Source organism: Thermobia domestica, chromosome 14 (genome assembly GCF_964235325.1).
Source record: "Thermobia domestica chromosome 14, izTheDome1.hap1.1, whole genome shotgun sequence".
NCBI lineage: Eukaryota > Metazoa > Arthropoda > Insecta > Zygentoma > Lepismatidae > Thermobia > Thermobia domestica.
This window is the reverse complement of record NC_137467.1, coordinates 200,228,847-200,517,204: the sequence shown is the minus strand read 5'-3', so window position 1 is coordinate 200,517,204 and position 288,358 is coordinate 200,228,847. Positions and strand designations below refer to the sequence as shown.

Sequence of the window (288,358 nt, the reverse complement as noted above, 5' to 3'; positions counted from 1 at the left end):
TAGCAATTCTCAAACGATAATTTCTACTGTTTGCGCAAGGAAATGTGGCTTCTGACAGTTGGGTAGAGCACGTAGAGTACTGGAGGAGCTGTTACCAGAGGGGACGCGGCAGAAGTCCTAAATGGCAGAAGTCCTAAAAATTATTTCGCGGCACAAGTCCTAAATGGCAGAAGTCCTAAAGTGCAGAAGTCCTAAAGTGCAGAAGTCCTAAAATGCAGAAGTCCTAAAATGCAGAAGTCCTAAAACGCAGAAGTCCTAAAAATCATACCGAGGCAGAAGTCCTAAAGTGCAGAAGTCCTAAAAATCTCTTGTGGCGCTACCATCGCGTCCGTAAGAAGAATACGGTCAATCTGTTAGTCAAGTTTTAGATATACTGTTTCATATTACAGAGTCTTAGTTCTTACAAGTTATTTGTATAAATACATATTCTATCGTTCTGAAATAATAAATAAATAAATAAATAAATAAATAAATAAATAAATAAATAAATGAAGCCTATTGTCCTTTCTTACTCTTTCCATGATATATTTCTATGTTGACAAAATTTTAACTTTCTACCAAATGTGATTCCCAGATCTTTCATAATGTCTGTTTTTCTCTATTTCCACACCATTGACTTCATATTAGTAACATAATATTGTGTTTTAGTTATGTACGTCATAAATTTTGCTTTCCTTGTGTTGTTTTGAAGTAAATTATTTTTACACATATATTTCTTGTACAGAAGTCTTTCTATAGCAAATAATTGTCATATTCGTAATTAACTACTCCTGGGATACGGCTGTTTCGGTGTAGGACGTTTTGGTGCAGGGCGTTTCGGTGTACGGATTGCTCGGTGTAAGGACGTTTAGGTGTGAGGCTGGTTCGGTGTAAAAGTTCTAATGTTTACACCGAAACGTCCACTCTTCAAAATGAAAATTATTCGTTAGGGAGAAATAAATTCACGAAGTAGAATATATAAATTAATAAATAAAATAAAAATTAAATGTTTCTATAATTGGCAAGGGTTACTTATTTATAGTGAGTCCCCTCGCTTCACTCTATGTCAGAACTTCTTATATCCTCAAATGTTATAATTATTAATTGATTGGGAAAACGTTTTACGGTAATGATATATAGTAAAAAAGTGTGTGATGCATAAACATTGTGTACACCACACACACCTTATTACGGCAATAACTGTGCACAAATCGCAAAATGCTGCACAATCTTTGAAAGAAAATTTTCAAACACAGATGGTTTTTCTTCCAATAACCGCTTTTATATCATGCATACCCAATAAGATTAGCAAATCTAGGAAAAGAAAACTGATTATGAATCAGTGATGAGATCTTAATTATATTATTACGGAGATGTAAATTCATGTTATAGTTGTAGAGAAGGACAGTGTCAGAAAAATGTCTCAAGAAAATTTTTAACGGCCTAAAGAACACAACAAGAGGCTGAATCCTACCTGTTGTTCCTGCAGAAATTGTTTCTATTATGAGTTACTCTTTTGTTCTTAAACGTGTTTAATAATTACAGAAAATGAAGGATGTTTATAATAGAATGTGAAAGAATACAGTTTTAAAAGAATTAAACTACGTCAACATGTTAAAATAATTAAAAGAACCTAATTAATTAGCCACTTTGTACTCTCATTTGCTTAACTGGAATAACCGAGGCCTAAAGGAAAAGAGTTTTCTGCCCAAATCTTATAAGCAGTGGGATATTTTAATATTATAGAAATTGACCCTCCTTCCCCTTAGAAGTGTAATTTTCAAGATACTGAAACATATAGTATTTTATTACTTTTAGTTAAAAGTTCAAATACCGAGTTTCACGCATCTAGCTTAAACAAATCCTTCCTTAATTTATTTACATATTTTCTGAGTAAGTAATGGGGAATTCGAACATTAAAAAAGTGCTCCCTTTGCTCTTTCCTTTTTATGTGTTCAATTTTCAGTTTTTTTTTAACAGGAAAGATTATATGCCAAGCTTCATTTTACTAGCTTCAGAAACTTGCGAGATACACTACCCTTTAAAAAAATCTTGCCCCACCCGTTTTACGATACTTATTTCCAAAAATTCTTTCTTATGTCCTGCTTTCATAAGAAAATTATATTTTATAATTAAAATTTAACGACTCTACTTGTAGTAGTATGCCCAAAAAATCACTCATCTTTACTCTTTTATATAAGAGTACAGAAGATAAATACAGTCAAACAAATGGATTTCCATTAACAGTTTCCGATTTCTTATAACTACCTGATTCGTACATTTCCCACAAGCTGTGATTTTAAATTTACGCTCTGTCAAGGTCCAGGTTTCAAAAAGGAACTAACTGGAAATATAATAATATTATGTATTTGTGTACATGTGTAATATGTATAAATTTATTGTCTTATTGAAGCTTTCGTAATCTGGAAATAAACTTTTGATTTGCTTTTAATATATAAAAATCATGCTCCCCTAGAAAAATTTGCAGGCTACACCCCTAAATGACTATGTAGTAATTTCTGCAAAAATGGCACAGGACCTAAAATTTAGGTCTAATGCCTATATTTTTAGGACTTGTGCCATTTAAGACTTATTAATGTCACCCACTGTATTGCATAATAAATGTTCTTTCCTCAATTTTAAATTTACTGCGTTCTTTATGTATACAGTTGGTATTTAATGTTCACTCGTGAAATGTCTGGTGAGCTTTTGTCCTAATTAAGTAAACTTTGGTGGATTTTTGTCCTACTCTTAATAAAATACGCTCCGCACAGTATATATTGCAATTCTGAATGTTTGCTTGGTTTCAGAAGTCTGGTAAAATATGCTTTTTAAACATTTTTTATTATTTATTTATTTATTTATTTTTGATTTAGGAATTTGTCTTGGGATTCTCGTATCTCCATTCGAAAGAAACGAATTTCTTAACAAATTATGTAATTAATTCTTAGAATGAAATAGGTTGTATTATGTAATTCGTGTATAAGTGCAGAACAGATAGTGATAATAACGATCTTAGTAGTACAAATATAGCTGTTACTGTTGGAATTAGATACGTTCGTAACATTATTGCCAACTAGTTGCTGCATCGTCCCAATTTCGTGTGGTGGTGGCGAATTTCAGAACTAAAGCAAGTGAATGATAAAGGCACAAGTCCTAAATGGCAGAAGTCCTAAAAGGCACAAGTCCTAAAAATCATATCGCGGCAGAAGTCCTAAAAGGCAGAAGTCCTAAAGTGCAGAAGTTCTAAAATGCAGAAGTCCTAAAGTGCAGAAGTCCTAAAGTGCAGAAGTCCTAAAATGCAGAAGTCCTAAAGTGCAGAAGTCCTAAAGTGCAGAAGTCCTAAAGTGCAGAAGTCCTAAAATTTAGGTCTAGTGCCCATATTTTTAGGACTTCTGCATTTTAGGACTTCTGCACTTTAGGACTTCTGGATGTCACCCGTTACCAGATGCTCCGCAACAGAAACAGCAGCTCTGGCGACAAACATAAGACGTTTAACAAGTCGTCTCAACTACTGGCAACAGCGCGGTCAGTAACCTTCTTTGTCTAGCAACAGCATGAAAGAATACTGCTGTGATTGACGAACAATCCTCCCTCTCATTTTGTTTACAACATGTGCAGCTATCTGTCAGAGGCCATCTTTCAGTAACTCGATAATAGATGCAATTGAGGAAAAAAATAAGATGGCATAAATTTTGTACATAAATTTACAAAACAAGACTGAAAAAATTCGAGACGATACCGGATAACTTTTAAAGAATTGAGATCAAAATTGTATCTCATGGTCAGACTTCTTTTTCAGTAGAATATGCTGCTGTATGTGTGGGAAGGCCCGCAACCAGAGGAGGGCTAAAGGGGTCCTGGCTCCCCTAAATGTTTCGTGGTCCTTCCAGACCTCAATACAAAATGCAATTATTAATTCAAAAAGCACAATTTAGATATTTGTAAGAGAATTTTTAATGACTTGGCCCTCCTAACATATTCATACTCCCCCAAACCTCTGTGTGTGGGGACACCGGAGTCTAGTGGTTAGAGCGTCGGCCTCACATCCGCATGGTCCCGGGTTCGATTCCCGGTTGGTGCTCCCCGATTTTCGGCTTTCACCCAGCGTTGTGAGCCAAACTGGGGAGTCACATGAATAAAAGACGTGATGGCCACTAGGTCTATAAAGCTCCCGATAGGCCTGTTAGAGGCAAGACGACAGAGCGCGCTGATTACGTGCTCGCTGCTAGACTGGCCGTAGTTCAGACGGTCGCTAACAGATGGTGTTGGAGCGGCTTAGGTCCTTGTTTGCTTTGGTTTATGGTACTGTATGTGGCAGATATACGGTAATCGCAAAAGCGATAAAAGATTGGACTTTAGAAATGTAGGTGTGGAGAAGAATAGAGGATTACCTGGATGGAACGTAAAACGAACAAGGAAGTGTTAGTAATGAAGAAAGAACAATTTATGATGTAACTGAAAAGAGAAAGAAAACTTGGTTAAGGCATTGGCAGGGCAAGAACTGTATGATAAGGCATGTCATAAAAGGTACGGTTCCAGGAAAAAAGGGAGGGAATGAACGAGGTTACTTTGATAAAAGCATTAAAATAGGAAATTTCTACGTGAAGGCGAAGAAATTAGCTGAAGGCCGTGGTGGATGAGAGCCTTTGTTTGGAACAAGAAATTTGTGGTGCTACAACGATATGTTGTATATTTTTACTTGTAACAATTATTAACTTGTAATTTGGCTATAATGTGTTTTAAATATTTTAATTATATACTAGGCAGATTCTGCTAAAAGAAGAAGAAAAAGAAAAAGAAATAATATGGTTATAATGTTATTATATAAAAAGATTATTATAATATTTTTTATGTAATCTAATCTCGAAGTCGTCGTCATAACAACAGGAAATAAAACAGAATTATTAATTGTGTAGAAAGACAGACATCTTAGAAATTTGTGTAAAAAGTAAACTGTACACTTCTCCATTATATTTATTAAATCAAGTTTATAAAAGGTAATTGGTGTGTTTCAATGGGTCAATATTTAGAGGATTCAAGAACCATAATAATATCGTTATAGTGCATATGATGGGGAATTTGTTGAAAGATTAGAAGACTAAACTCCATAACACGAATATCAGAAGTGTTTAAGCCGATCAACTGGAAATCTGAAATTGGAGCATGCAGGCTACTGTATTGTTATGTGTTATCCTTCATCACTGCTGTTGATATGCTTGGATGGACTTCATTATCACTTTGTATGAGACAGCTCCCCAGTTGTGCTCATTATGTTGAATCCTACCTATGCGACTAACATCTTCTGGTTTTTCCCAATGGTGCTGGCCATATTTCACGCTCTTTGACTTTGGTAATAATGCAGGAACGGATTATGGTAATAATGCCAATGTAGCAAGTACTAAGCAGCTAGGGTGGAACGTTACTGGTATAAATTTAACACATTTTTTTGTGAATTACTTAGTACTTGCTGCATACACTATTTAGTACATCGTAAGGGGCGTAGTGGAGTATTTGCTAAGGTATCCATGTATTAACTAAATGGTCTGGGTTAGTGTCAACCAGGAGAGGAGACGGGACGAGAAATAAGAATTTATTGTCTCGTCTCGTCTCTAGAATTTTCTTTTCTCGTTTAGCAATGTACAAAATTGATGCTCTGTTTTTTTTTCTTCTAATTTAATATAGAAGTTATCAAAATCCTTGAGTGTCAAGAGACGAGGAATCCATGAAAGGTGTGATATAACAACATTTGAACCATATTTATTATTGGCTAATATTCTGTCATAACTTTTGCATCTTTAATCGTTGATAAATGCTCTTCGTCGTATTTTCAGCGACCGTCGAAGAGAACAGACGTGTCTTGGATTAGCTCTGAGTAATCAGTGTTTCCATCCCAATGGGCATTACAATTCAGCAGTGGCGTGCTGCTATAGGCAGGTTCAGTGCAGCATTCGGAATGAAAGTTTCGAAGGAAGAACTTGTAACAACGGAGAAATATAGAAGTGGGAAGGCGATCTGCCTAGCAATTGTGCTGATAGCGCTGTTGATAGGTAACATTGAAACAAATCCAGGGCCAGTGAGCAAAGCTCTTGAACAAAAAATAGAAGACATCCTTCAAAAGTTAAACAGCATGGAACCGAACGTGAACAAGATTGGATTAATTGATGCAAAAATTGACAAATTACAGTCGAAGTTTGATGACCTTTCAAAGGAAGTGAAAGATCTAGAAGCAAAAGTGGCCCACTTGCAGGACGAGAACAGTGACTTGCGACAGAAAATTGATGAACTTGAAATGAAGTGTGACTATAACGAAAATCAGAGCAAGAGAAACAATCTTATCTTCCGAAATGTGCAGGTCAAAAGTGAAGGCTTGCGACCATCATGGAAAGACTGTGAGGCGGCTGTGAAAGATATTATAGAAAAAAAGTTGGGGATTAACATAGAACATGATGACATAGAACGTGCACATCTCTTAGGTAGGTGGCGTAACCAGTCGGATATAGTTGTGAAATTTCTGCGGTACAAAAAGAAAGCAGAAATTTTGGAAGCGAAACCCAAGTTGCAGGGATCCCGTGTGTATATTCATGAGCAGTTTTCAGAAAAAGTGCTTGCTGAAAGACGATTATTGTCTGAAAAACTACAAGAGGCAAGGAAGGAAGGAAGGTACGCAGTGTTAGTGTTTAATAAACTGAAGATTGAAGGGGATATCTATCGTGCTGACACAACAAGTAACACAGTGTTTAAAATTTTCCGTGAAAGTCGTAACAGTGATGAAAATAATAAGAGAAGTGAATTTGGTGCTAGTGCTAGTGTTTCTAATAATTCTGTGGTGTGTACCAGTAATGAAGATAAAGGCGAGAGTGTGGATAGAGAAAAAGTGCGTGTGGTTAGCAATACTGAAAACAGCTTTCAAGAGAAATCCAAAGGCGGAAAACACGGAAGGTGGATGACCCCTCGGGGACAAAAGGAAGGCAGTGTTAGGCGGGGCAGGGAAACAACAGGACCCTCGCACTAGGGGTGCAGCTCAAGCGCCAAAATAAATGGCCGGGAAAATTGCCATCAGAGACAACAGAAGCCAACATTTCCAGTAAGTAACTATTCCTTTGGTAGAATCAGTGACCCATCAAAATCAAAACATCAAAACCAAACATTTTCTTTGTGCTTTCAAAATGTCAATGGCCTGCGTACTAAAGCCAGTTGTTTTCATAATGCTGTTTTATCTAACTCTTATGACTTTATTAGCTTGGTAGAAACTTCTTTAACGACAAATTATTCTGACTCAGAATTCTTTGATGATAGGTATGTGGTCTGGAGACAAGACAGAAATATTGAACTACAAAAAAAGACTAAGGGTGGGGGAGTATTGTTTGCTGCGCTTACAAAATATAATATTCAAAAAGTAAATAGCTGGGAAACTAACTTTGAAAGTGTAATTGTCAAACTGGTTTTGGACTCAATTACCGTGTATATTTGTACTGTTTACATAGAGCCTGATTCACCACTTCATATATATGAACAGTTTTTTGAATTTGTAGAATCAAATTGTCCTGTGGGTTGCACAATTCTTTGTATAGGGGATCTGAATCTACGACAAATAACTAGTTCAAATTTCGATTTAATGACGTCATCAGCTAAATGTAAAAGTCTTGACAATTTTATGTCCCTCTTTAATTTGATTTCAATTAATAATATTCCTAATAGCAATGGCCGAACCTTAGATCTTGTTCTCACAAATCTCTCAAAAGTAACAGTTCAAAGAGAATGCGATCCACTGGTAATAGAAGATAAACATCATCCTCCCCTTCTTATTCAGTTTACAGCATTGTATTCAACCAAACTTAAAACAGTGCCTAACACAGTAGGTTATAATTTTAGGAAAGCAGATTTTGAAAAACTTTACCGAAACCTATTAGCTGTGGATTGGGGGATGCTGCAGAATATTAAGGATGTCAATCACGCTGTCGATCTATTTTATGAAGTATTGTATCAAATATTTGATGATTGCATTCCCCGTAAAAGAGCAACTAATAAAATCTACCCTACATGGTTTACCCCGAATATTATTAATAAAATTAAACGTAAAACTTATCATCGTAAAAAAAGTCGTCTCAGTGTAGGTAACACTAAGTACCATGAAGAGCAATTTCGTCAACTGCGTAGAGAAATTAAAGCAGAAATAACTGCTGCTTATAAAGAGTTTTTAAGCAGCACAGAAGATAAATTGAAGAATGATCCGAAATTATTATGGTCCTTCATTAAAAATAAATCGCGTCACTTGTCTTCTGATCGCATACAGTACAATGGTCACGACCTTACTGATGATAGGGACATAGCTAAAGCATTCGGGCAACATTTTAGTTCAGTCTATGGCTCCTCAAGAGCGGACTATGACGTATCGAGCATGTCTCTAAATGATCGTTCCAGTGCTCTTCTTGATATATTTTCACTACCTCTCATATCTGAAAAAGAAATAAAAGAAGCAGTAAGGAAGTTGAAATCGAAAACAGCAAGTGGCCCAGATATGATCCCAACGTACATTGTGAAAGGCTGTTCAGATATATTCTTACAACCTCTGAATATTATATTTAATTTATCTATAAAAACATGTACCTTTCCTGAAAAATGGAAGGAGTCAGTTGTGTGTCCAATACCCAAAACAAACTCAGCTAGCAACATCGAACAGTTCCGACCAATTTCTATCTTATCTGCGTTTGCCAAGGTGTATGAATATATACTGCATAAGCGAATAATGGATCATGTTAAACCTGCATTATCTGTCAGTCAGCATGGATTTCTGAAGGGCAGATCTACTGTATCAAATCTAGCACTAATAGCAGACTACATTTCGAAGGAACTTGACAAGCAAGGACAAGTAGATGTCATATATACTGATTTTTCTAAAGCATTTGACGTCATTGACCATGACATTCTGTTAAACAAACTGGCATCCTTTAACTTCTCGAAATCAACTCTGCAATATTTTGCTTCCTACCTTCAAAATCGTAAACAAACTGTATTGTATCGTAATCATAAATCTCAAATCTTCCATGCAACATCTGGAGTCCCTCAAGGCTCGAATCTGGGACCTCTACTTTTCATTTTGGCGGTAAATGATCTTCCTGAGTGCTTTCAGTTTTCTAAAAATCTACTCTTTGCTGATGACCTTAAAATATTCAACAGAATTGAAACAATTCAGGACTGTTTAGAACTTCAGAGTGACTTACAAAATCTTGAAATTTGGTGTAAAAACAATAAATTTAAGTTAAATGTTCGTAAATGCAGTTATTTAACATTCACTAGAAAAGAAAAATATATTCAATATAATTATTCAATATTAGGGGAAAAACTGAAAAAGCTTGATTTTATAAGGGATTTGGGAGTTATTTTTGACTCAAAATTAACCTTTATTCAACACATTGAAACTATTTGCAAAGAAGCCTACAAAAATCTTGGATATATTTATCGAGTCAGTAAAGATTTTCAAAATGATCAAACTTTAATTGTACTGTATTATGCATACGTCAGGTCAAAATTAGAATATTGTAGTAATATATGGAACCCTAATATACAGAAATACTCATTCTTGATTGAGCGTACTCAAAATAAGTTTCTAAGGCTTCTTACCCTTAAGAAAACAAAATTCTATCCAAAATTTGAAAGCTACATTAACCTTGTTGAAAATTTTAATTTTGAAACATTAGAACTCAGGAGAAGAAATATTGATTTATTGTTTCTACACAAACTCTTTCATGGCAAAATAGACTGTCCTGATCTTAACGAAAAAATATGTATCCAAGTACCATCTATTAAATTGCGCACTGCTTCGAAAAATACATTTTTTTGTATGACGGCGAAAACAAACGTTTTAAGCAGATCACCTATATGGAGAGTTAGTGCAACCTACAACACGTTAGTTAAAGAAAATTTCAACCTGGATGTACTGGCAATGGATGTAAGTAGTTTTAAGAAGTCTATTAATTTTGTAAGACAAATGTAATTATGACCAATAGCTTTATTAACCTATATAATCTGTATAGCGATATACTATGTAACACTGTAATTAGGCCTGTGCCTGTTGTGTTATATGTCAATAAATCAAATCAAATCAAAATTTGTAAAATAATTTTATCAGCTTGTAGTCTTTATCCTGTGAATCTAGCATAAATCTAGTTAGTATGTGAATATATACTAGATCTATAACTCGGACGAACTAAAGCCTGTGATAAACATCTTGGCATTTCAGTTAAACGAATAAAACGCAAGCTCTGAAGCGACGTTGCCGAGTGAGAAAGGGGCGTGGCTAAGCAGCCGAACTACAGCGCAATCAGGTGGCAGAGAATGAATGTGTACAAAATAAACGTGACAATACCGCAGCCCTCTCATTTGCTAGCAGCATTTAAAGGGAACTTGGAGCGCCGCCTTCAAATGCCAAGATGTTTGTCACGCCGCGTAGTGTTGCCCACCAGACAAGAAATTTCTCTTCTCGTGGACAACAATTCTTACTATCTTCAATGGTGTTTCTGCTTACTAACCTGGAGAAGACTCGTGATATCTGACGCTCTCTATTCTCATTCAGGCTTGCCCTGATTAAGAGTCTTCATCTCGGCGAAATTAAAATACCGCTAATTTTACAGTAATTGTGTGATATCTTCAAATAGATAAAAGATAATTGAAATATGGAACAAGAGCGCCCTACACAATATTATTTTGCGTCAGGTACCGTTATCACAAGTCACCTAGTGGCTTTCCGTTTTCAGCTGTTTAGAAACGCGAAAATAAATGCCGATTTTCAAAATGGCTCGAAATCGAAAGCAGATAAGTGAGTCATGATAACGGTACCTCATGCAAAATAATATTGTCTAGGGCGCTCTTTTTCCACATTTCGATTATCTTTTATCTATTTGAAGATATCACATAATTACTGTAAAATTAGCGGTATTTTAATTTCTCCAGGATGAAGACTCAACCTCATTCATGCTCGAGCCATGGCTCACAACCTCGACTGAAACACTTGATACCTGAGGAGCTGTAAATAGTCTTTTTTCAAATATCCGTTCCTTGCTTTATTTCCGATCTGAAGTTCTCCAATATATTAACGAGATCCAAAAATGTCTCAATCTAAGAATACAACTTCCTATCACACTTTTATTCAATTTGAGAGCAAATTCAGTGCAATTGATACTTGGAGACTCAACCTGAACCACAATACCACAAATGAAATAGAACAGAGTAAAGAATGATAAATGACAGTGGGATCATGTTGTAGAAGAAGAATACCTGAAGATGAAACACGTCAAGAACCATCGACTACGCAAGCCGAATTGAAGCGTTCCATCAATGAAGTTCTACATGAAATGAGACAACAAAGGTTTGGTCGAATTTCCTAGATAAACCACTGGGCGTAACAGCCCTTTGTGGGCCTGAGCCGCTCCAACGCCATCTGTTAGTGACCGGCTCAACTAACGACTAACACGTGGTCAGCGCACTGCGTCGCCGTCTCTAACAAACCTATCAGGAGCTTTACAGACCTAATTTCCCAGATACGAAACCTAAATGATAGATTTGGATTCCAATGTTCCGCTGCTGATTTCGTCCAACAGCGATCAGACGAAAGTGAAGAAAGACTGAAAGTACAGGTATATGTTGTTCTTATTTGGGATTATTCTCTCCTAATACCCTCAGCGGTCTCAAATTATACCAAATGAAATGAAATCAAATCGTTAAGTTTTACGTTCCACGGTTATGCCGGTTAGGCTAAAGGAGACGGTAATGATGAGTAATGAATGAAATGGTGGAATGAAGAAAGTGGGAGGAAACGGGAGAACCCCGAGAAAACCCACAAACACGGTGTTTGTCCACCACAAAGTCCACACGGCGCGAGCTGGGATCAAACAAGTTATACCAATGCTACCAAACAAACAGCTGGAATTTTCCCCACAACGCATCCTGAAATAATATACATCTTCCATGAAACATATGAGTTTGGGGACTGGACTTCAAAATTTTGATTACATTGGTTATATCTGTCGCATCATATAAATGATCCTTCAGTAGAATGAAAGCTGATAACAACCGTTCTTGTGTTCCACTATGAAGCAGAAAAGACCAACAAATCTGATTACGCTGTCCGTCGTGCATGAAATAGCATCGATTTCGAATTTAAGGATATAATTGAAACTTTCGCAGCTACAAAAGGTTAGGTTAGGTTAGGATTTAGATTTCTGGTCTTTCAGCATCTAAGGCTTTTAGCCCTACACGTTTGAGGGATGACGTCCCTCAGCGAATACACTATCCGGAGAAAGGGAAGGAAGAAAGGATTCGGGGAGGAAGAAAGCGGCTTGGGACCTATAAGTTAGGTACTACCCCGGCATTTGCCTGGTGTGAATGAGGAAAACCCAGGAAAACCTCATTCAGGGTGGCTGGTCTGAAAAAGCGTGTTCACTTTTTCGACCGAGTGCCCCCACCGGGAATCGAACCTGGGACCGCTCGCACCGAAGGCGACAGCGTTAGCGACTACACTACGCGGGGCCACCAGCTACAAAAGCAAGGAAGATTTAATTCTGAATGTTAATACAAGAACAGGCTACTGAGATATTATTACAGTAGTTAGAATATTATCTTATATAACAACTAACTCGTATACTAAACAGTCAGTTATACAGATCATTCTGCACATATATCCCATAATAATAATAATAATAATAATAATAATAATAATAATAATAATAATAATAAAGTTAAAATGCAAGAAATAAAAAAATATAGGCCTACACAAATACTAATACTACTCACAATCTGACTAGTAATCTCCACACGTGATGGGTGGTAATGGGAAATAAGAATTCCGGCAAATAGTAGGAATGGGCGCTTAAGGTGGTTTAAAGGGACAAGTTTTGCCGATAGATGTCACTACAGTCCTCGTATCTCTCTCATGTATTTTTTACCTTTCACGAAAATTAACGATTTCTTTTACCAAATTTTTAGAGAAGGAACTTCATAACTTGTCAAATGCAATAATCCGTGCCGATTTTGTATTTCGAATTTTCTTCATTGTTGAAATGGCTTAATTGTTGAAATTGGATATCCAAATCTTTAACAATCCACTGTTTCAACAATGAAGAAAATTCGAAATAAAAAATCGGCACAGATTGTTGCTTTAGATGGGTTATGAAGTTCCTTCTCTAAAAATTTGAAGTCTGTGGTTTGAAATTTGTAAGAGAAATCGTGAATTTTCGTGAAAGGTAAAAAATATAAGAGTGAGATACGAAGACTGTCAGATACGAGTGAGATACGAGTGACATCTATCGGCAAAACTTATTCTTTTAAACCAACCTTAAATTGCTTTCGCAAGCTGATCTTGATTAACTTTACTTGCCTCGGGTGGGCTTATAGCGATTCCGCTCGATGGGTAGCACTAAGTAGAGTTTAAGTCAGGTGATCTTGGAGGCCATATACTCTTTTAAATTTTACAGTCAGATCAGAGAAGCTGCTGATGAATTATGGGTTCAGTTACGTGTACAGGAAGACATTTCTAATATTTGCTATGACAGAATGAGTCTCCGACAGTTTCTCTGTAACTCGCAGTTGACTACACATTCTGTTGAGATATTTGTGTTTATAACTTCCTCTAGTGATATTAAAATTTGAATAATTAAATGTTCCAATATTCCAACAATTGTATTTCAAAGATTCGAATAGCGAAAATAATTGAATAGTTATTCTAACAAAGAGCATTCAAACACGTATCATTTCATATCCTATCATTGAGTAGATATCGTGATTATTTCAGGGGTTTTCCTGGAGCTACGAAATTTCGTCCCTCTCTTAGAGCACAGTAGTGTATGCAAAGACGAATTACCAGGTGCCATTTCTACAAAATATTACGCAAAATATAAAAAAAATACCATATTAACATGTGGAATTAAAAAGAAGATCCCGAATATCCTGAAGAGATATGATCTTACATCGTTTCAATTCAGGGTACATCATTTCAATTCTGAATCCAGTAGCCAGATTAGAGAATTTGGTCTCTAATGCTTGGTAACCAATGACAACTTTGCAACCGGAAATTTCGTGGCTTGGCTTGACTCCTCCCCTTTGATGACATCCTCTGTACGTCACTGCCGGAGCATATCTCCAATTGTGCTCAAAGTAGGTTACCAGGTTTTTTTTGCAAGTACTACTTAACACCCACCCCTCGTACTGCAAATCCCTTTCCCTGTTGAAATCGCTACTGGTTACAATTATTCACGCCGCGGAATACAAATATAGTGAATGCATGGGTTAAGGGATGCATAAGCCTGGTAGAACATAATGATAAAATGTAATGTGGGGTGAAACGAAAACAAAAAGGTGCAATACATTGAAAGTGAACGTACCTGGTATTTTCCAAAAGGACTATCCAATCCAGTTCGTCCAGTTCAGATAAAAACCCTGCTAAACACTTCCTTTCACTTTTCTAAAACTCGTTCCAAAAAGAATTCTCTTCCTCACTAGATATTTTTTTTCTGTTTCGCTACAAGTAGATAGATATTTGGCGCCAGGTTGAATAACCCCAAAACTTGGTGGTGAAGTGTCTTTTCGGAAACGATGGCAAAGAGAAGGCTTCACAGAGGGGGTTAGTGGGGAGGTTGGGAGAGGCAAAGGAAATGGTCAAAAAGGAGGGAGATTGTTATTCTCCTTGAAAGCAAGTCTGGAATTTCTTGGAAAACATGCTCTGCCTCCCTCCCTACCCGTTTCCTCCTTGAAGAGGTCAGTGATGCCCAGAGACTTTGACAAACAGGCCATGATCTCACCCCCGTCCCTCATAGACCCAGTTATTCATCATTACGTTTGGCCAGTGGACATGTGAAATACCTTTTGTATTTTCTTTTCTCTCTCTCTGATCCAAATTGTGTAACTCATTTTCACTCCCCCCCTCCCTAGAACTATTTTTCACATCGGGAACTCAATTTTTACCCATTTTTCCCATCAATGTGACTTCTTCCCTTCATCCCCCCCTCCTCGTGGCAATCGAACCAATTTTCCAAATAGAACACAACAGGAACAAACAGTTCACTCCACTTATTTTTTTCATTTTTGTTTCCCAAGTTCATTGACCTACTATTGTGAAAGAGAAAAAGCCCAACAACAGAATATTGTTTGGGAAACCAAAAAGAAATAGGCCTACCTATGTGAATAAGCTTTTTTACTAAGTAACCATATAACATTTACTGTTGCTTAGCATTTTGTTTCTATTTTCTAAACGAAGAATTCAAACGTAGACAAACGATTAAAATTACGATAGTCTGTGACAAAACAACATCAAAAGTGGAAAAAATGAAAAATCTAAATAATAAAATAGTTTTTTTAAAAAAAATGAATAGAAAGAAATAAAAGCAGTGTTCGAAGTGGAAAAAGAAAACGCAGAGGTGGTATTGACTCGATATATCGGCTATCTAAATGTTGAAATACAGCTAGGGTATGTTGCCTACAAGGTTGCATTTCTATTTATGATACATAATGACTGAAAACCATTGGAGAGCTTCTCTGTAGTTACGGGGGGGAGCGACATGGAGAAGCTTTGTTCCTCCGTCGACAACTTTCTGAAGAAAATAAAAAAAAAAAAATACCCCCCTAATGTTGAATTACAGAGAACTATACACGAAAATGCTCACAAACCGAATGAGGATATTAACAATTTCTTGTGAGAAAACTCCCGGAATACCCACTCGACTGTGAGTTGTTCCAAACCTCAGAAGGTCCTCCCATACAGCGGACAACCCCTAAATCCGCCCATGCTCAACACACGGCATTTATATGCATTAAGGCAAGAAGACACACACACACATACAGTGTTTCTTCCAAACATGGTTTTGGGGGGGCACTGACCTCCCGGAGGAGACCAAAATAATACGTCTATAACATATTAATAAATAGAATAGTACAAGCAGTGCTTCCCGTACTACTAAGTGTGCTTCCCCCCCGGAACATTTCTTCTGATAGAAACGCTGCATACATATATAAGAAATTGAATATGGCACATTAAAAACAATTGAATGGCAGAAAACAATTGAATATGGCACATTAAAATATAAACTAGGTGAACTTCTTTGAAGACATCTCATTTTAAAAACAAAAACTAGGAAAAGACAAAAGTGTTGGTGTTGTCAACTTAGAAACTTTTCCTACATAAGAGATAAACTCTTTTTTACGTATAAAGGTATTCGTCAATTACTGAGGATAAAAATGGATTTATTAAAGGTATTTAGCATCTACTTTCAGTGACGGTATGTCTTGATCATTAAAAAACCAGGGACGGTATGGCATACCACCGCATATAGTCTCACTTGGACCACTGGAAAAGTGTAGAAAATTCCACAGTATAATGAGGAGTAAAAAGAGCACAAGTTATCGATGGTGATTTGGAAACTATAAGTTGATGGGTGTTAAAGGGGGAAACTGTACATCGAGAAACGCGTAAGAAACATTTGCAGACTCTAATAAAGCGAAAAAATTCCAGTAGTCTCAGGATCTGCAGATGGGCGGAATTCTTTAATAATAATAATAATAATAATAATAATAATAATAATAATAATAATAATAATAATAATAATAATAATAATAATAATAATAATAATAATAATAATAATAATATTTATCAATGCTGAAAAAACTCAATTCATCACACAATACAGTCCACAGAAGGAGGCGAGAAAAGTACGAGACGAGGTGAGAGTAGAAATAATTCTTCGAGGATCAAGACGAGATGAGAAATTTATGCCATCCTCGAAGAACTGTTTCACATTTCATCTTGTAAATTTTGAGGTCTTCTTTAGTAAATTCATGCCTTGGTTCGTAACCCTTACGTAGAGAGAGTATTTACTTAGTGCATGCCTGTACTATAATATCTTTTATACATATATTTAATTAGCAAATTACCTATTCTTCGCACGGGGAGATACATTTCACTTTGGACACAAATTACTGTATTTGGATTTAAATTGCATCGGAAGTGTCACTGTTCAGCTCAGTGACCCCCGAAAACTATAACTTCCGCACTAATATGGGTTATTTTCGATCACCGATATAATATTTCCCCCTTCCTCTTGTAAGCTTCACCATCAAAGTAAAATGATTTAAAAAAAACACCCGAGGCTCGAACCTCATCAATGTTGAAAATTTGATCAAGACTTATGAAGTCATAACCATGCCAGTCACTTTAATTTTTAAATATGTAGATCTCTATTTATTTCACTATAAAACTTGATATCCTGCAGGGAATGCAACCCAGAGTTGGCGTGGGTCAATGAAAACTTGACCCACGACCCACGGCCCACCACCCACCGTGACCCACGACCCACCACCCACGCTGACCCACTCTGACCCACCACCCACGGTGACCCACTCTGACGCATCACCCACCATGAACCACTCTCATCCACTTTGACCTACTTTGACTCACCAAAATCCATCGTCATCAACTCTGAACACGATTCACGGCCTCTTCTAAACTGACTAAAGAGTTTACACTTGTAATAAAACAAGACTGTGAAATTGTCACTAATCGGAGTTTGAATTTCTAGTCAATCGCTCAAGCACCACTCTGTTACAATAACGGTGGATCTGACCTTTACGATATAAACTGGTAAAGTGTTTGTCAGTCAGGAAATTGAAACAATTCGAGGTGGGGAGAAATTAGCGTGTGCCTAAAATATACTTGTACTAAGAGAGTATTCTTGCAAGTGTTAATTTCTGAACGCATTCCACAAGAAACTTCTATTCGCAGGAAAATACCCCTGTACAATATGGAAAAGGTTATGGTTTCTCAGTTCACAAAAGACTTGAAAAATCAGTTGTTCATAGTACTGTACAACGCATATTGTTGTGAAGTTACAGCGTCGTATCTCCAATTTTATCTATGAGTTTAGACGAGATGAAAAATTTTTTCTCGTATCGCCTCGATTTGTCTCGTCTTCTGGGCGATACTACTGATCACATCGTCTCTTTACTGTGTCCAGATCATGAGTATGAAGGCTTACCTCTAACTGCACTTGAGCCACTTTGACCAGGTACAGAGGATCGAATTTCAGTCAACCTCAAAACAACCTTAATAGCCCTCAACTTGAACGCAATAAGGGTAACTAAAGTTGCGGTCGGTTGATGTACTCCTCATGTTCTCACTGCAAATATTATTTCTTTAAAATGAATTTGTTTTCGTACATGGAGTGATTCCTTTTACAAAAATTAGGTTGGAGCATTGTCGTTAGTTTTTTGTGCTGGAGCCCAACACAGATCGAAAGTGAAGGGAAGCAAAAGTAATTTAGCCACAACTTCAATTGGGACTTCAGACTCTACAAAACAAATTAGGAAGACAGGAAGATTTTATTCTTTTGTTTTTTTCCCCTCTGCTCGGGAAGAGTGTTTTTGAATATCAGTGTTGCTATATTCTACAACTGATAAAATTCCGAGAGAGGCGTCGTAATTAAGCTGAAAATATGTTGAAATATCTTTTTCATTGACGACAGAATTTAACAGAGACGGCTCTTGAGGGAAGTCACATTGGTAAAAATTGAACTTTTATCACTGTAAAACAATGGGAAGGAGTTCACTAAACCCTGATCAACGTATAGACCCTATAAATAAAAATCAATGCAACAATGTTTAACGGCTAACTCTTCCTAGTAAGCTCCACCGATTTTTATGATTTTTGGTTCATGCATTCAACTTAATTTGTCTTAGAGTTTTAGACATATTTGGCAAGAGGGAAAAGGGGTGACATGTAAAAATAATTTAAGAAATGATCGGCATTAGTATCTAATCCTTAGTTCTTGGGGTGCTAAGATGAATAGTGACAAACCAGATGCCGTTTAAGTTCAACTTCACCCTCATCGAAGTGAGGGGTGGGATGGGTTGACATGTAAAAATAATCGATATTAGTGCCCAATTCAAAGTTTCGAGGCACTGATTGGAATAGGTCATCCTGATTCCATTTAAGTCCACGTTCGACCCTATGGATGTGAGGGCAGATGTGGGAAGGAGTGACATGTAATAATAATTAAAAACAACTGACAATGTTCAATTCATAGTTTTTAGGGTCCCTAAAATGAATGATAATACTATCGGTGGAATTCCTAATTCCATCGATTTTAATGAATTTAGGATCAATGGCATTCACTCTGACCTAACTAAGGTTTATATCACATATTCGGCAAAAGGAAGAAGGGAAGATTGGGAGCGATATGTAAAAATAATTTAAAAACGAAAACATTACTGTACAATCCTTAGTTCTTGTGACGCCCAGATGAATAGTGACACTTCCGATGCCGTTTAAGTTTACCCATCCTCTTGAGGGCCCTTGCACTTTTTAATAACATTTTTTATTCCACTTAAATTGATGTTTCAACCATTCTTCTTGCACTGTTTTCTAATGACAGAAACACTAAAGTGGGCGTCATAAAGAGCCGCAACATAGCCTTCCCAAAACCGGCTTAGTTTGGGCGGCATTTTGATCACAGAGCGGAAACCCACACTCTTGGAAACAAATTTAACACAACAGTCACAACAATGGTCCTGTTTTATGCGTTATTGTCGTCCGCGCGGAAAAACAACTCTGTTCCCAGGAAGCCACTGCACAACACTGTAGGACGCCACGAGCCAGGTCGGGTGAGTCTATTCTGCCCGGGCGGAGGAAGGAACGAAATCAGCCAAACGTAGGCTGAACAACCTCTGTATATCCTGTGAAATTTTTACTTTGTTCATTGCTTAAATAAGCCTAGTTAGAAGGATAATTCTCTAATTGTGAATAAAGAAAATGAGTCTTAAGGCTCATTTTACATTTTAGTGTTTTAAACTTCTGCAACATGTTAGACACAATGTACTTGTAATTTTCATGTTTATTGCTCGCGAGAAATGACATCTCTCTGGATACATTCCATGCTTCCTATTCAACACCTGTCTGTTGAAAACCAATTAATATTCCTTCTTTTGATTTAGCATTTGAAAGTTCTAGAAATTTTGTCATTAGACACCGGAAGTATCACCCATCTTTACATCTTTATACAAGGCTTTGACAAATTGTTTCATTAGGCTCCGTTTAATATGCAAAAAGTATATACATGATTTTGGGTGGATCTACCATGCTGACTTATTTCATATTTTTACTTCATACATTGCGATTTCTGATAGGCCAATCTGATTCCTAGGGATGCGCACGAGTCGAGACATGTCACGAATCTCGACTCGAATTCGAGTCGAGACACACTTTGTAAAATTCGAGACGAATCGAGACAAACGTATTTCTCGACTCGAATTTTCGAGTCAAGACACGAGTCGAGTCGAGGCTGCTCGTAAAAATCTCGACTCGACTCGAATGTCTCGAAAATCTTTCTGTAATTTTTAATATTATTTTGAAGAAAATATTCACTCACAAACAGCCTTGAAAGCAGTTCCAGCATTTATTACTTTAGAAAGGTACAGAACGAATAAACTTAATACTTAATCTTTCGATATCAACATTTAATGTTCAGCTCAATTCAGTCAATTAAAGCTAATAATTAATGTCGTGATATTTTATTGTACCTGATACCTTCTTCATCATGACGATGGGCGGGTGCGAATCCGTCGTGTTCCAAGGGAAAAGCTTATTGACACCTGTACTGCGGGACGGAGACAAGCTGGAGGCTGGGACGGAGGAGCTGGCTTAATTATGCTCTGGGGAACATTCACGTGAGCATCGATGTGTCTAGTGGAGCAAGAGCAAGGCACCATAACGGCCGAGGCGTATCGTACACTGCTTGCAGATTACGTACACCCCTTCATGACAACCATGTTTCCCAACGGTAGTGGCATTTTTCGACAAGATAATGCACCATGTCACAAGGCTGAGTGTGACGGAGTAGTTCGAAGTGATGTGCTGGTCCCCCAACTCGCCAGATCTGAACCCAATCGAACACATCTGGGGTGTGATTGAACGTGACGCCCTCTCCCCGGAATTTACGGGAATTAGGTGACCTGTGTGTGCACATGTGGTGGCAACTCTCTCCGACGACCTACCAAAGGATCATTGCGTCCATGGCAAGACGCGTCGCCGTTGTTATCCGTGCTAAGGGGGGAGATACCAACAATTAGGTAGAGAGTCATAATGTTCTGGGTGATGTGTGCTTAAACCCTATATTTTAACTCGTATATTTTGTCTCGACTCGAATTCGAGACGAGACATCTCGAAATTCGAGTCGAGTCGATACAACATTTTCTCGAGACGAGTCGAGATAGGCTTAAATCTCGATTCGATTCGACTCGTGCGCATCCCTAGATTCCAGTGTTTATTGCGTTCTCTGCTGACAAAGCGATAAATATGACGCACAGTGCCATTACTGCATCCGCAGCACTTGACTTTTCATGGCATCATACAGTGATACCAGATGCTGCACGTACTTTTCCATGGAAACTGAGTAAATAACTGTACATGTTTTATTAGAAATTCAAATATAAACACATATACAGTATATGGCATCGATAATTTCTTTTTATAATTACAACTATAATCAGTTTTCTTGGGAAGTATACATTTTTAGGGTCTATTATCTTCTTCTCTACTTTATTAAAAAAAAAAAAAACTGTACGCGATAAAGTCATTGGATTTCTCACATAAACAACATTAAGAAAACCTTAATAGCTTGCAAACAGCAAAATAATTGTATAGTAGTTTTATGGTCTAATTGCATACTAAAATAATTGTATAGCAATTTATTGTGTCTGCCCAAAATGCATCCGCAATTAAGAAAGCACGGTCTGGGCATATATTCCAGATCCCACTAAAGTCGATTACATAAATAGGTATACTTCTATAATAGTTGTTATTTTCTGTTCTGGTGACTTTTGAAATACCTTGTACATGATACAAAATAAACAGTAATTTGTGAATCTATAATAATAATAATAATAATAATAATAATAATAATAATAATAATAATAATAATAATAATAATAATAATAATAATAATAATAATAATAATAATAATAATAATAATAATAATAAATGAATCCCATTTCGCATGCAATCATCTGTACAAAAATAAAAGTAAAATATTTTAGGCACGATCTTTAGCCGTGTTAAAGAATTCATGAGAATAGTTGCCAGAAAGCTAACGTTATGCTTCGAGTCCTATATTTAATCTCTATCCGTTTTCTGTGATACAAAGTTAAAATATAAGATTTGAGTTGAAATAGCCTTTTGCCTTCCTTTCCGCAGCTACTTATCCAAAGAATGAATTCTACTCTTGCTTGCTAATTTGATTCACTTAATTATCACGATCGGCCCAAAGAATTTAGGTAATGAAAATGAAATATTTTAGTTTAACGTCTCACGATCATGCCCTTTTGTTCTGTTCACAACAAACTTAATTGGCCGGGGATAGAACCAGAGACCCTATAGGTAGGCGTCTACCGCTGAACTACCGTACCCCCAAAGAATTTAGGATATAAATATCTACAATTGAGCATTAACAAATGTCTATATTAAGTATTACATATTTTGATTATGATGTGCTAGGTTCGGATTGACCATGTAAATAAGTAAATAAATAAATAAATAAATAAATAAATAAAGAAGATATCTTTCTCTCGAGAGGAAAGTGGGACGAAGGTGCCCTCTTCCACCCTGCAAATCCGCCACTGCTTGTATCTAATACTACGTTCCGATTTAAAATCCAAATACAGGAATTGTTCCGAATCCTATCTTAAACTGAATTTTTCTACATATCCTGGTAGTCCAACAGACAAAGACCATATCAGCATATTGAAAATAAAACAATCTATTTATAAAACAAAAACGTCTGGGTATGATATGAATAACACTCACATCCAAACTTTAAATCATTCAAGAGTTACAGATTGCATAAACATTCACACGAAACTATTGTTAATCTCTAAGCCTTATTATAGATAGAGAAAAAAATGCATGTGGCGTACGTAAAAACGTAGGTTACGTGCGTAAATCCTGCATTTTTGTATTTAACGTATAACTCTATGTAAGATCCTGCAACAAACATATAACTGAAGATATAGGTTTTATAATATTTTTCGTACAAGTGTTCCATCTATACGTACTTTCCGTATGAAACAAAGAAATGCATATAAGGAATAAGGATCTCACATACAGTTGGACGTATATAACATATAGCTAACGTACGTAACATACGGCAGACTGTTAAATGTCAGACATCCTACAGGTAACATCTACGCGAGAAAGAGGCAGTACGTATGTAGCATATGAATAACGTACATGCTCTGTACAGATTTCCATAGTAAACATATGGATTACGTATATTTGTACAATATACTGCTATCCGGATAACGGATTTTTTATCACTGTAACAGCAAGACGCTTAAGTGTTTCTATAACGATCTTAATAATTTACAGATTAATAGTTGTCCTAGCTGCGCTGTCTTCTGCCTGACACCAAAAGATGTCGCTAGCGAGCCAAAGACTTGAGGGAGCAACTAAAAATAATTTAAAATACTAAATACAAAACTGTATCAAAACTACTTCCTAAAGTCAAGTATATAAATGTACGAAACGTGACGAGAAAAGCTTTTCTAGAATCGAGACAGGATAAAACGTCTACAAAATTATTAGATGACACGAGGATACCCAAGGTCTCGTTAGCGGGGGGAAGGAGACGCGTCCTCCCAGATTTTAATCAAATATATTTAAAGAAATTATGCTACTTTGTATATATAACTTTTGTCGGAAAGAGGATTTTGATTTTGATTCATCCACCCCCCCACCCCCCCCAGATTTGAAAAGCTAACGACGCCAGTGGGATACTTTATTTTTGGTCTCGTGGGCAACGCAAGGGTTTCTTTGAACACAGTACGATGGTTTAGTTCCTCATTAAGAAACCCCATCACGACGAAATTAAAACATCACTAATTTTACAGTAATTATATGATATCCTCAAATAGCTAAAAGACAATCGAAAACTGGAACAAGAGCACGCTAGACAATATTATTTCGCATGAGATATCGTATCACGACTCACTTATCTGTTTTCGATTTCCAGCCATTTAGAAAATCGGCATTTATTTTCGCGTTTAAAAAATATCTGCTACTACGGAAAGCTACTAGGTGACTTGTCATAACGGTCATTCAAAATAATATTATCTAGGGCGCTCTTTTTCCAGATTTCAATTATCTTTTATCTATTTGAAGATATAACATAATTACTGTAAAATTAGCGGTATTTTAATTTCACAGTGATTAGGCCACTTAAAGTTCTGTAAATTCACGTCTCACACAACCTCGGTGCTGAAAAGAGACTTGAAATTTCAACAATAACACCAAGAACAGAAGACAAATGTCAGAAAAGGAGAACAGACGCAGAAAAATTTAAAAATTTTAAAATTGACTGAGATGCTAGTCCAAGAAGTGAAAACCAACTCAATTTTGCTACATTTAGTGTCATTATGCTAATTATGGCTTCACTGGTGACGAGCCCTTCTTTAATGAAAGACTGAGTCCCACCCTCTTTAAAAAGAATAATTTTTTCTTTCCCTTCCAATTTTTTTCTTTCACAAAGTCCAATTAATTCGGAAGCGCGCGAAGCGTTACACTGTTTTTTCTTTAAATGAAAAGAAAGAAAATAAAAATAAAAAAAATCGTTCGTCTCGTAGAGACCTGAGTAAGTGAGTTCCCCGAATACACTAAGGGGTGCGGGCGGCAGAGGGGTTGAAAACAGAGGGTTAAAAAATCTATTTCGGTGGAGACCAATTTCGCAACCCTTCTCTTTTCTCCCTTTACTATTTTTTTTCGTAGGCTTTTCCCCTTATACAGATCTTGAAAAAAATCAATACGGCGTAAGCCTCCCCTATTTTTTCCGTATTCTTTTCTCCCCTTTTATACCTTCGTCTTGCTTGGAACCCTATCCCAACGTCTTCGCGAGAATCCGAAGGTCCACAATTCTCCACCAAATTTTCAACACACAATTTTTTCCTTCCAGTTTTCAGGGTAGGAAATTGCATGATGATTTTCGTTCATAATGCATAAGATATTTGCTAGGGTAACCAAGTAATCATGTAAGCAAAGGGGGGCGAGATGAAAAAATGGTGAGAAATGGAGGATTAGAAGCAAGAAATAAAGAGAATACACTCAAGGTGTCATGATCATATTATAAATGGTTTAAATCTTATCAAGTATGCATGTGACTGTGGTGCGGTTTCTTTCTGTACTGCTACAACTTGGCTTCGAGGTGGGGTCTAATGTCTTACCCATGTATATTTTGGCTCGAATTGAAGCCTCCGAATAACACGCAGAAGCAAGATATCAGCATGGATTTAGGCAGAACCCAAAGGTTAAATGAAATAAAATGTCCTTGAGGAAGAGGAAAGTAAACCAAGTTAAGCACACTTGCATGAAATTACATTTAGGGATGCGCACGAGACGAGTCAAGACAAGATTTTCCTGACAAAATTCGAGTCGGGACACGGCACTTCGAATAGAAAAATATACACTTTTCGAGTCGAGACATCACTTTTACAGCACATTTTCGAGACGAGACAGGCAGAAATCTTGTCTCGTGCGCATCCCTAATCACATTAGCACTTCATATTTATTATGGGTCACGCTGGGTTAGTGGTAGTTCACCTGTGGTGCATGCATTCCTTGGTTCGATCCCAGCTCACGCCAAGTAAGTTTTGTGGTGAACAAAAGCCGTGTGGATGTATTTTCTCGGGTTTCTCCCGTTTCCTGACACTTTCTTCATTCCATCATTTCATCAATTTCTCTCCTTTAGCGTAGCCGGCATAATCGTGGTCCGTAAAACTTAAAGATTTCATTTTTTTCATATTTATTATAGAATTTTGATTAGTGTTGTCCAGAAGACAGGACGTACGTTTTCAAATTTGAGACGAGACAAATATACGACAATTCTCGTCTCGTTTGCGAGATGAGAGCCGAAAGGGGACGAGAAATTTCTCGACTTTTATGGGCAACACTAGTTCACCAAAGTATTAGATCTGCAACATTGTTTTAATGTTACAATATGATTCATAGTATACGGTAATTGATAAAGTCAAATGATAAAGTGATGAAGAACATTTATTAACATTTAAAGATATACAATATGCAAATCATTACCAAATATACTCCAATAATAAATATGGCTTAAATGTTATTATACCACTCCCTTTGTGGACCTCTCGTGGGGCGGAAGAATTCTGATAACCCTTAGATAAAAGTAAGAAAAAAAATCCGAGCATAAATTTTATACACACATTTACAAAATGAGACGAGAGTTGTACAAAAAAAAATACGAGACGGACTATTTCTCGCCTCGCCTTTGCTTTCAAAACTTACTAGTTTTGAAAGCAAAGAAAAAGGAAAGAATCTCCAGCAAAACACAATTCTCCTGTAACACATAAGACGAGCGCCATTCTACCGATTCACGACGCCTGAGACGAAAGTAAAATGCGGCGGCCACTGACGTAGATGAGAATTCCATAATTAAACATGAATAAGCTATTTTGCACTAAGTTTGACTATTTCATGTAAATGTTAGTGATATCTTACAATTTTTGTACTTCGAAACAGTGGTCGAAGTGAGACGGTATACGGTGGTATGCCATAACATCTCTGGTTTTTCAGTAATGAAGACATACCGTTTCTGGCTTTTCAATGATCAAGACAATATTTAAATAGCCGATATGTTGACTCAAAATCATAATAAAACACACCGCCTCTGCTCTTTTTCCACTTCGAACATTGCTTCGAAAGATTAATAGCATAAACTTGTTACTTTTACTTTTCGTGAAGGGACTCTTTCCTCCTATGGAGCGGAGCCCCTTGAGTGTGAGGCATGGAGAACTGTCCCATTTTCCCTAACTACAGAATAACCCTCCAAAAGAGTAATCATACAGAGTGTCATTTATTAGCCCTAATGATGTTTAGGAAGTTGATCACAATAATTCTTGTTTTTCATAAATATCCGCACTTTTATCTGCCATAGGGGTCGCGATGGTTCAGTGGTAGAGCGCTCACTTCTAGTGTATCGGGTCATTGGTTCGATTCCAAGTGAGTTTCATGGTTGACAAACACAGTCTGCATGAGTTTTCTCGGAGTTCTCCCGTTTCCTCCCACTTTCTTTATTCCACCATTTCCTTCATTTCTCATCATCACCCTCTCTTTTAGCCTAGCCGGCGTAAGAGTGAGACGTAAAACCTTAAGATTTCATTTTATTTAATTTGTTATCCGCGATGCACCATCCGCCATTCGCAGCCACAGAAACCAAAAATATATCCGCAAAAGATATACTTATTCATGCAAATATCCGCATCCGCTGAGACCTCCAACTTGGGTCAGAGGTAGAGCCCTCATCTTTGATGCGAAGGTCCCTGGTTCGAGTCCAGGCCATGTGAGATTCTGATGAACAACACCAAGAGTTGTGCCGATTGCTCTTACATTCTGAGTGCTCCTATTTTTCCATAATCATTGAATTGCATTAGTCATCCGTCTCCTTTAGCGTAAACGACATAATCGTTAAACGTTGAACTAAAAAAACTTAATTTAATTTTGATTTTAAGGGCAAAACTCGTGAAATTGTCCATCTATAATGCTGGCTCTAACCACTAGGATACAGATAAGACCTGAGAATTTTATTTTAACATGAGAAAGATTTTCCTACCTGTGCTGAAAAACTGCTTGTTACATTTTATAATCTATGTCTCCCTCTGCCGTCACTCCATTTTAATTGGCCCAGTCGGGGAAGGAGTTTCTAAAGAGCGGATTACTCTTGCAGTGGAATCAAGAAGCCAGGAGTTTCATCAACAGACATTTCACAAGAGTTAGGGAAACATCACTCACACACACACACTCATACCCTGCGTGGCAACGGAGACAAAGAAAGGGAATAAAAAAATAGGTTTTTTTCCTGCCTTCATTTGTGAGGAGAATCCTCTCTGAGATAACAGCCACTCGGCTACTTCTAAATATTCATGCGACCAACCAAAACGTTATTACTTTAAACTGAGCGGGTATTCCCCTCTTTTTTCGTGTAAAGTTGTTGAAAGTTCTTGAGTCCAATTATGGTATCTCTTTATTATAAAGAAACTACACTTAAACACAACTGATCTAATACTACTATATAATATATGAAGTAGTGTGTGTACGTGAGCGGAAATAAAAATACAAATAGATACAATATGCATTTTGATGCATACTCAGATTATAAATAGATATCAATTTCTTACATCAAAACAAAAGCTGTCGATTATTGTACAGAACGAATGACATACTGTTCAGAATCTCAAAAATTCTAATTTTCCTTTTCCTCAAAAACCACACATGAGAATTTACGCTCAAACGTTCTGTTTAGTTTGGTGTCATCTATTGATTTACAAGCCTTATCCTTGGACAATGTTTTGGGTAAAGGCAGGGGCCACGGTGGGTCAGTAGCAGTGGCGTAGGGAAGGGGGGGGCCCGGAGGGGCCGGGCCCCCCCCAAGAGGTCCGACAATGTACTTTAGTACTTTGATGTATGTAATTTTTATATATATTTTTATGTTTATATATTTTTTTGTTTGTAATTTTTCTATATGTACCTATAACAGCACTTGGGCCCCCCCCAAACACACATCCTGGCTACGCTACTGGTCAGTAGTGCCCTTCCAGCTGGTTTAGTGGCTAGCACGTCCGCCTTTGTTATACAGGGTACAGGTTTCGATTCCCGGTGGGAGGGCCTTTGGAATTTTAACTGTCCTGGAAATGTATGTGTTCGTTTCCATGCCGAATTTTGATAAACGTTAAAGTAACCTTGTTTTAAAAAGTGGTAGAGCGATTACCTCTGGTGCATGAGGTCCTTGCTTCGATCCCCGTCCAAATATTTCAGTTTTAGGTTCCCCGGTTATACCGGCTAAGCTAATGGAGATGGTGATGATGAAAAATTAGTGGAATGGTGGAATAAATAAAGTGAGAGGAAACGGAAACCCCACGCACACGGTGTTTGTCCACAACACAAAGTTCACTTTATGCGAGCAGGAATCGAACCAGGGATCCCATGCACCAGAGGTGAACGCTGTACCACTGAGCCACCGGCCAAGTAAGTTTGTGGTATCCGTGGGTTTTCTCGGAGTTCTCCCTTTTCCTCCCCCGTTCTTATTCCACTAATTCTTCCCTTGTCTTAATCATCCGTCTCCCTTACGTTAAAGGACATAATCGTGGCACGTTAAGCCGAAAGATTTCATTACACATCATTTAGTTCAAGGGCGGATCCAGGGGGGCGATAGGGGGTTAACCCCACTCCCAGAAGAGGACACTTTTTTAATTTATAAATAAATAAAACCTATCCCAGAGTTTGGAGCTCTTAAAAGTAGCTCTAAGTATCAGTATTACAACTCACCGCTCCCCCCCCCCAGGAGTCACTCCTGGATCCGCCCCTGATTTAGTTAAAACGAAATAGCCTGTATCTCATTAACCATAATCAATACTGTCCATCTTTCTAGCGTGATAGTCACGAGTTTAACAAGAGTATATTTCAGTATGAAATATTGATTAAAAATATGTATTTCTTGAACTCAGAAAGGGGGCAATTTTCTCCTACACTCTTCAAATCGCCCCTAATCGAGAGTTTGAGTTTGATTATCCTTTCTCTCTCTAGATCAGCGTTTCCCAACATTTTTCAGCTTGCGGCACACTACAGGTGTAACTTGAATTCTCGCGGCACACTCACATAGATATTATTTGTAAATATAAAATACTGTGGTAATTCTTTTCTGTGATTATTGATCTTCTCACAGAGAACAAAGCTCGTTCACTGCTTTTCCCCCATGTTAAAGCATTATGCTTATTTTTCATTGTAATTTAAAAATTGAAAACAATTGCAATGAGATAGAGGAATCAGTTTTTTAAAAGTACATCTTCTCTTTCGAAAATTGTATCCAACCTTTCACTAAGAAAGAAAATCACTAAATAACGAACAAACAAACAAATCTCTTTTACTTTTAAAACACAAATGTAGTTAATTTGTATGTATGTTTGCTTTGTCGAAAGGATTGAATATTTTAAAATTTCAAGTTACGAAATAGTCTGCAACAATAAAGAAGCAATAATGATAACAAATACTTTTTTCAACATTAAAAATGTACAGAAAAGTAACACAGTACGAAACTTAAAACTGTATATTCATACTAGAGGTTCATAATAATATGAAATACACATACACATTTTCCCCTTTGTCTTGCAATTTGATTGCTATAGAATTAATAATTTTGTTTCGATTTCCTCGCGGCACACCAGCAGCCCATTCGCAGCACACCAGTTGGGAAACGCTGCTCTAGATTCTGCATCTCTCATATTAGATTATCCTATATGAGAAATGGAGAAAGAGGATCTGACACGTAGAGACATTTGCTAGTTTTTAAAACATTTTCTATAAACCTTATTCTTTCCATGCGAAGAACTCACATTTTCCTATTTATTCTATTGTATAAATCCACTCTGATGTTTTGTGTTATGTTAGGTTATGATTGCATTAACATTTAAAGGCGCTTGTCTTGTTGAACAACAGGTACAGTAAGATAACCAACAAACAAAGTAATTACAGTTGATAAACACCAGACTAAATAAAGGTAGTCTGTTCTCCATTTCTAACAAACTTTTGATATAATTTTTTTGTTATTTGCTTTTAATAAGTCTGGTATAACAACTAGTCTGAGGGGCATTATCATTGAACGCGTATTATTTCTTTGCACTTGTACTGAACGGTTCATGAACAATAAATCATTATCTAACCTTTTGCTTACAAATTTTCTTTTCTTTTTTAAGTAAACAATGTTATCAGAAGTAATAATTGTATCAAGAGAAAGTAAATAACGAAAAAGTTCCAAACAAAATAAATTATTTTACTTTTTTTGTCAAAGCGTTATCAAAAATACACAATTGAAGTCTTATAACCTAGGATTTTTGCTTCACAAATTATAGTCCCATTTTGTTTCGCTTTTACTTAGAAGTTGAAAGCTTTATGTGTATTGTATCATAATAAATAATATTTTACTAATAACTGTAATGCCAATCAGTTTTCTTGGTTTGAGGAAAATTTACCTAATTTAGGGATATTTGGTACAAATTTTAGGAAATGGAGTAAAATAAAGGGAATTTTAAAACCAAAATGCTGAGGATAGTTCGGTTATGTTGCAGCCCTTTTTTCCTTCTGCATTTTATGGAGAACAACACACACTAACAATACTGGAATATGAGTAGCGAAGTCAGGCAGTGTGGGCTCTGGACAGAGAAAAGATGTGTGACGTCTTAGTACTTATCAGTCGGCGTTGGTGTTGGGGAATCCGCCCAGCGTCGTGAGGACAATTCAGGAGTTACTTAAGGTTGGTGTAAAGGGACAAGCTTTGCCGATAGATGTCGCTACAATCTTCGTATCTTTCTCATGTATTTTTTACCTTTCACTAAAATTCACGATTTCTCTTACAAATTTCAACCTAGAGACTTCAAATTTTTAGAGAAGGAACTTCATAACCTATCGAAGGCAACAATCCGTGCCGGTTTTTTTATTTAGAATTTTCTTTATTGTTGAAGCAGCTATATTGTTAAAGGTTTCGATATACATTTCAACAATCAAGCCATTTCAATAATGAAGAAAATTCTAAATAAAAAATCGGCACGGATTGTTGCCTTCGATAGGTTATGTTCTTTCTCTAAAAATTTGAAGTCTCTAGATTGAAATTTGTAAGAGAAATCGTGAATTTTCGAGAAAGGTAAAAAATACATGAGAGAGATACGGAGACCGTAGTGACATCTATTGGCAAAACTTGTCCCTTTAAACCAACCTTAAAAGAAAATTGCGAACTCCGGTCATTAAAGCAGCACTAATGGTGAGGTAAGTCAATGTGCTGTCCACTCATTACTCCGAATGATTCCCAGAAGCCAGCTGGTAGACCCTACTCTCCCCTCTTAGAGCGCCTGCAACATAAGTTTATTTTTTTCTACTGAGAACAATCGACAAAGTTCAATTTTCTTCATTGTCTTTCGCAGCGTTCCTTTCTTGAAATCTTTTCAAGTGACAAATTTTTCGCAACCTTCCTTTCTTGAAATCTTCCCAAGTTGTATGAATTTTTCAAGTGGGATGAATTTTAAGGTCGTTTTTTTTTTTAAAGTTTGGTTTACCAAAACTGCTTAATACATTTGCACTGTCTTTCCGTGTGTTTGTTTGTGTGTGTGTATGTGGGGGGGGGCAGGGGGGGGGTGACACAGGATGAGAAGGTCAAAAGTAAGAAATCGAGTTTGTTGATGAAGATGGTTTTGAAACCGAAAGTGCTAGAATTGAAGAAATCAACCATTTCGGTTTTTAACGTTGATCACTATAGATTAAGAACGGTGGTAAGTAGCGAGAAACAATTTTTAACAATTGACTAAAGGTTTCAACAAAACATTTAATCTGCATCTTTAACTGTCTACTAAAACCGAAAGTGACAGAAATCGACTGCAATTTCCGGTTTCAATATTACAACCCTCATATAACGAAAAATAACCCTTCGGCTTATTTTTTAAACAAGCCAGGGGGGGGGGTGTAATATCCTATGTGATGTCGTAAATAAGCAGTTCCACGCTTCAATGTTTACAAACAACACCACATGATTCAGCAAGAGGATCTCCCGCCAGAGGGACCTATAATCACATGCAGACGACGGCTTCTAGCCCCTCCCATGGAGCAGAGGACGACACGCAGGCCACGTCACACCACCCAGACGAGCAAACGCAGGGGTCCCCCAAGGCTCCTGCATTTCACCTCTCCTGTATGCAGTATACACAGCCGACATCCCAACTACCCCAAACACAACAACGGCCACCTTCGCAGATGACACCGCAGTGTTCGCCAGCCATTCCAACATACGCTACGCCACGACCCATCTCCAAAGACACATCCAGCTCTTGCACGACTGGACGAAGAACTGGAGGATAAAAATCAACGCCACGAAGACAGCCGTCGTGGACTTCACCAGGGCCAAACGGAAAGAAAACATCCGACTCACAATGGACGGGACAGTGCTGACTCTCAAGGAAGACGCAAAATACTTGGGAGTCATACTCGATAGAAGATTAACCTTCGCCAAACATCTCCAGGCAGTAACGAAGAAAGGACTGCAGCGATTCACGGCACTACTACCACTTCTCCTGTCTCCTTCGCTACCTCTGGAAACGAAGAGACATGTATACATCACCTGCCTGCGTCCCATCATGCTGTACGCGCACAACGCGTGGCAGCATGCAGCAAAAACGCACCTCCGACCATTGCAAACGATCCAGAACAAAGCAGCAAGAGTAATCACAGGTCACTCCAGAGACACCAGAATCACGCAACTGCACGAAGACCTCACCCTTCCATTGCTTCAAGAGGTGAGAACAAGACAAGCCATCAATTTCTGGAGGAACACGACCACCTCGAACAACCCCGAAATCGCACGTTTAGGGCACTCCAACCCAAAACGACACTGCCACAGGATGCCTCGTCCCCCCTGAAGAAATAACAACTCTGCAAACCAGATGACGAAAAACCAGGGAGCGCGACAGTTGCGACCCTAGCAACTCAGATGCCAACAACAACAACCACGTCAAGCTTACAACAGAAATGGAAGGCATGGGCCCAAGCCCGAAACTTCACACAAGCAAAACAACGCCAAGACAAGTCTGAGTCTGAGAACTCGACCCAGTTCTCTGGTGACCCTCCTCTAGTCTGCTACGGGACTCTTGGAGTAACCTAACCCCATGCCTCTAGTCTGCTACGGGACTACGCCTATCCTATCTCCTGGCTTAGTCTGCTACGGGGCTCTGTCTGGGAATCCCAACCTCAGCCACTTAGCCTGCTACGGGGCTCTGTTGGCAACTTAACCTGCCTCTGCTTGCTACGGAGCATTGGTTCCTTAACTCCACTCCTCTTAGCCTGCTACGGGGCTCTGTTGGAGATCCTGTTTGCGACCACTCGGTCAAAGACTACCTTTTACTTACCCTTTTAAAATAGAGAACAAAATTGTATAGTATTTTGTACAAATACTCTTATAGTGGATTTTTATAATAAAAACTGGTAGTGGAAGTCGATTCCGGACACTCTTTTTATTAACTGCTCTACCTCTTCCTTATATATGAGACAAAAATAAACAAAGTTTTACAATATCCATAAAGCAAAATCAATAACAGCTAGGAAATGTTTTTTTTTTTTTTAAAAATCAATTTAACGTTCTGAGAATAGGTACCATCGTCTCTCTTAAGCTTCTATTAAAAATAATTAAATGAAATCTTTGAGTTTTACGTCTCATGCTTATGCCGGTTAGGCTAAAGGAGACGGTGATAATGAAAGATGAATGAAATGGTGGAATAAAGAAAGTGAGAGGAAACGGGAGAACCACGAGGAAACCCACGAACACGGTGTTTGTCCACCACAAAGTTCACTTGGCGGGGGCTGGAATCGCAGTGGCGCCAGAAGTGGCAGAAGACAACCACTTCCGGTTTTAACGTTGATGGCTATGGAGTAGGAACGATGACAGATAGTAAGAAGCGACTTTTGGCAATGAATTAGGCATCCAGGGAATGTATTCCATCTGCACTAAAACAAGAAGTGGTACAAATCTACCACTTCCGGTTTCAATATGAATTAATTGAGAAAATATCACCATATAAAAACCAAACTCCTTCACGTGCTGTACACGCAACACTGATACTTGTTTTTGTTTCCATGCTTGATGTCAAATACAGGGAAGGATTAATTGAGAAAATATCACACCATAAAAACCAAACTCCTTCACGTGCTGTACACGCAACACTGATACTTGTTTTTGTTTCCATGCTTGATGTCAAATACAGGGAAGGATTAATTGAGAAAATATCACACCATAAAAACCAAACTCCTTCACGTGCTGTACACGCAACACTGATACTTGTTTTTGTTTCCATGCTTGATGTCAAATACAGGGAAGGATTAATTGAGAAAATATCACACCATATAAACCAAACTCCTTCACGTGCTGTACACGCAACACTGATACTTGTTTTTGTTTCCATGCTTGATGTCAAATACAGGGAAGGATTAATTGAGAAAATATCACACCATATAAACCAAACTCCTTCACGTGCTGTACACGCAACACTGATACTTGTTTTTGTTTCCATGCTTGATGTCAAATACAGGGAACGATTAATTGAGAAAATATCACACCATATAAACCAAACTCCTTCACGTGCTGTACACGCAACACTGATACTTGTTTTTGTTTCCATGCTTGATGTCAAATACAGGGAAGGATTAATTGAGAAAATATCACACCATAAAAACCAAACTCCTTCACGTGCTGTACACGCAACACTGATACTTGTTTTTGTTTCCATGCTTGATGTCAAATACAGGGAAGGATTAATTGAGAAAATATCAGACCATATAAACCAAACTCCTTCACGTGCTGTACACGCAACACTGATACTTGTTTTTGTTTCCATGCTAGATGTCAAATACAGGGAAGAATATTGAACAAATAAAGCATTGTTTTGTAAAACAGTTGGAATAAAATAGGAGTGAAATTGGTGGAAATATTCATATTGTGATACACGAAAGATTAAAAAAAAAAAAAAAAAAAAAAAAGTGAACCAGAAGTGACAAGTAGCAAAATTCAAATATCTTATTACAAGCCAGAAATTAATTATTGGAGCCGCTAAGCCATATTTTTTTAAAGTTTGCTTCAGAGGAAGGCAAGACTGTCTGGTGCAAATGTAGATCGATGTTTTTCATTGATAAAATATGCTGTTGATTAAAAATGTGTCTCACATATAAATTTCTAACTCAGGGGATCAATTGGCCCCGCTGGAACCTCAAATGACGTCCTTGGAGTTCCTGGCAGGAACATACAATAAAAGGAAGTCGTGACGTGAAATACGTCTTACCATATAAACTAGGGATGGCCATTTCCGGAAAAGAGTTTTCCGGTTTCCGGAAATCACATTTTCCGTTTTTCTGGAAAATTTTCCGTCTTCCGTTTTTCCGGAAAAATTTCCGTTTCCGTTTTTCCAGAAAACTTTTCGACTTCCGATTTTCCGGAAAATTTTCCGTCTTCCGTTTTTTCCGGAATATTTTCCGTCTTCCGTTTTTCCAGAGAACTTTCCGTCTTCCGTTTTTCCGGAAAAATTTCCGTTTCCGTTTTTCCAGAAAACTTTTCGTCTTCCGATTTTTCGGAAAATTTTTCGTGTTCCGTTTTTTTCGGAAAATTTTCCGTCTTCCGTTTTCAATTTTCCGATTTTCGGAAAAAATATTTTCCGTTTTTCCGGAAAATGTGGCATCCCTAATATAAACCAAACTTCTTCAGGTGATGTAGGTGTGACAGTGATATTTGTTACTATTAAACATAAAAAAAAAAACATACTGTAGGTGGTAAATTATAATGTATGGGTATGTTCCAAACATGTTTGTCTGCAGAAGGGACAAAGGTAGTTCCCTTGTTGTTTATTGCAAGTCATTTATTTAGAGGTTTCAATATACGTGCTTCATTCTCCAACCAGGGATTTCCAGAGAAACATATATAAGCATATACTTTCGTTTCATTTCATTGTTGTATGCATGACATTATATTCTTAAGTATCATCATCATCATAGGTATTATGCCATTATTGGCAGGTCACTTGTCGCAACTGAGAAGCTTCCATGCTCCATAGTCTTCACGTACAATTTTTCTGTTTTGATATCATTCATTATTTGTAGTCTCCTTCATTCCCTCCCTCTCTTTCCTGCCACCATACTCTCTAGCATATCCCTCGTGATACAGTTCCCTGTTTCAGTGCTGGAAGTGCCCATTTTATAATGGAACTCACTTGAGGTCAGGTTCATAATCCTGAATGAGACTCGGACTTATTTATCTCAATGAGGCTCACGCTAGTTTAAACTCAGACTCATTTGAACCCGGACTCGCTATCTCCAACGAGGTTCGCGCTACTAATTCTTATTGGTTGGACTTGAAGTAGCATAGTGAAAATCTGATTTAAAATAAAACAAAGTTTTTTTTTTTCAATTGAGTTCGACAGTACTAGTAAATAGGGGCGGATCCAGAACGGACTTCTGGGTGAGGGAGATGTAATATTGCTACTTAGAGCTACTTTTAAGAGCGCCAAACTCTAAGATGGGATTTATTTATGTATAAAATAAGGAAGTTTCCTTTTCGGAGAGGGCGATTGCCCCGATCGCCACCCCTTGGATTCGCCCCTGCTAGTAAATGCAGAGAACGTAATGGAAATATAGTACTCATTGTTATTTTAAAAATTAGAATATACGTCTCCTTGGAAGGATACCCAAGGCAAGGTCATTCGTTGCTTTGGAGTGTTCGTATTGTCAGAACAGGGGAGTCTGCCGGAATCCCTGAAACAGATACAAACCTGGACTTACAAATAGAAAGCACGCAACAGAAAGAAAGATTGGTCAATAGTAGCTGTCAATCGTTAGCGACGTCCAAAGCCATAAAAAGGGAACAAAAGATACTGGAAAGAAAGAAAGAGATAAAAAATGGGATTGTAGACAAGGGGTTAAAGTCCGTAGAAGAAAGGCATTACAGCAGTCCTAGGAAAGGAATGAGTTAAGACCTGGTAGGAACAATTGAAAATAATTCTCTTTGGATCTTTCTGTTACGATGTCTCTTCCTTTATTCCCGAAGAAGTATTTTCTTTCTTTTCGAGGCAACCCTCAGCCATTTCCATTTCCTTTGTGAATGATGAATATTTACCTTCTCTCTTTTTCTTTAACATTTTCTGTCTCCCCTGCGTTTCTTCGGTCTCTCTTCTTCCACATTCGGTGGCTAATGCACCGTTTGATATGCACCACTCGAGTTAAAAGCTTCCACCGAAAAATCTCACCGCGACAGCTCGATTCTGTTAACACGACTCAACTCAATTGAGCTGCCGCTTGCTATGGTTGGCTCAAACTAACTGAGTCATTGACACCCGTCGATGGAGAAATAAGGATCTAACTAGCTAATGTGAAATGCATAACACGAGAAACTAAAATTTTTATTGGGTTATATTTAAACCCTTACGCTTGACCAATCTCAACTAATAAAGTACATTTTAAGGGTACTCTACACCCCACCCAGGTCCGTGTCCAAGGGGGTCTAGGGGGGCCGGTCCCCCTAAATTTTTGCTGGTCCCCTAAAAGTTTTACAGTAGTCTTGCAAAAGAACTATAATATGGTGATGAACTATCATATGGTTGGATCGCCCCCCCCCCTAACTTCAGCCGGGCCCCCCTAAGTTTTGGGGCTGGCTACGGACCTGGCCCCACCCCCATCTCCTTCCTCACTTTTTGAGGTATTACCGAAAGCAAAGATTATGCTTAAGTTTCAAGGGACACTGTAGTCTATTGGTTACAGCGTTGAACTCACGTCTACGTGGTCCTGGGTTCGATTCCCAGCCGGTGCTTCCCGATGTTCGGCGTCCACCCAGTGTCGTAAGGTAAACTGGGGAAGGTGACGGGCATTAGGTCTAGAAAGCTCCTGATGCGCCTGTTACAGACAGAGCGACGCAGCGCACTGACCGCGTGCTCACCGCTAGATTGGTCGTAGTTCAGCCGGTCGCTGACAGATGGTGTTGGAGCAGCTTAGGCTGTTAGTGACAGGGCGATGCAACGTGTTCGTCGCTAGGCTGGACTCAGTCCCACAAAGTCCTGTTAGGCCAAGTGGTTTGGTGTGGTTTTATGCTAAAGTTTCTTTGTGTAATTATTTTGTATTTAGAAAATACTAAAGCTGCGGTTGTGTAATCGGTAAAGCATATTGCCTGTTAAAATTGTAAGTACGGGTTAATTCCTTAAGAGTCTTCATCCCGGCGAAATTAAAATACCGCTACTTTTACAGTAATTATGTAATATCTTCAAATAGATAAAAGATAATTGAAATATGGAACAAGAGCGCCCTAGACAGTATTATTTTGCGTGACGTACCGTTATCACAAGTCATCTAGTGGCTTTCCGTTTTCAGCTGTTTAGAAACGCGAAAATAAATGCCGATTTTCAAAATGGCTCGAAATCGAAAGCAGATAAGTGAGTCGTGATAACGGTTTCTTATGTAAAATAATATTGTCTAGGTCGCTCTTGTTCCACATTTCGATTATCTTTTATATATTTGAAGATATCACATAATTACTGTAAAATTAGCGGTATTTTAATTTCGCCGGGATGAAGACTCACCACTATCCATCTCAGTTATGGTTGCCAACTCTGGAAAATTAAAAACCGGCATCCCCTCAAAATTCCCTATGATATAGGTCTAAGTGTGAAGTATCTCTGTTTGTACTATCATGAACAAAAGTGCATTAGCACTTGTATTCTGCATATCCTTAGTACATTCACTAATAAGCTTAATAGATACAGTACATTCTGCTATAAATCAGAAACTGAAATTGCTATTGATCATTTTATTATATTTACCAGTAACTGCCACTTCTTTAAAATTATCGAAACAGACGATCAAAAATATCCTTAGATGACAATTTTGGGTTTGGAAAATGAAAATTATTCTTTAAACTTATAGTTCAACTACAGGAAATTACTTTAACAAGTCCTTTTTCACTCTCAATAAATGTATAAAATTCCTTAAAAGAAAATTTCAGAGTTTTCCTAATACAGTCCCTATCATCTCTAAAATTATCTATACAGGTGCGCAAAATATATTAATCATTGATAGATGGTAAAAGATGGCAATTTTGGATTTACAGAGTAAAAGCTACTTTCTAAATCTATACTTCGACTAGATACAAATTTGAAGAAAAAAGGTCATAAAGGGGTTGGTAAGAAGTTTGTATGGTTCATCGGCTTTAATCAAAATAACAGCAATATTTCCGGCTAGGCAGGGGAAAAACCGTCCAGTTGGCAACCCTAATCTAAGTTAATCTGGCAAATTATACTGAATCTAACAGCTTAAATTCTATAACGAAAAATGTCCAAAGATGGGAGATAGCAATTCATAGCACTTACAGAGCTGAACAAAAATTATATGAGTGAATAGAAATCCTCATGCGTAGTTTAGGAAAAGATATAGAAAACCACTTTCTTTGTAAATCTAAAAATTGATGTAGTGAAACCATTTGACGCCAACCTCAAGTTCCTTTTCCTAACAATTCAAGTGTTTAAACATACCAATTTGATACAGACAATGTCAAACTTATCTTCATAACATCTTGGTTGCAGTTTGAACTGTAACTATTGAAGCTTCATTTTCTTACAATTGATTAATACAATTTAGAAACAGTGACTGTCTAGATCAATTCAAAAAGGTTGTTTCATAAAGAATGCAACTTTTAAAATGCCCTCCATTTCTGTTCTCGTAAGTTGGCAGCACTGAACGTTTGTGGTTACGAAGCACCGAATAGCGAATGATCGTCATTTGTTTCCTGTACGGGTAGCAACTGTATGGATTCGTTGCGAAAGAGGTTCCCTGGGCGGGTGATTTCTCGCAATGCTGACGTGAATTGACAGCATGTGATTTCTTTCTTTGGGAGTGTTCGAAATCTCGTGTGTACGCCTGGCGTGGGAGACTCGGGTTCGATTCCCGGTGGAAGCTCATGTGGTTCGGATTCCACGTTAATCAGTAGGTCTACGTCTCATATAGCCTCGCTGCTGAAAGAGACACTAAAGTTAAAAAAAAAACTCAACTCGTGTATACTGTTCGCCAACAAGCCTCCATTACTTCCAAACCACAAGGCCAAGATTCAGTGTGTAATTTCAGAACTAGAGTGTATGCCGTAAAGTCATGGAAAATTTCATCGAAAGAACGAGAGTGCGCCTGCAGAGTTGAAGGAAGCATTTTTAGTGACATATTTCATACATAATCACAGGTAGCATTCATTGCAAAATATGTAAATTAATTTTATCAATGAATTTGTGTTATTATGCACTCAAAACTTGCATTCCTTTGGGACACCTTTTATATCCGCGACACAAATACTCCTTCTATAGCTTGTTATAGAGTAGAATATATTCAATACAATGTTGTGTCATTGAATAACTGCGTAAATATGGTATAAAGTTAAGGATTGTTGCTAGAGAAACTTAATAAATAAATACATTTATTATATGTAAACAATTAGAGGTTTTATTTAATCACGATTTTATGCTATACCTAGTGTGCATTGACTTGAGGGCTCAAGGAGGAGCAACTAACTAAATAAACTAACTAACTCTATGGCCTATGGAACCCGGAGGTTCAATACTGCATTCACAAAAGCTCTCCATTCACTTCTATCCTTAGCCAACTGGATCCAGTTCCTACTTTGTATTCATATTTCTATGAGATCCATCTATAATATTGTCCTCAAATCTGCGCCTAGATCTTCCTAATGGTCATTTTCCGATTGGAATTGCAGTTAAATCTTTGAAAGCGTTCCTGCTTTCTTGCATCCTGCCTACATGACCTGCCCACCTGAGCCTCCTAGATTTGATGACCCTAACAATGTTTGGTAAACCGTATAACTTTTGTAGTTCTTCATTATGAAGTTCCCACCATTACCCATTCCCGTTCCTCTTGGGTCCGAATATTCGCCTCAGAATTCTATTCTCAAATACTTTCACTGTACATTTTTTTCCTCACAGTAAACGACCATGTTTCGCAACCATACAAAACAAAGGCATGATTATTGTTTTATGTATTTTAAGCTTCAAATTTCTCGATACGATTCACGACGACAAAAGATTTTGAACTGAATAATAATATGAATTCCCTGCTTTCAGTCGACATTTAATTTCTTCGTGAATATGGTTTTCGTCTGTTAATATTGATCCTAAATATTTGAAAGTATTCTCCTTGTCGAAAGTATTATTTGATATTTTAACGCATCCATAATATGAACTATTACTACAAGGGGAAACAACTGTCTTTGATTAACAAAATATTCACTGTTTTATTGTTACAATTTTTTTTTTTTAAAAATTGAGTCTACAGTATGTTAACTTTTTTCCTCTTTGGTTTCTTCCCAAGGTATTGCTGTTTCTTCATATGGCACATTCTGGCTTAACTCTAGATATAGAAAATGTCTGGGAAGCAAGAGAATAAAAAATAAGTTTCTTTCACTTGAGACGCATCACCTCTTTCCTTCGGGGTCACAGGAAAACGTATGCTTCTCTCTGTGTGGACGATTTTCCCTTTCATTTGAAGAAAAAAGAGGAAAAAAATCATACACAAAATCCTGTTTCTGAACAACTCTTTGAATTTCTCTGGTTCCCCTTTCCATTTCCTCCTTTTTTGGAGGTTTTTACCCTATTCCGTCTTCTCTTTTGTCCTTATATTTTGCTTCCCTCTTCAATACACATCTACGCAAAGCAGAGGGGTTTATGCCATGTTTCAAATATATCCTTTCTTTTCGTTTTTTTTTTTTCTCTCTGTTAGTCCGTAGCCCTTTGATTCATAGAGTTAAAGCTTGACGACATTTTGGAGGGAATTTGGTAACGTTCCGTCATTTTTCATGTTAAACTCATATGCATATTGAACGCATATCGATACGGTTCTAGAAAGCAAATTTGTCTTTTGAAATTTCTTCCCATGCGTGTTTGATATTACATATGTGAACAATTGAACGGGCAGATATCTATAATTTGTAACACATAGCTTTACCATTTCATACAAGCAGTCATTATAATATTTCTACATTTGTACTAACATCTTATTATGAAAAAGAAAGTACTAAATTCCCATCTGGATCAGTAAAATGTATTATATTCCTTTAGTAATACGTTGTTGTGAAAGTCCACGCAAATTTGTTACATGCTAATAGCTTTCTTACGAAATTGAATTGATAACGGTTTTACGTGAGAAATCTTTCATCAACATTTGCGAGTAACTTATGAACATTCATGTATGGGATTCAACAGTGCAGTGGCGTACACAGAACATTATCAAGAGAGAGGGAAGTTCAAGACATGTGCAATTTCTTGTTCATATCTTAAAATAGTAATATTATATATATTTCCCAAAATATGTTGTAGGAAGGGGTTAAAAATGGTAACCTCTTTTGCAGACGCCACTTTGACAGTATAGTTATCATTTTTAATCTGTTTAAAACGAGGGGGCCGCGGTGGCTCAGTGGTAGAGCGTTCACCTCTGGTGAATGGGGTCCTTGGTTCGATCTCAGTTAGCGTCATGTGAGCTTTCCGGTGGACAAACACCATGTGCGTGAGTTTTTCCGGGGTTCTCCTATTTCCTCACACTTTCTTCATTCCGCCATTTTATTCATTTTTCATCATAAACGTGAGGCGTAAAATTTAAAGATTTCATTAATTTCATTTCTGTTTAGAACAACCTAATATCTCAAACTTTCTGGAGATATTATCAACAAGTTCTGCTTAAAATTATATAATTGCTACAACTTCTAATTACAAACATCAAACGCTAGCGGGATTCTAATGTTAAATGCAAAGGAAAGCAAAAATTATTGTAAACATTTTCCTCTAACTTCCATCTGTTGTTCTCCCTTAGAACATGAAAGAAAATTATTTTAAAATGTCTACAAAATAATTGCTTGATTCTCTAAAATAACAATCCAGAATCCAGAATAGCTTCAAAGTAATAATAAATGAGGTAAACAAAGAAGAATTAGTATTTAAGGAAATTTATTCCAAGCACATATTGAAAAAGTGTTAAGTAATTAATTTCGTGTGTTTAAATAGATGTTATGACCGGGACGAATCTTGTAATTGTGTTTTTAAATATAGGACTTGACTGAGGCGTACCTTAGGTTGCCCAGTCGGGTTTTTTCTTTTCTTTTTTTCTTCTTTTTTTAAAGTTTCAGCGTCTTTTTTTTTTTTTTCGCTACCTAGGTTATATGAATTACTTGTTTGATCCTGCCTGAAGGTAAATTCATAAGCGTAATTTCTAATAAACTATGGAAACCCAGTTGTTGTGGCTAGCTGTAATGGTGCGTCGTCCGTTGCTATAGTAATTATTTTCTGGAATAGTCTATTTCCTTCTGTATTATAGATACGTTGATTATCCTCTTCGCCGAGTTGAAATAAAAACTTTAAATGCACAATTCCTTATGTGTTTGGATATTAAATATTACTATCCTTGGCTCAATTTGGATTTAAACGGCATCGGAAGTGTCATTGTTCATCTAAGCGACCCCGAAAACTATGAATTCCACACCAATATCGGTCATTCTCTCTCTCTCTCTCTCTCTCTCTCTCTCTTTTTTCTTTTTTTTTTTAAATCAAAAGATCGAATATACAGTATTTCAATCAAAAAAATTCTTGTACGCCTTATATCTGGAGAACTACATATAGTGTAGCCAGGCCCGTATTTATATATTGTGCGCCCCCTGTACTCTAAATAATTTGCCGCCTCCCCGCACAAACTTATGTCTCAAATAAGAAAACAAGTCGTGATTTTGCAAACATACCAGACCTTGTTGAGTAGCCGTTTAGGTATTACAAGTTATACGTAAAATTTACAGCGTACTTTTAAATGATCTAATTCTCTAAATGATGATTAAGATGTGGTGTTTGATAGATGGACCATAATAGATAGAAACATGAAATTTTAATATGTTTTAAAGCTCTCAGAGAAATGATCCAAATGACCAGGTTCCTAGGTCACACCTAAGCTGAGATTTGGGGGTGCGAAGCCCCCATAGGAATAACATGGGGGCATTTTAAAAATAATCGAAAACGACCAATATTACAGTTGAATTCATAGTTTTTGCGGTCGCTGAGATGAATAGGGACAGTTTTAATCCAATTCAGGTTTAAGGTCATATAGGGGGCGAGGGGACCAGGGAGGGGGAGAGATTTTAAAAGTAATCGAAACGACAGATATTAGTGTTGAATTCAGTTTACGAGGTCCCCGAATTTGATGGTATCAGTTTTCATGATGTTGAAGTTCATCCTCACCCCTTGGGGTGGAGTAGGAGAGGATGACTTATTTAAAAAAATAATCAGATAAGCTAGCTAATTAGTAACTACTGTAATTACAGCGAATTAAACACATTAACATACAGTGGCGTAACTAAAGGCTTGGGGGCCTCCCCGCAGACAGCGTGGAGTGGGGTCCTTCCTCTAAGTTCCACTTTATGATTTGGGGTCCCTTTACGGCTTGAGGCCCCCCGCAATGTGGGGTCTGCGGGGTCCTTATTTACGCCCTGTTAACATATTTTCTCGCGCTTACACGGGATTCTGTGGGTTGCTAGTTTTAAATATTGCATTATTGTAAATCTTTAAAAATCCAAAATTTTGTCGCCCTCTAAATTCTGACGCCCTGTGCCCGAGCACAGAATAGCACTTACCTAAATACGGGCCTGAGTGTAGCCAAACCCAACTATCACTCAGTATGATGTACTTATTCCGTAGAAAATACGAAAACTCGATTAGAAGCCATTCAAAAATTTTCTGGCCTTTGATTCAAAAACTCATTATTGGCCAAGATCGCAAACTTTTGATCCATTTTTCTTAGATCATTGCTCAAATTCTTGGCCAAGATCGCAATCTTTTAGATCATTCCTATAATTCTTATTTATATATCTCCTCCTTTCCTCCCCAAGTTGCGGGGCTGAATTTGGATTTATGGATGTAAGTATATATACACACATCCCCATCAAAATGAAATGATATAAAATGCTCCCAGGCCTGAACCTCATCTATGTTGAAACTTTGATCGAGATCGCTCGGGTTGTTCAAGCTTTGCGAAGTCACAATCATAGTCACTTTCATTTTTATATATACACATACAGTGACTAAATATCTCTTTCATGACTAATAAATCTTTCATAGGGGAGTGGCAGGGGAGATACTGTATATAAAAATAAATAAATATTAATAAGTTTTGAATCACCAGACCGATCTCGACCAAATTTTGAACAGAGATGGGGTTCAGGCATGGGAGTGCTTGTATCATTTCACTTGGACGGTACAGCGTAGGAGAGGGGAGGGAGAGATATATGAAAATGATCAAAAATTACTGATGTTAGTATCAAATTCATAGTTTTCGGGGTCGCTGAGACAAACAGTGACACTTCTGATGCGTTTAAATCCAAATTCAGTCAAGTTTGCCCTTTATATCCAAAATGAAGGTTATTCTTCCCGTGCGACGAACGGGCAATCTGCTAGTATTTTATAAACAACAACTATGATAAGTAAAAAAAATGAAACATTTAGTTTTTCGTCGCCAACTTGTGTCCTTTAGGTTAAAGGAATTAGATTATTAATGAAAATGAATTAGTATAAAATAATGTTATTTTTTTTAGCTTTACGTCCCACGGTTATACCGGTTAGGCTAAAGGAGAAGATGATGATGAGAGATGAATGAAATGGTGGAATGAAGAAAGTGGGAGAAAACGGGAGAACCCCGAGAAAACCCACGCACACGGTATTTGTTCACCACAAAGTTCACTTAGCGGGAGCAGGGTTTGAACCCGGGACCCCAAGCACCAGAGATGAACGCTCTACCACTGAGCCACCGCAGCCCTATTATAAAATAATGGGTGGAATGATAATGTGGGAGGACACAGGAGAACTGTACCACTGAGCTACCGTGTCCCCTACTATGAAGCAACAAATTGTATTAATTGTTTTTGTTCCCGCGGTGTCACACATTCGCGTAGCAGTGATTCGCATACTTCTAACCAGGAACATACGCACGGGGGTCCACCGGGACCCGATCCCCAACATACATTTGTACACTTTCTTACTCTACTTGCTTAACACGGAAATGATTGATGTAGCGTAAACATTTGACTTTACACTTCATCTGTACCTTTTTCTTACAAAATCCATCCATTTCTAAAACTTTTTTCTGAAAATATAGGTGGAAGTATTTTACAGTTATTTATCGGGTACAGAATAATACAAGAGACGTAGTGGCTTGTAATATTGGACCCCCAAAGCATGGACCGCCCCCAACAAAAATTTCTGGGTGCGCACCTGCTTTTAACAGTGGCACGTGCTCTAATCAGTTGCACATATTCTACTTGTAATTCATCAACAGTTTCTACTTACTATGATAGTACACGTACTGTAGTGTGAGAACTTTTTCTCCAAAACAAGCCAGATTGCAAATATTTTTTTTACCCTTAGTTTTATTGTTTTACACTGAGAAAACTTGTCAACAGCTTTGCTTAACACTTAACCTACTGTGTTTCCCATTCTTACTTAACGCTTAATACATTAACAACTGCGTTATCTTAAACGTATCTTAATTGCATTTAAATTACCTTCGGTTAGAGCTTCTTGTTTATTTCGCGTGCTGAAAGCAGTTTCTCAAGTGAAATTGAAGGCATCCGAAAAACAATTTATATCAGATGTCAGTCTCCACTCAGTTACAAGATAAACAACTGGCTCTCGTTTCTCATTGTGAAACTATCAACTACAATAGACTTTAAAAAATGCTGTGATTCAATGGTATGATTGCAATACACGGAGGAGCTAGGAAATGTAATCTAGTCCTTGGGCGCTGAATGAATACAAAATTTTCCTCGCTGTTCATAAGTTTCTACCTCCAAAGATCATATACGTATTAGGATTAAGGATTTAGATTTCTGGGCCTTCGGCATCAATCACCATGTTAACCTGTCACGTATGAGGGATGACGTCCCTCGCCGATCACACTCTTCGGAGAAATGGAAGGAAGAAAGGATTGGGGAAGGAAGGAAGCGGTCTGGGACCTATAAGTTAGGTCTCACCGCGACATTTGTCTTGTGTGAATGAGGAAAACCCAGGAAAACCTTATTCAGGTTGGCTGGCCTGAAAAATATTTTAAACTTTTTTCGACCGAGTGCCCTCACCGGGAATTGAACCTGGGACATCATACATATTGAAGCCTGTATATAGTAGATTTCTACCACTACATGTTGTTAAAATGAATGAACAATAAATTCTGCAGAAGTAAAGAGGATCACTCAGTTTCGGTGTATGAATGTTCGGAGAAGAATTTTGCATCAAGAAAAGTTACCTATCCTTTTCTTGTAGGCAACCAACACTTATTTGCTACTGTGCAGGTTGCACAGAAGCTAGGGAATGTTACAGATTTTAAACAGGAAACGGACAGCCATCGTCAACCGTGAAGATGTAAACGGATTGATTCTATTCACGAACTCAGCCGAGATAATTTCAGTAAGAAAAGCTGTTTATCCTATTATTATAGGCAACCAACATATCTTTGTTACTGTACAGGTTGCGTAGAAGCTAGGGGATGTTATAGATTTTGAAGCGAATTGACTCCCCACCGAGAGAGTTGCAGTCCGTATATCCTTTCATTATAGACAACCAACATTTCTTTGCTAATCTGCAAGTTGCATAGAAGCTAGGGAATGTTTTTAGACTCTAAACAGAATGTGGATAGCCGTTGTTAAAGTCGCCGTTACCAGTGGCCCGATGTTAACGCATTGACTCTATTCATGAGCTCGCCCGAGATAATTTCAGTAAGAAAAGCTGCGTATCCTTTCATTATAGGCAACTACCAATTATTTGCTACTGTGCAGGTTGCATAGAAGCTAGGGAATATTATAGCTTTTAAACAGGATACGGATAGCCACTGTTACCTGTGAGGGTATTAGGATTGACTTCATTTATTGAACTTGGACGAGACAATTGCTCTAGCTGTCTATTGCAACCAGTAGAATTTAAAAAAAATCTTCGTTCAAAAGTTATCTTATGCAGCAACGGACGTATGGATGTACTAACGTTACAATCTTATAAACCCCACTCAGCGAGATCCTAATAAGAGAGCTCCCTCCCCCACTTAAAATATGTTCAACTATAATTTTTGCAAATAAAATAATAAAACATTCGATTTTGGAGGAACATTGAATGTATCTTTCTCAGGCTTCCTAAACATTCTTATTGATTACTTATAAAACCAGTCGGGGATGAGAAAGTAAATTTAACTCTCAAACACCCAACTTCCTGCGATTTAGGAACTATGTTTCTTGATAATTCTTCCCAACAAATGTTCGATTTTGATAATTACGATGTACTGTATGTTCAATGAAAATTTCCAAGAGCCACTATTGCTTCTTGAAAATGAAATCTTTAAGTTTTAGGTCCCACGGTTATTCCGACTAGCCTAAAGGAGACGGTAATGAGGAAAAAAGAATGAAATGGTGGAAGAAGAAAGTGGGAGGAAACGGGAAAACCCCGAGAAAACCTCGCACGCACACGGTGTTTGTCCACCACAAAGCTTACTTGGGGGCGAGCTGGGACCGAACCAAGAACCCCATGCACCAGATGTGAACGCTCTACCACTGAGCCACCACGGCCCCTCTATTGCTTGGTGTTAAAATTAGTGAATAGGAATGAATTCACTCTACCTTTTATTTAAAATATATAAAATAACAGACAAATTCTGATCAAAGCATATATTAACTAATAAATAATAGCGTTACAGTTTCGGCAAATTAACTTTGCCTTCATCAGACACATTATCTGTGTCTGATGTCTGATGAAGGCAAAGTTAATTGGCCGAAACTGTAACGGTATTATTTATTAGTTAATATATGCTTTGGTTAGAATTTGTCTCTTATTTTATACAAGAAGTTCCAAAGCTAGAATGAGTGGCATTCAATTAAAATATATGTACCGCGAGGATTTCTTTAAAATCGTCGAATTACTTTGGAATAGTGTAATTTGTAAGGATAATGCGATCAAAATCCTCCTAAAAATACCTCTCTTGTACAATGTACAAGATCGCTAGTAGTTTAGTTCGGTAAATGTGCACTTCATGAGTAAAATGGCTAACGGATAGGTGCTAAGTATCCGGGATCGATCCTTGGCTAGGGTATTTGTCATGGATAAAATCTCAGGTAATGGTTTGGATCATACTTAAGAAATTCATATTTTCAATTATAGCCCCGGGGCTGAAAAGAAACACATTAACCCGTAACCTGGGACATGGGGTAGATACTATCCTAGCCTTAATAAGAACGAATACGGTATTTATAGAGTTCCCTTGTGGCTATATGGTTAGAATACACGTCTTCGGCGCGAGAGACTCGTGTTCAATTCCCGACGGAATCTCATGTGGTTCGAATTTCACGTTAAACTGTAGGTCCACGTTTTATATAGCCTCACTACTGAAAGGGACGCTAAATTCTAATTTACCTATCAAACAAATGTTCATATAGTGTTTTGGATTTCACCCAAGAAAGCTTATTTCTTATGTTTGTAACATTAAAATATTACTAGTGATGGCGTCGGTCAATGAAAACTTGACCCATGACTCACTGACCGACTACCTGCCATGACCCGTGACTCACTCGAGCCACGACCCACCGTGACCCGCTTTGACTCACCACACATGAAAATCTATAGTCATCAACTCTGACCCATAATCCACGCTCTCCTCTCAATTGAATGAAGAGTTTACACTTGTAATAAAACAAGGCTGTGAAATTATCACTAATCGGAGTTTGAATTTCTATGGTTAATTGCCCAAGCAATACTCTATTACAATACTGACGGATCTGACCTTTACGATATAAAATGATAAAGTGGTTGTCATGGGCCATATTACGATGAATTTGAATTTAATTATCATATATAATTATTTCCTTGTTGAATTACAGATACTTTTTAGTGGAAAATAGGATGAAATTTAAAAGTCTCAAATCAAGGGAAAGTAGGCCAACGAGAATGGAAAAAAGATGTAAAATTTGACTGTCTCGAAACCCAAGTAGTAAGTCGTATTGATATTATTACAATTACACAGATCAATATTCAAAAACGCCTGAAGTTTTTTTTTTGGTATAATCATGTCAGGTAAATAAATAGTAACAAATGAAAAAGGAAGAAAATGGAGTGCTTGAAAGTAAAACGTAGACAAATTCACCAGTGTTCACAAGATGCATTCTATACAATGCACTGAGCAGAGTGGGTCGGTGGGTCACGTCCTGTTGATCCACGACCCACTGACCCACTGACCCACTTGACCCACTCCATCCCTGGATACTACTGATTTGTTTAAACCTAATTTTATGAAAATAACTCATTTAGATTTCGAAATATTGCATATTTTGTTACTGAGTAGGAAATACACAGATCAATAACAAAAATATCTTCCAGATTACAGGTTAAATCCAATCAATCAATCAAATTCAGTAAATGTTAAACTGTTTCTTTTAAGAATTTAATTTCCATTTTAAGAAGCCGATACTCAATCTCAGATCTTAACACAAATCGCAAAGGTTTGTTGTTTTCTCTGCAACAATCTCTGATCCAGTTTGAAAGTGTGCTGTGACCAAAAATATTGAAAGGAAATCAACATAAGATTATTTCTTATTATTGTGAGTATTCTTAGAAATCTACGAAATAAGACGAAGTTGGACAAAGGATAAAAGATTACAGCGAAGGTTATGAGATAATATTGACTTAGGAATGAATTCAATTTTAGATAAACACACAATTTCGGATAATGTTTATCTGCTACTCCTACCTAAGTCTTCTATGGAAAGGGAAAGAAGAGATAGAAAATCCCGAACCCAGTTTAACAACAAATATAGAAGACACTTAATTACACTTTGGTGGCCAAGTTTGATAAAAGTAAAGGCCTAACTACCCTGCAGCTGCTTCCTTATCAGTAGACTTAAACTAAGCGATAAGCAGTGGTGCCAATCAATGATACATTGAATTTTCTAGTATCTATTATGTTTTTTTTTCTAGATTTTGGAGTTTAATGTCTCACGTATGTACACTGAGGCTAAGGGAGACGGTCATAATTGGTTGGATGAAAGTGAGAGAAAATGGGAGAACCCTGACAAAACTTACATGATGTTAGTCCACTTGGCGGGAACTAGGTTCGAAACCCAACTTTGGTCCACACAAGTAAATAATTATGTTCTGGTCTAAAGGAGTAGTACAGGGTGTTTCAAAATGAATATCGTTGTTTTAAAGCTTTGTAGTATTTATTACATTTAACGTACAATTATGAATATTACATCAAATGAAAGAACAACTCAAACAGTTTTTGCTACAAGTGTTCAATGTGAGCCACATTCGTCACATAGCAGACACCCAGTTGATAGGCGAGGAAGGTCCTTAAACTTTCCACCGGGATATGGCACAAAATACATTCAATTTAGAAGAGTCTCGTTCAACTGTACAATCTCATGGGGATTTGCTGACTCTCCCAGATGCGAAAAGTATGAGTAGGTGAAATGTCGATTCATCATTGAAGACAACACAATCTAGAAAATCTTCAAAGCAACATTTAATTTGTAAAGTTGGCGCCATAGTCTGTAGACTTTAGACCTTGAAGCAACTACAAACGATAAGAACATACTTGTAACAGTCTCCTTAAAATTCTCCACACAGACGGTTGCACTGCAACTACAAACTCAATCTTTGCAAAATGTAAAATACAAAAAATCTCGGTTTAATAGTCGCCATCTTTGCTACTAGCGCTTAGGGATGCGCACGAGAAAAGATTTGTGGCTGTTTCGTCTCGAAATTGTGCTGTAAAAGTGATGTCTCGACTCGAAAAATGTATATTTCTCTATTGGAAGAGCCGTGTCTCGACTCGAATTTTGTTAGGAAAATCCTGTCTCGACTCGTCTCGTGCGCATCATTGCTTTCTAACGACAGAGAAAACAGTGCACGCGCATCTATGCGTACAAAACTGTTTGAGTTGCTCTTTCATTTCATGTATTATTTACAATTGTAAGTTAATTGTAATGCATACTACAAAGTCTTAAAACCGCGATATTAATTTTGAAACACCCTGTATTATAACTTTAAGTAAATGTGTAAGTATCGTGTTCTATCCTTTAGTCTACAACCATATGAGGAGGACATTTCAGAAAATATTTTATTAAAGAGTTGTCAAAGCTCATTCTGTCTGTCCGTCCGTCCTTCCAAGAATAAAAATCTCAACAGCTACTTAATATAGGTTACCATCAATTTTTCTGACAGGATGAAGAGAACTAAAATTTAGAATAGCAAGAATCATTCCAAGAATATATATTTCATGCCGATTATTAACTCTTTCCTATAACCGGAAGTAATCCACTACAACTTCCGGTTTCAATATCAATCTACAGCAAGATCAATAAAAGCGAGAAGATGGATTTCTAGAATCAAGGATTAGAATTAGGAACTGGATTTCTAAGCTCTCGGCATCTAAAGCCATATTAGCCCGTCACATATGAAGAATGACGTCACTCGACGAGCACACTATTCGGTGAAAGAAAGGAAGGAAGCGACCTGGGACCATTGTGTTAAGTAACACCTCGACATTTGCCTGGCGTGAATGAGGAAAACCTCATTCAGGATGACTGGCCTAAAAAATCTTTCTCACTTTTCCGACCGAGTGTCCACACCGGGAATCGAACTAGGGACCGCTCACACCAAAGACGAGAGTGTTAGCAATTACTATACGCGGGGCCACTTTCTGAAATCGATTTAGCGTTCTCAGAATAGGTACCATCTTCTCTCTGAAACATCTATTCAAACCGGAAGTGGTAGAAATTAACTACTTCCGGTTCTAACGTTGATTACTATAGAGTAAAAATGATAATAGACAGCAAGAAATTATTTTCTACGATCAATTAAGTATGTCAATTATATATTCTGCTAAAATGGAAAGCGATATAAATCTACTACCACATCCGGTTTCGGTATAAATATCACGCCATACAAATCAAATTCCTTCACGTGGTATACAACTGACACTGCTATTCGTTCTATATATTTCTCAATTTTTCAGCCCATCAAGAGCGCGAAGCTCTTAAGTTATTTTAGAACGCCATTATACATTTCTTGTAAATAACATTTATATACTACGTTCTTATCTAACAATAGCATATGTGAAATAATTAGCGTTCTTGTCTTCTTTGCAGGGTTCGATTCCCTTATTCAGATTCGAACTTATTCAGATTCCACGCTAAGCTGCATCATATATCTTTGGACAGTAGCGTACGCAGAAATTTATTTCGGGGGAGTCCAAACTCAATATGAGGGTATTTTATATTAAAATTCCTAAAATTGCCAGTAAAATTAGGCTAAATTTACAAAAAGTCGAAATTTCGGGGGGTCAGGACCCCCAGGACCCATCTCTTGCGTACGTCCCTGTCCTTGGGTGATGCTGAAACCGACGTTCAAATCCCATGTTAGTAACTTTTAAGTGGCTGCGACATATCTGTGTTCTTTCATTAGAAAACTAGATACTACGGTGACATTTCCTGCCATGAAAGCCCAAAGGACTTAAACTATACCCGTAGGGAATTTCAAATTGGGAAAATATGTTGTCAGCATGCTGCAAATCCTACAGTTATTCTGAGTCCACTTACTTTCATTCAAGTTGCTCCTCACTTGTTCTCACGACGCCAGATTAAAGCCACATTACCATAATCTTATTTTCCTTAGTGGCCATTCACCCGTGTTCATTCCTAGGCTCCACACACTAGGGTTGTGCGATATTTGGATTTGGATATTGAAAATTGATATTGGCGAACCATCAAAACATGATCAACAAATAGATATTGCGGTATTTGAAAAATCGGTCAATCGATGAATTGAAATATTGCACAGGCCAAAGTGTGGATACAGGAACGAACGAAAGGACAGACGTCCAAAAATCTTTCCGGTATGTAGGGGCCATGAAACATGGAGTCAGTTGAAATCTCGAATTGGATTTTTCTTTTCACGATGATCTTTTTTCTTCTATCGTCGTTCGAAAGTAAAACGAATTCAAAAAACTAACAAAAGAGCTTTTAAGTACTGACAGGCCTGTATCCAGGGGAGTCTAGGGGGGCCGGGAGACCTAAATTTTTGCTGGCCCTCTAAAATTTTCAAGATAGGCTTGCAAATGAACTATAATATGGTTCGATCGGCCCCCCCTAACTTCAGCTGCACCCCCTATATTTTTGGACTGGCTACCGGCCTGAGTACTGAATCACAGAAATTAAAATATTTATTCTTGTATCAGACATAATGAAAATAGAAAATATCGAAATATCTTAATGTCGACAATATTGACCAGTAAAATGTTTCGAATATGTATTGAAACATCGCAAAGCCGTATGCTTTACTCCGTAGATCTCATGGAACGGTTCGAGTGTCACCAGTAGTTTTTCACTGAAAGAAGACAATATTTATTAACTAAATGGCATGATTGCCAAGAAACGTTAGGATTGTAAACCTATTGCGTAACCTTTGAAGTTTTCCAGGCATTAGGGACCACACCTTGCTAGTCTAGAGAACGCTTCATAGAATTTGTAACACTGTATGAAAGCAAACATGCGTGTGATGTTGCATTCAGTAATAATAATAATACATAAGTGTTTGGTTGAGTTCCAAATAAGCCAGAATCCGTTATCTGTCACTTTCGCCTTGGACAAACAGGTGATATCAGCCAAAGTCAAGGTCGCCAGGGTCAAAGAGGAAGACAAACGGGTGGAAGACGCATTGTGACTGGACAATATGGCGACTGCGTTAGATAACAAGAAACTGATCAAACATTCCAAGGAAGAAGCAATTATCTCAGTTGATTGGGATGAAGAGGAACCTCAATGAGTCAACAATAAAAGTGGTGGTTATTTGTTATCAGAGAGAACATTGTTGTCTCTTTGTCTCACCTTCACTATCTTCCTTTCTCTCTGTCATTCTCGGAACGCTGATAACGATGATAATTGTCACCCGAAGGAGTCATAGCGTCAACATTACCTTTCTGATGAGCCTTTCCTCAATTGGTCTCGAATCAGTCTCAAAGGCAGTTGAGGCACATGGAGAAACGTTACCGAAAGATGTGTAAGACGGGAGGACAGGATGAGGGCAACATGGGAGGATGAATGATTCATTCCATGTTCATATTTGTACAGCAGATAGCGACCGCGGTGGCTCAGTGGTAGAGCGTCCACCTCTGGTGCTTGGGGTCCCGGGTTCGATTCTAGCCCCCGCCAAGTGAACTTTGTGATGGACAAACACCCTGTGCGTGGATTTTCTCGAGGTTCTCCTGTTTCTTCCCACTTTCTTCATTCCACCATTTCATTCATTACTCATCATCACCGTCTCCTTTAGCCTAACCGGCATAACACTGGGACGTAAAACTCAAAGATTTCACTTCATTTTTTTGTACAGCAGATCCTTTATATCATAATAACGCGTGCACATAATAACAAAAACACTATTTGTTAGAGACGCACTGATTTATCTAGACATGTTAGGGGGAGAAATCCCCCCGAAAGTTCTAGAATTATCCCTGAAGAAATAGGTGTAGCATGCAGGTAGATAATCAATATGGTCTCCGTCTTAGACCTTCGGATTATTCACGATGAGACCGGATAAAGCACTGTGTTAGGGTAATCGTAAACAGCATATTAATGTTATAAAATAAAAGTTTTGCATGTATGTATGTAGAGTAAAAGTTGGTAACACCGTGATATGCACAGGGTCGAACTTATGCTTTGGTGCTCTAGACCGAAAGGTGCTTGGCGCTTCTTTATTATATATCACGATAAATAATTATATATATATCACGATACTAACATTCTTCATCCCGTACGTTTACAACATTTATCGTGGAACGCATGAGAGCTAAAATCATTCCTTATTCTTGCTTCATTTCAATTCTAATCAGGAAGATACAGGGGTAAGTTCAAAGATGTACGTATATTACACCAAAATCAGGCACGTATGCGGGAATTTATTTCGGAAGGAATCCAAAGCTTTCAGTTTAAGAGGCCTCATCACTGCGAAATTAAAATACCGCTAATTTTACAGTAATTATGTGATATCTTCAAATAGATAAAAGATAATCGAAAAGTGGAACAAGACCTCCCTAGATAGTATTATTCTGCTAGAGATATCGTTATCATGACTCACTTATCTGCTTTCGATTTCCAGACATTTAGAAAATCGGCATTTATTTTCGCGTTTCTAAATAACTGCAAACGGAAAGCTACTAGGTGACTCGTGATAACGGTACGTCATGCAAAATAACATCGTCTAGGGAGGTCTTGATCCACTTTTCGATTATCTTTTATCTATTTGAAAATATCACATTATTACTGTAAAATTAGCGGTATTTTAATTTCGCAGTGATAGGGACTTTTAAAATCCCACGGTTATGTCCAGTGGCGGCGATTGGACTTTAAAAGTGGGTGGGGGCAAGACATTATCTGAATATTTGTATATTAGTGTTAGTTTTCCTCGTTGTTTCGAACACTTTTTGACGAAAGGCTGTATAACTAATAGGATACTATCTTTTTCAGTTAAAATATTGTATATCGTATGTATTTCACATTTTATTAAGTAAATTAACGAGAGCAACGCAAGTAGGTACTAGCCCTTTGTACTCTTAAAAAACGAAGGTGTAAGAAGGGATTCGATTGCTTGCTCATGAATATCTTAAAATTCTATCTGGGAAATTATGTGATCAGATTATTTAATAACAAATTTACAAAACAAATAAATACAAAGGGTAATAATAATCATAGTAATGAATAATGAGGCTTGTTTTGTAGAAGTTACATTGAAACTAGGGAACTGAACAGCTTATATTTTTAATTCCACACATGCCATTAAATGTATGTTACTACTCTAGAAAATGAAAGATAGTAAATACTACAAGCATTTACAAGTTAAATACTACGACATTTAAAGAAATACGCAGTTGCAAATTGCAATATTAATTGCTTTGAATTGCAATTAAAACGCAATTCCTATAGCTTTCTTAACTGCACGGGAAGACAAATAACCAATACGATATTATATGGCAATGGCAAATATTATATGGCCCATTTTTTCTACGAGCCAGTAATACATACAAAAACTTTATATTTCCAAATGAAACTATATACATTAAGGGGTCACTTCAAAAAATGGGGGCAACTGCCCCCTCTTGCCCCTCCGAATCGCCAGCCCGGGTTATGTCCTTTAGGCTAATTGAATTATTAAGGCAAATTAATAATGATGGAAGATTTAATGGAATGAGAATGTGCCCTTTTAATATCAATACGTTTACCGGATGAAATTGAAGCTTCCAATGCGTGACGCTTTTTACTATATTCCAGAGTTTATTTTGACACTAGCAAGGCGACAATACATGGGATGGTAACGAAAAAGTGAAATATTTCAGTTTTACGTCCCGCAGTTATGCCGGCTCGGCTAAAGGAGACGGTGATGATGAGAAATGAAGGGAATGGTGGAATGGGAGGAAACAGGAGAACTCCGAGAAAACCCACGAACACGGTGTTTGTCCACCACAAAGTTCACTTGGCGCGAGCTGGGATCAAACGATGGACCCCACTCACCAAAGATGACCGCTGTAACACTGAGCCACCACGGTCCCTGGGATGGTAACGAGATATAACTTGAAATTATATCTTGTAGTTTAAATTCTGTTTTAGTAAAAATGTGTTCATAGATGATATATATATCACTCATATCACAACGAACTGAACAAAACAACATGTTTTCGTAGTTAATGCAGCGGGTCTAATGCGTAGTTTTCGAAATAATCGATAAAAACGAACTTTTACGTCATTGAGTCGTTCATTGACAATAATACTTGAAAGCTCTTGTTTTGCTGGAAGAAATTCTTCTTTCTTTGTGCACTACATACATAGTAAAATGTATCATTAACTAGAAGATTGTGTTTTTGTTTTCGACACGGTAACATGCATACTCAGGGGCGTACCCACGCGGGGGGTCCGTCGGGTCCGGTTTTCTTCCCCCTTCCCAAAATTCATAACTCGACATACATTTGTACAGTTTCTCAATAAAACTATAATTGAATGGCAGAGAAATGATTGATGTAGAGTAAATGCCGTAGGAAGTCGTAAACCCGAACTAATTGGGATCACAGGTATTCGGATTTTCAAATTGTTCGGATTTTCGAAAATGACCAACAAAATGCCATTTAGGCTTAAATATGCTGTATGGTATTCTCTTGTATCGATATAGTGATTATACAGTGCATACAGTAATTACAATACCGTAAGTAATGGTACTTACATTTAATATTTCTGAAGAACCTGCTCGAACAATAAATTACATTGTTCTTGTAACTCACACTTAAAACTTAACTTGTGTAGTCCTAAGGGAAAATAAAAATAAAAATAAAAATATGGGGCCGCGGTGGCTCAGTGGTAAAGCGTTCACCTCTGGTGCTTGGAGTCCCGGGTTCGATCCCAGCCCCGCCAAGTGAACTTTGTGGTGGACAAACACCGTGTGCGTGGGTTTTCTCGGAGTTCTCCCGTTTCCTCCCACTTTCTTCATTGCACCATTTCATTCATCAGTCATCATCACTGTCTCCTTTAGCCTAACCGGCATAACCGTGGGACGTAAAACTTAAAGATTTCATTTCATTTCAAAAATAAAAATATGTATAACAAGCAATTAAATATGAATGAGCTTTTGTAGAAACACTGACTTCAACAACGCCAACGCTAGCGCTAAGACAAAATGTTTCTAGGGACCGCGTTTGGATTTTTGACGTTCGGATTATCGACGTCCTACTGTATTTAATTTTAGATTTCATTTGTACTCTTTCTTTTCATATAAAACGGTTTAGTTCTGCTTTCTTTTGACAATATAGATTGCAGTACTTGATAATTACTTATCGTCTTTTCGGGTGTACAATAACAACAGTTCAATCTTATATGGATGTATTGTCTTTAATATTGGACCTTCTCAAATTTTGGACTTCTACCAGCAAAGATTTCTGGATGCGCAACTGCGCATACTCCTTTACGCATGTTATTAGTTGTACATAAATAATGTACTCCAGTACAGCATAAAGACTATCAAAGCGTCAAATTGACAACGATTGACATAATTACCTTTTAGTTTTTCTCGCAAACGCATGATGATTTGTGTTCCCCCCGTATCATTTTGATCAGCCTAATAAGACCTATCTATTGATATATGCGCCATCTTTGAATAAACTTTTCCCCTTAAACAGAAATGGTCTTGTATAATTTGAATAACTTTAGAAAAAAAAAAACAGCGTATGTGTAGGTCAAGGGCATTTCCATACGGGGCACTTCACACTCTTTCCAAGGACTATCTGTTTGCGAAATACTTCTTCCTTTTCTGTGGTAGTTTTCAGGTAAACATGAAAAAGTTGCGCTAAGCCATTCTTAATGAAGGCATGCTACGATAACAAATGAGGAAAGCATAAATGGCTATTTCATCATATACACAATATACTCTGGGTTTCAATAACAGTCTTTTGAAGTAGCTAAGTAATAAATTTGCTCAGAAGACCCAACTAGGATTGCCAATTCTAGAAAGTTGAAAAAAAAAAAAAAAAAGAACCTTCCTAAATTTCCTATGATATAGGTCTAAGTGTGAAGTATCTCTGTTCAGACCCATCCAAGGGAAGGAAATGTACTATCGTGAACAAAAATGCATTAGTACCTGTATTCTGCATATCCTTAGTACATTTAGTAATACACCGTAAGTTTAATAAATACATTGTGCTATAATTGAGAAACTGAAATCCGCATTGATTATTTTATTGTATTTACCAGTAACTGCCACTTCTTTAAAATTATCGAAAGAGATGTATAGAATTATATTAATCTTTACGTGACAATTTTGGATTTGGAAAATGAAATTTATTCTTTAAACTTATACTTTAACTACAGCAAATTGCTTTAAGAAGTTCTTTTTCACTCTCAATAAATTTTAACAAAATAGACACTGACCAAAGCTTAAATCCACTTTAATTTAAATTATAATTTGTAACTGTTTCGGATATCTAGCATATCCTTCTTCAGACACTATCTAAAATCAGTGTCTATTTTGTTAAAATAATCAATCCAAAGCCATGAATAGTCTTACTATCTCAATAAATGTATAAAATTCCTTACAAGTAAATTTCAAATTTTTCCTGATGCAGTCACATCTCTTTAAAATGATCTAAATACATGAGCAAAATATATTAAATGGTTGATAGATGGTGAAAGATGATAGTTTTGTATTTACAGAATGAAAGTTACTGTTTAAATCTATATTTCGAACTAGATGAAATTGTTGGAACTAGATACAGATTGCTTGGAACTAGAAGAAACTGGTCATATAAGGGCTGGTAAGAAGTTTGTACCGGTCACCGGATTTAATCAAAATAATAGAAATATTTCCGGCCACGCCGGTCAGAAACCGGCCAGTCGGCAACCCTAGACCCAACGCCACAGAATCGAACAGACCTATTAATACAGCATTCTTAATGGAGTGTTGGTTCTTTGAGTGATCAGTCGCAGTCAAGCAAACACTTTGTGTCCTTATTTTTAATAAATACTTGTTAAAATAAATAAATTAAAAGATAGGAAAGAAAAGACTCTTTTCTGTAATCGACTATTTCGAAAAGAACTCAGTAATAATAAACATTTTTTTGAGATGAGCTCAATTCTACTGAGTTATACGATAACTAACTAAGCACCAAAATTAGAAAATCCAGTTGAATGAGATGACTAGTTTCTAATTCGGATTAGAACATTGTGCATAAAACGAAATAAACGAAAAACTCAACATCTCTTCGTAAAAGTGGTAATTTAACTTTAGCTGATGGAACTTTATACAGGGTGTCTGAAAACAACACGAACAACGTTTGGGAGAAGATTCCTGACACTAAGATAAGACAAAAAAGTATAAACCAACCTGGGTGCACAAATGCTTCCTTTCGGAGCTATAGAATGCCAAAAACATGAAAAATTTACTTTAAAGGTCCAAACCTATGGAACCTACCGTAGTCGGGTCAAGACTTCACTTAGGAACTAATATGTGCACTGTTCAAAAATCCATTCTCAGAGTCCTAAGGTACTCACGCAATAATTTTTATAGATGCACTTTGGCTACGGAAATATAATTTGAAGTACTCACCAACTACCTCTATAAAAATTGTTGCGGAAGTACCGCAGGATTCTGAAACATGGATATTCGGATAGAGCACATACTAATTACTCAGTGAAATCTTGAGTCGACTGCGGTAGGTCCCATAGGTTTGGAGCTATGGGTCTTTAAAGTTCATTTTTTCATATTTTCGGCAGCTTATAAATCCGGAAAGAAGTATTTGTGCACCCAGGTTGGTCTATACTTTTTGTCTTATCTTGTTGTCAGGAATCACCTCGCAAATGTTGTCAGTGCTCTTTTGAAACACCCTGTATATTATATCATCTTCATCACAATCATTCTGCAATTGTTGGTAGTCATTTGTCGCAAATGGAGAAGCTACCGTGCTCCACGGTCTTCAGCTAATCCCTTCGTCTTCAAGTAGGAATCTATTGTTTTAATGTTGTCCATCAACTAAATCTCTTTCACCCCTCCCTATTTTCACTCCCACCATACCTTCTAGTCAATATCCCAACTACTTTTCTTCCTCTTTTAAATGATATTTAAAATTGTCTTTTCTCCTCTATCGTTTCTAAGGTTTGATGTTTAGTTTTCCGTTAGACTTAGCTAATTCTCTTCATTCTTCTCCAGCGCTTATCTCTGGTGCGTAGAGTCTCTGGATCGATCCCCAACCACGGAAGTTTGTGGTGGACAACATTGTGTCCGTGGGTTTTTTCAGGATACTTCCGTTTCCTCCCACTTTCTCATTCCACCAATTCTTCCGTCATTTGCTTCCTTTAATCATTGTGTCCCTTAGACTAAAGGCCATAATCGTGGGACGTTAAACTGAAAGATTTCATTTTTTCATTGCAAAATGTGTTCTACTGGAAGACCTTTGTCTCGTCATGAAAATTCTGTCCCGCCTCGTAAGCAGGGAGCCTCAGTAGCTTAGTGGTAGAGCGTAGTGCATGGGGGGATCACTGTTTCACGCCCAGTGGGCTTTGTGGTAGGCACTAGGGATGGCCACATTTTCCGGAAAAACGGAAAACATTTTTTCCGGAAACCGGAAAATTGAAAACAGAAAACGGAAAATTTTCCGGAAAATCAGAAGACGGAAAATTTTCCGGAAAAACTGAAAATGTGATTTCCGGTAACCGGAAAACTCTTTTCCCGGAAATGGCCATTCCACCGTGTGCATGAGTTTTCTCGGATTCTTCAGTTTCCTCCCACTTTTTCATTCCACCATTTAATTCATTTTCATTATTACTGTCTTCTTTATCCTACACGGCATAACTATGGGACGTAAAACTGAAAGATTTCATTTTATTTTTCAATTTCTGGGCAACATTCCTGTTTTGAGAGCAAGTACATAATTCGGATTTGCTATTAAACTCAAGGATCACGTCTCATTCGGTTGGTTATTTAGGTTGCATTTTAGCGCCCTTTTTCAACACCGAGAGCATGTGAGACATAGAACGACAATGTAACATCGAAACAATATGAGCTCAGACCGGAAATCAAACCCGGGTCTCCCACGCCGAAGACGCGTGCTCAATGTCTTGTTTATATTGGTCCTATAGAAGAATAATAAAGACCAAGGAAACAAGTTCACTTACTAAGATGAAAGTTATCCTGTGTTGTTGACTTTATTTTTTTTCTCTCCGTCTAACAAGGCGAAAGAACAGTTACAGTGGTGAAAATGTAGGTAATATCATTTACCTAACGCGCCTCTAACAAATGGGAACGTTTAGGAAAAACAGAGTCCAACAGTTGGCTGCCAAACATCCACAAAATGGAGAGAGTGTCTGTCCTAGTTATTACACTAACCATCATATCAGTAATAGTAATAATTATGGTGTCTGATTGGGGCAATTGGCTGAGGGGAAAGGGAGCAGCTTCTCCAGGTGCCCTCAACCAACGATGACGGATTGACTGACTCTACAACAATGATCATTGGATGAATGACTGTGACGTTCAATGATGTTTCGCATAGCGTCTGTCAAAAGTGCTAGCTGCCATCCTACACTTCTTTTGAAATGTAAAGTTTTAGCTAACGCTATTATTTATTGAAGTGAGTAATTAATCTAATGAAAAGCTAGTATAGCATTATAAGAGAACAAGAGCGTTAGTACAGGATTGCCAACTGAACTCAAATGAAACGTCTCTTTCAATACCGTGTTTCCCTGAAAATAAGACTTATATTACATTTTGGCCAAAAGACATAAAAGAGTTCTATTTTTCAGGAGATGAATTTAGTTGTTTAATTTAGCTTAACTGCAGAAAACTCAACTTGGAATGCGCATTTAATCTGCAAAATGCGGTAAAATAAGCAGAAATGCGGTACATCTAGTAGCGCCATCCCGTGAAAAATCAGCGCCCGGGGCGAGAGTATGCGACGTCGCCCGCGTTCAAATGAGAAGAAGATCGACAGACCAACCGAGACGCGCCACCATGCTTGGTGCGAAGAGTAAGAAAATTTTCAAAAATAAAAATTGTTTTCCTCGATTTTGAACATTTTTTATTACTTTTTTCTTTCCATTTTATTTATGTGTGCACATGCATTCGAACCACTTCCTAAAGCAGAAAGAGAATTTACGTGCATACTACTTTGAACTGATATGTTGACAAGACTAGCTTTCCTCTCTCTTTTTTCTTTTTTCTTTTTTCCTCCCGAATTTTATGCCCCTTATTTCGGCGCCCGGGGCTTTTGCCTCGCTAGCCCCTCTCCCACCACTAGTGATGAGCAAATGCAAGACCAAGACCAAGACCCGGGTGGTCTTGGTCTTGGTCTTGGTCTTGCACATGCGGTCTTGGTCTTGGTCTTGCACTGGAACCCTCGGTCTTGGTCTTGGTCTTGGTCTTGCATATCTAGTCTTGGTCTTGGTCTTGGTCTTGCACACCCAGTCTTGGTCTTGCTTGCAAGAGTCTTGCAAGTTTTGCTTTTAAGAAATCTATGATTTTCATAAGCAAATTTTACTCTGGATATAAGAGATAATAAATCCTACATTGCGTCAATAGTGAGGGAAATACAATGTATGTTTCTAAATGTAATATATTTTACCTTCGTGTAAGTGTGATGATATTGTACAACATACGCGATGACCTTTACTTTTTTTTTTTTTTCAACGGGTGATCACGCTTCACTACTTATAAGATAAATCACAACATTTCGTAATATTTTTATATGTTTTAACAGATCCAATACTCCACTGGTTCCCAAACTTGGGAGGGTACCCCTGTCAGTGAGACGAATGAAACAAAACCAAGACGGCACAAATACCATAATTGCAAGATTATTTTTACACTCTAAAGGCATCAGATTTTTTTTTCTTTCCAACCACGATTAGCTAAACAAGGACATTACGCAAAAACGATGAAACAATTAGACTTTCGAACTGTGGCATGGAGAAAAAAGGAGAGAATCGGCTGGGTTGAACGAAAAACGAATGCGAAGGTTTTAGAAATATTAGCAGTAGGGGAGAAATTGGCTGAGGAGGAACTGTATAATGAGGGACGTGCTAGAGGGAGGGGGCGAAGGAGATTGTACTTGAAGAAATATATTAAAACAGAAAATTGCTACGTTAAGACGAAGAGACTAACTGAGGACCACAGTCATCGAAGCTTCTCAGCTGCAGCAAGTGACCTGCCAATAATGGCAGAATAGCTATTATTATGTCGATGATGATATGTTTTGCAATATTGACCAAAAAAGAGAGAAAAAATAAAATAATAATAATTAAACCTCTTAATATTTTAGAATATGAAATGAAATGAAATCTTTGAGTTTTATGTCCCACGATTATCCCGGCTAGGCTAAAGGAGACAGTGATGATGAAAAATGAATGAAAATGGTGGAAAGAAGAAAGTGGGAGAAAACTGGAGAACCCCGAGGAAACCCACGCACACGATGTTTGTCCACCACAAAGTTCACTTGGCGAGGGCTGGGATCGAATGCGGGACCCCAAACACCAGAGCTGAACGCTCTACTACTGAGCCACTGCGGCCCCAATATTTTAGAATAATTTGAGTGAAAGCTGAAAACGACTCAACTGTCTATGTCTTTTGTGTAATTCAATTTATATAAATACCTTTGACCTACATTAGAAATACATAATAACGGCATTAAACTTCAAGTTATTTGAAATAAGTACGAAATCACTCTTAGTTGTGAATATAGATTATTTATTGTTGTACAGTATAATGTTATATCGTTGAATCCTAGATATGCCGTATACCTAAGGGGGCTATAAGTTATATTAATAAACAATTATTTAACGTATAAGCATTCACCTATGAAATCAAACTTGCGGTCACATGCGCTAAGTTTTTGTCAATGTCATGAAAATGTTATTTCAATATTAATTTTATAAGTACACATTAAAAATTTCCAATGGATGCTTGAACCTCAGAGCCAAGGCCATACCTATGTAGTCGGCACCTATGGTGTACGGAATTGCCGATATTCAATACCACATTTCTCTTCAGTTTTGGAAGAAGAACACCACTAGTATGTTTTAAAATGAAATGAAATATCTACTTTAACGTCTCACGATTATTACACTGAGGCTAAGGGAAACAGTGATGATGAGAAATGGTGGAATGAAGAAAGTACGAGGAAACGGGAAAACCAACGCACAGGGTGTTTGTTCACCAAAGAAGCTCACATAGCACAAGCTGCGATCGAACCAGGGCCCCATGTGCCAGAGGTGAACGCTCTGCCACTGAGCTACCGTGTCCATAACATGCTCTAGTTTATTTTTGCTTATCCACTTCTTATGGACACAACTATTCGTACGATTTCCCAAAATCCAATCATGGGCCGTCGTGAATGATCAAATGATGACCAAAGTAAATCAGACACGGAAGTTATAGCTTGTAACAATTCATAGAATTATGCTGTCGGTCGTCTCGTGAACAACCGATTCAAAAAACGACATATTGTAGCTATATGTTACAGGAGCAGATCTACTCACATGGAATGCACAAACTACTGGGAACTTATTCACTCTGGCGGTATTTTTTACTGGAGCCAAGAAGTTCACGTGAAAGATGTAATGATTTCCCCCCTTCCTTTTTACATTCTATAAAAAATCAAGTAGTACCATACTTGTGCAAGACTCTTGCGCAAGAGTCTTGGTCTTGGTCTTGGTCTTGCAGGTATGGTCTTGGTCTTGGTCTTGGTCTTGCACCCCTTGGTCTTGGTCTTGGTCTTGCATCGGGATTCCTGGTCTTGGTCTTGGTCTTGGTCTTGGTCTTGGTCTTGCATGCAAGACTCTTGCAAAAACTGCAAGACCAAGACTCTTGCGCTCATCACTACCCACCACCACAAGCCACGTCACTGACATCTAGCTACACTGTTCCTGTCGACATGGGAACGTAACCATTACTAATGTGATCTTCAATTGTTGCGAGATACACGCAAAATAAATTTTGCTCAGAGGTTTATCGGGATAATAATATAACGATAAGTCTTCTCTCTGGTTCTTAAACATTAAATGTTGAGCCATTAAAACACCAATTTACCTTTTTGTAGCACACACGGTTTAATAAATATGATGCAGAAGCGTACAATTACTTTATACACAAATCTTCTAAGATGTCTCCTTTACTAACTCTCAATAATTCTATTTATTTTCGGTTGTCCTGACGACTACACCGAGATCAGATTATATATATAAAAACATTTGAATAATCTTTTTTAAATATTAATACTATAAGTATATTATTTCTCTTTCTTTCTCTTCTTCTATTAGTAGAATCTGCCTAGTATATATTTGAAATACATTGTAGCCCAAAATTACAAGTAAAATAATAATGGTTACAAGTAAAAATGTACAATAATGATTACAAGTAAAAATATAGAACATACCGTTGTAATAACAATATTAATTTACTTAAATATGTAACCAACACTAACCTACAGGTTAAAAACAAATCTTCTGGTAACTGTACATAGAAATAGTTAACTTGATAGTCACATGTCGTGTAGTTCCTGATGTTTTTATCTCGCGGACAGATGGACAGAAACAGTAGCGGCGCTAAGCTCGTAATAGTAGGGAGACAAGAGGGAAGACAAGAACAACTTTGGGGAGGCGAGGCAACCACACTTCTTTTCCTTTGAATATTCTTACCTGTTGTACATCATATTATTATTATTATTATTATTATTATTATTATTATTATTATTATTATTATTATTATTATTATTATTATTATTATTATTATTATTATTATTATTTATTCACTCGTCGTACACAGAAAAATGGGAGCGAGGGGGACGAGAAAAATATTGGGGTGGTGGTTGACCCTCCTCGTCCCCTGGAGCGCCGCCACTAGACAGACTAAATAATACATAAATGGGTTTTCGGGAACTTCTTAAAAATGTGCTCAAAGAAGAATTTTTTTTCTTCTTAAACATGACTCCTATAAAAGACTATTCTAATTCGCATGCTGGACGAAAATATATTAAACAGCTCTGAGCGCCCATGGTACGCAAGACAGTAGTAATTTAAGTTTCTGAAGGTTGTCTATCGAAAGTAGCGGCCATCTTCTCCGTGACTGTCATGTCGAAAGAGAGAAAGAACGTGGCTTATGTGATTATCGTGTCGTTAAGGTAAATAAAGAAAATAAATACATTTTTATTGCTAGTAACATTTATTTTCTTTGTGCTGTTCGTTCTAAAGTTATTTCACGCCTCGTAGTAATGTGAACAACGGCACAATGAACGACCTTTTAACAGCTCCAATGTAAACACACAACTACACACTTTAAATACATTGAAAATCTTCGCACGCGTTTTTTAAGACACGTTCGGGTTTGTTCCGCCTTTATTATTTTTTTAAAAGTACTTTTTTTCTTCCCTCTTTCTATATTCAGCCACACAATCATCAGAAGAACACGGAGAGGAAAAAAAAAACAACTTCTCGCATTGTCGTCGGACAAGTTCTTCCGTTTTTTATTTGAAGAAAAAGCCTCCTTTTCTTTTCACTCTCGTTTTTTAAAGCACCATACGTTCTCTATACTCACACACGCTTTGCTCTACATGGCGCGTGAGGTCTTCATTCATTTATGGCTTCTGAAAAAACTTCCCAGTTTTTTTTCTTTTATTTGATCTCTTTCCATTATAGTGGTGTGTTTAGCTTTTATTTTTATTTTTTATTTTTTTTTATCAGACGGCTCATGTTCGATTCTTATAGCATCAAAGGATTAATTTTTCATTTTATTGCTCTTACGTGATAATTCTCAGTTTCAGCAAATTATATGCAATACCCATTTGAAATAACATCTTACTTTGCAAATACAGCAGAAGAGCTTCTTCCTGGCTAAGCAGGTTGGGAGTAATCCGCTGTGTTTTAGACACTGCTTGCATTTCGCCTCACAACGTGCTGTGTATATACATACAATGGAGGTTACACGAGAAGTACAGTACACTGTAAAAAAAATAAGGTGTTGAAATAACATAAAATGACTACCACTTTAGCGTGTTACTTGTGTGTTAATTCAGCACCAAGCACATCACCTTCTAGGCATATGAGAAATAACTCGTTACTACCTGGGAGAATTTGCATTGGTATTTATCGTTTAATATGAGCAAAGCTTTGCGAAATATATTTAGCACTTGTGGCAAGTAACGAATAATGTTCTATGTTTCCTGTTATCGATCACAATAATATTGTTGTAAACCTGTGAATCGTCTGACAACAGTTCTTCCATCTTCTGTTCATGCGTGCTAAGACACACGAATAACAAATAAAGAAAACAGATGGAAGCACAGCTATCTGTGTAACTATTGTTAGAAGATTCACAGGTTTACCGCAATATTATTGTGGCCGATTACAGAAAACATAGAATGTTATTAGTCACTTACCATAAATGCGAAATGTACTTCGCAAAGCTTTACTCATGCCAAAGAGTAAAAAACGATTCAAATATTCACAGCCAATAACAAGATATTTTTGTTATGCTCTGAAGGCGATGTCTTCGTGTCGAATTGACACACAAGTAACACGCTAAAGTGGTAGTCATTTTGTGTTTTTTCAACATCTCATTTTTTGCTGTGTATGGAGCAATAAAGTTTTGCTTTCGCTTGAATCATACAGCTTCTGAAACAGTCTACAGCACACTGTCATCTTGCTACTTTCGTAATGAGGAACTTAAGGAGAATCTACTGCATTCAGTGGCGGATCCAGGAGGGGGCAATCGCCCCCCTCCCCAGAAGAGGAAACTTTTATTTTATATACAAATAAAACCCATCCCAGCGTTTGGGTCTTTTAAAAGTAGTTCTAAGTAGCAGTATTAGAACCCACCACCCCCTCCCAGAAGTCCGTCCTGGATCCGCCCCTGACTGCATTCTCACTTTGACCATAAGAGATGGCGTCGTTCTCGTGCAGCATCAACATCATCTTTTATGTTTTCAAATTCTTTTTTGTTGATTTTCTCGAAAAGTACGCATGAGTTTTTCCCATGCCACTTTGTTCAGATTAACGAGATGTATTGATTGAAACATGCGTTTTTGAACACTTTTCCCTCGTAAATTATGGAGAAATTATCATAGTATATCACACCGTATATACAAGTTATTGAGAAAATACAACAAATCATAAATAAACACTTGCATTGTTTGTTGAATGATACATGTTGTTGTTATACTAGAACCCGGTCAAGTATGTTTGTGGTGGACAACATCGTGTCCATGGGGTTTCTCCGGGTACTTCCGTTTCCTCCCACATTCTCATTCCACTAATTCTCCTAGCCTAAAGGGCATAATTGTGGTAAGTTAAGCACTGAAAGGTTTCCTTTCATTTCATCTTAACATGTCGTACTTCTTTATTATGTTTTGATGTAAAACTTACTTATTTAGAGCTCCTTCGTGGCTAAGTGCTTAGCGTAGGTGCCTTTGGCGTGGTAGATCTGGGTTCCATTCCCGGCAGGAGCTTATGTGGTTTCGGATTCCACGGTAATCAGTAGGTCCTGTCTCATATAACCTCACTGCTGAAAAGGACGTTAAAATCAATTCATATTATTTATTTATTTATTTATGAACATAATTCCACATACAGCTGAACGTCAGTTTACACTTGAATATCTAACAAATCTAAGACACAATAAAGAAGAAGAAGAAATAATAATAATAATAATAATAATAATAATAATAATAATAATAATAATAATAATAATAATAATAATAATAATAATAATATTTAAGTAATAACAAGAAAGGTTGAAAATAGCTGACTAGAATTTATCCACTAAAATGACGTCATAGTACAGAGTTATATGCCGTTTCAGCATTAAATAAATCTACGGGTGTATGTGACATTTCATTGTATAGTTTAGGAAGCCTGTAGAACAGAAAACGTTGAACTATTGAAAGTCTATTTGGTACTATAAGAAAAAAGATGTGTGTTATACGTATTTGCCTAAATGGAATTCGGAAATACAATTCTGAGAGTAACGTTTCGGTCCTGAGTTGGCCATGTGTGAGTTTATACAGATATTAGAGATCACTGATTTTTTGACGAGTGTCAGGTAGGTGAGTATTTATTGTTCTTAACAGTTTTGTTTGTTTTGAAAGGTTGAAAGGTACTATTGCCAAGAAGAAATTTAGAAGTGAGTTATTTCATATCCAGGGCCGGATTTAAGGGCGGTTACACCGGAGCACATGCAACCCCCGTTTGTTCTAATACGATACTATCTAAAATGAGAAGCTAGCAGTGAAAATAGCAAAGTTTCAGAAACTTTCTGTTGGCATGTATCCGTTTGCAACATAAAAGAAAGGAGAGGTTTTTTTTCTTTGCAAAAGCAATATTTGAAGTCGATTTTCTGAAGGTAGAAAGAAAACGATTGATTAGCAAAGTAATATTCCTCATTCCAGGGGCGGATCCAGGACCGACTTCTGGGTGGGCGGTGGGTTGTCATACCGCTATTTTTAAGGGCTCCAAACTTTGGGATAGGTTTTATTTATAATATAAGATAAGAAAGATTCCTCTTCTGGGGGGGGGGCGATCGGGGCGATCCGCCCCTGTCTCATTCACACCACATATGCCTAAAGGTATTTAAAAATTCAAATTTAATTCAAAGGTACTGGTAATTATTGGTGCAACCCCGGCAGAAAATCCTGGATACGGCCCTGATCATATCTCCAGTCTGCATTCACGGTCAGGAAGCGATCTACTTTTCCCTCGCCTTCAAGCGACTTTTCCGAATCTGCCAGTGATTATAACAACTCTTCTGTCTGTGTATTTACTTCATAAATTACTACAATCATTTATAAGATTTAAAAAAAAAAATAATATTATCACCTAGGTATTCTCTAATTAACGTTTTCAGATATAAATGGGAAAATGTGTACGATTGTCGCAATTTAAAACCTTTAAAATAGTTTGCGATCTGCAGCGCGAAATTTGATTTCGAGTTGAGCCGGCTACTTGATCAACGAAACGCGTGACTTGTCAAGCTGTCAGCCGAATGGTTTCAAACGAAGGCAAGTGTTCACAGCATCAGCTGTTGTGCCACTGAAAAAGAAGGAAAACAAGAGCATATATTTTAAACAAAAAATCAAAAAGAGAATAAAGAACGAATCGGAGTTCGAACCACTTACCTTTCCAGTCGTTGTTTACGTCTTGATGGTTGTCGTCGGCCACAAACGATGATATAATTTTTTTTTAGGAACAAAATGAAAACTGGTCAACACCCTTTGGTTTATGAAGTTCATGGGGCGACTTTAGAAGTCCAGAGACATCTATGGGAGAAAAAATGTACTTCATCCCCCTGCGATTAAAAACCCTGCCAACTTGAGATACTACCAGCGTTGCCAGGCGACTAGTAATTTTTCGATTTAGTAGTAGTATGACATAAACACAGAAACCTCTTTAACCGATTGAAATGGAAGAAAGAAAAGAAAACAAATAATAATAATAATAATAATAATAATAATAATAATAATAATAATAATAATAATAATAATAATAATAATAATAATAATAATGAGTCTTGTTCTATGATTTCATAGTATTTCTGCTATGTATCATCATTATCATAATTGAGAATTACAATCATCAATCCAGTGCTTATTTCTGATATGTGTCATCATCATCATCATTGATAATTACAATCATTGTCAATCCAGTGTTTATTTCTCATATGTATCATCATCATTGACAATTACAATCGTTGTCAATCTAGTGTATATTTCTGATATGTGTCGTCATCATCATTGACAATTACAATCGTTATCAATTCAGTGCTTATTTCAGCTATGTGTCATCATCATTATCATTGACAATTACAATCGTTGTCAACCCAGTGTTTATTTCTCCTATGTGTCATCATCATCATTAACAATTACAGTCGTTATCAATCCAATGTTTATTTCAGCTACGTGACATCATCATCATCATTGACAATTACAATCGTTCTCAATGCAGTGTATATTTCTCCTATGTGTCATCATCATCATCACTGACAATTACAGTCATTGTCAACCCAGTGCTTATTTCTGCTATGTGTCATCATCGTCATCATTGACAATTACAATCGTTGTCAACCCAGTGTTTATTTCTCCTATGTGTCATCATCATCACCATCATTGACAATTACAATCGTTGTCAATCCAGTGCTTATTTCTGATATGTGTCATCATCATCATTGACACGTTGTCAATCCAGTGTTTATTTCTCCTATGTGCCATCATCATCATCATCATTTAAAATTACAATCGTTGTCAACCCAGTGCTTATTTCTCCTATGTGTCATCATCATCATGATTGACAATTGCAGTCGTTATCAATCCAGTGTTTATTTCTCCTATGTGTCATCACCATCATCATTGACAATTTCAATCGTTGTCAATCCAGTGTTTATTTCTGCTATGTGTCATCATCACCATCATTGACAATTACAATCGTTGTCAACCCAGTGTTTATTTCTCCTATGTGTCATCATCATCACCATCATTGACAATTACAATCGTTGTCAATCCAGTGCTTATTTCTGATATGTGTCATCATCATCATTGACACGTTGTCAATCCAGTGTTTATTTCTCCTATGTGTCATCATCATCATCATCATTTAAAATTACAATCGTTGTCAACCCAGTGCTTATTTCTCCTATGTGTCATCATCATCATGATTGACAATTGCAGTCGTTATCAATCCAGTGTTTATTTCTCCTATGTGTCATCACCATCATCATTGACAATTTCAATCGTTGTCAATCCAGTGTTTATTTCTGCTATGTGTCATCATCACCATCATTGACAATTACAATCGTTGTCAGTCAAGTGCTTTGTGAAGGTTTCTTGTACTTTTGTCTTGTGCAATAATTTTCCATGTATGCACCTGCACAGCGCTTCTTGATTTCTTAACGTTTCCTAGGACACTTCTTATCTATTGGTATCCAATCAAGGGTTGCTATGTCCACTGATTAATGCCTTTATTTCCATGATAATATCGTTCTTGTCATCTCATCCATATATTTTTTTCTCTCTTTGCCGATAGTTCCTAGCATTTATTTCTCCATTCTTTGTTATTTAGCTTGCTTTTTAGTGTCCACTCTTCGATCAATGTGTATCAAAGGAAAAAAGAAAAACACTTGGTGTATCAACCCTTCGTGGACTTGAGCCGCTCTAACGCCATCTGTTAGCAACTGTCTGAACTACGTCCACCTTAGCGACGAACACGTGGTGAGTGCGCTGTGTCTCAGGAGGTTTCTAGTCCTAGTGGCCGTTACATCTTTTATTCACATGAGTTCCCAATTTGCCTCACGACACTGGGTGGACGCTGAAAATTGAGTGCTCTTCGGGAATCGAACGTGGGACCACGTGGACATGAGTCCAACCCTCTAATGACTACACTACGGACGGTGTTCTTCTTGTATCAAAGCATTACAAGTTAATAAAACAATGACGAGATCACTTTACAGCGTATAAGTTACGGTAAGGGTAGTAGATCTGCATGTTTCCTAGAATATCTTCCATACTTCATACACTCGTTCCTATGAACACTCCATTCTCTCTCTAACATGTCTTTGCAACTTCAAAGTTTCCTTCTAAGTTTTTGGTTTGATCCTTCAAGTTTAGTGTTCTTTTCAGCACCAAGGCTATTTGAGAAGGAGATCTACAGTCTAAGAAGAAATACGAAACTGCGTAGTGCATTAAATTTTCAATGCTATCTCACCGGGAATCAAACCTAGGACTACATGAACCAAATACACTATCCACTAGACCAGTGGGAAGGGTTCATCAAGTTTCCTTGTATGAAGTTCTTTTCCATTGTTTTCGTCAGTTTTACTTCCCATATAATTGTATACCCTAGTTGAAATAATGAGGTTTTCCTACGATTGTATTATTTATCCAATTGCAGTAGCAGAGAAGTTACCTGAGAATTACTGCAAGAGACTTGTGTGAAAAGTTGTGGCCTTCGCCACCTCCAATCTTGGTTCGGGTTCGACTCCTCCTGAGAGACCATATGATCTGGATTCCCTTTATCTGATCGACTCGTTTCGAAGTTACAGTAGAGCGTCGATTATCCGAAGTAATTGGGGGACATGGGTGTTCGGAAAACTGGTTTGTTCGGATGATCGAACTGTACATGTTTATTTGCCAAAAAGAAGTACTGTACAGTAAATTTATTCATAAAAACAGGCATCTTTTTAAGTACAGTATTACAAAGTAACGTACAAAGGCAACTTTAGTAGAAATATAAATACTATTTCATATTCCTACTAAAGCCAGTACCAAACCGACAGAAGTGTGCTGATTGTTGAAACACAGCGACTGGCGGCCTGGCCGGTCAGCAGCGCCTTATGAAGGCCCCATTAGAAGCAATGTTCCGCCAGCGGTGGCTCAGTGCGGCGACTACTGTGGGAAACTTGGTTTGGGAGTGAGGGGGATGATGGACGGTAGGGTGGGAGAGTAACAGGTGCGAGCGAGTACACAGTTGACCGACGTTCAGATAATCGACGCTCTACTGTATTAAGGAAACAATACAGGACGTGTAGACGGATGTTTGTGGCCAACTGTAGGCATATCAATTAAAAACTAAAGTCTCTGGGACGAAGGATCAGTGGTCAGCACACCATGAATCACACCACTATTATTGCTGATTTTTTTTTACCGGACTAGGTTACCTTTTTTATTAAGGTTGTTTTACTATGCTTCCTCACCGGTCTAGGATTACTGTGGATGCCTTTTCTGTACGTGTCTTGGGTTCGAGTCCCGGTGGTAGGGCATTGAAATTTGAAGGAATTATGGCGTTTCGGACTCCGTTTTAAATAGTAGGTCCACGTCTCACATAGCCTCAGTGGTGAAAAGGGACACTATACTTCAAGAAAAGAACAAGCTAGCTGAACAACATTTCTTCTTCACAATGGACATTCATTCAAATAGTGGCCGACCTCGGAAGATGTCGCGAGGTCTGCTCTCCAACTCAATCGACTTCCAGCTCAGCGAGTGCAAGTTCATGCGAGTACGAGTCTTGTGAGGGGATTTCAAGTAAGAGCCCCTTGCGGCTCGTGAGCCAAAGCACTTTGCGAGTCAGAGATGGAATGTGAGAAAGTGAGTCGAGTGTGATGTGGGTCAGAGTGAGTCATGGTGGATGGTAGCCCTTGGCGTTGCTCACCACCACCACTACCATCATCATCATCATCATCATCATCATAAGTATTCTGCCCTTATTGGCAGGTCACTTGCCGCATCTGACAACCTTCCATGCTCCACGGTCCTCCGCTAACCTCTTCGTCTTCACGTACGATCTTTCTGCTTTATATCATCCATTAATCGTAGCCTCCTTCGCCCTTTCCCTCTCTTTCCTGTCACTATACTCTCTAGCACGTTCCTCATGGTATAGTTTCTTCTTAGTCAATGTCCCAATCAGCTCTCTCTTTCTCTTCTCAATAATATTTAAAAGTGTTCTTTTCTCCCCCACCGTTTGTAACACTCTGTCATTCGTTTTTCGCAAGAATCCAACTATTTCTCTCCATTCTTCTCCACACCCACATTTCAAATGCGTCCAGTCGTTTTTCGTCACTTTTGCGCAATGCCCATGTTTCTGACCCATGCAGTACAATACTCCACACGAATCATTTTTTGAACCCTTATCTCAACTCTTTATTCAAGGTTCGGCAGAAGAGTCTTTTCTTCCTCCTAAAGGTTTCTTTCAACATTCCTATCCTTGCTTTTATTTCACATTCACATTTCATACCATTACTAATAATACTACCCGGTATTGAGAACCTTCACTTGTTGTATTTTCTGTCTTCCCACTTTTATATTTGACACAGACTGCTTCGTTCTAATCATCATGACTTTTGTCTTTCTAACATTTATTTTCATCCCATATTCTTCACCAACCTTCCTCAAGTTTTCTTACATGCTATTGATTATGCAACAAGCGCCATGTCATTATATATATACACATTATATATATATAATACATTTCTTTACATTTCAAGATCTTATACATACACACATTATTCTTTCCATACAATATATGCATTATTCTCCTAGTAATTTTAGAAAATATTTTTTGTCCATTGATATTTAAATTCATAGTATTATTTTTCAAACTTCCAATACTTCCCCCTTTCGAAAGGCTTCTTTCGGCGGTACAAAAATTGACTATTATATTCATATGACCAACAACGTGCACATAATTAACGAAAATCTTTTGTTTCCTACCACTGGCAGAAGAAAGAAAAAAAAATCAACTACAAGGTGAATATTTTGAATAGGTAGTAGTGGCCACCCTGCATGGAACAGTCCGAGGGATGAAGAGCCAGGGGGTTGTTTTGATCTGCTGTAGTGGAGCAGCGCGCGCACAAGTGATGGCTCGCACGAGATAAAAAAAAAAAACGGATCGCAATTTTTTTCTTTCCTTCCACTCTTTCAATGTTTCGATGTCACGTCACGGGTATTGGAACAGTTATGTTTACGTTCCGGAACTGTTTCCTGGCAGTTCTTCACGTTAGAAGTGGTGGGCTAGGTCAGGGATTTCCGCATCCGCGTTCAGGCTTCGGAGAGAGCTTTCTTCGCCCGCCACGAATCAATGACGTGAACAACGCATCGACTTTCGCCAAGAAGTGTTACAAAAATTATTATTTTTTTGTTCTTCACCACCTGAAATAATTACTATTTTCTTTATTTACAGTATTTACGATAAATGCATTAATTAAAGGCTAATAATCATGCGTTATATATTATTGCATTTCATTAACCAGAGCGTATACCAGAGGTTCCCAATCTTTTACGATTGGTGCCACACTTTATAGAGCGCTCACGACATCATGACACACACACATTAAAAAAAAAAAAAAGATTATAATACAGAGCAGGCCCGCAACTAGAGGGGGACCAGGGGGCCTGGCCCCCGTAAACTTTTCATGGCCCCTCCAGACCTCAATACAAAATGCTATTATTAACACAAAAATCAGAATTTAGATATTTGTAAGAGAATTTTTAATGACTTGGCCCTTCTATTTTATTCATGGCTCCCCCAAACTTCTGTGTCTGGTTGTGGGCCTGATACAGAGTGGGCCAAAAGTCACGTAAGGGGTTATCACTGAATAGCTTTTTATTATTATTATTTATCATTAGCTTCCATTGATATTTCACAGACTCAGGGCCAAATCTTGAATCCTCCGAACTACGCGTTCGCAGGAGGCGCCAGGTGAAGAGGGTGTCAAACCGAAAAATGAATTGTGTGTTTGAAATGTGAATATTTAAGAGAGAAAATGTTATGATGAAAAATTTTCCAAATAGTTTCAAATAAATATTGTACAAACTGTGAGATACAGATAAAATACATCAAAAGGACAATAAAGTCGAATATTTGCGTGGTTGATTGTAAAACACTGACTTTAAAATTGAAATGAACTCGTACAGAAATTGGCACCAATGCCACGCTCACAAGTGATGCTAGTTTGAGGAAAATTTCCTGCGGCGCAGATAGATTTAGGAAATATATTTTAAAGAGAGAAAAAGGGAGATTTTTACGAATATGAGATAAAACGTAGGGAAATTTAGCTTTTCAATAGATATTATATAAAGCACTACGACAGTGTGACTAAAGACAGCGGCCAACAATCTCCCATCTCATTCTTTAAGAGTCTTCATCCTGGCGAAATTAAAATACCGCTAATTTTACAGTAATTATGTGATATCTTCAAATAGATAAAAGACAATTGAAATGTGGAACAAGAGCGCCCTAGACAATATTATTTTGCGTGAGGTACCGTTATCACAAGTCACCTAGTGGCTTTTCGTTTTCAGCTGTTTAGAAACGCGAAAATAAATGCTGATTTTCACTATGGCTCGAAATCGAAAACAGATAAGTGAGTCGTGATAACGGTTTCTCATGTAAAATAATATTGTCTAGGGCGCTCTTGTTCCACATTTCGATTATCTTTTATCTATTTGAAGATATCACATAATTACTGTAAAATTAGCGGTATTTTAATTTCGCAGGGATGAAGACTCTTAAGTCTGTGAAGTAGGGTCTATCAATGGGACTCCGAACGATAAATACACGCAAAAAAAAGCTATTCATAGTTATAACGCTTCGTGGCTTTTGGTCCATCCTGTATAAATTAAAATACTATAAGACTGTTTAAATTATAATCCTAATATAAAATACAATAATATGGGATAATAGGTTTCTATATAGCAGTGATAGTAGTCAAATAGAAGATAGTCAGAAGAGAAAGAAGGATTAAGAAAAAGAAACCATGTATCATGATCGAACAAGCAGACAAAGGAAAAGCAACAGTGGTAATGGAGGAAAGATGGTACAAAGAGAAAATTGAGAAACTGTGTGGTGAAACATATAAAGTAATAGAGGTAAGAATGTGAAAGAATGTAAGAAAGGCAATCATAGGGAATGGAAAGAAGAAAGGATTCAAGAAATTAATGAATAAGACAAGCAGAGTACCAAATTTGAAAAAGATATTCCAAAAAATACAAAAAGGAAATTAAACTGAGGCCAGTGATGGACTGTAACAATAATATATTTAAACCGTTAGAAGAAGAGAGAAAGATGATTACAAAAAAAGAAACAAGAGGGCAGCAAAGCAGACGAGTGAAAAACACAGAAAGAGGTTAGCAGTATGTTAAAGCAGAAGGTGGTGAAGATAAAAAAAAAGGGGCAAACTATAGGATAAGATACTCGCTGAAATCTAACGAACAATTGGGAACATAAAATGAAAGAGGAAAGAGAACAGAATCTTATAATGTCTTGTACATATGTAGATGATTGTCTGAGAATATAGAAAGGGACTAGGAGGCAATTTGAGAAATTTGTTAAAAGAATTGAGGATGAAGAAAAAAGTGGAAGTAGAAGAGAAGAATATGAAAATGACGATAGAGAGACAATATAGTACAGGAAAGAAATCTCGATGGTGATATAAGAGGGGTGACATAGATGTAGGGATCAAGAGAAACTTTATAAGGAACATGCAAAGAAGGATAGAAATGAAAGAGAGTGATGAGGAAGAAAGAAAGAGAACATGGAAATATTACCAACTACTAATAGGAAATGGGTGCAGAAGAGATGATTTGAGGGAAGGGAGAAAAGACAAGAAGAAAGAAGAAGATATTGATTACTCAGGTAATAATAGAGCTGACAAGAGGAGGAGTCAAAAATATAGAAAAAGAAGGGAAGAGTGTTTTATACTTAATAAGAGAGAAAGAAAAGAGAAAAGGAAAAGAGGCAAAGGCAGAAGAGGAAGGAGTAGTATATTGAATCAGTGTAAAGAGTGTAATATGAAATACATAGGAGAAACAGGAAAGAGACTGGAAGAAAGAATGAGAACATAAAGACGACATCAGATTAAGAAGATAAAACAATGCAATATATAAACACTTAAAGAAACGGTAGCTCAGTGGTAAGGCGCTTAGCTCTGGTTTCTGTGTGAGGTTCCCGGTTCGATTCCCAGCCACGTAAATTTGTGGCGGCGAACATCGTGTCCGTGAGTTTTCTTCCTTTCCTCCCGCATTCTCATTCTAGCAATGCTTGTCATTATTCGCTGCCTTAATCATCGTTTCCCTTAGCCTTAAGGGCATACTCGTGGGACGTTAACTGCAGTGTTTTATTTTTTCCAAACTCGGACAGTACAATGACGACTAAGCTTTTGCTGAAGGGTTATTGTTTCAATATCTCTATTCAGCGGTTGACAAATTTTAGTTCTAGGGAAAATACCTGTTCGTTTGTAAGCTGGAATTTGAAATGGGAATCGTAACATTTCAACTGCCTTACTGGGTAGATCGCCCTGTTTAATGAACACGTAACGTACGCGTGACCACCTTTCGTCGATTTGTTGAGAGTGTGATTTCCGCAGTAGATCTTAGCAATCTTAATATGAGTGTGAAATACTATGGTATGCAGACATTTGGTCCTTGTGTTATTAGCTACCAAACTTCGTGGTGGGGCTCAAGTAAGTCCAAACCCCAAATTCAATGGTGAATAACTTGAGGACCGAAGATATTCACAACATAATATTTTATATGCGTAGTAAGCTTATGAAAATTTACCAGCAGAAAAAAAATGTCAAAATTGGATGCGTTCCATTAATCGCTTTCAGTGAAATCTCTAGATTTCTCTGAGTTCAAACCCACCTTTAATGGCCAAAGCTTGGAAATATGTACAACTACGGGCGTCGTTAGCAGGAGGGCATGTCCATGGAAACAGGGACAAAAATTCATGAAAGAAATATAGTTATAATTTTTAGTCAAGTTGTTCTTTTGATAAAAATGTAGTTGTATGTAGCTGGCATCATTAAATGTTTTTCAGAGAATTACTAGTTTCTTATTTTTTCCGTAGGTTAATTTCATGCACATAGCTATGCCAGAACAAAAGAAAATGGACTGAAAAATCACAGATTCTGAATGTAGGGAAAAAATGTAACGTGAGTTACTATAGTATTTTCTTTTCTCCTAGGTTTGCTGTATCATATAAAATGACGATATTTGGTAATTATCTGTATAAATATGACAGCTTTTCTTTCTTTCTTTTCTTTTTTTCTTTTTTTTTTTTTAAGTGGAGCTTTTAAGTTTATTTGTGGTTAGTATTTTTCAAAATATACCTATACGTCATTACGTAACGTGAGTTACCATGGACATGCCCAGGAGAGTCAGAGGGACGCGTCTCCTCAGATTTTAGTCAATTTTATTTAAAGAAACTAAGACAAAAATGCCATACGTTTAGTAAACCTTTTTATATATAACTTTTGCCGAAAAGAGGATTTTGATTTTGATTTATCCGACCCCTCCCAGATTTAAAAAGCTAATGACGCCAGTGGTACATCATAATATTCCAACCTATACTCGAATGTGTACAAAGCTCGTCAACTTTTACCACCATACCAAGTTTGGTCAAGATCAGATTAATATTGTTGATAGCATACTTTATATAATAACCTTTCACAAAGTTAATCCTCAAATCAGAATCAAAGTTAATCACAAGGTCCACGTCACATATAACCTCGCTGCTGAAAGGGACGTTAAACTCAAAATCAACTAACTCAATAAAATAATTAATATGAAGGCATGAATAATTCAAGTATGTTTGTCACAGCATCCACAAACGAATATTCGTAGAACCGCGCCAGTACATGTCATTAAAAACACACGAACTACACAAAGAAAACCAGTGTGCATTAGAGCAAATCTCTTATTAGCAAAAGGCTCTGCACACGCACACTGGGCAAATAGCTCACAGCCTGAGTCTGAGCACGATTCCAAATTTAATTCAATCGCGATTGGGATTGACACAAGAGATGTAGCGGTTTACGTTGAATACAACAACACTTTATCAACAAAGTCGTCTTAGATTTTTCTTCAATCTAAAAAAAAGGTGGTTTCTCGTAATTAAGAGATGATTAAGCGGGGGGCGAATTTAGGACTTGAAAATCGGGTGGTACCCGCTAAAATCAGGTAGATAATATGCAACCCTAAAAGCAAATGACAGCTTGTCTATAGATTAGTGCGTAAAGGACTATAGTGGAAAGATTAGTGCGTAAAGGAACAAAAAACCGGAGTTTCCGCAGCTAGTCGACCTGTTTCTAGGTAAGCTTACTTTTTTGTATAGGCTATATTAATTTATTGTTAGGTAACGTGTATTGGGTATTTTAGTGAACGTAAATTTGACGTAACAAATAGTCCTCTATACAGTTGAAGGGGGCCAAGTCCAGTGACGATACTAGAGCAGGGTGCGAAGTTATAGGGGAGGTGTTGGGGCAGTTCCTATTCTGCCAATAGAAACTCCTGAAAAGAGATAAATAAAATGACACAAACGCCAGAAGTTCGCAAAATAATTGGTGGATTCAAAGTTTACAGATGCTCTAAATTTAAAATTTACGAAGAAATATAATATAATTTTGAAAACATATTTCATAAGGAATCCAAATATGTGAACCCTTACCTGCGAGATAGATATTTCTTGAGAAATGCGTTAATAAAAGTTGCATTACTCAAGCACGTAAATTGTATAAGAAACAACCACAATTATTCCGAATTTGGTCGTCCGCTTGGTTTTCGACCAAAAATGTAATAAAAGTTACAAAAATTTAAAAATCATCAATTTTAAATTCACTTTCGGAGCCGCCATCTGCGGCACTTAACCCAGGCTGAGTATCATACAGTGTGGACGTATGGCATAAAAGCTACAGTGTATAAAACAGGAACCAACCTATGCTAGGTTGTCACTAAATAGCACGAATGCTATCTAAGTTAATCAGGGCAGAAGCCCAAGGGCGAGGGCAGCGAGAGGGTGCGTCTGTAAAGAGTAGGCGCGTCAGCGACTGTGGCTATATGCATAAAGGAAGATTGTAGAAAAACGCTTTATATAGCATAAAATTCATGCCTTGTGTGTTATACAGTTTTACGACACTTGTATGATCACTTTGAACACTGCCTTATGATAGTACTTTATTTCATCATGTCTTTCTTATAGAGTACTATGTGTATTATATTGAGTTTAGTTCTCGTAACCAAAGTAGTTGGTAATTGCTACCAAATGTTTTGGTAAATCAATTTTGATAAAGACATTTTGTTGTATTCACTAAATGCAGGTTTAGTATTTACAACAAAAGTAATTAGTTCTAAGAACCAAACTTGGATCATTTTAACCAAATATTTTGGTATTCCCAACCAAATCCTACATATTTGGTCAGAAGTACCAAATGCATGTTTGGTACTTATAACCAAATACCAGGCTGTTGCAAACAAACAAATCGTAACCAAATGATTTCGTGCTGCTGGTGATCAAACGTTTGGTTAGCGCTATATTGAGCAAACGATTTGGTCACCAGCACCATTTTCTTGTTCAATGTGACCAAACCATTTTTTTTAGTGCATATATGATAAATTATTATTCTGATATTAGTATTATTTTGGAAAAAATCACATCAAGGACGATAAACAAAAGAAAGCACTAATTGCAGAAAAAAGACAATAGCCTGTGTTTTATGAAAGCTACCGTCAAACATTTTCTAAATCCTGGGAGGAAAGGAAATAATAAGTTCTCATTGTGAAATGAATTCTTCACTAATATTGGCTACGAGCAGTGGCGGCGTAAGGGCGGGGCGAGCGGTGCCCCCGCCCCGGGCCCCACTTTGTAAGGGCCCCCGACGGTAGGTAAAAAATACTTACTAAGGAACCTTGTTAGCATGAGCTGTACAAGGTCCGTCCAGGTTTATAATCCACACCTTCCCTAAATGTAATCTCCATTAATTGTCAATCAATATTACACCAAATAACGGATGAAACAACAGAAATATCTGTCTAATAAAACTAACTACTATCGGATTTCCGTATAAGTTAAACAAGCTATAGCTTAGGGCCTCATTCTCCTGGGGACCCGCAAAGAAATTTAAAGAAAAAACTGAATATAGATTAAAAATAAATAAAATAAAAGTTTCATTACCTTGGGGCCCTCCAAAGAATTTTAAAGGAAAAGGCTGAATGCAGACGAAAAAATAAAACAGAAGTTTCACTTTCTTGGGTCCCCCAAGATTTTTTTTTTAAGTTGAATGGAGGTGAAAAATAAATAAAATAAAATTTTTACTCTCTTGGGGCCCCAAAGAAATTTTAGGGAAAAAATATATGTGGATTAAAATATTAATAAAATAAAAGTTTCACTCTGTTAAATGACCTCAGAGAAATTTAAAGGAAAAGCTGAGTGTAGATTAAAATATAATGAAAGTCAAAGTATATTGTGTTATTTACATTCTAAGATCTTATGATGCAAGTAATGGGGCCCCGTCTGCTAGCCTGCTTCCTAAACTATCACTGTTTATTTATTTATTTATTTATTTATTTATTCATATATCAATTTAAGAGTAGGGTAGAAAGAAGGGATCAACGTATATAATGCTTTATTAGGGTACTAGCATTCTGTTCCTAATTAAAAGCTCTTTGGTGCAGACGGTATAGTCGCTGATTCACTTGTTTTCCTTCTGTCTTTATTCTTTTGTCCTTTACAAGTCGAATTTTCAGCTAGCGAGACCCTTTTGCTTAGCTGGTTTCCCCATTTCAGCTCTTGTTTTTTGGCGTATGAATTTACTTTTTATCTCACAAATTTAGAGTGAAGAAAATGTTCAATAAGAAAACAAGTGTTAAAATAATCAAAATACTTCAGCATTATATTTAACTCTGATTGTTCTCATATGGAACACTTTTCACAAATCATTCGATTTGTTAACATATAACGTGATTCTGTTCAAGTTCGGGAAGCATTTATTGATTTCATCTCTGTCGAAGGAAAGACTGCTGAGAGTATTTCTGCTGAAATACTGAAGAAACTTCAATGTGATAGGCTTGGTATTAAGATTCGAGAGGCCAGTCTTGTGATAATCAGGCTACAATGGCCGGGCAATATTCTGGAGTTCGAACTTTCATACGGAATATAAGTCCTTTGGCCATTTTCGTTCCTTGTAACAATAATTCATTGAACCTTGTGGCTTACATGCTGCCTACGTTAACGTTCTGGCAGTGACTTTGTTGGAAGCAATGGAACGTTTGTTGGTATTCTTCTCTAGATCTATTCACCAATGGAATGTGCTGCAAAATCACGTAAAGATTGGTCTGAAACGTGAAAACTACACTAGATAGAAATCAAAAGCAGAAGCTTTAATGGCACTTTCTAGTCAATTGGATGAAGTAATTGATCCGTTGAAAGATCTGCGTGACACAACGATTAAAACGCTTGATACTACAGGAGATGCTGGTCTTCTTCTTGTAAGCATCCAGTCATTTAACTTCATCGCTTTACTATATTTCTGGTCTGCAAATCTCTCATATATTGATCGGATCCAAAAATGCCTTCAATATCAGGATATGAGTTTCAATCAAACTCTTATTCAGTTACAGAGCCTGGTTAACACCATTAATATCTGGAGACTTGAGCTGAACAAGGAAATCATATCCACAGCTGAAAGAATTTGCAGGGCATGGGACATAACTGTGGGTACATACAGTAGAAGGAGATGAATGCTCGGAGAAGCAAAGAATGAAACCTAACTGCACAGGCCAAAGTGAAGCGCTCTATCAATGAAATTCTAGATGAGATGAGACAACAAATGATCATTTTACTCAGATGCATGACCTGAACGACAGATTTGGATTCCTGTGTTCTATGGCCAACTTTGTACAGCAGCTAGATGATGAGAGCGAGAAAAGGCTAAAAGCATGTTGCTCTGATTTGGCTTTGTTCTGCCCGAATGATCTGGATGGCCAGGATTGTAAGGATTTAATCCGTTCACTAAGGTGTGCTCAGAAAGCTAACAACTTGACTTTTCATCACAAGATATCCTGATATATATATATATATATATATATATATATATATATATATATATATATATATATATATATATATATATATATATATATATATATATATATATATATATCTTCAATGGGGCTTGAAATTTACTAAACTTTGGCAACCGCTCTTCAGATTTTGATAACACTACCCGTATCTGTCGCATTATGTGAAAGGTTTTTCACCAAAATGAAATTGATAAAATCATACTTGCGTTCCACTTCAGGAAAGATTCACGAATCTGGCCATTCTTTCTATCGAAAATGAAACAGCACCCACTGGATTCTGATAATATAGTTGAGACTTTCGCTGCTACCAAAGCAAGGAAGGTATCATTCTGAATGTTGGTGGAACATAGGCTAATATGGTAGTAGAACCACTGTTGAAAGTAATTTCATGTTTCAAGTAAAGGCAATAAAAATACAAAAGTACCAAACGAAAATGAAATCTTTGTTTTACGTCCCACGGTTATGCCGGTTAGGCTACAGGGGACGGTGATGATGAGAAATGAATGAAAAGGTGGAATGAAGAAAGTGGGAGGAAACGACAGAACCCCGAGAAAACTCACGAACACGGTGTTTAACCACCACAAAGTCCACACGGCGCTAGCTGGAATCGAACCAGGGACCCCAAGCATCGAAGGTGAATGCTCTACCACTGAGCCACCGCGCCCCCAAAAGTACCAAAAGAGTAATAAAAAAAATGTCAAGATTTGTCAATTGACTGGTGATAGGTGGTAATGAAAAGTAGGATGGTATAACCCGTAGTTGAATTCTGTGCTCACATATTTAATCTATAATATCCCCAATTATTCAATATATTCAGGATTTTTTGTTATAATATATTCTAATACTAAGTATATTAGTAAATGGTAATGGAAATAGTCGTAAGTGACAGAATATAAATATGACTGAATTATTAAATACAAAATAATATAACCATAAAACAAGTGCGTAATCTGGAAACAATAGTAAAAAAGACAAGCAGGAGAAATATTCTAGTGCTTAACTATTCATTGATATTTCGGCAAAAGCAGCGGGACTAAATAGATCGTACATTATCACTGGAGAGAAACCGAATGTTAAAGTGAATGGGGCTAATTTTAGGAAGAAAAATCTAATCAAATAAAACCCATCTAATGTAAATTCAGACAGGTGAGAAACTATGAATAAACTTAACCATATGAGAAATTGCACAGGAGAAACACCAAAGGCGAGAACCGAACAAACATATTCTAGAAAACATAGAGTTTACATTTAAAAATCGCATCGGTTATGTTATTATTTGCAATTTTTTCAATATCAACTCATTGTTACGTTTTGTACGTAAATTTGTCTCTAACTGTATTATTAGGAGCATTACTTCCACTATTCAATCTAATTACAGTACGCGTTGATACTACGATAGTATAGGTGTAGGATAAATTCTGGATTCTTGATTGTTACGTTTTGGATTGTTATTTCTGTTGTGGGTTGTAGCTTCCGTTACACTTGTATCCCTAATCCTTTTTCTATCGTGTCCTTTGTTTAAAAATGAATAAAAAAGAAAAAAATATGCAATGATAATCGTGGTCCAGTTTTATTTGTAGATACCAGACTGAAGGCGGTTCTAAGCATTTAAAACATAGACAGGGATGCTGAATGTCAGCCCTATTTGTTTAATATTTCCCAGATTATAATGATCTAAACACACACACCAACGGGAAAGGGGGAGGAGCAAACAGAAAGAATGATTATGTAAATGAATATCAAAAATAGAAGTGTATAAATCACGATTGTTTGAAAAGGGGCCCCAACCTACTTCACTGGCCCCGGGCCCGGGGGGGCTTTGCCTGAAAATGTGAAAATTCTGCAAGATATTTCATATAATTTACTATAGTAAGTAAGATTTCGGAGGGGCTTAAGCCCGGAAGCCGCCCTAAACACGCCACTGATAATCACCAAAACTTACGACGAATTTATTTCAATAAATTAAACTATTTTTGTTACTTTTAAATTTTGTATTTCCTTAATACTTACCATTCATTTTACAGAAATTAAAAATACACTTGAATCAACTATGGCTTCTCTTATTATATCTCAATCAACTCACTTATTATATCTTTAACAGCATAAAGAAAACAAGTTGAAACAAGTCTGGCCACAACATTTGTTATCATAAGGTACGGACTATTGTCCTTGTTGCACTATAACTAGATATACATATCGTTGCATTATCGTTGTATAATTAAATATACATACATTATCGTTGCATGTTCATTGTGCAAACTTCGGAACCCTCTTTTACACTCTTATCCTTGACAGATTTCGACCGTAAATGATAGATATATACAGGGTGTTAATGAACTATACCGACAAATTATAAGAGGTGATTCCTTACATCAAAATAAGAGAAAAAGTTCATATGGACCTGTGGGAAAAAGTGCATACATTCAGAGCTAGGGCTGTCCAAAATCGCGAAAAGGCCAATTTCAACAGACCCTATTTCGAATTCCAGAAATTGTGGATGGTGGTCCTTATCAGTGTAAAGGAAGTCACGAATATGCAATCTAAAAATGCATATGTTATTAATGTTCAATGGGTGTGCAGAGTATTCCTTGCAGGGTGAAATTCCCAGACATGCCATCAACCGAATTTTGAGATATGCTCTGACTTTATGGTTGGTCCAAAACAGGCAAATGATAAGTCTTATTAGCAGTGAACACGGAATCCTTTGGCGCGATGTTGGAAGTGTTAAGGATCGTCAGCAGCACAGTTTCTCGCACTTTGGAAAACACATGCTGCAATATTTTCTTTCACGCTTATAAGAAGAAAACGTTAAATACACCGTGAAGCAATACATCAAATCACACACTATTCCGAACACACACACACACACACACACACACACACACACACACACACACACACACACACACACACAATGTGAAGCTGCTGGTTCTCCTTCCGAAGCATGGGATGTCCATTGTTGTTAAGGCTTATCTTCTGCCTACTTTGGACCCTCTTTGAAATCAGGGTATATCTGAAAACTCTATTGACAGCATATCTGAGAATAACACATGCAGGGAATACCTTGTATACCTATTGAAAGTTGACGAAATGTACTTTTGGATTATGTATGAGTGGCTTCCTTTAAGCTGATAAGAACCACCATCCACAGTTTTTGGAATTTGAAATAGGGCCTGTTGAAATTTGACTTTAACGCGATTTTGGACAGCCCTAGCTCTTAATGTATGGACTTTTCGCCATAGGCCCATATGAACTTTTCTCTTATTTTGATGTGAGGAATCAGCTCTTACAGTTTGTCGGTATAGTTCATTAACACCCTGTATACTGAGGTAAAAGGAAGGTCGTACAACGGATAAATTTTACGATAGCTATCGTGTGGCAGACGAGAACAGACACACAAATGCTGAGTCAAATAGTAGAAGCTGAAGACTCGCCTAGTATAGCAGGGGGCCCACAAGGGGAGAGGCTATGACGCAAACTGCGTCATTGAAATATTTGGGGGGGGGGGTTAAAAATCTATATAAATATGTTTGAGAGGGTGTAAAGATTAATCGAAAAGATTTTTTTTTCATAGAAGAACACCTACGGATAGGCAATTGAGGGGGGTGCGTCATGGACATAAGGAGAGAAGGGCACCATTGAGTATAGTGTGGATGTTTCTAAATATCCTGAACCCGGGAAGTACCAACTTGTCGTATTAGGCATCTTTAACTTCTTAAGGGGGCAAGAGCGGAGGGGGAGAAATTGCATCCATAATAAGTACCGGTACGCAGTACACTCGAGTTGATTAGATGAAAGCTGATAGAACAGTATGTTACTTGCATAGGAAACAACGCACGGAGAACATACAAATTAAATTGACCAGTAAGGGAAGAGACCTGAGTGTGGACCAGGAGAAGATTTAGAGCAATATCCTCGGAGGGAGATGATAACAAACCAACCTGGGTCCTATTGTATAATTTCTAATGCAGTTCTCTTGAAGGCCAGATAGTTGGTGGGGAATGACGTATACTGGGGGGTTTATCTTGGATGATGGTCTGTGAACGCGCCAACTGCTTCGGGTTCAAGTCCCGGTTATGGTTCGGTCCCCTCCCGTTAAGAGTCTTCATTCCGGCGAAATTAAAATACCGCTAATTTTACAGTAATTATGTGATATCTTCAAATAGATAAAAGATAATTGAAATATGGAACAAGAGCGCCCTAGGCAATATTATTTTGCGTGAGGTACCGTTATCACAAGTCATCTAGTGGCTTTTCGTTTTCAGCTGTTTAGAAACGCGAAAATAAATGCCGATTTTCAAAATGGCTCGAAATCGAAAGCAGATAGATAAGTGAGTCGTGATAACGGTTTCTCATGTAAAATAATATTGTCTAGTTCCACATTTCGATTATCTTTTATCTATTTGAAGATATCACATAATTACTGTAAAATTAGCGGTATTTTAATTTCGCCGGGATGAAGACTCTTAATAGTAAATATCATGCTTCATAACGTCGGTACTGTGTAAAAACACAAATAAAGAAAACTGATTCAATTAAATCAGCAGTGCACGTATCAATTACCGTGCTTTTTCCTGCGGTGATAAATCCCTGAGGTTGACACAATTTATATTATAAAATGTGAAGTTCTTCAGATTTAACCTAATCCAGTGGAGTACGCAGAATTTCATCAGAGGGTGGTTCAAGAACTCAGTCTCATTTCATTTGAGGGCAAGCGTGATTTCTGTATATACAGTATATCAGAATATCTTTTCCTTGAAATGGAATCTTTTAGTTTTTACGTCCCACGATTATGCCGGTTAGACTAAAGGAGACGGTGATGATGAGAAATGAATGAAATGGTGGAACGAAGAAGGTGGAAGGAAACGGGAGAAACCCTAGGAAACCCACGAACATGGTGTTTGTCCACCACAAAGTCCACTTAGTGCGAGCTGGGATCAAACCAGGGACCTCACGCACCAGAGGTGAACGGTCTACCACTCAGGCATCGTGCCCCCACTAATATCATCATATTGTAAATGTTTATTTTTCCATAATACCTTCCTCAAGGGGAGGGGGTTAAACCCCGAAATTCCCCTTTTATGTACACCACTGACTTAACCAAAGCTGATTTTTTGCAGGGCCACTGCCTATCCAAGAATTTCTTAAAGTAACTCTTGTGTTAAAGCAAAATATACCTTATTGCAATTCCCGTGTAGTGATAGTCACCGGAACAGATTCAGAGAAGTGATGAGGAATCGGTTCTTAAGCCGTGAGTGTTGATGTGAAGTTCAGTGAGTCATCCTGTGCCAAACGAATAAGCTACGGACGCCTGTGCAGCTAATAGCTTTAAATTTATAGTGACATTGATTAGTCGGGATCCTAGAATAATGTGGTGGCACAACTTATTATTATAATGAAGACAGCCGCAGAAAAAAAAAAAAAAACAAACGAAAGTATTGCCAATCGAAAGAGAATGGGCAATTATATTTTTATGCTGCAGCTGATGCCTCTGTGGAGGGTGGATTTAAAACACATAAAAATTGGAAAATAAACGCTGCCTTGTGTCTGTCTAAACGAGGAAAATATAGGTTGATTGCTTTCTCTTCTAATAAATCATTTTGGCTTCGGCAGATTTATTACTCTTAAGCTTAAAATGAATTTTTGGTTTCCGAGAGAAACGGGTCACAAATGGCAACAGAAGGATTCTTTCATGAACTCAACAGCTGATTTAGCTGCCACGAGTAACATTTGCGAATTATTTTGGTTCTTCTAATGCAAAACACTGATTCTAGGATTATTTGTTGTTATATGGTCAGTGCTCTCATGTTTTAGAGTAGAGGACCGGGTTCAATAACATTGCCAGGCCTTCCTACAAATCCTCGCACAAAAGAAACTATCCTCATGCCCAATGTCATAGGCGGCGGGAGCTCATGTGGTTCTGATTCCACGTTAATCAGTAGCTCCACGTCTTATAGCCTTGCTGCTGAACATGACGTTAAACTCAAACTCAAGTCAACTCAACACAATGTCATAGGTGCCGACTTTTAAAATTCCTCAAAGGATGCTCAGGCGTCGGCGCTAACGTCAAATATTTTTTTTTTTGATCAAAAGATCAAATATATTTCAGGCAAAAAATTTTCTTGTAGGCCTTATATCTGGAGAACTATATAGGCCTATAGTGAAGCCAAACCCAAACTATCACTTAACTCAGTATGGTGTGCTTATTCCGCAGAAAATACGAAAACTCGACTTAGAAGCCGTTCAAAAATTTTGTGGTCCCTGATCCAAAAACTAATTGTTGGCCAAAATCGCAATCTTTTGATCCATTTTTACTTTTTCTAAAATTCTTTGTTAGTTGATTCAACAGAGCAATGGTTCTCAAATTTTTCCTGAGAGGCGAGGAAAACTATCAAGAGCTGCTGAAATAAAATGAAACATGAAATTATTTTTTGCTTGCATAGGCTATCCTACCTATGTGAGGTGCAGGTAGCCTGAGCCGAAACTAAGGTTACTACAACACCAACACAAATAAAATAAAATAAATAAGGTGGAGTGACGGGGAATATTCAAATTAAAACATGAAATTTTAATGAAATGTAAATTACCAACATCTGGATAAACTATTCCCTCTTGGAGATGATAGTGTTCTCCTGCAAGAGCCGCCACTTCCACTGGTAAATCGGTAGAGCATAAATTCAATTTCAGTTACTATGAACCACAGATTTCAGGGTTGTCTAGTCTACAGTCATGGTCGAAAGCTACTATAGTGGGTTGTTTTTTAAGTGTCAAAAAAGGTTAAAAATAAAAAAAAAACTTTTAAAATAATAACAGGTAGCAGCCTGTTTATCTAACCCACTATACTCATGACTGTTATTGGTTCTCTTGGGCAATTATACTCTCTGGGCTCTATACAGAGAGCCGGTCAGACATACTTATGACAAGGGAAGATGCCTCCTTGTATCACACTCCTGAAAACAAACATTTGATTAGTATCAGGTATTCACCCTGCAGCAAATTGAGTAGACCAAGAATTCTGGTTAGAGATGGTAGTTTTATTCTCACAGAACAGGACATAAGGATGAGAGCGGTGATAAATCGCTTACACTTCAATACACTTGTTACTTTCACTCCTTCTGTAGTGCACTACCACACCCACATCAACTTTTCATAGCTATATATATATATATTCACACCACTGTTGCAAAAAAAAAAAAAATAACAAAAGTAGAGGGAATGAAATGTGAGATAAAGGTCTGTCAGACCTTTTCAGATAAAAATTTAAAAAAATAATTTTTATACAACTTTCTTATCTCCTCATTTTTAGTGAGTTTATGGTCTCTAAACAGTTTAGAGAGGAGAGAATAATTTCACACTAGATATCATTTAAAATAAATACGATGGTAAAGAAATAAACAAAATTTAAACTGATATAATATCTTTGTTCTGTCGAAACACAGTTTCTGTTGTAGACAAGGATGTCGAGCACACAGATCTAGGTGAACATCACAATGTCCTTCTGCATTTTCATTTCACTGTGAAGGGAAATGTTCCTTATGAGCTTAGTTACACTGGCGGGTGAAGTTTCACGAAGTAGACATATAGTATGTCCTTCAAACAAGCAATTTAACTGCTTGACCTCCTTGTTCAAATGTCCAAGGAAAGGCACTGTGTAAAAGCGTTACAGGCCTATGGCAATATTTCTACTTGAGATATTGCCCATTTTGTTTCTCCCATACTGGAAGTATTTGTTTCCCCAATATTAACGGTGGGTTGTTTGACAAATGTCAAAGTTAGTAATCTCTTTTGAGTGACGAGTAGCACTCAGAGAACGAAAAGAGAACAAAGTTTAACTGTTAATTCCATTTGTCACTCGTTGTTACTTAATACAACTTATTTACAAACACAGAAGATATGTGCATGGCTTCACACATTCTGTAATTTCACTTGACGGTGAATTGCACAAGTAGAGTTCACTACACACTCGCGTAGTACTGTTGTTCACGGGAATATCCACGGGGACCGGCAATGTCCTCACGTTTTCCCGGGTTATCAGCAACTATGTAAGCGAAGTCAGATGACTTCCTCACACCGAAAAGATATATGTTCTCACTTCTAGATACTAAGTTGAACTACCCCTTGTTTCTCTCCAGAAACAAGTATATCAATAGCACAAAACCAGGAAAGGAAGAAACTCGCTCCCTTTCGAGTTCTTTGACAAAAGGTTGTGTGCCTTCTGGCTATATTCCGGGTGGTCCTTTGTGCAAATACACTTGTTCAGCTACCTTCCGTTGCCAATTTTCACCTTCACTCTATTGACAAGTGCTGCCCTTACTCCAAGGACGGTCAACCCGGAAGCTTTTGCTCCCAGCAGAAATCTATGAGAGTTTTTAACACAATAATGTTTATCTTCACTTGTTACACCCGTATTAATATGAGAAACATGTTATTATACATAAAAATAAAGGAAAATATACAAAGAATACATAGTTATGAAATACATGAACTGTCATCTCTATCAGAAGCAGCAGTAAGCCCAATTTCCTGTGGCTGTCCTTCAAACTGTCTGCTACTAATGCATCCATGTTTGTTTGGAGAGGGATAGAGGAAACATCTTTGTTAATATTTACTTTTTACAATTACAAGATCCAAGTGTCTTGTTCGATAAGGGATACACGATGATAAATAAATCAAGAATTTTATACGGTATTTTCAAGAACGTTTTTGAGCGTAATACGATAATATTAATAATTAACAGAAAAATAAGTCAAAATAGCGTAAACATTCAAACTGCTGTTGCATCTTGGGAAAGGAGTCTAGGTCCGCTTGCTAACCCGTACTGGTCATGGGGGAAGTGGGGGCGGAAGCGAAGCTTGAGCCTAGCGTCGCACAAACTCACACCTATAGAAATTTAAAAAATCACATGTAGAAGCTAAAAATTTTATGACATTTTACACAATAGAAACTGTGTGTCTCTACCCACTGTTTCCAAACCAGAGTGGCACCACTAAGGAAGTTAGTAGAATCCTTCCTGTGTATTGTGAGCTTTATTTTATTCCCAAAACTAGTGATTTCTTTCCATGGTGAGTTGTGAGGACCCCACATCTTGAAGTCTAAGGCGACGAGAAGTCGGGAAGAAAAAAAAAATTCTCTGTGAGCGCTTGTTCTGTCTTCCAGCCAAAATCCAATGTATGATTCTCATCGAATATGCTTATTTCTTCAAGTATTTATCCATTCTATGCATATTTATATCATTCTTCTTTCATCCCCATGTATGCTATGCATTGCCCAATACCCAGTAATTAGATGCAAACATTTTATTACAATATAACAAGCCTATAAACGAAAATAGCACAAATAAATATAATACAATATGATACAATATTGTATTAATATTCCCGTACTACGCTCCAGTGTTGTACACAATTTAATCATAATACCTAGATATATGTAAAAGGTATGCTAATATTTAAGCAATTAATTTTATCACAATATACTCTATTTACATATTGGTATGTAAATGTGCCCCTCATCTGCATTTTGATATGCAGATGATGGAGAAGGGCATAGGCCTTCTACATAACTTGAATCACATAAATTCCATACATACAAGATTACACTAATACACTAATTCACTGAAATACACTATAACACTTACACTATTTACACAAGTCAAATCCGGGTTTTGATGCTTCACTGTGTGATACTATTGCATCTCTATTGCACCAGTACCACTGTGATTTTCTTCTTCTCTTGCAACATATGGCTTTATAAGAAAAGCATTTCTGGTCATCTTGACCTCTTTTGTCGCTGGGTCCGCTAGTGTGTACATGTTTCGGCCAGTGGTAGCGACTATCTGCCATGGCCCCGAGTATAAGAGTAAGAGCTTTTTCGACACACCTGCTAGAGCATCCGACTTGGGGAAAACTCTAGATAGGACAAGGTCACCCACATTGTACTCTACAGTACGGTGTGACTTGCCAAAATTGCGTTTTCGTGCAGCAGCATTCCTTTTATGGTTCTTACGAGCAATCTCAATGTAATACTGCACGTCATGGCGTTTCTCCACTTCTGGGATCTCAAATAGCCTGGCTATGTCTCTAGACATAGACTGTCCAAAGTGACACTCAAAGGCTGACACGCCAGTGGTCAGGTGCTTTGCCGAATTTAAACACTTCTCAATTTTGTCCAAGTATTTGGGCCACAATCTCTGGTTATCATGGCACAATTTACGTAGTAAACGTACTGTCGCCTTGACAGCCACCTCGGCCATCTCACCCTGGGGATAATATGGCGTGGAAGTGATGTGAGTAGGGTGGGGTCACTTGGGCCTGTTTTTTTTCCTACTGCGCATGCGCAAACCCTGGACGCTGATTGGCTGGCGCAGGTCACGTGACCCCGCCACGCCCCTTGACGCTGATTGGCTGACCACGCCCCTTCACGCTGATTGGTCAGTGCAGACCACGCCCCCGCCACGCCCCCTCACGCTGATTGGCTGGCACCGGCCACGCCCCCGGTCACGTTCTTTTACGACCTCCGATTGGCTGGCGGCGGACCCCGCCGTCTGACGCTGATTGGTCACACTCTTTTACGACCTCCGATTGGCCGGCACCGGACCCCGCCTCGTTATTGGCTGGCGCGGGACCTCGCCCCTTTGACGCCGATTGGCCGGCCACGCGCACGGTCTGCGCAGATCGGTCGACGCTGGATCACCGCACCTGCTACATGCCACATAAGATTCGTTCCCTTTTATGAGCACTTTACGAACACATAACGCAGCACATATTACACAGAGACTCGTCCCCTTTTATGAGCACTCTTTTAAATATAGCAAAGATTCGTTCCCTTTTATGAGCACTTTACGAACACATAGCAGAGCAGATATCACATTCTTCATCCACCTATTTAACATAGTACATAGCAGAGTATGGCTTATTTTCTTTTACGGGGGTAGCAACACCCCCAACCCTCCTCCTTTCTCATCCAGGGCTTGGGACCGGCAATGGCGGAGTTTAAAAAAATAATACCATCATACTCTCATAAATGAATAAAGCATAATATCATTAGCATCAATATTGGTGAGTGAGAATTTGTTTAAGAAATCGTGCAGTGAATAACCAGATGCACGACATGCTAGATATAGGAAACAGTAATGTCCACAAAATCGAGATAAATCACCTTGAATACGTCTATTATTCCATGTATAATACAGACAGTTTCGTTTTAAAAACCTTATATGATGTTGTATATAGGGAGGTATACCATAGCTATCGAAATACTCTCCCACACACATATTAGATATATAAACAGCAACCCAATGTTCACCAGGCTTATCACTAGAATCAGTGTTTATAATTATGGCGGATGGAAATGTATGAATAAACAAAGGTAACTCATCGGCGGCATACACACCAATAAAATGATCTTTAGGCAAATTTTGTTGTAATGCTTCATAAAGCTCAATTGTATTTAACATTTTTAATTAATATATACTTTTCTCTGGAAATCAATTTCTAATTCTGAAGAGAATTCAGCATAAATAATTGTTGTTACAGGAGATGGCAGTGCTTCTTTAAAATGAACCTCTAGTCGTACACTTCCTTGCCGTTGTGGGCTAGTATGAAATCCAGCACTAGCACTAGAATCGGGAGTTAAATCAAACACCAGTAGAGTATAACCATTAGGATATTCGGCTAGTGAAATATTATTACCTTGATTAGAATAATAAATACCTGAACCTGTAAATAACGTGGAATATGCTTGTATATATAGCTTATTATCAAAATCAGATTGTAATGGTTTGGAAGGCACAGGCGTTCCATCAACATACAGTGTAAAAAATGACATATTAAAATGCTGAAAATTGAACGGATTTGTCTGATAAGTACCATTAAAAGCAGTATTAGTAACAAAACCAATAATAATACGTTTAGGCACTAGGCCTGAAAATAGATCTGGAAGTGTACTATCCATAATTCCTTGTGGCAGCGTTTCAGTCTTCACTTGCACTTTTGTTATAGGATATTTTACTCTAAATTTAGGATTTTGTAATACTTTATTTTGTGCTATTTTAACTGCTGGTGATACATCAACCTTTTTCACAAGCAATGTTGCATCTGTAATTACAACTTTTCCATCAGCATCTGCGTCACCCATTAGACAGAATGTAGGTTTAGCTGGAATTAGTTTAATGCGCAGTTGTACACCATTCAGTAAAAATTTCTCCTGATTAAATATATCAGCATGAATATAACCCAATAATTCAAATGACTGACTTAAAGTAGTGAGAAGAAAACGTTGTTTAAATCCTACATTAGCATCGGCCACACTGTCCATATGTCCTGCAGTATCTTTAAACCACATTGATGTTTGAAGATGCGTTGATTTAGCTTCAGCATTATAATTTAGTAGTTTTTCAATATACGATCGATATGGATATGTGTGTGAAGAGTAGGAAATAAGTTGATTATTTAAATATAATTGCAATTCACTGAACATTGCATTGAGAAAATCATTTACAGGGCCGATTTTCTTATCGGCAGAAGTTAAATTAGAACCATCTGATTTAGTAATTTTACCTTTAATATAAAACATTGTGTGCGATAAGTCAATATAGTCATCCCCATGACCGGGGACAACAAATTCTATTGGTGCATTATCAGCTATCGAAGCCACAGGCTTATATGGAACTATTTTATTACCTATAATACTGGTTTGAGTGGGTAAACCAGCAAATAAATCTAATTCTGATTTCATACACTCACACTGCATTTTTTCTCTCTATTAATATTCACACATGGTAAAATTTATAATACCGTATTACGTTTGCGAAAATGTAATTTTACACATACACTGCCATGTTGGAAAGGAAGTGGATTACCTGTACTATCTCTTAAATCAATAATAATTTGATCAAATTGTTTACGTTGCACGGGGACATAGTGAGGATTGTCAAAAATATGTACATTATTAATACCATACTCTGTAATATTTGTATTTATAATACGTAACAATGGAGCTACTGTGTCACCCACCATTTGTGGTTCTACAATATCACTGTAAATATACATAAGTGTAGGTAGCGATTTTTGTAAATCAGGTGGATAACGAGCATGATGCACAACTGCAATATCTTCTTGTTGTATGTGATCAAAGCCTAGTATTCTGGCTAGTTCAGGAGATAGACGTACTTCTATACGCCTCTCTTGATCTTTTATTACTCTACTGACTTCAATTCGTTTTACTGATGCTTTAACTTTTAATTGTAAATTTAATATATCACTTTTATGATTAATTTGAGATAGAATATCATCAACATTATAATAGTGTCCTGGTAAGATTTTAGTTATGTTCCAGCTTTCTGTATTCATGAGACGGTAATAAATATTATTAGTATATTTAGAAACATTCTGAAATGAATTTGTATAATGTACTTCAACAACTGCCGTCTCCCACTCACCTTTCTCTAGCACCAATGGATGATATAATTTGGTAGTATAACATGACAAAGTATTTTGTGGAAAATACTCCATAGAGCTGTTACTCGGTAGTGTAAGATAAAAGCTAGTCTGTTCCATATTAATCAAAAATATCACTCTTCCTTTTCTTTGTACCACCAGTCGTCTTTGCAAAATGAACTTTTCTCCGTTTTCTTCTTCTTCCAGATCCTTCCAACACTTGATTTATTTTATTTTGAGCTTTAGTTTTTAAATTATTTTTAGCTTCTTGCCAACGTGATGTTAAAGCTTCGTCAATAGGTCTATTATCACCTAATACATCTCCAGCTACATTAATTCCTGTACGTAACAATTCTTTACCAACAGTTTTTGCTCCTTGTTTAATTAACGGAAATACACTTCGAAATAAACCACCTAAAAAACTTCCAATGCCATAACCTTCTTGATATGGTGCACCTCTATACACGTTATAACCACCTCCTGCTTGGTGAGTATAGTATTTAAAGTATGGATCATTCATTATTATTATTTTTTCCTATATACACAAATATAACAGTTGTTTATAATATTGTATTGTGGCTAAATGTTTTTTAAATATGACACAGGAATCCATGAATTAAAGGAAGGGGGATATCCCCGCCAACGAACAAGTACACGTTTACCTTTAACTTCTAAAATTTCATCTATTTCATAAACTTTAGGCAGAGGCACTCCTTGTAATTCCTCCTCGTAAAATGTACCATCAATTACTTCACCGTTTAAGTCCTCCAACACATAAACCACTTTCTTTTCCTTATGTATCACCTGTTTTATTTTAAATATTTCTACAGTCCACTTTTCTTTGTACCCTTTTTCAAAATGCCGTTTTGCTTTAGTAATGCGCACAGTATCACCTTTTTTATATTTTGCAATGTTAGTATGTGACATTGGTTTTATTAATTTATTCCAAACTTGTTGAAAAGTGTCCTGGTTCACACTGGCGGGTGGTAATTGATGAGCTCTATGCGGTCTAGAATTATATGCCTGAACAAGTTTCGATAGCACATCTATGTATCGGTAAGTCTTCTTGGCTGTAAAATATTTCCACATTCGTTCTTTAAGAGTTCGATTAAAACGTTCCACCACACTTGCCTTAATTTCGGAGTTTTGTGTTGTGAAGAATTTAATATTTTGCTTTTTTAAGTATAACTGAAATGGTCTATTAACAAACTCTGTACCTTTATCTGTTTGTAGACGTAAGGGTCTACGACGAGTAGATGCAAATATTTGCTTAAATGCTTTTATAATGTTTTCACCAGTTTTTGTACGTACAGGCACAGCCCAGGCATAACGACTAAACAAATCAATCACTGTTAAAATATACCTATTACCATCATTATACTTCTGCAGACTGTGCATATCGTTTAAATCAGCTTGCCACTGATCGTCGATATTGAACACTAAATAGGGATTACGTGGAAACTTTTTACGTACTGGCTTATGCAGAGTATAAGCCGACTGTTCTTTTACCCACTGTTGCACTTTGTGTAAAGGAATAGATTTCTTCACAGCTCTCCATAATGACGTTGCGGTTGAAAACGAGGCAGGGTGTGAAGGGTTATAATAAATATCGGCCAGCTTCTTCATATTTTATAATCACGCCATCTGTTGGCAACTTTACGTTTACGTGGTGGCTCCTCCTCCTCTTCTTCTTCTTCCTGTTTTGGATCAGCAGCAGCGGCAGATGATGATGTCAGCTTACGAATATATTCTATACGTTGTGGTTTGCCTATATACTCTAAAGGTATATTGGATTTTGCTAACAGTACAGCAAAGGGTTCCCAACCTGTAGGGGGAATATTTTTCTTGCGATACCTGACAAAATCTATTAGATCTACTATATTAGCTCCGGGAATTAATTTATTATAAATATTAACATTACCATTGTCATCCCAATGAATATCGGAATTTTGTTTTAATCTACGTAATAAAGGTCTTGCTTTACGCAGACAATTTTCGGGAAGAGTAGATAGTATTTCATCCTCTTCCTCCCCGTCCCCGTCCTCATCCTCCTCCTCCTTCTTCGTACCAACACTAGTTGATGTTGTTGCAGTAGGTTTTTGCACAATGTGTAAATATTTTTGTAACACCTCTTTATAGCGTATCCATTTTTCTTCAACACTCATATTTTTATTATTTAAAATATTTTTCATCTCATCATCTAAATTAGATATAGTTTGATATTGGTGCAATTTTTCTGGTGCAATTAAAACAAGCATTTGTGCATGCTGCATAATTATTTAATTAAAGTAGATAGTATACCTCCAATAATAGGTGCAAGTAAAGCAGTAAGAAACCCACCTTTTTGTACAATTATTCGTTTTTTCTTTTGTTTTAATGATGGACCTTTTTTCGCTAAATACCTCAATTCCTTTCTATATCTTTTTAATCTATTTTTCTCTTTTTTATTTAACGGAACATTTCCTTGTAATACGTTATAGGAACATTCACAAATAGAGCGAATTAATTCGGGATCAGCATTTTGTAAAATTGCTTGGCGTACTTTGGGTTTTGCCTTTGCTAAAAGTTTTAGTAAATGTGCACTCTCTTTGCTAATCATTTTTTCTTTTTGTAGCTATTATATTAAAATTGAGTATTAAAATATATCAGTTATTGAGATTATTTTTTTACCGGTACATAAACATAATTGTAAGAATCTGAGGGGAAAATTTTTGTTCGAACACGATGTTCGTCGGGGGTGCCCTGTTTTAAATCAAAAACCAAATAACTATGAGGATCTTGTGTTGCGTCCTGATAGGCTTCCTGTACAAATTTTGTGTTACCAGGATATAATTGGCGTGCTAGATAATTAATTTGAGCCTGGTCTCTGGGGTTTTTAAAACATATTATATAATGGCAATTTAATGATATGTCTCGCATACCTTTAGCTTGATGAAACATATTTTGTGTTATAAAAATAACACTTAAATCTCGGTGGTGGCTACCTTTAGTAAAAAAGTCAACAATTCGTGTATCACATTCTCGCATTAAATCGTCAATAATTACCAGATGGGGGCCAGCTTGTGCTGGAAAATCATCTATTTTGGGGAGCCCTTCTTTAAATGTACAACCTGAGGATAGAGTTTCATACAGAGGTTGCCACTCACCATAACATCATACTATATTTTTCCATTTTTCGGCATAATGTTTTAAAAACTCTTTTACAAAATATGATTTACCACACCCAGTGGGGCCAGCTATAATACAAGTAAATGGGTGTTGAAACTCCATATTCTGTTACACCACAAAATAATTATGAATATAATAACATATTATTATTATTACTTTTCAGGCATGTTTACAACTTTACATAATTGAGAACAAGTAATTATGGTCCGCTGAATGCACGGCAAATGAAGCTGGAGTTTTCGCCATGTACAAACACAGAAATTTACCTGACCATTACTATCGTCATCTGACGAGCGAATAAAACACTGACGAATACCTTTAAGAGTATCTGACAATGATATTTTATAATTTTCACTAATGAAAAATTGTGTAGGCAATGAAGAATTTGTAACAGCATTAAAGTAGTTTTCAATATATGAATAATATGATAGAAAATATACCACTCATCAGGTGAAAGATGAATACGATCAGAGTACTTATGTAAAGTGATAATAACAGAAAATTCTCCCTCATCATCGTATGCTAGACCAACACATACCTCGAGTTCATTGAAATAATAATAATATTGATTTAAAATTTGATTATCCATTTTTTTTACTCTCTACTTAATTAAAAACTATCGTTTCTACTAATACCGTATTTACCCTATTCGATTTCTTTTATAACCGTAGGGAAGTGTATCAAAATTTTCTATTCGTTTCCTTTTACTAGCAGTAACCTGATAGATTTTATGCGCCTCCGGCTTAGTAATCAATTTATAATCTTTAGTACGTACAATTTGTCGACCGAGAGGAATGCTAATAGAAGGTGAATTATTTAAAATCATATCTTTCATCTGTTCAAAGTTAACATATTTTAATGTTTTATTATTCAGTGTGATTCCCTTGATTTTACATATTGTCTTTGTTTTACCATTAAGAGTGTTAACAATGGAATAGCCGTAACATTTGGGACCACCAGCACAAAATTCTTCGATATATGCATCCGGACCATATTCTGCCAACTCATTCTTCCATTCCCCTAAATGCACTCCTATTTTTAACTGTGGCTCATCAGGCAATTGAGTGTAAATAATACTATCGGTATCATAATATAACACACGCTCGCCAAGTAAATCCAAATAACGAAATAACTCGAGGCGAGCATGTGTCGTGGTGTATGCTGCAATTATCACGTTAATGTTTTTAGCAGGAGCAATAACGCTCTCATTAACACTCCAGTTGAGCACACGGAATTTGTCGCCGATTGGAATACACGAATTAACCTCAATATTTGGATTTGTTAATTTATCGAAATACTCCTCGGGAGTTTTAATGATAGCGATTTGCTCCATGTTTTCTCTTTGTGCGAACTTACCCCACAGGCTGTTTACTCCTAGCTTTGAAATTCGTTTCTTAGGTTTGTTGCGCATAATCTTTTCCCGGTCTAATCGAATACCCTCTTTCTCATAATACTCCTGTATGAACTGGTCTTTTTGTTGTTCGGTGACGCATCCTGCAGGCCAACCGTTACACTCAGTCTTGATCTTCATAAACAGGTTAATGTATTCCGTGAAAACACCGCCCTCTTTCTTTTCAGCGTCATACATTACAACCTCATAGCTCCATACCTCGTGTTTTTCTAGCACTCTATATCCTTTCTCGACAGCTACCCGCACTTCGTCTACAACCCACACTCCAGTCAAAGCTCTTTCCCCTTCCGAATGCCGGCATTCTTCTTCTTCATTCAGAGTGTCCGCGCACGTTCGGCATAAGGGGAACAATAATTTTCCACCACTCCGATAGGGCAGCACCGGGTGGTAGAGATTGGCCGGGGGTAAAACCGAACACTTTATTATTCCCTCAAACGCTGAGATATCGGGACACTCGTCATCGCCCACATAAACTTTCGGATGACCCACAGGATATTTTTTCACCTTACAACAGTAAGGATAGAGGGAGATTATATCTGTATACATGATACGTTCTCCCTCTTTCGCCTTTCTGTAGAGTTTCACGTTGTCGACTCTACCGCCATACAGGGCATCCCGCGGGTGAATTGGGGCTTTTTTAGTCATGATGTGGTTTTTTACAAATATACTCACCGGTGGGTGTTCTTTTAAAAACTCACGCCACCGGCATTCCCACATTTCATGGACTATATACCCCAGCTCTTTTAAACGAATAATTTTGTTTACACTACTTTCATAACGCATATTGAAAGTAGTGTACGCGTCATTATATATGGGGTTGTCACGGCCTGTGGGGTAACACTCCCGGCACCCGTGAAATAGACACCCTTGGTACTCCCAAACGTGTTCTTCTCCGTTATAGTGTGCATATCCATCCACTTTATACCCTCCTCTCACCACAACCTCTCGTCCGTTACCAGAATGTTGGATTCGTGTTTTCAATCTGTCGGCCTCGTACACGAGCCACTGAACGGCGCCGACAGATTGATTATCACGCCACCTGTAGCCACTATGTGGGATAATACCAATGGTGTCTTGTCGCAGGAACTTTTTTCGATACATTAAGTTGCACGCGCTGGCAATGCTTATACTCTCCCGGAACGGGTTGACGCCGGATATAGCCTCAAACTCGTTCATGAATTTTACGCAAGCATTGCGCAGCACGTCCACATCGTTCATACAGTATTTTATAAGTTGTTCTTTTAAAATGAAACCCTTCTCTCCAAGTGTTTCCTTTTCCTCATTGTACCAACGCAAAAACTTCTCTTTCTGTTTCTTTTTCAAACCTTCCACATCGTAATACTCGATACCTGGTAAAGCACCCCTATACTCCTGATTAGCTTTTGCATTGAACAAATGAGGGAAATGGCCCTTCGAGACGGGCAGATCGAACGCGTCGCCTAATTTGGCCAAAGGCATCGGCAAGAAATTTAGACTATAGATAAATTTTAAACATAAATACTCCATCGATAAAATTTTGCACCCCCGCATAATTATTCGCGGTGTCCACTCTTTATGAAGGATCATTGCACGTAAAATAAAATGGGCGTCGTAGCCCTTTGCGTTATGAGCTACGACGACTATTTTATTTATTTCAGAACGCCTTTGTGCTAAATAGTCTAAAAATTCGCCGATGCATTTGTCCCAGTAAAATACATGTGTTCTATCGCCGCATACACCACACCGTTCAGTCTCACTGTTTTTACAACAGTAGCAAACCTGTTGGCTGACTAACAGGTTGGGCTCATGCTCAAAAATACCACCGGCTACTTCTTTATCTTGGCGGCACTCAATATCGTAAAACACTAATAGCCATTTCTGTGGGGTACGCGTTCGGCATGGTTGTATATAACATAAATGGCCTGACGGCATCATATTATTACACCCTGTGCAGAATACCTCCCCACAGACATGTGGATTCCGCCCTTTTTTCACGACGTAGGCTTTACGACATTGAGGGCACACTTTCAGAATAGCGCACAATGAAGCCTTATGGTTTTTGAGGCACTGAGGCCCGTAAAAACTTCTATTGCATTCCCGGCAGTATACCACACTTCTCGTAATTGTGCATGGTGGTCTGTTCCGGCATTTATTGCATAAAGCTTTACACTTCCCCACGTGCCTGTCTTTGGTCTGAAATTTTTTGTGGCATTCTTCGCAATAGTAAACACATGAAAAGGCTGCTGTTAGGCTAGTGATCACGTTATAATGGTTGTTAATATATAACAAATTAATCTGTTTGCCATGACCGTGACCCTCAAAAAATATTTTTTCTCCCGATAACCCATCATACACCGTGATTTTATAGTCCACTAAATATGTCTGAAATTTTTTTAATTCCGGTATCCCCCCGCCATTCTCTAGGCTAACACCAGCCTTTTCACTTAGTTCGGATACCATTTGAAACATGTGTTTTGCGTTTTGATTGCGATATCTATGTCTTTCTTTTGTATCATTTTTATGTTCAATAAGCCCTATAGCCACCACCAGAGCTTGACCCAAACAATAGTATTCAGGGTTTTTAATAACTATTATACCTCTGTTATGTTTTATGTACTCGTTTATGTCAGAAAAATTCTGTTTCACTCGTCCCATACCAATAGGTAATTCGACGTGGTGAAAATAGAGAATAAAGCGATCTTGATATAAGAATGAAGTATTGGATTGAATTACTTTTTCTAATGCACCCCACACATTTTCAGCAGTCATATTATTAGCAGTTCGAAACGACAAATAGAATGGTTTATCTGGGTGATTTTGGTTTATAAAAGTCAACCCTACACGATGATGAGGGAGTACACCTCTCATTACATACCGTACCAAATCATTAATACCGTTTTCTACCCATTCAATGGGGTTTTCTCCCTCTGGGGGAGGAGTTAATTCAATTGTCAGTAAATTCCCATTATCTTTAAACTGTCTATAATATTGCTGAGACTCGGATATTATATTAAATCGCTCCATTTTTTTTGCTGTTTATCTAACTTTTAGAATATTGTAAAAGCGTTAATGCTTGCTGTTTTATCTTAATTGTAGTCTTCCAACTATAGAACACCGATTAGTGTTTTTTCTAATAGCCTATTATTCTTAACGTTCAACAATTATTCACTGTAACGCTATATATTTTTTGCAAAATTATTCTCGAAAAAATCAGGTATTTGCAAGAAAAAAGTAATTGGGACTGTTCCAACTATAGAACACCAATTAATGTTTTTTCTAATAACCTATTATTCTTAACGTTCAACGATTATTCACTGTAACGCTATATTTTTTGCAAAATTCTTCTCGGAAAAATCAGGTATTTGCAAGAAAAAAGTAATTGGGGCTGTTCCAACTATAGAACACCAATTAGTGTTTTTCCCAATAACGTATTCTTTCTAAACCTGTAAATAGAAAAAAACGGAATTTTAATTTGCAAATCCACCACCGAAAATTTTGACAAAGTTAAAAAAAATGCTTATTTTTACAAAAATCTATATTCGGCTTATTTTCGCTCGCTGTGACACTGGGTTTTCACGATCGTATTCAATACGACGTATACTTCAAAAAATAATCTATCTTGGGTGAAGTTATGAGGAACACTTAAAATCCACCACCGAAAATTTTGACAAAGTTCAAAAAAATGCTTATTTTTAAAAAAAATCTATATTCGGCTTGTTTTTGGCCGCTGTGACACGGGGTTTTCACATTCGTATTCAACACAACGTATATTTCAAAAAATAATCTATCTTGGGTGAGGTTATGAGGAACACTTAAAATCCACCACCGAAAATTTTGACGAAGTTAAAAAAAAATGCTTATTTTAAAAAAAATCTATATTCGGCTTATTTTTGGCTGCTGTGACACCGGGTTTTCACGATCGTATTCAACACAGCGTATATTTCAAAAAATAATCGGTCCGGGGTGAGGTTATGAGGAACACTTAAAATCCACCACCGAAAATTTTGACGGTTAAAAAAAATGCTTATTTTAAAAAAATCTATATTCGGCTTATTTTTGGCTGCTGTGACACCGGGTTTTCACGATCGTATTCAACACAGCGTATGTTTCAAAAAATAATCGGTCTTGGGTGAAGTTATGAGGAACACTTAAAATCCACCACCGAAAATTTTGACAAAGTTCAAAAAATGCTTATTTTAAAAAAATCTATATTCGGCTTATTTTTTGCCGCTGTGACACCGGGTTTTCACGATCGTATTCAGCACAACGTATATTTCAAAAAATAATTGGTCCGGGGTGCAGTTATGAGGAACACTTAAAAAACCCGCATCGAAAATTTTGACAAAGTTCAAAAAATACTTACCATTAATTCACACAAAATTCACTTCACTGTTCTCACACACTGCACACGATGTTATCTTTTTGAAATCCGACGAATAACTGACTGAGAACTGCCTCGAACCTCACCCTTATATAGTGTTCTGCTTTCCTCTGATTGGCTAAAATAAAACTTTTTTTCATTGGAGCAAAATCTACAAGTCAAGTATCTCATTGGCTAAAATAAAACTATTTACTATTGGCTCCAAACAAAAACGACTAAGATATGTGCTAAATATTTTCTAAGTTCATTTTTGGTATCCAAAATTCGTAAAATGGTCCATATCTCGAAAACGGTCAATAATATCGAAAAAATAATCGAAAAAATCCCCCCGTACCTCACCCCTTGCCGTTTTTAGACATGAAGAACCCATGGAACCATGTTTCAATCTTGTACGCCAAGGGAGGGGGGCCACGGCGGGTCCAAAAAAACATAACACATTGAAGTGGTGTTTCCCCGCTTTCATAGAGTCATTGCTAGAAATACTCCAGACAAATCGTGTAAGTCCATTTTCGGCTGTCCAAAAATCATAAAATGGCCCATATCTCGAAAACGGTCAAAAATATCGAAAAAATAATCGAAAAAATCTCCCCTTTATGAATCCCCTTGCCGATTTTCCACATGAAGAACCCATGGAACCATGTTTCAAACTTGTACGACCAGGGTGGGCCAAGTTACCAAAAAAAAATTCGGATCGTCATATCTCGAAAACGGTGAGAGATAGAAATAAAATTTTAACGGCATTCGATTTAGGATCATCAAATGTATAATCTACCCAAGTTTGGTAAACATCGCCCAAATTTCAACGGTTTTTTTCGAAATTCGAAATTTTTTGCCTCTAAACCGTCATATCTCGAAAGCGGTAAGAGATAGAGCCACATTTTTGACCGGTCTTTCCAGTGGAGTATACATATAGAGAGTTTCAAAAACTCAGAAACCAAATGGGTCGAAATTTTGAAAAAATTCGAATCGTTATATCCGGAAAACAGTGAGAGATAGAAATAAAATTTTAACGGGATTCGATTTAGGATCATCAAATGTATCATCTGCCCACGTTTGGTAAACATCAGCCAACTTTCAACTTTTTTTTCGAAAATCGCAATTTCTGACACAGCTTAAAGAACAAGTTTTCAAGGGGTTCCACCGCATTCTGCTCTCATGTTGAATGAATGGACTGGAAAATAAGCCATACTCTTTTATTAATTCTGCTATGTTTAAATTGGAGTTGGAAAATATGCCATACTCTTTATTAGTTCTGCTATGTAATTGTAAAGTGTTCATAAAAGGGAACGAGTCTTTGCTGTTTAAAAGAGTGCTCATAAAAGGGAGCGAGTCTCTGTGTAATATGTGTTGCGTTATGTGTTCGTAAAGTGCTCATAAAAGGGAACGAATCTTATGTGACATGTGCGTGGAAGAGTGATCCGATGCCAGGCGATCTGCGCAGACCGTGCGCGTGGCCGACCAATCAGCGTCAAGCGCCAGCCAATCGGAAGGGGGTTCCGCGCCAGCCAATCGGTGTGAACGGGGTGGGGTCCGGTGCCAGCCAATCGGAAGGGGGTTCCGCTCCGGCCAATCGGCGTGAAGAGGGCGGGGTCCGCCGCCAGCCAATCGGAGGTCGTAAAAGAGCGTGACCAATCAGCGTCAAGGGGAGTGGCGGGCACCGACCAATCAGCGTGAGGGGGCGTGGCGGGGGCGTGGTCTGCACTGACCAATCAGCGTGAAGGGGGCGTGGTCAGCCAATCAGCGTCAAGGGGCGTGGCCGGGTCACGTGACCTGCGCCAGCCAATCAGCGTCCAGGGTTTGCGCATGCGCAGTAGGAAAAAAACAGGCCCAAGTGACCCCACCCTACTGATGTGCCTGATACCAAGTTCTGCTAACTCATTTTTCCAGCGGTTAGACTGGAAAGGTGACCCTCTGTCTGTCAAGACTAGTTCCACACTAGGGTTAACTTTTAAGTAATCCTTCAGTTTCCTTATTGCAGTGGTCGTGTTTGCTTTCTTACACGCATACAATCCAATCAGTTTTGAAAATGCGTCGTAGAATACTAGGATATAGTGGACTCCCCCAATTCCCTTGGTTAGAGGTCCTAACCAATCGGCGCAGGCCAAATAGCCTGGCTTCTCAACAACAACTGGATTCAGTGGTCCCGGACGATAACATTGGGGAGGGTTGCTTTTCTGGCATAATTCGCAGGAAGCACAAAATTTTCTCACACTTGCTCTTATCTTCGGCCATACGAAAAATTCTGATAGAAGTGGGAGTAGTTTACTGGCCGACAAGTGCCCTCGATCTGTATGGTAAAAATCGAGCAGTGGAACTACTAGCACTTCTGGGATGCATATTCGGACTCCTTCCCGGTCACGCTTGCATAACCGCCCGTTCAATACTTCAAAACGGTGACAAGCACCATTCACCTTTGGTGAGTCCGTCTTCTCTTCTACATCTCTCTTGATCTTGCCGTAGACAGGATCTGAAGACTGCATCTCCGGTAGTATGGCTATCATCTTCCTCAACTCACAAGGAATTTCCGTCAGGATGGACATCAGCGACTCCTGGAGGATAGGCTTCCGTGCAACACTGAGGTCTTCTTCTGTGTGAGGAGGGTACCTAGAGTGATAATCACTCAAATTCTCGTTCGACTTAACAAACTGGAATTCAAAATTGAAATTGGAGAGCAACATCGCCCACCGGGTGATGCGCTGGTTTGTAAGCCTACAGTATAGAATGAACTTCAGAGCAAGGTGGTCACTGCGAATTATGAATTTAGTTCCTACTAAATATTGCTTAAACTTAACAACCCCATCAATCAGTCCAAAAAATTCCTTCTCCGTTACGGAATAATTCTTCTGTGCCGCATTAAACACACGTGATGTAAATGCTATAACTCTAATGTCATCATTATCATCACGCTGGTACAATAGAGATGAACACGCAATATCACACGCATCACACTCTAAAATTAGCTGTTTGTCAGGCAGGACGGTTTTCAACACTACTTCTTCCTGGAAGATCTGCTTGATCTTCTCCATCGCTGCCTGATGTTCTGGTTCCCACTTGAACCGCACATTCTTTTTGAGTAGTTGGAACAACGGATGGAGAACTTCCGAGTATTTCCTACTAAAACATCTATAGTACTGACAGTAACCAATGAAGGAACGCAGTTCCTTAACGTTCCGGGGTGTTCTAAAATCCAACACCGACTTCACTTTCTCCGGATCTTTACCGATACCGGATTGAGAAAGATGGAAACCAAGTATGTTCAAGCTTTTTCTTGCGAAATTGCACTTTTTCAGCCTGAGAGTTAGGCCGCCCGCAGTGAGTAAACCCAACACTCTGTCGAGGTGTACAATATGATCTTCGAAGCTCCTGTCGGCTAGAATCAGGTCATCCACGTATGCGCCGCAGTACTCTCTAGCTTCAGTTCCTATCAGCATATCTAATGCTCTGACGCAAGAAGCAAGGCTCTGTTTTGTCCCAAACGGAAGTTTTTGAAAGACATAAGATATGCCTTCATGTAGGAATCCTAGGTATTTTTGGTCGCTCTCCTTGACTCGTATTTGTAAGAACATCTCGGTTGCATCTACACAGCTGAACCAAGAGTTGTCGCAAATGTCCTGAAGAACAGATAGGGGTGGCATTGGTCTGTCGGAAAGGTCACCAGAAATTTTGGCCAGAGCTCGGCCATCTATACAGACCCGGATACGTCCATCACTCTTCGGTGTCACTACCAGAGGGTTTATAAACGCCGTAGGCTGTTTCTTTATCACCCCCCAGGCCAACCAACGCGAAATTTCATTAGATACCAAATTTCTAAATCTCTTCGGGTAAGGATATAGTTTTGTGTTGATAGGACGGTCGTCCGTTATGCCGATCTCATGCTCGTAGTTAGCTATGCAACCTGGCTTAACATCAAAAAGTGCTTGATGCTTAAGAAGCACAGCTTTCAAACTCTCTCTTTGTGAGGCTGAGAGATCTTAGTAGTTCGATACAAACTCCTCTATCTCTGAATGGGAGGCGCGAGTTCTCACTTTCATCCACTCTTCTGGTGGGAATACGTGAGCTGCCATCTCTTGGGCACTTGGGAATCTTCCATCATCCAAGTTTGGGGCACGAGCTGCCTTATCTCTGCAGGTCTTAGGCTCATTCTGTGCACTAACCCGTGTGGCCTTCCGTCTTTCATCTGACGGGGAAAAATTACAATCAAAAGTATCTACTTCATCTATAATACTGAAAGGTTTTTGGCACTCTCCACTCAATTCCAAACAACGAACTACTAGATCCTCAGTCTCGCAATCTACTGATCTAAACACCACTTCTACATCATGAGGATGTTTGAGATGTAGAAGGCCGGTGTCATAGTCTAACACGGCACGAGATTCGGTAAAAAAGTTGGATCCTAATATCAGAGACCTGTTCAGGCCTGAAATAATAATACCTAAAGTATGAAACTCCTTCCCTTGTATCTCAATGACTAACAGCGTTTGGCCTATGATCGTCGCTGATTTACTTCCAAAAGCAGACGTAACCCGTATATTCTTCGCACTCAAAAATGCGGGAGGGGGGTGGCTATTTGAGACAGTGTCCCAAATTTCTTTCGAAATTGCAGAGCAAGTAGCCCCTGTATCTAACAAACAATTTACTTCTGTTCTAAACAAATACACTTTTATCTCTGGTAGTGAGATGACGTTATTGGTAGGTAATTCATCATTACAAGAATCAAACAAGTTTTTAAAGATGCCATTTGCTTCTTCGTAGATCTCCCTATCTAGGTCAATATGTTCCCCATTCCTACTAAGTAAGGTTAATTTATTCTCAAACATGCTTTCACTAAAATGCTTCTTGGATGTTATTTCTAAACATAAATTACAATTTTCTTCTTCTTTTTCTTCCTCAATTACAAAAATTTCCTTTACTGCGGTTTCGCAAGAGTTTTCATCATGTTCATTTTCTACATTATCTTCAAAATTACGCACATACTTGGGATATAATTTTGCCAACTCGGGTGGACAAGTTCTCTCCGTGACCATCCTACCGTTGTTCCCAGCATATGCGGACAATCCTCATTCTCGTGACGAAGGAGAAGAGGATTGGTTACTCCTGGTGTTGTTTACATTTTGTGGAGGAGGAGGGGGCGCACGGTCATAGCGCTCAAGCAGTTGGATTTCCTCCTCTTCTCGATGGAAGGAATTCCCTCGCTGTCCATCCGTGTTGCGCATTCCGCCCCTCCTTCCCCGGGCTCCACGACCGTTGTTGTGGGTGGAGTGGGAGTTCCCCCCACGTGACCAGCCAGCTGACCCACTTCCGCTACTCTGGTTTCGAGGCGGGGAGTGCTGGTGGCTGTTGTTTTGGTTCGTGTTATTTTGTCGTCGTCTCTGGTAAGGACGATGGTTATTATGTGTCCTGTTTTTCTTTCTAACCATGTGCTTACCACTGAGGCCAGAGGGGTTGTTTTCCTCTCCTTCCATGCTCACATGGAGCATGTTGACCCCTTTCCTCGGGTTGGATTGGTAAAACTTGTCGCGATTCGTCATCGACGACTGCAGTTCCTGTACCAAATACAAAAGTTCTGCTATGGTCTTAGGGCGAGACGAGACTATTGCCCTAAATAGCCAATTCGGGAAGTGCCTCGGGAGTACCTTTAATAAAGTCTCATCTGACATTCTTGGCTCCAATATACTATTTTTGTGCAACAAATCCAGCAGATATTCTGCGGGGGATTTGTGTACACGATTGTCGAAGTGGGAGGTGAGAATACTTGCCCTCAAGTTAGCCAACCGCTCTTCGCTAAGGTAGCATTGCCTAAAATTGTATACAAAATCTTCATATGTGTGGATTTTGCTACGGTTGACCTGGAACCACTGGTAACAGGTGTTCCGGACCGCTCGAGGTATGAAACTTAATCTCATCTCGTCCGGTACTCCAGTGACCTCGAAGTACCGGTCGAGATCTTGGAGAAAATTATAAGTCTCGGTTTCTGATTCGTTTCCTGTATCCACAGGTAAAGTGACGTCCCTGTGTATGAGACCAAAGGCGGTTGCGAGATTCTGTCTCGTCTCATGATTACATGAGCGAGACGTCGACGGAACAGAGTCTCTCTCGTGGGCTGTAGCGAGGTTCCCAGGATGAGAACCGGGCAAGTCGCGACTCGAGGTGTTGTTCGGAGATGGTGGCTGTTCTTGTGTGCTGGAGACAGAGATGTTTGCGAGTCTCCCCTCAATCACCTCACTCGTCTCCTTCTGAATGGAGTTCTTCCACTCCTCCATTTTCTTTTCAAGTTGTGCACACACATCTTGAACGGTATCTTGCATCTGCTGGATGCTACCGTTACATTCAGATCGGATTTCCTCGAGTGGCGTTTCCTGCTCTAGTTCCCCCCTGATCCTGGCTAGTTGGGAAGCGAAACTCACTTCCACTCTCCTGACCTGATTATTCAGTTGGAGTGTGGTCTGTTCAACACGAGACGAGACCTGTTTCACACTTTCAGAAAGCTCTGTATAATTTTCCTCTAGTTTCCTGGTGGTTTCGGTGACACGAGAGTTGAGATCTTCCCGAGCGCCTTCAATCTCCCCCCTCAGCTCTACTGTGGTGATCTCAAGTCGCTCAGCCAACTCCCGTTCACTCTGCTCAAGTCGCGACGTCATGGAATCTAACCGAACTTCAAGACGAGCATTAACCGACTCTATGGCCTGTTCAAGTCTTTCACTATTCTGTCTTGTTTCATTATGGACTTGTTCAAGACTTCTATCTAATTTCTCTAAACCCCTGGAGCTTTCTTCTAATTTCTTTTCTAACTTCTCCAAACTGTGGGAGTTTTTTACCATCTTATTCTCTAAAGTCTTTGAATTCTCTTCTAATTTGCTTTCTAGTTTTCTTTCTAAACTGTGGGAGTTTTCTACCATCTTACTCTCTAAAATTTTCGCATTCTCCTCTTGTCTCCTCGTACTTTCTTCAAGTTTTTTAACTAGTTCACCTAGAATGGCGGCTAAATTTATGGTACTAATGTTTTTCAAAGAGCTAACTACATTAACGGCTGGGCTAACACTTCGTTCTGAAGTTTCGGTGGTTTCCTCCCTTTCCTCCCGTACGGGCACTTTCGGTTCCCTACCGGTGACTGGCGGAACCGTTTCCACCGCGTCAGCGTCTCCCACAACGCTGATCGGGCGCTCGCTAGCGCTCTGCGCTTCAACTAGACTACTCTCTTCTGAGAGCTCACTAGCTCTCTGAGCGAACTCTTCAAATACAAACTCCGTGTCCATTCTTTCTAATCTTCGAGCCTGTGCTCGCGTTATGACCATTTACAAAAACAAAAAGGTTACAAAAGGTTACTTCCCCCCTAACTTTCAAAATCCTGAATTCTCTAATGCAATATAGTCATACAAACATTCAAAACACAAAATAAATTCAAATACACAAGACACCGACGTTCTTGGAAATTTCAGGGAGTAACAAAACATATACCGAAATTTTACATAAACTGTATGCTGACAAGTGAGTATCTGCAGTATACTCTATGCCCTTAACGCTGCTGTCGCCACTTAATTTGGCGCAGGAGCGTGGAATTTCGAGCCCTGAAGCTGGGTAGCCACTTATTTTGTGAGTGGCTAACACAGCACGTGAAGTTCAGCCCGATAGCTGGGGCGCCACTTATTTTGTGAGGTGCAGGTAGCCTGAGCCGAAACTAAGGTTACTACAACACCAACACAAATAAAATAAAATAAATAAGGTGGAGTGACGGGGAATATTCAAATTAAAACATGAAATTTACATGAAATGTAAATTACCAACATCTGGATAAACTATTCCCTCTTGGAGATGATAGTGTTCTCCTGCAAGAGCCGCCACTTCCACTGGTAAATCGGTAGAGCATAAATTCAATTTCAGTTACTATGAACCACAGATTTCAGGGTTATCTGGTCTACAGTCATGGTCGAAAGCTACTATAGTGGGTTGTTTTTTTAAGTGTCAAAAAAGGTTAAAAAAAATAAAATAAAAACTTTTAAAATAATAACAGGTAGCAGCCTGTGTATCTAACCCACTATACTCATGACTGTTATTTTTTCTCTTGGGCAATTATACTCTCTGGGCTCTATACAGAGAGCCGGTCAGACATACTTATGACAAGGGAAGATGCCTCCTTGTATCACACTCCTGAAAACAAACATTTGATTAGTATCAGGTATTCACCCTGCAGCAAATTGAGTAGACCAAGAATTCTGGTTAGAGATGGTAGTTTTATTCTCACAGAACAGGACATAAGGATGAGAGCGGTGATAAATCGCTTACACTTCAATACACTTGTTACTTTCACTCCTTCTGTAGTGCACTACCACACCCACATCAACTTTTCATAGCTATATATATATATATTCACACCACTGTTGCAAAAAAAAAAATAACAAAAGTAGAGGGAATGAAATGTGAGATAAAGGTCTGTCAGACCTTTTCAGATAAAAATTTAAAAAAATAATTTTTATACAACTTTCTTATCTCCTCATTTTTAGTGAGTTTATGGTCTCTAAACAGTTTAGAGAGGAGAGAATAATTTCACACTAGATATCATTTAAAATAAATACGATGGTAAAGAAATAAACAAAATTTAAACTGATATAATATCTTTGTTCTGTCGAAACACAGTTTCTGTTGTAGACAAGGATGTCGAGCACACAGATCTAGGTGAACATCACAATGTCCTTCTGCATTTTCATTTCACTGTGAAGGGAAATGTTCCTTATGAGCTTAGTTACACTGGCGGGTGAAGTTTCACGAAGTAGACATATAGTATGTCCTTCAAACAAGCAATTTAACTGCTTGACCTCCTTGTTCAAATGTCCAAGGAAAGGCACTGTGTAAAAGCGTTACAGGCCTATGGCAATATTTCTACTTGAGATATTGCCCATTTTGTTTCTCCCATACTGGAAGTATTTGTTTCCCCAATATTAACGGTGGGTTGTTTGACAAATGTCAAAGTTAGTAATCTCTTTTGAGTGACGAGTAGCACTCAGAGAACGAAAAGAGAACAAAGTTTAACTGTTAATTCCATTTGTCACTCGTTGTTACTTAATACAACTTATTTACAAACACAGAAGATATGTGCATGGCTTCACACATTCTGTAATTTCACTTGACGGTGAATTGCACAAGTAGAGTTCATTACACACTCGCGTAGTACTGTTGTTCACGGGAATATCCACGGGGACCGGCAATGTCCTCACGTTTTCCCGGGTTATCAGCAACTATGTAAGCGAAGTCAGATGACTTCCTCACACCGAAAAGATATATGTTCTCACTTCTAGATACTAAGTTGAACTACCCCTTGTTTCTCTCCAGAAACAAGTATATCAATAGCACAAAACCAGGAAAGGAAGAAACTCGCTCCCTTTCGAGTCCTTTGACAAAAGGTTGTGTGCCTTCTGGCTATATTCCGGGTGGTCCTTTGTGCAAATACACTTGTTCAGCTACCTTCCGTTGCCAATTTTCACCTTCACTCTATTGACAAGTGCTGCCCTTACTCCAAGGACGGTCAACCCGGAAGCTTTTGCTCCCAGCAGAAATCTATGAGAGTTTTTAACACAATAATGTTTATCTTCACTTGTTACACCCGTATTAATATGAGAAACATGTTATTATAAATAAAAATAAAGGAAAATATACAAAGAATACATAGTTATGAAATACATGAACTGTCATCTCTATCAGAAGCAGCAGTAAGCCCAATTTCCTGTGGCTGTCCTTCAAACTGTCTGCTACTAATGCATCCATGTTTGTTTGGAGAGGGATAGAGGAAACATCTTTGTTAATATTTACTTTTTACAATTACAAGATCCAAGTGTCTTGTTCGATAAGGGATACACGATGATAAATAAATCAAGAATTTTATACGATATTTCCAAGAACGTTTTTGAGCGTAATACGATAATATTAATAATTAACATAGAAAAATAAGTCAAAATAGCGTAAACATTCAAACTGCTGTTGCATCTTGGGAAAGGAGTCTAGGTCCGCTTGCTAACCCGTACTGGTCATGGGGGAAGTGGGGGCGGAAGCGAAGCTTGAGCCTAGCGTCGCACAAACTCACACCTATAGAAATTTAAAAAATCACATGTAGAAGCTAAAAATTTTATGACATTTTACACAATAGAAACTGTGTGTCTCTACCCACTGTTTCCAAACCAGAGTGGCACTACTAAGGAAGTTAGTAGAATCCTTCCTGTGTATTGTGAGCTTTATTTTATTCCCAAAACTAGTGATTTCTTTCCATGGTGAGTTGTGAGGACCCCACATCTTGAAGTCTAAGGCGACGAGAAGTCGGGAAGAAAAAAAAAAATTCTCTGTGAGCGCTTGCTCTGTCTTCCAGCCAAAATCCAATGTATGATTCTCATCGAATATGCTTATTTCTTCAAGTATTTATCCATTCTATGCATATTTATATCATTCTTCTTTCATCCCTATGTATGCTATGCATTGCCCAATACCCAGTAATTAGATGCAAACATTTTATTACAATATAACAAGCCTATAAACGAAAATAGCACAAATAAATATAATACAATATGATACAATATTGTATTAATATTCCCGTACTACGCTCCAGTGTTGTACACAATTTAATCATAATACCTAGATATATGTAAAAGTTATGCTAATATTTAAGCAATTAATTTTATCACAATATACTCTATTTACATATTGGTATGTAAATGTGCCCCTCATCTGCATTTTGATATGCAGATGATGGAGAAGGGCATAGGCCTTCTACACCTAGAATAAATGTTGGGGACATTCTTTGATTCATTCCTATACTTTTATTTCGATAGGTACAACACAGCCAATATTAAACATCAACGAGAAAAGCAAAGAATAGCAAACAAAAATCAGTTCCTTTTCTTTTTCAATTCTCGCAATGCATGTGCTTAATTATTAGCACTTTCAGCCTCTAACCGTACAAATTTGAAATGAAATCTTGAAGTTTTTAATGTCCCACGGTTATGCTGGCTAGTCTAAAGAAGACAGCGAGGATGAATGAAATGGGGAAATGACGAAAGTGCGAGGAAACGGAAGAATTCCGAGAAAACTCACGCATACGATATTTGTCCACGAAAAAGCTCACTTGGCACGAGCTGGGATCGAACCAAGGATCCATGCACCAGAGGTGAACGCTCTACCACTTTTATGATAATTTCAGTGAAAATAGAAAGTGATACTGCTGGCCTATAATTTTACGTAACTAACCAACTAACTCTACGGCCTATGGAACCCGGAGGTTCAGTGCCGCGTTCACAAAAGCTCTCCACTGACTTCTATCCTTAGCTAATTGCATCCAGTTTCTACTTTGTATTCCTATCTCTGCGAGATCCATCTTAATATTATCCTCCCATCTGCGCCTAGGTCCTCCTAATGGTCGTTTTCCTATGGGTCTACCAGTCAAGACTTTGAAAGCGTTTCTACTTTCTTCCATTCTAGCTACATGACCTGCCCACTTAAGCCTCCTAGACTTGACGACCCTAACAATGTTGGGTAAACCGTATAAACTATGTAGTTCCTCGTTATGGAGCTTCCGCCATTCCCCATTCTCGTTCCTCTTGGGTCCGAATATTCTTCTCAGGATCCTGTTCTCAAATACTTTCAGTCTATATTCTTCCCTCAGAGTAAGCGACCATGTTTCGCAACCATACAGAACAACAGGCATGATTATCGTTTTATATATTTTAAGCTTCAAATTCCTCGACAGAATTCGCGACGACAAGAGATTTTGAACCGAGTAGTAACACGAATTCCCTGCTTTTAGTCGACATTTAATTTCTTCGTGAATATGATTTTCGTCTGTTAACATTGATCCTAAATATTTGAAAGTATCCACTTTATCAAAAGCATTATTTAATATTTTAACGCCTCCACAATTTGCCGTATTACGGTCCCGACGTACTTCCATGTATTTAGTTTTCTCTGCATTTACTTCTAAACCCATGTCCCTGCAAGCGTTTAATAAGATCTCTGCATTTATTTCTACTGTTCTCCTATCCTCCCCTATTAAATTTACATCATCAGCATATGCCATAACCTGGTGAATGCCGTTCAACTCTAAGCCCTGGTTGGTATTCTACGTGAATTTTACGTAAAGCATTCTATATTTTTTAAAACAAATTAAGAACATCAAATACGAAGTTCTTTAAATAAATAATTATACAAAATTACACTCACGGATTATTATTATCGTTGTAATGTTATATAGCTCCATCTTATGCCGTAATCCTGAAGAGTCTAGAATAGATATTGATAAAACATATGCATCTCTATCTAAAATTTAACCTGGGATCACATGCACTATAGTTTGTTTTTATTATTCACCGCATGGTAGTGTAATTTCGAAGTTAATTGTAACGCAAAAATTCAATGGGTGCTCAAGTACTCATTAAATACCTCGAATGGTTGCTTGAGGCCCGGAGCATCCACAATAGTCAACGTCTATAACCAATGGTAAAAATTAGTAAGTGTAATTGAACATATTGCACGCTCGGATAAATTCATAACATCAATTTTTGTACTAACTTGAGGGCGCTGAATAAAATGGAATATGTTTAAACATATTCGTCCATGGGGTCATGAGAAATATGACCTTAAAGTTCGGATATTTATATTTATTTATATCTGAACTTAAAGGTCATTTTTCTCATGATCTCACAGACGGATGTGTTCTTAAAGAGTTCGAATAGACTTATCATTCTCAAGTTAGCATAAAAAGTGCAATTAATGAACTTATCTCAGCGTGGCCACTTTTGCCATTGATATGAGCCATAGTTTTTTTAACCTCTAGTTGTCAGCGATGATCTGTTAATCAGGATCCCTTTTAAACATTTGATCATTGAAACATATCATTTTTTATTTACATAAACCGATTATGAAATATTTACATTCATCCAAACGTTTAAAATTTCAGTAAAAATTTCCATATATTTGCTAAAAACATCTAAACGTTGGCTAAAACATTTAAACATACTAAAATTATCTACACAGTAAAAAATGAGAGCTGCATCCCATACCTTATCGAATGCCTTTTCCAGGTCGAAGAGCACTAGACAAGATGGAAATTGTGTATTAAACTGATTGGTAATAATATTAGACAGACGAAGCAACAGATCATTGATACTAAAACCGGGGCGGAAACCAGCCTGATGCAGAGGGATTATATTACGTTCTGTTAGATAAGAATGAAGGCGTCGAACAAGGATTCTTTCAAGAATTTTGCAATACACAGAAGTAAGTTGAATAGGCCGGTAAGAAGAAACAGTATTTGGTGGTTTGTGTGGTTTTAGGAACATCAGTGTTTTGGAAGTCTTCCGCTCACAAGGAACAAAGCCTGTCCGAAGGATGAATGTATAAATGAGAGAAAGAAGGTAAAGCAACTGATAAGGCGCTTCTTTAATATGTCGATAAGTAATCCCATCGAAACCAGGGGCAGTATTTTTCTTGTTCTGGACAGTTCGAGTTATATCCGTTACTGTAATTGGTTGTGTAAGAGCAGTCTTGTGCGAGAGAGTGTGATAGATGTTAGGTTGAAGACGAAAGGTGTCGAAATTAACTTTCTCAACCGGATGAAGACGCTGAGAGTATGCAGGTGGTAACGGAGTAAAGATTCCCTGGAGATATGTTGCAAAAGCGTCGGCTTTATCCTTGTCACCTTGTAGTGGGGAATCAGCACCAAGTTTTTTTTTGTCGTCTACCCGTTTAAAGGGTTGCGCCCTTTCTTCGGGAAAGTGATGCATTAGGATTGCAGAGGCAACAAAAATTGTGGTTGGTCTAAGGGGTTTTCCTTTATTCATTCATTATTTTAAGTAAATAACATATATACATACAGTAGAGATAAATTTCAACAAGTGACACAAATCTAATAATAATAATAACAACAACATAATGAGAATAAGTGCATGGAGGCTTAAATAATATGGAACAAGAAAACAACAAAATTTTCAGTGCATCAGCACCAAGACATCGCTTTCCGAGCATATCAGAAATAACTAGTTACTACCTGAGAGAATTTGCATTGGTATTTATCGTTTAATATGAGCAAAGCTTTACGAAATATCTTTGGCACTTATGCCAAGTAACGAATAATGTTCTATGTTTTCTGTAATCGGTGAGAATAATATTGTTGTCAACCTGTGAATCGTCTAACAACAGTAACACAGGCAACAGTTCTGCCATCTTATGTTCATATATGCTAAGACACAAGAATAAAAATATAAAAAATAGATGGAAGCACAGCCATCTGTGTAACTGTTGTCAGATGATTCACAGGTTTACAACAATATTGTGACGGATTACAGAAAACATAGAACACTATTCGTTAATTGGCATAAGTGCCAAAGATATTTTGCAATGCAAATTCTCTCAGGTAGTAACTAGTTATTTCTGATATGCTCGGAAGGCGATGTGTTTGGTGCTGAATTAACACACCAGTAACACGCTAAAGTGGTAGTCATTTTGTGTTGTTTCAACACCTCATTTTTTACAGTGTAGACCTCTACATACAGATATGAAAACAACGTTGTATGTGACAGATTATTGAGAAAATGTCCGAACCGTTTGAAATCAATTTTTGAACACAGTACTCTGCTCTTGAGCTAATGTTGCCTCGTCTCGTCTCAAAAATCTCGACGCAAAATCTATTTTTAAATTCGAGAGGAGACGAGAAACATTAGAACGTTGATCTAGTTTTCAAGACGGGACGAAAAATTTCAGTTGTGGGTATCACTAGTTCATGCAAATCTTAACCCTTTCCCCTCGAATTTGTTTTGACACAGCAAGCTGTACAGCTCGGATTTATTTTGAGATATACCCAGTACTTGAGTTGGCCAATACAAATACTCGTAGCCCCCATTTGGTTGGCTTTTTTGGGTTGTAGCACTTAAAAACTATACTTCCTTTGAACCCCACTGTACTTTCATTAATGCTTACATTTTGTTCTGGCACAAAAAATTCCCTAAACTTGTTGTCAAGATGTTCCACAATGTTTATTATCTTTGAACCCCTTGCACGAACACTTTGTTGCATCTGAGGTGCTGGGGGCATACGTGAAGCATCCAAAAAATTTGAAAAAAACCTATCGCGGTTAAAAATGTCCTTATAACATGAACATTTGTCCAACCATTCTTCTGAAAAGTAATCTTGTATGTTTGGTTTAGGATTTAGTGCCATATTTAGTATTACACCCAAAAATGCCTTCAGTTCAGGAACTGTCAAGTCATGCCAAGTGGACCAAATGGACCTTTTTGTAGTGGCATTTGTATCTTAGACTTAGCATACCTGTTTGTTTCATTTGTAATTTCCTCAAGCAAAGTGTCACTTGGAAAAAATCAATTTCTGTAGTTCGCCTTCCAACAACTGGTGGTTTATACCCAGAATTTGCTGTGAAGGGTATTTTTGGAAAATCTACATCATTATTACCATAGGGAGTCTAATTGTCCCTTGTCAACACATCACCTGTCACTTGGTCATCATTTTCATTGGAATCGGAAGATTTATCACCACTACTTTCTTCACTCAAACTATCATTATCTAAATATTTGCTACCACTATCACTGAAATCGGTATCTAAGGAGTTGAATAGACGGCCAAAAGATGGCAGAAGTTGTCGACTAAATCATACAAGCGGGGCTCTGTCGACATGCGAGTAATTAAAGCATCAAAATTAGTGCGGGGTAGTAACGACATACGAGCGGAAAGGAAAATCTCGAATGTCGGGACTCTCGCCGCATTCGAGGGGAAAGGGTTAAATCTTAAATAATGTTTTAATGTTCAAGATTCATGGCATTTATGGCATTTTATAAAAGCCATGAACTGATAAAGTAATTGAAGGATCATAATGAAGAGTATTTATCAACGTTTAATGATATGCAAGTCATTACTCGATATACTCCAATAATAAACATAGTTTAAATGTTGTTTATATATATTGCTTACCGGAGGGAGTGAGTAAATGATTTGCTTAGGTTTCCTTAAGAGGCCTCATCCCGGCGAAATTAAAATATAGCTAATTTTACAGTAATTAAGTGATATCTCCCAATAGATAAAAGATAATCGAAATGTGAAACATTAGACAATATTATTTTGCGTGAGGTATCTTTATCACAAGTCACCTAGTGGCTTTCTGTTTTCAGCCGTTTAGAAACGCGAAAATAAATGCCGATTTTCAAAATGGCTCGAAATCGAAAGCAGATAATTGAGTCGTGATAACAGTATCTCATGTAAAATGATATTATCTAGGGCGCTCTTGTCCCACATTTCGATTATCTTTTATCTATTTGAAGATATCACTTAATTACTGTAAAATTAGCGGTATATTAATTTCGCTGGGATGAAGCCTCTTAACTAGGGAGGAGAAGGTCTATTAAAAGGACCAAAAATGTGATTACGTAATACTTGAACAACTCTACCTAATGGAACAAAGTAAATTAGTATACAGGGTGAGGCATAATTCGGTTAACACCCCTGTAGCACACGAAGGGCTTGGCGTTCATACTTGGTTCATGGTATATGCTGTTCAGCTGGGTAATGGACCATATTGCATGACACGGTTACCATGGCGGACATCTTGGATCCAACTTTGGGTTTTTAAATAGGAAAGAGAACATGTGGGGTATTATTTGACACGAGCACAGGAAAACAATGGTGCAGTCCATTTTTACCTACCGTTATTGGTTAAGAAGTTATTGCGTCACAAACGGTAAACATTTGGCATTACAGCATGTGCTCTATGTGCTGTCCTTTTTGAGCAAGACACACTGCAAGGCGTCTCTGCCAATCCACATGGACTTGCAGCAGCATGTCCGAGTCGACGGTTTCACAACATTGCAGAATTCGTTGCATCAGATGGTGGATATCACGGATGGGTTCTTGATAAACAAGACTCTTCAGATGGCCCCAGAGGAAGAGGTCTAGCGGCGTAAGATCTGGGATCGTGGTGGCCCTCTATCGACCCCCATCACCCTATCCAATGTCCCGGAAATTGTTTATCGAGCCAGGGCGTGAACATAAGGCATAGTGAGGTGTAGCCCTGTCTTGCTGGGAAAAGGACAGGAAATCACCGTCCTCATTCAAGAGAGCAGCGAACACATCATCCTCGAGCAGATTACGATATTTCTCACTAGTCAGGATGCCGTGGATGAAGTACGGTCCAATAATGCGCGTCCCCCAGATTCCAGATCACATCATCACCTTTTACCCACCCACCTTTTTTGCTGTCTTGGCGCCAATCTGGGTTTGTGTCACTCCAGTATCTGTGATTTTGTTTACTGACCTCTCCGTGGACGAAAAACAAAGCCTCATTACTGAAAAGAACACGCAGTGGGAACATGGGATTCTTCTAACACCTTTCTGTGACCCATTCAGCAAACTGCACTCGCCTGTCTGGATCATCCTCAGTTAACCGCTGCTGGAGTTGCACCTTGTATAGGTGCCACTTGTTCACATGCAGCACCCGTTGCACTGATCGCTGACTGATTCCTGATATGGATGCCACACGGCGAGAACTGCGTTTTGGTCTTTTCACGACAGCGGCCAATACTTCTGTCACCTTGTCGTCGGCAGTAGCGGTCCGTGGACGTCCAGATCGATCCTTGTCGTGCACCGAGCCCGTCTCATGGGACTTCTTTCAACAATTTGAACACTGCAACGTGTGAGAAGTTCTCCCTCTTTGGGTGGAATGCATTAAACTCAGCCGCAATCTCCCTGGCAGACCGTTCACCACTCTTCTCGATTCGTTCTGGGGTTGTCAGCGACATCTTTCATCACCTGGAACAACAGAGAAAAACATGCTGTAATGCTAAATTTTCACCCCTTTTGACGCAATAACTTCTTAACCAATAACGGAAGGTGAAAATGGACTGCACCACTGTTTCTCTGAGACCGTGTGCGTGGGTTTCCTCGGGGTTCTCCCGTTTCCTCCCACTTTCTTCATTCCACCATTTCCTTCATTACTCATCATCACCGTCTCCTTTAGCCTAGCCAGCATATCTGTGGGATGTAAAAGTTAAAGATTTCCACTGTTTCTCTGAGATCGAGTTCGTGTCAAATGGTACCACATAGCCCCTTCCTATTTAAAAATCCAAAGTTGATCCAAGATGACCATCAAGACAACCATGTCGTGCAATATGGTTAATTACCCAGCCGAACAACATATACCATGAATCAAGTGTGAACGCCAAGTCGTTCGTGTGCTACAGGGGTGCTACCCGACTTATGGCGCACCCTGTATAACACTTCTTTTCTTGTAATTTAATAGCGTCCCGGACTTTCATTTTTGAAATATAGTAACCCTAACCATACACCTTATTCTTCGCGCAGGAGAACGGTGATTTTAACTGGTGATTAATAAAAGAAACAATTTTGCATTCTATTTCTAGGTGCCTAATTATTAAACAGTAGGATAAATGTACTATTTACTTCTACATAATTTTCAATTATAACGTCGAAGGTGTTAATTATTCAATAAAGCTTAGCCCTAAATGGATTATTCTGATTTACATGCACATAAATACACTTACAAAATGTACGTAGAAAGAGTTGAACATGAGAAAAAGAATAAAATTAAAAGTGGAAGTGACAGAAAAGGGTGCATTCATGGGCGCCCAGTCCCCGCCCCGCCCCCCGTGGCTCCCGAAAACAACTTAAATTTCTTAAGATTCTCTTAATACAAGCAAAAAATAGCAAACAGGGAGATGTCTCCCTAGAAAATTTTCTCCGGGCGCCCATGGGTGCATTATATATTATTGCCACGAAAGGAGTGGCGTAGATAATGGACTAAAGGAAGTTCGTTAGAAACATGGAGAAAAAGGTAGAACTGATAGAGAACAAGGACGAGAGGAAGAAAGAATGTGAAGATATGTGTATTTGAACACATTATGAGACATTTTATTTCGGACTTTGGGACATTTCATTTTAAAATTCAATTCAGTGAAAAGCATCATCGTCTGTTTAATGTTGAGTCAGTAGGGGAGATATGTATGTTCTACCCCACTTTCCCCCTCTACCCCCTAACTGCCAAAAAAAATTATGAAGTCGCCATTGACTATATTGTACTTTAACAGAGAAGGATACCCCCAAGTGAGATTGAATATGCTTTTATGACATTTAAAATCATAAAAACTTACATCTAAAACTTACATCTAAAACTTACAAATTATAGTGCTGTCTTTGATTGAAAAAATAGTTTTTGTTTGGTGTAAATTGGTTCAAAAATAACTGAATTATAAGAAGATAAAGTTTACTATGTTGCATACTACAGATATATGCATATAAACTCTCACTCAATCGCACACACACACACATTTACAATATCAGCTGTCGAGCACACATACATATATAGCAAAGAAGAAGGAGGAAGTAAAACTTGAACGCTTGCCAATTTTTTCTCTCTCTCATTCTCTCTCTTTCCTTCCCATCAGCTCTGAACGACAGAGAGGTTTATGCAGTAGAAAACAGAGAGAGAATGATTAACGGCGGCATATACGTCGCCTCTCATGTACTTAGTATTGAAATTAACAGCTAAACATAGCTCGGGCGCTGTATCCTTCGCTAAACTTTTCTCTCGTAACGATTCGTAACGATCAGAATCCGAGCGAAGAATGTTGCGCTGTTACACAGCAGCCTTGTCGACAGAACCACTATTTAGTTCCAAAACATGCCACATGCGCGCTAGTGTTGCATATACAAAATGTATTTCTCTTTTTCTCCCCACACATTCTAGAGTTGAAAGCATGCAATAGCTGAGTTGTATATCCAAAGGTCTTAGCTTTTATGGCATTACCATAAAAACACTTAAAACATACTTAAAATTACAAGTTCGGATACTGATAATGGAATCTTCTGTTAACTTCGTTCTCTATAGGAAACAATGATTTCTTAAACTCTGTCCACTGATCGTAATTCAAACTGAATAGACATCCGTTAATATCAAAAACCACTTGAACTTCGGTTTGCACATTTTTCACAATTACATTAAAGTTATTAGTAAGAATGAACTTTTCTTGAGGATTCATTTCTAAATACTTCATTTTTTGGTTCTGACAACATATTTTTGTTCATTTTCGTTCATTTTTGGACTTACATACAGAACTCAACAATTGGATAATTACCTTTTAGACCAGTGTATTTGATTTTTATTCCATCTTTAACGATCTCATCAATCATTTTATCTGTTAAGTGTTTTGTAAATCTAGGTGGAAGAAAAACCTTGAACTTATCACACTCAACTAATATGCTCTTTCCAAACTTAGTTTTAATCTTTTCCATTTTCACAATCTTATGTTCTATATTTATTTCTAATTCTCTTAATCCAATAACCTGCTTTTGTTCAAGACTTCCAAGGTTGTTTAAAAAATCAACGTGTTTTGCCATCGTGTTTATTATATAGAAAATCAATGAACACTTTTCAATTTTTATCTTCACTAAAAAATATTTAATCATTTTCGTTAATTTCGTTTGATGGAAAAACTTCCATAAAACAATCGCTAATGAAAACAGTTTGAGGGTATCTTTTCGATACCCTTATGCCCGTTGATATTTTGCTAACTAACTAAAACTCTTCTACTACTTTTTCATTCTTGGGATCATATGTAAAGTTCTTTCGCCCAATTAAAATCGCATAACATATAGTATCAGCAGCCACAACTTCTGCAAAGTCTACCACGATCTTTATGTTTGTTCTTTCATTTACCGATACATTCTTCCTCTTACTGCAATTAATCACATACATTGGTCTGTTATCTATAAACTCTTTAGGGTCATAGTACATTTCGGTGTTGCCACATGTTATTCTCTTAAACGCAGTATAATCTTCGTACATCTTGAAATAATCCTTGTTAGCAATATCTAAGTTTCTTGATTCTTTTGGAAATACCTCATTCCTCCCATTCTTAAGATAGATATTCTTTACCTTACAATGATCAAACTTACTTGCATCTACAGTTTGTTTGCCACTTCTATCAGTTTGGAACATTACAACTACGAAATCAGGCATATCAAATTGTCTAGAATTAAATTGAGTAGTAACATCAAACTCCAAGAAAGAACCTACAACAGTCTTTTGAACACACTGATAAGTATGGAATGAAAACATGATTTTTGGTTCTTTAAGAATATTCAACTTTAACTTGTTTTCGTAATTAGACTCGTATTCAACAATAGGCATTCTTATCTCCATACTTTTTATTGTTATTTTTCCATCATGAGGAGCTGCTCCTGATCCAGTCCATTTGTACAAAACATCGTTATTGTTGTTAGCTTTCGTAAATGTTATTCTCAATCCACCTTTCCACATAACCTCTTTATAATCACTTAAGAAGCCCGGAATTAATCTTAATGGATACAAAACGTAAGTCCTTTCTTAGACCAAGTTTATCATCTGTTTCAAAACCTGCTTGTTTTAAATATTCGACTTCTGGCTTGGAAATCTTTAATGTTCCGACAGGTGTAGATGTAATTCCAGGTAGCTCAACCTTATCTATAACAACTCCATGCTTTCTAACCTCAATTTAAGAAAAGAAGAATGGGAAGAAGTTATCTACAAGTTTTATAGTATCGTTTGCACCAAATGTTCCTCCAACTGATGCACCAACAACTTCAAAAGTCATATGACAATCTGCTTTGTGTGGATGTATGAAACCATCCCCCACGTTGAAATCGAACTCAATATCTTTGTTAGCTTCATTCAAATTATTAAATGTTCTTGTGTTAGCTTTAAAACTCTGTAACTCGTAACTTTCAACACTATCCATTTATTATAAAGAAAATCTTGAAACAGCGCTTTGATGGGATATACCCATAAAAGACTCATGAAAATACTTGCCATTTTGGATCTCCGAATACAGAGGGGCTAAAATTTTTCAGAAGTTAAGAGCGTCAATTCACCGCTCTTATAATCCCCATCCCAACTTAACCTTAGCATTCATAGCAGTACCAACCCCAAAAGCAGCTAATCGTTCACCAATTGGCGCATCACCACTAAATGCTCTTTTCCATGCTTTAGTTTCCAGTTCCTTATCTGCAATATGTCTTGACTCTGTATCTTTATTGTCTCTGTAGTATATATCGTGTTCTTTACAAGCCTCATCTAATGGGTTAATACCTTCATCACCTCTTTCTAACCTTTCTTGAAGCTTAGTCCCAGGCCCGCAAAATCTGAAACCTGGAATATGTAATTCAAATGGGATCTTATTAATCAAATCATTTACTAATCCTTTTCCAAGCTTCTCATCATTCCAGAATCGTGGTGGTAACGTATTTAAGATCTTAATCAAATACCCTATGCCTTTTGGATCATTAGGAATAAATTGTGAAAGCTTATTATTAATCATACTCACTATACCTACTTTCTCATTGTAAAAGTTATGATTACCAGCCCTTTCTTCTCCATCTATAACTATTAACCGATCAATTAACTTTCTCACATCATCCATCCATATATATTCTTTAGGTATCTCTGTATATTGTTTAATTCCTTCACCAGTCCTTTTAGGTGTCGTGTTCTTTTTAGGAGTTGGGGGTAAAGTTGGTTTAATATAATTATCCCAAATAGGCTTGATAATATTAATGTACTTTGAGCCTCTACTAGATGCTACCTTTTTATCTCGATTATATTTTTGAAAGGCAGCGTCTGAGTCTATTATTATTTCTTTGTACTGTTCAAAATCATCATCATCATAATCTTCAATGGTTTTACTAGTATTCGTCGTTAACAATTCCCATAGACCTTCTGTTCCTTTATAAGTTTTACCATTAATTATCAAATCATCACCATTCACTTTAACTTCCAAATTTCCTATCTTGTTTATTACTTTTCCATCTTCTTCTACAGTTCTTATTCCAAACACAGTATCATTTCTTTTACTATAATATTTCGTTGCAATCTTACCAAATGACTGTGCTGTTGTTAAAGGTTCTACTCCTTCCACTTTGTATTTAATTTGTTTTCTCATTTGTTTTATTTCCCCCGTTATAGGCGTATCACTACTACTTGGAGAACTATCATAAGGTATCTTTTTAGGTGTTTCTAGTAGACTGGGATCTATTGAAACCGTCTTATGTGCAACTGGAACAAGTTCAGTTATTAGATTTTTATTTTGTTCTGCTACTTCTTTGATCTCACTTCCCAAGTTTTGAATAGCATCAATTACAGGTTGCTCTTGTGTTTTAAATTTATCGTATATACCTGCTCTTTTTTTCTTCCAAGATTTGAAGCCCTTTATCAAGAACTCCTTCAACTTAATATTCTTATCAATTTCTTTCTCATCCATTTATTGTATAGCAAACGAACGAACGTCAATAATCGTCAAAGAACGTCAAAGAACGTCAATAAACGTCAAAGAACGTCAAACGTTAAAACGTAAAACGTCAATAAACATCAAACGTTCAAGAAGTGTTTTATCTTGTTCCTATACTTACCATTGTTTACCTTCCTTGTCATATCAATTACTATGAATCCATAATCTTCTTGCCAACATTTTGAACATATCTCTTTAAATTTATCATAAGACATATCTCCCCCAACAAACTCATTATACACATGTTTAAGATTAGTATCATCTTGTCTGAATATGCATAGGAAGTTGACGTTATCTCTTATAAGCTGTTTAGGTACTTTTAAATATGTTTGTGCAAGATAGAAACAGTCTAAATGTCTATGCCTACCTCTTGTAAAGTAATTTCTAACAGTATCTTGATTCTCCAAAATATAATCATCAAACACAACAACAGAGTATTCTTCACATTCATCAATAGGTACAATAGAGTCATTACCGCTTAAGAACGTTGCTATTTGCTTCTTAAACTTTAGTTCTGCCTTTTCAAATCGATCTTTTAACTGTTCATACTTTGGCTGATTCATGCTTTTAGAATATATGTAGAAGTAATTATTGTTTAACCAACCTGGCTGTAATAAGAAGTTAAAGAGCAAAAACGTTTTACCAGACCCCGACGAACCTACGATAAGACATCGAACACCATCAGGTATAAGCTCTCCATTTCTTTTCTTAGCTGTTGTTTCTTTTATCATCTCTTTTACATCCCAATTAATAGTTTTCTTACTCATTTATTATAGAGAAAATCAGGGGGTGAGCAAAACGCTCACCTTTAAAAATCTCTATATGTCCAGTACTAGTACAGACCCGGTTCGTTGATGAAGATTGTATGAGGCTGTAAATTGACAGGGGGCGTTTCCTGTACACCCTCTTTATATGTGACAGTTGTGTTTTATCTTCTTCGTCTATGTGTTTAGTCAGTGCTTGTACGTTTACAAGACTTTTAGGTCCTTCACATGTGAAGGGCCAAGGATTAGAGACTTGACTTGTATTTACATAGCCTATCTTATATCTTTAAGTTGTTCTCTGATCTTAAGCAACGTATCTTTTATATATTCGCTATCCATTTCACCATTTAATGTTATTATCATCTCTAACTGTTCTTTAAATGAGTTAATACAAGTGACAATGGTTTTATATTCGTCTTTTCTTTTGCTTATGTTTAACTTCGAAGACAAACCTGTTATTATAGCACTTCCAGTTGCAAGAGACGTTGTTAATATCGAGTAAATTGTTACAGGTATAAAAATATTAATAAACCCAGTTGTTGCAGAAAGTATAACCGACAACGTGATCAAAGTGTAGTATGCATATTTAACAATTCGTAGTTTTCTCTTTTTCTTCTTTAAACTGCATTCTAACTTTCGAATGACATCTTCTATTAACTTGATTACTTTCTCTCTTGGAATATCTCTAGGTAAATCAAACTCATTCATTTATTATATAATAAATGGCTAAGGTATTTAAGCTAACGAGTGATACTTCTGTTTTAAAGAAGAAGCTCCATTACGAATTAGACAACAAGAGCAACTATTTAAGCATAGGACTAGTTGGGTTTTACAGTACATATCTGACACCAAACATAACAACACAAAAAAAACAGTTTCTCATATAGTGATAGACAAGTTTTTATACCAGAAGGACAATACAGCTTAAACAGTCTTAATGAATATTTAAAATCTCAATCCATCAACATAACATTATCAGAAGATCATTTAAGAAATAGAGTTAAAATTGAAACTGATAGTAATGATGTTACAATTGGGAGTATAGGCACTGTCCTCGGGTTTAATGTTTTTGAAGTTTTAGAAAAGAACAAAACACATATTGGAAGTAAGTTGCCAAAGTTTCATCCGTTTGATACTATAAATGTTCACTGTAATATAGCAGATGGCATGTTTGTTAAAGATACAGAATACACACATAGAGAAACAGGAATTTTAGCATCATTCAAAACAGATACCGAGTTTAAGCATAGCATCATTTACGAACCTACTTATCCATTATTTTTCCCTATATCCAAAGACAAGGTTGACAATTTTGAGATAAGGATAACAGATGAGAATGATTCCTTAATTGATTTTGGTGGAGCAACAACAACTGTACTTTTACAAACCAAGATTTTCTCTTAGATAAATAGGGAGATGTGTTCTATCAAAGGTTGTATGTTTAGTGTTCCTTATAACGAGCTAAAGGATTTAAATATTGATCATGTATTAACAAAGAAACAACTTAACGATAAAGCCAAGAAAATTAAAGAAGGTAAAGGAATGGATTTAACTTTAACTACTGCACAAATGAAAAAGATTAAGAAAGAGCATATTGGCGGTTTTATCTTTACAATTCCAGCCATTCTAGCAGCTTTAGGAGCAGTTGGCTCATTAGCAGGTGGTGCAGCAGCGATTACTAAAACTGTACTGGATGCTAAGAAGAATAAACAAGAACTTGAAGAACAAAAAAGACACAATATGGCTATGGAAGAAAAGCAGGGGGCGGGTAAACCAAAGAAGTCAAAAAACTAAAACCATTGACCAACTTCGATATAGAGAGGTTGGCTAAAGAATTGAAGATAAAACGATTTAGAGGTGTATTTATGAGTGATGAACTTTCACAAAAACCTTATGTACATGAGTGTGGCGTAGTTAACCTTGATAAATCAGAAAACATTGGTACTCATTGGATATGCTATTGGAAAGATAACAACATAAAGTACGTGTTCGATTCTTATGGCGGTGTTCCTCCTAAACAACTAGTACAATATCTTGGTACCGAAAACTTACCTTACAATGACGAACGAATACAAGACTTTAACTCAGTTATATGTGGTCATCTTTGTGTTAAGGTCTTAAATCTTCTAAATCAAGGGTATTCTTTTAGCGACGTTATGTATATGATTAAAAATGATTAAGTGCTTTTATGGTTTGTATCCATAAAAGTTTTGCTTTAAGATAAATATGGAAGCTATACACAATAGATTTTTAGATTATTTTGAGAAGCATGAGGATGAACTAGATGCACTAGGTAGATATAATTTTTATCAGTATTTTCAGGATGTTAGCGAGATAGACTTAAAAGATAAAAACAACGTATACAATGTTATTGATCTATGGAAAAGGTTAATACCGAAATTTTTGTACACAGAAGAAGAGTTGGAAAAGTTACGTCCAATAATTACGTTAAAGGACTTGTTGTCGAGTTATAGCTCTAGACCATTACAATGCAGTTATTGTGGTAGTAAGTCATTAACAAAAGGTATGAGTAGTTACATTTGTGACGATTGTTCTGTAGAGAGTGGTTGGGTTTACAGTACTTGTGAAGAAACGAAAGCTGCTTGCGTACGAAAACCATGGTATGATACTATAAAAAGATTTAAGTTACAGCTATCTCGTTTGCAAGCTTTACAGGATAGAATTGTCCCCGAAGAGGTGCTCAAGGTGTTAAAAGATAAACTTAGAGATATACCAAGAGATTTAATATCAACAAAAGATGTTCTAGAAGTACTAAAGAAAAACAAATACACAAAATATTATGATGATGTCTATTTAATACACTATCACCTTACCGATCAAAAACCATTAAAATTACAACATATGGAGGAAACACTTATAAATGAGTTTGAAAACTTACACGAGGTCTTTAGGGAGCTGTATCCGGAAAGAGCATTGTTTATTAACTTGAAATGTGTATTGCACTATCTGTTGAGAAAGCATGATGTTCATGTTGATATTGATTTTAAACGCTCACCTAGACAAATAGAGATGTTAAAGAAATGTTTTGAAAAATTAGGATGGGGATTTTCTGTATAATAAATGAGTATGGATATATTTGGTAATGTTAAAGATAGAAAAGGTGATGTTGATATTAGTGAAGAAAAATTAAAATTGTTGGAGAATTTAAATGATATTGTTAGCGTAAGTCAACTTAGATCAATAGAAGCTCAATTAGAGAACGATAGAAAACGATTTGAAGATGCATTAGAAACGTTACAAGACACATACATAAAGAAAGAAGATTTTCAAAAGATTAGGATGGATACTACTAAACTGGTTATGCAGAAAGAAACCATGCCTCTACTATGTCGATTAAGAGCTAAAAACGTTAAGGAGCCAATCTTTAGGATATTCAATCTCTCTAACGGTCACAAATTTCTTTATAATGGGAAAATAATGCACATGGACTTAAGTTTGGATAAATACTTTCTAGATATATATTTGGGTGATACTTCGGTTAAAGAGATACCTTTCGACTTTAAGAAGAACGACATAATTACGATTAAACCAAATAAAAATTCTGCTATGGAAGAAGGACAATTATTGTTTGTTGTAATGTACATAGAAAGAGAGCTTTCCTAAAGACGTTTGCTATATAATAAATATGGATATCTTTGGTAATGTTAAAATGACATCAGAGTTAGATAATACAGTTGTGAGAAAAGATATTGCTATGTTGAAAGAAGAGCTTAACTTCATCAAACGGAGTTATGTTATAGAGCTTCATAGTCGATTGATATCAGAAAATGTTGAAACTCCGTTCTTTTTAATACATAATCTCTCTATCACATACAAATTTCTTTATAAAGGTAGGATAATGCATACAGAGTCATCTTACAATACGTATTATATAGATCTATATTTAAATGATTCTCTAGTTGAAACTTTTCCATTGCACTTTAATACAAATTATAATTTGGCAATTAGACCGTCTAAAGATTCTGGTCTGAAACATGGTAAATTACTATTGCTTCTTATGCATGTAGAAAGAGAAGACGAAGATAGTGATGATGATGGTGAGAATGTTGATAGCGTAATATTAAACAGCGATAGTTATTGATTTTCTATATAATAAACAGGATGTATTGTGTTAAGTGTAAGAAATCGACAGATACGAAGAAAGATACTATTAGAATTGAACAATCAAAGAATGGAAGATATCTAAAGAAAGGTATTTGTTCTGTATGTGGTGTTACTAAAACTCAATTCGTTAAAAAGCCTGATTGACTAGAAGAAGGTAAAGGTGTTAGAGAAGACATTGTAGAAGAAATTCACAAACCATCTAGAAAAAACTTTGACAGATTAAGTGTAGTTATAAAAGGTATCGATGATCTTTGGCAGGCTGATCTTGTAGAAATGGATAGCGGAGTATTAAAAGGCGTTTCCAAAATCAATAAAGGTTATAAGTATTTGCTAACGATTATAGATGTGTTCTCGAAATATGCGTTTGCTGTTCCTGTTAAAGATAAGAGTGGGAAGAATGTTACAGAAGCATTCGAATCCATATTAAGAACGAGAAAACCTAGCAACTTACAAACTGATCAAGGTAAAGAGTTTTACAATAAAGAGTTTAAGAAGTTGATGGAGGAAAATAGGATTAATCACTACTCAACCTATAGTGGTAAGAAAGCTTCTGTTGTTGAGAGATTTAATCGAACACTTAAGCAGAACATGTGGAAAAGGTTCACGATGCAAGGGAACTACAAATGGATAGAGATATTACCAACACTAGTTAAAGAGTATAATCATCAAATTCATAGAACAATTGGTTTAAAACCAATAGAAGTTACCAAGAAGAATGAGAGAGCAATATTGGAGAAAGTGTATCAAAAAGAATATAAGCGTGTTAAGCCCAAATACAAGTTAGGTGATCATGTTCGTATAAGTAAGTCGAAAGGGTTATTTGAGAAAGGATATACACCTAATTGGTCAACAGAAGTATTTGTTATTAGCGAAGTTATTCCATCCAATCCACCTACATATAGAATTAAAGATTTAGAAGAAGAGGATGTGCTAGGTAGATTTTACGAACCAGAACTATTAAAGACGAAACATAAGGATGAATACTTGGTAGAAAAGGTGTTGAGAAAGAAAGGTGACAAAGTATATGTTAAATGGCTAGGGTTTGATGATTCGCATAATAGTTGGATAGATAAGAGTAATGTTGTAGTGTAAATATAAATGTTTGTCTTTTATGGTTATTATGCCATAAAAGGATAGTTTGAACGAGATAAGGGGGTAACGAAACGATACCCCTCATAGCATATATTTCCAGCGCTTGTATTCCAGCTGTGGAAATTATCAGAAAAAAAGCGACTCCTCATATATGAGGGATTGCTCCAAAACAAAGTTACATACAAACAAATCAAGGTCCCGTTTTCCAGGACCTTGTTAAGTATACATCCTCATACAATTTTCATCAATGAGTCTGGTGTGTATTCCTTAGTGTAGTGTAAATATAAATGTTTAAATGTTTAAATGAGATAAGGGTATCGAAACGCTACCCCTCATAGCATATATTTCCAGGGACCGAATTACTAGGTGAGAAATAAACAATCAAAAGAGCTAATAAGGTATTACGATGAAAAAACCGACTCCCAGAGTTCTGGGGGTCGCTCCAAAACAAAGTTACATACAAACAAATTAAGGTCCCGTTTTCCAGGACATTGTCAAGTGTACATCCTCATACAATCTTCATCAACGAGTCTGGTCTACTACAACAAACTTCGAAATTCCCAGCATGCTGGGGAATTCAGAAACTCATCTTACACAGTAGCTACTAAGTTGTGTCAGAGTGGTGGGAAAAGATTCAAAAAATGGTTAGAAAACAGGCACTCCAAGGAGCTTATTGAGTATTACAGTACAAAGTTTGCTAGACGGAATTCCGACGAGTTAAAGCTTTCTTATTACATTCAACCCGTAGGAAGATCCAAACTCATCAATTATACGAGGGGTCGCTCCAAGACAAAGTTAATAACAAACTAAGTGGACCGAATTCGGGCTACTTTGAAAATTCATCTTACACAGTAATGAAACGTTACTCTCATAACATATATTTCCAGGGCCGGTATTCCGGCTGTGGAAATTATCAAAAAATAAGTGGACCGAATTATTATAGATAAGAACGCTGGATATTTAAACGCTACTAAACTATGTCAAGATGGAGGTAAGAGGTTTAGACACTGGCTAGAAAATAAACAATCTAAAGAACTAATAAGGTATTACGATGAGAAAACCGACTGCCGGAATTCCGGCGGTCGCTCTTCCACATATTTAGTAAAAGGAGGAGATGCAGAAACTCGTCTTACACAGTAAAACTAGCTGGTGACGAAAATGAAGTTAAAAATAAAGATTTTCTATATAACAAATATGAGTACTATGAATAGTTCTCTTAGTTTAAACGATACTTGTTAGGAGCAGATCAAAGATAACTATTGGTATGGCATCTTTGGTGATTTCAAGTTGATTATAGATAAGAGTACAGGATATTTCAACGCTACCAAGTTGTGTCAGAGTGGTGGCAAAAAACTCGAACATTGGCTTGAAAATATACGTTCCAAAAGACGAATGAGGTACTATGAGCAGAAAATTAATCATCGGAATTCCGAGGGTTTCAAACAAGCATCATATGAAGTCAAATTAGCAGGTAACAAGATCAATAACACCATATCAGGCACATACGTTTACAAGAAGATAATACTAGACATCGCCAATTGGTTATCAGATGATTTTTACGACAAGTGCTATGACATTATCGAAAGTTACTTTCTTCAAGACTTTCAACAATATCGTGACAACAATGAATTACTCCAAACAGAAATGCAAAAAATACAACAACAAATGGATGAATTACGTTTGCACAATCAAGAACTAGAAAATGAGGTTGAGTATTTTAAAACAGTTGCAGCACCATATACAGAAGATCCAGGAAAGATACATAGGCTATTCATTATCAAGAAAAACCTTACTAAAGAACAACTTGAAAATATACTTTTTTACTATGACGAAGAACGAGATCAAAAAGAAAGAATAGAACGATATAAGTATTGGGTTGGAAGAGTACAAACATGCAATTACGAAAGTAGGATTAAACAACTCAAACTTAAGTATCCAAGTATGAGTATTCTGCTTAACGTCGACGATCCAAACTCTGTCAACTTATACAACAGAGCTAAAGAACGCTATGATGATAGAATAACTTGGCACGGTTCGCATATGAACACAGATTTAAGTGATATAGATCTTGTTGACAGGTTTATTCAGTTAAGAGACATTTAAGTACGAGAAACTAAATATACCATTGCTTTTATGGGTTAGCCCATCAAAGTACGAAGCGTTGTATTAGAACAAACAAACCCCGAACGGAAGATTTTCCGGTTGCAAAAAATCAAAAGAACTGATAGAGTATATTTCATCTACTCTCATGATAGGAGATCAAATTATCAAAACAATAACAGGAGGAGCAATGGAGCACTTTTGCTCTGTTGCTCTACATAAAAATTAGGTGGAGCAGATATGCTCCGGCAAAAATCGTCATATTACATAGTAAAACTAGCAGGTAACAAAAATGAAGTTAAAAATATAGATTTTCTATATAATAAATATGAGTACTATGGATAGTTCTCCTAGTTTAAACGATATTTGCTACGAACAGATTAAAGATGACTACTGGTACGGTTTGTTTGGTGACTTTAGACTGATTATAGATAAGAAGACTGGTTACTTCAATGCTACTAAGCTGTGTCAAGATGGAGGAAAGAAATTTTATAAATGGTTAAGGAACAAATAATCGACAACACTAATAAAAAGATTAGAAGAAGAGCATCAATCTCAAAAAATATATTACGTGGTTAGTGGAGGAAGAATAACAATAATCAGGGGTACATATGTTCATCCAGACTTGTTCCAAGAAATACAAAGATGGTCTCAATTGAAAAAAGATAATGATAAGTCAGGTTTTGTTTATATAGCAACTACCAAACAGCATCAAGAGAAGAGTATATATAAAGTGGGTTATACAAAAAACCTTGAACAACGCCTAGGTCAGTTTAATGAGTTTAGACTTGACTTCGAGCTATTTTATTATGAAGAAACGTATAAGGCAAATGATGCCAAAAAGTTAGAGTCACTTGTGCATAAACAATTAGATGAATTTAAATATATAGGTGAATTTTTCAAGTGCGAACTCAACACAATCAAAGAAGTTATAGAAGAAATTCAAGATGATGAAGTAATCGAAAAATTAAAAGGATTGGAGTTAAAAGATAAATAGGCGTAAAAAAGGTAAAAGGCAATGAGTTTCGGACGTTCTTATAAGAAGATTTGATTACAACTGGGGGTCTACCAGCACTGGACCCCTTTCAAACATACAACTTTTATGGTATAATAGCCATAAAAGATAATTAGTTTGGTTTCGCTGTGTGGGATTTTGCACATGGGGAGTTCCTCCGAAGATCTCCTGCGATATTACAACAAGAAATTAGGCACCACCAAAACCCAATTTTCATATTTATTTCATTTTTGTTGGTTTTCTATATAACAAATATGGAAGCACATTTTGATTTATTACATGATAGACTTGAACTAATTCATCAAGATCTTAAACTCTTAGCAACACTACTAGAGAAGCAAATACTGTTAAAGGAAAAAGAGTTATTAGTAATGGAGCAAAAACATCTGATTTGAGTAGTGATGATGAATACAAATATGGTAGCGATGATTATGATGATGATGATGATGATGAGTAAGCTTACAAAAAATGATTCAGTTTTAAATGTGTATATGTGACTTTGATGGGTTAATCCCATAAAAGCCGTGTTCTAATACAACGCTTAATATGTAGACAATGGCAGGAGTGTACAATGTTAAGCGTTGTACTAGGACAAATGAAAATGAACTGAAATAGCCCGGTGAAGAGTACTAACGAAGATTTTCTATATAATAAATAAGATGAGTAATTATAATAGATTTACCGTAGTAGAGTTAAGACGCCAATGTAAAGAGAGGGGGATCAGAAGATATTCCCGATTAAGAAAAGCAGAATTGATAGACCTTCTTAAACAACATGACGATGAACAAAGCAGAAGGCAAATTAGAGATATATTCCCCTTTAAACAAGAAGTAATTGAAGAACCGAAGCCAGCACGTATACCCATCAAAGTTGAATTAGAAGAAACAGCACTCAAGAAGCGTTTACAAACCATTAAAGTCGAAAACACAGGAGGATATAAAGATCCAATAAAATTTTTAAATACAAGTGGAAGAGTTGCTATTAACAAAATCAAAGAGGAATTAAAATTTCACCCTGTTAAAGTTAACCTTGTTTTCATTTGTGACTATATTAAAGATAAAGAAATACAAGAGTGCAATTTCAAAACGTCAAACGAGAGAATATTAGAATCAACTGACTTAAGTGAATATATACATCATGCAAAACAAAAACTTCGTAGAGAAATAGAAGAATTTCAGGGCCGAGGATCAGGATGGACGTTACATCAAATTAAACACCTAGAAATCAGATTAAATAAGTATGTACCATTAAGAGCTTCTTCCTATATTGAACTTCCAAAGCAGATTAAAGATAAGAAAGCAGTAATAAATATTCAAAATAAAGATAATAAATGTTTCTTATATTCTATTGCAAGTTATTTAAAACCTATTGATAAAACCGTTTCAAAAAATCCTCAAAGATCTTCTCATTATAAACAACTTGTTAATGAACTACAAAAGAAATATTGTGATGGTATTGAGTTTCCTGTACAGTTAAAAGATATTCCAAAATTTGAAAGAAGAAGTAATATCTCCATCAATGTTTACGGCTATGACAAGAACTATAATGTATATCCACTTCAAATCACAAAAAATAAGCAGGAAACTCATATCAATTTATTATATGTAAAAGATGAAAAGAACAGTCATTTTTGTTGGATAAAAGACTTATCACGATTAATAAGAAGTCAAGTGACAAAACATACTGAGAAGTTATACTTTTGTGATAGATGTTTAACAAGACACTTTCGAAATGAGAAGCAGTTACAAAACCATGAGCTGTATTGTAAAGAGCATGAGGCTGTTAGAATAGAACTTCCAAAACCATACAACAATCAAATAAAGTTTCAAAACTATAATCGATCATTAAGAGTTCCATTTGTGATAATTGCTGACTTTGAATGTATCTTATGTAAGTTAAAAATAGAGCATAATTGTAGTAAAACAGTAAAATATCAAAAGCATAAGCCAATGAGTTTTTGTTACTATGTCAAGTATTCAAATGGAGACTACAAAGCCCCTGTTAGTTATATAGGTCCAGATGCTGCGAAAGTATTTATTGAAATGTTACAAAAAGAAGCAATAGAAATTATGAAAATATATAACAGAGTAGTTAATATGATCCCGCTTAGTGAGGAGGAAATAGAAGTTTATAACAGTTCGGATACTTGTCATATATGTGAGAAAAACTTGAATGACTTACCACCAGCTGTTGAGAAGAAAATAAGTATACTGAAGAAGAAAATACAGTTCTACAAGGATAAAGATGATATGAGTGAAAAAATAGAAGAATGGAAGCATGAGTTAAGAAAATGTCTATATAAGATAACTAAAAACAAAGCTAAGGTGAGAGATCATGATCATTTAACTGGAAAGTTTAGAGGTGCAGCTCACAGTTATTGCAATTTAAACTATAAAAATCCTAACTTTGTTCCTGTATTTCTTCACAACTTAACTGGCTATGATACGCACTTGTTTATTAAGGAGTTAGCTTATGATACACAGAAAATTAAACTGATCGCTAATAATGAGGAAAGGTACATAACATATGAAAAATATGTAAAAGCAGGATCAGAAAAAGATGGAATAAATTTAAGATTTGTTGATTCATTTAGATTTATGCCAAAGAGTTTAGCAGAGCTAACAAAGAATTTAAAGCCAGAACAATTTCGAGAAACATTAAAGTTTTTCCCGATTGATAAGCTTGATCTAGTTAATACTAAAGGTGATTATCCATTTGATTATGTTGATTCATTTGAAAAATTGAAAGAACCTGTTCCATTATCTCCAGACAAATTTACAAACAGATTAACAGGAGAAAAAATGAGTCCTGAACGTCATAAGCTTCATGTGCGAGTTTGTAAAGAATTCAATCTAGAGTTATTGGAGGACTTAACTGAACATTATAACAAAACAGATGTCCTTCAATTAACAGATATATTTGAAAACTTTAGAGATGTGTGCTTAAAGGCATATGGATTAGATCCTGCTTGGTATTATACAGCACCAGGCCTAACGTGGGATGCAATGCTAAAGATGACTAAAATTAACTTGGAAATGTTAACTGATTATGATAAAATACTAATGTTAGAAAAGGGTATACGAGGAGGAATCTCACAATGCAGTAAAAGATATGCAAAAACTAACAACAAATATATGCAAGATTATAATAAGGATGAGTGTTCAACATACCTAGCATATCTAGACGCAAACAACTTATATGGATGGGCTATGAGTCAATACATGCCTTATAAAGACTTTAAGTGGGGTAAACCTTACATAGATATAAAGAACATTCCAGATGACTCAGAAACTGGCTACATATTAGAAGTAGATTTAGAATATCCAAGGCGTTTACATAACAAGCATTCTGATTTACCATTAGCTCCAGAGAACATGTGTCCACCCGGCTCAAAACAATCGAAATTATTAACAACGCTTTACAATAAGGAAAGATATGTAATTCACTATAGAAACTTAAAACTTTATATGTCACTTGGAATGAGATTAAAGAAAGTGCATAGAGTATTAGAATTCAAACAATCAGACTGGTTAAAGAAATACATCGATTTAAATACAGAGATGAGGACGCAAGCTAAAAACAAGTTTGAAGAAGATTTTTATAAGCTCATGAATAACTCAGTATTCGGGAAAACAATGGAAAATATTCGAAAAAGACAGCCCGTACAATTAGAATGTGATCCTAAGAGGGTAGAAGCATTAATTGCTAAACCTAACTTTGATTACAGAACAATATTTAGTGAGAACTTGTGTGCTATACATATGAAAAAAGAGCGATTAACGTTTAATAAGCCAATATATGTTGGTATGAGTGTGTTAGAACTATCGAAGCTATTAATGTATGATTTTCACTATAACACGATGAAGCCGAAATATGGAAACAATATAGATTTATGTTATATGGATACCGATAGCTTTATATATGAGATTGAGACTGAAGACTTTTACAAAGATATAGCAGAAATAGTTGACCAGTTTGACACGAGTGAATACAAGGAAAATAACATATATGGGCTGCCACTAATAAATAAAAAAGTAATAGGTAAGATGAAAGATGATAATAAAGGTAAGATAATGACGGAGTTTATTGGATTGAGATCAAAGATGTATGCTTATAGAGTAGAAAATAAAGGAGAAAAAAGCTAAAGGAGTAACTAAATGCGTAGTTGCCAAGGAGTTGCAGTTTGATGATTCTAAAGAAAGCTTATTTAAAAATGTTAAAACGTATAAGGATATAAACCTCATTAGAAGTTATAAGCACGATATATATAGCATAACCGTTCATAAGCTGGCACTAGATTCCTCGGACGATAAAAGATATATAGCGCGAGATGGTGTAAATACACTAGCTTGGGGACATTATAAGATAGAAGAGGAGTAGATGTAATTATATGTAGTGTAGTTTTAGTTATAAGTTTTAGATGTAAGTTTTTATGATTTTTAAATGTCATAAAAGCATATTCAGTCTCACTTGGGGGTATCCTTCTGTGTTAAAGTACAATGGTCAGTGGCGGCTTCATAAATTTTTGGGGCAGTTAGGGGTAGAGGGGGAAAGTGGGGTAGAACATACATATCTCCCCTACTTGAGTCACTTTTCAATTTTTTAAAGTTCATTTGCTTTTCCTACGAGGAAGTTTTCTTGCTATCTGTCATTTCATTCCTACACATGTAATTTCTTAATTAATAAAAACAACAGATTGTTTCCTCGTCCGCATTCCTATCATCACCTCACCTTTGGTTAATCTACGTATATGCACTTTTCATCGACACAGAAGAAACAGTCAACGGTCCAGGATATGAATCCGGAAGGGACGTCGAACAAAACCATTGAGAGAGTTTTGGAAGAGGTAGTCGGTATTGAATAGACTGAAATAGTGATGTCGTCATTTCCTCTTCGTTACCATGGTGATCGCCATGTTTTTTTCTAAACAAATGCACGAAGCTACAGGAATATTATGAAGTATACTGTTAATAAGAACGCACAGTTGATAATATTTTTTTTTAGAATATTTTGAGGACAAAGTAAAGTTGGCAGGAAAAGACACAGATTAAGAATATGGGTCCACCATTTAGAAAGTTTACGAATGAAATCTAGTAATTAACGAAGTAACGGAACTTTTTTCTACGGGGGCCGCATCTCTAGGTAATCTGATAAGATAGAAATTGCATAAGTAATGCCAGCGCCATTACCACGTAATGCACAATGAACAAAAGCAACTATACGCAATGTAAAAACTCTAAGGTACAGACTGATGAGCTGTCGGCACAATGACAATAGTACAAATATACGATTTGTCTACAAGGGAAAAATAATTGTCTACTTTGAAAATAATGTTAATTATATTGGCGCATTTAGATATTTGGCGTCCACCCTTTAAAATATGAGTGTATAGCTACAGTGCCTACAAAATAAACAAACAAACAATCAATCAACCAAAAAAAGACACGAAGCTTGTAATCATATGCGTTCTGAGAACTTTCAATCTGAACCAATTTCTGATTGGTTAACATGTATCAGATCTTTCCTTATATTTGTTACTTACTTTAAAAATATACAGTGACAGTACAACAAGAAAACATCCAATTATGACTGGTTCAGAATAAGATTCAAACACTATTTCTGTAGACCTACACGTTTGGAATGTAATGTGTGATACTGATGGTGATAAATCATTTTTTTTTTTCAGAATTATTTAAATTTAATGTCCAATAATAAATAAGCTAAGTATATTTTCACACTTACTGTAACCTCCAAATATATAAATGCATAAAATCTACGATGTCAGGGGAAATATTTCACTTTCAACACTTGACATATTTTAACATATTATATACCTAATTGCTTGCCTTTTCTATGTTTTCGTAGTTTCATTCGTTGGAATTTATTTTAAACATGTACAAGTGTTTCTTTTACTCTAGTATTTGCAATCCGAAAGTTAACACATCACTGTTTTCGCTTTGTACTTAGGTTCTTAGGCCATGTTGTTTAGAAAATAAAACTACGATCACCATGGCAACCAGACGGATGTGACGTCACACTATTTCAGTCTATTGGAGACGAGTCAAGATGTAAGAACGCGAACCACAACTTCGAGCTTACGATAAGTTTCACCTAGCTCTAGCCTAGAGGGCATTTGTCTCAGCTAACGTTATGGCTGTCGACTACAATGAGTTGTTTACTAGAGAACAGTTTCGATTTTGATTGAATTCATCGTCGTCGTACTGCTTGGACTTCGCTGCCCCTTAATTCCCGGCTACTTGGACGCTCAGCAGACCAGAGAGATTGATGGACGAACATCGACCCATTAAAAGGATCATCGAGGAAGAGATACCGAGGTCTACAAGTGAGTACTAGTAGATTAACCTATCCCGATCGTTATTCCCTTCTCACCCACTTTAGCCCCTTTTGACATCACAATCTGTTTCATTTGTACATGTTCGATTTTATATATATGCAACCCAGGTCAGATCCCGTGCTTTGTGCTCTACGAATTCAGTATTTACAAAATCCTGGGCGCAACTTCTCAGTTTTGACATTCCCAATCGCACGATTAGTTACCACATTATCTGAGCTTTCAGACTATCAAGGGGCGAATGCACTTTTTTTTTTCACAAAAGAAACAGACATACAGAAGTTTCATAGTGTGCTATCTCAAAATTGATACAGCAAAGAAAAGATGAAAAAGTAGAGCAAAAAGAAGAGAAAAAAACAAAAGAATGTGAAATAAGATGAAAAGAAAATATGGTTTGTGATAGAAAGCATCGGAGAGAAAACAAAAGTTAATAAGTAACATGTTGAAAAAATGAGTAAGAAAATACAAGAAAGACGATAGAATAATATTACACTCACTGAAAAGGAAGAGAAGGAAAGAAAGTGAGACACAACAAAGTGAGGGGGCCGCGGTGGCTCAGTGGTAGAGCGTTCACCTCTGGTGCTTGGGGTCCCGGCTTCGATCTCAGTCCCCGCCAAGTGAACTTTGTGGTGGACAAACACCGTGTGCGTGGGTTTTCTCGGGGCTCTCCCGTTTCCTCCCACTTTCTTCATTCCACCATTTCATCCATTACTCATCATCACCGTCTCCTTTAGCCTAACCGGCATAACCGTGGGACGTAAAACTCAAAGATTTCATTTCATGATTACAACAAAGTGAGAAAGTGCGTGTGTAGAATTGGACATAAATAATGTGATGTGAATTACATGGGAGAAACAGGGAAGAGGTTAGAAGAAAGGGTTAAATAACATAAAGGAGACGTTAGATTGAAGAGGGAGGGACAATGCAGTTTATAAACAGTGGGAGAAACATGATACTGAATAGATTGGAAAGGTGTGGAAAGACTAGAAATGGAAAGAAGAAACATTATAAGAAAGCAGAAAGAAGTAAAGTGGATAAGAAGAGGAGAGAGATTAATGAATTGAACTGAGTATTCATGATTTGAGGAACAAGGTATTAGGTAAAACAGGGAAAGAAAGGTAACAGGACATAAAATGCAGTGTAGTATGGGATATGAAGGGAAGATAATACAGATGTGTGCCTAATTTATATTATATATATATATATATATATATATATATATATATATATATATCATTAAAAAGCCAGTAGCCTTGATGTGAAACACAACTCTTGTGTGTCGTACCCCTTTAACAAAACCAAAAATCTGGAAAAGGAAAGTCAGTTGGTAGTTAAATCAAGTCTGTGCAGTTGCGGCTAGTGTGACAATATAAGTTTTTAGCATAAACACTATAAGTTCACCATAGGTACAGTAGTTGAAACAGAAGATAGGTGAATATATCTATATGCAAGTTGAGTTTAGGATACGTTAAGTACGATAAGTTGCATCATTAGTGTTCAGAATAAGTTGTAGGAACTGTTTCAATGTTCAGGACAATTTTAATTCAAACCATATGGATTTTGAGATCCAAACTGACTAGGGATACGCACGAGACGAGTCGAGACAGGATTTTCCGGACAAAATTCGAGTCGAGACACGGCTTTTCCAATAGAGAAATACATTTTTCGAGTCGAGATATCAGTTTTACAGCACATTTTCGAGACGAGATAGCCATAAATCTTGTCTCGTGTGCATCCGTAAAACTGAAAATACTGTCAACAAAATAAAGCAACTTGCGTATGCACCAACAAACAACTAAAAAATATAGGCTCTATTGAAAAACGTGCAATTAAAACAAATTTTCAAGTAGTTAAAAATAGTAGCATTACAGTTATAACCAGGCACCAAGGAATTAATACACGCCTGAATGCTACTGAAACCATTCTAAAAAGATTACTACCGAGAAAGAAGAGACACTGCAATCGGGATTAAACGCTGTGGAGTAACGGACATACCTACCAGAGAATCAAAGAAGATAAACTGTGCAGTGGATATAAATATATAAAATACTAACTGTAAACTAATGATTACTTTTTTTAAAAATCATGAAATAATTCTTTCGGTTCAATTGTGTGCACATAGTATATCGATATATTAATTGTGTGCATTAGTATTAAGTGATTAAGTGTTGTGTTAAAGTGTGGAAAATAAAGGTGTTTATATTTAACAACATGAAGTTATCACCTTCCATAATAAAATTTCAGCCGGTATGGTAAGTACCAGAATAATTTGTTTGTTTCTTGCAGGCTTGCTAAATTTCATGTTCTTCAATATCAGATGTCCAAAACTAGTAAGATAACCACACACATATTCTTTAATAAACTAAAGTGGCAAATAACTCATGCGTAAGTCCACATATCAAAGAAAGTCCAAAAGGGGATACAAAATTTTAAATAAGGAACTCACACGGGAATGGAATTATATATATATATATATATATATATATATATATATATATTGGTTCTACCGACTTATCTAAATTTCATTAATTCCTATTATTTTATTTGGCATAATCTTAAAATTTTCATTAAATTAGTATGATACAACATTCCTGTAGGTAAACGGGTAGTAAGAAAGACATTTACACGAGATTTCCATACGGAAATTTTTCTTTTCCTCCCCTGTACTCTACAAAGATTTTCACACCATTCGACAAACTCACATTTACAAATAAAGATATTTGTCATAGGTTTATCTTTCATTGATTTATGTGTTACAAACATGCAACGCAGCAAAATATTTTAATTCATTTAAAGACACAAATAGAAAAATAATGTATGTAGCATTGTTATTTTTTTCTAATTCCCCTTCCCCTATCATTGAAATCATGTCACGTCAATATCTTGTATTTCTGAATCATATGCTACTTGTAGTGATAAAATAGAAGCATTCTTTTTTAATTTTGTGTATCGCTTAACTTCTTTAACAGACTTTTCAAATTTTTCGTTTTGGTTTCACTTTTCATGGAATTGCCCATATACATACAACGATTTTAAGAAAAGTGAAAGTTTGATAATCAGTGAAAGATGTTTACTTAGTTAATAATTTACAATTGAAAAAAGAAATGAAGGACAGAATCTTTTTGGTTCTTCGAAGTGGCCTCCTCTCATTTTCTGAAATATATAAGATGTAACTTCCGATAGCACTTTCATAATGTGTCTGATGATGGCAATGATCATCATTACCGAAATTGTAACACACAGATTAATATTTATAAACGGTTGCTTCCGTTAGATTTTATTTACTGTAGTTATACTTGGTCCCAATAGTTAAAATATTGACAAAAAAGAAGCGAAGTGCGTGCTTTATAACCACATATAATCATAGCACTCTCGCGTCATCTAGTGACAAGATTTGGAAATAGAGATCAGCGTGATTTTCATGTATACACTCTGCTGCCATCTGTGAACTAGATTTGGAAGTTTCAGAGAAGTCCCATGCAAAATACGTCACTACGTCTAGATAGAAGTGGTCTTTCTTGGACCTCTCGCGCACTACTCCTGTGGACCCTGAATGAATATTTCGGAATTAAATATTTCATTTAAAAAAATAATGTTTCTAGGTGTAGCTGTTTAAATTCTGCACATTGGACACTTGAGGACAATCACTTTCGTTTAACGGAATTACTGATCTTATCTGAAATGCTCAACCCAAATGCCATAGTAGCATAGACAGATCGTCCAACAGTGGGGAATAGCAGGCTAGCCAACGACTGATATTGGCCCTGTATTTTAATTGGTCGTTTCGCCAACGCAAGGCCGGCTCTAGGCAATTTACCGCCCCCTTTCTCCAGAAAGAACAAATATTAAAATCCATCATTTTAAGTATGCTACTCAATCATGAACAACGGAAGAGAGGGAAAAGGTACTCGCACTCAGAACGGCTTAAACATTACAAATTCAATCTCGTTGTGTCTGTTTTTCTTTAAATAATAATCTATTATGTTAGTAAATAGGAAAAAGAAGAAACAGCCTGCTTGGTCATCTTATTCGGAATCTCCGATTGGATCGCCGTGATGATAAAGAGAAGGCAGAAGGAAAACCAGGATAAAATATCTAGATGCAGTTACGAAGAAAAGACCTTACCAAAGTATAAAACATCTCTCCCAAGGGAGAGAAAAGTTTTAAAATTTCCATGTTACCCACTAACCAATGGTTGAGGTGAAGAAGAAGAGATGTTAGTGAAAGATAAAGTAAACACACCTTCAGAGGAAAGATGATAATCATTTTTTTTTCAATATATATAGAATTCAATATCAAGCTTCAGTATCAGTTCGCAATTCCAGTGCAACTAGCTCTTTTATCACTATTTCTTGATTTTCGTTCTATATCTGTTAAAAAATGTTTTTAAAAACTTGTTTCCACCTTCAATGATAAGGAACTTGTTTGTAACAAAGACAAGACTAGTTTTCATATCGAAACTGTGATACCAGGGGCGTCATTTCAGACTTTGCTTGAGGGGGGCAAGAGCATCACCAACATTTCACCTTTTATACTAGTATACTAGTAGACAATCGATTAAAGTATATGTATTCTTCAAACTCTTGGGGGGGAGGAAATTGCCCCCTCCTGCCCCCCTAAATGACGCCCCTGTGTGATACCTAACTAAATGGAACAGGGGTTCGCTACTGTTCGAGAATTGAGTTCTTGTATTTGACAACAATCAAGCAATTCATGCTGGAAATTGTTTGACCATTTGCTTCGGCACTGTCCATGTGACCTTAAACTTATGCGACCTAAACATGATTTATGAATGTAGTATTCAAATAGAAGGTCAGCTTAGTAAATTTATCTACCATTATCATGAAGCATGTTTCCAACAAGAAATATTTATTTTAAATAATATACTTCACAGATTTTGTCTCCTTATGCAAATGCACGTGTTGTACATATGGTGGAGCCGGGCATGTGCGAACTTAACCCCTACGAGAAAAGTTTAACAACAAGTTTATATATATATATATATATATATATATATATATATATAGAGAGAGAGAGAGAATGGATAGATATAATTCTCTTAGGAATACCGCGAGTGACAAATAAATACCTACACAGCATCCTAATACAAGATGGTGGGACGAAATTAGGTAGCACTGGGAATACCTTGGAAACGAATTATTCAAGATAGATGGTTGTCGAAAAGGAAATACCTTAATCCAATAATGGATTAACAATTGTTGATAATGGTATTATGTTTTTCAAATGTGAATAAACCCTCACCACTACATTCATGTGATCAGTGGTGAAGCGTAATCCCACAAGTAGGGTAGGCCCGATGTAATATTCCCATTTAGCTCCACTACAAATATTTTTAAGTGCAGTTCATATTTTCTTCTGTCTGGGATTTGTAGGGGGAATGAGAGGTATTTCCTCCTCAGTTGCTGTTTCCATTTCCTGCATATTTGAAACTGGAGGGAGGGAAAGAAAGTACATTCTTACGTTAGCTGTCAAATTTCTTGCATAAGCGTTTGTTACTTGCATCTCCAACTTTAAAGTAAGCACAGCACTGGATTTATTCATGCATCACGTGATAATGACTTCACAAGAAATGCTCAGAAGAAACTTCATTTGAATCAACGCAAGATATTTAATATTGTAATCTATGCAATGGCATATTTAAGGGAACGTCTTCCAAGCTTAAGGAGCCACCGAAATTTTATTGCAACATTTAATTGCTTTATATATATATTGCAGAATTTTCACATTTCCAGGGATACAATTAGCAAAACCCCTCTCGAAACAAGCAAAGCCCGCGAAACAAAACCGTAAATACTCACACAAATATTATTTTATCATGTAGAGTAGAAAATTTATACATTTGTTTAATGAACAAACTCCATGTCTCTGGATAAGTAGAGTAACAAATAAAACACAGTTCTGACCAGAGCAGAATGAAATATATTAAAAACTATACTTACAATGTGTTACAGTTTCAAGGACCTAACGTCCTCTTCATCAGACACAAACACTCCTGATAGACTCCTGATGTTTGTGTCTGATGAAGAGGACGTTAGGTCCTTGAAACTGTAACACATTGTAAGTATAGTTTTTAATATATTTCATTCTGCTCTGGTCAGAACTGTGTTTTATTTGTTATATGTTTAATGTAGCAGACTTAAATTTTACAAGCTGTTATGGACCAGGCCTCATGTAGAAAACGAAAAAAAAAAAAAAAAACAGCTACTCTGGATAACTCCTAAGAGTATATATCTAAATTAAACAAGTTATCACTAATAGAAATACATAATTCTACACAGAAACTTCTTACTCTGTGTCAAAGATATTATTTTATAACATATTAGAATTGAAAGTGGGTTCCTGTCACCACGGAATGGCGCGTCCTCAGGTTGCGGATCAAGGAGAACGCCTCTAGATATACAGGGTTTATCCGGAAAGTAATAGGACTGATTTTATTCCGCCATGACTGTACTTCGGAGCGTGCGCGCACCGACTGGATCCGGTAGAGGGCGCTCCTAGCTAACGAACGAGTGGCTGGTCAGTTGTCTCCGAGCACACACGGAGAGTCAGGACAGGCTTTTTTGCGCTACGTGTTTCTGAGAGTGGTACAAGCCGAAAATGCAGCGTTCGTTAGAGCAGAGGTACGCGATTAAATTCTGTGCTAAACTCGGTAAATCTGCGACAGAGACGTTTGATATGATCAAGCAGGCTTACCCAGATGATGCTTTAGCAAGAAGAGGTGTGTTTCGGTGGCACAAGGCCTTTTCGGAGGGCCGGGAAGAGGTCGCCGATGAAGACCGTGCTGGAAGACCTTCGACTTCGACAAACACCGATAATGTGACTCGTGTACGCGAAGTTTTGAACTTAGACCGTCGATTAAGTATTCGCTTAATTGCACAGATGTTAAATTTACCAAAAACTGTGGTTCATGAAATTGTGACAGAGCGTTTGAACATGCACAAGGTGTGCGCGAAGATTGTCCCAAAAGTGCTCACTGAAGACCAGAAATTGCGGCGAGTGGAATTGTGCCAAGAAAATTTGAACATGTGTGAAAGTGACCCCCAATTTTTGAATAACGTAATCACAGGTGACGAATCATGGATCTTTGAGTATGATCCCGAGACAAAGAGCAATCTTCCGAGTGGCACACGCTGGCGTCTCCTCGCCCCCAAAAAAAGGGAAGAATGAGCACATCCAAAGTGAAAACGATGCTCATTGTCTTTTTTGACATCAAAGGCATCGTCCACCATGAATTTGTTCCTCCTGGACAAACCGTCAACGCCAAGTTTTACGTGGGAGTGCTAAAGAGACTCAAACGAAGGGTCAATCGGGTCCGACCAGACATCAGAGCCGACTGGAAGCTGCACCACGACAACGCCCCGGCTCACACCGCCTTTCTTGTGAACAGCTACCTGACCATGGCCGGCATCCCAACGCTTCCGCAGCCGCCCTACAGCCCAGATGTGGCCCCCCGGACTTCTTTTTGTTTCCTTGCCTGAAACGCCCGATGAAAGGCAAACATTTTGAGACGACAGAGGGGAGCCAAGCAGCTTGCACCGCGGCTCTCAAGGCTATTCCGGAGAATGAGTTCCGTGACGCCTTCAATGCTTGGAAATCGCGCTGGCAGCGCTGCATCGACGCAGAAGGAGCCTATTTTGAAAGTTTTTAAAGAATTGTAACGATTGGTTCAATATATATTTTTTTTTTAAATCGACTCAGTCCTATTACTTTCCGGACAAACCCTGTAGAAGTTAACTGCGAATATACTGAATAAGCAGTCGCGGACAGCCGACTAGGAGTGGTCCTCCAGCTTGGGGGTTTGGGTAAGGCTAACAACCTCATCTTGTATTTTTTTTTTTTTTTTTTAAAAAAAGCACTTGTTCAGAAATATTCACAAAAGCCTCGGACAAGGACTGATAACTTGGCACGACCTCAGCAAAAGAAAATGGACATGAGATTTGGAACATGGAATATTAGAAGTCTTTATAGGGCAGGCGCGTTAAAATCCGTAACGGGTGAATTAGAGAAATACAGGATGGAGCTAGTAGGAGTTCAGGAAGTTAGGTGGGAAGGAAATGGATCCGAGAATTCCGGAAATTTTACGTTCTTTTACGGGGAAGGAAATAAAAATCACCAGTTAGGAACAGGGTTTTTCGTTCACAAACGAATATTACCAGCAATTAAACGGGTTGAATTTGTTACTGATAGACTTTCTTTTATTACTCTTAAGGGAGGGTGGTGTAATATTATTGTTTTAAACGTACATGCCCCAACCGAGATAAGGATGACGATATAAAAGACAGTTTTTACGAAGAAGTAAAACGGATATTTGACCAACTCCCGCGATACCATATGAAAATTCTATTAGGGGATTTCAATGCGAAGGTAGGAAGAGAGGATATTTTCAAACCGATTATAGGGAACGAAAGTCTGCATAAGGAAAGTAATGACAACGGTGTTAGACTCGTGAACTTTGCAACATCCAAAAACCTAATCGTGAAGAGTACAAAATTCCCACATCGCGACATTCATAAATACACTTGAACATCACCAGACGGAAAAACACATAATCAAATTGATCACGTTTTAGTAGATAGAAGAAGGCAATCTAGCATAATCGATGTCCGGTCGTTTAGAGGGGCTGATTGTGACACTGATCACTACCTGGTAGCAGCGATAATACGAGAGAGAAATTATCGTTGAATAAAAGTAATATTCATTGTCCGAAAACGGAAAGATTCAATTTAAAGAAATTAGAAGAGAGCCAGGTCAGAGAGGAATACCAGATTGAAGTTTCGAATAGATTCTCGGCTTTAGAAGATTCAGAGTGCACTAGTGTTGAGGATACCTGGATTGAAATTAGAGATAGCATTAAAATTTCAGCAAAGGAAAAATTGGGACACGCAGAAATACGTAGGAACAAACCTTGGTTCGACCAGGAATGCATTAAACTAGCAGAGAAGAGAAAACAGGCAAAATTACGCTGGCTACAAAATCCGAATGAAATAACTACACAAAATTTCTCAGGCGGGAAACATCCAAAACTTTTAGAACAGAGAAACGCGATTTTCTGAAATCTAAAATTAAGGAACTTGAAGATAATAGTAAAAATAAAAACATCCGGGACATGTATAAGGGAATCAGCGAATTTAAGAAAGGCTATCAACCTCGTGCTTATATATTAAAGAAATCTGACGGTACAGTTCTCACTGATACGGATAGCATCTTAAATAGATGGAAAGATTTATTTGACGATTTGCTTAACACGCAAACAAAAACTAGTGTGCGTGGAGAAAAGGAGATACACACCGCAGAACCGTATATTCCAGAACCCAACCGAATAGAAGTAGAAACCGCTATAAAGAAATTAAAGAAACACAAATCTCCGGGTGTAGATGATATTCCGGCTGAGTTAATTTTAGCTGGAGGCGAAAAATTGTGGAACAAGATACACAAACTCATTCTCCTTATCTGGAACAAGGAAGAATTGCCACAAGAGTGGAAAGAATCAATCATTGTTCCAATTCAGAAGAAAGGCGACAAATCTGACTGTAATAATTATCGAGGCATTTCTCTTCTGTCAACATTTTATAAAATCCTTTCAAATGTTCTAGTAGCAAGATTGACCCCATACGCAGATGAATTTATTGGAGATTATCAGTGCGGATTTAGACGAAATCGATCAACTATCGACCAAATATTTACCATTCGCCAAATACTTGAAAAAAAGTGGGAATACAATACCCCGGCACATCAACTATTTATTGATTTTAGAAAAACGTACGACTCGGTTAGGACGGAAACATTATACAACGTTCTTACAGAACTTGGAATACCGAGAAAGCTAATTAGATTAATTAAGATATGTTTAAATAAATCCCAAAGTAAAGTCCGGGTAGGAAAATTTTTGTCCACGAGCTTTCACGTCGAAAATGGCCTGAAACAAGGAGATGCGTTGTCGCCATTATTATTTAACTTTGTTCTGGAATACGCTATAACGAAAATCAAAGATAGCAACCAGGGCCTACAGTTGAACGGTATTCACCAGGTTATGGCATATGCTGATGATGTAAATTTAATAGGAGATGATAGGAGAACAATAGAAAGAAATGCAGAGATCTTATTAAACGATTGCAGGGACATGGGTTTAGAAGTAAATGCAGAGAAAACTAAATACATGGAAGTGCGTCGGGACTGTATTATAGCAAATTATGGATGCGTTAAAATATTAAACAATACTTTTGATAGTTTCAAATATCTAGGATCAATATTAACAGAGGAAAATCATATTCACGAAGAAATTAAATGTCGACTAAAAGCAGGGAATTCGTGTTCCTATTCGGTTCAAAATCTCTTGTCGTCGCGAATTCTGTCGAGGAATTTGAAGCTTAAAATATACAAAACGGTAATCATGCCTGTTGTTCTGTATGGTTGCGAAACATGGTCACTTACGCTGAGGGAAGAACATAGACTGAAAGTATTTGAGAACAAGATCCTGAGACGAATATTCGGACCCAAGAGGAATGGGTGGGGAATGGCGGAAACTTCATAACGAGGAACTACATAAGTTATATGGTTTACCCAACATTGTTAGGGTCGTCAAGTCTAGGAGGCTTAGGTGGGCGAGTCATGTAGCTAGAATGGAAAAAAGTAGAAACGCTTTCAAACTTTTGACGGAAAGATCAATCGGAAAAAAAAAATTAAATGAAATTTTTGAGTTTTACGTCCCATGGTTATGCCGGTTAGGCTAAAGGAGACGGTGATGATGAGTAATGAATGAAATGGTGGAATGAAGAAAGTGGGAGGAAACGGGAGAACTCCGAGAAAACCCACGCACACGGTGTTTGTCCACCACAAAGTTCACTTGGCGGGAGCAGGGTTTGAATCCGAGACCCCTAACACCAGAGGTGAACGCTCTACCACTGAGCCACCGCGGCCCCCTAGACCAATCGGAAAACAACCATTAGGAAGACCTAGGCGCAGATGGGAGGACAATATTAAGATGGATCTCGCAGAGATTGGAATACAAAGTAGAAACTGGATGCAGTTAGCTAAGGATAGAAGTCAGTGGAAAGCTTTTGTGAACGCGGCATTGAACCTCCAGGTTTCATAGGCTATAGAGTTAGTTAGTTATTAGAATTGAAAAATGAATTCAACGCTGAACCTAAAACTCCCAGAGGCGAGCCTTCACACCTTCCCAAGAATGCGTGCAATCCACAGAGATAATGGCTTCGCTCCCTGAGCAGCATCGTGAGCCTGTCTACCTTGCTGGTGAAGCTCAGACGGAAGGGTCTCTAAGTGTTTCGAATCTACTATTTTTTACACAAAAAAAAAAAAAAAAAAAAAAAAAAAAAAAAAAAAAAAGTTGAAATATTTATTTATTGTATAAGAAATCAAAGATAAAGGTAATATACGGTAAAAAAAACAGGGTAGGCACGGCCTCAGAGCCTCATAGTATGCTTCGCTACTGCATGTGATTCCAAAAACAAAGATAGTTAAACTAAAATTTACTGTTCTTGGGTATAACTGGGTAAATTTACTGTTATGTCTGGGTATAATAAACGGTTCTGCGAACTGGAAATATTCTAGCGAACCGGTTGAATAGCACCACTGGCTACACCCCATTAGAGTAATGAATTCCACATGTCCTTGAATATATTCTCCAACTTGTGGACTGAGCGTGAAGGTCCAATTCTCTACCGTATACTTTCCTTAATTGACTTTTTCGTGGAGATATGTGAATTACATTGTTCTCACGACAAAAAAACTGTCAGCATACAGGATTTCGGATTTGAAACAAAGTACAATCCACCACACACTCTATTACATTGTATATATTGTAGAAGACAGCTTGAAAGTGATTATAAGGTGGATTGCAAGCAAATTGGCTCTTGTGAAGATTTTTGAAAGACAAAATTCAAGTAGTCGCGGGCACTTTAAGTAGTAGCTGGGATTTTCATGAGGGTACATACTTGCCGTCACATAATTTGGAATTAAGATCCTATGGTGGACACCCTTGTATATATCATGCCAATTTTAGGTTTCAGCAACATCGTAATCTTCAAAAGAAATAAAACACTTCTTGTATTTTTATTGTGTTCAGTTGACAAATTTTAACAATCTATTGTACAATCTTAATAATAATAATAATAATAATATGACAGCTTGACTTTTGTGTGGAAGCCAGACATTTACACTTATTTATATTAATATGAAACATTTTGGGTCACAACCTCTGGTGGAATCTCATAAATAGACCGTAACTTTCCCTGATCAAAATTTGTTTCTATCTAGAACACTGGTAGAATTATAGAAAAAAAAAAATGATATTGGTTCCACAGACACAGGTTCAACTTCCACACAGATGGACAACTTAAATGGTAATATTTACTTATACAAGTGACCACTTACCCAGTAATAGTTACTTACAAAAATGTTCAACTTACGAAATAACAATTACTCATAAAAGAAGCAATATTAAGGTGAATTAATAATTACAGGATTAACCACATTAAGCAGTAATAATTACTTACACCTATACATGTTCAACTTCCGATGTAATAAAATATAAATTTTTGTCTTACAAGGATATAGAAATATTAAGATGTTCCAATTAAAAATTTTACTTTACATTTTAACAATCATGCAATGTGCTATATTGTATAATGTATTTTTTAAACTTAATTAATATACAATTAAGCTACATCTTTACACTTCTTTGTACTATTACTAAAACATATTAAACGTAAGGAACAAGTATGAAGAGTTGCCATTAACAAAATCTATAGAAATATATGTACGAGGAGCAGTTCATGGAATTTTGTTGTAGCTCTCTATTTCCGCAATATAAGTATAGTAGCCTCAGTCTAAAGACAGCCACTTGCTCACAAAGGGATGCCGCCATCGTGTGAGGTTTCTTTTCATACTGTCCTGTTTGGTTTTTCTCCCCCTTGAAAAGGAACTCACAGTCAATAAACTGAACCCAAATTGTTGCCAAATCTTTGTCAATAATCCTTTTTCTTTGACACAACTTCTCCCACACACACACACACTGTTAGAGACATGGATGCAAGAGAAAGAGAGGGGGAGAGGCAGAGGAAGGCATTACGCATGGCAACGTTTAGTTTTTTTTCTTCTTCCGAAAGAACCACACACTTTATGACGGCTTCTCCGTGCAAAATTCAAAGTATCCCGACTGGCTATCGCCTGGGCGCGCCTTCTTTACACATTTATTTAATCGCCTTCAAAGTGGGCACCTTCGGAATACACAGCGCCACCGCTCCTGCGATTGGTGGAAACACCGACGAAAGACCACTTTTGGAATCTTCCAAAGTTCAGCCGTCGCGTTGTTTTGATCTCTTCTACGTTGGCGAAACGGAAAACACCCACTTTTAGCTTTTTGGGAAGAGTCAAACATCTGATGGTGCTAAACTGTTTTTAAGGCTATCAAACTATCTGAATCAGATTTTCCCCAATTTGCGCATAAAAATAGCGCCACCCGATCACTACATATTCCTTCGTTCAGCTACACTATCTGTAGTACACTGCCTATTAAGACATGTTCACATTTGCCAAATTCATAATTAGGCAACTTAAGAACTGTATTACACAAGATTCATTGTGGTTTCATCACAAATGCCAAAACATCATCATCATTCCAGAAACTTTCTGATTGCTGCTCGTATATTAAACTCCCTACCAATCGAAAACTGAAATATTGTGAGAATATAATCAGTTTATAATTTGAAATTTTATATAATTTTATTTTCGAATTACCACAAAAGTCAAAATGTGTAATAGTAAAAATAAAATAAAATTCTAGATTTCTCATGAATTTACATTTTCATTTCGAAAAATCAGCTGTTTGATGTTCTTCTGTACATACATGCAGAGACTTATGTTATTTCAAATCTTTAAAGGATTCTTCACGAGCGAGTTTCTTATTTTTCCTTTATACGCACTTTCAATAGCAATATTTTGCCCTAGACAAAAATACTAAAAATTTATGTTTTCCAATTAGTAATTCTGTTCATATTCTGTCGGTCAGTATGTCGTTAACGATATTATAATAAGGTTTTAAAAAAAATTAGGAAAAATGTGACAGTCTTGAGAGATTTAACATGTATTTAAATTGCTAAGAAATCACCTTAAATTTTACAAGTAATACTCGAGAAACGATAAATAAAACTTGACTTTTGGCAATTCTAATCACATGTATTGAATACAGGGTTACCATAAATGGTTCATTCGTTTTGAAAAGGCTATATTTTCAGAAGTATTACACATACACAGATGAAAAATATATGAAAAGAACCACAAATCACCAAGTTTGTACTGTGCATTCCAGGTGGCAGCACGAGTCCATTATCTTTCCGATCGGGTGTGGCAGTATGAGGTTAGTACCTGTCGAAAATGGACCGGAAAGCAAGAAAAAAAGACGTCGTCTCGACGTGTGTAGTGTCACCAAAGGGACACATATTGAACATCTGTACAAGGTGTATAAACTTGGTGAGTTTATGGTTCTTTTTATATATATTTCATGTATGTACGTGTAACACTTTTGAAAATATAGCCTTTTCGAAATGAACGAATCATTTATGCTAACCCTGTAAATAAGTGGTTCTGAACCTAATTGCTATCACGACCTCCATTTTATCACACCCTCTTGCCAGCGACCCCCTTATAATTTCTGGTTTGTACTAAGCTTGTGTGGGATTTTTAATATACCTATTGAGGAGATTTCACGATATCCATCTATTTCTATAATAGTAGAATCCATCTCTTGTATATAGTGGATACAGTAACTTCCCAAAAAGCCAATGGATTAAAAACGAATTTGGACAGTTCATTCATATTACAAATATCATACTGCTTCAAATTGGAGTCCGTTTGAAAATTTTAAAACTTCATAACTCCCTTAATTTTGGGTCATATATTAGAAAAATAAAGTGATTTCTAATTTTGGTTAAAAAGGTTGGACAATCGTTAAAAAGTTATTGAATATTTCAAATGACTTGATAATGCGTCACGAAGACTGAACCGGACATTGCCGCACTAGTGAAATAACATCATGCTCAGGCATCTCATTAGCTTTCAATTTTAATTCTATTTCAATATTCAGGTTTTGTTGCATTTGTATTTTTCTGATATTTCAATATGCAGTTCTCATTAGTTTCATGTCGTACCTCTTTCATTTAAATTGATTTTTAAACAACTCTGCATCTGTTGAAAATATTTAGTAGACATATTTTTTGTTGTTCTTAACTGTATGTATAAAAATAAAAATATTCCTATCAAAACAAAATTGAAAATAATATTTAAAAATAACTTTTAGTATTAGATTCTAATTATATTTATCTCTTCCGCTTACTTTCCCGACTTCCAAGTTGAGAAACCCTGCTGTAAGTAATAAGCATAATTACATGCGTTGGAAATGCACACATGACTTGACGACACTCGAGACCTTCGCTTGGAAAATAACCCAAAATAAATAAATTTAATGAATACATTATTTCTTAATTACCATTGACAAACTAATCTATACATAAAACATCCTGATTCAGTCTCCTTAGATTGGCACGTTACACAAAGCAAAGAATAAAATGTTCCTCTTTACTCTTGCAATTTCTCAAATAATGACTACATTACACCTACAACACAGTATGCTTCTCTAGTATTAGGTAATTATATTCTAAACATTCGTCAATTACCTTTACAAGTTGTAATTTGATTTTAGTTTATTACTGTAAGCGAAACGTCATTTGAAAAAAAAAAAAAAAAAAAAGAACTGGTTTCTATGTTGAAGCTTCAACTATTAAGTATTTGAAACATTCTCCTGGATACATTTTTTTAGTTATTCAACTAAGTTTGGGAGGTTTGAAATTAACCCTCATGATGCTAAGGTATTCTGTATAATGTAGTGAGGGCCGTTCTGGAAGTAACCTTCGAATGGTTAAAAAAAGAACCACCAAAGTAAATGACAATAAATTATTATATACATCTGAAAACTATTCCTTTGCTTTATTTTTCAATATAGTTTCTAGGGATGCGCACGAGACGAATCGAGACAGGATTTTCCTGACAAAATTCGAGTCGAGACACAGCTCTCCCAATAGAGAAATATACATTTTTTCGAGTCGAGACATCACTTTTACAGCACATTTTCGAGACGAGACAGTCACAAATCTTGCCTCGTGCGCATCCCTAATAGTTTCCATAAAGAATAAACCACTTATATCTCTGCACTAGCTTAGAAATTCCATCAGTATAAAAATCTTCCGCCTGTGACTGCATCAGGCATTGTGTGTCACTACGTTATATAACACAGTTCTGGAAATTTGTGGAAATTCATCGCAAAGCTCCGAGATTGTAAAACACCGATCTTCACGAACTTTTCCATCAATTTTCTGAACGAGTTAATCAGTGACTACTGATGGCCTGCTACTCCTCTCTTTGTTATGAATGTATGTTCTTTCTTTGAAATGAACGAATCCATTCACGAACAACTCCTTCACTCCTCCCACTTGGTCCCACAAAGTTCCCGATGAATGGCTGCTGCCGAATGTTGGTTTACCGTAAGAAAACGTATAGCAGCTCGTACCTCGCACTTGGCGGGGTTTTCTATTGCAACACACATTTTGAGACGCTACAAAAGTGGAACTAGTGATCAGACAACCTTCACTTAGCCACAGCTGGAAGCAGACTAAGCCAGTGATACCAACCTGAAACATTATGAAATCCCATGTCGAGAGGCAAAAAATCCCATTTTAAGTGTGAATTTTCCACGTTATACCAATTAAAAGTACGCTATAATATTAAAAATTGAATTTCTCTGTGTTAGTAACTTTTTACAATATCTAAATGAATAAGCCGTAAATTTCGATCTTCTCGAAAAATCCCATATATGCTGCTTTCTATCCCTTTCCAAGAAAATAAGGTCAAAAACTCCCACGATATGGGATTTTTTCCCACAGGTTGGCACCACTGGGCTAAGCTACCACGTATGTCTGTGCAAAGGTGAGAGCACCGCCCAACTACTTCATGTACAGTGACCAATCGGAGGTTACTTTCCGAACGCGCCTCGTATAATAGAAGGAGCTTGTTGAACTCATAAAATCAAGTTTTCAGTAGCAATAAGTGATATTAGTAGGTACACGAAGTAAGTAACACTCTTGTTCAAGGAATATTTGTTCTTGAAGCTAGTGAGAAAATCAGATACAAATTATAAAATTGAATAAAATGAATTACAGTAGGTTTACCTACACTCCGCTATCCTAACGTAAAACAAGTGAATTAAAAAAAAGTTATGGTATGTTATTTTTGGGATGCTGTGTTTTGTACAGGCATGCTTCTTAAAATCATAACAGCTCGTCTACATTTTACTCGGGTTGTGATACTTAATACATCAGAGATAAATATCAATAATGACATTTATCTTCAGTAGGATGAAAATAATGGCATGTATAACCAACGGGAGGTTTGGTAAACCCACTCCAATTTTTAGGCTTCTACAAAATAACCCATAAGCTCTTCAGAACCAAATACACTAGGATATAGCTCTTTATATGCTTTCTGACATTGTTTTCTTTATCAGTTTTCTCTGTTCCAGCAAGCGAAAAAAAAATGCCTACAGTGCTATTAGATGTGAGTTCTACAGGGTGTCCCAGAAGTAGTGATCCACTTGTAGATGCGGTAAGTTAGACTGTATGATTGATAATTATGTTTGTTTGTGTTGTGTTGTACTGTTTTTTTTTTTTTTTTTTTTTTAACTTTTTGAACACCTTCCCCGGGCGAAGGATTGTTCGTCGGGGTACAGTGGAGTGGCTTCCACTGTCAACAGACCTCACCCCCTCCCGACTTCTCCCTATGGAGACATTTGAAGAACCCATATGCAAGACCCATAAACAGTGTTGCGGAATTGACGGCGCGAATCACCGACGAATTCAACAACATTCCCGTTCAGATGTGCCGAGATGCGTGCAGAAATGTGCGTCTCCAGATACAGGCATGCATCGATGTTAATGTCCGCCAGGTCGATCTCCAAATTGAGAATAGGTGTTATATACTGTAAAGTACTTGATTTTTACATCATTCCTCTGTACCCACAATTTTGTTTAATGCCATTCTTGTTTATAATAAAAATGTACTGATCATTCAAAAGGTGAGTCACTACTTCTGGTACACCCTGTAGAATGCCCTCTGATGCCATAAGGGTTAAGCTTAAGCAATATAGTTTCTGTCTTACAATATCAACTGAAAGTAAAACGCAACTGATTTCGAAGTTTGTGTTATTCTTTTCTAGAAGTTAAGTATACACAGACGACAGACAAATAAATGTTAGAATACTTGAGGAAACATAAGTACCGCGAGAAGATTGCAGCATATAGTATTGTCCGCTACGAGTCTTATACCATGACCAAGGATCTAACTCCCACTGACTCTAGAAGCCAGCAGTTAAGGCTAGTTCATCTACTATAAATAATGAGCTTATACAAACATTCCATTCATGTATGTCTTGCAAAAAAACGGTAGTATCGGCGCCTATTACAATCGTCAATAAAGTACAATTTCAACACTTTTCAGTAGTACTTTTATTTCATTTCATACAAGTAATGTATATATATTTCATTATTTTCCGCAAAAGTTTTGCGGAAGTTCATATTACACTTTTAAAGTAAGGCCAATAACTACTCATGTTTGTAAGAGGCACTTTGGTTTTGTGGCAGAATGTCGCACATTCGATCTCTAATGCAGGTAGGCTTTCTGGTGTACAAACTGCCTCGGGTACTTCCGCTTCCTCATTCAATAATTTATTTGTACTTCTCATCCGTGTTTCGCAGAAAAAAAGACAGCAGAACTGGAGATATATTGAAATAATACATTGTTTAACACAGCATCTATTAAATAGACCACTTTTGCACTCCAACTTTCTCTAAAACAGCGGTGACTGTGGTATATTTTAGTCAATATTTTGATATAATTCTGCGAAGTCTAACTTTTGTATATTTATGCACATCTCCTAAAGTTTTAAGTTTCTATTTTTTACCACTAAACAAAATGTATAATTAAAAACTCCGTTCATCGTTTAGGAAAGAAATAACAAACCTGAAAAGGAAGAAACAATAGAAATTTTCTTACATTACTGAATTAACAACAAGCATATTGACTCACTGGTGATATCTATGTATACAATATAAAATAAATACACTATAGAAATGTTTATTTCTGTACATAAACATGATTCAAAAGATCTTACGAATCTTTGTTATATATTCTGACCAAAAATGACAGAACATTATAATATACATCTTAATGAATAGAAGTATATAATACACGGAGTTTGTAAGTTAGTTACACAAAAGTATCATATATAATTATGAAGAAACTAAATTTTTATGATACAACAATGAATGCGATACAAGGTTGCTTTCTTTTTTCAAATATTTGAAATGAAATCTTTAAGTTTTACGCCCCACGGTTATGCCGGCTAGGCTAAAGGAGATAGTGATGATGAGAAAAGAATTAAAATGGAATGAAGAAAGTGGGAGAAAACGGGAGAACCACGAAGAAACCCATGGTGTTTGTCAACCACAAAGTTTACTTGGCGTGAGTTGGGATTGAACCAAGGTTTTCAAATATTTAATGCAGACTCTTCTTTTGACCCTTGCAACATATTTCATCCCAAATTCCACGGATTATGTCATCAACAGTTAAAATGGTTTGTTCTGCATTTCTAGCAAAACGAGTACGAAGAGCTTATTTTTTCTTCATGTAACTTCACACTGGGAAGTCCAAAGCTATTAAATCGGGTGATCTTGCTGGGTTGAAGATTATTCTACTAGGGTGAGTCTGAGTTTTTGGGATTTGCGTCCTTCAACCTTTCAAGATTGTGGGAAAGATTATTAATAAGGTGTGACGGTTATTGACACTGGAAAACAATGGAAATCAACGTCATAAAGTCGGAATCATGAGAATATCTCGTAGAAACAAGCCCTTACGGATCAGAATAGAACAAAGAGAGCTTGAAGAATTCGATCTGGAAAGTACTACACGAAAGAGATCAGGTCAAGAATTGCCATAGCAAAAGAGATTACTTCTAACTATCAGGCTTAACACTGGATTAAGAAAGAAGCTGGTCAACTGATATATATGGAACGTGGGATTGGTTTGAAGACTACAACATCACGGAAGTTAAAGACGAAATATTTAGAGAGCTTCGAAATATGGTGTTGGAGGAATTTGTGGAAGATACAGTGGACAAAGAGAGTAACAAACAAAGATGTTTTAAAACGAGTAGGAGAAAAGAGGTCACCCTTAACCATAATCCTTTGAGGAAGCCCAATTGAATTGGACACATTTTACGAAGAAATTGCCCTCTTTATACTACCATACAGAGAAAGATGGAAGAAAGGCGAAGAATAGGAAGAAGGCACAACTTATCAATAATTTGGAAAACAGAAGAAAATATTGAGACTTTCGAGAAACGTGGAAGAATCATTTGCAAACCTCGGGAGACGAATCTCATGTTAGTCCCAGATCTGCCAACAGACAGAAAACTTAATAATACATGGGTGATTCAGATAATAATGAGTCCAAACTCACTACTTGGCCAATAATACTGCAAACATTCTGCACTGTTTGTATTAATGCACTGATGTTTAAGCTATAGAATGTAACTTGTTTTACCTTCCTATCTCTTCTCGTTCCAGAGTAATGGAGCAATCCATGACATCTAGTGGTGACGTCTGGTTGAAACAGCGGGATGTCATGGAATTTCTGACTGCGGAAAATTGTGCGCCCGGGAACATTCATAGCCAGCGATGAGTACCGCCACACGTCCTCTCCTCCGCCAAAAAATTCAAATTTATTCCATCTGCTGGCAAAGTGTTGTTGACATTGTGCCTCATCCTGCTTATAGTCCGGATCTTGAGCCCTGCGACTTTTGGCTCTTCCTCAAACTTAAGGATCACCTTATGGGCCAACGCTACAGTTGTGATGAAGAGGTACAAGCAGTAGTTCGGTAATGGTGTCGCTAGCAGCCACCACAATTCTTCAGCGACAGCACGAAAAACCTTGTTTCGCATTGGCGTAAGTGTGTTGTCCGTAATGAGGACTATGTTGAAAAATGATGCCACTATTTGTAGCTGACATTGCAAGGTTTCCACTGATACCTGTGTCGGTGCTGTCTGTCAAACACAAATAAAGGTATCACCTTGGAGACATTACTTTCTGAATCACCCTCGTAATAATAATAATAATAATAATAATAATAATAATAATAATAATAATAATAATAATAATAATAATAATAAACACCGAAGTTACGATGGACTGGGCATACTATTAACGTGGGAGGTGAGGCAGGACTTGGGCTTGAATCCGGAGCAGTTAGTGGGTGCAAAGACCATTGTGAAAGATGAATCTTCACAGCACAGGCCACCACCAAACTCCAAAAGAGCTAGATTTCAGGGTTACGCCAGCGACTCCGGTTTCACTACGGCAAATGCAGGCATTTAATGTATGACTCAAATACAAGGTAACTTCATATGGTGACAGTATGAAACATTTAGTGGCAAAGACCACGTGGGAATAGAACTTGAAGATCTACTGTATTCACAAAGTTGATTCTTTATAAAAAATTTATTCATATTTTAACACTACTTTTATGTAAATGATTTATAAACTCCCTGTATTATACAACTTTATGGACTACATTATATTTCTAGTTTAAGTTCAGATCTCAAACATGACGTAAAAATAAGTTCCAGTGGCCAAAACAGAATACAGAAATAGGGTGTCGCTAAACTCTTTCACACTTTCTATCCGGAAGAACGAATTAAACGGATTACTAATGGTTGATTGTTATTAGTTTCGAAGTTACACGTACATACTGTCATGAAAATGTTTCAAATCACACCTAACAAACTTTACTAAACATTATCACTCTTTTATACTTAAAATATCGTACAAAAAAGCCTCATGGGTGAAAATTCAGCCATACTAGGAGATACAAAAATTATCTAAGAGTTCATTTTCAATAGAAGGAAGTTCGCTGACCACATATGGTGTGTATCTTTCTTTCTCTCTTTCTTTCTTTTTAATTGTTAACAAATCGTAATAAGTAGAAGAGTGAACTCACAGAAATCGGAAAAATGGTATCATAGAATATTCATCACATTTAAGAATATTTCAATGTAAACTGCATTCAACTATATATTCCGCATCATTTTCACGAAGCTGTTTTTAACTAATTGATATTCCATCCGAGTTTTATTTAATTGATGCTTCAAACGCACTGCCTGCGTTTGTCTTCAAGGTTTATACTAATTTCGGGAATTTTTTGTAGAATAATTTTGGTATAATTTTACGAGCCTGACACAGTAAAAATAATGCAAAAATTACCATTTTTCCTTTGCTTGTTTTTCATAAGTGAAAGGAGATAATGAGTTGCAACTTACCACAATCATAGATAATGTTATTGTACAACAGATGAACCTCAAGAATTTTCAGTCTTGTCATCCATAGAAGTTACCATGTTCCCAGAATAAGATTTGAACCAAAACCTAAAGTTAAGGCCGCGACTAAAGGAACGAACTCAACTGCATTTAATTACGTATCATTTATTGGAATCCTGTGGACTACTTTTAAAATAACATTATTTAATTTTAAAACCGTATGTTAAAACTATTTTGTTTATTACAAACTAAATACAACTATTTCTTAAAAAAAAAAAAAAAAAAAAAAAAAAAAAAAAAAAAAAAAAAAAAAATCACAGGATTCCAAGAGAACATGATACCTAATCAAATGCAGTTGGGTTCATTCCTCTAGTCACTGCCTTAACTTAGATTTTTGGTTAAATGCTATTCTGGCAACATTGTAATTTCTATGGATGGCAACACTGAAAATTCTTCGGATTTATTTTTTCTGTTGTAGAATAACATTATCTATGATTGTGGTAAGTTGCATTTCATTATCTCCTTACATTTACGAATAAACAAGTAAAAGAAAAATGGTAAATTTTGTATTATTTTTACTATGACAGGCTGTTAATTGCTACAATTCCGAAGATAAATGCAATCACTGCGTTTAAAACGTCAGTCATATAAAACACGGATGGGATATCGGAAGTTTTATTTATTAGGCTGCATTCATCTAATTTCTAGACAGCACTAACGCCATCTACACGATACTTCTCTGAAATAGATGAGTCTTTATATATATATATATCCTAATGAACATTGTATCTCTAGTTTCTCTGTTACATCACTTAAGATCCCAGTCCATAGGAACTAAATACAACACAATTTCCCTAACATACAGTCTGAAACACATCCTAAAGCTGACATCGCACAAAGGAAGTCATTTAAATACAGTGTCTAAAAATATCAACATTTATTTTTGTGATGTATGAAGTGAGTGATGACATGATTTTGCTGTTATGTGTATAAAAGGTTAGCTTCCTTGGCGACTCATGCGACAATGGATATACACTAATCAGAGGCGGATCTACGAGAAAAAAATGGGGGGGGGGGAGCCAGAACCCAGACTATGATAGGTGTATTATGAGTTTATAAATACTAGCTGAAATTATTTTTTCACAAAACAACTGGGGGAGGGGGTTACTCCCCCCCCGATACTGGACTAGATCCACAACTGACACTAATCCTCGTACATTGCTGGTTACGACTTTTGAGGTAAATTTTTGTATACAACTTTGCACCTGCAGTGAGCTCTAAGAAGACATACTTTTGTGTATTTTGTTTTATATACTAATGTTATAGTATTTTGGCCACTGGCTCAATTCAACCATTACGAATAGTACAACAACATCTATATTGTATATACATATCTTCTGTTCATACTTATCATAAAAATAATCTACTGGACATTGAAAAACTTGGTAAAAATTACATATTAACATGGACAATGACTGATTTCATTTGTGGAAGCTATTAAAATGTATGTATATATATATATATATATATATATTATACATATAACGTGAGCATGATAAGTGTGGAAAAACAAAAAGACCAACGAATTGAAGAGACTATGAAACCGAGCATCGATCTCGGTTACTGCCAGAGTTGCTAGGCACCTGTTGTGCTCGTCTGTGTTCCCGTTCGCTTTCCGCAATCGCACGAGCCAACATTAGATCCTCTTCTTCTTGGGTTAGCATTCGAGTCGGTTGTGTAGGAGGACGCTGGGATTGCGCATTGGCTGTGGCATCTCGTAAAGACGCCTGGAGAGCACGCGCCAATGCTTCGTCTTCACTCTGAAAAAAAATAAAACAGAAATCAGTCTCTGGCTACATTGATGACTTGGGACTGGATGTTAAGGCACTAAAAATATGCAAAACACAAACTTAATACGCAAAATACAGGCTATGAAATAGGTACTAAAATAGAACTCCAAATAATGAAGCTAAATAGACAATGACTGAAAAGAAGTCCTTCATGGTGTTCACATAACAGGGTGTCTACTAAAATTCCAAAATGAAATTTCATGACTTTTTCGTGACCTTTTCTTTACCAAATCATAAATTTTTTTAACATTTTCAAGAGCGAATTAGGCCGAATTTTCATCCATGCGATACAAACGTACTTTGCTTGCGATTTGGTAGCGTCTAAAGCCGACCATAGACATATTTGGTGGTGAATTTTGACGTTTTATAGAATATTTTCCAATCTGTACTTACAATTGTACAGTTAAAAAAATCGTGACCCAAAAGCTAGATTTCGTGACTTTTTCGTGACTTTCATTACCGTTTTCTGATTTCGTGACTTTATCGGTCACGAAAGTCACGAATGTCATGAAAGACACCCTGCATAATAATCTGCAAACATGCCTGATTGTAGTTTATAAAGAACAGCTCTTAAAGAGAAACTCATTCAATACTCTGCATGTATTTTAAATAAATAAATCATTAATATATGTAGAGTATGTTGGATAATCATAATATTCTGTGCCATTACGATTTAGTAGATTCTTATAATTAAAACCATTTCGAGTCCTGATAGCTTGTGGTGTGATGTCAAAAATATCCAAAAGAAATTGATTATTTCATTTCTTATCCTAAGTAGATAAGTTAAATTCATCCTTGAGTTGTCTAAATACACGGTGTTACAAATTTCAGATGAGCTACGCTCTGCCCCCAAGTATAAAAAGTTTCTAAGATACTAAGTCATTCCAGTTAGAAATTTGTAGCACACGTTAATACTATCATTTCATATAGATATCGAAAGTTTTATAATACTTTACACAAAGCAGTTCGGAAAAATAAATTATTGACCACTTTCGTATGTGAAGATAAACTATTAAATATATATATTTAGTTTTATACAGTTGAAGGGTGTTTGTGGAGACCCTGCCCTTACTAAGTACTATACTAAGTACTATGTGGAAGTGAGTGCGGATATTTGTGGGGTCTACTGAGGCCCTCTTGAAGCCCAATTTGTGCAACTAGCTTAAAAAACATTGCTCGTATTGAGGCCCTGGTCATGGAAAACAAAAGGCTACCTGTTGATTTCATCTGTAATCTTTCAAGATTCTCCCATTGCATCGAAGAAGGAATTTTAACAGATCACTAGAAGTTGTCAAGTTTATTTCACGTTAGGTTCGTCGACAGCTGCTGCATGAAGACAAGATGGTTTCTCGATAAGAAGAAAGCTTTTTTACAGGATAACGTCGAAGCGGTCCCTCATTCATTCTGCTTTCACAAACTATCCCCCAGTGACCTCTGTCCGTTTTCAAAACCGAAGATTCATTGCAAGGCATACGTCTTCCATTCTGAAGTGCCCTAGGACTGATATTTTCAATGTCTAAAATATACATGTCAAAACGACTTCGCATATGCTTTTGAAAATGGACACACAGACTATGACGATATGTAGAAGTGGACAGAGATTACGTTGGACATTGAAGAAAAGTCTCACCCAAATATTAACGTGACCGGACTTGTATGTAAACGGCATGCATTTTTGGTACGCATCTTCTATTGCATTGATGTAATCGGGACATTTTCAAAGCACGCGACAGCGTGTAGATCAAATTCATTGGTATATTTAATTATCTTTGAGCACTTGTTCAGTTGTCTTTAATTTTTTAAAAGTCCGTATTGGCCGCAATAGCTCGCTCACATTTCTCGCGGTAGTATTCTTTCCATGCATAGGAGGAGGCATATGTTAGTTTGATTTTTCAAATATTTCTTGGAACAGAAAAAGACCTTCATTAAAGCAAGAGATGTATGAAGTTTTCTCAATGAAGTCCTTTATTCATTGCCTTTATATATATATATATATATATATATATATATATATATATATATATATATATATATATATATATATATATATATATATATATAAAGGCAATGAATAGGCAACGTCTAGCATTTGGGTAATAATACAGGCATTATAGGGCAAAAGAGGCAAAAATGGGCACAATAAAGTTTGCTGTAATTGAAGTACAGATCCTCCAAATGAACTTCAGCACGTTCATTTTTATGATATCTCTATCGTTAAGATATAGGCAAAATGCCTAACATCTGGTGAACTGATGACTAAAGTGAGGCAATCTTTACGTATTTATGTACAATACTGCAAAAAAGTACCAATAATTTGTACCAAACAATATCTAAGTCTCACACTGAGATGAGTATATACTATCAACTTTGAATAATTAAATGAGGCTTTGATCTTGGATTGAACTGCAGGTTCTCAATGATTACATAAACAATTTCTTAAAGGAGTGCTTAAAGGAGGCATAATCGTATCCCACGGAAACGCCGACAATCGATCTCTTTCATAATAGTCAGCATTTCTTTCTAAGAAGCTTCCGGGAAAGCCAAAGGAACGCTTCCATATCCTCGATAATTATATGAACTGAGGTGACAATGAATCATGGTCCTTGAAACAACACCTGTTAACTTCTATCCAAAGTATTTGTTCACTGAGCTACTGATCTAACCATGCATTGCCTGTTACCTAGTAAAGCATCGTTTCACTACCACAATTACTTCTGTCAATCAAGACTTTTAATCTATCTCTGTCAGTGAAGATATTTTAACCTTTAATTTTGTCGAATTTATATTTGAACTTCAGTTCATGGAAATTTTAATTTGAATTTTTAATGTACACATTATCAACCATGGCTCAACGTGACAGGAACAAATAACCTCGCTTCTGATATTACCATTGAAACGTAATCAAACTAGCAAAAATACTGTACAACGTTTCTGAAAACAGGTTTCACCCAGTGGCGAATCTTAAGGATAGTCGCCTATGGAACAACTACAATTTTATCGCTGCAAGCTATGAGAAGAAAAGTTACCTAATGTTCTAACTTATCACTACAAACTAAGGGAAAAAGTTACCTAACGTTGTAACTTATCACTACAAGCTAAAGGGAAGGCAAGTTACCTAATGTTCTAACTTATCACTACAAACTAAGGGAAAAAGTTACCTAACGTTGTAACTTATCACTACAAGCTAAGGGAAGGCAAGTTACCTAATGTTCTAACTTATCACTACAAACTAAGGGAAAAAGTTACCTAACGTTGTAACTTATCACTACAAGCTAAGGGAAGGCAAGTTACCTAATGTTCTAACTTATCACTACAAACTAAGGGAAAAAGTTACCTAACGTTGTAACTTATCACTACAAGCTAAGGGAAGGCAAGTTACCTAATGTTCTAACTTATCACTACAAACTAAGGGAAAAAGTTACCTAACGTTGTAACTTATCACTACAAGCTAAGGGAAGGCAAGTTACCTAATGTTCTAACTTATCACTACAAACTAAGGGAAAAAGTTACCTAACGTTGTAACTTATCACTACAAGCTAAGGGAAGGCAAGTTACCTAATGTTCTAACTTATCACTACAAACTAAGGGAAAAAGTTACCTAACGTTGTAACTTATCACTACAAGCTAAGGGAAGGCAAGTTACCTAATGTTCTAACTTATCACTACAAACTAAGGGAAAAAGTTACCTAACGTTGTAACTTATCACTACAAGCTAAGGGAAGGCAAGTTACCTAATGTTCTAACTTATCACTACAAACTAAGGGAAAAGTTACCTAACGTTGTAACTTATCACTACAAGCTAAGGGAAGGCAAGTTACCTAATGTTCTAACTTATCACTACAAACTAAGGGGAAAAGTTACCTAACGTTGTAACTTATCACTACAAGCTAAGGGAAGACAAGTTACCTAATGTTCTAACTTATCACTACAAACTAAGGGAAGGCAAGTTACCTAATGTTCTAACTTATCACTATAAACTAAGGGAAGGCAAGTTACCTAATGTTTTAACATAACTACAAACTAAGGGAAGAAAGTTACCTAATGCTCTAACTGTTTCATATAAGAATTAGAACTTTAGGTAAACTATTTCCCTTAGTTTGCAATCATAAAATCTTAGCTTTTACTCTGACTTCCCTGAAGAACAGCCACTGCTTCTAGCACAATTTCTGACAGTGACACGCTTCTAAATAACTGTGAGTTTACAAGAAAGGTTTTTGCACTATAGTTCAGCGTCCACTTTAGCACCGAGGCCATATTAGACATGAACCTCAGCTTAAAATGGAATCCGAACCACTGTCGTCGAGAATCGAACTCGAGGCTTCCGCGACAAAGAACAGATCGTTATCCATACAATCACGAGGGAACTCACACAACAGGAAGGAAACAGCATCGCTACTGTATAAGTAAACACACTTTCTTTTTTAGCTTATCGGAAGCTGAAAGATCACACCTCGTACAGACGCTACCAATTTTATAACACAAGCTATAATAGCTAGAACATATATGAAGGGTCCAGGGGAAGAAACTGATAAGTCCAAAAATCGATATTTTTTGTTTTTGATACAGTGTTGTTCTATGAAAACGGAAGTTTCTGTTGATTTAATGACGAGGGGAACACTATGATAAGTCCGAAAATATTTACGAGTAAAGAAAACCCATCCTGGGGAAGAATATGTTAAGTCCACGACCTTCTGGGGAAAACGCTGTTAAGTCCAGGTTCTTGTTGTGTTGTACAACTGGCAGCATTGATATCGGCCATTTAAGAAATTACTTGTTCACAGTCTCCGTTCAGAAACGCGCTCTAGTTAACGTGAAGTTTACAATAAAACGTGGGTTTCTTTAGTTGTTGTGGTCAGTGGTAATGATCTACAAAGCATTTATGAATCCCTGAGTAAAGAAGAATCTGCTCCACCTTCAACATCTAAGAAAAAAAACCTTCATATGGAAGAATTCGAGATGTAATGCAAAACTAAAACGACAGAGCCATGAGACCGGCCCAGAGTACACCTGCAAACGACGTTTTGAGAAGGTTAATGATCTAGGAAAACAAAAATCATTAGACGAATGAACGAAATGGTGTCAAATGATGAAATTAACATATACATGTCAGGCCTAATTGTAATAGTACCTGTGCAGAGACGTAGGCCTAGGAAAAACGAGAGTGAAACGTCTTATTGTGATGCATCATATTCATACCGGCTGCGGGTGGTACAAGAAGGATAGACAGAGGTCATTGTTTGTAAAGGCTGCATTCGCTTCACCTCATGGTATTGGTCGCGGGAAAGTTGATGATCTTGCGAAACATTTGAAAAATACTGGTAATCCTCGGCCTATGATGGCAAGTTTTAACGTATTACAGGTTACAGAATAACTAACGTAACCTACCCTAACGTAAACTAACCTACAAATGTTTAACTTAGCTTATAAACAGTGCTCTCAATCGGGTCGATTCCGACTCGAGCCGGACCAGCTATTTTCGGGCCACTGGTTGGGAAGCTCGGGTCATGAGTAGATTCAGCTAGGATCGTGTTACGGGTCGGTCGAGTCAGCTCGGGTCAGGTTATGTCGAACATTTTTGTTTCGGGTCGGTTCAAGTTGACCCAAAATCCGACCGGAACCTTACCCGAAACAAAAAGGTTCAAACCAACCTGACACGTGACCCGATCCGAGCTGACTCGACTGACCCGTAACACGACCCTAGCTGACTATCCATGACCCGAGCTGACCAACCAGTGACTTGAAAAGAGCTGACCCGATTCGGGTCAGAATCGACCCGATTGACAGCACTACTTCTATATACTGTCTCTAACATATCTTGTTTTCACCTCAACTAATTTTAAAAGCATAACTCTTCTAGGCCTATCATTTTTAGGGTTCCTGGAGATATCTCAAGAAAAATATGCAGATTTCCAGTCACTGAAAAACTATTGCTCTTTAAAGGCAGTGGAGTACTACACAAACCTTCCAAAGGCAAAGTAAATCAAGAAACCACCATTGAAAAGACTTCATAATATGTACAAGTGTTACAAAGATGTGTTTTTATTATATTTCTTACAGCAATCTTGCGAATAAAATAATCATCAGTATCAAGACAGTACTGATTATTTGGGGAAAACTCTGATAAGTCCGATAAACAAAGCATAATACTTTTTTATTACTACTATATTCTTACTACTACTATATTAAGTTACTATACTATATTATGTTAAAAAAGTGTTACTACTATATTATTTTTCATACTTTATAAAATCCAATCACAATAAGATATAACTAAAATGAATGTTAACAACAATAAGCATTGCATTGTAATGACATTTTGAAAAATATATAACTTCAAACTTTAAATTTGTTGTACTGTAAAATTTGCAAAATGTGACTTATCATATTCTTCCCCTGGACCCTTCATATATATATATATATATATATATATATATATATACCTTTCGAGTCTTTGTCTGGAGACACAAATTGCAGTATGTGGCAACGTCGCAAATAAAGAACCATAGATTAGATCTACCAATCTATCAAATAATTAAATCGATTTTTCCACATGGCAGCTAAAGTCGATATTGATTGACACTAGCATCACTTATTAGTATAGCAATCGATTCAACTCCTTGTTGTACTCGTAGAGTAATGCTAATGAGTCCTAGTTAATCTGCGACGCTGCCACATTGTGAAATTTTGATTCCCCATAGCGGCTGAATAATGCCTCGGAGAACATACCATCATATAACATATTCGCTTTATTTTGGCATGTAGAATAGTGCGCTGTGGTCACTAATTTTAGAACACCCGATATATATATATATATATATATATATATATATATATATATATAAATGAAAGAAGAAAAAAAGGAATATTTACACACCAGATCCTCTTTAAGTGAGAATACAACAACTTACAAATATTGAAAAAGTGAATGACCAGACCTGTACCCTTTTAGGTTTCCAACAACAATCAAATTAATATGTCCAAGTTAGAAACAGTAATACTCTAAACTACAAAAGTGGCACAAATCATTCAACTAGGCATTGAATATTATTTATTCTCTTTCTATTTTCATATCCATAAAACTTGGTTTATTAGTAGAGTTCATAGGAGATACTTTTCCATCGCAACTACATGATACAATAGAAAAATTTCCAATCCTAAGTTTTTCTGAAACATACTTTCTCCTACGTATTTTAAGGCAAATGAAATAATAACAATATTCGTCACATAGCGGATCAGTCATACCAAGCACGCTGCGCTTAATTATACCGCGACCGCTAGTGGAGCTATTCTCGCAATAAAACAGTACACCCAGGACAGTTAATATGATGCATTTTTCATGACAAGAGCTATTATTTCTTGAGAATTATATGTTTTAATTTAAGACTGAGTCTTCAACACAAATCCACAAATTAATGGACAATTCTGCGTTCCGAAGAGTTTTGTCAGGACGCCAGGACAAAACCTTGTAATACGGAACGTATACGAACCTTATATTTAGGCTTTCTTTTAATCCAATACTATAATTGTAAGAATGGGAGGTTGAACACAAAATTCACGAATTACGGAACAATTCTGCGTTCCGATGACTTTTGTCGGGATGCGGACACAACCTTGTAATAAGGAACAATTCCGGAAAATACAAGAGTATAAGAACTCTACTTATTAAACGCATCTGTAATACAACACAGAATCTTATGCTCTTAATTACAATCACTAAAAGCAAACTTTTTAATTGTCAAATGTTAAACTTAGGACATTAAAAAAAAATTAAGAATGTAATTTGAAGGTATACAGAACTTATTGAATACATTTCTACCTTGTACCCGAAATGGGAGACTTGATGGGGGTATGTTTTACGTACAGTCGTGGTCAAAAGTTTGAAAGAACCTTGCTGAAAACAGTATTATTTACACTAAAGATGTAAATTAATGGTTTTGGAGTTACTTTTTTCACTTCTTCATTTCGTTATGCCTTCAGTCATGTAACAGAAACCAATGTAACTTATTTTTAAAACGTAATTTTGCTTTTTCTGTTTGCCGTGTATATTTTGCTGCACTGCTGCATGCTACAAACATGTGTAGTGAACTGGTGCATGCTACAAACCAATTACATGCGTGGGTGCTTTATGAATACAGTTTATTTTAGTAACTGTACTTTAAAATTTAAATGTACTTTAGTAAATGCACTTTAAAATTTAAGAATGTGCTTGTTTTGATATAATTCATGTTTAAGTAGAATTTTTTTGTAATCAATTTTTATTCTAACTTTTTATTTTCTTCCAGGTAAACTGACACACGCCATCCAAAACTAAAAGAGGCAACTATGGGAGACTAGAGTTCATATCAGCACAGAGGTGCCCACAAGGGGGAAACATGACGCCAACGGCGTCATTAAAATTTTTTGGGGGGCGATCTTTTAATGTAAAATAATTAAAATTGCCTCATTTTTCGCAAAGACAGAAGCAGGGAAAAACTCAGTGAATTTCTCAATTATTATACCTTCCTACTCCCTCTTCTTCCCCCCATCCCGCCTCCATAATACCATAACCATTTTAATGAATGTTTTTTCTGCCTTGTAATCTGATTTTTCCCGATTAAATACAAAACCATTTAACAAATATAATCAAACTCCTCTCTCCATAATTTTCTAAGTATGCCAAAAATTTTTGCCAGTACGAGTAGGCAATCATCTTTAAACACATACATAACGAAAATTCACTTATTTACTTATTTATACAGGAGTGAAAAAAAAAATTTACAAACAGAAAAACAATTATTTTTAGAGTCAAATGAAAATGCTTCCCCGTCCCCACACTTACGGACAACTTACAGAAGTCTGACCAGTGAGAAAGTGGTTAAAAAGAGTGGATCCTACTAGATGGACAAGTAAATACGATGCTCTAAGAACTGTGCTGTTCTGTTTTCATGTGATCAAACAAACCCTTTATGTACTGAGTACAGACCAAGATTCGTATGGCGATACTACATGTAAAGGTTTGTTCGAACAATTAACTGATTATGAAGCGCATATCACTAAGATATTTAAATTCTTAACCCTGTGACGGTTTGTCTTCAAAGCACAACATTTGATTATGGAATACTTTATTCAGTGATTGATATAATAAAAAGAAGTTTACAAGAAACGGACATGAACCTGTGATCCGGACATCCGAATCAAACCTAATCCATTCGATAAACATAACAAAGATATGTTCATGCACAAAAAGTTAGGTGTCATGGGACAAAGGAGTAAGTCCCCTGGGGCCCATTAAACCCTGTTAGTATAAAGAAAATCGTTAGACTCCCAGTGAAAATAGGCATCAACACTGAGTCATGGTTTATAGTTAATTCTCTTCAGCATGAAACAAGCTTTCCAGAAGTGCCCATAACGTACTTGAACAGGAAAAATTGGGAGAATGTCGGGAAAATTGTGTTGTGTTGTTATATGCGTTCTTTCATTTATCATTGTCCTACATGACTGAAGGCATAACAGTATATATATATATATATATATATATATATATATATATATATATATATACTTCTTTCTATTTGTTATGCCTTCAGTAATGGCTTTAGGTATATATATTAATTTACATTTCAGTGTAAATATACCGTTTTCGGCAAGGTGTTCCAAACATTTGGCCACGACTGTATATCTGATTTATTCTCGTTTAGAATCTTTTTTCATGTTAACAAAGGAGATTTTATTTATTGATATCTCAAAAACTACGCATGACAATTTACGTTAGCTAGGCCAGATCAAGTCTATCAATCGATACATGTCTCTTCTTCGTACTTTTTTTTCTCCCTTATTCCCTGTAGAACTGAAAAAAGCTACAAGAAATTTCCCAGAGGAACTTAACTTTCCATCTCTATACATACAACATGCATTCCCTTACAAGTTTTCAAGCAGATTCTAATATATATAAACTACAAGCAAGTAATTTAAATACTAATAATAACAACATCAAACATTCTGAAAGCATGATAAAGCACGTGATAGTGTGTCTAAAAAGCATATTGAAAATGACGATTAACACTTGAACATACGCTTTACATATATAATTGGTAACAAAGAATTTCAAATCGACCTACAACTTGTAACTGAATTTTCAATCTTTTTGTTTCTTCTGCAAACAATTACCGACCTAACGTATGGCATAATCAGAGCTCATCTCAAAATTTCAGTCGTGCAATGTACTCACGGTACACACATGCAAAACACAGATTCCACTATCTTTCTCTAGAAAATCATGTTTTCCCCCCACTAACAGACTTATAAGAAGAAAGGAGACATGTATGTATTTGTTCCTTCTAACCAGTAGCGGTTTCTGACGTAGGGCTACCGGGCTACAGCACGCTTCCTATGTTTGTGTATTTGTGTTAGACTAATTTTAGTTCAAAAAATTTTCATGTATTCGTTTAAACTGTTCATCAATTAACAAAATACAGAACTTTCCCCATGACGATCTTCTTTTTCGAGCGTGGAGCGCGATATCAGTGCCTTCAGCAGTGTGGAAGTTGTACTAACGAACCGAGCGGGCTGTACTGAATGGAGCCCGCTTGAACTATACAAGCCTTCTCAACAAATATATCTCTAGCATGGAGCAAAGATCTCAATATGCCTTGTCCACTTTCCTTATTTTACACCCAGAGTAGCTTCCACCGTGCTGTGTTAAGTTGAGCCCGAAGAAATTCTGCGCAAGCGCCAAGTATTCCTCTTTCTCGCTTTCTTCTGCTTACTGGCGGCGCTCGCCGCTCGGTTCTGTCTTTTCTCCTCTTTTTTATTTTCTTTAATCCTAAAGGTCCGGGAGCCCAGAATTGTCGGGAAATTAATTGAACATTTTTGACACAGATTCAGATCGTAGCAAAATTATAGCGCACACATTTAATGGGGCATCGGTAATAAGGGATCAATTAATGGCGTACAATCTAATATTAAAGAACACTTTCCTTTGGCACACTACGTCCATTGTTAACCAATTAAATTTGATAATGGGAAGAACTGCATCTCAAAATCAATCGACAAGTTTTTTTTTTTTTTTTTTTCCTGTAGTCTTTCAGGATTTTCCACATTTTTCCTCCTGCTCCCCACAGCGTGTATCTGTTTTGGAAAAAGTGTCTGTACGACGTATTCCGAGTGGGTCAGCTACTCGATGTAATTTCAAGTCACGAACCGTCAATTCCATCTATGAAAATTAAAATGTTTCGAAAGAGTGTTTTTCAGAACTAGAGAAATCCAACACAGGAAATTCATGTTTTGGTTAAAATTCTTTCACAAAATAATGCCGCATGTGAATATTTTCTATAATCAAATTCACTGCAGGCCTACCATTAAAGTACAAACAGCACTTAAATATTTCATTGAAGCCATTGAGAAAATTCAGAATGACACAGACAATATTAGGACAAGTGATATGTTTCTTCCAACAGTTGGTAAAACAAATATGGGCGGATTATATCTTGCAGAGTACCCAGTGCCAAAGAAGTTTGTGATCGCATTTCTGCGGATGCACGAAATCGATTTGAGAAAACAAGCCATTTGGATGCCGCCAAACTTCTGGATTCTGCAAATTTTAGTGATTTTTCCGGAACATTTCTGGACACTGCGGTTGAAAGCTACCCAATGTTAGGTAAGCAGTGACTTCGCACTGAGCTTTTGGTTCTGTCAGCTTATCTTTAAAAACAATTTACAGGACAATTTTAGCGAAATAACAACCCTTTTGCAAATAATAGTGACCATACCAATGTCCACAGCAGAGCCTGAGAGATGTTTTCGTCTCTAAAGAGAATTAAGACATTCTTGAGGAATTTCCGTAGGTCAGGAAGGTTATTGCCCTCGTCATGCTCTCGGTAGAAAAAAGTTTGATCAACAACATGCTAGATTTCAACTCCAGGGTGATAGAAAAGTTTGCCAACATTAAGAATCGAAGGATGGATATCAACTTTCGCTTTCAGTGGGTAAATACACGTATATATATATATATATATATATATATATATATATATATATATATATATATATATATATATATATATATATATATATATTGTAGCACGCTTTGTTAATGACAGTACGAGCCGCCACTGCTTCTAACGTTTATATCAATTAGAATAGTTTACAATTGTTCTGGTCAGAGGGATGTTAACTCTTTGCGGATGAATAATTTTCGTGGAGGACGAACCTTTTTTTTTTTCTGTGAGCGTGTTTTTCCAAAATACGTAGCAAAGACTCGCTTAAAAGCATCGGCCGAAACTCCAAAGCTTGTAATAAAAATGTAAATGTAAAGCAAAGGGAAAGTTGTGCCAATCGCTCGTCCCGATTGTGTTAGAGATATGAACGATTACTTTCCTGACTCTAAAGTGCATGTGAAAGCAATATGCATATGATCCACCATTAAATACAAATATCACGACACATATACAATAATAATAATAATAATAATAATAATTATTATTATTATTATTATTATTATTATTATTACTACTACTACTACTACTACTACTACTACTACTACTACTACTACTACTACTACTACTACTACTACTAATAATAATAATAATAATACAGAGAAGCTTTAGTTCTTTATCTGATGGAAGTATCACAATTTCTCGCCAATCGATGTATCAATACATGCTACATATGAGTGTTTATGTGCAGATACATTAAAAGTAAGGGGGCGCGGTGGCTCAGTGGTAGAGCGTTCACCTCTGGTGCTTGGGGTCCCGGGTTTGATCCCAGCCCCCGCCAAGTGAACTTTGTGGTGGACAAACACCGTGCTCGTGGGTTTTCTCGGGGTTCTCCCGTTTCCTCCTACTTTCTTCATTCCACCATTTCACTCATCTCTCATCATCACCGTCTCCTTTAGCCTAACCGGCATAACCGTGGGACGTAAAACTCAAGCATTTCATTAAAAGTAAATGAATGCTGAATTCTCAGAGTACAACTTGGCACATATCTATCAAGTATCTCTTTAATTAATTAATTATTTTGATTTAAATTTTATTCATTTTTTAAATATTTTATTTGAATTGTTTGAAACTTTTACTCTACAGTGCACGTGAAAGCAATATGCATATGATCCACCATTAAATAAAAATATGACGGCACATATACAATTATATTGTAAGAGCATTCTGTTTTGTGCTTTTTCGTGGTGGAGTAACTAACGCGCCTATTTTCTGTGTGTGTGGTCCCAACGAGGTATAAACACAAGTAGTAGTTCGAAAAAATCTTTAAGTTTAACGTCCCACTGTTATGCCGGTTAGGCTAAAGGAGACGGTGATAATGAGAGATGAGTGAAATGGTGAAATGAAGAAAGTGGGAGAACCCCGAGAAAACCCACGAGCACTGTGTTTGTCCACCAGAAAGACCACACGGCGCGAGCTGGGATCGAACCACGAACCTCAAGCACCGGAAGTGAACGCTCTACCACTGAGCCACCGCGCCCCTCAAGTAGTAGTTCGAATCCCACTCCCAGTGCTGGAAACAGAGGTTAAACTCAACCAGTTAATTGATTCTCTTTCCCTTTTCTTTCGACTGTTTTTCCTAAAATTAATTCATTAACAGCACATAGTTATAACATACAAAAAGTGTAATGCAATAATACGCAAACATTGGTATTGGATAGGTTTGGTGTGTAAAAATAAGTTTAAATCGGTCGTTTTCTGTTTCCATTACTATAAATTGAGTAGTTTGATGTAATAAGGGCGTAAACGAGTTTACGCCCTTTTAGCATCAAACGCATTTGTGGCTTTTGCCATGCTTGTTTAGCCTCCTGGTAACATTTCAATTCAATATCGAAATAAAATGCTGCATATTACATTCTTTCATGTAAGAAAAAAAAAAAAAAAAAAAACACTACTTAAATTTTCAACATCGTTTTTCTCCAACTGCATGTTTCAGACTTACGCTCTTATTGCATCAAACTTCTCAATTATTTGTTTCAAATTATTTCCTCTTTACGTTGTGAGTAATGAAACCAAGATAAATCATTCCAAAGTTACTTACAAGCCAACCTACTTTTGCACGTGACTGTACATAACACAACTACAAATGCATAGCACTAGATTTTTTTTTCACATTCAGAAAAAAAAAAGCATGCACAATTAAATGAAGTGACTTTTTTTTGTCAAAGGTATGAATTAAACTTTAGATACTGTCTAGGAAACTCAAAAAGAGATAAAGTGGAACTCAAAATGTTCGTGTGTTATACTGATAATGAATTACAGTGTTGAGTTAAAGAAATCATTGCAGCAGTAGTAAAATAGTTAATTATTAATGTACAGTATTTTAGAAATGGTTCGTGGTTGATTAGGAGTTTAGCGTCCCGTTCACCATCGAGGCTATATGAGACTCTGACCTACAGCTTAACATAAGATCCGAAGTACATGAAGACATACCGGAATTCGAAGCCAGGTTACCGCGCCGAAGGCGCGTACGCTAATCACATAGCTACAAAGAAGTTTTATTTTAGAAATATTATGATTATTTGCATAAAGCTGTGGCATAGTATCAGAATTAATAAATTACTCTGAATGTTACGGGGGGGAGGGGCTCAGTGGCAGAGCGTTCACGTCTGGTGATTGGGGTCTTTGGTTCGATTCCAGCTCGCGCCATGTGGACTTTGTGGTGGACAAACACCGCGCTCGTGGGTTTTCTCGGGGTTCTCTCGTTTCCTCCAACTTACTTCATTCCACCATTTCACTCATCGCTCATCATCACCGTCTCCTTAAGCCTAACCGGCATAAACGTGGGACGTAACTTAAAGATCTCATTTTCTCAATGTTACGGAAATAAACGGGAACCTACGATAAGTGGAAATAAAAAGTACCATCACATCAGATGTGATATGATGGGAGCCGCGGTGGCTCAGTGGTAGACCGTTCATCTCTGGTGCATGGGATCCATGATTCGATCCCAGCTCGCGCCAAGTAAGCTTTATGGTAGACAACACCGTGTGCGTGTGTTTTCTCGGAGTACTCCTGTTTTGTCCCACTTTCTCCATTCCAACATTTTTCATTCATTTCTCATCATCATCGTCTCCTTTAGTCTAACTGGCACAAACGTGGAACGTAAAATTTAAAGATTTCATTTCATTTTTTAGATCTGATGTGAGTCTACTATGAAACTTAAAAGATCGGAACTAAATTCGAGATTCGGCGTATCCCAAGCCAACAGGAACCGATTCTACAGTATTGTTTTTATGGTTGTAACCAAGTGAAACGAATTTCAGATGCTCAACACTAATTCGATAAATAAATATCGTATTCAATCTCCAAACACTATATATAATAAACCATAACAATGGAGATATTGTTGAGATGCAGTGATGTTACTACAGAACTAAGAAACAATCGTCTACATGAAATATAACATACATAAATTTTGTTGAAAATGATGATCAGATGTACAAAGGACTGTAACAGATTTGACAATTGTAATAAGAAGTGTACGAGAAAATTCTCTCCGCGTGTTTAAAAATTGAAAGATAAACTAGAACACAATGCTGTGAGTCTTTGCTTCTGAGGTGAACACAACATTCCAAGTGAGTGAAACAGTGCTGGTGTTGTATTTACCTCAAAACTGAGTTTCAGTTACAATATCGAACATACAACAGTATGTACCCGTCTTTCGGGAATCACTTCAAAGTACACTGGGTGCTGGGATTGCTACGAAAAAAACAAGCGTGGTTTTGTAATTATCAAAAACAACAGTATTTTTTTTTAAATGCTTCTGATAATTAGTTCGTGTAACAAAAAGTAGCATTTTCAATGAAAATTACTCTCTCTTCTGGTTAGAAAAAAAATCATCTGCAAAAACAATATTTGTTAATAAAAAGCTACACCGTACAGGGTGTTACGAAAATGTATCACAAAATTTTAAGGACAGATTCCTCACATCAAAATAAAAAAGTTCATATAGACCTGTGCTCAAAAGTGGATAGTTTCGGAGTTATATTGTGCCGAAAACGTGAAATAAGTGTACTTTAACATTTAATAGTTCCACTACTAGGGGTCCTACCGTAGTGAGGTCAAGACATCACTGAGGATTTGGTATGTGAACTATCCAAATATCCATGTTTAAGAATGTTCCAGTATTTGTACACCAATTTTTAGAGAGGTAGGTGAAGAGTGATCAATAGAGACCGGATGTTAGGCAAAATGCCTATTCTTTAATGCTAAAGATATGATCAAAAATAACGTTTTAAAGTTTATATCGGGGATTATAGTTTCGATTTAAGCCAACTTTATTTTGCCTATTTCGCCCCTCACTGCCTAAATAATTGCTTTAGTGCCTAATGTTGCGTATTCTATGCATTTTCTTTGAAATAAGATTTAATTGGGAAATATATATAATTTTTATATTATATATATATATATATATACACAAGGGCGGATCTAAGGGGGGGGCTACGGGGCTGTAGCCCCCCCCCCTTGACGCTCAGGTTTACACTGGATAAAATGGGCTTCAATTCTGCTTTACACTGGATAAAACAGCAAATAATGGTTTAGCCCCTCCCTTGATCATATCCTGGATCCGCCACTGTATATATATATATATATATATAATATAAAATACATATCAAGCTTCTCTTTTTACATATAGAATGAAAGAAGACATTAACAAACAGATATGTTGCTATATTCTTTGAACACTATTTATGACGAATCTATTTTTTAAATTGTATTGAGTATTTATCTTCATTATGTCGAGTTACATTTTAGTGCCTATTTTACTGCTTATTTTTTTTAAATTTTAAGTGCCTATTTGCCTGCCTATTTTCCAAGTTTTTAATGCCTAAACATCCGGTCTCTAGTGATCAAGTACTTCCAAACAGCCTCTATAAATGATTTTGCAAATACTGGAGGTTGTTAAAGATGGATATTTGGATAGTTCACATACTAGTTTCTCAGTGATATCTTGACCCGATTACTACGATTGGTCCTCTAATAATGGGACTATGGACCTTTAAATTTCTTTCTTTTTTCACGTTTTTGGCACCGTATAACTACGAAACTATGTACTTCCGACCACAGGTCCATGTGAACTTTTTTTCTTTTTTGGATGTAAGGAATCCATTATTGTCACAAATTTTTGTGACACCCTATACACTCCAATATGTTAGGAATTTTGACATTTTTTAATACATTAAAAAAATGAACTATGTACAGGTTTACTTAAGACAAGCTTCTTGGCATTACAAGAAGCTAAGACCAGTCTCATTCATTATAGCTGAGGAACACAATGTGTGTAAATGAATACGTAATGAACATATAATTAGTTCTTGTACACACAGTAATTGCTAATGTTTCGCTGCAGTTCTCTCACTTTCAATATTCCATTTACTCTTTCACGTTACAAGAACGAACGAACGAACGAAAGAAAGAAAGAAAGAAAGCAAGCAAGCAAGAAATAAATAAATAAAGAAAGGAAGAAAGAAAGAAAGCAAGAAAGAGAAAGCAAGAAAGCAAGAAAGAGAAAGCAAGAAAGAAAAAGAAAGAAAGCAAGAAAGAAAGAAAGAGAAAGAAAGAAAGAAAGAAAGACTGACTGACTGACTGATTCACTGACTGACTGACTGAATGAATGAATGAATAAATAAATAAATAAAATAAAATAATAATAACATTATTTCTGCTCGACTTTGTGAACCACTTACGATACGTTGTGGAAAACTCAGACAAGGGCACATGTAGGTAAAATTATTGCGAGTCAAAAATTTATGTAGTCTCGATTATCATGACTTGCCCATGAGAAGGTCATGGTTACACCAGGTAATACGTTGTGTACCGGTAACAAAAGCGCTTATAAGAATAATGTATCTTTTTCAATGTGTGTAATTATTATGATTCCACTGTTTTCTGATGTGTAACGCATTTACATATATACGGGACGGATCAATAAGTAAAACAACTCTTTTCACGCGATATTGTACTGATTTGAGTTGTGAAAATTGAAAGAAAAGTACTTTGAAGTTTGCACTCTAGTCAGCAGTTGTTCGATCAGGTGTACCTCTAGCGGTATAAACGTGAAGTACTTAGCAAAAATGATGAGTGTGATACAATTGTCTACTTGTGAAGAGAGAGAGAGAGAGAGAGAGAGAAAGAGTTATAGATTTGCAAAAGTGTTATAGTAAAAGACAAACCTTAACATTCCTCTTTATCACATAAATTTTCAAAGATTGTCTGAACTTTTCTTGAGCTGTAATATTTCGGTACGAACTTCTGACACGATAAAGGGATTTTTCACTGTGGATAAACTCTTAACTCAAATAAAAGGAAAAGCTTTATGGATATTTCAGTGTAAAATTTCTTTTACCATCTCAGAAGTTTAGCCGTGTAGCGGAGTACCCGTATAGGCCTTCAATATATTTCACTTACAGGTTTCTCCAGAGTGAAACATTCCTGCATTGTCAGAAATCTAGCAGTATAACGGAATACTAACACAGGATTTCATTTTATTGAGTTACAAGTTCTTCCAGAATGGAAAATCCCTTCATCATGTCGGAAGCTTGTGTAGTGGAATACTACACGCCAAGGAAGGCCCAGAGAAGGCTTGAAAGCGTATGCGTTAAAATTTAATACATGGATGTTAAGAAAAATAAGTTTGTCTTTTAAGTATTGAATATAGTCGCTGCACATCGAAAAATCACTATGTAATATTTTCATCGAATATAAAGTATTTGCTACATGTGCAGAAAGTCGTGTTGCAACTTCCCTTATATTCCTATGTAGGAATTTTTAAGTTTTCTAGTGATAAAGCAACAAAAATGACACCTGTTACTTATGTAAATGATGAGAAAGCACGTTGTTTGTTCTCGTAAAAAGCTGGCAGTTCTCTACATAATGGTTTTTTCGAAGAGCAGCGACGATATACATCTTATAGCAACTGTCAGTAAGTATCAATTTAGTACAGGTAATAACCCATCATCCTTAAGAAGGTGCCTTCACATTCCTTTTTTTAGCATTCGAAACCCTTTTCCCGACAACACCATCCTATATAAATTATTTGACTATTCTATCAGGCTTTGTTTTCATATTGTTAAACTAAAAACAACAACACAGTGAGCAAGACTGACAAAAAATATAAAAAAACATCAAGTAACAGTTTCAACACAATAACTGTGCCTTCATCAGACTTCCACTCATTCTGTAAATGAATACGAAATGAACATATAATTAGTTCTTGTACACACAGTAATTGCTAATGTTTCGCTGCAGTTCTCTCAGTTTCAATATTCCATTTATTCTTTCACGTTACAAGAAAGAAAGAAAGAAAAAAGAAAGAAAGAAAAAAAGAAAGAAAAAAGGAAAGAAAGGAAGAAAAAGAAAGAAAAAGGAAGAAAGAAAAAAGAAAGACAGAAAAAGAAAAAAAAAGAAACAAAGAAAAAAAGAGAAAAAAGAAAGAAAGAAGAAAAGAAAGAAGAAAAGAAAGAAAAAAAAGAAAAAAGAAAAAAAGAAAGAAAGAGAAAAAGAAAGATAGAAAGAAAAAGAAAGAAAGAATGAAAGAAAGAAAGAAATATAGAAAGAAAGAAAAAAGAAAGAAAAAAGAAAGAAAGAAAAAAGAAAGAAAGAAAAGAAAGAAAGAAAAAAGAAAGAAAGAAAGAAAAAAGAAAGTTTTTAGCATTCGAAACTTTTTTCCTGACAATACCATCATATATAAATTATTTGACCATTCTATCAGGCTGTGTTTCCATATTGTCCAACTAAAAAACAACAAACTGAGCAAGAATATGTGCCAAAAATATATAAAAACATCAGGTAACAGTTTCAACACAATAACTGTGCCTTCATCAGACTTCCACTCATTCTGGCTAATTGGGGAGTTGCTTGTAGCAGTAACCAGAAGGAGTGGAAGTCTGATGAAGGCACAGTTATTGTGTTGAAACTGTTATGTGATGGTGGTGTTTTTTTATACACAATATTTGATTACGACATTCCACAGATAAAAACAACAACAGAAAAAAGATTCTGTAACATGCAACGAATTGAAAATATCAGAATATATATTACCAGGCTTCCTTGAACTGAAATTCTCGTCGCAGGTGCAACTACTCTTGGCTGACTACTTGTTCTACTTGCTGGAACACGAGCTGCATGACCCACAGTTTGCGATTGGCGTGCGATGGCTGCCTCGCTACAAAATGAGATCTTACTAAACATTATACATAAAAACATTGAAAAAAATAAATTTAGTGAAATAATGACGGCTGTTTATTTTCATTTTATTTTATGACATTTGAAAAAGGTCATAATGTGTGCCTACCTTAGAATAGGTCACAATTATTACGAAATAAGCAACTTCTGGACATTTTAAAATATAACAATCTCCCTCTCAATTTCAGTATTAACAAGATACTTCTGACCCGTGTTAGCTGAGTCTGCTGATGACATTACTTTGAAAACAATACTGCAGAACTACAACAGATGGCGGAACCTTTTGAAATGAACTTTGGAACGTAGTATCCACCTCATTTTGGGTTTTTATTTTTTCGCTTTCTTTCAACCGTGTATCCTAATGGGGTAGGTAGAAAGCTCCCAATCTATGCCAAAAATACAATACCTTATGGGTTTTTATCAGGGTTGGCAAAAACCAGCGTTTTTATTGAAAAAATATTTAAATATTTTGCTCTATATATTTATATTATATATGGACAGAAATAAGTCTGTTTCGCCTTGATGTTATTATGCAACAACTGGGTTATGCTGAAAGGGGTCACATAAGCTTAAAGCGGAATAAAAACCGCTTCTCGAGTTACATCCGAGAGAAATTGTTCTCCATTTGAACTCGGAGCCAAGACTAATTGGCCACAAATGCTATACGTCTGCCAACTCACTCACGAAGGAATCCTAAAAATAAGTTGTACTGATCTTTACATGCTTCTTAATGTAACTGTCAAGAGTCATTTCGGAAGGACAAAAAGATAAACAGTTGCACAAGTGAAACCATTATACAGAATTACATATGGAAAATTTCAAAGTATTACGGAGTACAGAAGAACTAATTTAGTTCAAGTTAGTTAACAACGACTTTTATTGGTCCAAATTAAAGAAATACAACGACTTAATTTGCATATCAGTAAGAAAAGTAAATAAAGATACGAATTATTTGAATCCACTTTGGCTCAGACTCATTTACTCACTCACTCACTCATTTACTCACCAAAGATACTTCTCATTTCACTAAATGCCTCTCGTGGGGTCTGTATGACTTCCCCCCCACACACACACAAAGTACGGCATTTCGATGTATTTTATCAATAGTAAACATTGAAACGAAACAATATTTAGAATGTTTCTTTGATCGCAATTACATAACAATAATAAAAACTACAAAAAAATCACAAAACAAATATTTTTATAAACTTATAAAAAAACGTTGCATTTGTAGTATAACCTTTTTGAGTAATGAATGGGGAATTTAGGTCTGAATATAATACGAATAATATACGGGAGTGAAACGTGATAACCCACAAATGTGTGCATCAAGATTTTACAAACACACACTTTTACGAACATTTTTCATTTTTGGGTAGGTTTAAACCAGCCAACCCTGGTTTTCATCATTACATTTTCACTGAAATACGTATGAGGGGATTTCAATTTCCATAAACCTATTCTACCCGTGCGAGGAACGGGCACTCAGACAGTAACAATAAAAGACTATATTTGAACTAACTTAGGCATTCATATTATTAGGTTATTCGTACACATTTCAGTGACTGCTGGTCGCCATCACTATTACATTGTCTGATAACTGATACTAAACATTAGAGGATATGCAACTGGGATAAATTTCTAATATTTTGTTGTTTTGGAAATTCTAACTCAGGTAAAAAATGAAATAATACGTCCCACGATTATGCTGGCTAGGCTAAAGAAGACGGTGGAATTTATGCTAGCTAGGCTAAAGGAGACGGTGGAATGAATATAGTGGAAGTAAACGGCAGAACCCCGAGAAAACCCACTACCATGGTATTTGTTCACCATAAAGTCCACTTGGCGCGAGCTGGGATTAAACCAAGGACCATGCGCACTCTACCATTGAGCCACTGCGGCTCTAGCTCAGGTAAGACTTTAGAATATGGGCGCTGATTTACAATACGTTGGTTCATCATTCCCGAATTTTGTAACCATAAACGTAACTTTGTGCGATACGAAGGTACACTCATGTCCAAAATTTGTCGCATGTCTATAAATATGTTGTTGTAGGAAGATAATTTGATAACGAATTCGCCCGGTATTTCTTATAATGTTAGTATGTGTATAATCGGCAAAGACATATATGTGGCAAATTCCATGTCAAAAGAGCACTAAATACGAACAATAAAGCGAAAATAAAACTTTCTTGTCCATTTAGCAACATTTTGTTTTACTCATTCTAATTTTCGTATTTATAATTCTTTTCCCATGAAATTTACCACAAATATACATTTCCCGATTAGACACACAGTATCAGTATTAAAAGTACCCTGCAAAATCATTATCAAATTATATTCTTACACATAAAGGCAGTTATAGATATACGACAATCAATTTGGACATGAGTGTACATACACTTCATTGTTCTCCTTCGTAGTGAATTCAAAGTCATGTCTGGTGTTAACAAATTACAATATAGTTTTTCTGCAGACAAACACTTACTGTCCACCGGAGTTCATGAATCATGAACCAACATAACAACTTTGATAAACCGGTATTCAGGGTGGCGATAAGTAGTCGGTCAAACGTACACGAAGAAGTTAATAACACGGATGCTCAAGTGAGTTTAAGTTCAGTTTAGTTCATTAAATACGAAGGGGTATCGTAAGGTTTAAATTATCACCAGCAAGTTATTACAATATGATCATGGAATTTTGTTAGGTTATGTTTGGTTCTTATCTGCATGAAGTTAAGGAAATTAGCTCCTAATGATTGTTTATTACTTTTTAACCAAAGTGCAAGATGGATAAGATTGAGGCTCGCAGTATGATCAAGTTTCTGCATTTGAAGGGTAATAATGCCAGAGAAATTCATTTTGGTCTCCGGATCATACTGATATATCCACGTTTCATACACGATTACCAGACGCCCGAAAAAATCCTTTTCTAACAGAGTCAACATCTGTTGGGAAAGGTCACGCTGTGCTTGCTTCTGAAAAAGTGTCAGCAAACGAGGAACCCAGTTCGCAGATACCTTATATACATGTGAAGTTCCTCACGGATAATTTTCCAGACACTACCATAGCTGAGACCAGTCTCATTCATAATCGTTTGGATGGTTACACGTCTGTCTTCTAGGATTAAACACTCCACTTTCTTCCCACTGGCTACATCGTCCGTCAGGGATTGTCTTGGGTCGTCTGTGAGGGACACATGACCAGTTTGGAATTTATTCTTCCACTTTACATTGGTGTCATAAGATGGACAACCATCGCCATACACAGCCTTCATCTCGTCATGAATTTGTCTGGTATTATTACTCTTCAAATGCAAGCCCTTGATCACACTGCGAGCCTCAATTTTATCCATCTTGCACTTCGGTCACTTTTGACACAGCTTGTAAAAATTTGCACATAAGAACCCAACATAACAATGATAATATTCATCATCATATCTTAACTTCCTAGCGATAATTAAATCTTTACGATACTCCCTCGTAACTACGTATAACATAGTTTCCAAATCTTAAAAAAACAGAAATATTTATACAACAGAAATATGGAAAGAAATATTTATTTATTTATTTCTAGTGAACTACTTCATTACATACTCTTGTTGCAGACTGTTTTGGTGTTTTATGTCACTCGGATTTAGGGGAAAGAAAAGAGAGATGGGATTTCTTTTATCTACGCAGATGATGTTGATGATGATAGTAACAACACACTTTTCGACTTTTGCCTGGTGAATAGGTATATCTAAAATGAAAATAAAATGTTTAAGACTAATATCACTTCAGAAACGAAGTGATTTTAAATTAGAGTAGTTACTTAACTGTTAGTGTTACGCATTTGCTTTCCTAGATAGATTTGATTATAGTTTGCAATACAGTAAAGTCCCGAAAATTCAGCCTAAATTTGGACCGAAGGAAGGCCAAGTTTGTGAAAATGCCGGGTTATCGGAAATGAGGTTAAAACAGAACAAGTACGAGTGTTTCCTCAGAAAATATAGTACTGTACTTGTATGTATTGATTACTTGAGAATACAACAGAGAATAAACTGCCCAATTACCCTTAAACAAAGGTAAAGAAGGTACTTTATGAAGGCAAGGGCTTTACTATACAGGTAAATGAAAACTAATCAATATATACTGTACAGTAATTTACCAGATAAAGGTGTGGCCGTGTTACTCGGACTGCAGAGTTATTGAGTGCTGAATTTTTAGGGACTTTAGTGTTTAATCTTTCCCAACGTTGGGTCCAATCTTCTGGGAATGATTTTTCTGGGATACTTTTCAAACTTGAGACTTTTTACAATAGCCAACGTTAAAATAAGTTTACCAAATTTAAAATCAAATGTTTTTATTAAAGCACGGAAGATTTATTCGAGGCTGTTTTAACATTTAATCATTCTCATTAGAAACAGCGGCGCAAATCTGCCTTCAACATTTGCGGGGAGGGAAGGGGGACGTGTAAGACTAAAAAAAAAAAAAAAAAGCGATGTTTAAAATATTTAAGAAGTTGAAAAACAATGCTGTGGAGGATCAGGGGAGCAGAGTTGTCTTCAACATTGGGAGGCGGACAGATTTTAGGCTTATTCTCGGAGACATCAATTTCATCTCACTTTCCTTTGTGGTAATCGGACACAAATCACCACATTTCTCAAAAAAAATAAAAAAATAAAAAAAAAAATTCGAACCGGATTATTGGGGAGACAGTCCCTCGCGTTCCAAGATTGGAGGGGACGTGTCCCCCTCATCCTCCGGGATTTGCGCCAGTGATTACAAAGATAAAGACAAAACGAGTGATATAAATGGATAGTTCAAAGTGAAATAGTAAATAGGCTCATTACATATAAAACAGTAAGTAAACTTACGAATACAAAAGCAATTACGCGTAACTTATAACTACGATTTAACGCATATAAGATTTTAAAGTCATTACACAGAGAAAAACAAAAGAAAAGAAACACGCTCCCGATTTAATCTCCATTAAGATTCGGGGGATGAAATGGTGACATGTAACAATATCGAGAACGACAGATATTAGAGTTGAATCATCAGTTTTCAGCCTCCCTAAGTCAACTGATGCCGTTTAAGTCCAAGTTCAGCCCCCAACAGAGGCAAGACCCTCTTAGCACTCTAGGGGATAAGAGCGGGAGAAACAGACATAAATGATTATTAAAAAAGACCGATATTAGTGTTGAATTTATACTTTTCTGAGTAACTGAGATGAACAGTGACACTCAAGATGTCATTTAAGCTCAATCCTCATTAGCATCCTGAGGTGGGTGTTGAAAAACTATGACATGTAAAAATAATTGAAACTGATCGATGTTACTGTCGAATCGATAGTTTTTCGGGGTCCCTAACTAAGTTGATTGGCAGTTCCAATGACCTTTAAGTTCAAATTCAGCTTTCAGTAGCGGCAAGACTCCCCTAGCACACCTATACAGAGTAGAAGGAGATAACATACAAAATAATCGAAAACGACCGATATTAGTGTAATTACAACACTCCAGATGTCGTTTAAATCCAAGTTCAACCCCGATTAGTACCACTGGGGAAGGATGTTTAAAAAAAAAAAAAACGATATTAGTATCGAATCCATAGTTCTGGGGCCTCTAAGTTGATTGCCGACATTCCCTATACCATTTATGTCTATGTTTAACCCCTTTAGTACCCACAGGGTGGCGGGAAAAGGTTGACGTGTAACATAATAATAATAATAATAATAATAATAATAATAATAATAATGACATACTCTTAACATTAGTGTCGGATATATAATTCTCGATGACGCAGGCATATCGTTAAAGAGAAGTTCAGCACCCATCGGCATGGAAAGGGGTGAGGGGGGTGAGAAGGGGTTAAAAATAAAACGTCTCAAATAACTGAGATTAGTGTTGAATCCATAGTTTGGGTTCAACAAGCTATTAGGTTACACTCGTGATGACATTTAATCCCAAAAACAGGCATGTCAGCTGGGTTGGGAATTTATACTGGTAATGCCGAAAGCGTTGCTCGCACATCTATCTATAGATTTTTGGACGAATATATATTCCAACAGCTCGGGAACGTCTGGAGCAATTTTAACCGAACTTGATACACATACGACTTTAAATCTGGAAACAATACTGTGAAAGTAAGATATCCCAAGGAGTGGAAGTTGAAAGGTGTGACATGTGAAAATAATGCAAAACAATTTATATGCGTGAAATCCATAGTTTTCGGGGACGTTGAAATGAATAGTAACGCTCTAAATTCCATCAAGTCCAAATTCATTTCCGTCGGCAGAGCGTATGTGTGTGGGGGGGGGGGAGGGGGGGAGGAGGGGGTTGAACTATAAAATGCCATAAATTAGTGAGATTTGTGTTGAATTCATAATTTTCGGGGTCGGGAAAACGTCTGGCCCGTTTCAAATCAGCTTTAAAACATAGCCTGGATTTTTCAATCATATAAATTTCATTAAAAATGTATTCTGTGCAGGTAGGGCGTTTCAATATTTATGCCGAAAATTAAGTATCTTTTGTATTTTTAACATTATACTTTCATTGAAATAAATTTCCCTGCGCGAAGAACGGGCATTTCAGGTGTAATATAAAGGAAGAAGGAAATTCACCAATATTTTTAAACAAACTGACAGAATACCATAATAATATGTAGAGCACATTAATCATAGAATCAAAACTATTCAATGAATCGAATTTCTTACTTCTAATACATGGTTCAAAGAATTATTATTAAATCAGTTCAACATAATCTGATGTTTTCTTCAGTAATCCATAACCTCAGTAATTAATAACGTAACTACTAGAAAAATAATTCACTCGATCTATATAAATAAAAACGAAAGTGACTATGTTTGTGACTCAATAAATCTTGAACCAAACGACTGATCTCAATCAAATTTTCAACATAGACGAGGTTCGGGCCTGGAATGAGTTTTGTCATTTCACTTTGACGTTGCACCTTAGGGGAGGGGGAGATATATAAAAATGATCGAAAATGATCGATATTAGTGTCGAATCCATACCTTTCGGGCTCGCTGAGATGAACACTGATATTTCCGATGCCTTTTAAATCCAAATTCAGCCCCGCAACTTGGGGGGAGATATATAAAAATGATTGAAAAAGACCGATACCAGAGTGTGTTTCAGTAATAGTAAAAAATGACAGACTAACGAAATATACTACTAATTTTTCTTATTTTGACAGCGAAGAGGGTAGTTGACACTAGTCTATTATAAAAGTGAATACATCATAAATCAGGATAATTTTAATTACCATGCACGTATCACCAACTCAGTGCAAGTCTCTTTTGTTTCCACATACATTTTAAGGAGTTTCAGTTATTGGGAAAAAAATGAAATGAAATCTTTAAGTTTTACGTCCCACGGTTATGACGGTTAGGCTAAAGGAGACGGTGATTATGAGAGATGAGTGAAATGGTGGAATGAAGAAAGTGGGAGGAAACAGGACAACCCGGAGAAAACCCACGAGCACGGTGTTTGTCCACCACAAAGTTCACTTGGCGGGGGCTGGGACCGAACCCGGGACCCCAAGCACCAGAGGTGTTAGTTATCGGATTTCTGCTAGTACGTAGATATAGTCAAATGTTTTAGTGAAAGTTAATTATCGGTTTTTATGAATATTAAAATGACACTTGAAATTCTTCTGGTTTTTAGTAAAGCTGAAGCTGCAGACAATAAATAAATAAATAAATAAAAACCTTTTAGTGCACAAAGTGATAGATTTTGTAGAATTTGTTTCTGATGATTTACGTCTCATTAACTTCTTTAGAATTAACTCTCTACACATATAAAAAATCCTTTTAATGTATCTGGTGTGCAACTAACTAGGTTAATGATTACTGAAGAAAACACCAGAATATGCTGAAATGATTTAACAATAATTCGTTGAACCGGATACTAAAGTTAAGGAACTCTATCAATTTATTCAATATATATCCTACAGTATTTATAAATAAATATCAGAATTATTAGTTTCTAGTATCTATATTACGAAAGATATCAAAAAGTTCGTGCAGTCACCTAGAAGGTGATGAACTACGAACCCCTCTAGGGCATGCATTTTATAGTTAGGTCCTTGTACGTTAACTTCTTCCAGGTAAATCACTGAAGGTGCGATGATTGACAAACTTGAAGCAAGAAGCGTCATTAAGTTAGTCCATCTTCAGGGGAAATCAACAAAGCAGATCCAAGAGATGAAAGAAGTCTATGGGAATTAAAATCCATCGTGTGATCTAAGTCGAAACGTCAATTCCAAACTGAACACATGACCATCGTGGATGCCTCGATCTGGAAGATCATCTTTCACCAATGTGGTGTCGTATTCGAGAAAATTAAGACAATCATACAATGCAGCAGCTCATTCAGTCCACGCATGTATGATGAAGGCAGTGGAATTAGGATATGAAATATTCCCACACCCAGACTCACCAGACCTGTGATTTCTTTCTCTTCCCAAAAATGAAGCGTCCACCCAGAGGACACCAATTTGACAGTAGGATGACGTCATTTCTAAGGTTGAATTGTGGTTTCAAAGCCAAACTGCAGCCTTTAAAAAACGGGCTTACGGAAAGTGAAGACCCACTGGCAGAAATGTGTCGCTAAGCACGCTGACTAAGTAGAGATGGACTAATATCATCATAGTGTCATTGTTTTCGAGAGTGGATTTCTTCTACCTGATTGCACAATCTTTTTTTGATACTCCCTCGTCAATTTCATCATTCCATTGTAAAATTTGTCAATCCTAAGTAACTCTTATATCCCACTAGCAGCGTTCACCCCGCTTCGCTGCGGTCACCCCGGAACGCAATAAACTTTGTTACTTAGATAATTTTTACTTTTTCGCTTTCAAGTGATATGATAAAAACCATAGAAGATTGCAGTAAATCTTAACATTATATCGCCTGTCATTTATGTTAACCCGCCCCGCTTCGCTGCGGTCATCCCGGTGCTGGCATATTGTAAAAGTGTCTGTAAAAATAAGCAAATCAATTAAAAAATTTTAAACAGAAGATTCAAGCTATTTTCCGCTGTATATCGCCTGTCATTTATGTTAACCCGCCGAGTGACACGGTCATGCGGGTTGCATATAAATACGTTTATTTTTACCTATGATGAACTAATAACAAAGGATTTGTACGTTATGGACACTTGAATGGTCAATTATCTCAAGACACTGGTAATTAAAAATTAAAGTGATATGATAAAAACCATCTAGGGTCCAAATCCTAATAACCCCCCAAAAATGAAAGAAATTGGTTCAGCCGTATTAGCGTGATGAGCGGACAAAGGATTTTGTACGTTCTCTTTTATATATATAGATTAACACTTGCTTCTTTTCATAGAGAATAACTCATGGAAAGCTTCTATAGTGAGAATTACCGCAAGTTGATACGCGAGATAAGCCTACTTACGCTGCCCTCGATGCTGGCCTCTGAGGTCCTGGGCACTGATGATCTTGCGGGTGTCGATGTCTGATACAATAAGTCTTCCTGCAGTCGTTGCATACAATAGGCACTACTTCTTTCTGTTTGCAACCTTTCAGCGAGCACTTATTAGTGAACACCTGCAAATTAGGAAAAATGGAGGAATACGAGAACTGATTAAAGAAAAAAAAATCTATTAAAACAAATGAAGTGCAATATACAATTTTGATATCAGAGGAGGAAATAAAAACTAAATTTACTTATTCGTTTATTCATACATTTTTCGGCCATTACCAGTATCTTTGGCCTTAAGCCAGAAACGTATGAGGGAGCGAGTTGATTTTCAGTTTAACGTCCTGTTCAGCAGCGAGGCTATATGAGACGTGGACGTACTGATTAACGTGGAATCCGAACCACATGAGCTCCCGCCGGGAATCGAACCCGGGTCTCCCACGCCAAAGGCGCATACGCTAACCGCTTAGCCACGAAGGAGCTCTAAACGTATGAGGGAGCACACTATCCAGGGAAAGGGAAAGTGTCCAGCAACCTATATGTTAGGTACTATCCCGAAAGTTGCCTAATGTGAATGAAGAAAACTTAGGAAAATCTCACTCAGAATGTATGGCCTGAGGTTTGAAAAAAAAAAAAAAAAAAAAAAAAAAAAAAAAAAAAAAAAAAAAAGCACGAAACGTCCGCAATAATGTGAAGGTAATGCTGACCATTTTCTTCGATTCCCGTGGGATGGTACATCACAAGTACGCATCGCATGGCACAACCATTATCAAGCAGTATTACCCAGAGGATTCTCTGTCGCCTTTATGATATACGATGCAAACAACGGGATCTGCAGACAGCAAAAAAAAAAATTGGCAGTCCTATCACGATAATGCCATCTACATGATTCGCAGCCGATCCACACTTTCTTGGTCAAATACACCATTCCTGTAGTTCGTCAGGCTTCCTATTTTCTCTACATAGTGCCGGGTGACTTTCGACTCTTTTCAAAGTTTAAAATGATGATGAAAGACACCAGATTTGATTTCAGACAAGATATTATGTGAAAATGACGACCCAGCTCAATACCAGTCCAGAAGCGTTTCCAACAATAACAGGACCGCTGAGGTAGCTCTGTGCATTTCCAAAGGAACTATTTCGAAGATTAGTCACTGTACGTTATCTGAATAAAGGTACTTTTGGCGACCGAAAATTCGATATCTACCGGATACACCTCGTACATACAGGATGTAACTTAATTAATGTAACAAACGTCTGCAGGTAACTCCTGACAACGAGGTAAACATAAAAGGTCATATGAATATAGATTATTGGGCATATTGGCAGAATTAGTGACGGCTGAAAGCGTGGGAATACTAAGTTCGAAGCGGAAGATATCAAAAACCAATAAGCTTAGAGACGGTGGTTCAGAAAGTCTAGAGGTGGCGCTTCTGTACTATAGTATAGGAGTGCGGTTTGTGCTGCGAGTGTTAAATAGGATAAGTGACTGTGCTTGATTAAAACATGGTGCGTTACTTAAACCACGAACAGCCTGACACGCTACTCATGTATGGTCGTGCAGATGGCAATGGACATGAAGCGACACAACTGTATCTGGAGCGTTTTGCTAACAGACACCAATCATTATACAGGATGTTTAATCGGAACGTGTGTGAAACAGCTACCATAATATCTGCCCATGTAATGCTGATTGACCCCGTTGTGTACGAACACCTGTTATGGACGAACGTGTATTGAAAAATGTGGACAATGAGCCAGGTACGAGTACAAAGGAACTTACCATTGAAATCGTGTTAGTCACATGACTGTATTATGTGCATTACATGAAAATGCCTCGTACCTATATTACTTGCAAAGGGTACAAGGATTGACAGAAGTGGATTCCCAACCAAGTAAAGCGTTCTGCCAGTGGTTTATTCAACAGACTACCACAATCATACTGTTTCAGGCGTCAGTACTGTTCACTAACGAGGCCATGTTGGGAGGGATGGTACCATCAACATGCATAACATACACACGTGGGCAGATGCACTCATCATCAATACTAATTTGGACTCTATATACGGTGTAGTATTGTCTATGATCAAAAGATCGGCCCATACATGCTACTCCAAAGACTGAATGGAGCACAATATTTGATCTTCCTGCAGGATACACTGCCCGAATTACTGGACCCACGCAATTCAGTGTGAGTGTCCGCCGGTGGTTGAACAACAACTCAAGACGTTGGATCGGGCGTGGCGGTCATGTGCATTGGCTTGCCTGGTATCCGGACATGAATCCGCTGGATTTTTATTTGTGGGAATACATTAAAATTGTGGTGTATGCTACTTCTGCCAACGATGTCAACGACTTGGAACAGCGTATCCATAACGCCTATGCAACTGTTCACCATGAACTAGGTATCTTCGAAAGGGTCCAGCGTTGTCATGCATGTATTATTGTCCGTGGTAGACAATTTGAACATCTCCTATGATGTACACACCGAACGTACGTTTGTTTCTCTTTGCACGTCAAAATCTACTGCTTCGAACTTACTGTTCCCACGGTTTCGGCCCTCACTAATGCAGCTAATATGACAAATATGTTATACGTTTATACTGTAGGGCATTTCTTGCTTATCATAATGACTGGAATCGTCTCCCGACGTTTGTTACTTATGACATGATTTGACATATTTATACAATTGCTTTTCAGACGAATATGGGGCTCCCTCATGGCTATATGATCAGGATATATACTTTGTGTGCGCGAACTCAGGATCAATTTCTAATGGGTGATCAATGTGGTTCGGACTTTATGTTAAACTGTGGCTTTAAGTCTCATTTAGCCTCAGTGCTGAAAAAGAAATTAAAACTCTAAATCAAAGAATCAACCAACGACAAACCAGTTCACAATCACCTTCACTTTCGTAGGGTATACACAAAGTGGGAATAATGCAGAAACGTAGTCTCCTTAAAAATCCAGGGAAAATTCCAAACATTCGGTTCAGAAGCTCTTCCATATCAGGTCTACAGTTCTCATTGACGGGGTGCGGTGGCTCAGTGGTAGAGCGTTCATCTCCGGTGTTTGGTGTCCCTGGTTCGATCCCAGCTCGCGCCATGCGGACTTTGTGATGAACAAACACCGTGCTCGTGGGTTTTCTCTGGGTTCTCCCATTTCGTTCATCCCACCATTTCACTCTTCTCTCATCATCACCGTCTGCTTTAGCCTACCCGACATAAACGTGGGACGTAAAACTTAAAGATTTCATTTCATTTTTTTCTCATTTAGTACCTTCACATTTCTCCTTAAAAGAACATTTGGAAGATTAATTATTAATCATTAATCACAAAATTAACTTAAAAGTATGTATGTGATATACTGCTACAAATCTTACTCTGATGAATTTAAAACATTCGTTCACTGATGGCAAAAATATGATGCAACTTAACATTATTAGCGACAATTTTGTCTACGAGGGTCAGTCAGAATGTTAGTTGCAATGCTTAAGAAAATAAAACAGGATAGAAATTTTACAATAACTTTATTTTTATCGTAAAGTTCGATTCACAATCTACTTTTCAACGTAATTACCTCCTTTATTTAAACATCTGTCGAGGCGTGGTATAAGTTTTTCCATGCCTTCTGCAAGGAAATCTCGTCCAATGCCCGATAACCATGCACACTACCATGAGAAATACCCAGTTCATTTGCGATTTCGCCTATTGTTATGCGTCTGTTAGCAAGAATGCATTCATTCACACGAGCAGCGATTTCCGGATTTGTCGCAGTTGATGGTCTTCCCTCGCGCTCAGCATCGTCAATATCTGTACGTCCGTTCTCAAACATATTGCACCACTTCGCGATAGCTTGACGTTGACATTGCATTTTCACCATACATTTCATGCAACTGCCGATAAATTTCTGTACAGTTACACCTTTTCGCCCACAAAAACCGAATCACTACACGCATTTTCACCATACATTTCATGCTACTGCCGATAAATTTCCGTACAGTTACACCTTTTCGCCCACAAAAAACGAATCACTACACGCAATTTCACCATACATTTCATGCAACTGCCGATAAATTTCCGTACAGTTACACCTTTTCGCCCACAAAAAACGAATCACTACACACATTTTCACCATACATTTCATGCAACTGCCGATAAATTTCCGTACAGTTACACCTTTTCGCCCACAAAAAACGAATCACTACACGCATTTTCACCATACATTTCATGCAACTGCCGATAAATTTCCGTACAGTTACACCTTTTCGCCCACAAAAAACGAATCACTACACGCATTTTCACCATACATTTCATGCAACTGCCGATAAATTTCCGTACAGTTACACCTTTTCGCCCACAAAAAACGAATCACTACACGCATTTTCAATTTGGACGCCAGTTGCAGCTGTCCAGACATATTTACGACTGATTATCAGAACATCTCCACTTGCCTGGTGAAAGCCGCTACGTCACACGATACAGTTACATGTGTGCAGTGTTGCCGCACAGTTTCATCAAAATAACCTTTGACCGAAAATATTTACGAAGGAATACACCTAACTTTCTGACTGACCCATGTATTTACCTACTTCAGAAATAAATTCCAATTTTGACATGAACAACACTCTTATTATTACTTATTCTCATTAATTAAGTTACCTTTCTTCTGTTCTTGGCAGGGTCTGACAGGCAGTCGCTGTCAATGTGAGCACCAACAACGACGTCCGGTTGTTCGCCCTTCTTCACAGGGATTGGTTTGTTGCACAGCGGGCACACAGGCACTTGGACATTCTTTTTGTACTCAGAAGGACACTCATGGCTGCCATAAGAGATATGCTCTTGACTGAAAGAATAATATATGTATAAAGATTACTTATCTTATTCTCCTGTAATGAAATACACACAAAATCAAGCTTCGCACCTGTCCAGTAGATATCCTGTGCGTCTTTGATACACATGTCCTGGGTTCGATTCTCGGTGAACGCATTATGGTATTTCAGACTCCACTTTAAACTGTATCTCCACGTTTCATATAGCCGTGGTGCTACAAAGGAAATCTGAACTTCAACAAACAAGAAGAACAAACAAAATCACATGATGTTCGATCAACACAATCAATTATGTTCAGAAAAACTTATCTCAGAATGCATCTTACTTGATAACTCTCGTACAGTTTCAACGGACACTTTCGTTTTCTTTGGCAGGTATAGAAATTCCTACTGCAAACTTAGATTAAATGTCATGACGAAACAATGTCATTTTGTATTTACAGTAGTTAGATTTGAATTTAGCGCCCCTTTTTAGCGGCGAGGCTATATAAGACGCGGACCTACAGCTTAACGGGGAATCCGAACTACATAAGCTCCCATCAGGAATCGAACCAGGGTCTCTCAAGACAAAGGCAGGTACGCTATCTACATAGCCACGTGGCAGCTAATCTTGTACTTACAAAAAACAACAGTGCGGGAAGGTAGACAAGAAAGTTCGAAATCGAAATAACAATTTGCAACCTTCAATTAGGTTGAGTAGTATCATTCAACTGATCAGGACCAGGAAAAAATACATTTTTTGCGTTATGATATATGATGTTAGTTTGCAGCAGGAATATGCAAATCCGTCGAAGAAGACACGAGAAACCTTAATCGAATTGTATCGAGATTACCAAGTAAAATATATTCAGAGCTAACCTTTACTAAATAATAAACATGCGTTAATATCTTTCATTACGTAATTACAATAAACTAAGATTTAACGGCTAAAAATTCGTCATTGTGCAGAAATGAAATGGTACAAAGATCAAGAACTTCAAGTAACACGCAACACAAATATTTACCTAAAGATTTTATAATTTCCCCCCAAACAATCCAAAACTCTTAAAATTAAACTCGGGGACACGGTGGCTCAGTGGTAAGAGCCCACATCTGGTGCGTGAAGTCCCTGGTTCGATCCCAGGCCAAAAAAGTTTGCGGTGGACAACATCGTGTTCGTAGGTTTTCTCGTGCACTTCAATTTCCTCCCACTTTCTCATTCCACCGATTCTTTCATCATCATAGTCTCTCTTAGTCTAAAATGGCATAACCGTGGGACGTTACAAAACTGAAAAATTTCATTTCATTTTTCTTAAATTAGACTCAAGAATGAGTCTAAATATTAATTTATTTGAAGTTCAATGTCCCAGATTATAAGGAAGACAATGATGATGGGATAGATTATAAAGGTGAACCACGAGAAAAACCGCGTACAGTATGTTTGTCCATTACAAGGCCACTTGACGGTTACTGGGATTGAAATATTTAATAACGGTGAAATTTTCAATTGGAATCTTTATCTTCGTCGGTGGCCTAATTTATTTCTATAAACACGTACTGTTCATTCAGTCCCATTTCATGGCTTCCATTATATAAAGAAAAATCATTTTAAATATGGTTAAACTTGCTAAGAGTTCACGCTGTCTCGGGTCTGCTATCCACGTATGTCACTTGAGCTCACAAAGGCTCAATTGAGCCCGAGGGAGGGGCTTGGAATAGGATCTTTACTACCATTACATCACAATTAGGAGCATCATTGCAGCAATAATAGTAATAATATTGTAAACAACTATGAAAAACTTGCACAATTTGGGTCCATTTTAAGATGGAAACTACGAATTCTATATTACTGTTGATATTGCTCATTTCAACCTATTCTTTTTTCTCCTGCCTTTTCTCACTTACGGCGGGTCGACGTTTCTGTGTTTCTGATGACTTTTCTCCATAAAGCCCTGTCCTGGTATTTTCCACTGTTAGACCTTTCTTCCTGAAGTCATTTTTAATCATATCCATCCTTTTTCGTTTTCCTCTACTTGTCTTCACATCCACTTTCACCGCCATCAAGAAGAAGTCGTTTATTCTTCTCATTAGCTGGCCACAGCTCTGCAGTCTTCTTTATTGGATCTTCTTCCCTGTAACCTTGGTTGTTCCTCTTACTCTCTCGTTCTTCATCTCTGTATAATAAATTTTTCAGAAAAAAAGCCCATTTTCCTCGAATTTCCCTCTTCAGGTATACGATACAGAAATGCAAATGGTACTGTTCGGACAATAAATGAAATGAAATCTTTGTTTTACGTCTCACGGTTATGCCGGTTAGGCTAAAGGAGACGGTGATAATGAGAAAGGAATGAAATGGTGGAATGAAGAAAGTGTGAGGAAACGGGACAACCCCGAGGAAACCCACGAGCACGGTGTTTGCTCACCACAAAGTCCACAGGGCGCGAGCTGGGATCGAACCAGGGACCCCAAGCACCGGAGGTGAACGCTCTACCACTGAGCCACCCCCCACCCCCCGCGTACTGTTTGGAAAGTTGCTTTATTTTGAAGACAATGAAATTTAAACGATGATTCTAGCATAGTGAGCATGCACTACCTGCTAAACTGAAAGTCTAAAATTTAGTTTAAAAATCCCAAAAGGGCTAACCAGTATTTTGCATTTATTTTTATTTTTTTACCATGATTCTCCGGTTATGCAGAACTTCACATCTTTTTTTCCAATTTTAGCATTCCTCTTGCATTGTGTGCGTTATTTCTACGTGCAAATTATCATTCTTCACAACACATGCACCTAAAGATTTAAAATTTTTCACCTGACTCAACCGCTCTTCTTACAGTTCTACTTCACCGTATTCTTCACGGTTAAATTCATTTCAACCAATACTTTAAAATTTTCGTTACCAAATGCTTTAGTATTAATATTATTATTTTACAAAGCATAGTAAGTCAAGAAGCACTGCAGAACACTTACCAAAAAATACCTTGACAAGCGTCACATTTTAAGGGTAGAAAATCTGGAAGTAAAAAGAACAAATTTTGTATATAATTATACATAAATGTAAATTGAAAGACAAATGAAAAACAAGTGATATCTAACTGTCTACACGAAAAGATAGAGTTACTATATGTCAGCATTTATACGCATATGTTCACATTTTAAGAATAAAAATTTCCGACTGCATACGTTTTGCTCAATTCTCTGATCTGTTCGCATTTTCTAAGCTTACATATGATGTCAACTGAAAATCAGATATTACACACGTAGAGATATGTTCGGCAATTTGTGTTCAGAGAAAGAATTGTTAGAAGAGGAAAAAACATAGCAAACCCGTTAACTAGGGGTGGTCTCGGGTCTCAGCCTTCCGCAAAGGAGGCTAATAATACTGATACAACATATACATAATTGTGTAGCTTCCGATTTTTTAAATATAAAAACTTAATTAGGAACTAGTTTTTATTTTTTTACTCTTGAGCAAGGAGTTTCACTATACCCTGGCCGGCGAACGAGATTTCTGACAGCTCAGCTCGCGAGGACGACTGAGGAGTGCTGTGTTGCCATGTGCTTCTCGCGCAAGGGGAGAATAATCTTCTTCTTGGTTGAGAGTGGTGGGATTTTTAACATTCCGTACTAATTGTTAATGAAACAAGGAATGAAAAACACAATATATTGTATAATATTAATAATGTCTTAGTCGCCCATATACGATAACAGCAATACGATAGAATTGAAAGCTACAGTGTATGTAAGAAAGAAAACAACAAATTTTAGTGTGAAAAATCCTACAGCGAACATTGAATATAATACACACCAATGTAGAACTTTCTTTTTTAATACATAATGAAAAAATGTTCCTACATACTTTTTACTATCACTGCTCGTCTAGAGGGAAAACACCACAATCTTCGAATAATGCATTCTCGCCCGAAGGAACACTTTCCTCTTCAGATGTTTGAGCCTCAGAATCACTATCGCTGTCACTATCTCCAACGTTTATTATAAGTCTGCCTACTCTTTCTTGCAAAATACCTTCCGATTCCCACGCTCTTTTTATATCACCCTATGTATGATCAATTACTTTCCGCCACTGTTCGGGTGAAACTTCTTGTATAGCTTCTTCTACGAGGTTTCGCACAGATGTTAACGTGAACAACTTGTTGTTTTCTGCTACAAAGTCCTTCACTTGGCCCCAAATCATTTCAATTGCATTAAAATGACAATGATACGGAGAAATCCTAATTACTTTGTGCCCATTATCCTTAGCTATTTTGTCTATTGTGTATTGTACATATCTGTGTTTATGAAGCTTTACTATTTGAATAAGTTCGATTTTTGTCATTGACGTGTTGCAAGCTGGAATATTATTCTTCTGTAACCAACCTAAAATTTCTGCTTTCTTGTTGCTGAGTGTAGGGGCTCTGCATAGTTGTACTGGATGATAGGGCGCATTGTCCATCAAAATGACGGAGTTGGTCTTTATGTTTGGAAGGAGTGAACTGACAAACCAATCATAAATTTTTTCTCCTGTCATTTCTTCATGATAGTCAATAGTTTTTTTTTTTTTTTGGACTGAAACAGCAATAAGACATTCGGTATGAAACCCTCATATGAACCTGCATGTAACAGAATGAGACGACTGCCCTTTCCAAGAGGTGCTTTTGTTATGCCTGCAATGGTATCATCCGTCCACCCCTGCGACCTAGTATGATTTGCATTAATCCATGTTTCATCTATCCACACGAGGTTTTCTCGATGCCCTTGTAAAATGTCCCGCAAACACTGGTATCTTTTGGCATCAACATCTATTCTTTCCAACAAAACTTTTCGCCCTGAATACTTCTTCCACTTGAACTCAAGACCTTTCAATACTAACGATAAACTAGTTTTACTCCCATCTAACAACCCACTATCCTTAATTGAAGCAAGTAGGTTTTTTCCGGGTGGGAAATTCTTTTCGCTGGTAGTAGTCATAAAGATGCCGCCGGATCGCATCTTTTTGAAATGCATCCAATTTGTCACTCTTGAAGTTATCTTTATACTTTTTCCCGGAGTTGTTAACACCCCTGAAGGCTCATTCAAATTTTTTGGGCTCTTTTCTTTAGTGATCCTTGTCACTGTGGCTGTTCCGATATGCAAAGTTGCAGACATTCTCTGCACAACCTTAGAAACTGGAAATAATGGTCCTCCATTCTCCCTTTCTGCCTCAAAATATTCCCGCAAATTATACACAAGTCCTCGAGATTGACTATATAAAACAACACTTTTCTCCTTTCTGCTTGCAGATGTCACTTTCTCTCAAGGTCCACGTTTATACGAATCAAAAACAAAAATTAACTCACCCACACAATATTCACACAACACGACAAAGCGGAAGTTCTAAACAAAAGATAAAAAGAGGGACTTGACTAACCGGACGGCAAAAGGAAGGGAGGGGGTGAGTGAAAGTTTGGCAAAGTCCGGTGGTTACCATGGAGAAGGGGACAGGTTCTGAGCCTAGGGTTGGTTGACCTGCTGTCTCGCCGTGACCTTGTGCAAATCCGTCAGAAATCATCATTCACCGGCCAGGGTATAGTGGATCTAGAGTCACTCATACAAAAGTGTACGAAAGATTCTACAACGCAAGTCCCCCATATGGGTTAGTAGTCAGGTACCTTTCTGTACCACACCTCAATATTTAATTCACACAGCGAGCGAGCGATAGCGAGTGAAGGCGGCTAAGAAACCCCGCAGGGTACATGTTTTCTGTGTTTATTACAACTCAGGGAAGAGGGGGGACCAGTGTTCTAGAATCCTGCCAAAACGGCACATAATTTTGCACCCTCTTATTTATTTTTTTTAAAAAATAATTTTATTATCTTTGAGGAACGAGTTGCATTGCTGGCATAGGCGGAGTTAGGAATTGTCTGCTGGGAGGCAGACCTTTTGGTCGGTAACGGTAGGTGGCCATCTTATACGTGGCATTTTTTTTCTTTCAAAATTGGGGAGGCAATGCCCCCCATAACTCCGCCCATGACTGCTGGGTGCAGATTCACTTAGGGGCTGTACTAATAACGATACAAATATATATACGGGTGATTCCACGAAAAAGGGAAATTTTCACTTGGAAAATTTTTGTTCCGTTGATGGTCGCCTATTTCAATAAAAATATCACATGCACTTACTACTACTAAGTACATGTTAATTAGGTGTTCAGCAGAGCTGAATCGTTATTGGTGTAGTAAATAAAAAATAATAAACTTTTCAGCACCCACGGAGTTGAGACCATAGGTCACGGAGTTGAGATTAGTTAACACGGAGTTGAATATTGCTGTGGAGTTGAGAAACGTGATACATCTGGGTGATAAGTTTTGGTTTATAAGTGATTAAGCTTATAATTTACATAAAAAATGAAATAATTTTCCAATAGTTTTTGTAAGTTAGAATTATTCTCCTTATGTTGAATAAAATTCTAACAAACTAGATGACACGTAATTTGTTATACAAAAATACTCCAGAAAATACTGCAAGCATATGAAAATATATCTAATGAAGGTTCCAAAATTGAGTATATATATATATATGAATATGTAACGTAAATAAGAAAAAAAGAAATACACATACACTTATCGAATATTGAAAAATTATTGCGCTTTCAATATGTTGACTATCATATGGAGAGGACAAACTTTTTACATAAGCTTACGAAACAGACGAAGTAGTCACTAAACCTGTCTATTGTCTATTTGTTTTCTGAGCTTATGTAAACCGTTTGTCTTCTCTGTGTGATCAAGGCCACACGTCGAAAGTGCAATACTTTTTCAACATTTGGTAAGTGTATTTGTACCGTATATTTGGTATATATACAAGGTGTTTCAAAACAATACACACATCGTTTGGGAGCTGATTTCTGACACCAAGATAAGACGAAAAGTATAGACAACTGGGTGCACAAATGCTTCCTTTCGGAGTTATAGGCTGCCGAAAACATGAAAAAAAAAATGAACTTTAAAGGTCCATAGCTCCAAAACTATGAGATCTGCCGTAGTCGGGTCACGACTTCACTTAGGAACTAATATGTGCACTATCCAAAAATATGTTTCAGAATCCTGAGGTACTCACGAAGCAATTTTTATAGAGGGAGTTTGGTTACGGGCGTATAATCTGAAGTACTCACCAACTACTTTTATAAAAGTTGTTGTGGAAGTACCGCAAGATTCTGAAACATGGATATTTGGGTAGCGCACATACTAATTCCTAAGTGAAGTCTGACCCGACTACGGTAGGTCCCATAGTTTTATGCTATGGACCTTCACCTTCAAGGTTAATTTTTTTTCATGTTTTCGGCAGCCTATAACTGCGAAAGGAAGCATTTGTGCACCCAGATTGGTCTATACTTTTTATCTTATCTTGGTGTTAGGAATCACCTCCCAAACGTTGTCGGTATTGTTTGAAACGCCCTGTATAATGCACACTAAATGACAGTGTAAGGCACTCATCATTTCTGTTTTCTTTGGATAATTCGATGTTCTTTGTTAAGTAGTCCTCATTTTCCACTCCAATGAAGGAAATGTCTTGAGGAAACAGGGAAGGGCTGTTCTAGTCTACACAGAATGACAACTGCCAACGCTTTTTAAACGTCAGGTTTAGTAGGCCAGGAGAAATTCCTCCCGATCCGCGTCATAAAATTGACTGTCCGCATATTGCCCTCAGACTCTTCGACAATCTCTGAAAAGAAAACAATTAGTTGATCATAAGATTCAGACGTCAATAGGTTAAAAACAGATACCATCCATCTTGACTTGACTGAAGTTTTACCTCCGGCTACCTGACAGCCCCAAATCTGAACTTCCGCGAAACACTCCTTAAATGGGCTAGGACCCTCCAGCCGGTCTTTGAGTGTGAATGACACGTGGTCAGCGTGTCGGCTCCTACGACCGTTGCGATGGTCTGCGCGATCAGGTTTCAGTACATCTCTACTCAAATGAGTTTTTTAATTGCCTTACTGTGCAAAGTAAACACCATTAATTTTTGAGCTTCCACCGGGAAACAAACCCAGAACCACGCACGAAAGGCGAGCATACCAGTCACTAGACCATAAACGAGCTTTATTTCTATCAATATATTGAAAGAACAAATATTTGGAAGAGCATGAGCATAACAAACACTACAGGATTATCAACTCCGTGACTTGTCTCAACACCGTGGATTCCTTAGTTTTCAGATGGACATGGAGTTGAGAACCATGGAGTTGAGAAAATCGAATATAATTTATTTTTACCGGCCCACTTTTTAACCAGTACATGTGAGTAATTGTGTACGAATTTTCTACGTTAAGGCGTAGGTTTCTCAAGGGAAAGAAGGTATATACCATACAAATACACTCAGTAATAAATACCATGGTGTTGAGAATCAATTAATATATGCACCTGCTTTCCACACACAAAAATATTTTTCCTATAGCTTTTAACACATGCACACAACTTTTTCTGTTCTTCAGTCAAACATGTCTGCCTTGTCTTCTTGTGGGTGTTGCCAATGTGGACGACCATGCTATCTGTTGAGAGCAATGATAATTTTTTCTATTGCCATGGAGTTGAGACGAAATAGAGGTGACAGAAACGAAGCATAGTCAGGCTTTCTAAATAATCGTTATAAAGATTTACTTTCCACAAAACCGAAGCATTGAAGTGTTCTCTTCCATTTAATTACCATTAAATGATATTTGATTTGCGACTTCAGTTGTAATTTATTGATTAAAATCAGTCAACTGTAGTCTGTGACAGCCCACGGTGTTGAGAAATTGGGTAATAATTAATTTTTTACGTATGTTTCGTGTTATATTTGCAAAATGTTATACATGGCATACCTACTTTGTGACGGTTACTACCAAACAAAATAAAAATGAGGTGATTCTTTCTAGTAGTAGTTTGAAGAAATGCCCGTGACAGAAAATTTCCCTTTTTCGTGGAATCACCCATACATAATTTTATTTTTGAGGAAAGAGCTGCATTACTGGCTGCAGATTTAATTTAGGAGGCTTACCAATTACGGGTATAAATACAGCTTGTAGACATATGCCACAATGCATGATTGCTATCTGACCCAGTTAAGACAAAAGCGCAGCAGGAAAACCCGCGAGTGGGTGCGTACGTAGGGAGCAGGCGTACCAGCGAAGGTGAGTATGCGCGAAAGCATGGATAGTGAAGAAAAGACGATACAGCTATCTTCATTACTTATACACTGTTATTGTGAAATGAAGTGCTTAAGTGCCACAGAATGTATCCACGAATATCGAACCTAACAGAAACTACACTAAACTAACCGAAACTGAACTAAACTTAATCTCTATCCTATCTCTAACCTAAGTCTTAACATGCTGGACCTACTATGTGGCACAAAGGCCAAATTTTTTCCGGGTAGTGACATGTATTATCACCATGCAACTTACACATTTGTATATGGGACATTTTAATATTTCAAAAACTTACTTCCACAAAATTTTCCTCTAGTTAGATACTTTAAAAATTGTTCTACAAACGTACATTTCCTCATATTTTCCGCAGATTTTGGCCATCTTCTGCAGAGTAATACCCTTTTATAACTTTCATTCTTAACCTGTATGATTTCTACAATATACTATTTACTTCACATATTTTCTGATTGAAAAACATAACTTATTATTTAAACGATATAGGCCTATTAAGAATGTCCGATAGATGTAGGCACACTTACTTTACAGTTCCTTCCTGTTATAAACATTCAAAGTGCAAGGCATATCTTGTTACATATTTAAAATCAATTATCTACATGAACTTAAGCACTTTATGACATAAAAAGAACAAGAAAAGTATAGTAAGTCTCATTCTTCAAAGCAATTTTAAAATTTAATTCAAATTACATAGTTTCATTTATTTAAAAAATGGTTTTTGCTAAGCAGTTCATGAACATGAATATACAAAGTTAATCGTGAATTTAGTGCACACAATATTATCCTAACACAAATATCACTGGAATGTTGTCTTATATATTAAATTTGTTTATTACTATAATTTACACAAAATCCCTTTAATTAAAAGTGAAATTACGGCAACTTACCTAATTTGTGACAAGCTGAGAACGTACAATGCTTTCCTAAATCAGGAAACTCCATAGTTTTTACTTGTAATATTAATTACTGTTCACCGCTATGATTCTGTTGACTTTCATACCAAGAATGACTTAATGATCTGGTTTACCTTAAACTTATATGTACGTGCTATAGGCCTATATTACACCGTCCCTTCCAGTTGCTGACATTGTGAAATGCGTGACGCAGCTGTTTTCCTTCTGACAACACTTCCGGTAAATATTACGCCTTATTGGTTACTGCTATATGACGTCATAAAATATTAATCTACATCATCGTTCTGTGCAATATGGAGGAGTCTCAGAACGAAGCGCAAGAGAATCCTATTGTTTTCTTAGATATTCGTATAGGAGAAGAGAAAAGTAAGTGTTTATTTCCATTATTAGAGACTACAATGCATATTTAAACTGAATATTCATCGAAGCACATACATGGGGCAGAGAATGACAATCTAATGCGCATTATCTTGAAGGACTTGCATGTTGTTGTGGAATATAAAGTTCTATAGAAATTTCTTTATGTTTATTTATACGAATCACCTTTAAGTCTTAATATTTATAGAATATAAGAATTATTGGTCGACACGTTGGTACGTTAGCTAGAGCGTAGATTGGATAGAAACTTTTCAAGAAGTATGCTGTGTTGTAGGATTGTGATCCAGTACTGGCAAGCATGTTGTGAGATCTTGACATGACAGTGGACGGACCCAAATGTTTTTGTTGTGAAAACTTATTTTATTAGTAAGACGAGACTGATGTCCATTGTTTGAGTTCTTATTTTAAAATTTCCCGTTACATTAACATTATTTTGATTTCCACTTGGCTGTTAGATAATATGAGTAGTTCACTAGAAATGATATGCACAACAATTTCTGAATGACAATACAAACATTAGTTTAAAAATATTTACATGGAGAAGTACATGTAATTGTTAATACGTTATATTTAAAAAAAAATCAATTGTTGATTTGGCCTATGTTTAGCAGAAAGGGTCCAGCTCTTTTCTCTAAAAAAAGGTAATAGTATACAACAGTGCCTCATGATCTGTGCGCGTGGATACTTCCTACTGTTGCACTACGTATAAAAATGATTTTATTACATTTAGAAGTAGTAAGAAGCATCCACGTGCACGTGACATGCGATATGTGTTTCAAATCCCCCACATATACTCATACACTACGTACAAGGGCACATTATTATTCTTCGCATACCATAAAACACAACGAAACGCAACGCAAACCGACGTACATTTTATTTTATATTACTCAGTAATTAAATGAAAGTCGCATTTTTACCTCATTTTCAAGTTCCTATATCCTCAATGAATAATCCTTAAAAGACTGCACTTCGTGAGTCCTCGCTAAATGATGAGGCACTCTCGTATACTATATCCAAAAAAGGTTACAATTTTTGTTCACATTCAGTTAGTTTGGGGTAGGTTAGGTTAGGTTAGTTTAATTTATGTTATTAGTGTAGGGGTCCCGCATAATTTTCCAAAAAATTATATAATTTCGCTTATTTCTACGAATATTAGGTTAGGTTAGATTTGGTAACGTTATGTTACGTCTAAGTACTTGCATCATACATTTCTCGGCTTGTGTATAGCCCGCTCCCCCCAGTTCTTTGTCACCGGAACTGGAAGTCACTATTAGTATTACTACTTATATCGAGAACAACCCAACCAACCCCTGCCGGGCTTCTAACCCGTTCCTACTACTAGTAGTAGTACTACTACTACTATTGCTACTAACTACCACTACTACTACTATTACTTATATCGAGAACAGAACCTAACCAACCCCTGCGGGGCTTATAACCCGTTCCTACTACTACTACTACAACTATTACTACCGCTACTACTACTACTACTACTTATACTAAAGCTTCCTTACCACAAAATTTAAATCTTAAATCTTTATAACATGCGATTCCGATTCATTATGAACTAATATGAATCGTTAGAATCACTATGATTCGTTAAAAATCACTGGGGGGAGCGGGCTATACTCAATCCCATTTCTCCTATAAATTTTGTGTTTTTTACGTGCTTCTGGACCACTTGTACTAAACATACTCCGTTGATTTTTCACCATAACTATTTTTTTTTTATCAGTATGATATAGAGAAAGATTGTAAGTTTCTAGAACACAGGTCCCCCTTTCCATTGAACTGTAATATTGAAAACAAGGTGCCCTTTGGGGCTCTAACCCGGCTTCAGTCGCGAACGCTCGCTCGACAATACCATGTGAATTAAATATTAAACTTTGTACAGAAATAAACCAACTAAATAATATAACCTACCGGTATATAGGGAGACCTGTGAACTAAGACCTTCCAGGAAAGATAATCAGTTGCGGGTAATCGTGCACTTTAACATCGTAAATTACAATCGAGATTTCAATGTTTTAACGTGTTAATAATGCAGGGTGGACCAAAAATAGGTATACAGTACCGTATTGCATTTTATATCATTTCTTATTGTTATCTATCAGGTAGGCTTTGTTTCTTTATTATTTGTTCTTAATGTGTGTTTGCTTACATCTTAAGCTTGGAACAGCCGAACCCAATAAACTCATAAACTAGAATGTTATACTTGATCAATGCAGGGATATATACCTACTTTTGGGCTACTCTGTATAAGTCGCATATCCTCTCTCCCACCTAGGAAATATTGCCCGTGCTGAAAAATAAATTTGTAATATACGGTTATCGTTTCGACGCTAGTGAAGTTATCAACGATTAATCTCGAATGTGGTCAGCCGCAACTTACGCAAGAGTTCTTTTATTTATATGCTAAAAATGTTCTGTTCTCAAACAGGACTTTATTAGGCATTACTCGAGCAGACTGTTCTCCCAAATTTTGACACGTTTCTTACATTTTCAGGGTTTTTTAAGCAGAGCATGCGCTAAATGAGGAGCTCCATTACTACTTGCAAATTGACTTCAGGAGAGATCAGTATAAATACAGTGTGGGAGTATGGTATAAAAACAACAGTTCGTAAAACATGAAGTAACTTGTGCTGGATGGCCACTAAAAACCACGAATGCTATTTAACAAAGTCAGGTCATGAGGGCGCCCGTACGGTAGTGAGGGGGTGCGTCCGTAGGGAGCAGGCGCGTCAGCGACGGGGGTATATGCATAACGAAGATAGTGGAAGAGCACACCTACCCATACAATACTTTCATTATCGCTTAAAATTCATTTCAATATGCTGTGCACTGACAGTAATGACTTACATTCACACACTCATTCCTTCACGAAAAATGTTTCGCATCGTATTTTACCTGTAAAATTTCTATTTGGTAGAACCGTCTGCTCGAGTGAACCTGTTGCAACATACCGGTACTAATAATAGAAGTCACACGCGCACACAAAATTGCCAGTGCTCAAGATTAAATATTTAATCTACGGTTGTCGTTTCAAATAGAATACATTAGTGAACTTACCCGTGATTAATCTCGAACCGAACGTGCGCAGGGAATGTACCAAAGATCGTCCTGTCCTCAACCAAGAATTTATTAAAAACCACGAAAGATTGGAACTTTTGTTTGCAGTTCGCATCTACACAATTAGCATTACCTTAAATTTAAACATCAGTTAGGGTGACATGATTGTGTCACTCAACTAACACGCTTTTGTTAATTAAATACTATTTTTCGTATTAACTAACTTAAGGAATAACCTTGGCTCAAGTACTTAGATAATATGTCCATGTCAATTACCGCAAACTAAACTCTGGTGGCATTTAGTATCCCCAGATCCATCGACTGCTCCGGAGTTAGTACTGTGACTTGCAGTGAGTCGTTGTGGACGATTTTATGTGTATACCCACCATCTCTGACGCGCCCTTTCCCTACAGAGACAGTCGCTCGCTATTGCTCGGGTTCCCTGCTGCTGTGCTTCTGTCCTGACTCGGTTAGGTAGCATCCGTGCTTTTTAGAAGCAAGTACAAACTGGTTCGAGTTTTATGCACTGTGTTTTTATGGCACAGTTACAAAAATCTTTGAGTTTTACGTCCCACGCTTGTGCCGGTTAGGCTAAAGGAGACGGTGATGATGAACAATGAATGAAATGGTGGAATGAAGAAAGTGGGAGGAAACGGGAGAACCCCCAGGAAACCCATGCACACGGTGTTTGTCCACCTCAAAGTTCACTTGGCGGGGCTGGGATCGAACCCGGGACCCCAAGCACCAAAGGCGAACGCTCTACCACTGAGCCACCGCGGCCCCGGCACAGTTACAAATAACGAACCGTAATCACTACCAAGGGATTTTAGGGGAGAAACTAAGTAATATCTTTAAACTCAAATTTTGGGTTGCGTTGACGGTATGTGATCCAGTTTTTCATTGAGTGATGTACTGACATTTGTTTGCGAGAATAGTGTTGCCCAAAAAGCGAGACAAGATGGAAGGTATTCTCATCTCAACTTTTAAAATTTGAGGAATTTTCCAATGATGTCAGTCAGGAAAATATTTCTGTTTTCTCTACTTGAAACATATTCCGAATTTTGACCTGTTATTGGCGCTGCTCTCAGACCTAACTTAGGAGGGTTTCATTTAAGATTATATTTTTATCAGATGAGTAAAATAAATTATAATTTTATAGGAGTTAACTTTACAAATGCCCACTCCAGCTGGTATACTCACTCAGAAACGAAAAGTCATACTCTATTAATTATATGGCTCAAAACTTCCCTGACCTTGAGCAAACCGTTCGTACCCCTACCCTATTTATCCCTAACTAACTTTACTGTACCCTACCCTACTCCACTATACCGTTTTAAAGCGGCCGTACGTATTGATGCGCAGCTGGAACGGCTATTGTAAAGTATACCTTTTGATAGCATCTACAAGGACGTAAGAATGTCCGCAGGTATTGATCGAATTTTCGATTCGTTCTATTTCAATGATATTTCGAACTTGGGCCTCTGATTGGCAAATTTTTTGCTTCAAACTGCGAAGTGTATTAATATAGATCATGTTACGCCTCCCAGATGAATGCGAGAATATCCGTAGGTAAAAGCCACGAGAAGTTTTCTGTTCATTGTCTTTTTTTAAAAATATATTCGCAATTTTGAGCTGCTATTGCAGCGAACATATTTTGAAATTAAAGCCGTTGTTCACCCCATTCGTTCTTCCAGTGGCGATATCATTTGTGTTTGTGTTATTTTTATGAAGTGAGTGAAATAATTTATGGGCAATAGTTTTCTGAATTCTTGATGAGTTTACGATTACCAATATATATATTTTTAAATTAAATTTTTTGAACAAGTTGTTCAGAAATATTTCAAAAAATATATAATTTTTATTATATTTCTTTAGTAGAAATTATATTATTAAATAACATTTCATTACTGCACTATATTAATTTTTATTTTATAACTTAACGAATGTTGCTTGGTTTTATTTCCTTCTGTTGAAGTAATGTGCGATAATGTTATTTTTGTTGAAAAAAAAAAAAAAAAACCTCACTTACATAGCGTTCTGCTAGCATTTTGGACACCTCAGCTTAAAATTCGTGGTTGATCTTGAGTAATTCACTAACGTGTAGACATCTATTCGAACATGATAACCGGAAATTGAGTACCGGTATTGAGTTTTGAGCACTTGCAATATATTTTTGAGGCTGAGTCCACGACTTTCATTATTAGTATGTTGCAACACTAAAATCACTAGATTTTAATTCATGACGAAAAAGTGTAAGATTACGCATTTCGATTTATTTTGGAACAGATTTTAAATATTCGCTGTTCTAGTAATTCTCACATTTCAAATACAGAGATACAAGGCATAGCAGAGATTCCGTAAACTGTGTTTATCAATATAATAAAAGTTGAAACCCATTATTAAACAGTAAAATGTACAGTATACTTTATTCATTGACAAGTTCTTTGTAGTATTATAAATAATTTATTTAAGTGTATCAATACTTTTTGCACTAACCGTAGGCAAATAATTGTAGAATATGTTACACATTCAAATCTTACCTTAAAAGCGCCAGCTGCAGAGTGGTTTTTTGCAGATCCGTTTTATACTTTCCTTATGGTCGTTGCTTAGTACTGGTGAGCTGCGTACGGAAACACTAAGAAACTCGCATAATATGTTGCAACGAGATAATTACCAATTTAGTTATATTTAGAGTAGAATATATGTTTATGTAACAATTGGTGTAATTTCCATGTGATTTTTTAAAAAAATGTTTACCTATTGGATAATTGAAATGTTCCTTCCAATAGGGAGAAAGATTGTTATATGAGTTTCAGGAAATAATTGAAATGCTGCTTTTTCACAGCTTCATGAAACCTCCTGTATTTTTTCGTTGTGATTTCCTATATATATATATATGTTCATTAGCATTGAAAAGCCTTTAATATGATCCTTATCTTTTGGGATATAATTCTGACAATATAAAAATTACGTACGTAAATAATGGTGATTTTTATTTCAGAAGCAACGTCATATCTAAGTTTCTTTCTAGTATTAACATTTGCAATTTGAAGCAATTTGATAAGCTTTTCGATTGGCTTTGCATAGACATTTAGATATAAAAATGAATAGTGTATTTTATAACATACGAGGAGAAGTCAGAAAGTTCCTGGAATTTAGTTGTAGCTCTTTATTACCACAATATGAGTACACATTTATTTTAACCGCTTTCAAAGGAGACACCTTCAGAACACACAGTTATTTCAGCGATCCTGCCATTGCTGGAAACACCTTTTTTGGTATCTTCTGAAGTTTAATGGTCGCGTTGGTTTTGATCTCTTGTGCGGTACCTCTGATGCCCATTTTTAGCTTTGAAAAGAGCCAAATATCCTAGGGTGCTAAACTGCCTTTAAGGCTATCAAAGTCTCTGAAGCAGATTCCCCCAATTTGCATATGAACTTGATGTTTTCACATTGTTCGATCTGTGAAATTGAGCAAACTGATCACCACACGTTCCTCCGATCTCCTACACTACTTGTACAATGCCTGTTATGACCTGTTCATACATGACATACGCATAATTAGCTATGGATATACCACATTGACTTGACACCTAGTCTTCCATTCCAAGCGCTGCTATCGGCTGAAGGAATTTCACTCTCTTTGGCTAAGACTCTCTCGCTTAACAACAGCTGAGCCCTTATTGGCTCAACGCATGGGTGTGTAGAGGGTGTGAGCTGTAGTTCACATTTTTGCCACGGCTCAAGACATTTTGGCAGCACTATAACCTAAGAACTGTATTGTACAAGGTTCATTGTGATTGCACCACAAATACCAACATTGCAGCAACATTTTGGGAACTTTTTTGACTGCCCTTCGTACAATCAATATATCAAATATTGCCCAAGACTGTACGTATCTACTGTAATGTCCGATGTGATTTTTCATGTATTTTTTTCTTCCTTTCTTTCAACAGTTGGACGTGTTGTATTAGAATTATTTGTAAATGTAGCGCCAAAAACCTGTGAGAACTTCCGTGCCCTTTGTACTGGGGAGAAAGGTGTAGGAGTTCAGGGGAAAGCACTTCACTACAAAGGATGCAGCTTCCACAGAGGTAACGCTTTTATTCACCTAAATTAATATAAGACCTTCATTTTACTTGAATTTCTAGTACGGTCTACTGATACCTAGCTCTCATCTCTTGTACGGGGGCCTTAATTATGGTTCAAACGACGATGAAACATAAAAATTCTCACACCGCACTACTGTTGGTAAGACGTTTCCAAGTACGGAATATGCTCGGAGAACGGAATTGTAATATTGTGTATGATGTTGTTTACAGGTTGTAATTTAAAACTGTTTTTGAATAGAAGGGGTAATTTTCAAAGATTCTCTAATATTTCATAACTTTATAGTTCTTTTAAGGAAATTACATCCGTGCTTTCTGTGAATATGAGCCGCTTGAAGAGCTGTTATATATAAATAAAAACTACTCAACTTGCTCTGCGGATTTTTTGAACAGTCCTTAACTGAATTTTCACGGCCACCTCTGGCAACAGAAGAAAGTATAAAAGAGCTCAAGTGTGTACACCGTAAAATCCCACGCTAAAAGCTATATTTTGAGTTACATTTAGGTCTTTTGTCTTGTGGTACGTACCTCTTTCCTGAAGAAGCAGTCATTTTTGAAATGTTTGATTTACGAGTTGAAAATTGTAATTTAAATAGTTTCGAAGACTGGAACAAGAGTATTATGTATGCATTCAAAAGATACTGCTATCAATAGTTGGCATTGCGAGTTCTTTCTCATCGTTCTTGGGGTGCTGATTGTACAATACTTTTACGACTCTACACCAATCCGTTCTAAAATGGATTATGGTTTTGGTTTACTCCTCCGCTCGGCCATCTGTTCTACGTCAGCTGGATGCAGTCCATCGTCTTGGTATTCGCTTTGTATAGGAGCTTTCCGTACTAGCTCTATATCTAGCTTGTATGTTGATGCATATGAATCATCTCATCATCATCGCAGGAGTTGTTTGATCCTCCGTTATTTTGCCTTTTCTGTTCACCCTTCTTCTTTTGTTCTTGAAGCGGGTGATCGCTGTCGTGACTATATGGCACGACCTCATGTCAGACGACCTTTTGGGATTCGTGCATTAGAACTTTTAGATGAATTAGCTCTTGATGTACCCGATTTTTATCCATTGTGTTTTCTTCCCGTTCCACCTTGGCAGCTCCATAGTCCTCATATTTCATTTCAGTTGACGTGGTTTAGTAAATCTACCACTACCACGCCTGATTACGGATGTCGGCAGGAATTTCGCTCTTTGTTACAATACTATGCTGACTTCTCACATTTTTATACAGAAGGCTCGAAACGAGACGGCACTGTTGGCTGTAGGTTTGTCTTTGGCCCTGCTCGCTGTGGTTACCGACTCCCTTCGTTTGCATTGATCTTTAGTGCTGAGCTGCTAGTTGTTCTTGAAGCTTTGGAGTATGCTATGTCGCATAACATTGCCCGTATTCTAATATTGCCTGACTCTTAAGAGTGCTCTTACCAGCCTTTGTAATGTTCACACGATGCATCGTCTGGTTCAGCGTAATTCGTTAAAATGCCATTCTCTACAAGGTGCCGGCTCAGTTGTCCACTTTTGTTGGTTTTCCTAACCATGTTGGCATTTCTGATAATGGGCAAGCGGATTCTGTGGCAAAAGATGCAGCTCTTCATGGTGTTGCACTCGTGACGCCTGTGCCTTGCACTGATTTTTACCCCGTATTCACATCTCGTTTTTTTGCAACAATGGGGGTCGGAATGGGATCTCGCCCATGTCAACAGATTGCCCGCTATTAAATCCCGCTTAGGAGTCTGGCCCTCTAGTTTCCGACCGTTTCGTCGAGGAGTAATCCTTTTAGCTCGACTGCACATTGGACACAGTCATCTGACGCATGCGTATCTTTTACATGGCGTTGCAGTTCCAGAATGTGTTTTTTGCGGAAACCTTTTATGTATTCGCCATCTTATTGTCGATTGTCCCGCTCTGGGTCGGCATCGACAACGTTATAAACGTCCTGACGACCTGGATTTGCTTCTTGATGACGACACTCGATTTTTTCATGGGCTGCTGCTGTTTCTACAAGAACTTCAACTTTTGCATGCAATTTAGTTCAAACTCGTGTGGGGTGTTGCTTTTGTCTGTTTTGCTTTTATGATTAAGTTACGTCATATATATAAAACTATGCTGAGTTGACAATACTGTTGACATGGCTGTATCGTAAAGTATGCCAGTATTTTCATGGTGCAAAATTTCAGAGATTTTTGTGTATTAGCTTCAGAGTTCCAAGGGCGCATGGAGATAAATAGTAAGCCTTGTGTATATAAACACGGGTGTTACGTAAGTTTGTAACTTCCTGTAACTACGGCTGAAATTCAGCGGCAGCTGGTACAGGTTTACGGACAGACAGTAATGTCTCGTTAGTATGATGCAGAATAATGTCGAAAGTTTGCGGCTGGTAGAGAAAACGTCACCCATGAGGAGCGCAGAGGTCAACCCAGCACGGCATCAACAGGTTTGAACACAACTGGGACATCATCGACCACCCTCCCTACAGCTCGGACCTAATTCCAAGTGATTTTCACCTGTTCTCACACTTGGAGGAACACATAGGAGGCCGTCGCTTCGCTTCAAACAAGGAGGTGAAACACTTCTTGACAACGTGGCTGAACACGCAAGAACAAGACTTTTAGCAGGAGGAAATCTTCAAACTTATAGCATAATGCAATAAGTACCTCAACCGGCATGGAGGGTATGTTGAAAATTAACCTAATGAATATATTATCTGTTGGCTGTATTGGTTGTATGAAAAAGGGAGTTACGATGACTTAATGATAAAGCGCTCACTTCCGATGCGAAGGATCCCTAGTTCGATCGCATGGCGTGTGAGTTTGTAGTGAACAACAGTCTTTCCCGTTTTCCATGAACATTCACTTTCCTTATCCATCCGTCTATTTAGCATACAGGACATGGGACGTTAAATTACAATTTTCATGTTCTTGGTGTATATAGTCTCTCTCTCTGTTTATATATATATAAGATGGCCGTTCGGAAAGTAAATTGCGATTGGTTAAAAAAGGATCACAAAAGCAAATAAGAAGAATTTATTTACATCTGAAAAATATTTTCTGTTTTTCAGCATAGTTTTCGTAAACATGCAAGCACTGATTATATCTCTTCTTCACTAGCTTAGAAATTCCACAGTACTTGCTGTAGCCTAACATCTGTGTCACTACGTCATATAACACAGTCCTGGAAATTTGTGGAAATTCATCGGAAGGCTCCGAGATTGTAAAACGTCGATTTTCGAACGATCAATTTTCTGAACAAGTTAATCAGTGACCACTGATGACCTGCCACTCCTCTCTTCGTCATGAATGTTTGTTCGTCCACTTTTAAATAAACGAACCCATTCACTCATCACACTTGGTCTAACACACGGCACAGAGTTCTCGATGAACAGCAGCTGGCGAATATTGTTTTGCCGTAAGGAAACGTGTAACAGCTTGTTCCTCGCACTTGACTGGGTTTTCTATTGCAGCATACATTTTGAGACACTAGAAAACTGGAACTAGTGATCAGACAACCTTCATTCTACCACGGCTGGCTGCAGACTGATCTACCGAGCACGCTGTGCAAAGATGGTATCGCTGCCCCCTCTACTTCACGCACAAATGACCAATCGGATGAAACTTTCCGAACGCGCTTTATATATATATATATATATATATATAGTTTCTACTGTATATGACTTTGTTCACGTGTTCAAGTTTCTTGTGTAACATATTTCATCCTAATTGATGCCAACGTGGTAATAACTCTAATCGTTGTATCCTTGATTTTGTAGCCATTCCCCAGTTTATGATCCAAGGAGGAGACATAATTAACTTTGATGGGACAGGAGGCGAAAGCATTTATGGAAAGACATTCGAAGATGAAAACTTTCAACTTGTGGTACGTTATTTTCTTTTCTTTTCTTTTTTCTTATAAATGCTCTAAAAAAAATATTGCCTTGCTCTTCTCTCATTTTTTAATGACAGATGCAATGAAAGGTGATAGTACTTGTACAAACACTAGCTAAAGATTTATTTTTATTATTATTATTTTTGTTAGTAACTTCAGACCACATTCAGAGAGCAGTTATCGCTTCAAAGATAAAGTTGGACTAAAATTGGATGAAACTGTGGTTCTGTATTTCAGTACTAATGTTGTTTGCCTTGTGGATTAGAAGAAGGTGAGGGAATTTCTCACATGGTTTCTTAAGAAGTTGCTAGTAGTAGTAGTGGATGACCCCTAATTCAGATTGAATACTAACCTTCAGAATGAATATTCAGAATATGATTTATTTTTTATCGTGGTTTATTTTGAGAATTTGGCTGCTGTTTTCCTCGAGAGGATGGTGAAAATTACTGGTTGATTGTTGTACCTCTTCTTAGTATTTGATTAAACAAAACATATTAACTAAAATTAACCAATAATCTTCATTCTTCAGGGGAAGACAACAGTCGAAGTAATCTAGCTAAACATCAACTTTGGAACACGCATACACGGTTTGTCCAGAAAGTAGTAGAACTGATGTTTTAAAAAATAAATTTATTCACAATTTTGACACATCGGCTTAATAGTTCCCAACATATGTCCCTTCTGCATCAACACAGCGTTTCCGTCGATATGCTCCTCAGCTTCCTCGTTACGGCCTTTTGATCTGTCTGAACTGAGCCGTGGTACCGACCTTCCATGATTCTTTTCAGTCGAAGGAAGAGGAAGAAGTCTGACGGAGCGACATCTGGGCTGTAGGGTGGCTGGGGAAGCTGTGTGATGCCATGTTTTTAAGTCCATGACAGCAAAGACGGTGTGACTCGGCGCATTGTCGTGATGAAGCTTTCATGATCCAGCGATTGCTGGATGGACGCGGGCGACTCGTTTTCTGAGTCTTTGAAGTACTTCCACGTAGAATGCAGCATTCACAATCTGACCAGGTGGTACAAACTTTCTGTGAACCATTCCTGACCGTTGCTTATCTTCAAGTTGCTCTCTTCCCTCCCGAAATAATTTGTGCCATTCAAAAACACTTGATCGACCCATGGGATCACTCCCATAAGTAGTCTCGATAATATCATGGGTCTTACTCGCAGTTTTGCCCAGTTTGACGCAAAACTTCACCGTGTAACGCTGCTCTAACAAACAATTCATTGTGAAGGAGACAAGGCATCTTGAAAAGGGTTCACCTTAAACTCGATCTACACTCCGTGACCCCGCCACCCAACCAGGGCAGTAACATTGCCGCTCTCACTACGTTTTGGCGGAGAAAAAATCAATCCTACCATTTCTCGGACAAACCCTGTAATTTAGGTTAAATATCGAATTTGGTTTTAAAGTTGCTTCTTGCTTTCTGATTACATGTGACTGTACAACGTAACATATGATTTTGAACTGCGTTGGCATTCTATTTGTGTCGCTCCGATATTAATTTTCGTATGTTTTCAGCCACCAATTAAATTGAATGGACAGTACTAGAAACCTAATTTTTTTTCATTGCTTTATTTTACCTCCTGTACCTATTCGAAAGGTTTAAAGTAAGTAAGGATTGAGAGCCAAGTTCATTTTAAAAGAGAAACGATAATGACTTTGATTAAGAAGCAAAAGTGGTCATTTCGTAATCACTAGGGCAACCCAAATGCATAAAAAGAATAAAAATTATAACAGCAATTTACACATGTGGTTGGTACCTTGAACATGGTTCTGGTTGTCTAAGGGTCCAGAAGAAACTAATTTTAAAAGCATAATAAAGCATAATTTTAGAGAATAAAGCATAATTTAAAATATATAGCACAATTCTTGGAAAATTCTGTTTAACTGCAAGTTTAACATGCTGTATTAATATTTCTTTAAAACCAATATTTACAATGCAAAATCATTGAGGACATAACAATGCAACAATGAAAAGCTTATTTTTATTTCTGTAAACTTTTCGGTGTAATCCTTTGATGTGGAGAAAAGAAAGAAAAAAAAAGGAAAAGAAGAAACTTTTCCGCCAACAATGCATAGTACACAAAAACTCCACACTATATTATTATGTGTAACTCTTGAATTTGAGCACTTTGTGTACTTTTTAGTGGCATCTTTCCCTTTCTGTATATATACACCTATAAGGCGCACACAAGTGATAGAAAAAACTGACTAATTCAATTGATTAGCATATATCTTTTTACAGTGCATTAAGTAGAAAGTTCAAAAAATATGAAATAAACTGGTTGCATAAAACATTAATAAATAGATCAAGATACTTAGAATATTTAATATATAGTAAATACAGGCCCGCAACAAGAGGGGGGGGGGGTTAGGAGGAACCTGGTCCCCCTAAACTTTTCGTAGCTCCTCCAGACCTCAACACAAAATGCAATTATTATACGAAAAACACAATTTAAACATTTGTAAGAGAATTTTTAATGACTTGCTCCTCATCCCCCCTCCCCCCCAAACCTCTGTGACTGGTTTCGGGCCTGAGTAAATATTATACATTATACAAGATAAATGTAAAACAATGACTGAAATTAACAATAAAGCATAATTAAACAAAAAATAAAACATAATGTGGGTTGTTCTAGTAATCACTCACTATTCTCAATGAGTGTCAGCGAGGCTTACAGTTTCTCAGATTTTTCACTCGACCGAGCTTGAGGTCGCTATCTTTAATCTCCTTTCGCTCACCAACTTCATTAGAGCTTGTGCTCACACGGACTGGGGCTTTGGTTCACTTTACACTAATACGGCAAGTGTTCATATGGGTTTGCTTTTAATTACTAAGCACACGAGGCCTATTGAACCCAGAAGCCGCGATCTCTGGTAAGAAGTAGTATAGATCATCGAGGTAGAAACTAGTTCTTAATTACGTGTAATAAATTATTGTTATTTCTTCATTAAGGACTGCGACTACGTTCATCACTACTTGGTCTATCTTAAACATAAACATATATATATATATATATATATATATATATATATATATATATATATTAGGAAAGTAAGCTAATAAGTATGAAGATGGTGTAAATCCAGTGTATCTCAGGGGAAGAAGGCGTTCGAAAAGAAACAAAAGCTACTAATCAGAATCTTTAACATATAACTGAGAAAAAGACTGTTGAAAGCATGTGTATGGAATGTGGCCTGTATGAATGTCAGGCATGGATGGATTCTAGAAGAAGAGAGAAAAAAAAAAAGAACAGAAAAATGAAATAAAATCTTTAATTTTTACGTCCCACAGTTATGACGGCTAGGTGAAACGAGACGATGATGCTGAGAAATGAATGAAATGGTGGAATGAAGAAAGTGGGAGGAAGCGGGAGAACCCCGAGAAAACCCATGCATGCGGTGTTTGTCCACCACAAAGCTTACCTGACGCTAGCAGGGATCGAACCAAGGACCCCATGCACTTGAGGTGAATTCTCACCGCTGAGCCACCGCGGCCCCCGAAAAAAAAAAGAAAGCGGAGCTAACGGTTCCTAAACTTTACCTTTCTTTGCTGCTTGCAGTGGAGCAGCGGGACAATCCTAACCACAACCCGGCCTGGGCCCGGCTGCGGAGCCTTGACGGAAACTTTAACCCTCTCTACTTGCAGTGGAGTAGAGTGTGCCCTACAACCCTTCACATAGCACACTACTTAGGCTTCCTCCCTGATGCCTTAAATAACCGTCTATGTAAGTCTTCTTATTGGCTAGAATTCCGGGTGTGCAGTTCTGACGTTATACTTCTTATACACTCAAATTTCTCCTGTATACAATAGATCTTGAAACCAATTGTTGGTTTATGTAATTCCATTTGTATAGTATTGAATGAACCACAGTTCCGTATTGTCATACAGTTTTTTGATATAAGATATGTAGTGAAGCTGTTCAACGTAATGTATTAATATAAAGGCCTATGCACTTCTTTATTTACAGCATGACACTCCTGGTCTACTCAGCATGGCGAATGCAGGTCCAAACACCAACAACTCTCAATTTTTCATAACTACGGTGCCTTGTCCTCACCTTGATGGTCGCCATGTTGTTTTTGGAAAAGTGAAAAAGGGGCTTGGAGTGGTTGAGGAAGTTGGCAAAGTAAAGACTGAAAAGGACTGTCCAGTTGTTGTAAGTATAGTCTTTAGAGACCTAATGTTAACCAAAATCTCTAGTTCTTAGTGTTAGAGGTGTGATAAAAATGAACACGTTCGAGTTCTTTTGGAGGGCTTCATTTCAAAATATACAATATATATAATATATATATATATTTGCCCTCTATTGCTTATATTGTTGCTTAAATGCTGAATATTGCATAGTCTTTCTGTATTTCATTCCGATAAATACTAGACATGTTGTCTCCATAAATCTTGCAAAATCGCGAATTAGATACAATGAATATTTCCACTGATTTTTTTTATTGCTCTAAAAAAACTTCAGAGCTAGCTGATTACGGAGAACACTTCCTTCCGCTCATGCGACGATTCTAACTAGTTGAAATTTTGCGATTGAATTCTGGTCTGCTACTCATGCGCTTAAAACGCCATGTTTATACGTCACAGGTCGGTACAGGGGAAAAGATCTGCGCCGCGCACTAGGGAAATGGCTTAGCGAAAGATACGATCTATGGTTTTCAAATGTGAAGAAAAGTAACAGAATTTAAGGTTTATTTAAAAAGCAAGCTATTTATTTATTTATTATCAATTATTTGAATAAACTTGAATATCGTAGGACATAGTTGAAGTGTACTAATTTGCTATATTATTCACATTGTTTGCAGCCTGAGGTAAGAAACTAAGTAACATTCTCGTGTCTCGGTCACCGACCGACCTTACGAAGCGGATTTTATTCATTGTTAAGGAAAAAGAATCAACAATATAAAAGCATAGTTATTTGATAGTAGAGTGCTAATTTCTTACATGCAATTTCAACGTGGATTCAATAGTTATGCGCTCAGGAGGAAACCCAAGGAAATTAATACATGAAAAAATATTTCTCCAAGTAAAAATAATCTAAATTCTTTATTGAGTTCAACACAAGGACGCACAAACTTACGATGATAATTATGTTCATGAGCATTCTGATAATTTACCATGCTATTATCGAACTATGTACTTCACACATTGGCAATATTATTTCATCATAATATCTTCGCGCGTACTGTCGTTGCCTTTAGCCCATGGAACATACTCGTAAATTCTTTATATTAGTCCATGTGAACATTTACAAATTGGCGGAAGTGTTTTGACAACGTGAGTTAACATTTAAACCAACAAATAAACAGATGTGGTCTCACAGTAATGATAACAAACTAGTTACAGTGGCTTATTACTGAATAAAATGAAATGAAATTTCTACTTTTATGTCGCATGAATATGTTCTGTAGGCAAAGGAAGACGGATGATTAATGAGAGTGAATGATTATAAAACAATCTGTGGAATGGTCATGTGGGAGGAAAGTCTGAATCGCGAGAAAACCCACGGACACGATAGTGTCCACCAGAAATTCATATGGCTTGAATTCGAACCAGGTATCCCTCACACTATTGATCCACTGTGTCCTTTGATAATGAATGTTTGTGATATGTCGTAACGAGTAATAAACACAATATTCTGTTCCAGTGAGTGAAACAGTGTAAGAGAAATCTTCTCTACTGGACGAAACTTAACAAAGGCTGAACTATTCATACGTTTGCTTTTATGACTTTTTTTTTTTTTTTTTTTTTAACTTGTGGAGCTCAGAACACACAACACAATACTTTCGCGATATAATCTTTTGGAAATGTAGCACCATATAATCATCTCAGAGCTGAGGGCAGGCTTGTAGCCACCCTAAAAATATAGGGGGACCCGCTAGAAGTGGGGGAGGGAGCTAATTCAACCATATTATAGTTTATTTGCAAGCCTACCTTGAAAACTTTAGCGGGTAGTAAAAATTTAGGGGGCTGCCTCCCGTGGATACAGGCCTATCTGAAGGGGAGAGAGAATATAAACAAACTTACGTTTGCATACTTACAACACTATTTCGTGTGAGGTTATTGAAAAGAAAAAGCTGAAGTTTCAAAGTAACACATAATGAATTTCTGTCAATATTCCTCTTGTTCATGCTCGAAAAATCCTGGACGCCAGGTAGTCAAGGCGATTGGAAATAGAAGTTTGGCTTCTAAATAAGTTAAATCAAACAAAAATAAAATTATGAAGGTCCATGTATGAAATTGTATTATTAAGATGCCTAGGTTTGAGAACCGGCGCCTAGGTGACAAGGAAAATTCTCGAGAACTTACCTTGTTTATGATGGTCTTTCGGCAGCCTGCCTGCCTCTATTCGCTACAGCTTTCTTCAGCTTCAAACCTTCGCGGTGACCGCAAAAGCATTTCCCTTGTAGAAATATAGTAAGAAAGTAAAACGCTATATAATACGATTCTTATAGCGTTAAGAATAGTTGTAGCAATGGTGTGGGGTGACCAATTGCTAATGCAGAGTAAGTAATAGAAAAAATTGGAAAGATGTAATAGGATATGAATATTTTTAAAGGCTTTTTGGTGCAGAAAGTGCTTATTTGTAGCCGTAGTATAATAGCATGAAGATTAACGACAAATGTTCAAAATAAAGAAAAGCTAAAATATGATGGCCTAGATATTCTGAATCTGCGCATAAATTGATATAGTTCTTAAACTCTAATTGGGAATAATACAATAATAAAGTAATCCTGCTTAAGTGTATAAGTATCTAAAATATTTGTAATGATAGAACATTAGAAATGACCATTCTTAATAACACGTTACGTTTATATACAGTAAGTGTATTACTTATTTTGCCATTTTATCTTTCACTATTCTACTAAATTTATTTGTAGTTTGCAGTAAGAAACTGTAATATCAAAAGATTCCCTTAAACTTCCAATGCGGCTCACAGAGCGATACGGACCTGTGACGTCACGCCAAAACCCTTGTCTGTGTTGCCGTGACGTAAGCAGCTCATTTTTCCACTGTTTGAAGCGTTGTATCTCCGTAACGAAGAAATATTTTTCTGAGATTTTTGGTATGTGGTATATTGAAGACTAGTTCTACACGATGGTGTCTTTAAATTACAACATTTGGTTAAAAAAGAAATGTCCATTGTGGTATTGTTTGTGGACAAATGGAAATGTTAACTAATACGCTGGGTGGCAATGCATCGTTTTCACACAGGTAATTATTGAGGAAAAATCACCTACCTACGTGTGGTTATGACTTCCTGAATGATTTGCAGATTTCTTGTTTGTTTGTAACAGTTTATCTGTAAGATAGTTGGTGACCAGCCATATATATTGACACCGTCTGGTACCGTCAATGTTGCCATATAATGCCATAATGCCGGACTTTTTTTTTTTTTTTTTTTTTTTTTTTTAACGACACGGATCGTTATCCGTTATCACGGTGATGTCTGAACTTGGTGCCGAAGTGTCATTCTTGTTTCAGGATGATATATTTCCACTGAACATACCCATTAACATTCTTCTTTGCCCACAGACAGTGCCACAATACCTCCAGTTCCTGATTTTTTTTACGTTTCATAACAAATTTCATCACCGTCATGTGTTTATGGCATTCGTGAGGTTTAGCGGATCACTTTCCCATGGTTCATATCTGAAAAATATCTGCATAGAGAAGTCGTCCGTGGACGTGCAATTTCGTTTAATTTGCACTTGGGGTTCTGATGCTCCAAAGCTTGGGTTGCGCAAACTTCCGGGGGCACCTTGTATTTTGTCACCAAAGTTGTACTTTTTTTCTTTCTTTTTGTTTCAGATTTTCCTAAGGGAATGGAGTAATACCATAAAGAATATGGTAGGAGGAGTATAATACCATACAATAAGTAATATAGACACGGAAACCAAAAAGAATGTAATTAAAGAAGATAGAATGAATAATATAGATAGTTGAGTTTTAGTTTTTTGTGTCCGTATGCGGAACTGAAGTTACTAAGGCGGGACTTATATTTACGTCGGTTCTTACCACTCACTATTGCAGCAATATAGCTATGACTTCTTTTACTTTTTTTTTTCAGTACCCTGAACATCTGGATAGCAGAAATGATACAGTATGTTCTCTTATACTGTGCTCAGCCAGTTCCTATTTGTCTCCGTGAAAGTATTTTATGATTTTTGGCGTGTTCTTTACAGCAATTTTGAATAGTTCGTCTAATCTGTCCACTATGTAAGCTTTACCACATTCGGAAGGAATGCGGTGTTCTGTGGCCTAAGTTATCTGTTACCAATCGTAAAATAGCTCATATTGTGGCAGGACTTGATGATTTTTTTCCCCCACATTAGGAGAGAATTTTTCATAGCTTCTGGTATGCGGCAGGCAAGTAATTCGTCATTATTTTTCATGGTTTTGATTAGAAGGAGTTCTTTGTAAGATTATTCGTATATCGTCCATGTGCTAGCGAAATGCTCGTTTAACTTGTTAAACGCATTAGTCGTATACTTTTGTTGGATTGATGAGACCAAGAGAAGGTTACTGCAGGGTTAATTAAATGTCTGTTGCAACCTGTATAATATAATATAGTTCTAATGGTAGTAATAGTAATAATAAAAAGTATGAGTTGTAATATTTAGTTTTATATTTCCTTTGTAGCCATGTATAATTGAAGACTGTGGTGAGTTGTCGCGGGACGGAGATTGGGGAATCTGTGAGAATGATGGAACTGAAGATGTTTATCCTCCGTGGCCCGAAGATGGGGACTTCGAAGAAAATTTAAATGAGGTAGGAAAACAATGACCTATTTCCTTCTTCTTACTTCTTTCATGCAATAATTTCATATATACACATTAAAAACAAAACCACATGGCGTAACGGCCCCATTTGTGAGCCTAAGCCTGATTCAGCGCCATCTGTTAGAGACCAGCTGAACTACGTCCAGCCTAGCGGTGAGCGATGCCCTGTCTCTAACAGGCGCATCAGGAGCTTTCTAGATTTAGTAGCCGTCACGTCTTGTTTTCACGTGGCTCCCCAGGTTGCCTCAGGACGCCGAAAATTGCGGAGCACCGGCCGGGAATCGAACCTGGGACCACGCGGACATGAATCCAATGCTCTAACCACTGGGACTACAGTGTTCCCCTATATATACATTAAAACTATTTTAGTTTTATCCATTAAGAAAATCACGTTAAGTAGTTAGCACATGTGTTCTCGCTGTAACAATTCTGGGTTGTGGGGAGGGGAGGGGGGGCAATACGTCTATTATTGATCCAGCATCTTAAAAGAATTCTTATGAGTCGAACTTGGGTGTAGAAAGTCATAATTAGCGAGGATAAGCGCGAATAAGTTGACTATTTATCACATTTGTTCATAGGCTACATGGGCAGGATTTCTTTTTCTTAAATTGCATATATAATAATGGATTAATAAAAGGCAGAAAAATATTTCTCAGCGAAATGCTTTCTGAAACACACAATTATTTAAATAATTTTACAACTTGATGACGTAATAGAGTTCATATTAACAGGAAAGTTAAAAATGTACCTTCCCATGCTATGAAAAGTTAATGGTTTCAAACAATCTGTTGGTTAATAAATCATCATGTGTCATAAAACGCACATTTTTATGCATCAACATTATGTCTTTTTACTTGCATTTTTTGTGTGTGTGCTTGTGTTAGTCATAATTTTAGATAACAGAGATAGGTATGGTAGATATTTATTAAACAAATTATATGAAACGTATTGAAATAAAGTAATGTTGATAAGTGTGTGTGTATGTGTGAGTATGAATGTTATACAATAGAGGTACATATGAAGGGTAAGGGGGAAAAATGAAGGGATGTCACAAAACTGCATTTTCGAGAAAATGGGGTTTTAATATTGAAAACTGCATAAAAAGAATAGGATTAGTTTAATATTTTGCCCCTTTTTACATGGATATTTCTACATCTATGCATGCATGGCATATACAGTCAAATAGTACCAAGAGTCACCAACAGATAGGACAAAGCACCCGAAAAAGCACACACCTGTACATTCCTTGTTTTTTCCCCTTACCCTTCACGTGATAAAAAAAATCGCCCATAAAAAAATTGACACGGTCAGTCGTTTTGGGGTTGAGAAATTTGGATTATGTGTAACAAAATATCGAATCCATACCATGGGGGCAGCTGAACAGATTTTTTTTTTTTTTTTCTGTGAGTGTCTCTGTAATTGATAGTTTTCATTTTGCTCCAGGAAAGTATTTGTGTTCTACATATGTAGCAGAATACACTGTTAACTAACAAATTGTGACGTTTGTCTTTTTATCTTACCAATGACACCCCTATTACTTGGCAAACAAGATAGGTCCATACTACCGCTTTTTAAATATTAGTTACTAACTTCAAAGTCATTCGTTTGTGTTAAATTTAAAGTATGTCTAATAAACTTCCACGAGGGCCATTCAGAAAGTAAAGAAGGATTGCTCATCGCGGCGCCGACCCCCCACCACTGCGATAGCGTGTGCGCCTTCCTTCTCCTCAGTATGAGCCGAGTCTCAGTGCTATGTGGTCACGCTACTTGTTTTTGCAGCGATTCAGAATGGCGGCGCCAATTGAAAATTCCGCAAAGTGTGAAGTACAGAGTGCCATTTCTTTCCTGAACGTGAAAAAAAATTAAGCTTATTGAAATTTAGAGGCAAATAATGTTTATGGTGATAGTGCCATGAACGAGTCATCACTGAGGAAACAGTTAATTATGTTTAATCAAGGAAGGACCAGCGTACATGATGAAGACCGGAGTAGGAGGCTATTACTTGTTACGGAAGAAATGAAGGAAAAGTCGAAGAACAAAGTTCACAAAAACAGACGTTCCACTTTGAGCACGTTACACGAAAACAGTTCGCAAATAGTGAGGAACTCAAGCAAGCAGTGACACTCTGGTTTAAATGCTTAGCCGCAGGGTGATTACATAGAAAAGTAGAGTAGGGTCCTGTGGTTTTGTGCTGATATCTTTTGTTTTTATTTACCCATGCCAAAACACTCTTTCTGGACGACCCTCGTATATTGTAAGCAGTAGGCTCAAATGTGTGTGTGTTCTACAACAAATTGTTAGGTATAAAGGTTTAAACACACTTGTATTATGTAATGGATTGATGACATTTTCTTTTCATACAGGACAATTTACGAAATGTAATTATAAATATAAAAAATTCTGGAAATTATTACTTCACGAAGGGAGACTTCATCAATGCTAATCGGAAGTACAAGAAAGCGTTAAGGTACATTAAATGGTAAGTTCTTATAAGTTTTCATTTCAGTTTTAACCGCTTAATAATTTCAGCTTTAAACTCGGAAAGTAGGAAGATTTGTGTGATATAGTAATGGAAGAATGTCAGGGTTCTTATATATATATATAACAATTTTTTTTGCCCATGTTATGTATATGCTACAGATATTTTTTGTGCAAGTTCTATAAAGGAAACTTTATTTATGCATGTTATTCACATTTTTTTTTTTTTTATTTATAGAAGTAAACTAGTATTCTCATTTACAAATCGAATGATTCAACAACACCCTCTTTCTAATATAAACTTGTGAAACGAATGCAGTTATCCGGTGTTCTCTTTGTTATAATAGTTTGGTTCCTCTTACAGTAATAAATCTTCCATAACTTAGTATATATATATATATATATATATATATATATATATATATATATACTCATTGTTCCGTATTTTACAATTTCTTCTTTTATTTCATGTAGACCGTCTTCAAACCCTTCGAAATATACACTTAACGCTTTTGTAGTAAAACTTCTTTATTAGCCGTGATAAGAAATACAATTTACATAGCAATAAAGTAATATACAGGGTGTCCCAGGAGGAAGCGGCAATATTTTGGGAATGGTAGTATGAGTGATTCTAAGCAAAAAAAAGTTCATATAAACATTGGTCCTAATCTCAACGGTTTGAGAGATACACGTTGTGAACTACTTTTGACTTTATGTTGCGTATTGCTCACTCTGTAGTTATTCCACAGAGATAAGACATAAAGAATTTGAAAGGTGATGGAATGGCCCTTCCAACGATATGCAGTATGCAGCAATGGTGTCTTTGAAAGGGAAGCTATTGATTGAAATTGGTGAAAGTTAATGTTATTTAAAGAAATTAGATGGCAACACTGATTCCCAAATATCCCGCTATAACTTCTCTTCTACAGACACCACTGCCACATGTTGCATACCGTAGGAAAGGCAATTCCATCACCTTTCCACTGCGCTATGTCTCGCCTCTGTAGAATAAATACAGGGTGAGTAGTAAGCAGCATATCAAGAATGGTTCACAACCTGTAGCTTTCAAACCGTTGCGATTAGGACCCATGTTCACATGAACATTTTTGCTTCAAATCACTCATATTACCATTTTCCGAAGTATTGCTCTTCCTCCTGGGACACCCTCTATATGTGTTTGCCGATCGGAGACCCTTTTGACACATTCTTATTTGTTGCGAATTTTGGATAATTAGTATTGTGATTTCATAAGTATTCGGACATTGTTGCTGAATGTCTTAAATACTCAGACCTCAGAGGACGTCAGAAGCTGCGTAGTATAGTTGATTGTGTATTGGAGGTAGACATAATTTGTATTTTTCGTGTTCTTGGCCTTTGCTTAAGTTCTTAGCTCCTTTTAGCCCTATTTTCTTTCCAGTTAATCTTTTAGATTGTTTTCTCATGTTTGTTTTATTTTTTATTATTTATTTACGACATTTATTATTTTAACTCTTGTTTTCCGTTTTATTTTCTATCTTCATATTTTTTTTCTATTGTTGAATGTCTCTTTGTTACCATTCGTCTTTTGTAGCTCTTCGGCCAGTCATCAGTAGTCTATCGCGATGGGAACAAATGGCTAAGTTGCTAACGTTTCCATTCTGCCCCAAATCAACCAAAACATTCTCTTAAATGTTCTTTGATTGTAGTAGACATTTTTTTTTTTTTGGTCATGCCAATGTAGGATTGATTACACATACAGAATAGGGGGGAATTAACTCCTTATTGAAAATCGTTTATATATATATATATATAGGGCCGGATTTAGGGAGGTTTTAGGTGGGGTGCACGTGCATCCCCCCTTCGTTGTAACTATACACTATCTAAAACTAGAAGCTAGCAATGAAAATAGCAACACTTTCCGAAACTTTCTGGCGTTATTTGTCCGTTTAGAACAAGAGAAAGCAGAGCTTTGCAAAAGCAATAGTTTAAGTCGATTTTGTGAAGGTTGAAAGAAAAGGATTCACCAAGCAAAACATAACATTTGTCAAGTAGGGAAGAAAACAAGCCAGGAGGAGAGGAGAATTTTATTTTCCTGCAATCACTTGCGATCCGCTTTAAAATACTCCCCTCCCCCCACGTTCAGTGTATTAGCGTTGTCAGGGGTAAAGACTATTGTCGCATGTCATTTTGAAGAGTTTCCGTGTAACTGATTATTTTGGTAGTGATTGGTGCACTCTCCTTAGAAAATCCTGAATCCGACCCTATATATATATGTATATATATATATATATATATATATATATATATATATATATATATATATATATTAAATACTTTACTGATTTTTATGAAACAAAAGGCTTCACAGTGGTAGAATTTATTATACGATATCTCATTTTTATTATTGCTTGTATCAGTGGCGAAGCATGGCGCATCGTCTAACCTTGCTAGGCGGGCTCAGCTGGCACGAAGTATAGCAGTACAAGTAAAGAGATGGTGGCGAAGTGTGAAAGGACCTGATGCCTCGGCAAAAGCAAAGACCATAAAGAATTGTCATTTGATGCTAATGGACACAAGTGCTGTAGCAGATATTAGGAGACGCGGTCGACTCTCAGCATCCAGAACGGAAGAAAATCTGCAAGTGGTTCAGGAAATCTTCACTCGAAGTCCTTAGGAATCTCGCGGAAGTGGTTTAACCCGACACACAATCCGAACTGTTCTGAAAGAAGAGTTGAATTTCCGTCCATGGAAACCACATTACTACCAGAAGTTATTACCAGAAGACTGTGATTATCGGTTGGAGTACGGGGAAATTATATTTGCTCCGATCTTTCCAGTAATATCCTGTGGTTAGATAAACCCGTGTTTCATGTTGGAGGACTTGTTAACCGCTACAATTATTATTAGTATGACTGGGCAGAAGATGATCCGAGGGTGGTTGTTGAAAAAAGCTAACGTCGTCCAAAGGTCGTAGTGTGGTGTGGCGTGACATCCACGAAAGTTATATATTCATACATCATTCGGGTCACAATTAATCCAGAACAGTACCCTCGCTATGCTTGAAGATTATGTTCACGGCACTGTATGCATGTAGGATAATTACAACAACTTAATCTTCATGCAAGATGGAGTTTCGCCTCATTTCGCATGTCTTGTCAGTGCGTGGCTCGACATCCATTTTCCAGGACGCTGGTTGGGACATCATGATACAAACTAAATGGCCAGCAAGAAGTCCTGGCCTAACACCGTACGATTTCTTTGTCTGGGGGTGCGTGAAAGCAGAAAAGTCTATTGCACAAAACGACAAAGCTCTTGATGAATTGGAGGAGCGAGTTTGCCAAGTTCGTGCAAACGTACCGCTGGAATATCTGTAAAAGTCTGTCATAAACATCCCCAACCATTTACAGAAACTGGTTGTGCTTATGTGGAATTTTAGTAGTGTATAACAGTTCTACCATTGTAAAGAACAAAATGTTTTTTGTTTCATTAAAATTGGCGAAGTATTAAAAACTCAATAGGAAGTTGATTCCCGCCCACTTTATATTTTGCCTGGTAAATGCTTAGTAGTTTTAGTGCATGTAAGAAATAATTCTTGTAGCCTGATAAAACTTTTTCTCTATTTCTCGATGATTTGATGGAGACATTGACGTTTTGAAAACTGTGCGAGGGACGGTATAGTGCAGGGCTCCCAGCTGTCCTATTTTCCTATTTTTTCCTATATTTTGGAAATTTGTGTATATTTGTCCTATATATATCCTATATTTTAATCTTGTCCTTTATTTCCTTTATTTTTCAGTGATTGAATTATTAAAAATACAAGCCAAGGGCAGTTTCAATAATGATTTAAATTGCTACACATTAGCAATATGTTAAATATGTCTTAGCATTTTTTTTTCTGAGGGGTAGTTACTAATCCTCACTATTATTTTTTAAATTTGCTATTTCCTATCCTCCCATGTTCACTCTTTTTTATTTTTTCCTTTGTTTCCTATTTGCTTATTCTTCCCCAGTGAAGATTAGCTGAAGAACCCTGCCATTTCTCCAGTTTCTTATAACACAAGCTGTGTTAGCATTTTATTTCAGCAGTATGTGCAGCAGTGTTGGCTAGGCATTGAAGTGTGTTGGTATTCACTAACATATTCCATACTGCTGTACATAATATGCAGGGTTCCCACGCGTCCTGGAAAACTTGGAATTGAAAGAGTGTCGTGGAAACGCCCTGTAAAAGTAATGAAAAACAGAAAAATGCTGAAAATGTCCAGGAAATTATTTATGAACTGGAAATGTCCTGAAATTTATGTTGTATAACAGTTGTTACAAATGTGTATATAGTTTGCAGAGCTATGATGAATGAAATGCTATTGCATTACTTATTTCAGAGAGAAATACGTTGATCAAATAATTCGATGCTTAATTAGATTCAAATATTTTATTACAAAGAAATAAGTTAACAAATTTCTTTTTTCATTAGAAAGATATGACGTAATGAAAAATAATGTCAAAATAAAGTTCATCTGTAAATAAAAAGAACTAGAAAGGTAGAGAAACAGTTAATATTTTTACGTGCATCGATTGAATTTACGTATTCAAAATTATATACGAATAACGACATGTAAAAAATGTTAAATGTCATGATAATCCTGTAAATAAGAGTTAACTATTTCTTTGTCTTCTGAGGTAGTGCGAATATGTTCTGAATTCTAACAATATTGGAGGTTTTTAGTGTTTTTACTATTTTCAATAACACATAGTTGCCCATTGGGGTGAAGGATGTTGTGACCTTTTCTTACAATACATTCATATTTTTTCTGTGCTTCAGAGCTTAGTATTTTATTGTATGAACCAAACTGTCCTGTTTTATAAAGCAAACTTGTCCTATATTTTTTCAATGTCCTGCTAGAAGGCCTGTATAGTGGTAAAGAAATCTATTGAATATCCTCGATTTTTTTGAGTTGATTGCTTGGAGTTTTCTGGTAATTGCTAAAGCCAGATTTTTACATTTTAAGGTGTCCTTATTGTTAGCTTTTCTTCACTAGGTTGATTATTTTTCATTGCCTGTTGACGAAAATGCAAATTCCCATTGAAAACTTTGGCACTAACAACTATTTATACGCCTTCCTAAGTTTATAAAGGTAATAGTTGAAATCTTACGTCACTGTTTTTTCCTTACCATTAGGGTTATTATTATTATTATTATTTTCATTTTTCATATAAGTTGTGAAGAGGTTATTTCTAGCATGATATTTGACTTATGCAAGAGAATATTCGGAGTTTACGATATTGGATTCGAATCCAGGATATCCTGATCACAAGGCGATTAATTGCTACAATACAATTTGAATTTGTACTGTAGGCTATATAATTGCTGTAATGGAATTATTGTTTTGTTGTAGGTATCAGTCGCTGGACATAAGTGAACAATTTAACGCCAAGGATATTAGCGATGTGCATTTCTCCTGCCTTCTCAATTTAGCAGCTGGAAAGCTTAAGCTCAAAGAGTTCCGTGAAGCACATGACCTCTGTAATAGAGTTAGTATTTCCCAAGGATCGTAATAAAGTAGCGTAGAGAATCCTGCTTTCATAACAGTATTGTTTCATTATATATATATATATAAACTTCGTCTAAGTGCACTTTAATTGTACTAAACTATTTCAATATTAAAAAAAAAAAAAAAAAAAAAAAAAACATTTCGCACAGAACTTCGTTTGTAACGACACATGTAGTGTAGAACCGGATGTTGATTGAGTTGTTGGAGTACAAGAAATTTAGCTGGAGTTTATACGTAATAATTTTCAACTGGACACGAAGAATGTGCCTATGGTTCCCAGAGCCAGTGGCGGATCTAGAATGTAAAAACTGGGGGCGGCTAAAACTCAGACTATGATAGGTATATCATAAATTTACAATTTTTACTGGATCTTGCAGAAGTTTCGAATTTAAATGTCTCCCGATGAATATTATGGCTAGTTTTGACGTCGACATTGTGGTCCTCAGGTATTAAGGTGGATCACTAGGTGTTCCTAGTGCTATGCTAAACGCTGCTCAAATAGTGTGGCGTTGCTAGATAGTGTCGAGTGTTTACTGATGCCAGATAATGAAGTAATCATGGAATTCTGCTTGGATACTTACTAGAAAAATTAGTTTTCGATCCTTACCGTAATTCCGCTTCTCGAACTGCAACGCTAGAATCCAGGAATATTGTTATTGTGACTACTACAGTAAACGTACAAATTTGGCAACAACGCATTATGGCGTTCTGCGCAAGTTTTGTCTCTAAATCTGTTTCCTTAAATGTAAATTAATATTTAAATAAAATATGAAACATAACACGAAAAACGGTCAAACAATATATCTATTTCGTAATAAGATCGTTACTTTAAAATACTTTACACATACAAAGAAACATTTCTTAAAACTGAGTACTTCTAGTAAGATCTTACAGCAAGTGCCATCTTGTGTGCTCATTGTAAAACGAATCAAATATTTTATTTGTTACATTATCAGGAGACACAACCAAATGAATCAGTGTCTTGTGCTGTAGCCGAAACATTGCTCTATCTTATAGTACAATATTTATAATATGTAACGTTTCATTGCGCAGTAGTTAAGGCAATGAGTTAAAATATGTACTGACTTCCCGGTGGTGATCTACCTTAACTTCGCATAACAGAAGAACTGCAACTGAAACTAAATGTTATGTTTCAAAATATTTCCAATAAAGTTTAAAAAAGACGCGTACTATTAATTTTTAAAAAAATATAAATAATAGTTTCAATTGTTTTTGTCATTTATAAAACAGGGGGAGGAAGGGGGGGGGGGCGAGCTAGGCCTCCCGGCCTCATGCTAGATCCGCTAGTGCCCAGAGCTACTGAAAAAGGCAACAGTGGTTGCTGAAATAGCTTAATACAGTTAAAGTACACTTGGACACAGGAATTTTTTATTTATTATAATTGGTATAGATTACGTGTATACAGATGCGTTAAATCGTATCTTTAAGGAATCATTGTTTCAATATTCTCTGATAAAAGAACAAACTCTGTGTGATGAAGGTCTTTCGAAAAACAACTCGATTAAATGCAGAGGGGGAGGGGAATTTATCTTGAAACGTCCTGCGAAATTTTTAAACTTATAAATAGAAAACGATGAAATTTTTGAAGATTTTTAAGTATCAGCAAGGGAACATTGACATATTCTGCGATATCACTATGTTAACAGTGTTGCCAACCCGACATAAAATCGTATTTTTTTTTTTTTTTTTTTCAAATGACACTACGTCACATTATTTCATATTTTAAATCTACATGTTAAACGAAAACTTGAACACAAAGTGTGTTCGTCTATACTATTACATAAAAGTAATCCACTCTTCAACTCCTATGCCATATTACTTTAGATAGAAACGTGAAATGTGAACAGAAAACTCCTTTTGCCAAAGAAGCAAGGAATAAAGGGATAAGAAAGAATATTTTGAAATGCGTCTTAAAAAGAAGGGAGTAAAGGTTTCTTTTAAATTAATTAATTAATTAACTAATTAATTAATTAACTAATTAATTAATTAATAAGAGTGGTTACTTACCAATATAACTTCCCGTGGAAAAATTAAATATTCTCCAAACGTATCGGAACGACAAATTAGTTCCGTCTTCAGTGGTAATGTAACAAGGATAAAAATGGTATGGAAAAAAGGAATATATACCACCAAAATAAGTGCATATGTATAACGTAAGAGATGGGTACTAAAAGCAACGAACAGAGCACAGTTCACGAAAGAAAGAAAGAACTGAGTTGGAAGAAGCGCTGTGTCGATGCTATGTCACTGTTGCCATATCCAAAGTACACATCAATGTTGCAAGAATCCAGATTTAAAGCCCGTTGATATTTATGAATAAAGAATGATTCTTTAATCTTCCGTCATCTTTTTGCTTTCCAGAACCTTGGTTTTAAATGCTTTGCCTAGAGTAAAGTGTCTTACAAATCTCTGAAGTTGGCTAGATGAGAGTCAACACATAATTGTCTTATTAAACAAACTGGACTCGTGTCTTCATCGTTTTCCATAATCACGCTTCTCCCTTATTAAACATAATTGAACTTCATAACAACACTATAATGTGTTACAGTTTCGGATATTTAATATCCTTCATCAGACACTATAGAACATAAATGAAGATACATACATATACAGGGTGTTTCAAAACAACACTGACAACGTTTGGGAAGTGATTCCTGACGCCAAGATAAGACAAAAAGTATAGACTAACCTGGATGCACAAATGCTTTCTTTTGGAGTTATAGACTGCCAAATATATATATATATATATATATATATATATATATATATATATATATATATATATATATATATATATATATAAATGAACTTCTTTAAAGGTCTACACCTCCAATACTGTAGGATCTACCGTAGTCGGGTCAAGACTATTTAGGAACTAATATGTACCCTATCCAAATATCCATGTTTCAGAATCCTGCGGTACTCACGCAACAACTTTTATAGAGGTAGTTGGTGAGTACTTCAAACTATATGCCCTAGACAAACAGTCTCTACAAAAATTGTTGCGTGAATACCTTAGGATTCAGAAACATGCATTTTTGGATAGCACACTTATTAGTTCGTAAGTGAAGTCTTGACCCGACTACGGTAGGTCCCGTAGTTTCGGAGCTATGGACCTTTAAAGTTCATTTTTCATTTGTGGTGGACAAACACCGTGCTCGTGGGTTTTCTCGGGGTACTCTCGTTTCCTCCCACTTTCTTCATTCCACCATTTTCATTCATTTCTCATCATCACCGTCTCCTTTAGCCTAACCGGCATAACCGTGGGACGAAAAACTCAAAAATTTCATTTCATTTCATTTTTTCATGTTTCCAGCAGCTTATAACTCCGAAAGGAAGCATTGATGCATCCAGATTGGTCTATACTTTTTGTCTTACCTTGGTGTCAGGAATCACCTCCCAAACGTTGTCGGTGTTGTTTGAAACACCCTGTATAAGTACTTCATATTTTATAATTCTGTATTCTTATTACAAGTTTTAATTTTTATTTTTATCTAATTTGTTACAGGCTCTTCTTATAGACTCATCGTGTGCGAAAGCGATGTACAGACGAGGCCAAGCATATTTTGGACTGAACGAGTACGAGCTAGCGTTGAAAGATTTGGAACAAGCTCTTGCTTTGGCGCCGAATGATAAACTAATAATATCAGAAATCGATGTGGTTAAAAAGGCTTGCAAAGACTACTTGCTAGTGGAAAGGAAACGATATCAGAAAATGTTCAATTAACACATTCGTTTTGTTAGTGAAGGACTAATGGAATAATACCTCGTTAATTACGTGTGTGTGTGGGTTAGTGTGTGAAGTCTTTGTTGAAGAAATACGATTACTTTATGTATGGTGGTAAGTATTTACAAACGATACAGAAAGTTAACCGCAATAATAATGGTTCACTATATATATATATATATATATATATATTTAAAGTACCGTTCTCACTCCCGCTAACCTAGGGGTATTTCTTATTTCTAGAAGTGCATACATTTATTAAAATAGAATCCACAGCTTATTTCCTTGTTGTTTTACTGATAAAACTAACCTCGCCCCCAGACCCTCACGTCCCTTATGTATCAGCCTTTGCATCAGGAGAGCCTTTCGTGCATTTGCTCTTAACATTTCCTGAATCTGGCCGACCTGGAGGCTTTGCCCCCCTGACCTCGCGTTTACTCGATCTACGACCTCGCATTTCATAAACCCACAATTCTACCAAATTTCAAGTTTCTTTTCGTATTTCAACCATCAAAAAGATAAGATTTTGTATCCCAAGAAAACGCCCATTTAAATAAATGAGAATTTCTTCATTCCTTTAGACCCCCTAAAAACTAAAAATATTCAGTTTTGGAAAACATTCCTGTGGATTACTCCTGGAAGGATACAATTATGCAAAATTTCATCATTGTAGCCCTACAGCAAGTGCCTAAACATTTTGGGGTATAAAAGATGTCCCATATAAATAACACGGGAAAGATTTTTCAGTTCCCCATAAAACCGCTCTAAAGTTAGAAATTTTTATTTTTGGCGATTTACGTAGGTAACTATAACGAAAACGTACAAACATACCGAATTCCAAGTTATTTCAATTCCAAGTACTTAAAATATGAGATTATAGATAAATAAATAAAAACACCCACTTAAATAACATGGGAAATCTCTTCATTTCCCCATGTAGACCCCCCCCCCTAAAACTTTAAAATATTCACTTTTGGCAATTTTTCTGTGGGTTAATCCCGAAAAACTACCATTGTGCCAAATTTCAACTTTCCACGTCAACCGGAAGTATTCTTTTATTTTGTCAGTCAGTTCGTGTAGTTTTATGTATAGTTAGAATAATAATAATAATAAATACAAATATATATGAAGAAGATCAGAACAATCAGTTTATTTGGAGATTCCATTTTACTTTATTTAAATTTAATACTTTTTACCCAGACCCAGGTTTGATTCCCGGCGGGAGAAGATGTGGTTCGGTTCCTACGGTAAGCTGTAGGTCACGTCTCATATAGCCTCGCTGCTGGAGGGGACGCTAAACTGAAAATCATATAAAAATCACGTAGTTTTACCCAAGCGACCATGAATCAAGGACATATATATATATATATATATATATATATATATATATATATATAATTCTTACTCTTCAGTTTATAATATTGGAGAAATAACTTTACCACTCCACCCAACGCACTCAATTGGACGGAAATAGTCATTAGTTCAAAACTCACCAAGATCCATCTCACTCTCACAGACCGGCTTACCTACGCTTCTTTCCAGGTTGCCAGAGGTGGCTAGTTTAAACAAATGATAATTTATATACAGAGTCCGTCAGAAAAAAGTTTACACTTTAAGGGGAAAAAAACCTATATATCATATTTCTTAATTACATTTAATTATTGTTCAGACATGTGTTACAAACCTTGAAGAAAGCATATGTTTACATTAGATGTTGAAAATGTTGATCTTTTCTTGGGACGTTCGAGAACCTTCGCCAGAAGATTACAGAGGCATGTGCATCCGTTTCCATTGATACATTGGGGCCGCGGTGGCTCAGTGGTAGAGCGTTCACCTCTGGTGCTTGGGGTCCCGGGTTCGATCCCAGCCCCCGCCAAGTGGACTTTGTGGTGGACAAGCACCGTGTGCGTGGGTTTTCTCGGGGTTCTCCCGTTTCCTCCCACTTTCTTCATTACACCATTTCATTCATTTCTCATCATCACCGTCTCCTTTAGCCTAACCGGCATAACCGTGGGACGTAAAACTCAAAGATTTCATTTTTCATGTTCCATTGATCACTGTAGCTGCAGTGACCGCTTGTCGTTCCATGCCTCAAACTTATCAACAATGCGTTTAATTGTTAGGCGGGTGGATGGTTCAGTACCAAACTCCCCTCCCCACTGACGCTATACTTCGATGGCACTCCCAAACCTGATTAAAACACTTCAAAACGTACTTAACGCTGCTCGATCGTCAAGCGTGTTCCTGCCATTTTCTTATCTCATTAACCGTGCGGACACTACCGACATCTGTTGAGCGAAAAACCCTGCAAACAATGCCGTCTTCCATTGGGCGAAAAATTATACTGCAACATACTTAAATTTCAGAATAATTGTCAATGCCAGTATCCTAATACATGGTGACGAAGAATGTAAATATTTTTCTGGCGGACTCTGTATTTATTTATTTGTTTATTCATCAGGAAATAACAAACATGGGTCCAATAACAGCTTTCTGTACAATAGAAATGCACTAAAACATACTATGACAATAATGATAATATATATATATATATATATATATATATATATATATATATATATATATATATATATAAATCGTTAATACAAATGAGAAACAAATTGGCACGCATAAAAATAAGAAACAACAATCACTGTATTATAAAAGGAAACATCTGCTAAATTGTTTTCTGGTATTACCAAAGTCTCCAATAAATATACCGATAAAATGATATAGACAAACACTTTTAGATAGATACATAAATTAAACTAGGTACACAATTAAAAATTTGTAATTTCTACTAGTAGTGTAAGGAATAGTCTCTATTTCTGCTCCCTCCCTGGTGAGTCCATTCCAGTATATCAGTCCTATTTTATATCCTCTCTGATGAAGGCTCCAGGAAAGAACCAACAGCTTTAAATCATGAGAATTTGAAGCAGTTTCAGTTTACTAAGTAATACTCACCTTTTTAAATTTCTTTGCATATTAATGTTTCAATATTTCGAGTATTTTTCTCGAGCACACTTCTTCAGGAACGAAAACTACTTCTAGGCGCACTTAACATAGATATGTTTTATGGGGTGATGTATAATGTGTGATGCCGCCATTATAGTTGGAAGTTTTCAGTACGCAGTATCGTATTGATGTACTAAATTTATATAAATCCGTAATTACGTTGGTATTGATACATCAAACATGTGATGAACTCATTGTTTAGGATGATTGAAGCAGTTTTCGGCTCCTGACGAAGAAGATTCGACAAAAATACTTGAAATATTGAAATAACATTAACGTGTCAATGAATATAAGAAGATCAGTGCCATTTTGTATTATGTACAATGTTAATGGAACGTACAGGACACAATTTGCTTCATTTTACTCATTTTGAGGAAAAGATAGTGGGTTTTCCCAAATGCTGAGTATGTTGAAATAGAAAAAGAAAGAAAATAATAGAGAGAGAAAAACGTACCTGGATTTGAAATTTATATTTAAATAAAAGTGAGTTACAAATAAACGTAAAAGCAACAGGGCAAAGTGTTAAAATATGCACAATATAATGCAAAAAGATACACGAAAATCCTTCAAACATTTAAAAACAGAAACAGATGTAAAAACTGCTTTTGCTGTATCTTCTAAATATGCAATTGCATACAAAGCCTTCAGTCTGTTGACATGTTTTGTATTAAGCCCGTTGTTCTAAACTTTTTAACGTATAATAATATATAGTTGAGCGTAATTTCTATGGATCACATTATAGGAGGATTGAAGTATATTCATTAAATAGTACCTAGCCCCAAAACACCCACAATTATCCAACCCGCGGTGGCTCAGTGATAGAGCGTTCACCTCTGGTGCATGGCGTCCTTGGTTTGATCCGAGATCGCTCCAAGTGAACTTTGTGTGGACAAATACCGTGTGCTGGGTTTTCTCGAGGTACTCTCGACTATTTCATTCATTTCTCATCATCACCGCCTCCTTTAGCCTAGCTGGCATAACCGTGGGACGTAAAACAGAAAGATTTCATTATAATTATCCAACGGTAATCCTTTCGGCAGAAAGTTATTGCCTTCCTGAGCATAATGATTAAAAAGAGATTACATCTCAAATTTTGGATTTTTGAGAAATGTTGGGGAAATCTAATTTTAGTATAGTGTTAATATTGAAGAAGTGTAGCACATAGTATCTCCCTATAGTATTTAAAGAATGCTCAAGTTTTTATGGAAACTCACCTTTTTGAAGGAGCAAATAGAAAAGACATGTTAATTTGTATGATTCGTACGTACATGTTCCGAGTATTTAATGTAGGAATAGAGTACAAGCATTTTTACAGGATCTGCAGGTTATAGTGAAAAATAGTAAATTAAAGGCATAGATTAAATTTGTTGGCTGATTACGTGAAACACTTCAAGTACAGGTTCATTTTTTCTCAACTTAAGCATACCATTGGAATAAAGGTACATATTTCAAATGAGATTCTCTAGGTATAGTTAAAATTTCACTTTTGTTACTTTTCTTCGACTAACATTTACTGGTAAAGTAAAATGAAACAATGAAAGCAAGTGAGACTTGGAAACAGTGTTCTTTTAGTTATTAATTTCAACCACATAAGATACCGGTTGCTGCTCATGTAGAAAAGTTTGTACAGGGTGTCTATCGGTCACGAAAGTCAAGAATATCACGAAGAAGTCATGAAATCAGAAAATGGTCACGAAAGTCACGAAAAAAGACATGACATTTAGCTTTTGGGTCACGATTTAAAAAAAAAAAAAAAAAACAAACAAACAAACAAACAAACACTAACTAATGTGAGTACATATTGGAAAATTTTGTTTTATAAAACGTCAAAATTCACCACCAAAAGTGTCTATGGTCGGCTTTAGATACTACCAAATTATAAGTAAAGTATGTTTCTATCGCGTGGATGAAAATTCGGCCTAAATTGTACCCAAATTCGCTCTTGAGAATGTTAGGAAATTGTGAGATTTGGTACAGAAGAGGTCACGAAATTTCATTTTGGAATTTTAGTAGACACCCTGTTAGAGTAATTTTATAAAATACTACTGAAATTAGAAGAGTTTCGATATTCAGAAGATAATTAATCCACAGACAACGTTAGCTTTCTGAAAGGATCTGTGCAGAGGAGACAAGAACCTCTTGCCCAAAACCTTCACAGTTAAATAATTCTGGGTGTTTTTGCAGTCAGTAATTTTTTAATGAACATTGAATATGAATAATGTTAAATGAAGTGGCAGAGTATCGTAAGGAATTTTGGATTTGTAAGACATTGACGTTATCTACGATAAATGCAGCTATCCATCGCCCATTTTGGACTTCACGAAATGAGTTTATTTTATAAATTTTATAGATATTAGTACTATGTTTGATTCATCCAAATTCTTAAAAAATATGAAAGTAAATAGCAGGGCCCACGGTATTCACATAGAATGAAAATTTTAACGGAATCTAAAAATAGCAGGGGCGTTCAGAAAGTAAAGAACGTTTTGGTATGGTTAAATAGAAATAAAACATATCAGCACAAAACTTTATTTACAAAGATACAGGACCTTACTCTACTTTTCTATGTAATCGCCATAGTTGTCAAGACACTTGTTATAATGTGGGACCAGCTTTTTAATGCCGATGTTATACTCATGTGTCGCCAAAGATTTGAGCCAGCCTATGACTGCTTGCTTGAATTCCTCATCGGTTGCGAACTGTTTTCCACCCAAAAATTCCTTAGGTTTTGGGAATAAGTAAAAATCAGTTGGTTTTCGTGAATTTTTTCTTCGACTTTTTCCTTCAGTTCTTCCGTAACAAGTGATGGCCTCCCATTTTGATCTTTAGTATGGACGCTGGTTCTCCCTTGATTAAGCTTAATGCACCATTTCCTCAGTGATGACTTGTTCATTGCACTATCACCATAAACATTCTTTATTTGCCTATAAATTTCAATAGGCTTAACTTTTTGCACGTTCAGAAAAGAAATGACACTCAGTACTTCACACTTTGCGGGATTTTTTGATTGGCGCCGCCAATTTGAATCACTGCAAAAACAATCAGCGTGACCGCACAGCATTGAGATTCGACTCACGCTGGGGTGAAGGAAGAAGCTAACTGCCGCGCGTGCGCATGATGCGCAGTGGCCCTTTATTTTCTGGACGGCTCTCGCAATTTGTGTGCTGTAATTAAATTCTTTGTCTGATTGACGTCATTTTTTTTTTCTCTTTGTAGCAACTGAGAAGTAAGTGTTACTGTGAGACTGTTCGAGTAGTGCGTCATTCACACGAAAATTATTTCTGTATTTAGAATTTACACTCGCTTCGTAATAGAACAAGACTGGAGGTAGAGCTCGATAGCTAATAAAGTTGTGTATTGAGTGAAAGAGATCTGTGTGTATCATGTATTATTGTATTATTTATGTATATATATATATAAATGTATGTGAATGTGATGTTTCATAGAGAGATATACTGAAGGTTAGTTGTAACGTGTAAAGTAATTTCTATATATTCTATACGAGAAATTTATCTCTGTATTGTATTTATGTTTTTGAAAAAAACATTTCTAAGAGGGCGTAAGATAGTATGTTATAAGAATGTAATAAAATGTTTTATCTACCTTTTTACTCTGTTTTATTTATTTCGTCTTTTATATTTCTACTAATGGTCCTGAGGGCTAGTTTTTTTTTTTTTTTTTTTTTTTTTTTTTTTTTTTTTTTTTTTTTTTTTTATGGGGGAGAGAAGAAAACTTGAACTGAACTGCGTATGTGGATCACATACTTTAATGTTCTTTTTAGACTGTGTGAGGCCACAGTGGCAGAACGTTCACCTCTGGTGCATGGGTCTCTGGTTTGATCTCAGTTCGCGCCAAGGGAACTTTGAGATGGATAAACACCGTGTGCGTCGGTTTTCTCGGGGTTTTCCCGTTTCCTCCCATTTTCTTCATTCTATCATTTCCTTCATTTTTCATCATCACCGTCTTCTTTAGCCTAGCCAGCATAAGCGTGCTACGTAAAACTTAAAGATTTCATTTCATTTCTTCTTAGACTGCGGTTTTATCCTGAGTGTAGAATTTAAGACGTAAATTTCCTGAATTCGGATTCTTGAAAATATCCATTCCAAAATTATGTATAGGGATTTCAGCAAACTGTTTCTTTTCAGAACTGAAGATGTATATACCGAGATTGGAAAGCCAGTCATTTTGCATTTTTGCAAATGTAATATCAGAATACTTGCTCTGCGTTGAACACGAGGTGTGTACCATGACCTTTTAACTCTCACTTTTGCACACCATTGCAGTCTTTGTGTCTTAGCATGTAAGAAGTCTCTGGGTTATATTTTAGACACTAGAAACTGTCACTTCCGAGGGCACTTCTGATTTGAAAACTACAGCATCGTGATAAATCCTTCAGTTTTCGAAACATACAGAGGCCAGTGGGAGATATCGTCCCATAAAAAAGCCTTATGCGGGAGACCATCTTCATCAAGTTGTCAACGGATGCAACGTAAACAGACCGTGATAGCTTCAAGTGATCTGTGAAAAGTCTTTCCACGATGCAATGAGAGAATCCTGTAAGGTTACGGATGTCCTCAACGATTAGCCTCTTGGCCTCCTCCATGACCAAAGCCTCAATTTTTTTGTAATGCACAAATTGGGCTTGTGGGTCTTGGTAGATCTTCAGTTGCTCTCTCTCTTTCCCTTCGCGTAATTTCTCGCACCCATTTCCTCAAAAGCAGTATTGTTACAAATATCCTTCAGTTGGCGATGAATATCGATATCTTTTTTTTACATGTAGACAAATTTTATTAGGCATCTGTAGAGGCACGAGTTTTTCGCAATGCGCGGTAAAACTAAATGCGTCAGAATTAAGTAATTTTCAGTTTCTTGACGTTTTATGATATTCTATGTGTATTTTCATTGGTTTCCGTTGCGCGATAAAACGCGAAATTGACAGTTTTGAGCGAAATTTCTAACTACGCGAAATAACACAAAATTTTAAAAACACATTTTCATTAATTTAAAAACGCTAGTATTCCGCTTACGAAACGGTAGAATGTGGCATGAACGGTACATTTTGGGTGATCCTGTCACGGCTATTGAGAACATGTTGCACGTTAGCCACCACCATCGTCCCTGGATGGACAGTTCCGAAATGATGATTGCTTGAAGTTTGTTGTAAATGCACTTACATGTGTGTGGCTTCCAATAAGCAAGGCTGTTTTTTTTTTTCCTTTTTTTTTTAAAGTATGGACTAGTGATGAAGAACAATGGAGGAGGAAAATGTGGAAACATGTAACATGCTGATGTTTAATGCTTAAATGTAACTTGTGCCTATGTGTTTTCAGAAGGCAGCAAAACTTTCCTGGTCATAGTAAGTTTAGTTACTGATTTTCCTTCAGTGTGATTTAAAAAAAAATCTACTTTTCTGTAAGTGAAATTTACAGTGTCAAGTGAAGTATTCAGTGTATTTTGTTTTTACGTAATTAATGGTTTATTTCTATAGTGATCTATGAATAAAAGGAAGTTGTAAAAAATCTCCGGGAATACCTTTTCCACAAAAGCTACAAAATGCGAAACATTTTTTTCGCAAAATGCGACAAAATGCGAAATATGAAAAACCAAACGCGAAATTTTCAAATTCTTAGTGCGAGAAACTCGTGCCCCTAGGTATCTGTATGGTGAAATCTTGTCATTCCAGTCAGTATCAATAGAGGCTTTCTTTTACAGGTGATTATATGAAAAACGAAGATAAAAGCTTGAAATTTTGCACATTTAGGCTTTAAAGTTTAAAATTAGTTAAGCTGTAATTATATTTATCTAACCTTATTAGCTTTAGAACTATGACAAAAGGCACTTACTTTTGGTACGTATCTCGTAAAAATGGAATAAATTACATTTAAGTAAAAACTTGTAACACATTCCGACGTAAGCGAGTAGGTACTCATCTACGATTGTTTGTCTTAGAGGTACACTACAGAGTCGTATGACTTCCTGGTTTATTTCCTGAATTCGGATATTTGAAATTCCAAAATCGTGTGATAGATTTTTAGCAGTTTCTTTAAAACCCGGAGATATATATTAAAATGAAATGACCCTGTATTTTTCAAAATGAGCCCTTTTTGTTTTTTTCTGCAAATGTAATCTCAGAAAATCTATCCACGATTTGCGTTGCCTTCAATGGAATAAATGGTTATTTTTTGACAAATTCTGACATAGGCATTGTCATTGATTCTGTTATCACATCATCTGTAATTAGTTCACGAATGTTTTCGAGTAAGCACTCCTCTAGTATTGTTCGGACCTCAATACCCATTTTGACATAAAATTCAACAATTTTGAGTCAGCATCTTTAAAAAGTAATCTAATACCGCACTGTCTTAAAGACGCACATTCAGGTACGTTCCATTTTGCGTCCGTTATCCTGGCACAGTTACCATGTAATGACTACATTTTCATTCGAAATGATTTGTTAGTATCGCTTTCAAAAATTTTAGTAGTTGTGGTTTTTAAGACGAGTTAGAACTAATGCAACAAGTGTTTTTTTGTGTGTGTTGGGGGCATTTTGGCTCAGTGGTAGAGCATTCACCTCTGGTGTGTGGGATTTTTGGTTCAATCCCAGATCGCAGCAAGTGAGCTTCGTGATGGACAAACAGAGTGGATTTTTTGGGTTTCTCCCGTTTCCTCCCACTTTCTTCATTCCACCATTTCATTCATTTCTCATCATCACCATCTCCTTTTGCCTGGCTGACATACCCGTGGGACGTAAAACTTAAAGATTTCATTTCATTTCACACGTGTTTCTGAGACATTAGGAAACAGTGTAGTCATTATATGGTGACTAACTAATTGAATGCACTTCTTTAAGCCAATAGAAGATTATTAAGAAAAAAGCAAAAGAAAGCTGACTCCAAATTGTCGATTCCACGTCGAAAGATATCGAAGTCCAAACGATGCCAGGTGAGTGCTTACTCGAAAACATTCGTGAACTACTTCCATAATTTGAGATAACGCAATCAATGAAAATGCCTACAAATTACGTTAAAATTTGTCAAAGATAATAATTTATTCCGTTTGAACGCAAAGCAAATCGTGGATGGATTTTATAAGATTACACTTGCTGGAAAACAGAAGGGCTTATTTTAAGAAATACAGGTTCATTTCGTTTATATATATATATATATATATATATATATATATATATATATATATATATATATATATTAAATAAACTGTTTGCTCAAATCTTCACATGATTTTGGAATTTTAAATATCTGAATTCAGGAAATAAACCAGTAAGTCTTACGACACTTTAGTGTGACTCTTAAGTCCTACAGTTCCGTATTCTAAGAGGAACGTTAATGTGTGATCCACATAGAGAGTTTGAATGTTCTTTCTCCCTGTCCTCCCAAAAATGAAGTCCAAACAAAGACATCAAGATCATTAGAAGTCGAAATATAGAGACAGAATAAATAAAATGGCAAATGAAAAATTTTATATTCTTATATTACGAGTGCTTTCAATCAATAATAAAAAACTTTAACATTTTATAGAATGTTATAGTTTCTGTAAATGTTTTTTATACAAATTTTTTGGACGAATTTTTCTTCTCAGTATCGTAGGAGAGTAATGAAGTTTTTTAAAGAGTGTTATTTAGTGTTGAGGTTTAAGTATTGTGGAAATACTCATTAGGTTAAGTGTAAAAGATTGAAATAAATGTATATTGTGTTAATTATTGTGACAATATATGTGAATACACTGCTAACATTGGTTCTTTTATTGGTAGATTTTTTTTTCCGTAGCGCTTTTCGGGTGAGAAATTACGAGATGCATCTAAAAAAATGTGCAAAGCAGAAAGTAAGAAGTAAAAAGAATATATATATATATATATATATATATATATATATATATATATATATATATATTGTTCAGTCCAGTACATACCTTGGCTAGTTTTTTTTATATAGTAAACATGATGCTCGAAAAGCAAATCGACAACTGATATCTTAAAGAGCTTCATTGTCGTTAAAACGTTGCGAAGGAAGCCATTTTTTAGGCAAAGGGGAAAAAACTGGGGCATGAATTAGAAGTTTCCATCGAAATTTGTGAATGAATGGGTAGCTGTGTATTGGCAGGCGTTGTCATGAATGCCCGTCCCAAAAAGTAAGATACTATTGTCTTCCCTTCCTCTCATTTTTATTTTCCAAAAATGGCACACGATTCTCGATGGTTGTTATCTCCATTCGTCCTTTTGCATTGAGAAATCGGATTACAGATCTCACCTCACACATGGCATGATTTTCTGTTACGGCAACTGTTTCAACTTACGGCTACTTGCGCGTAATGAAACACTATAGTGAGAATTATCTCTGTCTGCAGCAGAGTACCAAAGCATATTTCTGAGTAGCATATATTTTTTTCACGCGCTACCTACCTAACTGTTTTTAAGTTGGTCACAAGGAAGCGAGTGAGGTTAGATTTACATCGAAGTTGCACGACCCGAGTGTGACGTAATGTCACGTGGTATTATCATGGGGTAAAGGTAGAATAAAACGAGCCCTGGAGGGCTCCTAACTGCCTTCGCTCGCTCAGCTATTTTCGTGACGTAAGTAAATCACATTTTTTCATCAATAAAGTTGTATGTGCAAAGTGGGCTAATTACCACGTGACATTACGTCACAACCAGATGATGTCCCCACTGCCCTCGACAACCTCTCGCTTCGCGAGGGCCTCTCATGTTGGTTTATAACGTCATTGTTTATAAGAGCTATTAGAAATCTCTAGGTAAATGGTTAAAAAAAGCACAATTTATGCATTATGTTACGTACAAGGCCAAATGAGCAGTATTTTCATTTTATTTTAATGATAAAATTGTTATGAAAATTAAAAGAAAAAAAAAACTTGGGCTTGAACCCCCACGAAGAAAGGGCCGGTTCTCGACATTCCTTAAGTGTAAGTAAACAATATTTAGCCGTCTCTAACTAAACGATGATAAAAGAATAGAAAGTTGTAATGACAAAAATTCTTCAAATCGCAGATTTCTTCAATATCTATAGTTTCCCTGTGAATATTAACGAAAAATGGTGAAATTATAACCAATTGAGTGTGGGTGAATACTGAACAAAGTTCCAATTTTAATAGAATTTTTTTCATTAAATAAGTACAAGGCACAATTAAGATATACAGAATGTTTTCAAAACAACACCGACAACGTTTAAGGTGATTCTTGACACCATGATAAGACAAAAAGTATAGACCAACCTGGGTGAAGAAATCCGTCATTTCGGAGTTATATGCTACCGAAAACATGAAAAAATGAACTTAAAAGGCCCACAGCTCCAATAGTACGGAACTTATCGTAGTCCGTTCAAGACTTCACTTAAGGAACTAATATATATGCTATCCAAAAATACAGGTTTCAGAATTCTGCGTTACTTCCGCATTAATTTTTATAGAGGTAGTTGGTAGGTACTTCAAATTATATGCCCGGAGCTAAACCTCCTCTATAAAAAATTCTTGCGGAAGTACCGCAGGAGTCTGAAACATGTATTTTTGGATAGCACACACATTAGTTCCTAAGTGAAGTCTTGACCAGACCACGGTAGGTCCCATAGTATTGAACCCGACGTAGTTTAAATTTCATTTTTTCATGTTTTCGGCAGCCTATAACTCCGAAATGACGTATTTCTATACCCAGGTTGGTCTATACTTTTTGTCTTATCTTGGTGCCAGGAATCATCTTCCAAATATAGTCGGTGTTGTTTTGAAACACCCTATATAACTAAAAACATAATAGTTGAAAGAAAATAAAATTCATGAACTTCAAATCTAACATTAACACAGATTTGATTTTGACAAAGAGGTATGCTCATGTGCTTCATTAAAAGTACAATTATATAATATTTTCTAGTGGTATGATTATGGTAATTAGCTTCATTTCTCGTTTTCTTTGTTACTGAAAATTTTAGGGATGGCCAATTCCGGAACTTTTACTTTCCGGAATCCGGAAAGTAAAATCGGAAAATTCCGGATTTCGGAAAAATTCCGGATTTCGGAAAAAATCCGGATTTCGGAAAAATTCCGGAATTCGGAAAAAACCCGTATTTCGGAAAAATTCCGGAATTCGGAAAAATTCCGGAATTCGGAAAAATTCCGGAATTCGAAAAAATTCCGGAATTCGGAGAAATTCCGGAATTCGGAAAAATTCCGGAATTCGGAAAAATTCCGGAATTCAGAAAAATCCGGAATTCGGAAAAATTCCGGAATTCGGAAAAATCCGGATTTCGGAAAAATTCCGGATTTCGGAAAAATTCCGGAATTCGGAAAAAATCCGTATTTCGGAAAAATTCCGGAATTCGGAAAAATTCCGGATTTCGGAAAAAATCCGGATTTCGGAAAAATTCCGGAATTCGGAAAAATTATTTTTTCTTTTTGTAATCCTAAGAATTTTGTTCAAATGCAAACGAACAAATTTCCTTTTTGTAATCCTAAGAATGTATGATGCAAGTTAAGCTGAAACTTATATCTTAAAGTATACACTACTCAATCTTCCCATGGTTAATGAGATGTAGTCCAAAAGTACGATGTACTCCTAATATTTAATTTTTGTTTTACTGTGATATTGTCCAGAGGTAAGACATATATTACACTGAGATAAACAACTTGACATAATGAAGATGTTATCATACGTAGTTTTCCAGAAAATCGTGAGAAACGATTTTTTATGAAGTTAAAATATGCGTCGCTTGTTGCCAGTGTAATGCAATTGATAACTTTTATGCTGGAATAGTCTTCTTCTTCTTCTTCTTCTTCTTCTTATTATTATTATTATTATTATTATTATTATTATTATTATTATTATTATTACTATTATTAATCGTTTATGTACTGTAAAAGAAAAATATGAACCGTTAAGTAGTATATTTTATCTTGTTTTTTGATATCTTCTAACAGTAATAACAAATTGCTTGTAAATACGCAATGATTATCAAGGACAATGGCATATTAATGTAAGGACTACTCTGCAGACTAGCAATAAACAATAAACAATAACATAAACAATAGTCCCCCAAAAAAAGTAACTAACTTGGGCACGTCAGAATATTCGCGAGAATATAGGGACGCATTGAGACTAGCAAAAAACGTGGTGTTATTATTACTCAAAGGGCCGTACGATGGAGGCTTTAACGTTAATGTTAATGGCACCAATGAGCACTTACTTGCTCTAATGGTTAACCTCACTTTTGAGATGATTCTTAGAAGTGGGCGTGTTGGCATGCAGTTGGAGTACTAACGATTTGCGTCACTATCGAACACTAACGTAGCACTAGCGACGTTTAAAGTCGAAATTGGAGTCTGACATAAGTGGCTTGTCAACTTCACGGACATTATATTTTCCTTGAATGCGAGAATTTTGCGCCCTACCACAAAAATAGGAAAAAATGCACTCGCAATATATTTGCACTGGAATGTTTGCGCCCTACCCCAAAAAGAGGGGAAAATGCGCCGGCTATATATTTGCACTGGGATGTTAGCGCCCTACAATTCAACTTATTATTGTATTGTGTAAAGTAACTTCCACTCGCACTTGAACTAGGCTTGCCTCTCATCGTCTCAGTGAGTTACTCCATCCGTTATAATATTCCGAACAAATGAAAAAAAAATACAATTTTAGTTCACTAAAGGGCAATCCATACAAATACAATTTTTCATTATACTACAAAATTTACAATAAACGTATAAATGACTGATATATAATTATTTATTAATATAATCAAAGAGTATAATTTAATCTACAAAAGGCTGTTTGGCTCTACCCAGATATCTCTGTTCACAATCCTTGAGAGTTGTTTGGCTTTTCAGGACACAAAATATAGAAAAGAAAATGTAAAGTGAATGTAAAATCAGTTCAGTAATATTATCAAGAAAACTATGTACAGTGTGTTTACTTGCTGGAATTACACTTCAAACACACAATTGCGTTCAGTCGTTCTTTCAGGAAAAATGTTCCGGGGGGCACATTTAGTATTCCGGAGGGGGGTCACTGCTGGTACTATTCTATTTATTATTATATTATAGACGTATTATTTTGGTCTCCTCCGAGGGGGCACTCTGAGAGCTCTGGGGAGGCCAGTGTTCCCCCAAAATCATCTCTGGAAGAAGCAGTGATTGCGTTGATCCGTTGTGTTCTTTTGGCTTATATTGAAGTTTATTCTCCCCTTATATAGCCACAATGAAAATAAATCACAAATGGCATGGTTGTGGGGGGAGGATTGTTTATGCTGTAATGTCAGCCCCTCCGAGGAAATGCGTAAGCTCCAATAGGTTCTTTTATTTCGCAGGTCTCAAACTTCCCGGTGGAGGTACATCGCAGGCGCAATTTTCCCTGTTCTTGAGGTAGGGCGCAAATTTCCCAGACGCAAAATTCTCGACACCGTTCGAATGACCTCGGAAGACTATATCTTTTTCAATACTTTTTTATAATTTTTTACTCGAGATTTCTTCATAGCTTCTTATTAAAATACTTACTAATATATCCTCATTTTATTGTCCTAACCAATCAATATGGGTATGTTGTCAGTAAAATATTTAGATTGATCGAGCCTCTGGTGTGTAACCACAGTATCATGCCCCCATTAGAAATCTTGGCTAAACGAATCAATATATGTTGCCAATAAAATAGTTTAGAATGATTGAGCCCCTGGTAAATAACCATAGTATTTCGTGACAGACCCCCCCCCCTTCCTATTACCATATTCTAGCTACGTGCCTGACTCAGCTAAATCTCTACATTCTTTACCAAGCACACATTTTCTAAAGCGGAAAATGCTCTCTAAATACCTAAGCTCATTATTTTCAGCAGATGCACAAACTGGGTAACATGCTATCTACATGAATGTTATATATGTCGATTACTGGAAACCGCTTCTCGCTATCTATTACCATATTTACTATATAATGATTAACGTTAAAACCGGAAATGGTTGATTTGTACCGCTTCCGGTTTGAATATTACATTCATCAGGGAACTCGATTCTTAACTATTGACTCTGTACATCATGGCCAAAATTGATTGGTAATCCATCAGATAGTTCTTGAGACTGTTTGTTTCACTGACGGACAGAATGAATATATGGCTATAGAGTTTTGATAAACTAAATTCGTTAATGAGTGATGATGGAACAAATATAAGAAAGGGAACCAAGAGTACCACCGGGAAAATTTTCGAACACAAAATTAGCCATCGAAAACCCACATGTCCTGGGTTAGAATACCATAGATGAAAACTCTACCACTGAGTCATCAATCACCCGCTTATTAGTTTTGTTAACTATTATATTAATATAAATTAATGAATGCCTGCTTATGTTAATTATTGAACAATTACATTGTATACTTCGTAAAGTCAATTTGTATTTACTGTACATACAGTGAGCGCAGAAAGTGTTCGTACACCTATGCTATTGAAACGAGAATGCCTGCGAAAAAGAAACAGAAAATTTAAGAAGTGTAATAACACACACAATATGAATAATGAAAACTAAGCTTTATGAATATATCAATAAAGAACCACAAAGACAAGTTTAATGGTCAGAAAGTAAATAAATTCCGTAGAAAATATATAGAGTAGACGCAAAAAGTGATCGTACACCTGACGTACGAATACGAAACAAAGATACCACAACTGGGGTTCACTAGTATTCACCTGAGTATACACCTCTGTATAGCATGACGAGTAACAGAATGAGTTTAGTTGTGAATAGGAGTGAAAAAACTGCACGGTGGGCTGTCGAAATGGGAAGCAACCGAACAGAAACAAATGAGGAGACAAGAAAAGTAATTATTAAAGTGCATAAGAAGGGTAAGTCTTTGAGAAAGATAGCAAACCTCAGGGGCAGATCCAGAGGGGGGCGATCGGGGCCATCGCCCCCCCCCACATGAGGAAACTTTCTTATTTTATATATAAATAAACCCATCCATAACAAGTTTGGAGCTCTTAAAAGTAGCAGTATTACTGCCGACCGCCCCTTCCCCAGAAGTCCGTCCTGGATCCGCCCCTGTATAGAGTAGCCACAATCGAGTATTTTCCGCTGTATGTTTGGAGTCGTTGTCTTGCTGAACAATAAATTGTTTTCAAGAACCATCTTCTGCCCACTAGTATGGAGATATTCCTTTAATATGTTAATATACACTTTGTAGATCATCACTCCATCGATAAGGTGGAGACGACCCACTCCTGAGGCACTCATACAACCCCAGACGAGCACGGACCCTCCTCCGTGTCTTACTTTAGAGACGAGATTTTGAGGATTCATCTCTGTATTCACCTTGCGCCATACCATACGCCTCCCATTGGACTCGATAAAATTAAATTTATTTTCGTCCGAAAATATGACCCTATTCCAGAAAGAAGCCTGATCCCTTATCTTTATACTCTTTTTCAAACTTTAGTCTCTTTATACGATTTGTCTTGTTCACCCAGAACATTTTCCTGGCTATCCGACCATGATACCCTGCAAATATTCCGCACTGTACTGGCTGATACTTTAACACCGCGTGTTTCCAGATCCGTTGCCAATTGCACAGCACTACTTTTTGGAACCTTTTTTCTTTCCCTAATAATGTAACGTTTAACTTGTTCACTCAACACTCTTGGTCTTCGAGTTCTTTTTTTATTATTTTTTTTATGGTTTCGCACAGTGATAGAAACATTATACATCGCAATTATTGTTTGTACTGTTGAACAAGGCCTGTCTGCAAGGTTTGCCAGGGGCGGATCCAGGACGGACTTCTGGGGGGGGGGCGGTCGGCGGTAATACTGCTACTTTTAAGAGCTCCAAACTTGTTATGGATGGGTTTATTTATGTATAAAATAAGAGTTTCCTCTTGTGGGGGGGGGGCGATTGCCCCCTCTGGACCCGCCCCTGACTCTATAATACCTTGAAACAGCTTCGCACACCTCCCCAATCCCCAGACATGAACCCCATAGAACATCTATGATCTGTTCTGGAGACAAGAATCAGAAGGCACAGCTTGTCTACTAAAGAAGGCCTAAGAAAAGCTATTCAAGAAGAATGGGACATAATCAGTCCCGAAGCTACAGAACTACGAACTACTACAGGTGAAATCAATGCCACGAAGATTACAGACAATCATTAACGCACAGGGTAATCCCACAAAATATTAAATAACGTAATATACTTTATAAGCATTAATTCAAGCATAAGTGTACGGTGACTTTTTGCGTTTACAAAAAAGGAATTCTCTCTTTTCTTCTGAACAAAACAGTGATTGTGTTTGTTTGGCCTTTCTCTTGTATATAGAAATAAAATGTATGAATGTGTAGTCTTAATTCTGGTTATATATATATTTTTCCACCTCCCGTTCTCATGCTAGCTGTTTTCAATATAAACTATGCACGGTGTACGAACACTTTCTGCGCTCACTGTAGGTATGTTGACAATAAGCGAATGTTATTAGAATATTTGTTGAGATTTATTTTCCTTCACTGCCTTTCGCCTGATTAAAAAGTAGTTTGCAGTGCTTTGGAGCAGCTGCAGGTGGGAACGCGATAATGTTTGAGACATACCGGCGACTTTTTTGTGAGTGAAAATAAGATCTTTCTCATAAAGTAGTAAATAACTGCAGTAGCAATTGTCTACGTAAATGATAAAGACATATCCAACTACAAGAAATTAATACAGTATATATAGCCTATTCATTATTGTGTTTCTCTTTTAACAACTACTAGCTAAGGATGGCCAATTCCAGAATTTTTACTTTCCGGAATCCGGAAAGTAAAATCGGAAAAATTCCGGATCTCGGAAAAATTCCGGATTTTTTCTGAATTCCGGAATTTTTCCGAAATCCGGAATTTTTCCGAATTCCGGAATTTTTCTAAATTCCGGATTTTTTCCGAATGTCGGAATTTTTCCGAAATCCGGAATTTTTCCGAATGTCGGAATTTTTCCGAAATCCGGAATTTTTCCGAATTCCGGAATTTTTCCGAAATCCGGAATTTTTCTGAATTCCGGAATTTTTCTAAATTCCGGATTTTTTCCGAATGTCGGAATTTTTCCGAAATCCGGAATTTTTCCGAATTCCGGAATTTTTCCGAATTCCGGAATTTTTCTGAATTCCGGAATTTTTCCGAATTCCGGAATTTTTCCGAATTCCGGAATTTTTCCGAATTCCGGAAAATAAATTTTCCGATTCCGGAAAACAAAATTTCCGGAATCCGGATTCCGGAAAATTTTGGCCATCCCTAGAAAATTTCATGTTATAAAGACACTTTTCTGGGTTTCAATTTCGCAAAATTTCATATTATTGCATCCGTATCCATTTCATTGAGTGTGTCATTTTCAATAGCCATCAAAGCTAGCCGATTTAATTGTCCTTGAGATACAGTTGATTTCAAATAGTTCTTTACTAATTTTAGCTGAACTTGTTTAATGCACAACATATGATAAGTGTGTGCCTTAATCAATATTTAATTTGTCTTAGATTCAGTGGGGAACTTCAAAATCAGGCCCCCACTCCGCAAAAATTCTTTTCAGAGCCTCTTAGGCCTATAAAGCAATTCAGTCCTTTCATGTCTCTCTCGACGTTTAAAATCAGGCAATGAGTCACATAGGGTAAACACAAGCAGTGAGTGGCACACCCAAAATTTCTGTTTTGGATCCAAAGATTTTTTGGAGTAGCCTACAAAATGCAAATAATTTTGTGTATTTGCCCCATGAAATTGTGCAAATTTTCTTAAAAGTTCTTAGGGATCCAGACTCTCGGATCACCTCCGTCAGAGCATTTCTGAATACAAGTAGCTAATAATCAAAATTCTACTTTGCATTAGGACTATTACCAAATGTTTAAAAATATCCCCTAATCTAAATTTAATACGAGAGAATGGATTGATAATGATTATAGCACACTTACAATAAACGAGCATATGTATATCCCGCTATGATTGACAGTGAGAGTTCCGAAAAAAATGCGTTACTTATAATCCTAATGACCTTTCAATTACAATTTCGATTTCGAATTAGATACGTACTGCATGAAAACTAATTGTATCCAAACAAATTTTGAAATACACTCAACACAGACCCGTAACCAAAAAGGCCGTATCCATCCCATTTTAATTTAACAATTAAATTACTGCAATCAAGTAAAATAAATTTACAGTTTCAAAAGTTTGTCGGCCTGCAAATGCCTCGTTAACATTGACTGATATTGACAACTCTCCGACCTTAACATTTATATGATTATCACTTTCGAAATTTTGTCCAGAAGTTGAAAGAAGCTTTTTTTTTTTTTTTTTTCACACCTTTCACTTGCTTCTCATCTTTCAAATTTCGTAGCTTTCTTTCCGATAAAATACTCACTTGTTTTTTTATCGTTGGCCATATTATTATATGAAATACAAAGTACTATTGAAAAGTAAAAAAACACATTATAAAGTAAATAAATAGAAAAAAACGAAACCACTCAGAATAGAGACGAAAATGTAGACGAATAACAAATGGACTAATAGGCATTAACAAAATGAGCATTAAGCAGTGGACAGCGATTGTGAGCCACTGGTATTAAAAACTTGTTAAAATTTCCCTCAGAAGTGATCAAAAATTCCATTTGTATCGCCCGTCTTTTCTTAGGGTGTTAGTATGTCTCTCCTTCCATCGACTAATGGACAATAAAAGCGTAGTCGCTTGAACTTAATGTGAATTTCATTTACGCTGACCTTTCTCAACCCTTAACTGTGGTCATTAAACTGAAGCGCTATGCGGGCACTGTTCATGACAAGGCGGAGCACCCTTGAAGACATTTCTTTGTACTGTGATAATGCCACCCAATTCATAAGCAACACGTGCAGTTGACTTCCTTTTGTTTGTTGATCTATTCCCATTTCAAAGACATATTTTTCAATGATATTCTCTAGGAAGGTCGCGGAAGGATTGTTGGGAGATTAATGAAGAGTCTGTTATATTTGTATTTTGTGCATGGTGGGATTATGAAAAGAATGCCACTGTCTTTAATCGTATGCCGTAGTGCTTAATATAACATCTATTGAAAAGCTCAGTCTTGGGAAGTAACGTAACGCAAGTAACGCGTTACTTTTTAAGTAACGTTTCCTAGTAACGCGTTACATTTTTTCCAAAGTAACTGTAACGGTAACGCGTTACAAATTTTTAAGTAACGTACCTAGTTTGCGTTACTTTTTCGCGTTACATTTCGGATGAGTAACTACAATATATGTATATTTTTTTTTTCGGAAACAAATATTTCTTTTCTTTACGTGAATTTCTCAGAATGGAACAATGGAGCATGAACGATATCAATGACCGACAATTCCTGCACTGTTCGCCTTTTCCCGTTTCGCCTTATGACCTCTAGCAATGAAATTAGCATGTAAAACCTGTTATCACTTTTCATCTTAATGCAAGGAGGAACAGGAAATCTCGATGTGCATTTTCCCGTTTCGCCTTACGAACTTTACGTTGGTAGGCTTGCAAATACATTCATAGATACAATTTGATTTGTTTATTTACATAACAAAATATAGTGCCACTTGCTGCTTTTGGAAGATGACAGCCTCAGGGAAATCACGTGTACTGATTGCAAGCACCTGGAAGATTTTGTCTTAGATTTTGACAGCTCCAAATCAATACATTTAGTGAGTGAACTACGAGTGCAATGGTACTGCTGGTGGGGTGCTGACTGCCACAGCCAATTATTGGTGCTGATTGCCACGACTGGCGCTGATTGCCAATATCAAGGTGCTGACTGCCACGAGCCTGAGAGAAAGTTGCTAGACGTAACATTACCGGATGCCAAGAAGCATGAAAGAAAGTATATGATCCTTAGGATCGTGTTGTTCAGACCAACACCTAACAAAGGTAAACAGGTCTCTGTATGTACACTCATGTCCAAAATTATTGTCACATGATTATAAATATGTTGTTCTAGTAATATAATTTGATAACGAATTCGCCCGGTATTTCTTATAATGTTAGAATGTGTATAATCGGCAAAGACAAATATGTGGTAAATTTCATGTCAAAAGAACAGTAAATAAGAACAATAAAACAAAAATAAAATTTTCTTGTCCATTTAGTTACATTTTATTTTACTTATTATGATTTTCGTATTTATAATTCTTTTTCTATGAAATTTATCACAAACATAAATTTCCTGATTATACACATAATATAAGTATTAAAAGTACTCTGCAAAATTATCAAATTATATTCTTACAAGAAGACAGTTATAGATATACGACAATAACTTTGGACCTGAGTGTATTTTCAGTTTTGTCAGGGAGCGGTGCGTACAAAATTGGTACGATTTATGTGTTCTCACTTGAACTCTCTATGTCAGCATGAACTGTGTACAGCTGTGCAAATTGTTTCGAGCAGCTCTTTAAAGTTCCATCAAAAAAGCACTGCTGGCTGTACCTCACAAGGGAAGTTCAGGAGAAATCACTCGCCTGCAGAGAAACTAAGCATGCCATTTGAAGTCCCAATTCATGCTGATTATAACAAGCTAATAAAATTTCTGTACGGTTGAGAACGGTTCGAGATATTCAACTTGGAAGTTTATATGAGAAAATGAGGATATACGCATTTATACGCCTTAGGTACAACATAATTAGTAAGGAATATTGACATACGAATTGAAAGCTATCGGAAGTAACAGAAAAAAAAAGTGTTTCGCAATAACTAACGGGTTTGTTAGATACAATTAGTCATTATATTGTTCACAATAATCATAGGTTAGAGATGAAAATTGATCACTGTTATTCTTCTGTTTTATGAAGAAATGACGCAGGCAAAATACTCCCTTGCATCATGAACATTTTATATGTGCAATTGTGTTGCATCCGTCAAGAGAACAGTTCGCATAACCAAACCAAAAAGCAAATTTGACAAGTGATTCAAAAGTTATAGGCCTATAATTTGTTCGTAACCTGCCTTGCAGAACGCAAACTGAAACAACCCAATGTATCGCGGTGATCGGAAGTGATTCGTATGGACACGAACTTTATTTGATTGTTTCGTTGGTACATTATAACGTCCAGATGAAGAAGATTCATACTATGTATATACAAATCTCCTGCCATAATCTTTGATTGATCGGAATCAAAACACATCAAATGGTTGCACAAATCGGGTGCAATTGTTTGGTATCTTCTCAACCATTAGGTCTTTGCCATCCGTCATGCAACTTGTAATGGACAATTTGTCTGTGAATGGACCCCAGTGATCAAGCAATAGCAAGTTCAAACCATCAGGCTTCCCCATGGGTGAGAATACTTAACGCATTGAAACATGCATCCACTCATTTTCTCATATAAATTTCCAAGCTGAATATCTCGAACAGTTCTCAACGTACAGGAGTTTTATTAGCTGTTGTAATCAGCATAAATTGGTCCTTCAAATGACATGCTTATTTCTCTGCAGGCGAGTGCTTCTCCCAAACTTCCCTTGTCAGCTGGCTTCAGACCATCATATCCATTAAATAATACAATAAAACAATTAATATAAACAATGAAATGTGCAAATTGTACATATAAAAGAAAAACAATCCCTTTATAAACATCCAAGTGTATGTCGTTCCACTTAGTGATCAACTTTGTAACTTATAGGATGCCACATAGATTTGCTGTGATGATTACTAAATTAATCCCTACTAAATTAATGAATAATTATAAATTATTATGAGGGATTAATTCCTCTCTTTCCAAATACAGTTTCTCCCAGGCTCGTGGCAGTCAGCACGCCGTCGTGGCAGTCAGCACCTTCATATTTGCAATCAGCGACAGTCGTGGCAGTCAGCACCAATAATTGGCTGTGGCAGTCAGCACCCGTGGCAGTCAGCACCTATCCGTACTGGTAGTCTATTTTACTTTGAATGGTATTGTTTTTATAAAGATGGAGAACGAAAATATTTTATCGTTCGAACATTTGAAAGAATACTTTTTCTTAAAAGCTGAAGATGATGGTGAACAGCAGTGGCGTATTTAGGGGTGGGACTTCCGGTCTTAACCCCCCCCCGAAATCTTACTATAGTAAAGTATATAAAATATCTAGCAGAATTTTCACATTTTCAGGCAAAGCCCCACAGAAACAAAATCGTAAGTACGCCACTACTGAACAGAATTTAAAAGTAAAGTGGTGCCCCGGCGGGAAATATTTATCAACAATTAGGTGCCATAATGAACGACATTTAGTATAGGTTTAATATGAATAAACGGTGTTCTGGTGAGCAGGCCTACTTTATGATGTAATGTTGATGATATGTAATATTAGGGTTCTTTTAGATCAGTTTGCATATCCTAAAGTCCCGTTGATTATAGAGTTTGGAACAACTACCTTTAAAAAACATGTATCGATTTTAGTTATTGGCAATTTTGATTCACCCCCAGTTCATGTGTTCTCATTTCGTCAATTGTAGTGTAATGTTTCTCTATATTCTGTATTTTTAATTTTACATAGCAACATTGTCATTATTATATAATTAGTTTAGCAGAATAATAATAAGCAACCATTTTTTCTAACACATAGGGATGGGCACGAGTCAAGCTAAAACTCGACTCGAATCCAAGTCGAGTTTTGAGTCGAGTCAAAAGTAATATTTTCGAGTCGAGTTCCGAACCGATTCACTGTTTTTGACGTCGAGTTTGATAAGTGGCTCGCTCGTTTTAACTCGTTTTGAAATCATGGGCTGATTACACTGGAAAGCGAAAGCCATGAGAAATGTAAGCTAAGCAGTAATATGGAATACTTTTAGTGTTGCTCACGAGAGGGAACACTGCTCGCATCTCGTCTCGTCTCGATAGCGAGACTACAAGAGATTTTTTATAACAAGCTTAGCTCGGCTCGGCTTAACTAAGCCGATGGCTCGAGCCGGCTCGCTTGGGGTGAACCATCGGCTCGAGCTGGTTTGGTTGGGATAAGCCATCTGCTCGGTTCGACTCAACTGAGCGAAAGGCTCTAGCCGACTCGGTTGGGTGAGTTGTTGGCTCAGCTCACTTCTCGGTTTGAGTCGATAGTGAATGAGTTGTAAGCCGATCTGCTCGAGTCGTTGACAATTCTAAACCTGGGCCGAGCAGTTTTGAAGATATTTGGCCAGTGCCCTATAACTTTTAACAACGTTTGGCTCGAGCCCGAATACTCAACCTAGACCCTCAACCCAAATTCAGAAGCTCGTGAACAATGTTCTTTACTCCTAGACTTCCCGACTACAGAGATTGGCAATCAACTACTTTTTTAGTATTCATATATAAACCGCCTATCTTTCATGTTTATACACAGTGTTGTTATAATAATAATAATAATAATAATAATAATAATAATAATAATAATAATAATAATAATAATAATAATAATAATAATAATAATAATAATAATAATAATAATAGCGGTAGTAATAGCAGTACGGAAAACTGAAGTAATAAGATTTTTTACACATATTCAAAGTTTCGGACCTAAAAGTAACGCGTTAGTAACGCGTTAGTTTCGAAGTAAAGTAACAGTTACTTTTTTGAGGCAAGTAACGCGTTACTAACGCGTTACATTTTAAGAGAAAGTAAAGTAACTTGTAACGCGTTACATTTTTACAAGTAACTTACCCAACACTGCAAATTTCCCTTCATTTTATCTCATATCCGTAACATCTTCCTTTCCCTCACTAGCATCATTTGTGAGTGTGGCAGTGTTGCCAATTGATGTACGATTCCATTTCAGTTGTAAAGGGGTGTTTTACATCCAACCATACAAAGATTGGATTTTGTTGTTCTTTTGATGTAGACCTACATATTTTATCTGTATCTCAGTCTGTACAATATTTATTTGAAGCTATTTGGATTTCTTTTTATCATAACATTTTCTCTAATAAATGTTCACAATTAAAACACAAAATTCATTTTCCAGTTTGGCGCCCTCTACATCTGGCGCCTCCTGCGAACGCGTAGTTCGAAGGATCCTAGATCCAACCCTGCCAAGAGTGCTTTTCATTACTATCCCGTTGACTAGCATGCTCGGCTTCGAGGACTGAAAGCAATTGGCGTTTGATTTGTGCTATATATATATGCTACGTGGCGAGGAACGGATAACTTCAACCAATCAGAATCCTGTGTATAGCTCCTATGGCTAGGTTCGAGCGTGATTAAAATATATGCTTTTGAGTAAACAGCTTCGTCGTTGCTGCCAGTTTCACGTTAAAATATTTTTTTTGTATGCACCTCGTATATGAGCAGTAGTCAGTGATAAGCTATGTTAAAGTAGTATCATAGCAGGGTTCCCACTCGTCCTGGCAAACCTGGAAATGTCCTTGAAAATGCATTTTTGTCCTTGAAAGGGTCTTTCCTAGTCAGATAGTGAAATCGGCCCTTGATTCAGATTGGGTCGCTATTGACCCAAAAGCTTACCCTTGACCTAAAACTATCTCAATTCTTTTGACCCCCTACCCCTTCCCCTTACCGAATTATCGTATCATACATGCTTAAAATTGAATAGTTTTTTTTTTTTTTTTAATTTTGGTGGGGATGGTCGGATAATTTTGAAAGTTTCTCAGATTGTAGATACTTTCTAGATGTAAATGTGCATTTATTTCAAAACCATCGATGCGTATTTTCTTTATATTTTTGTGTGTTGAAAATTTCAACAAATTGTGGAAAACATTTTTGGGGGGACACGTCAATTGTTATATCCTTAGGTACAGCATGTATTTTTTTCGGAGCCTGAAAGTGTTGGCAACATTGTCAAAAAGAAATAAAACTGAAAACAAACGTGTTTTTCGCACAGTTTTCCCACCATTTTAGGGCCCTCAAGGTGAGGGCCCCTTCAAACAATCCTTTGCCAAAGTTTACAATTTTCATTTCTATTGCGTTCCTTACACTTCTGTTGTTCTTCGGCTGCTCCCATTGTGTCCACTTCGGAATAGAAACACCAAATATATTCTCCGTAAGAGTGCTTCCACTTCAACTGACTCTTGCACAACAAAGTTACACAGCTCACGCTGAAGAGCGCTACCGATAGAGAAGTGTGGCCAGTGAAGCAAGCATTGATAGATACGAGGAGCCGACGCGAGATGTGTAACTTTGTTGTGCAAGAGTCGGAAGCAGTGAAAGCACTGTTATGGAAATATATTTGGTGTACCTCTTCCGAAACGGACACAATCGAAGCAGCCAAAGAACGACAAATCGGAAGGGACGGAAGATAAATGGAAATTGTGAATTCTGGCAAACGATTGTTTGAAGGGGCCCTCAGTAAGAAAACTGTGCGAAAAACACGTTTGTTTTCAGTTTTATTTGACAATGTTGCCATTACTTTCAGGCCCCGAAAAAAATATATGTTGTACCTAAGGGTATAACAAATTTTTTGACCAAAAAATCAGCGTCGGCCCCCCCCCCCGAAATTTTTTCTACATTTTTTGAAATTTTTAACGCAAAAAATAAAGAAAATACGCATTGATGGTTTTGAAAAAAAAATCACATTTACACCTAGATAGTATCTACAATCTGTGAAACTTTCAAAATTTTTCGACCACCCCCTACCAAAATTAAAAATATTCAATTATGAGCATGTATGATACGATAATTCGGTAAGGGGAGGGGGCAGGGGGTCATTTTTTTTTTAGATAGTTTTAGGTCAAGGATAACATTTTGGGTCAATAGTGGACCAATTTGGATCAAGAGCCGATTTCACTATCTTACTAGGAAAGACCCTTTACAGAAATACTGAATGTCAGATTTTTCCATTCCTAGCTAAAGATTTGTATTGACCTTCGAGTAGTCGCGCCGCGGTCAAAAGCACCGCAGAGAAATTATTTTTTATCGTGTGCCCATTCTGTTTGTCCGGCTGACTCCACCGTCTAGCTAATCTTATCCCTCACCTTCCCGAACATTCCTGCTCAATCACTCCGTTATCCGTTGTTTAGTTTAACTACTAGTGATTGTTTAGTGACACTGCGGTGCTTTCCACCGCGCGCGACTAACCGTGTAATGTTTTTCCTCAGTGTTTCGCTCTGCACGTGACCTTTGCTTTGGAGATGTTTCAAGCTTTATAAATATAAATATTATTTTAATGGACGGAAGAGAGGTCGACATAGTTAATAAACTGATACTAAGTGTGGAAAATGAGGAAATTAGAAATGAGCAGCTTAAAAGATCGGAGGGAAATGTTAGGAATAGACTATTCGGATAAGTTAGCCGAGATGATCTCGTAGAAGCTTTGTCTGAGAAAGATCATAATAAAAAAAACTGTAGAAGTGAGTGAATCCGAAAGGTGAAGTGAGGAGTCTGCGAGCGAGTATGAAGATCTTAAACCTAGAAATGACCAGCGATTCCCCGAATGTAGTCAGAGCAGGAGAGGACGAAATAGGCGACGACGAAGTGTAGAACAGTGTAAATTTGAAGATAACCTAAAATAATTCAATGTAGTGCTGTATAGGTGAAGTTTCAAAATAACAGGACCGTAAAATAATTCAATGTAAATTTGATTTGATTTGATTTCAATTTAGCTCCCGTTTCAGCATCAAAGCTATGTAAGACGTGGGCCTACTGCTTAACGTGGGATCCGAACCACATGAGCTTCCACCGAGAATCGAACCCGGAAGTCCCACGCCAAAGGTGCGTATGCTATCTGCTTAGCTACGAGTGAGCTTTAATTGAATGTAAAATGCGCTGTGGAGCTTTGTTTTATTGTTATGTTTATATAGTATTTATTTTAGTAATATACTATTGCATTTCTAATTTTAGACGACCCAAAGAGTTGACAAAAACAAAAGAGCGTCATCAGATTTAGAATTTTCAATAAAACTAGTACGTAGTTATCTATCGAAAGAAATATGTAACGAAAAAAAAAACATTTTATTCTAAATAAGAATTAAATAGACAGTACATGTCTAATTGTAGGTTCCTCTAATAGTTATTACTGTAAAACTTATTATAATAATAAAAATGTTATTCCCTGTTAATCAGAAAATATACAAAATTACGTTTCTAATACAAGAAAAATGTTTAAAACGATATTTACAACATATTATGTTCGTGCGGTCCTTTTGACCGCGCGCGACTACTCGCGTTACTTTTTCAGCACGACTTCTCGAGGGTTAAGTTGGAATGAAAGTGGCACGCATAATCACCCAGAAATCTGTTCTTGGGACATTGCCTTCAGCTGCTAAACTATCACAATTCAGCCCACCAAAGAGCAACATGGTGAGTGCATCAAATGTGAACTTGAACTTGGGATTAACAACTTCACAAAATCTCCGTTGTGCATGCAAAGAGAGGAACGTTAGCGAAAGGAAAAATCTCCAGGTTAAAGTTGAATGCGAGGCATTCCTGTGCAAATTGCTGTTGTATGTCATACAGAAGAGTCCACTGAAATCTGGGCTTGTGAGAGAACTTACATGCCTAGATCCAGATAGTGTGTCATCCATAAAGGTTCGTGGTGTCCTTCAGTCACTGTTGGAGAAGAAATGGGTTACAATCAAAGAATGTGATCAGCTGTTTGTTTTGTATAGAAAATTTACTGAGTAGTTTAAAGATGCCTTTGTTGGGTATAAGTTGGACTCTGAGAGGCTGGATTGTTTTTACACAAAACTATTGGATGAATTTAAAGATTTGTTAGTTATAAAGAAGTTTTTGGTTTTGTCTCATGGACACGCTGTTGTCGAACGATATTACAGCATAAATAAAGATCTGCTTGTTGAAAATATGAAGAAATCATTGAACGATTTGAGATTGGTGTATGACAACTTTCTCATAAAGACCCTCAATCAACATTTCGAAAGAAATGTTGCATTATGCCTTCCATGCAAGGCAGCGCTATGTGGCAGAGCTGGATTAAATGTCTGTTGAAAGAGAAAGTCAAGTACAGAGCAAGTACAAAGAGAGAAGTTAAAATGTACAGCAACTGCAGAGAAAGAAAAGGGAATTGATGGAAACAAGTGAAACTTTGGAGACTGAAACAAACCAGCTTGCACATGAAGCAGAGCAGAAATCTTGTTTTACTTTATTGACAAAGTCAAATGCTATCCGTAGAACAGGTTCGCTAAAGAATAAAGACATTATGTCTATAGATGAGGAAATCACACAACTCTATACTCAGTTAAAAAACTTGATATCAATCACACCGTCACGCAATGAATATGCCATGTGCAAAAAATAGATTTTTGTTGTTTGTAATTTGTTCGGTGCACAATTAAAATGTCATGTAGAAAGAATGAAAATACCTGTGTTGGATGTAGGTGGATCGGGTGGCTACCGTATAATGAAAGCTGAGAAGGGAAAACAAACATTACGCTCCACTTTGTGTATTTAATTATTGTGTATTAATACTGTAGTATTCACTGCATAGGCTACTGTAGTTTTCATTTCAGTGTTGTGAGTTTTGAACCTACAGTTGCAATCCTGTTATACCTTCCTGTATCGAAGTCCTGGAAAATTGATGATTTGTCCTGGAAATGTCTTGGAAATTTCCTCGATTTTTTACCCGAAAGAGAGTGGGAATCCTGTTATAGATTTGGGATATTCCGTTCCTTTCTCACTCTTTCTCCATGTAGTGTTATGACCATAGACTTACTAAAATAACCACTAGATACACAGTTGGCGCTGCAAACGCGCTGCCCTCTGAACTACACTGAGGTATGGCAAAAGCGCACTTGTATTGCATTGTATACTATGAATGAAGTTGTTTAGAGGAAGAAAATCTCAGTTTCTTCTGCAGCTTATCGCTGTTCACAAAAATTTAAAAGAGAAAGTGATAGAAAAAATGAAATGAAAATGAAATCTCTGGGCCTTATTCAGAGTCGTTCTGACGCGTTATTAGTGACATACTAAAGAGTTCTACTAACATATGTTTCCTGCAGTAGTCAGGCTTTTAGTATGACGCTGATCATACGTCAAAACGATTCTGCATAAGGCCCTCTAAGTTTTACATCCCACGGTTATGTCGGTTAGGCTAAAGGAGACTGTGATGATGAGAAATGAATGCAATGCCGGAATGAAGAAAGTGGGAGGAAACGAGAAAACCCATGAGCGCGGTGTTTGTGCACCACAAAGTTCACACGAGAGCAAATGATAGAGATATCGGAATATTATTTATCTGCAAAGGTATTTTAATGTGTAAAATCAAGACTACTGTTGTGGTCCACTCACTGGTTCCTTGAAGTGCAGCCACCTTGCTTAATTGTTATAAAAGTTTAAGTTCATATTTTTTAATAATATATGAAGGGAGGTTTGTAATTCTCTAGAAAACTTCAAAGCAATTGATAACTTACTTAACTGAAGGTAAGTGATAGTCAAGGATGTCCAAACATAAATAAACAGAAGAAAAATCAAGATTATCTCGTTCTTATAAGACATTAGATATACTAGGCCTTATGCAGAGTCGTTCTGACAGTGATTAATGCTATTCTGAAGAGTTCGACTAACGTTTCCTGCAAAAGTCAGACCTTTAGTATGATGCTAATCATATGTCAAAACAACTTTGCATAAGGCAGACTACTTCCATCTCGATTGTGAAATGCTTTTAAACTCGTATTATAAGATGACACATTGTATTGATATATATTTTTTAACTCCTCTGGTAACTATCACTACGACGTCTGTAATTGGTCCCCTCGTGGTGACTATATTAACCCCTTAATGTACTTCCCTGGTCAACACAAATTTCCACATAAATTTGAACTGTCAACTTGTTTGCAATTTTGCTGCAACTATAACACCACCCAAACTGAGTAAATCACCACAAGAGGCAGATTTTAGGTGAACCAATAGAAATTTGGACGAAAGCTTCCAAACTACGTCAATACCAAATATGATAAAACATTCATGCCGGTTTCTGTCACCATTTAGTCATCCACAGTGGCAGGCTTACCTTTTAATTTTGAGAAGTCACGAATCCAATTCCCTGGTAGAGGCAACAGTTGAAAGATGTATTTTTTAAAAATGGAATCAAATCTACGACTCGCTCGGGAGAGTACTACTCCCGGAAGTACGCGATTTTCGCGCTCTACTCTAGCCAGCTGTTTTAAGTTGGTCACAAAATTTGTATCGTGTGGGTCAAGGTGGAACAAAATGAGGCCTGCCTGGCTTCTAACCCGTTCCTACTACTACTACTACTACTAATTTGCACAAAAATAAGTAAATCACTTTTTTGAGCATTATTTTCAACAGGGGTAAAAGTAGATCTGCAAAGGTAGGGGAACGCATGACGTCACACCGTCCCCGTGCGTATCTTTGCCCATTGTAATTTTATTTTAAAGTGGGAAGACGCCACGGGTTTTTCTGGAAGCGTGAGGACGGCGTTCCCTCTCACTTTTACCCCCCTGATTTTCATCTTATTTTAATGAAAAAGGCGTTGTGAATTTTTTTTAATAAAAAAAAATCGTTGGGCCGGGTTTCAACCCACACCAAAAGCAATTTCCGTTACTAGCTCGTCCACGAGGACCGACAGCAGAAAGCATTTGATTTCTGTTATATATGTGCTATATGGCAAGAAACGGACAATGTCAACCAATCAGAACCGTCTAGCCTATTTAGTTCCTACTTCCGGGAGTATTACTCTCCCGTCCTAGTCCTTGAAATCTTTTAGTTTAACGCCCCATGTTTATACCCTTTATGCTAAGGAAGACGGGTGATTAAGACAAGTGAATGATGATGGAAGATTCTATGGAATAAGAGAGTGGGAGGAAACTGAGTACCCGAGAAAACCCACGGACATCATGATATCCACCACGAGCTTACTTGGCCGTGGATCGAACCTGATCCTCACGCACCACAGATAGGCACTCTATTACTGAGCCATCGTGTCTCCCAAAGATTTATTTTAAACTATGTAAAAGTAAGCCACACATTGCATTGTCATGACATCATGATTCGTTTTCTTTGTCCATGACATTTTTTGATTTTAAAAATAGCATATGACATCATTCGACGCACGATGTCATCACAGTTTGTAGTAATTTATTAATAAAATTGATTGCGAAACATTTTTCTCCGTCATTGCATATCATGCGTTATTGCTTAAAAATCTAATCAGATCTTAACAACACAGAGTCCGATAGCCGATGAATCTAACTTTAAATAATGTATTACGTACTCAAAAACTGGTCTCAAGATGACAAGTATCAATAGGTAAACATTCCAAAAGATGTGAACCTTTTCCCCCCAGTATTATGAACGACTTCTCTTACATCTGAAACTTGCTTTTTTCGACATAATGACAAGAACGCTTATTTTTAGTAGTATCGGTTCGTAGCTTGTAAAACCAGTGGTTGCAATATGAAAAGGTCATCACTTCCTTATGTGACTAACATTTTGAAAATACCAACCGGAACATATCTAGTATATTTATTGATTACCCTGCTCTGGTACCATGGGGTCAATGTAACCCCACGTCCCTTTTGTCTGCTTTTTCTCTGAATTATCACATTAGTGACCTTGCCTTTCAGGTAATTTTTCAAACAATGTGGTAGCTAGTTTTCGTGATTTATTTTTATAGGTCCCAGGCCGCTTCCTTCCTTCCCTTTCTCCAAATAATGTGCTCACCGAGGGACGTCATCCCTCAAAACGTGACGGGCTAAATGGCCTTAGATGCCGAAAGCCCAGAAACCTAAATCCTAAATCCTAAAATACATTTGACGTCAATATTCCCCATAGTACATTCCATGTAATGTAGATATTTTCCCTTATTTGAGGTACTACGAGGGCCGCGGTGGCTCAGTAATAGAGCGTTCACCTCTTGTGCATGAGGTCCTTGGTTCACTTCCAACTTGCGTCAAGTGAGCTTTGTGGTGGACAAACACCGTGTGTGTGAGTTTTCTCGTAGTTCTCCCGTTTGCTCCCACTCTTCATACATTTCTCATCATCACCGTCTCCTTTAGCCTACCCGGCATAAACGTGGGACGTAAAACTTAAAATATTTCCTTTTGAGGTACTACGTTGTAGGAGTAATAAAATGTCTGGACGACGAAGATTGTCGCTCAATGATGATATTTTGGCCGCTTTGGATTACTTTAACAACGTCTAAGTAAACGTGAGGAAAGTATTCAAGATAATTTAAACTGGGATGGAAGTGACCCGGATCGCTAGGGATGCACGCGAGACGCGAGAAGTCTCGTCTCGTCTCGCGTCTCGTCTCGCATTTGCGAGACGAGACACGAGACGAGACTGAAAATTTTATGCGAGACGCGAGACGAGACTAAACCATGCGAGACGAGACGCGAGACGAGACTCAGTTAAGTCTCGCACGAGAAGTTTCGCGAGACTTCTCGCAGTCTCGCAACATTTATAAGTTACATGTAATTATATATTTAGTGAATTTTCTAAGTTGAGCGTTAATGCCTCCAAGAATAAAAAAGTGATTGGGGCAATAGACATTTTATAAGATTTATTATTATTCAAGGTTGATTTGCAGAATTAAAGCCTTCTTTAGTTTCTAAACATCATTAAAAAAGAAAAGCTTTGTAAATTGGAAATTTATTACAACATCGATTTAGGACTTTATTTTGCGAGACAAACACATATACGCGGGCGCGCACGAATACATGAACTTCTGTTTTTTGGTCTGAAAAGCGAATAAGACTCCCTATTGCTGCAAAATGTGATATTTCTGTTGTTTCTGTCTTTTTCACATTACTACTAGCGATTTATGTTGGGGGATGGCGGGGAAATCCCCTCTCGTCAAAGTTTATCCCGGGTCCGGCTCGCAGAAATAACATGGTATTTTTACATGGAATAAGTATTTTCTTTCTATATATTTATCAAAAACATCCCCCTCTAGTTCGGAAGTTTAATTCAAACACTGGTTTGGTAGGATGGCCCTATAGGTTTGATGCGAGATGGTAGGAGTGGCCCTATATCTCTCAGTAATTTTATTTTCTAGATCTGGCAACACTATATAAGTTGAAAGCGAAAGTTGATAAATTGCGATAATGCAACATTGCTACAAGCGCGAACGAACCAAAAGAATTGGGTCGTACAAGCGCTCTTGGTGGTATAAAAACATCTTTATAATGGAAAATCACCCTTCAAGGAAACGACCAAAACGTGTTAATGTTGATAGTGGCGACGATATTTTAGAAGAGCCAAATATTGCTGGAGACCCCTAAGCTGGAAAACAATGTTGGATCCAGCAACAATTTATGCTGGTTTTGCTGTAGATTATGCTATTAACCCTTTGGGGATCCCGTACAATCTGTACCATACGGGGTGTTTCATAGTACATTGCGTTATAACTCTCCTATTTGAGCTTTTTCGTCCGGGTTTTTTTTTCAAGTCCAGAGGCATTGTAGAAGACCTTACGTATGGTTTCACACCTTTCTGCATCGAGACATAGGAGGTGATGATGTCATAATTCTAAAATATATATTTTCTTTTAATATTGCGGGGCCGGTCTATGTTCATTATTTTTTGGCGGGCTTATTTTTACACGTAGAAGATTGAAATTTTTCACAAACATTCAATCCACCGAGTAGTATTTACCAGATTTTTTTCAGATTTCTGCGTTAAAACAGGGGGGATCCAGAGGGGCAAAAAGTTGAAAAAAGGGATATTTTACCAAAAAATTCCTTTCTTCGTGATTTTCCCGCCTTAGATATATGATGGAGACAAGTGAATGGTACCGCCTGAAAGGCAGTTCTATTCTGAAGAGAATGATGTGCGACACATGACCCTAGGGTAATTAGGGAAGTATCAGGGAATTTTTATGAAAATATACTTCTTTATAGGGGAATTTTGAACATTTTCGGTATTATTTTTTGCGGGCTTATTTTTGCACCAAGAATATTGAAATTGTGCACAAACATTCAGTCCACCGAGGAGTATTTACGAGATTTTTTCGTACTTCTGTGTTAAAACATGGGGGTACAAAGGGGCTAAACGTTGAAAAAGGGAAATTTTTACCAAAATATCCCATTCACGGGATTTTCTCGCCTTAGATATATGATGGAAACAAGTGAATGGTACCGCCTGAAAGGCAGTTCTATTCTGAAGAGAATGATGTGCAAACCATGGTCCTAGGGTAATTAGGGATGTCTCAGGGAATGTTTAAAAATTTCCCTCTGTATACGGGAATATGGGACGTTGTCGGTATATATTTTTTTTGGCGGGCTTACTTTTGCACCTGGAAAATTGGAATTGTGCATAAATATTCAGCCCACCTAGTAGTATTTATCAGATTTTTTCAGATCTCTGCGTTAAAACAGGGGGATCCAGAGGGGCTAAAAGTTGAAAAAAAGGATATTTAGACGCAAAAAATCCCTTTTTTCGGGATTTTCCCGCCTTAGATACATGATGGAGACATGTGAGTCATACCGCCTGAAAGGCAGTTCTAAGCTGAAGAGAATGATGGGCGAAACTTGACCCTAGGGTAATTAGGGATGTCTCAGGAAATTTTTTACCTGAGATCATGGTGTTTTACGGTAATTTGGGCCATGGTGGGAATTCCTGATAAAATTTCTTCCGCCCTTACTATTCAAGATAGAAACTTGAAATTTGGCACACGCATTCAGTATACCAAGTACCAGATTTTTTAGATGGGTACGTTCATACAGGGCCGCTCCAGAGGGGCCCAAAGTGCGAGAAAAAAATCCCTCCGTAATTTTCCCTTTGACATCATTTTCCCCGCTCCTGGTATATGGTATGAGCATGCAAGTGGTACCCTTTGAAAGCCAGCTTCATTCTGAAGAGAATGAGGTACGAACCATGATCCTAGGATAAATAGTGACGATGCAGTAGCTGCTTGACTGAAAGTCTAAAAAATATTCCAAAAAGCCGGGTACCGGAAAGGGTTAATTTGACGAAAATTAATGGTCCAGGAATCAAATTCCAGCACAACTTTTCTTTTAATTTGGAGCGGAGGGGACACAAATTCGGATACCATGTTGAACTTTAGGTTCCGTCTTCTTAGGATGTTATGAACATTCATCCCATGGAAAGCAATGGCAAACCACCAAGGATTCAGCTTGCCAAGGGACTTTTAGGTCAAATACCTGCCTTCGGACAGAATATCACATCATCATTCACTAACAGCCATAGAATAACACATTGCAAAATTTTGACCAGAATATATGCGAGACTGCGAGACCATGCGAGAAAGTCTCGCGCGAGACGCGAGACGAGACTCAAAATTTTATGCGAGACGCGAGACGAGACTTCACATTTGCGAGACGAGACGAGACGAGACCAACATTTGAGGCTGCGAGACGAGACGAGACTTTTGCATTTCTCGTCTCGTCTCGTCTCGCGTGCATCCCTACGGATCGCAATGAAGTGTCAGATTCGTTCTCGGCAGGAAGAAGAACCAAGAAGTGGTTGACGAAGTTGTTCTTTCATCTCGTTCTCATCATTCTAGTGAACGCATTCGTAATATTTTCCAACGGTCTATCGACGCATTTGGAGTTTCGGGTGCATGTGCGTCGATTTGTACCGCTGGGGAGAGAGGGGGTAACCGCTCACAAATTTGTTTCAGGGCGCGAATCTGTAGCTAGAAACAATCCATCCAGGAACGTCTTGGAACACATTTCAATCAAACTCGACAGCCGTAGACGCTGTCAAGTTTGTGCGGGCAACAATGTTCGTAAAGATACCTGGATGTTTTGTACTGGCTGTGGTTACAATGTTCCACTCTGCGTTCCAGACTGCTATCGATAGTTCCACATTTCCCAAGAGTGGTAAGTATATTTTCCTATAAGTTTTTTTTTTTTTTTGAATTTTTATCTTGCTTTGTACAGCAGCAATGGTTACCATATTTTTATATTATTGTCACAAGTGTGTTGTACACTTTAGCATCATTTTGTCAGCGCAGGGTGATTGCAAAAACCCACCAAATTCTATTTTTTCATAGTTTTAAGGGCCTTTTGTTTCTTCTTCTACGAATAGGGCGGGAATTGCACAAATGTTACCTCATTGGAATCTGTGTTCCATTATCTTTCCAACGATGCATCAATCTTGACTCTCTGGTAATTAGGGGGTCACCAGGATTCCCAACGTTAGAGTGCACGATTTCGTTCAAATTCCTGGCGAGCGTAGCAACGTAAAATCTCTTACATTGAGAATTATTGACCGCCTAAAATTAATTCTCTATCAGAAACTGTGTAATACATAGGAGTTATTTTTAAAGGATGAGAATACCTTTACACTGTTCGTTCTCATCTCAGTAATTGAAGCAAACACTCTTGTCTTCGAGTAAGACAAGATCAAGATACAAATCTATTCTTTGTCCTAATAGAGATAATTCTCTCGAAAGGTCACAGGAAGGACAACATCAAAACAGAACGAAGTGTCCCCCGACTCAACCACCAAAAAGCTTTTGTATATTTTCTCACGGTGCTATTGTTGCAGACTCACTTTCCTCTTGTCTCCTCCTTTATGGAGGGGTGAAGTGACGACCAGGGTTGTTGTCTGGCGACATTGTGTCTAAGACTGACACTTGTTTCTAATTATTTGTTAACTTCTTATTTACACTTATCTCAATTTATCTTTTAGCTAAATTTCCTTAAATTAGAAACTTGCAAGTTTGTTTTGATACCAAGACATGCTAAAGTTTGTAAACATCTTAAATATTTAATGAGCTATCAAAGTTCAATGTTGTTTTCAGAAATTTGGTAAAACAGAAAACCACTTTTATTTACTCCTTGCCTGGAGAAGCATGGTGAGTGGAAACCCCTGGTGTCAAAACTTCTAGACTAAGTATAAGCAAACATTCAGCTGACTTTCACATACACATCCATTATACGGCTCTGTTACATATATGAACTAACTAACTAACTAACTCTATGGCCTATGGAGTCCGGAGGTTCAATGCCGCGTTCACAAAAGCTCTCCACTGATTTCTATCCTTAGCTAACTGCATCCAGTTTCTACTTTGTATTCCTATCTCTGCGAGATCCATCTTAATATTGTCCTCCCATCTGCGCCTAGGTCTTCCTAATGGTCGTTTTCCGATTGGTCTTCCAGTTAAGACTTTGAAAGCGTTTCTACTTTCTTCCATTCTAGCTACATGACCCGCCCACCTAAGCCTCCTAGACTTCACGACCCTAACAATGTTGGGTAAACCATATAAATTATATAGTTCCTCGTTATGAAGTTTCCGCCATTTCCCATTCCCGTTCCTCTTGGGTCCGAATATTCGTCTCAGGATCTTGTTCTCAAATACTTTCAGTTTATGTCCTTCCCTCCGAGTAAGTGACCATGCTTCGCAGCCATACAGAACAACAGTCATAATTATCGTTTTTATATTTTAAGCTTCAAATTCCTCGACAGAATTCGCGACGACAAGAGATTTTGAACCGAATAGTAACACGAATTCCCTGCTTTTAGTCGACATTTAATTTCTTCGTGAATATGATTTTCCTCTGCTAATATTGATCCTAGGTATTTGAAACTATCTGATACATATATGAACATATTTGGAAATCATTATGTTACATATTAAACATGATATATCTGACTATACATTACAACGGCTATGATTAAACATGTAAACATATCTGTAATTTTCATTTATATATGGAATTGCTGTTCTCTTATGATTCCTTCTGCTAGGAGAGAGCATAGAGCAGTATCAAAACATGACTGTTCTGAATGCCGAGTTGCTTCCCCCTCAGTGGCAGAAGAGCGACAACGAATTCATTTGAAATAAGCCTTTGATTATACTACACATATTATAAACATACGGGAAATGAAAAAGGAACAAGAATCTTAATTTCTATAATTCCCAAGAACCTTTCTTATGTTCGGAGATGACTCATTTTTCTAAGCCTGCGTGAGTTCCCATCTCGGAATGGCAGCTTACTCGAAATTTTGAACTAGACAAGGAGACTTCATGAGCTAGCCCAGACTCGTTTTCTAGAGACAGTTGCTTGGACCCGTAG

The 288,358-nt window shown here is 36.9% G+C and overlaps 3 protein-coding genes across 8 annotated transcripts in view; 1 reads left to right on the top strand and 2 right to left on the bottom strand.

The window, feature by feature from the left end:
• Nucleotides 1-72,442, bottom strand: part of LOC145670524 (uncharacterized) — a 341,846-nt gene extending 269,404 nt beyond the window's left edge. For 3 of the 5 annotated variants that reach the window (XR_014128327.1, XR_014128328.1, XM_081739299.1), the window contains exon 1: nt 14,358-14,551. The gene's annotated coding sequence lies outside the window, so the exon portion shown is untranslated. Of the gene's footprint in view, nt 1-14,357; nt 14,552-72,319 lie in introns of those variants that run through there. The other 2 variants (XR_014128329.1, XM_081739300.1) reach the window with 1 other exon arrangement.
• An 87,314-nt stretch (nt 72,443-159,756) lies between these two features.
• LOC145670526 (AN1-type zinc finger protein 2A-like) lies at nt 159,757-216,828 on the bottom strand. Of its 2 annotated transcripts, XM_081739304.1 has the most exons (7): nt 216,468-216,828; nt 209,367-209,409; nt 206,250-206,433; nt 201,565-201,716; nt 191,997-192,120; nt 171,775-171,951; nt 159,757-166,781 (listed from the first exon to the last, which is right to left on the bottom strand). In XM_081739304.1, the coding sequence occupies exons 1-7, from the start codon at nt 216,520-216,522 to the stop codon at nt 166,755-166,757; spliced, it is 762 nt and encodes a 253-aa protein (XP_081595430.1). In that variant the 5' UTR covers nt 216,523-216,828; the 3' UTR covers nt 159,757-166,754. The 2 variants fall into 2 exon arrangements, with proteins under 2 accessions (XP_081595430.1, XP_081595429.1); XM_081739303.1 differs by lacking the exon at nt 159,757-166,781 and having other exon boundaries at nt 171,649-171,951; nt 216,468-216,820.
• On the top strand, nt 216,723-259,244 carry LOC145670525 (peptidyl-prolyl cis-trans isomerase D-like). Its single transcript, XM_081739302.1, has 9 exons — nt 216,723-216,860; nt 223,900-224,037; nt 227,820-227,926; nt 231,913-232,101; nt 236,589-236,717; nt 239,092-239,207; nt 244,579-244,714; nt 248,264-248,596; nt 254,714-259,244. The coding sequence occupies exons 1-8, from the start codon at nt 216,788-216,790 to the stop codon at nt 248,480-248,482; spliced, it is 1,107 nt and encodes a 368-aa protein (XP_081595428.1). The 5' UTR covers nt 216,723-216,787; the 3' UTR covers nt 248,483-248,596; nt 254,714-259,244.
• Nucleotides 259,245-288,358: the final 29,114 nt, after the last annotated feature.

Excerpts from the sequence above, each read along its gene's own strand:
- LOC145670525 (XM_081739302.1), top strand. The coding sequence starts at position 216,788 with ATGGAGGAGTCTCAGAACGAAGCGCAAGAGAATCCTATTGTTTTCTTA. Across the intron at positions 216,861-223,899 it reads TCGTATAGGAGAAGAGAAAA|TTGGACGTGTTGTATTAGAA; the intron begins GTAAGTGTTTAT and ends TTCTTTCAACAG. Across the intron at positions 224,038-227,819 it reads AGGATGCAGCTTCCACAGAG|CCATTCCCCAGTTTATGATC; the intron begins GTAACGCTTTTA and ends TTGATTTTGTAG.
- LOC145670526 (XM_081739303.1), bottom strand. The coding sequence starts at position 216,522 with ATGGAGTTTCCTGATTTAGGAAAGCATTGTACGTTCTCAGCTTGTCAC. Across the intron at positions 206,434-209,366 it reads GCTTGTCAAGGTATTTTTTG|TCAAGAGCATATCTCTTATG; the intron begins GTAAGTGTTCTG and ends TTATTCTTTCAG. Across the intron at positions 201,717-206,249 it reads CTGCCAAGAACAGAAGAAAG|GTGTTCACTAATAAGTGCTC; the intron begins GTAACTTAATTA and ends CCTAATTTGCAG.